Raw genomic sequence first — 284,084 nt, 5'->3', positions numbered from 1 at the left:
GTCGGGCTGTGAGTCCTCCCCTTCTGAGAAAGCAGGCTAAACAGGAGAGAGACACCAAACTCGGGCGTGCAGCGACCAGCTGGGCATCTTTGTGTCCTGTGGCTACTCTTCCAGAAGCAGAGGGAGCCAGAGACAAAGCAACAGGACAAGGAAATCATAGCCCTTTATTTTCCTTCTTTGGGCTTCTTTCTTTCTTGCTAGGTCCCAGGAAACTTCCTTTAAAGGTGGTCACCGAATTTGCCACCCTCTTTCTATGAATGTCTTCTGAAATAGTAATCCCTCCTCCGTCTCCTCCCCCTCCTTTTTTTTTTTTCCCTTCTGTGTTATTCCTTCTCCTCCTTCCCTCCTCCATCCCCACTCCCTACCCCTGCTGCTCTTTGGCTCAGCTTGGTGCCCTTCTCGGGGAAGTGCATTCACGTGTCTTTCACATAAAAAAAGCCATCATCTCAAGCTCCCCGCACCCGTCGCCTCGCACACACAAGCACGCATTCAACATGTACACACACACACGTCTCCCTCTCACACAGGCATGCAGAATTCTTTTTTAGTTCCCCATTCCTCCTCTTCTTTTGAATCAGCAACACTTTTTTTTTTTTTTTTGCAGGGACTCTCAGTAAGGCTCTCAGAGAGAAACTGCGCCAGCTTCTTTTAAGTTGCAAACCTGCTTTCTTAATATATCTTCTCGTGTATGTGCTCCTAGCTCCTGTTTTACTTGAAGTAAAATCCACACTCCATCAGATGGCCGTGAACTGTAGAAATACGGTTCTGGTCCGGCTGCAGCTCCCACTGAAAAGGTGGGGGAGGAGGGGGAAGGGGCAGATGGAGAGGTCTTGCTGAGGCTTGAAGGTGTTTTGAACTTCTTTTTAACCTTTTCCCAATGACATCATGCTCTGTGGGAGTGCATTGCCACCTTCCCCACACGTTTATCTTGCTTTCACTCCTCCGTGCACTTTCTAGTTCTGAGTTGTCAGCTGGGAGGATGAGGTTTACCTCACTCGCATTGCTGTGGGTAAGGGCGGGAGAGGGGGTGTATTACATAATTAATCCTTCCAGCAGGATTAATCTGCAGCTCCATCTCCAGCCCACTGTTCTCACGTTTCTGTTTTGGGTCTTATACAGAGAAAGTGAGAAAATAATGCTGGTGTGGGGGTGTGTGTTGCTCGAAGGATTTCAAGGACCATAACATGATTGCTGCTTTCTGAACAACTTGAAATAATTTCCTTCGGGGCTGCCAATGGAGACCTGAAGAAGAGTTTTGAAAGATGACTTTTGAGGTGTATTTTAAGCACGCAGTCAGCTCAGATCCTGCATCAGTAACAGATTATGATAGATTTGGCAGGTTTAATTTTTGTCCCTTGCAGTCTCTTTCAATGCCTTTAATTAGAGTTTCTTCCCAGGTGACCCCTGGAATACTGACATACAATTAAGTACTGCTGAAACAAGAGGAGGTCCCATGGCACACAGGAGGCCAAAATATTCCTGGGGTTGGGGGAATGAATTTAGGGAACGTGAATTGAAGAGTAGAGAGGAAAATTTTTCTCCTACACAACAGGGATGAGGAGGTGAAAGAGGCGCCAAGAAAATTAAATGAGAAATTTGCTCCCTTTTAGTTGAATGACCCTCACAAATCCCTGTTCAGACACTAATCAGTAGGTCTGCAATAGATTTGTAATACATCACATAGAAGTAAGCAACTCAGGAAGCAGAAGGTGTGTAGTATGCTGAAACGTCAAGTGATGATGAGAGTATGCCATGTAGGGCACAATGGTACTGTATAAAAATACTTGTGAATGTGAGAGTATGTTACAGACACACATGCCATGCAGCTTGATGGCGGACATCTGAGATACTTGCAGAACTACTCAATCATTCAGTTTTTCATGAGCCTCTGATTTCCAGCTACTTTCAGCTCACATTTATTCTAACACCTCAGGTTCTTTCATTAGCTCCACACCACTAATTTTTTTCCTCCTTTGTTGATAAAGTAGAATTTTATTTCATGCCTTCTAGGTATGAGGCTCCAATAATGACAGAAGTGGAGGCAGGTGTGCTTTTCTTTGGCATGTTCTTAGAGTTCTTGAAGGTCTTAAAACTCTTCAAACATGAAAACTGTTGTAGCCACTGCTGGTAGAAGCTATTTTGCAGTATTTCAAAGTGACCTTCACAGTCTTTGGCTGTGGAGCTCTTTAAGTGCTTTGATTTCTAGGTGGAATGATAAGGAAAAAATAAATCTGCAAATAAAAATTTCATGTCTCTGCAATCTTTGTCACAATGTTTTTCTCTGCTGTGTCATGAGTGTCTGGTGGTTAGTGAGTGCATGAAGTTTTAGTCAGCGCGCATTTGGGCTAACCTACACAGTTTTACTGTGTCTTCTCTATTTTCAAGCAATACACATGGCTAAACTTAGCCTAATTAAATCTTTTAAAATAAGCCGGTGTTCTATATAGAGAGAAATAATTATATTTTCCAAAACTACTCCAGGACATATTTTCCACTTTTCTCTGACAGCTGGGTCTGTATTTCTGGTACAGCTCAATCACTCCTTAGTCAGCTAAATGAGGCATCAGATTTTCAAAAGCACTCAGCAACTGGCAAAACTGGCAGGCAGAGATTTAGTATCTCCTTCCTTCTTCTGCTTCAGATGCTGCATGACTTGCCCTGGCACCTATTATTGTCCTCCACCTCTTTGTCAAAACAAATGGTACCTGACTGCTCATCCTTGAACGTGGCGCTAGTGCTTTACAGATACCAGGAAAACCTTCCCGTCTCTTGGTTTCCAGCATAAGGATGAATGTTTTGGTCCTGAACTCCTTTGGAAATCTTCCAGATGGTTGGTGTCCTCACTACTGCTTTCCTGTTCTGTATGTGACTGAGGAAACTGTTTTGAAAACATGCACCATTTGCTCTGCTCTGTTTTATTCCAAAGAGAAAATTTATGGCTTTTACATTGGTCAGGGTAGAAGTTACTCCTTGAAGGAATCAATTAGCAATACCAGTTAAGAAGCTGAAAGCAGTGTGTTTACACATACAGATGTCTGTGTGCACATACAGATACTTGGCTAGTTCCTCAGTTTGAATATAGGCCTCCGTGCAAGTTCCTGTTGATACTGCAATTCACAGGAACACCGAACTTGAGGAATATGAGCTTTCATACATTTAGGTGACAAATTCTGCCCTCAGACATGTGAATACAAATCCTGCTGGCATCTCTGGTTACCTAAGAGTGATAGTTGGCCATTGGAACTGAGATTTCTGATGCCCTGTTTTGTAAGGTCTGAAGAAAAAGAGTACTCTCATGAAGAAAATGTCATGGTAGTGAAAGTGCAGTTGTAACAAAGCCAAGAGATTTGAAAAGTATTGTCTGCATTTAAACGTATGTATAAGTACATGCGAAGGTCACAAAGTATTAGAAATGGAGTGGGGTGGTGCTGAAGAGAAAACGGAAAAGGAAACATTTATTAATTCAGATTTCCAATAATAGCTGCTGTGGTTGATGCTGCTTTGCTATTTGCTGAGTGGCACTAATACTGTGCTAGACCTGAGAAGATTCAGACTTACTGCCAGCTTTGTCATTAGCTTGGATGAAATCCAAATGTCTGCATCTGAGGTGGGATAATCCTGTGCATCAATACAGACTGAGAAATTGCGTAGCAGTCCTGATGGAGAGCATCTGGGGGTTATGGGGTGGGTGTGGAGCTAGGTTGAATATGACTCATCATGCTTTCTCACTGCATAAAAGGCAAACTGTATAATTATCTACATTAAATGGCAAGTGGCCAAAAGTGCTGGCTAGGGAAGTGTGATTCTCTCTCTATTTGGCACTGGTGAGACTGCATCTTTGATTCTGTGTCCAGTGCTGGCTCCCCTGATTCAAGAGGGAGGTAGGTACATTGGAGATAGTTCAGCAAAAGACTACTACTCTTAGGGGTGCTAACGTACAGGGACAGTTGGGCTTGTGGAGTTTAGTGAAAAAGAGATCAAGGGGCATCTAGTAGTGGCTTCTGACTAGCTTTAAGGATTATAACGTAACATTAGTCAAACTCCTCTTGGTTCAGTCAGATGACAAAAGAAAGGGCAACAGCTGCAGGTTGTGGCTTGGGAAGTTCAAGATTCAGTATTCATGAAAGAGCTGCCCCTTCACATAAAAAGGCCTTACCTTTCTTTGCACATCAGTGCCTGAGGATAATATCAGTGAAATACGGGATCTGCTAAAGATAAAACTAAGGACGTACATAAACAGAAGAGCATCTTTTTCCTCCGATAAATACTTTATTATCAACATTATTTTGGGGGAAGAAGATGAAATGAAATTGCTGCTTTGATGACTCCGATTGAAGTAGGCAAAATTGCTTCAAACATTAACAATTTGGCATCATTTCAAGTAGGAGGCAACAGCAGTGTTCCAGTTGAACAACAGACAGGAAATAGAAGGATGAATAAGAAGAATGAAAGAAAATATGAATTAGGAAGGAGGTCAGCTGGAGGACTGGCAGAAGAGGACTGGCAGAGAACAGAGAAGGCAAAAAAATGTGTAGCAAAGTTCTGCATAGAGAAGCACAGGGTAGACATGGTAGGGTAAGAAAAGCCCTGATGAAATGCTGAAGACAGGAAAAGGTAAAATAGAATAGCACTTTGTGTCACAGATAATATACATGTAGCCTGGGTCAAAATTAAACTGTTACTACAGTGGAATGTTCTGTCATATAAAACTGAGTCCTTCCATTAGGTCTCTCAATCCCTCCTGATACTCTCATTTCTATAGTTTGGCTATATCTTTGCCAGTCACTTATTCACAGGTCATAAGGAAGATTACACCAGGAAATGTTACCTTTCTTAATACCCTTCATCTTGATGAAAGGAAGAAGACAGGGCATAATCAGCCCTTTTGTTTGACCTCAGACTTCAGCAGAAATACTGGGTGTCAGGTGCTTTTCTTCCTTGTTTGTTTAAAAACGTGGGGAAGGGCTTTACACAAAGACTGGGAACAATCATTGGGCTATAAATCCACTTCCTATTTGGATGAGAAAATACTGTAGCTAAAGTCTACTCCTTCTCCAAAATCCCCACCAAATTTTGTTACCTGATCAATGGAACACATGGGCAGTATCCTTTTGTAGTATTACTTTGCATTGTTCTTTAAGTCAATAGGACTATATGAATCGGTAACAGCAGTGATTTTTTGCCCCTGAAGCGAAGAAACTGTCTTAACTGATGGGCCAAGGCTATCTAGTTCTCATTTCTTCCTTTTTTTCTTTCTTTTTGCAGTCTTGAGAAGCTTACTTGTTTTGAGCAATGTTAGTTGTTCACCTGAAGGTAAGATCATTGGTCAGAAAGTCACAGTGATTTCCTTTGCCTTAAAACATACATTATGTTTGTCAATGTCTTGGATCTCTTCATCTGTCTTCTATCCCTTTGTGTCTCTCAAAAATGCCAGTAGTTCAAATGTTTCTCTTATTTCCTGCAAGTTGCCCATGTTAATTCTGAAGATTCTGAAGTAAATTCTAATTGACACTGGGAATTTCTATAATTTATGTTGTCCCTTTCTGGTCCTTTAGCTTTCCTCTTTAACAATTATTTTTTTTCCATGTATCATCTTTCTTCATGAACGCATTCCAGGGCATTACTGCAGTTCTCAGTCATCGATGCTGGGTTTGATCTGAGATATTCACTGACACAAGCATAAGAATATATGTCCAGGGCTCAGATAATTCAGTGTTAAATTATAGAAACCACCGCATGAACTGAACCCTTAGTTATGCTTACAGATAATGAAACACCTGAGAACTGTCTTGTCCCCTACAGATTCATCACCAGAATTTTTCTAAGGTTGTAGACTTCATTTTATTTAACAACCGGAACTATTTGCAGTAAAAAACCACAAAAACTTAATCTGAATATGACCAAAACATTCCTTACTTTTTAAATTTTTTTGTTTTCCTCATTGTGAGTGCTAAACTCCTATAAAAGTTGCAACTGGGTCAGCTGGAAGAAAGTCCTGGTGTGACAACTTCCGTAATTCCACCAAACTGGGTCTTCAGTCCTCTATGGATTAGAGGAGCTAAGCAGTCTATTGAGAATTGATATTACACCAATGACAGAGATAAATGGGCGTAATATGATGTTAGATATGGTAACATGATGTTAGATGCTGACCTGCATAAGAGATAATATGATTCCACCTAACTTTCTGAATGATTACAAATCACATGCCCACAGAACAGACAACAAAATACCTCTTAAGTTTGATAGCAAAGTCATCTTCAAATTATGAGGAGCCTAAGAAATATTATGCAATATATTTTCCATAAACAACACGTAGATATACTGGAGTGAGTCCACTGAAGTGCCACAAAAATTATTAAGTAACTGGAGAGCTCTCTCACACGAAAATAGACTGAGAGCTTCTGATGAGGTAGGGGATAAAGGAGATGGAGTCAGACTCTTCTCAGTGGTAGCCTGCAAAAGGACAAGAGGAAATGGACACCACTAGACATAAAGGACAAAAAAACATAAGGAAAAATAATTTTTTACTGTAAGGTTGCCCAAAGATGCTTTGGAGTCTTCTTCCTTAGACATATTCAAAACATGACTATAAATGGCCCCAAAGAAATTGCTCTATTTAACAATCCTTTGAGTGCGTAGACTAAGTGATTTCTAGAGGTCTTTTCCAACCTCAGTGATTCCCATGCAAGTGAGCCAGTGCAAACCTAATGAAGGTTCGCATGGGCCTCAACATGGCCAATTATTACAAGGTCCTGCACCTGGGTCAGGGCAAGCCCAAGCACAAATACAGCCTGGGCAGACAATGGATTGAGAGCAGCCCTGAGGAGAAGGATGTGGGGCTGTTGGTTGATGAGAAGCTCAACACAATCCACCCTTTACTGTAAAGGTGGTGAGGCACTGGAATGGGTTGCCCAGGGAAACTGTGAATGCTCCATCCCTGGCGGTGTTCAAGGCCAGATTGGACAGAGCCTTGGGTGAGATGGTTTAGTGTGAGGTGCCCCTGCCCATGGCAGGGAGATTGGAACTTGATGATCTTAAGGTCCTTTGGAACCCTAACTATTCTATGATTTAATATGTGCTTACAGCCCAGAAAGACAACTGTATGCTGCAGAGGGACTGTTTTTATAAGGGTCTGTAGGGATAGACAGGGAGAATGGCTTTAAACTGAAAGAGGGTAGATGTAGATTTTGTATCAGGAAAGTTTTTTTCACTATGATGGGGGAGCAACTCTGCTTGCCCAGAGAAGTTGTGGTTGCCCCATCCCTGGAAGTCTTCAAGGCCAGTTTGGATAAGGCTTTTAGCAACCTGGTCTAGTGGAAGATGCCCTTTGTGTGGCGGGGGGGGTTGGATGATTGTCTCAGTCCAGGAGGACCTGAGCTGGATAGATTTGTTTTTATACCCAGAGTGAGACTGAGACACAAATGAGGTCAGATGCCACTAATCAAAGAGATTTATTGCTTACTTGCCTAAACAAAGCAGTTATTTACTGTGATAAGAAAATAGCAGTAGGAAAGGGAGAGAAAATAGAAAAGAAGGAAATCTAGCAAGCAATCAGGCTAGAGTTGCAGCCAGGGTCCCAGCAGTGTCTCATTGGTCCATAGTCTCCATGTACTTCAATGATGCAGGTCCCACTCACCATTTGAGCACAGTCTTTTAAAGGGTCTTACTGCATTCCTGTGCATGTTCTCAGTCCCAGCACACTGGTACCGAGGCGTGCATGCAGGGTGCATGCGACCACTGTGTGATCATTTGCCATGGACTGTGACATGCCTCAGCAGGTTGGGGGTTGCCCATATCCAGGCACATCCTCCACAGCAATGTGACTGCCATGACCTTGGTGGAGGCTGGTTTCGGGTTTGGTTGCTTGTTTCTTACCTGTTCACAGCAGCTGACCTTGGCTAAATAGTAAATCTTGCAACGAGCTCACCAGGATTGCAAACAAGCTTTGAGACAGTCAGCTTAAAATGTGGTCTTCCACAATGATCTAGGTGATCTTCAAGTTCCCTTCCAACCCAAACTATTCTGTGTTTCTATGATTCTGTGTGGTTCTAGAAGAGCTATGAAAATCACTTTGATGGCTCTCTCAGGTCTGGCAATTAGCTGTCTTCTTTCTTTCCCGTCTGTATTACTTCTGAAGCCTTGAAAAGAGAAGATAATATATGTATGCTCTTGTACCAAGGGGATTCAATAAGTGCAGCCAATACTTTCACAGAAAATAATATGCTGAGAGAAGTGACTGTTGTTTGCATTCCATTCTTGAATGCTCAGAGGATAGAAAGCACATAATTTTGTTTGAAGAACTATACCTCGTTATAATGCCATTCCCCATGAACTATTGATTGGTCGAGAATATTGCATCTTATCAGAACACAGCTTATCAGAAAGAAAGTGAAGTAATACATAATTATGAACCCATCTTTACTGAAATGAAATGCAAATCACTAGCTTCCACTTGATCTTGTCACTTTCTGCTCGTATGTGATACCTTTTAAGAAACTAATTTCTGAGAAAAACTCTACCTTCTGCCTTATATTGTTTGATGGAATCTAAGATGGAGTTTCTATATTTAAGTAAAAGACCCATTTCTGTTTCATCTGCCCTGCTTTTCTCTCCTGATGGGCTGTACAGCATTCTTACCAAGTCTGAGGTGAAAACAGGGTAAGTAAAAATGTCCCCATTCATTCAAAAAAAGATACATTATTGTTTTGTAAGAATCAAATCTTAATTGTTTTGATTCTTCTTCTTAGGCTACAGTCCGTGTTTAAACTTCTAAGTAGTTGTGTGGTTTAGCCCCAGCAGGTAACTGAGCACCACACAGCTTCTTGCTCACTCCTGCATGGTGGGATAGGGGAGGGAATCAGAAGACAAAGTGAGAAAAGTTGTAAGTTGACATAATGGCAGTTTAATAGGTAAAGGAAAGGCCATGCATGCAAGCAAAGCAAAATGAGAAATCAGTTCACTACTTCCCATCGGCAGGCAGGTGTTCAGCCTCCTGAAAAGCAGTTTCATTATGTGTAACGTCACGTGTAACAGTTACTTGGAAAGACACAATGCCATCACTCTGAACACTGCCCCCCTTACTTCTTCTTCACCCAGCTTTATATACTGAGCATGACATCAGATGGTATGGAATATCCCTTGAATCGGATGGGGTCAGCTATCCCAGCTGTGCCCCCTCCCCAGTTCTTGTGTGCCTCCAGCCTGTGCACTGGTGGGGAGGCGTGAGATGCAGAAAAGCCCGCATCGCTGTGTGGGCACTGCTAAGCAATGACTAAAATATCCCTGAATTATCAACACTGTTTCCAGCACAAATCCAAAACATAGCCCGATACCAGCTACCATGGAAAATTAACTCTACCCCAGCCAGAACCAGCATACAGAGTTAAAGGACTTTAACTAGACCACAGATGAAGTTGCAACAATAGAGATTACTCCTCTCTTTTCTTTCTTTGGCCAACAGCCGGCACTGTGTTGTCTTTTCTGTTTTCTTTTTCTGGCTTTTTTGGGGGGGTTGTTGTTTTTTTTTTTATTTGTTTGTTTGGGGTTTTTTTTCCCTCTCACTTTCATGGAGGGATATACTATTGATTCCTTGCTAGCTTGAAAAATGCTAGAGGTAATTATTTGCCTTCTTCAATGATATGCATAAGGCTTTGGGAGAACTCTTGTAAAGCATTTTAGCTGCAAGGTACATGAAAATCACTTTGATCACTCTGTCAGGTCTGGCAAATAGCCATATGTCTTCTTGCTTTATCTTCTGTAACTGTCTTATACTGTAAGTCAAGCTGCTTTGTGTCTCTCTTTTTCCCGCTGTGAACAATTTTCTTCAAACACATGCACATGTGTTCAGCTATCACCGCTGACAAGCAGCTAACTGTGACAGTGGGTTAGTATTTTTTTTCTTCCCGGTTTGGTATTTTCCTTCCTTTTCCATTAAGGAAAAATGCCAAAATGCTCCAGCCTCCCTCTAAAACATGAAAAATAAAAAAGTCTGATCAGTACTGCGTGTATTTCATGAACTGAGAGCGACATAGCTTATTTTCCAGAACCAGTCCTAGAACTTAGCAAAAGTGAGGTCATACTTCTTTATAATGTTGCCTGATGATGGTCCTCAATAAATTAAATACAATCAGGCTTTGGCCAGGTTATAGAGTACAGTCTATAGAGTCTATTCCGAGGTACTTAAGATGATTATTTTTCTGGCTGCCAACAGAGCTAAGCCTCCTGGGTTATTGATGTGCTTGTGGCCTTAGGAAGGATCTAGAGGTTCTGCTAGTTCATATGTCATCCCTGCCAGAGAGAATATTGACTTACTTATATTAAACTCTGCATAATTCAAGTATAATTGTGTGACCTAGGTGTTAATGGTGCCAGTCTTCTCTCTTTCTTTAAACTAAATAAAACAGAAGACGGTGGAAGCAAAGAGCCCAAATTGAGAAGTGCATGAAATTTATAGATGGTATACTTGTATTTTCTTTCAGAAAAAAAAAAAAAAAAGTATTACGTGAGCAGAGTGTAATGGTTTTGCTTGCAGTATTCAGAAACTGGCTTGATATAATGAAAACCTCTGGAAATACAGTGGTTTTGGTATCATTTGTTGAAGTAAGATGAGTAAAGCAGAATTATGCGTAGTTTGGATCAGACAGTGAAAGCTTGCTTCTGAGATGGGAAAGGGAAAGGGAGCAAGAACATATATAGTACTATCAAAAGCAAGGCAAATTTTCTTACGGAAAGAGCTTCTAATACTAGCTATTTTTTGTTACAGATAAGGCCTAGAGAAGCCATGTCAAGCTCAGAGCCCCATTGTTCTAGGTATTGCCTTTCAAATGCTGCTTTGGTATTTTGCCACTAAGTAGATAAGAGCAAAGCATTTTTTTTTAATATATATATATCTATATTTATAATATTTCTGGTTCTTGCTTTGCAGTTGTGCCACAGAGCTCAAGTGAATTGCGTACAACATACAACAAATTCCAAAAGGAATAGACCAGAACCAGTTTTCAGGTCTATTTCAGTATTTGACAGGATCTTCCCATCCATAAATCCAGGAACTGGCATGCTGGAAAAACTTGAAACAAAATTCAAGCTACTACATCAAAACAGTGCATAATTAAAAATGAAAGATTTGCATAAAAAGTGATGCAGAATTAGAACTCTCCTAGCAACTAAGCTAATTTGAGCAAAACATTCTTTTTCCTTAGGAACACTAGCTACTACAGTGTGGATACAAGAAGAATAGAATGAGTGGGTTTAACAAGAAGGGTAAACCACTGTAAGTCCAAATGAAAATGTTCTTATCTTGATTGAAATCTTGGGACCTGCAAGGACCTCTTAATGATAAAAAAACCCCAACAAGTAAGTAGCATATTCTCTCCTTTGCACGTAGTATGTTCTGGAAATACATAAAAAGGATGTGTAAGTAGTAAATCCATGATGTAACAGCTTCCAAAGAACTTACTAAGGAGGAGAAAGAAAACCTACAACAATCCAAAATGCAGGGGATTTATGTTACAAGTAAACGTAAGGCACATTTTTAAGAATGCAATATGAAAGGACACTTTTATTATGGAATAAGCAAAGGAGGAATTTGGGACGTCCTGGTCTCAAAACTAATACACTGTTCTGTGTCATTTGGTGTCAGAATAAATAAAAAACCCCAAACCGAGTCACCTTAAGCCACAATGAATCCTGTAATGGTTCCTGCAAATTGTGGTGAAACAAGTGTAAACCTTGAACAATTTTCATGGAAAAGCTTATTGAAGCTTATCTAGAACCTATGGGTGAAATACAACACTTGGTTAGAAGCATTAGATTTTCATGTTGATTCTGCCCTAATTTACTAGATGATTTTATCTATCTTCCAGTTTTGTAATCTATAATATTACTATCTAAATATTCTATGATTCTACGTGAGAGGCAGAAAAGTAGCTTTAGGAGTTCTCACTCAAGTGCTGGATAGCTGGAAAAAATCTGTGGTATATTTCTCCAAGCAGTTGGATGACGGCCTGCATGATTGAAAGCTGGTGTTGCAGAAGTAATTTTGGAGGTGCAAGGAAACTGACTCTGGGACAACCTATAACTGTGTTCATACCTGTCTTGTGTTCAGCTGTAACAGTGAATTTTCTCCTTCTTAGTAGCTGCTGCAGTGCTCTGTTTTCAACTTCAGTCTGAGAACAATGCTGATAACACACTGATGTTTTTAGTTGTTGCTATGTAATGCTTACTCCGATCAAGGCCTTTTTAGTCTCATGCTCTGCCAGTGAGGAGGCAAAGACAGAACACCTGACTCAAATTAGCCAAAAGGGTATTCCATACCACAGCATGTCATGCTGGGGGGAGTTACTTGGAAGACCCAGATCGCTGCTCACCTCAGGCTGGGTATTGGTCAGCAGATGGTGAGCAATTATATAGTACATCACTTGTGTTTATTGTTTTTGTTTTGGTTTTTTTCCTTTTTAGTTTTATATTCTCTCCCCTTGTTATTTCCCTTATCATTATTATTACTGGTGATAGTAGTAGTAGTTTTGTATTATACTTAGCTATTGGACTGATCTCTCAGCCTGGGGGTTTACATTCTTTTGATTCTCCCCATCCCACCAGGAACAGAGGGGAAGAAGAGGTGAAGTGAGTAAGTGGCTGCGTAGTTCTGAGTTACCACAATAGCCCTTTTTGGCATCCAACATGGGGCATGAAGGGTTGAGATAACAACAGATCTGACCAGAGTGTGTCTAATCATATTTGTGATAAGCATTCGTTGTTTCAGATTAATGGTCACTTGTCACAGTGCTGATCTGTTGGCTCTCAGAGTTGTTGTGCTTGGTCTCAGAGTTTCATTATGTCACACCTGACTTGCAGCATGTATTTGCTCTTTTAGTGTTTATCAGCTTTGGGGCCTGGGCTAAGGTTTTTATTTAGTTGTACTTTATGATAATGGCTTGTAATACAATAGAACTATTGATCATAAAATTGAAGAGATACGTGTTCTCAGTGTGGCCATCACCTCTTTACTTTGAAAGGCATGTTAATTTTTAACAATTACACCTCTTTTTCCCCCTTGGAGGGCCAACCTAAGGAGGAGATTGAGAGCAGTCCTGAGGAGAAGGACTTCGTGGCGTTGGCTGATGAGAAGATCAGCATGACTCTAATGTGTGCTTTCAGCCCAGATGCCAACTGTGTGCTGAGCTTTATCAAAAAGAGTGTGTCCACCACGTCAAAGGAGGTGATTCTCCCCCTTCATTCCACTCATGAGACCCCACTTGAAGTACTGCATGCAATTCTGGGGACCCTGACGTAAGAAGGACTTGGACCTGCTCGAGCAAGTCCAGAAGAGGGCCACTAAGATGCTCAGAAGTCTGGAGCACCTCTGTTATGGAGACAGGCTGAGAGAGTTGGGCTTGTTCAGCCTGGAGACGAAAGGTGTCCAGGGACACCTCATAGAAGCCTTCTAGTACCAAAACGGGGCCTACGAGAAATCTAAGAGGGACTCTTGACAAGGGCATGTAGCGATAGGACAAGGGGGAATGGCTTTAAGATGAAAGAGGGTAGATTTAAATTGAGTATTAGGAATAAATTCATCACTGTGAGGGTGGTGAGGCCCTGGCACAGGTTGCCCAGAGACATTGTGGATGCCCCATCCCTGGCAGTGTTCAAGGTCGTGTTTGATGGGGCTTTCAGCAGCCTGGTGTAGTGGAGCATGTCCCTGCCCATGGCAGGTGGGTTAAAGCTAGATGATCATTAAGGTCCCTTCCAATACAAACCATTCTATGATTCTACGATTCTATGAGTAGGACAGCATTGGAAGCTGTTACCCAGAGAGGATAGGTAATTTCTTGAATTTTCAAGTTTCAGGTATGCAAAACCAGACAACTGATGCAGTGTTGGCAACAATCCCACTCCAATAATGAAATAGCGGTGGAGACCTCTGCAGTTCATTCCATACATTGCTTCAGTGGTTCTGTAATTCTTGGATCATTAGCTGTTAAATGCTTCTTGATTTCACTGAATCTTCTTTTTATTAAAAAAATAAAATATTCTTAGTAGCTTAGAGCTTAAAATTTTCTTACTTGTCTCATAAATACATGACAGACGAAGAGTAGTCCACTGAGCTTAGTGTGGCATAAATAGTCATATTTAGTAGACAGTAGTATAGACAAATTGTGTTTGTGAAACAGAAATAAACAGAAGAATAAATCAAAACAGTTAATTTTTAAGTGTGTATGTGAATGAATTTCTGAGTACCCTTTAGTATTGGGGATTTCTGGTATTAAAAAAAAAACCCAGTTACATACACACTTCAACATCAGGCATTGGGCCCATTTAATTCATGTGCCTAAACATTCTTCCTGGCCAGGTTCCTCCAAACTGAGGCTTAAAAAAACAGTTTAAGGATACGGGCTTTAGCTTCTCCTAACCTATCAGGATATAAGAGTGATGTGACAGGTTTGTTAGTGAGACACTAGTGAACATCAGATCCACTGACCACAAGGCCAATTAAATGAATCACCTTTCTCTTATTGTCCACATACAGTGAACTGCAGAATGTAGGCAAAGTAACAGTAGGGACAATGGAATGAGAGATATGTTTCAAACAGTTCTGGTCATCTAACAAAATGCTATAGAATACCACAGAAAGTTGAAATTTGGCTAATAAAAAGAAAGACTCCAGTATGACTCTTAAATATATTTTATCTTCTTTGGTTTGTTGACACAAAATATTTAAAATTTGGCTTTTTGTTGTAAAGCTTTCACTTTCAAAGGTTTCCAGGTGAAAAGAGTAATCAGCTTCTATGACAGAATAAAAAACCTGTCAACCTCCCTAATATAGATTTAGGAGTTTTCTTTGCCAGGTTACAGTTGATATTCCATACTGACCTCTTAAAACTCAGGATTTGCATTTTTCAAAACGAGGCATACTCTGTTGACAATGTATGTTAAGTAATGCTACTGTATATTTACCCCAGGGTATAATACCAGACCACTATATCTGAATTCAATCACAGAAGTGATGACAAGTCAGTTTGCACCTTAACAAGAGAACATCACACTCCAAAAAGCAATGAAAAACTAACACTGCTCATCATGCCGCATGCACTGCAAAGTAGATCTGTATCATGCCAAATTGTATTATTCCTGTTAATTGTATTACTATAATGTTTTTCTTGATTAAATCTAAGACAGTAGAATATGGTTTTAATTGCTGAATATTGATGCAACACAATTTTCGCCCCCTTCAGCCCTGCCTCTTTAAGACCTGCTATGTATTTTAATGCTTGGTGTTGGCCTCTGCTCCCTTCCTTTTTCCAAGCTCCCCTTGTTCCTTGTGAAACTTCTATCACCTACTACAGTTTCTGGTCCAAAGGTGGATGACTGTGGGTAGGCTTACCTTAAACAGAAAATAAATTAACTACTTATCAGGGTTTAGACCCAGCCAATAACGCCACACCTTCCAGCCGTTCACTCACCCATCCCCTTCCCCACCTCCAGCTGGGATGGCGAGACGAATCGAAAGAATGTAAACCCCAAGGATTGAGATAACAACAGCTAAATAACTAAAATAAAGTAAAAAATAGTGATAGTAGGAATAATAATAATCATCATCATCATAGGAAACAACAAGAGAAGAAATGACAGCTCAGAAAACACAAGCGATGCACAATACAATTGCTCACCACCTGCCAACTGATACTCGGCCCAACCTGAGCAGCAATCAGCCCTTACCCTCAGTTTTATATACAGGGCATAACACGCTGTGGTATGGAATACCTGTTTAGCTAGTTTGAGTCCATCTCTGCTTCCTCCTAGCTTCTTGTGCCCCTCCTCCCTGGCAGAACATGAGAGACTGAAAAGTCCTTGATCAGAGTAAGAGCTACTTAGCAACAACTAAAACATCAGTGTGTTATCAGCTTCTTCTGAGATTAAAGCTGAAACACAGCACTGCACCAGCTACTAGAAAGAAGAAAAATAACTGTTACAGCTGAAACGAGGACATTACTTCAGTCAAAAATAAATATTGATTTTATAACAGTCAATTGTAAATAAATAAAAAAAGACAAATGCAAGAACAGTAATTAAACACGAAGGGCCTGATTCTCAGCTGTAAATGTACAAAGCACAGGTCAGACAGACTAGTCATATAGACTAGTCCTTGCGAATTGCTGTCGTTGAGGTTAGTAAGAGGTAGGGCTACAGAAGCCTTCCAACAGAGGGTGGTGAGAATGCTTACTCTGTTTCACGATTACACATCTTAATGCAGTCTCTTAGGCTGTGAATATTGGTTACTCCTGCCTCATAGGGCAGATGAGGAACTCTCTAACTTAAAATGATAAATGAATCCTTTTTTCTTGACTTTTTCCTATTTTTTTCTTTTCTTTTTTTTTTATTTTTTACCTATACAATTTAGAAATCCAAGAAACCTCTCTAATCTTTTTATAAAGTGTCAGAGTAAAATCTCTGCTAGAGAATGCAGACTGGCTGATGTTGCCATTAGAGATAGAAGATCTCTGCTGATATGAAAGGGTTTAGTTCTGAATGGAGTTTTTTTTTTTTCCCTAGGGAATTTCAATAGGAATATGTGTTTGAGTGAAAAAACTAATCATAAATTTAAGACTTGTTTACTTTTTGTAAAACTGTAGATATGTCTGTCTCTCTTTCCTTTTATTGGTTCCTTTGTCAAGCAAGGCATATTTATAGCTATTTCAATATATTCTTTCCCTATAAATTAATTCCTCCAAACAGACCTATCAGAATTTTTGATTTGTCTCCCTTTAAGCTCTTCCTTTATGGGATTATCTGTCTTTAAGGACATGTCTAGAACAGCCCACAGGACAATTCTGCCAGCTCCAGGGAGAGAAACTATTGCTGTGTGTTATCAAAGTTCAGTACCACAGGCCTTTCTTTTGCTGGCATATTCCTTTAAAAATTTGTTTGATTTTTAAGTCTTCATTTTAATATTCCTGAATTTAATACTGTTGAACTTCTTTCTGAACTTCTTTCTGATTTGTTAATAACCACATATCTGCCTCTAAAGTTAATGTTTTCTGAAACCTATTCCTTAGCATACTTTTAGCTCCCTTTAATATCTTCTGGTTTCATCAATATTTTGTAACACCTCATAAAAACTTACTTTCGAATTTAATCAAAGCCATTAACCCCTTTTTTGCAAACATGATCAAGGATAATGAAGGACATAACCATGGTAATGAAAACTAAGCAATTCTGAGACTCCTTAGTGATTCTTAATTTTCTCATGTTTCATTTCAGAGCCTCTTACATTTCCTTCCCACACCATTACATTACTTCCTTTCTATATCTCATTCTCCATTTGAACAGAGATTTGCTTCCCAAATAAGAACAGTGCAGAAAAATCTGCCTCAAAAGGAAAATACAGAAAGACAGAGAGGAATTCTAGACTCAAAGGGCTCTGCACTCTACTGCTAATGATAAAATTTTGGCAACTGATTCTAATCCAATGGGCTGGGAAGCTATAAATGAAATTTCTCTCAGTGTCTATGCTTTCATGGGAGTAAGATGGCACATTGACGGTTGCTTTACTCAGCTCTTTGAACCTTAGTGATCTGACATTATGATTTCAACAGAGGAAGTTTAGCCAATACTATCACTATCTGTTAGGTCTTAAGGAGAACTTTTTCTCTCCACAGTTTGAATACCTTTGAGTACAGTTTTTGCAGTTCACTTAGAAGAGCTGTCTCACTTTAAGCACACATGGAATGCTCTAGGTTGGAACAATACCCACTCCCCTCCCTTTTTTCATGGAAAAAAAAACCCCAAAACTTCAATTAGCATAATTATAATTTACAGAGACATTCAATTCCACCTCTCCAGTGGAAATCGAATTGGTTCTGGCCAGTGGTCCAGAGCCTGCTGAATTGCTTGTTTAGCAGCTTCAAACGCTTGCTGCTGCTCATTTCCTCACTCAAATTCATATTTCTTTCACATTACTTTATATAATGGAGCAAGTATTTGCCCCAAATGAGGGATGTCGACAAAAGCCAAACAAACCAATAAATCACTGAGCTTTCACTTTAGGGGGCAACAAAATCTAAATCTTCTTAGCTCTGGACAATATTGCCCGATGACCACGTTGCCACTGAATTCCTAAGAATTTCACAGTCTGTGCAGGTTCTTGAATTTTGTCTGGATTATTTTCCCATCCTTTATTTTTCGTATGCTGCAATACTAATTCTAATTGTTCTTGTACTTGTTGCCCAGTTTCTCCCTGAATCATTATGTCATCAGTATAATATGCCATTTGTATCTATTTTGGCAATGACAACTCATCCAAGTGTTCTGCCACAATTCGATGGCAGAGGGTGGGACTATGGAGCCACCCTTAAGTGGGTAAACATATACTTTCTACCTTGCCACATAAAAGCAAACTGATACCAATTTTCCTCGGCAATGTATTGTAAAGAAAGCATTAGTTATACCAGTCACTGCATACGAAGTTACAGGGTGCCATTGTATTTTTTCAATTAAAGTAACTGTGTCTGGTACCACAGCTGTTAGTTGTGAGGTGTGCTTATTTAGCTCCCTATAGTCCACTATCATTCACCATGTCCCATCACTCTTCTTAACAGGCCATATAGGATGATTAAAGGCAGTATCTGTTGGTGTTGACACTCCCATATCTAATAAATCTTTAATAGTCTGTGAAATTCCTTCATGTCCTCCTGGTATACGATGTTGTTTCATTGCGATTACCTTGGTGGCAGATGGAAACTGTAGCGGAGGCATTTTAACTTTCCCAAGTAAAACTGGCCAAGCTGATATATATGTCCTGATTCCAAATTGATACTTACCATCAGGTAAGCATTAAGTCAATACTTTTAAAATATCAATTCCAATTATATTATATTCAGGGATAGGAACTGAGTAAGATTGTTTTGGCAGAGTGCCGATTTTCATCTCAGTTTTTGTCTATACTACTTCAATTTGTTTGCCACTTAGTCCTTTAATCAAAACCTTTTGGCCTTTATATTTTTTTAGGATTACAAAAAACTAAAGAGGCCTCCACTCCATTACCAATGAGGGCCTCAACATTTGACAAGACCTATTTTTCCAATGAATTTGAAGCTCTATGTGAGGATGATGGTTTGCCCTTTCCTATCCTTGTGCTGGAGCTTGGCCCTCATCTCAGTCCATTTTTAATTCTCTCAATTGTTTTAACATCTGGCCACGGATAAAGATTGGTGTACTGATCCCATCCCTTTTCATTCCCTGGAACTGTAAACTCGCAAATGAGGAGCCCTCTGTTGGCATGTGTACCATCCTGTTGTGTCTCAAAGGGACTGCTTCACCTGTCATGTCATCAGCTTTGTCTGAGCTTGAATTTCACAGATTTATGTAACCCACATTGCTTGTACAATCTGTACATTTCATTGGTGGAAATCCTGTCAATCTTATCTTGGGCCATCCCGTCTTCCAGCAATGCAGCAAACATATCTTTCTGAGAGTCGACTCTCTTTCACCTTGCCCCTCCTGTTACCGCCTCTTGTGCTTTGGATGGGGCCCCATTCCCAAATCTGCTAACTGCTATATTTTTTCTATTATTTGTCCTTAGGGTTTCCTGTTTCATTTATCAATAAAGTCATCATAATACCTTTATATGCATGTGGTGCAGTCCTAATAATCCTACTCCAAATTGAAACCGGTAGTGGAGCCTTCACCATAGCATCTGCACCACCAACAAAACCCGCAGTTTTCATTCCCTCCTCCTTAACACACTGAACACAATCCTGTAAAGTATACCAAGGTCGAGCTGCGCTGGGCCATTTCCCCTCAGTGGGGTATTTTCTGTTAGCCTTCCACTACCACTGCTAATAGATTTGTCTCATCCTTGGTGCCTTGGAAAGCATCCTGAACAAATGAGTCAGAGTTAAACATTATAAATTTCTCAGCATCGTAGATCAAATTTAACTCCCAAAGCCCCTAAATCATGTAACCTGAAGGCCCAAGAAAGCAAAGATTCTCCAGGCCTTTGTTTGAAACTGTCCATAATGTCATTAATTTTGTGCTGAGTGAAATCTTCTACCACAACCTGCCTAGCTGGACTACCTAGAGGGTTGTGTTCCAGTTTTATTTGTAATATTGGCTTTGCTTCAATGAACACATCACCCGCTATCTATTGAACTACTGTCCAAATGGATTGAATACCACACATTTTCATTCCATTTCTCAGGGTCCCAACTCCTTCCTGCCTTCATGATCACTGTGTGCACTTTTTCCTGGTTTATTCAACCTCTTCACTTTTGGTATTGATACTGGGTGAACTGGTTTTTCTGCTACTGTTTGATAAGCGTCCAATTTATCAGTTAGTAATCGATTCTGGCATTATAACATAACTAATTTTCCCTGAAATTCACAAACTTGTTTCTCCAAATCAATCTTCTACTTCTGCCTTTGCTTTCTCTGCTGACACTGCTTTTGATATGCAGCCAGCAGAATCCACCCCCACCTCCCCAGGGCAATTAATTCCTCCCCTTTTTCTACTGAAAGTTTTTGTAAGCATTTAACTACATCAGGAAGTTCTGCTTCATTCAAACAGGAGTCCCAAGTCTCACATAAACCATAACACAAGCGTTCAGCAGCTATGTTATGATAAGGTAATTGTTCCCAGACAGCTCCGCTATCTTAGGTTTAAAAATGCTATTTTGTTTCATGTCCTGCCAACTATGCCAAATTGTTCTGCTAACAGGCAGGGTATGCCACAACATGACCATACACTAGCTGTGTAAAATGCACAGTTTATTAAAGAAGCACACTAAAATGAAGAAGTACACCAAAGCAAACAAGCACACTAACATGAATCAGGTGTATCTCTATATATAGTAAATAAGGATAATAAAGCAAATCAGAGATATAAGTAAAGTACAGAGGAAAATTCGCAATGCATCAAAACATTAATGTACAGAGAGGACAGAGATTAAGAAGAAATACACCACCAAATACCACTGAATCATCATCCAGGTCCACACTTCAAGATGGGAAGCCCCATTGCAGCCAATGCCAGGAGTCTCAGGTAACTGGGAAAATTCCTACACGGTGCATCCACCCACAGATGAGGCTCCAGATCTGGCCACAAGAGGGTCCTGCTTTTACACCTTTAGAAAAACAGCTGGCTTTACACCAGATCTCTAATTGCTTATTTGCGGTGCCGTGTAGTTTCTCATGATCTTACTGTTGTCCACTCTGAGAGCATTGGCCAGGTACCCTGATGCAGCCAAGTGTGCAGGTCATAGAACAGCTGCACACCTACGTTTTCCTGTCTTCTGACAGCCATGATGAACATAAACATATGTACTTCACCGAATACATTGTGACAAAAACATATACTTTGTTACGCCTCTAAGTCATGAGAGGGAATCAGCTCTCTGCTAGGTTCCCATCCATTACACAGCCCATCAAAACTTAAATTAAAGCAAATCTGCTAAAAAATATATGAGCCAAAGCATTTTATATTTTTGTGATGAGGAGCATACTTTTGGAGTCTGTGTGAAGATTGTGAAGTCATCCCATCAATGGGATGACTTCTACACCCCGTGATTGAACACAACCTTGCTTTTGCAGATGCAACTTATAGTGGTCTTTTTAAAGAGTACAAGTTTTCATCAGATTATTCTTTAAGAGAAAGCACATGACCCCAAAGGATCAGCAATTTATTAACAGAGCAAATGAGCTAATGGAATTAGACACACCCTACCTTGTCATACATAAGTGAAACTCAGAAAAATTTCAAAGCATTCTGCTTGTTCCTACTCCAAATTTACAATCATTTGACTTCAAACCCACTGATCACAGCTTTGTTCAAGTTCTATTCAAAGAACAGAAGTGCCATCTACAGTGTTAGTCAGCTGAGGAAAAGGAGAAGTTAAACCATGCCATAGTAGATTACTTTTTCAAGTCACTGCAGATCTCACAATGCAGAGACATCCAGTGACAATTTAGTTAAGAACTCAGGTCTTCATAAGCAAACTCTAGTCTATTCTTTCTAAAATAGTATATAGCATTACCTAGCTGCCTTCTGTCTTTGCTGCTATAAAATTTTCATTCAACCACTGAATAAAAGAAGACAACACATGTCCATTTCTCTCCAGTTCACAGCATAATATTTTAGACCAAACCACTATCCTTGGAAGAGTATGCTAAGCTACAAGATTTTCCACTGAAGTGGTTAATATGAGGGCTCATGATTCCTTTTATCACCCCTACTCCCAGGACAGATGCTAGCATGACAGTGGCCAAGAAGGAGAGTTACAGACAGGAATCTCTTGAACTGACAAAGCAACAGTCAGTAGCTTTGTCTGTCAGAAGCCTCAGACTCCACACAAACTAGTTTCAAGAGTTTTTCATCTCATACAATGACAAGTTCAGTACATCTTAAAAAAACGCATCCTTTACATACGCATGTACTCCTTTGCTTTTAAAAGATTAATCCTAGGATGAACTGTCAGTCATAAATCTAAGTGCTTTGTTACCTGGAGAGCTACTATTTTTAATAACTGTGATTCAAATGTTCAGGCTTTAACTAATAATAATCAGAGAAACATTTTTTCTTTAAGAAGACGAGTTAATCAATTGAAAATACTTTTCAAAAACAAAAATACATTTGGTTGGGCTCTCTTTTTGATAAAAGGAACTTTTGCTATTGACTGTATGTATTTCTGAAAATATAACTCTTTCAGTTGTAAAAACCTAAACCATAAAAGCCGTGAGTTAAATATTAGGATTCTACCAAGAAAAAAAAAAAAAAAGAGAGATTCAGCTTGTGTAATTCAAGTAATGTTTGGCTTTTCAATGCCATTAGAAAACATATTTTCTCTTCATGTGTAACTAGCAAATTGATCATAATTTTTCCAGATTTTCTCTGAGATTTTTTCCCTAAAAATAAACCCTGAAAATACATAATTCTTCATAAGTATCATGTTCTGCTTATCAATGTTTTAAAATGAGATATAGCTTCTTGCAAACTCATAAACATCCATCAAAGCCAGTGATGATCAGATTCTGTGCACCAACTGACAATGCACTGTTCCTTTGTCTCATTGTCATTTTGTTCAGGTTTTTCCTGTTCCCATCAATCCATCAGTTGCCTTTGGCAACTAATTCTATATCCTCTAGATACAGAAAGAACAGTCACTTCATTTGAGTTGGGTCATCTAGGGCCACTTAATGTTTGATTTATTCAAAATGGAAAAATTGTCAGATTTAAAAAAAACCACAAAACCAAAACCCAACCAACCAAAACCAAAACCCAGCAAACCAACAAAAACTAGTTTTTCTTTTCCCTTAGATCACCCATGGTGATCAAAATCAAAGCACATTTACAGAGACAATGCATATTTTTGGCTAGTAAAAGAAAGAACTGTATTATACAGACCTACAAATAAACCAGCCTTATAAAAGAAAGTAGATAAACAGTACAAAAATGAACAATAAGATCATGTGAATCATGGTTTCCTTCATCCAGATATTTTAGACATACTCAAAATGAGTTGTTTCATTTATCTGGTTTTAATTTATTTTACTCTGCAAAACACGATGAAACAATCTTCTTTTAGAGACCTCACTAAAATACTTCAGAAGAGGTTTACATGAGTCTATTTATGCTGATATTGCAATTCTTACATAAAGTAGATTGGACCATTTGTAACTGTGGGTCAGCAGCAATGCTAGACAGAAAAAATATGCTGCAATTGGTTGAACTTGTTTAAAATTAAGAACTTATTTAAGCTTTCTTTAGGAAGCTGGAAAAAGACCGATAAACTTCCATGTGCAGATCCCTGATAAGTCTGTGAGGACACAGATTCCAAGCTGGAATCCAGGGTTTTCACAGGAGCAAAGACCACAGTTAAATATAAGACATGATTCTTACCTATGTAAGAGTAAAAGCAGATACAAATCTATCTGTGTGTTTTCAGAAATTGTATATTGCTTTATACACAAGAAGACTGTTATCTCAGTAGCAAACATAGCACTCCCTACTCCCTACTTATGTGTTTAAATGCAGCATGACTCCATGTGGTGGCATGATTAAACCTTTAGTCATCAGAAAGTCCTTGGATGAAACAGGCTCTGTAAATGGAAGTATCTTGAGAGAGCTCTGACAGAATAGAAACAAGACACTTTTGCAGGAGGGAGGAAAGAAAGTTTGCACGGCTGTTTCTTTCTTTACTTTTTAATGATTTCAGTCTCCAGAGTTGTCGGGCTGGTACATGATAAAAGTCCAAAAATCTACTTAAAACAGCCAGCCGATTCCAATATAAGCATCCTTTTGCTTGACTTGCCAAGAGTTTCTATGGAGTCTCATAATTAAGAGGCATAATTAATTTGATATACAAAGCCTCCAATGCTTTTTTGACACATTTTGTAAAGTGTCTCTCACTAGGGAAAATTCAGCAGAAGCATTTTGTTACTTGTGACTTCCATTTTAACAGTTATTCAGAATTGCCTTTTAATACATGTAGTCTTTAACTCCTCTCCCTTCTTCCCACTAACAACAGATGTGTTGGAGAAATCATTGTCTTTGTATGGCAGTCCTTTTTGTACACTGAGCTACACATATTAGCTTTAGATTTTATCTTAGCATTCAGCATTCCTACATTGTTTGTTAGTTCTTTTTCTTTTGTAATGCATCAAGTGCCAGAGTTCCTTTCATATGCATATTTGATATGAGCAGAAGACAAGAAAAGAAATGAGGCTATGGACCCCATTTTTTCTTTTGATAGTTCCCCCAGTTTTGTTAGGAATTTGAAAATATGATCAAGAAGTGAGCAACTGTTTAACTGAAGAATGCTCTCTCCCTTGAGAAGCCTCTGATGTTATCTTCATTAGTTGAGTTTCTTCCACTGTTTTTTTTTTTTGTTGTTGTTGCTATTGTTTCTTTTTACAGATTCAATTTTGATGTATTTAGGAATTCTGAAGCCGTCATATATTGAAATTTCTTTTCCCGATATACAAAAATTTATTCCCCAAGGGAGGGAGAGTAAATAAATTCTGGTTTTATAAATCCAAATTTATTATTGGGAGATAAATACAATTTTGGATTAGGAGTCAAGAATCTTCTGCTTTAAGGACACTCTTTGAAAACTAGGAACAAGAAGTGCTAGAATCTACTGATATCCAGAAATAAAACCATCTAATAAACCTGCTTTGCCAATGATCCCAATTAGAAAATACACACAATCTAAATCTTTCATTAAGCACTTCTGTTTGGAAATTCTTAGGCACTTAGTCTTATACACTCATTAATTAACACAAACTTATGCAATCATGCATAACTAATCATCATTAAAAGTTGCACAATGACATATCTAACTTACCTTTTGTAATGTACCAAAATGTTCGTTTTTATTTGAAGGGTCAGACAATACCACTGGTTATTTAGGTCTCAGTTCATTTGAATGAAGCTGTTTTGTGAGCTGCCTTGAAAGTTTCTGCAAAGTGTCTGCGCATATGCAATCCTTGCTGAAGTCAATTCATCAAACCCCAAAGTCTTCCAACTTCATGCAATTCCATAAAGCTCTACTAAGTCAGTATTTTTAAAAAAGAACTTCCCCCAAACATACCCTTTTTTTTTTTTTTTTTCCCTTCAGGGATCTCTTCTCTTTTTTTCTTCAAAATTTTACTCAGATATTGAGATGGTTATTCACATTTGACTTGCAATAAATCATGCTTCCAATAAACAAAAAGTAATATCAAACCAAGATAACTTGTATCATTTTATATTACTTACTGGCTTTTGCCTTTTTATTTTTTTCTAACAGGAATCATGATTTATTTATGGAAAATATAAAAGTAAGACTAATTAGAGGAAGTAAGGCTCACAATATTTGTGACACTGGATTCTGCACACCTTGAGCTGAACAGCTGGTTTGAGATCTAAGCCAATGGGAAATGATGAGTGCTCTGTTTCTCCTGAAGTAAAATCACAGGTTTGGCAGTAATTGGTTTCAAGGAAGATGCGATGATCCTCCAAAGGTCTGGAGACAAAAATCTCTAGTTATTGACATAATTTAGACTGGATCAACTTAGTCCAAAGTCAGGCTTCACAAAGAGAGCAGTGCAATGAACTGCAGTGGTTATGTTTTAGACTGACAATATGAGAGAAGTGTGAGAGGCAGAACTTCAAACTCTAGCTCTTGGGAGACAGAACACATAATTTTGTGTAAGATTTCAAATAAATATCATACAAAAGATACATACAATATTTCTATGGTGTATGATTGGCAATTGTATTTAATATATCTTAACCTTTTAGATTCACTCTCTGAAGGTTTTTAGAAAAGCCTAAAATTGGACTGCTGATGTTATTTGATGTGGACCATGGTGGCAGACACTACAGTGAGAAAGTGATCTTACAAAAACAAAGTTAATGAATATTTAGAGGATCCCCAAAATTCTAAGACAATAATTATGTAGGATATTTCTGCAAATCCCCACCCCCCTCAGAACTGATTGAGGGTACTCCCAATCACCCTGTGTATCTCTTAGATTTCTGTTGTGCTTATAAAAATACCTAAAATATGTTAGGCTAAAATAAATGTTGGTCATTACCCTTCTACAGTGACACAAAAGAAGTAACAAAATACAGGTCCAAGAGGAAAAAGATGCCGTAACACTGGGAGATGCTGAAAAAAAGAAAAGCTGTCGGTGCCCTTTGAAAACCTTCAAAGTTCATGATTTTAAGGAGTGTTTTTTGGTTTGTTTTTTTTTTTTTTATAATATACGATTAGCAAGACAGGTGTTCTGCACCTGCGGGGTGGTGAAGTGAGAAAGAGATGGTTCTTTGTGTAGCTCAGTAAGAAAAGCCAAACAGCAAATGGCTTACTAATATGGCTGTTTTCATAAGACAGGATATAAAGAGGAATGTAGATAGCAAATATATCTTGCATACTTTCAGATGCTGGACATTCTGCATTCATACATGCAGCATGAAAATAAACCCTGGATGGATTTCTTTCCCATGGCACACTACTCATACTCCATCCATCAAAAGTGATTGTTCCTTTTGGTCTTTCAAGTTATTACATATTTTCTTATAAGAAAACAACTATATTCCTGAAGGATGCTCACATGAGAACTTCTTGCTGTTATCTGAATGTTAGATTGCTAAATTGTTACTTGTTAATATTTGGTAGCATATTAGCCAGTACCGAGTGGAAGCTGCCTGGAGGCTCCTCCATTACAATGTGCAGTTAGGCTGACTTGCATCCAAGGAATGTGTACAGAACAACACAAGCCTGAAGGCCACATTGTATGTGCAGCACAGCACAAACCTGGATTACTCAGGTAACAATGTGGACCACTAATGCCTCAGTGTGTAGCAGTCAGAATCATTACATCAGGTAAATACATTTTTTCCTGAGATATTAATAAGAGTAGATAATTGAAGATACATTTACCTCAGCTTGTCTGCTACATAAATTTATGTCTCTGCAATTAAAAATATATTTTAGATAGCCAAATGAATGTAATCACATTTTCCTTGTAGTCTTATTACAGCACTTCAATGAATATGTATCCTTTAATTCTTAAAGTTACCTCTGTTCTATTATCTATTTAGCCAGTCAATCACCAGTCATTACACAAGTGGTTATACTTCAAAAAGATAAATTTGTTCTTTCTTCAAAGGCTAAAATTGTATGATCTGGATGTATACTAAGTTCTCTTTACAAGGCTTTGATTGTGAAAGAGTCTTTAAAACTGCAGATATAAGAGACTGTTGGGTTTTTTTAACACTATACAAAAAGCAAAATGCATGAGAATCAGAAGATGGCATTTACTCATCACAGGCCTGATGAGTAAGAAAATATTGAAAAGGAGGAGGAAAAGAGGGGGCTACGTTTTCTTTACATGTAGTTCATATGGTGCTATGCTTCAGATTTGTGACCAAACACAATGTCAATAATATACTACTGTTTTCCCTTATTACTGAACTGTGCTGAAACAGCATGCAGTTCTTTTCTGTTTCTCACACGGCACTGCCAGCAAGTAGGCTGGGGTGTGCCTGAATTTGGGAAAGGACAGAGCCAAGACAGCTGATTCCATCTGACCAAAGGAATGTTACATGCCATAGGATGTCACATTCAGCAACAAAACTGGGAAAGGAGGAAGGGGGGAGGTTCAGAGTTATGCTGTTTGTCTTCCCAAGTAACGGTTATGCATGATGGAGCTCTGCTTTCCTAAAAATGGCAAAACATCTGCCTGTTGATGGGTAGTAATGAATTAATTCCTTATTTTTGCTTTATGTGTGGATACAGCTTTTGCTTTACCCAACTGTCTTTATCTCAACCCGTGAGTTTTCACACTTTCACCCTTCTGATAATCTCCCCTATCCCGCTGCAGGGGAATGAGCGAATCACTGTGTGGAGTTTAGCTGCCTACAAAGGTTAAACTACAACAGTGTATTTTTAGTTATTTCCTCCCCTTCAACACCAGTATTTCTTTCATAACTGTTCCTCATCCTGCATTATGCTTTTGTACCAAATATTCTTAGTATACCGCATATGCTTGGATAAGAAGTATTGCAAATACTAGTTAATTAAATCAATTAGTTGTGATACTGAAATTTTACAATGAAAACAAGAATTCTCCTTCTATGCTTACTGTATAAAACACTGTAGCTTTCAAGACTCATATGACTTCCTTTTCTAAGTCAAATGGGTCTAGCAGGTTAACTGCTTCTTATACAGAAAGATTTAGCCTTTGCTTCTCAACTCCCCAGAATTTTTACTTCATGGCTCTAGAAACGTCCTATATATACTCTTTTGAGTGACCAGAACATTCCTAGAAACGTACACCAGCATACTCAAAGAAAACATACTACTGACTATAATGTGATCTTACAGATGATCTCTGATTTTATGAGAAGTAGAAATGTGACCTGAAACATAGGGTGATTCTACATCTTCTATCCAATCAATCCCAAACACTTTCATCATATATCCTTGCACATCCAAACCAGAAATCCAATCCTATATTTCTGTTGTTGCCACTCATCTCACCTAAAACAGGAATTAACCTTATTCACCTGATATCGCATTGCTCTTTCTTCAGTTCTTTATTCTATGCTTCCTTCCTTCCATGTCTGCACTAGCCATCTCTGATTCAACATCACCATTCTGCCCCCATCTGGATGTTCAGCACCATCTGAGTTCCTGCAAGAAGCTTTAAAGACTCTAGACATACCAACTCACATCAGGAAACATTATCAACAAGCAGAGATACTGTATCTCTAAGCAAGGCAGTTCCTACACTTTAGTAGTTTATGTAAGACAAGACTGTGGGGTGTGTGTGAAAGGGGTGTGGGTTGGTGGCTTTTGTCAGAAAAACTACACTAGAAAAAAACCCCAGAATTTGCTGTACAGTAACCCACTGTGTGTTGATTGCAATATTCTGTTATTTTCCCTTCCTTTCCACTGGCACTGTTGTCCTGCACATGGCAGACTTTGGTTAAAAACAAATTCTCTGTATCTCTTCGAAATATCACACCAAAAACCACACCAAACCCCATGGGAGAATTTTCTGGAAAACAAGCGCTGGGGAAAATTTTAACATTTTTGCTAACTGGGAACCACTGACTAAATTTCTGAGATGTAAAAAATAAAAAAATAAAAAAAAATCCTGATATGATATGTGGTATAAGAAAGATTTGGGCTGTTTATAGTGAAGGTAGGAGGTGTTAAAATTCATTTCTGTGCTAAAACCCACTGACTACAGAACAAAGGATATTTCAATTCCTTATAAAAGTTGCACTTTCAGAAAAATTTAAAGAACATTTGCCCATGTACTGGAAAATTTAGGAGTAAGGAACTAATGAATAAAATTGATCTGGGTCCATGTATGAGCCTGAAAGCAGACTAGGAGTTGCAGACAGGTGTTATGTTGAATTTTGTGAAGGGCAAGCTATAACTCCATTAACAGTTTATGCACATTAGGCCATGTAAAATCTGTTAACACTGCAGTTAATAAAAAACTGGTGAAGTCAACCAAGTGCAGAGAAATGAGTCAGACAAGCAGATCTGGAAGTGGAATATTGTATTCTATTGAAAGCTATATGCTTGAACAAAATAAATGCCCAAAAGTAAACAGTTGCAACCTGTCAAATGTAGTGGGAAAGAAGAAGAATCTACATGAAGGAGTACACTCAGAATTTAACTTTAGATTTAAGGCACATGAAAAGTAGTGAAGGCAAGTGCAAAGAGTACTTTAAGAACGCAGTGCTTTCAGTCTCAATTAGTTTATTCTTCTGCATAGCATGAGTTATGCACTGTTTGAAAGATAACATGCATTTCTAGTGGGCAAACAAAAAACAGACAGCAACCCAAATAAGGTGATGAGCAAAACCAAAAGATAGACGTTTTACATTAGAATCAGGAGTCTTGAGAAATGCTAAGAAGAAATGGCAGTGCTGAAGTAGCGAAACCCTCAAAAGGTGACAATAAAATTTAAACTGCTGCTGTGAGAACAAACAGAGACAGAAAAGATCTAAAATGGACATCTCAGGTACTTAAAATCAGATTGTACTCACTTATTTAACTAAAAACTGGATAACTGCATGGAATATTGGAAATTCTATTCCAAAAGTGATTACATAAAAATTGCGCCTTCCTACTCAACAGATGTGATTGCTGCGTTTATTCAGAGTCAGATCTATTTACCTCAAAGACAAAAATATGCCTTTACAACTTTATATTCTTGCCCTGCCCCTTTGCAGCCAGGGATCTAGATGTGATTCTTGTGCTAAATTACTTTGCAAGTTTCAACCAACTATATTTGTAAGAGCAACCAGAACCCAGATTCAGTGCAAGTATTATGGTTAGTCTGCATTGTTGAGTAGGCCAGAAACCCATTTTACAGGGTTTTACCATAGTGCAGTCAAGTCTAAACATATACAGACATAAATTAGTTCTCAATCTTTCTGCCACTTGGTGGCTTGAATGCAATTGACCTCTAGCAAGCAAAATTCTTTGCTGTTAAAGAGACCTGCAGATTCTTAAACATCCTTTCACTGGTAGTATTAATACAAATGGATATCTCAGATTATATTCTTACATTTTAAGTAAAACCAAGAGAAGATATAAGTTCTCCAACTACATATACAATGTAAAATACAGGGATTCAGGCCTTGCCTCTCTTCATTATTCTCCATTCTTTTAGCTTTTGCAAATGTGAAGTTTTTCATTTCAGTGCGAATGTATTAAATTCTAGAAAAGATGGTTTGGGATTGATTAGCCTCATTAAGATTCTCTATTGTTGCAATCAATGGGAACACAGCTGAGAGTTGATTCCCTCTCATGACTGAAAGGCATAACAAAGCATGCTCTTGTCACAGTGTATTCGGTAGAGTATATATGTTTACGTTCATCCTGACTGTTTGTAGGAAAGAGACAGGAAAACATAGGTGTGCAGCTGTTCTATGACCTTCATACTTGGCCACACTGAGGCATCTGGCCAATGCTCTCAGAGTGGACAACAGTGAGATAATGAGAAACTGCATGGTCCTATGAGTAAGCAATTACAGATCTGGCATAAAGCCAGTTGTTTTGATAAGGGTATAAAAGCAGGATCCTCCTGTGGTCATGAGAGAAGCCTTATAGGTTAATGCACTGTGCAGGAATTTTCCCAATTACCTGAGACACCTGCCTTGGCTGCAGTGGGGCTTCTCAGCTTGAAGTGTGGGCCTGGACAATGATTCAGTGGAATAGGTGATGTATTTATTCTTAATCTCTGTTCATTCTATGCAGTAATGACTTAATGCATTGCTAACCTTCTTCACTACTTTACTTTTATACCTATATCTCTGATTTGCCTTATGGTACTTATTCACTATATATAAGGAGATATTTACCTAATTCACATTAGTGTGCTTGTTTTAGTGTGCTTATTGGCTTTAGTATGCTTGTTTAATAAACTGCATATTATACAGCTACTGTGTGGTCATTCTGTGGTGTACCCTGCCTGTCAGCAGAACAACTGTGATCCCAAACTTCTCCTCTTGATAAAGCACACCAAAAGTCCTACCCCAAATCCCACCAGTGGTTGCAGTCAGGGTATAAACAGCCCCAATGGCTGAGGCCTAGTGTGAGCCAAATAACTGCACATTTGTTTGGGTCCTTCCTGCAGTACTGGCCTCCTGCTTAAAGTCCTGCTCTCTGTACCCAAGAAGATTTTGCAAACTGGCATACTATACACACCTTTCTATTGCAATATAGGTGCAACTCAAGGCAGGGTAGAGGAGGATCTAGGTATGAACACAAGAAGTGAGAACTATGATTTGAAGAAGGAGGAAGTGGGCAGAATGGGAAGGATGGGAGAGATATGATCAAAACAGTTATACTATCTGAAGCCATCATGATAATAAGGGAGAAAATGAACAGCACAAAGAAAAAGGCAAAGGAATTTGGCACATGAAAGAGGAAGTTTTAGGAAATGTATTACTGTGGTGGTGCTATGGAGGGAGATGTGACAGGGAGTGGCTACAACCAGGTGAAAGCAGTGTCTGAAAGGCATACAAGCCTAACTGAAAAGTCAAAGGTGTAGATCACAAGTGGAAGTGGTCCATGGTAGGTAAAATAGCAAGAGAAAAGTATCCAACTTACACAAATTTCTGGTAGCAGGATGCAGGCTAGCATTAAAGGTGAACAAATTTTTGATCTTTCAGACAAAACCACCTGCATAAGAAGTCAGAACTGAGGTCAAATAGAACAAATAAAGAGTATCTGAAAATATTGCTCCTGAAAGCTAACACCAAAATATGCAGATTTTGTGTTCAGAGTGGTGGGTTGGAGGCAAAAAGAGAGCTGGGAATATGAATGCCATTAACATAACAAACTCTGAGTACTTGGCTAAGGGGCAACTGAGACATAAAACTTTAATAAAGGTAGTTTCTTAACTGCTGCTAACGTACAGGATTTGCACCAAACTTCTACTGTTATATACAAAAGGCTAGAGAGAAGCCTCATACACTGGTTTTGCTCAAATAATGCTGGTGGGGAGAGAATTAGAATCATATCATCAACTGGAAAAGACCTTTAAGATCATCAGGTCCAACCTTTATCCCAGGACTGACAATTCTACCCCTAAACCATGTCACTAAGGATCTCATCTAAACATTTTTTTTAACACTTCCCGGGACAGTGATTCCACCACTTCCCTGGGCAACCTATTCCAATACCTGATCACCCTCGCGGTGAAGAAATCTTTCCTAATATCCAATGTAAACCTTCCCTGGCACAGTTTGAGGCCATTACCTCTTGTTCTATCACTGTTACTTGGGAAAACAGACCAGCCACCTCCTCTCTCAATCCTCCTTTCAGGCAGCTGTGGAAAGTGATATTGTCCCCCTCACCCTCCAAGCCTTCTCTTCCTCAGACTAAACAATGCCAGTTCCTTCAGCTGTTCCTCATAAGATGTGTGCTCTAGGTCCTTCACCAGCTTCATTGCCCTTCTCTGGACCTGCTACAGGAGCTTAGTATCTCTCTTTTTGTAAGCAGCCCAGAACTGAACACAGGATTCAAGGGGCAGCCTCATCAGTGCTGAGTACAGGGAGATTATTACTTCCCTGGTCCTGCTGCCCACACTATTTCTGATACAGCTGGCCTTCTTCGTTGCCTGGGCACAAGCTGGCTCATGCTCAGCTGGTCATCAATCAGCACCCCCACGTCCTTTCCCACCAAGCAGCTTCCCAGCCACTCTGCCCCAAGCCTCTGGCATTGCATAGGGTTATTGTGACCAAAGTACAGGACCCAGCACTTTGCTTTGTCAAATTTCGTACCACTGTCTCTAGCCCATCAATCCAGCCTGTTCGGATCCCTCAGCAGAGTCTTCCTATCCTCCAGCAGGTCAACACTCCCACCCAACTTGGTGTTTACAAATTTACTGAGGGTGCATGCAATCCCCTCATCCAGATAATCAATAAATGTATTAAATAGTGACCCTAATACTGAGCTCTGAAGGACACCACCAGTGACAGGTCACCAACTAGATGCAACACCATTTACCACCACTCTTTGGGCTCTGCCATCCAGCCAGATTTTAACTCAGAGAAGAATACACCTATCCAGATCTTGAGCAGCCCATTTCTCCAGGTGAATGCTGTGGGAGACAGTGTCAAATGCTTTACTAAAATCCCAATAGGTTAGCTTAAGGTTAGGCTAAGGGTTTAGGCTAAGGTTTCAGTTTAAAGTTGGGCTTAGGGTTATGGTTAATATAAGGGTTAGGGTTAGGATTAGGTTTTGATTTAGGGGTTAGTGTTAGGGGTAGGGTTGGGGTTAAGGGTTAGGTTAAGGCTAAGGTTAGGGGTTTAGGTTAATGTTAGGGTTAGGGTTTAAGATTAGGGTTATTGTTTGGGGTTATGGTTAGTTGTAGGGTAGGGCTTGTGTTTAGTCTTGAGGTCAGGTTTTAGGTTAAGTTTAGGTTTAGTTTCTTGGTTTAGGTTTAGGGCAGTGGTTAATAATTAGTAATTAACTTATTGATTGTTGAGCTTCTAGCCGACTTTTCCACCATTCCAGTGTCTTTTTTACTTATAGCACTGAATTCCTGTGCTAAAACTTCTGCTAGTTTAGTGCTGGATTGAGCTTCTGGAAGGACAAATGTGTGAGAGTGCAGAAGTCAATAGCAGGAAGCCTGGCATTGAAGCGAAAGGTTTACTGCTATCTCCTGCTGTCTTGTTGCCTGTTTGTTTTCAGACAGGCTGGCAAGTGCCTTGCTCTCTAACTCCTTATAGGAAAATCCCCGCAGCGCCTGAAATCTCAAGAGCAGCTCACACCCTCCTTGTCTGCTGTAATAATTCATCTGCCTTGTCTTTCCTGTCTCTGCTTGCAGATCAGATGATGCTTTGCTGCCTCGGAAAGGGATGCTGCAATTAGTGCTCGATTCTGTTTATCATTGTGCTGTTAATGTCAAGGCTCTCACCTCCTGCTAATCCAGGCTGGGTGTACTGAGTCTCCTGGGGGGATTCAGAAAGGGCAGCAAACCGGGTTATCACGTGCTAAGTATCGACTTGTGAGCTAGAGGGGCCTAAGCAAACTGTCGGAGCATCACTGGTGACTCTGGATACAGAGCATGCGAGATGTGGCACCTGCAGAGCCGGGAGAGGAGAGGATAGCGCTTTGCTCTGGCTCCGCTCCTCGGCCAGCTGCATCTGGCTCTGCAGAGCAGATATGCCAAGTCTAAAGACGGCAGAAGATGCAGGGCACTGGCCCCAGCCTCCCTCTCAAAGGGCTGCTGGCAGGTGGCAGCAGAGCGTTCCTCACATTTTTTCTCTGAGCAACCTATGAGTCTGTGTGGCAAGCGCTAGTGGAATAACTCCTCTAAGTGTTTTTTACTCCTTTTTGGCTGCAGCACTGCTGGGAGGTGGCTCCTCCGCTCCCCTCCCTGCAGAAGCCGGCAGCTCCAATGAGCGGGGTTTTCTGCTGAACAGCAGCGGGTTGCTCGTTCCTGCGAATGAAACGGCCTCGAACGGGTGAGCTGCCTCCCGGCCTGCCTGAGCACCTTTAGTGTGGGGAATGCGGGGCCCCGCTGCTTCTCTCCTTGTGCCGGCAGTAACGGCGCAGGGCAGCCTTGCGGGCCCTGCCGCACACCCCTCCCTGGTGGTCTGCAAACCAAACGCAGCAGGAGCGCTCTGGCACTGGGGAGCTGAGACGGCTCTACTCGAGGCACGGCCCGGGGCTGAGGTGAGGTGGAGGGGAGCTGGGAGGCGGAGAGGTGCAAAGGGCGAAGTGGGCTGCCCCGGGTCCCAGTGAGCCCCCGCCGTGTGCCAGGGTTGGCTGTTGTGCAGAGCCGTTCCGAGCGGGAGCTGCTGGGGGGCGCTTGGGGTTGCCTCGGGCCGTGGCCGGGGGAGAAGGAGGTGGGAGCCCTTCAGCAGCCCGGCCGATGGGCACTGGGGATAGTTATCAACGAGACAAAGTGGGTGGTTGTTGGTTTCCTTGCCGTGCTTGGGGTGACGGCTGGTTCAGGGGGTTGCTGGTGCGAGCTGTCATTAAAAGGCCGTGCTCCTAGTAGGTATTCAGAAGTAGTTTAGAGCACAGTAGTCTCCCGCTTTTCCCTCACCTTTCGCCTTCCTCCCAGCACATCTTGTGAGACAGGACTGGATTAAAGGCTGAGCACGTCTGTGCAAGGGGAAGCCGAATGACATCTGCCGATGGAAAGGCAGCCGTACTGGGGAAATGAGAACTAGAACATGAGGTGTATGTGTAGAACCACCTGCTGCTGCTCCTCCTCAGAGGGCTGGTGGTTATGAGAGGAAGCAGGTCGTGGGGTTGTTGCCTGAGACACCATGTGGATTCAAGGAGAGGAGTGTTCAGGTTAGCCATTCTTTGTCCTGTTTGCTTCCAAAGTTTCTCAACTCTTTCCATTTTAATCCAATGTTTTTTCACACTAACCTGTTTCACAGTGCTTAAGGTCACTGTATTTTGTTTCTGAGGGACGGTTGAAATGATGTGCTGAGGGATTTCCCAGGGCTAGCCTGCACAGAGAGCAGGATGAGTGTGGGTCATTGTATCTTTCTGGGTAGCTTACATCTTTTTCAGTTGTAAATCATGATTTAGAAGTACAGTCAGCTCCATGATGACATGACAGGCGACTCTTGGTCCTTGTGCCCCTGTGCCTGCGGTGACAGGATTCCCCTAGTTCCAGCAGTGTCTGAGCGCTTTATGACTAACTGTATGTACAAGAATACAGTGTCTGGAGAAAAGTTGCTCAGTTATTGTGTGGCTGTCTTCTCCTGAGTTTTTGATCTGTGTTGAGACCATTTGAAACTGCTTGGGAAATCCGTAAGATTCACAGAAAGGAAGGAACTTCAACATAGTGGTTGGACTTGATGATCTTAGTGGTCTTTTCCAACATAAATGATTCCATAATTCCTGTATCTTGTGGTAATTTTGATTAAATTATTTTGCTTAAATGAACATCTTAGTTTTGGCAGATTTCTGGTTGGTGAACCTAACTTACTGCCTTGTGTGCTTTGCACTATGCGTTGGAGCAGATGGCCATAGGCTGGTTCACTTTGTGCTAAGTATGCTCATGTTGGTCTGCCTCTATCCACTCCAAGCGCACCACTTTGCACTACTTCCTTCTTTAATGTCAGACACAAGTTAGCACTGACCATATATGTAGCAAAGCATATTCTTGCTTTGGGTTTATTACTGTTTTTTCAGTAGAGAAAGCTGGGTGTAAGCATTTGCTGTGATCTGAGCACAGAAGAGGGGTTTTGCTTGCAGGCTGGGCTTAAACCTGTCACTAGGATATCCTTAGCCAAGGGGCTGCTTCTGAGGGTGGTGCCTGTGAGGGAGCTCTCCCTGCATCATGCTGGGTTTGGTGGAGGTGGTGTGGGGGTTCACTGTTGGGAAAGAGGAGGAGCAGCTGAGCTCCCTCTCCAAGCTGTATTGGCTTGTGGCTCCCACATATTCCATACTTTGAACTCTCAGGTAACTACTACCATAATCAGGTAAAAAGACTTCTGGGCCACTTGTTTAATTTGTATAGTTTGTGGTGCAGTCTCTTTGGTGACTGAGGTACTTGTACTGACCTGTTTAGACCTATATAGTGAGACAGAGCATTCAGAGGTCAGTGAAGAGCTGAAGCAGCAGCCAACTTTTCTTTACTTTCAGTGTAAAGAGCATGAAGGGTGATTGAAGCTGTGAACTTCCTGATGCTCAAAGAAAGAGCCTTATTCAGGACAGCCCTCATTTATTTTCCTCTTTGGTGCATAGCTCTGCGAAGCATTTCACTCATATTCTGGGATATAGAGGTTAAGCAGGAGAGACTTTTACTTAAAAAATAAAAAACCACACAAAACCCACAAAAAAACCCTTTGCCTATTTACATACATGTGTGATTGGAGTTACATTCTTTCTTCCGGGTAGTAGGAGCTTCCTTCCTTGTGTTGCTGCAGGGATTTCTGATGGGACTAGACTTCCTGGGCTGGACTCACCTCTGTAGTCTATGTAGCCAGGTGGAGACAGGGATGAGCTCAGTGTGGGAAGTCCTACACAGCACCTGCTGGGAAATGATTCCTGAACACTTTGGGACCTCAGCAGTTAAGGAATTGTTCTCCTTGCCCAAGTCAACGCCGTTGCTTTATGAGAGGGCACTCATCTGTGTCACAGCCCTGCAGATTAAGAGGCACAGGCCCGAGGGGGTAATGTTGCATCTCTTGTGACTTTGTCATACCTGTCATCAGCTGCAGGGAGACTAAAATGAAGCAGAGATTGCTGACATCAAAATCTGACCACAAAAACAGTCTGCAAAAGGCTGTTGAACCCTCTGCCCATTGCCAACTACCCTCAGTTCTAAAGCTTTATAAATCCCCTTCTCATGTCCTGAACTCCCAAAGAAGGAACCTTGCTCCTACCTAGCAGCTCCCCCTCCCTCCTACTTGCACTCCTGAACTCCTTGCATCAGCCTTCCCCTGCATTTTGCAGTACCTCTTACCTCCCATCTTGCCTGAGATGCTGGGCTCTACTACAGGACCACAGCGTAAATGACATTGTGAGACTCATAATCTACTACAAGCCTGCAACAAGCTCCACAGGTTTTGAGGACAGCGTGGTATTCTGCAAGTAATTGGGAAAAGCAATAAGCTGTGCCTTGCTGTGAAAGAACTTTGTTCCATAGAACTTGTTCCATAGAACTTTGTTGGCAAACCCTGAAACTCCACATACAAATGCATACGCAACACTCACCTTAATGTCTACTAGATAATGTCTCCTTTGGTCCTGTTAGCAGTATCTCAGCTACTATCCAGAACAAAAATGGTAGAAATCTTCTGCCTTCAGTGAAAAAAAAACAAGAAAACCACACAGCACATGGTACTAAAAAAAAATAGAGCATACCATTAAACCATCATGCCAGACCTAAACACCTCCTACAAATATATTACCCTGAAAAAAAATACATATGAAAATACTTACTAATATTTATACTCATAAACCTTGACATGTCCTGAAGCAGTTCCCTCAGCCAACTCCATTTCAGTAGACATCAAAAGCCAACTGTACAAAAATTCACATAGCTAAAAAGCTAAAATTCACAAAGCTACAAAAGACTGAATGAAGAAGACTAACCCTGGTGAAGCCCAAGAGCTGGATGAGTTTTTGTCCTGGCAGCTTGGGAAGAGTTTTTGGTGGCAGATACAGTGTGACTGTCATGTTGGTGGCACCAATCCAGAACTCAGCATATGTAGGTGATGCCCAGTGCCAGCTTTCTGTCCTGGCACCTTGGGTGTGGGATCAGAGGCTAAACATTGGCACTCTGTTAGCCGTGCTCCAGGACACCCAAGAGCATTCACCAGGGAGGCAGAATGCAGATGAAGACTGTGGTGGCAAAGTGAGGGTGGACTGCTGTGTTGGTGTCACTGTTTGGCAGCTCACCACGTGTAGGTGGTGCACTGGAACCAGTTTTTTTTCCTGGCACCTCACCCATGGGAACTGGGGCTGGACATTTGCACTGTGTGAGCTGTACTCCAGAATACCTGAGTACGCTCACCAGAGAGGCAGTATGCAGGTGGAGGCTTAGTTGGCAAAGCAAGGGCAGACTGCAGTGTTTGAGGCACATTTCCAGAGCTCAGCGTCTGTAGGTGAAGCCTAGCACCAGCTTTATGTCCTGACACCTCAGCTGTAGGAGCAGGAGCTGGATGTTCACACTCTCTGAGCCCTGCTCCAGGATGCTGGAGTCAGTCAGCACAGAGGCAGTACACAGATGAAGTTTTTGGTGTCAAAGTGAGGGCAGCTTACCATGTTGGTGGCACCATTCCAGAGCTAACTGTGTGTAGGTGATGCTCAGCCATGTCAGCAGTGTTGCGTGCCCTGTCTGCCTGTGCACATGTGTGCAGGCATTTGGCTCGGAGTGGCTCTGCCCAGGGTGTGGAGTCAGGGGTAGATGGGATAGCAGTGGGAGTCTATGGCTGCTGTGTTAATATGCCCAGACTGTCAAGACAAGGGTTGTATAGGCCTCTCAGATGGACTGGCTATCGTCAGGCTCTACGGAGAATCATTTCAATGTTCTTCTGTGGACCCAATTGTAGCTGTCCTTGAGGGGGTGTCCAGGGGTAGCGAAGCAGACTAAACATTGATGGTGTTATGGTTTGTGCATGTTGGGCTTCAGTTTGGGTCTGAGTTGTTCTGGGCTTTTTTAGTTAAATGTAGTTAAAAGCGAGGTAAGATGCCTAAATGGAAAGATCTCTGGGGTACATTAAGGTCTTGCTCTTCATTGGGTAGCTTGTTGAATACTGGTTTTGCAGATGTAAAGAGCATGAACCACGTGTTACAGGGCGCAGGGAGAGAGGCATGTTGCACACTGTCATCAGGCGGGTCAGCATGTCACACCAAAGGGAAGCTACACCTTGTTCCTGTATGAGTGGCTCACTGCTCTTGCTTTCTGATTTTATTTTGAAGGTGCCAAGGGAAGAGCCAAGTGGGATATCAGCCTCGATGATGACTTAGGCACTGTGAGTTTTTTTGTTTTCTGGGTTCTGAATGCACATTTCACATGATTTTAATTTGGCCCCTGAGCAGCTACAGCCTTTGAACAAATTAAACAGGAGGTAGTTCATGCTTTTTGGCCAGCCCGGCCAGGCAAGATACGAAAAATGGGCTCTGCACCACAGCTGGGGAAAATGGTCCTACCCCGACTCTCTGGCAGAAAGCACCAGGGGACACTTGAGGTTGCCCCCTTGGCTTTTGCAGTTGTGATACAGAGGATCTAAAGGCCGGCTATACTCCAACTGAAAAAGAGATATTGGCAGCCTGTGAAAGGGTTCAAGCTTCTTTGGAAGTGGTTAGCGCTGATGCACAGCTCCTCCTGGTACCCTGGCTGCCCATGCTGGGCTGGATGTTCAAAGGCAGGGGCTCCTCTACACATCATGCCATTGATGCTGTGTTGGAATAAGTGGGTTGCAGTGATCCCCCAGCAAGCTGAAATAGGAAATCCCAGTCATCCAGGAATCTGCCCTGGCCAGAGGGCAAAGATTTTGGAATGTCACTGAAGGAGGAGGTGATGTGTGCTGAAGAGGCCCCGCCGTACAACAAAATCCCAGACAGTGAGAAGGAATATGCCTTGTTTACTGACGGGTCCTGTCGTGGTGTGGGAAAGCATCACAGATGGAAGGCAGCTGTATGGAGTCCCCAAGGACAAGTTGCAGAAACTGCTGACGGAGAATGTGTGTCGAGTCAGTTTGCCGAGGTGAAAGCCGTCCAGCTGGCCCTAGATATTGCTGAACGAGAGAAGTGGCCAGTACTCACTATCTCGCAACTGACTCGGGGATGTCGGATCTGCTGTAGGAGGGGATATGGGAGGGGGGGTTAACAAAGGGCTGGCGGTGTGGTCTGTGTTGGAGGAGGGTCCATATGATAGGGCGGGGCTAGTGTAGGAGCGTGGGAGCGGTCTCGGCTAGGGGCTGCGGCCAGGGGTGGGCAGAGCGGGGGGGCGGGGCCTGTGCTGTGGGCAGGGTGATGAAGGACAGGGCCGTGGCTCAGGTGTGGGCTGGGGTGGGGCTGGGGTGGAGCCATGTGCTGGGGCTAGGGCTGTGGGCGTGGCTAGTGGGGGTCGGGGTGAGGTCTAGGCTAGAGGGTAGGCTCAGTGTAGGGGTGGGGCGAGGCTAACGGTGGCGGGCTGTGGTATGGGCTGTGGTTAGGGCTGGCGGCGTGGCCAGGGGTGTAGCTGTGGTTAGGGCAGTGTTAATAAATGGGGTGTTCTCATCTAGGGGCGGGCCTAGTGTGGGGCTGGGGGTGGGGTTAATAAAGGAGGGTGGGGTGACGGGGGCGTGGCTTGCGTAGGGGCAGGGTCTGGGCTGTGGGCGGAGTGGGCATAGATCTGTGGCTGGGGTGGAGCCACGGGGGGGCGGGTCCAGGGCAGGGGTTGGCAAAGCCTGGTTGGAGCTGAGGCAGGGGGTGGGGTTACTGAAGGGTAGGGGGCGTGGATTGAGGACATCACCCCCCTTTCCGTGCGTTAGTCTTCCAGGTCCAGTGTTTTTCTGCATTTCCAGCCTTCTCCTGACCTTATTTTTTGGTTTTATGTCCTGCCTCCCTCTTTCTGCTGCCTCTCTCTGCTGCTGCTTTCTCCACCTCTGCCGGGTGCCCTGTCCCCACCTTTCTCTCACCTCCCCTTAATCGGAGCTGGCGACCAACTGCCCGTTCCCTGCCGGAGCGACCAGAGCGGCTTGGCGAACGACTGCTGTCCCAGAAACAGACCCGCACGCTCGGTCGTGCAACTTGTTATATGTCGTGACTAAATAAATACTATTCCTGCTTCTTTTGCATCTACTTCTGTTGCTGCTTTTACCACTGCTTCTGCTTGTTCTTGTAGTTTTAGTGGTTCTTCTGATTCTCCTGTTTCACTTCTGTTTCTACTTCTGATCAGCTCTTATGTCGTCCACTGGTCAGAGCAGGAGGAGACTGTGATCTTGGTGAGGGTGCTTTGAGTGTGGGGCTCTAGTTATCTTTCTCCCACGACTCAAACCTGATGTAGAGGTTGTCCAAGCTCCCCTCCCTTCAATTCCTTGCAGCAGACACTAGAGGTCAGTGCAGACTTGGATATGGACAAGATGTTCCCGGGAAGAACTGGAAGGACAGCAAAGCGCTCGCTGATTCAGTCTGTAGACTTGTAAATCCCTTCCACAAGACTGGAGAGCGCTGCCCAGAGAGCCATTACTCCGATGGAGTTTTAGCTGGGAAAGTAAGGGTGGGTAGCCATGTTGGTGTCAGTGTTCCAGAGGTCACTGTGTGTAGGTGATTCCCTACACCACAACCAGCTTTCTTCTGGGCATCTTTAGGCTTAGGAGGAGGGGCTAGACTTTGCATTTTGGTAGCTGGCTTCCTGAACACTGCAGAACGTAGCCTAGTAGATGCAGTACACATATGGATTTTTAGGTTGCAAAACAAGGATGGATTGCCACATAAGAGGCAGTATTCCAGAGATTACCATGGGTAGGTGTTGCCCAGCACCAGCTTTCTTTCCAGTCACCTTAAGTAGGACCTGAGTGTTTGTAATTTGTAGACAGAAATCTGGTGCTGGGCATCACATATGCATGGTGGGCTCCAGCACAATGCTACCAACATGGCTATCCACCCTTGCTTCGGAGCTGAAAACACCATCAGTGTACAGCATCTCTGGGCAGCGCTCTCAGGTGCACCAGAAACCAGCCCCCAAAGTGCAAACATCCGGCCACTACCCTAACTCAAACCCTGCTTTGCCTCCAGCACCTCTACAGGCACAGGTGACCTCCAAGCACATGAAGAAGCTCAATACCTCACTCACTCCTAGCCCTAATCTTAATCCTAACCACTAACCGTAAACACTGAGCTTGTCTGGTTTCATCAAAGTTTATTTCTGCTAAATGTGTGTCCCAATTCTTGAAAGTTCCCCCACTGATTGCTCTCAGTGTAGTTTTTAACAGCCCACTGTACCATTCGATTTTCCCAGAGGCTGGTGCATGGTAGGGGATGTGATATACCCACTCAATGCCATGCTCTTTGGCTCATATGTCTATGGGGTTATTCCGGAAACAAGTCCCACTGTCTGACTCAGCTCTCTCTGGGGTGCCATGTCACCACAACATTTGTTTCTCAAGGCCCAGCACAGTGTTCTGGGCAGTGGCGTGGGGCAGTGTATGTTTCCAGCCATCTGGTGGTTCCTTCCAACATCATAAGCACCAGGACCCTTGCTGTGGAGGGTTTGTGGGAGTGTGGTAGAGTCAGTCTGCCAGGCTTCCTCATATTCATATTTCAGCAATTGTCTGATGTTCCTCAGTGACTCGACTCTTGGGGATATGAGCATCTACATGGCATAACTTCACGACCGAGTTCTGCACCTGGCCAGTGATGTCTTGCCACAATGAAGCAGCCCAGATCAGTTTACCTCTGTATTACCAGTTACTCTGCTTCCATTGCTGCAAGCACCACCACAGCATCTGCCACCATCCCCGAGTCAGTAGCAAGAAAACAAGTACTGGCCATTTCTGTCATTCAGCAATGTCAGCTGAATAGCTTTTACCTCTGCAAACTGACTCGGCTCACATTCTCTTTCAGCAGTTTCTGCAATGTGTTGTAGGAGACTCCATACGGCCACCCTGGGAAATGAGCCACAGGAGAAAATGTAACTGGAACACCTCTCTTCTGCAGGCTGAGTTCAAGAAGGGAACTCTCCTCCTTAGTCCAGCTTCTTGGGGTGTAACCCTGAAAAATCACTCAGGTTGGGTAAAAACTGCTTGAGGTTTGGGATAGAAAACCTTTCTCCCACCACAAACCCTCCAGCCAGGAGATGCTCTGGTCTGTGCTTGCAAGAAGTGGTCACCCAAGCCGGGGTGTAAAGGGGAGGGGAGATGCACAAATAGCTCCAGGGACATGCTGGATCTGACCCAAGGCTGCGCCCTGTGACGAGGTGTGACTTTCTAAGCCTTACTTGTGTTTCATAAGTGTTTCATAAGTGACAACCAAGATAAAAGCTGAGGAAAGATTAAAGCAGTTTTCATGGGGTTTATGGGTTTATGCTTCTTGGTTTCACTTCCCAGCATATCCCAAAGCCTTTCTTCTCCCTCTGTTTACTGCCCTTTCATCTGCTTCTCTGTTTCCACCTGGCAGGTGAGAGTTTGCTGATCTTCCAGCCTCGAGCATGACTTGTGAGCTCAACCAGCTTCTCTTTCATACCCAAAAAGCCCTGTTGCATTATTTCAGCTGCGAGACAACTCCTTTCAGCATAAATTCTCCTCGCTGGTGAGATTTAGATCCTTTGCAGAAGCTGGGCTTGAGTTTCTCCTCTGTTTGAAACATCTCTGAGTAGCTGTGTTGGCTCAGCAAGGCTGTGGTGTCCAAAGTGCTGATTCAGGGGTGCTGGGACCAAGAGAAACAGTTGAGAAGGGGCTTTCCTTGAGGTGGGAGGGCTCCTCTCCTCAAAAACATTTGTACTGCAGAGATGTGGTTCCTTCTTGGTGGAGACCTGGATTTTCCCTCCTGACCATGTGCACTTGTACTCACTGCTAGAGAACACTTACTCTTGCCTAGCTTTTTTTTTAAGATGTAACTATTCCTACAGTGTTTTGTGAATGAAATAGGGAGCATTTTCCTTCAGCAGCCATGGATAGATGTGACCAAGATGTCTGGGTTGGTGGGATGACCCCACTAACCATGCATAATCCCAACCCTGCAACCATTTCCCACGTATTTCATCCTTCCCTGCCTCTCACCCTTGCAGACCCTAGAGACCCTCAACAGCAGCCTCTCAGCAGTGTTTAACACTGGCAGGGTGGCAAGTATTCATCTCTGCCTGTCTGTGACTGGGACTGTCACTCCTTCTCCTGCCCCAACCCACGGCTCTTCCAAAAGTAGCATATTTTGGTGCTCCTGACTGCACTCACGTATATTGCCTTGCTGCCAGCGGGCCTGGGACTTGGTGTGGCATTGGTAGATTTGGCAGGCAAAAATGCTGGCCACACATGGCTAGCTAGGTTCTCAAACATCCTTCCCCTTTGACCATGTCACCTAAATAGAATCAGCTCTTTAGAGCAGATGTTGGTGCAGGCAGCTGTGCATCACAAGGACTGCTGCTCTGGTGGCTTCTCTGCATCTCTTCAGAGTGGGACTCTGGCTCATCTTGTGGTCCATCTGGCTGGGCATTCTGCCTTGCTGGCTTCCGGTCCTACAGATGGAATAGCTCATGCCAGACTGTGAAGGCATCAGGCTGTGGCCTCTGTGCAATTCCCACTTGGAGAAGAGGGTCCTGTGGGCAATGGGGATTTGCAAACCCTTCATCTGGTGTGTATCACCTTCAGGTTACTTAATCAGACTGGACCTCATCAGGGGGACACCCTGCTTTGAATTGGGGAGCTGGAGGGCATATGTGTTTGGTGAACTTTGCAAGCAGCGTGGATAAACTTAATGTTACTCAGTCAGATGGGAAATGTCAAGCTGTTGCAAGCACAGATCTGTTAATACCAACCACTTTGAAGAGGTGGAAGACAGTGGAAACAAATGTCATATATGCTGTGGCAGTCAAACCCAGATAGCCTGGAAAGAGATGACATTTGTTAGGAAATGAGTCACTAAGATACATGGAAGATACATAAGCAGAGAAGTGACCTGAGACATGGGGGAGTTTGATTGTTGTGGTTGAGGAAGCTTGTGTCAAGCTAGAAATCAAGAGGTATTTCTTTTCTAAAGATGAGCTAGTGTCTTTTGACTTACTCAGCACACAATGGGTCAAGACCATGTTTAGTTCTACCAGAAGCAATAGTTGTGGTTTATTCTGCAAGGCAAATAATGTGGAGACAGCTCAGTTACTGACTCAACTAAAATGTAAAATCAAGAAATAAAAAATAGCAATTCAACCAAGCCTTCCAGCTTCTAGCTGCGTATATCGAAATGCCAAACTCTGAAAAGAAGGGGAGAAGACCATGCAGTAATACTTCTTGGGAGATTGGTGGTAGGACTCTTGCTAAACATTTGCTGAAATAAGTTACCCAAATAGAGTGTAATTCAGCTCAAGACATTAAAGATGTGCCTTCAGGAGGCTGCTCCCTCAGGTATGGAGGGGAAATGTGCTTGCATACCAGTATCTTTGTTGTATTTCTGGCCTTTGTGGCATTTCTGGTACCTCTTTCCCCCTTGTTGTGTACAGAAAGGTCCAACTGTGAAAGCCTGTGTGACTCCTTCCATCTCTTTGCCATCCCCTGGGTCTAATTCTGTTTTCCATTCTCCAGCAAGTGGTGCAATTGCTGACACAGGTGTAGTGACAGCTACACCCTTGAGCTTGATTCCCAGCCTCCCCCTGGCACCATGGGCTCAGCTGGATCATCAGTGCTCTGGGACAAGTAGGCAATGTAATCCTGCCACTCTGGTTTAGCTTCTTCTCTTTAGCATCCATTGTGTAGGTCTCCTGAAGTGCTGGAGCATCCTCTTTCTATTCCAGAAAAACATGCTGGCAGTTGGTAGAAGCTTCCCATCTTCTAAAGTGCAGGCTAGCTGAAGCTGGGGGAGTTTCCATGGGCATGTTTTGGTCTAGTCATCGTAATTAAGACCTGGATGACTTCTTCACTAGCCTGAGAACGAAGTGCTAAAAGGAAGAGTTCTTCCTCCAAGCCAGCAGCAACCTGGCCATTGGATTGAGATTGCAACAACTGCACAGCTAGAGCAGCAAGTCCATGTCAGCCGGTGCTTCTTGCTTATAATGAGCCAGATTGTGATTTACTGGCTCCCTCCCTGTTGCAGCCTGACTTTATTTTAATTCATCACTGACTTGGTCCCATGCTGGGTTGGGTTGAGCCATCGCATGAAGCCCCTATGCAAATCACTAACAGTGCTCATTTGATGGCACCTGTAGCGTCTAGACTGGTTCCTGCAAGTGTGTGGAGAGGGAGCTGGGGCCCATGGCCAGGTCACTGACGCTGATGTCACTCTCTGGTGGAGCGCTAGAGTTTCATTCCTGCTTCACATCTTCCGTGCAGGGTGGGGTGACTCTTTCTGCTTTTCCAGCTGCCTTTCAGGAATAACACTGTTTCTCTACTTCATGTTAGGTCCATTTCTTGCAGTGCCTAAGCGGCCAACAAGAAATCTGGACAGGGACTTTTTACAGGGACATGTAGTAACAGGACAAGGGGGAATGGCTTTAAACTCACAGAGGAAAGATTATTATACAAGGAAGAAGTTCTTGTGAGGATGGTTTGGCACTGGCACAGGTTGCCTGGAGAAGCTATGGCTACCCCATCCTTGGCAGTGTTCAAGGCCAGGTTGGATGGGGGTTGGAGCAACCTGTTCCAGTGGAAGGAGCCCCTGCCTGTGGCAGGGGATTGGAAGTGGATGAGCTTTAAGGTCCCTTCCAACCCAAACCAAGCTGTGATTCTGTGATTTCAGGTTAACTTGTATTCAAAACAAATCAAGAGCTTTAGGAGAAGTGTGAGGGTGCTGGGTGTTCCTCCAGTGTGGTTTTTTAGCAGCAAGTGCAAATGAGCTCAGCAGGCTGGGGATTTTCTCCTGCACTTGCTTGGTGCCATTTGCATCCCTGGGGTGGACGGGATGTCCCAGATACCGTCCCTGTTCTGGGGCTGAGTGGCATGTTCTGACATGCCACTGAACACACAGTATTGCTTTCCCTTCAGCAGAAAGCACCCGCTTGCTGCTCCGTAGAGGTCCTGTGGCTCAGCATTGACCAGGGAGTCAGGAGCATTGAATTCACATTTCTGGAGTTTCCCTTAATTTCTCTCACCCTGATTGATCTTTTCTTCATGATTTGGCCTTTTCTCCTTCTTCTTTATCCATTCTCTTTCAGAGCTCCCTCTTACTGTATTACCTTTCTCTAGCTGTCAAGCAAACCAGATATTTGAGCCTTGCTTTTAAGGATGCCCGTAGTAGGTTTTTCACCTACTTGCAGGTAGAGCAGAAGTGTCATCACAGTACTCTGGTGTCTCCAAAAATGAGCCAAAATTAGATTGTGTCCCTGTGCCATGTCACCATCGAGCCTGTGCCTTCATTCAGAGACAGTGAGCTCCACACCTTCACTCAACAAGTGACAGGAAGCTCAATAGGTGATTTGAAAAACCTAATTTTGGACTGATTTTGCTAGGCTTTAGCTAATTCTGGTTCTCTCATGTTGAAATTTCACTTCTATACCTGGTATATACTGCAGTAAGCACAGTCGGTTCTGCATCTGAGTACAAATAAAACTCCATCAAGCTCCATCAGCACAGAGCCTTGGACACCCACATATCCTGGTCAGTTCTTCCCTCCCACTGGACTGTACCCATGAGTTGGTGTTACTTTGGCAGGTTTGGGCTAGTAATTTTTTGGGGAGAAAGCAAGGCCAGTTGTATAAAGGGAATGATTCTTCTTAAAATGCAACCAGGAGAAGGGACATCAGGGGAAAAATGGCTAAAGAAGCTCTTTTCATGTGTGAGTAAACAAACACAGGCTGTTTGGGAATGTGTTTTCGAGGCGTAGGAGGCACAAGGGCATGGAGAGCATCCTAATAGGACTGGAAGGAGCCCTGGGCTGGAAACTGGGCACTACATCAAGCATCTGAGACACACTTTTGTATGATAAGACAGAAACGAATGCTGTGCCTGGGTGCTGGGTGCCTCTGCCTGGGTTGTTGCATGCTGCTGGAATAGGTGTGGGTTTCGGCAGGAGTCATCTTTATCTTTGAAGCAGACGATGGACCACAAACCACAGCAGTGTCAAATTCACTGGAGCCGGGGCTTTTTTGGGGGTGATTTAGAAACAAACCAAACCCCAGTTTTCGTATCACTTGCCAGGAGCATTTTGTGAGCTGTGGAACAGGAGGGGTGTGCTGAAAGTTCGCTTCCTTTCTGAACAAACGCAGTGGTTTCAGCATGGCTGAGGGGTTTGTCCATCCTGCTCAAACATGAAAGAAGTTCTTTGATATTTGTTTTGCTTCTCCTCCACTCAGCTCAGGTCATTTCCTACTCACCTCTCAACATGGTCTGTAACTGCCTCGCTCTTGCAGACCAAGTTCTCCCTCATCCTTGGCTCATACATTTGGGGATGCTGTGACAGGTTTTCCTGTCATCTTTCAGGAGGGACTCAGGTGTGTAAAACCTCTGGTTTCCCTCTGCCAAAATACAGGAGCTCTTCTCCTTTTTCCACTCATGGCTCATCTACGTTCCCTCTCATTTACGATCACTTATTTTTCAGTGTCTTGAAGGAAGTCTTTGACCTCTCTGAACTAGCCTGAGGCTCTCTATGGCTTGATGCCACTAAATTACATGGTTGTAAGTGGTTTAATGGCTGCAGAAGCACAGCAAAGCCATACAGTGGAGCACTTCTTCCCTGCCACAGTCCTAGAATCACAGAGTCACAGATTGGTTTGTATGGGAAGGGACCTTAAAGCTCATCCAGTTCCAGTCCCCTGCCACAGGCAGGGACATCTCACACTAGACCAGCTTGGTCCAAGCCCTGGCCAGCCTGGCCTTGAACACTACTAGGGATGGGGCAGCCACAGCTTCTCTGGGCAACCTGTGCCAGCTCCTCACCACCCTCACAGTAAAGAACTTCCTAATATCTAATCTAAATCTCCCCTCTGTCAGCTTGAAGCCAATGGCTTTAAAGTCATGGCCTTCGGGAGGTATTTGCACCACATTTATGTAGGCCTCTGATTTAGGTACCTTGGTACCTACATGTCTGAAGGCTCTAGTGAGTGTAAAAAAACCCAAAGAAACCAGGAAAAATCTAATAAAAATCACAGAATTAAAAAAGGACTCAAATCAGACTCTTGCCTGCAAAGGTATTTCCTGGTGCAGGAAATACAGAAGCTGTTAGGATAGTTCCAACATGTTTCGGTTGGCCTGGATAATTCCACAGATGAATATGTGAAGTCTGAATTACTGGCATCTGGGAAGTGGTTAGTTTAAATAGTCACAGGCTAGATCCTTCTCCCTTCTCAGAATGACCGCTCAGCATGCACAAGTATTAGCTACCCACAAGAGCTGCAAGCCTTTCCTTCCTGGTAAGACACCGCAATGTCCATCAATGTACTCAGTAGCCATACATTGAAACCACTGTGACTACTACCAAGATGATTCAGAAACCCTGGGATTACAGTATCTCTGACAGGTTCTCCTTTCTCTCTGCATTTATTTCACCATTCCTACCCGAAGCAGAAACTCATAGCAGCTTGAAGACTAGCTAATGTATGTCTTTTGAGGCAATGTTTTGGGGATTCACCAAGCTACCCAGGTGATGGGGGAAACCCAAGTGCATCACTTCAGAGATGGAGCCAGGGCTGGGCTTCACGATGAAAATCTGCTTCTAGGTATGAATCAAGGGGGTACATCTGAAAGAGCACCAGTGGTTATGCTTGGTTCATCTTCACAGCCATGTAGGCAATGACTTCATGCCACCCCACAACCTGAAATTGCAGAGCTGAGCCTGTGCTTTGGGTTGTCTTTCCAGAAGCACCCATGGGCCAGGCCAGGGACACTGTTGCAGCATGGCTTTTGCTTCCCTGCAACCCCAGGGTTGACTTCTCCCACTTGGAGGGGAGCTTCTGCCAAGGCCACCTGTGCAGAGGGGACAACTTCCTTGGTGCTCAAGAGGAAGAGAAGGCACTCCTGCCCTCCCACCCACTGGACGTGTGGGTTTCATCCTGGCTGCAAAGTGAGTTGATGAGCACCCTGATGGGGCTTGGAACAACCTGGTCTAGTGGAAGGTGTCCCTGCCCATGTCAGGGGATTGGAACTGATGAGCTTTAAGGTCCCTTCCAACGCAAACCATTCTATGATTCCATGACTCTCATGGAAGAAGCACTGCAGGGTTGAGCATAAAGCAACAAGCACAGAGCAGCACATCCCTAAAGGAGGCATTTGGGTCTTGTATTGGTCTGGCTGCCAACACACGCCTCAGGTTGAAACTGATGTCACTGTGCCTGAACTGATTGCCCAGGACCCCTCTAAAGCCACCTATCTAAATCCATCCAGCCTGAACATGGCTCTGTAGCTCCCACTTCTCTCATGGGTAGCCAGGAGGTGGACACCTGCCCTGTAGCCACAAATCTGGGTGTCATCTTGCACGTAAGTTATCTTGGCCTGTCCATTGCATGTCTCCCAGGGGTAGATTCTTCCTTTACTGGTTTCCTTAAGCACTGCCAGCAGTGGTATTGGTTTCCCCTGGCCATGGAAGAGCCACTCTTGGAGCGTGCCCCAGCTCTGTCCTCTCCACTGTGCATCTCTGGGGAAAGTTGCTTTCACTTCTCTCGGTTTTCCCCAGCTGTAAAAGGAGGAGTGTTTTGAAGTCATGAACTTCAGAAAGATGTTGAAACTAGTGCCTCTATAACGCTGTATATGACCTGTTATCTCTCCTGGTAAATCCCTGCCTTCCCCACCATTGTGCAGACTTTCCTTTGAAGAGATTTCTGCCACATCCCAGCAAAACCATTTAAACCAGTCCTGGGTTGGGCTCCCTCTAACAGCTCTCTGCAGGGAAATTGAAAACTCTGTCAGTATTGAACAAAATACAGTTTTAAAGCCACCTCCTTTTCCACTGCCATAGCAGCCAGGCTCTCATTCCCTCCATAGGATTTGGCAGTAGCTCATTCAAATTGTCCCTGGCCTCTCTGCAACCCCAATGTACAGGGAATTAAACTCTTCCCTCATCCATTTTTGATCATTCTCTCTTGAACAAGCTCTTGACAAGAATTTTGGACCTATCTCAGAGGGAAAACAAGTTTCAAAGGGGGAGCAGAGAGCTTATGGTTTGAATGGAAGGCGCTTTTTTGGACATTTACCATTTTGCTACTCTATAAAATGCTGATGTGATTTGAAAACTCCAAATTACAATGTAATCACACAATCACATCATTTTTCTTCTGCCCTCTTCCTTCCTCCTCACCTTGCTATTGTGGCCATGTGTCCCCACTTCCCCTTTTGCTTCCCAGCTGGTGACTTTGCTTTATTCAGGGCAGCCCACATCCCACTAAACCCCATGTGAGACCCAAAGGTGTCTCACAGTACTAAACCCCTGTGTGCCAATATGCTTTGCTTCAGTCCTTCAATGGCTCATTTTGAGAGAAACCCAAAAGATGCTATGAAATGTGTGGAGGAGCAAGGGCCAGACCATGGTGCCCCAGAATGGACAGGTTTATTCCCTTGTGTGTAAAGCTTGGAGCACATTGCCAGAATAAAGCCTTAAAGCCTTGTGGACATGTGGTTCTGCAGCACTATAAGGATGTGCGCAGTCTGACCTCTGCCTTTCCACATGCTCCTACAGCTTCTCACTGCCACATACATGTCTGCTTTAGTGTAATCAGTTTTCCCACTACCGTCTGATTATCCCTGCTGTGAATGGTAGAATCCCAGACTGGTTTGGGTTGGAAGAGACCTTAAAGCTCATCCAGTTCCAACCCCCTGCCACAGGCAGGGACACCTTCCACTGGACCAGGTTGCTCCACGCTCCGTCCAACCTGACCTTGAACACTGCCAGGGATGGGGCAGCCACAGCTTCTCTGGGCACCCTGTGCCAGTGCCGAACCACTATCACAGAGAAGAATATAATTCCTTTTATCCAATCTAAATCTGTCCTGTTTAAGCTTGAACCTGTTCCCTGTTGTCCTTTCACTACAGTCCCTAATGAAGAGTCCCTTCCCAGCATCCCTATAGGCACCCTTCAGATACTGGAAGGCTGCTATGAGGTCTCCACGCAGCCTTCTCTTCTCCAGGCTGAACAGCCCCAACTTTCTCAGCCTGTCTTCATACAGGAGGTGCTCCAGTCCCCTGATCATCCTCATGTCCCTCCTCTGGACTTGCTCCAACAATTCCATGACCTTCTTATGTCGGGGACACCAGAATGATGTTGAACTGGCTCACTGGCTGCATAGCACACTGTGTCCCATAGCTCATAGCATCATAAAAAGCTGATCTTTCTTGAAAGAGTGGGCAGTCAGGACACTTCTAACTAAGCCCCAACTATTTCAGGTCCCAAGTGCTGTAATGGGATGCTAAATAGAGCAAAATAAGATCTCCCTCTGGTTCCAGTACTGCTCAGGTCTTGCTCTCATTAGTTCCTGAGTCCATCCCAGCCCTGTTGCTTTTCCTGCTGCTATTCTCTGGCACCGATCCATGCTTCACTCCCAGGCTGCTGGTACCAAGAAATCTGTTGCTGACTGACATGTACATCAGCACTCAGCCACAGATGTGCAGAGACATAAGAATAACTTGCTTTTTCCTGGTGCTACTATACCAGTCATTTCTTGACTTTCCTGGTGTTTAGTATGTCACTGTGCAAGCAAGATTTGAAGGGTCAGAGTGGAAACATGTAGCAGAGATCTTTATTTTTCCATGGTTCACTGCTAGGCAATTTTGCTGATGTAAGAGGTAGCAAAAATAGCGTGGGGGAATTATAGCCCTAAGAAAGATATATGTAAATATCTGAGTGCAGTGAAAAAACCCTGCTTGCCCTGGGTTTATGCTTTCCTTTTATTCTGGGGTCTTTGTGTGGTTGAGGGGTGAATGCTAACGGGAAAGAAGGGTGATGCTTGGACAGACCCAGCGGATCAGAAACAGGGTGCAGGGAAGGTGATGTGGGTACTCCAAACAGGCACTTTGTCCCAATGGCTGGTTTTCATCGGCAATGGTGTAAACTCGGTTTCCGACCTGGCTGTGGGAGGCATCTGAGAAATTACATCACCTCTCTTCATGGTCCACTGGTCAGATGTGACTGATGAAGTCTGAATCTTGTTGCTTGTGTCAGAGCGCAACCCTCCTGAATAAATAGGGGGGTTTTTCACCCAGTTCCTCAGACCTCCTCCAGGGCTGAGCCTGCCACGAGGATGCGAACACCAGCTGGGATGGGGATGGGAGCCCCAGTGCTCCCATGGCTGCTGATGCTGCTGATGATGTCCCACTTAGCCCATGCAGGTGAGCATCTGGTGTCTTTACAGATACCCATGGTGGTCAACTCCCAGGCTGCCATGGTCCTCAGGATGGATGGGCTCATCTGCATCCTGCGCCTAAAGGGACCCGGGGAAACAGAGACATCCTGTTTAACCCAGGGTTTTTCTCATACCTGAAGAAAGAGTGTGACCATCCTGCTTGGCTAGGTTCAGCTTTCAGGAGCTGTGTGAGAGTGGAGTGCTGAGGTAGAGTCACAGATAACAGTTTCCTACCATGGTCCCTAAAGCATTGTCAGGGAAAGCACGGGGAGTGATAATTTCTTTGTCTCTAATTGATTTGGAGTTGTGGCACCTCTAAATAACTCTGTCTCTGTAAACTGCTACCTTCTCTCTTTCCCAGCCATCCTGGAGGTGAATGGAAACCTGAACTGTAGATGCATAAAGACAACCTCAGACTACATTAGTCCAAAGAGATATGAAAGCATTGAGATAAGACCCGTGGGGAGCACCTGCAGGCGTACAGAGATCATGTAAGTGCCAGTGGTGGCTCATGGGATGAAAAGCTGTCTCCTCTGGCTCCTATGGAGCATCAAGGCCAGCACTGCACCTTTTCTGCTGCAACCACCCTGCTCCTCCAATCCCTTTCTGCTAAACCAAGGCTTTTCAAGCTCACTCATGCTTCGGGGCTGAGAAACATCAGGTCATTTCTGGTGGAGGAAATGCACTGGACTGACATGCCAGAGGTCCTCAGGACCTGAATGGAGCTTTCCAGCAAGGTAGAATGTGATTTCCTCATGCTGGTGGGGGCTGTTTGCAGTTTGGAGGAAGTGCATCCTCAGACACTAAGGCAGGATGAGCCATAACCAATGTTTTCACTACCAGTATGAGAGCAGAGAGTAAACTGCATCTTGGGTCAAGCCCTTGTGTCTTTACTCCTATCCAGACTGAAGTGGTGTCTTAAGCAGATGCATCAGGTTGTTTTAACTGCTCAGCACCGGTACATTTATGAACCTACAGAGAAAATAGTCTTTGAACAGGCACCTTAGGGCTTGAAGCACATGTTTCACATGAGAACGTGTTGCATCTTGCTTTTTCTTGATCATCCTGTGGCTTCCTGCAACCTGCTGGTGCTGTAAATGAAAGCTGAGCATTGCAGATCAACCCTGGCTGCTCGGATCCTTGCCTTTGGAGGGAAGGATAACACTCATAAACACTCCTTGTGTTTCAGAATTAAGCTGAAAACCTCAGGAAAGGTGTGTGTGGATCCTGATGCCCCTTGGGTAAAGAAGCTGCTGAAGCGTATTGCTACCACGTAAGTTGCATTGATGAAAACTCTTTTGGCTCAGGTGGCTCTGGACAGCATCCCATCCTATCCTTGGTCCTGGAGAGCACTCACAGGGCACAAAAAGAAAAAAATACCGGGGAGGGAATGACAGGATTGGGATTTGCTTATTGCAAGTGCAACAGTGTGTAGCTACTTGGCTGGGAAAGCCACAGTCCTCTGTCATGCCTGTGTTTTTGGCACAGTCGGGGCAGCTGAGAGGAGACATCCCCATGAGTGATTACAGAATCCTACAATGGTTTCTACTGGAAAGGGCCTTAAAGCTCATCAGTTCCAACCCCCTCCCATGGGCAGGGACACCTTCCCCTAGACCAGGTTGCTCCAAGCCCTGTTTCACCTGGGCTTGAACACTGCCAGGGATGGGCCAGCCACAGCTTCTCTGGGCACCCTGTGCCAGCGCCTCAACACCCTCACAGGGAAGAACTTCTGCCTAATGTCTAATCTAAATCCCCCCCTTCGATGATGCCTGCCCTGGGGACATGGTGGTGACTTGTCATAGAATTATTGAATGGTCAGAGTTGGAAGGGTCCTTAGAGATAACTTCCTTCAGCTGGGGCAGGAGCTTCCTCCCCCAGGACCCGATTTCGATTTCTCTGTGTTCACGTGTTTCTCCTCCTTCTGCTTTTCACAGGAAGAAAAAATAAGTTTCCCGTGAAGGAAGCTGACGCTGAGAGCCCTGAGATGCGCTGGCAGATGATGCACAGGAACCTGGTTGCTCCCCACTTCGCCCTTCCTTCCCTCCCTTGTCCCGAAAGTCCCGTGTCCAGCCCCAGCAGCAGCCGCTGCAGGGAGGGCAGTTCGCTGATGACCCAGCCCCATGGCAGGTTCTGGAGGTGTTTCCCCTCTGCATTCAGTCCCTGGATGAACGTGAATGTGAACCCTGCATTTCTTTACTCTACCATACACTGCGAAGGGGCCGCTCCTGCCTCTGTAGGAACAACTTTGTGACTCTTTCCATGCAGAGCGCTCATTGGCACGGTGTGTCTGTGGTCTTTGTTACACAGCATGGCATGTCCTGGCGTGAGAGCTCAAGTCAAATAAAATTCAGGGTGTTTTCCATTTGTTGTAATCTCCCAGCTTTGATAAACCCCACTGCCGTAGCCTTCCTGGAGCTCATCTTTTGCATCTGGCACTCGTGTTGATGCTCTTTCATAGATATACCATAGGCATTAAAAAGTGCATTTGAATATGTATCAGGTGAGGTATCTGTCCTATAGGTAGAGGAGTGAGGGCAGCACCCAGGTGCATTGCAGGCACAATGACAGCCCTTTTACGCTGAGGAATGAGACAGGAGCAGGGAAAGGTTTGCTCAAGGCATCAAAGGGAGGTGAGAGGGGTGTTCCAGCCCTGAACCACCAGCAAGCACCAGCGTTGGCGATGGGGTTGGGGTCTGCAAGCAGTTGAAAGCCACCTGAAAGCAGTAAAGGCCAATAAGAATTATAGAATCAAACTGGTGATTCTGAATCACAGCTTCTCTGGGCAACCTGTGCCAGTGCCTCACCACCCTCACACGGAACAATTGTTTCCTAGTGTCTAATCTCCATCTCCCCTCTGTCAGTTTAAAGCAATTCCCCATTGTCCTGTCCCTACATGTCCTTGTAAAAAGTCCCTCTCAAATTTTCTTGTCAGCCCCTTTAGGTATTGGAAGGCTGTTGTAAGGAAATAGAGGTGGTGCGCGTGGGGTCACTTGGCAGAGTTTTGGGATGGGAAAGAGCAAAAGCAGATGCCACAAAAGCCCAGGCTGGGGGAAAATCTGTTTGTAGAAGAAATGAGTAATATCAGATCATGCAGAACATAAAAGCACCCTAAAAAACCTTTGGGGCTTGTGCAGCTGCATGGGCTTAGGGACAAGCACTGGGACAAAGGCCCAGTATCTTTACGAGATCCAGCTTTATAGAAAGGGGAAAATGGAACCAGTTTCAGGAAGCCTGGGCCCCCGATGGGCAAAACCCCCAAACCCCCCCGACCCTGGGGCCTCCCGCCGGCACCGCCTCACTTCTCCTATTTCCCAGCTCAAATAAGGGGATGCTGGTGGTGCTGGGGATGGGTCCAGCATGGCTGTGCAGGCTGCCCTGCTGTTGGGGGTGCTGCTGCTGACCCACCACCCTGGGGATGCAGGTGAGGCTCCCAGTGCATGGGGCTGGAGGATGCTGGGGAGGGTGGAGACATTCTCAGAGGCAACATCCCCCTATCCCGACATCCGGATGTGCCTCCGGGGCTCTCATGCAAGGGGATGTGGTGATTGTGGTGGGACATAGGGGCAGATGCGTTGCCCAAGAAAGAGTGCTGGGGGTGGTGGTGGGTTTCAGGTGATGTGCAAGCCGTGTGCCCATCCAGCCCTCTTAGAAGCCAATGGCAACCTGAGCTGCCGCTGTGCCAAGACCACCAGGGCCTTCATCCCACCATGGAAATACAGCAGCATCGAGGTCCGGCCAGTGGGGAGCAGCTGCCGGCGCCTCGAGGTGGTGTAAGTGCTTCTTGCAGGGGGGGTGGTGGTGGTGGTACAAGCCCTCTGCTCCCCCATCCTCCCTGAATTATTTCAGTTCCACCCTTGATGAGAAGCACAGGGGGCTTGGCTGCTCCAGCTCCTCTCTGTTCTCTAGGATTAAGCTAAAAAGCCTGGAGAGGGTCTGTGTAAATCCTGACACCCCTTGGGTGAAGAAGCTCCTGCAGGACCTCCCTAACCTGTAAGCCCTCCTCAGCCACAAGGGTTTCCAGGCAGGACCAGTGGCATCCCGTCTTCACTTGTTTCTCCCTGCTTCTGCTTTTGGCAGGAGGAAGAAAGAGGCTCTCCACTGAGGAAGCTGCCGCTGGTGGGACAGACAGATGTGCTGGGCCTGAAACTGGTCCTCATCTCCCACACTGCTGTCTCCTTGTGCAGAGGCGATGATGCTGCTGAGTGATGCCTTGAGCCCCCTTTTCCTTGGCAGTTTATGCATTTAAGCCCTTGAAAATGCCAGTACCCCCTTCCCCACCCTTCCCCAATGTGCTGGGTGTCACCTTCAGGCACAACCAAACAGGTCCAATAAAGGCAGCAGCTCTTGGTCACTCTCACTTGCATTCCTTCTTGTGGCATTCCAGAGGCTTGAGGGTGCTCAGGGGGACAGAGAGGGGCTCACTGCTGTTTCTCCACCAAGAAACATGGGGCAAGGACATGTTAGGAGGTGGCCACACTGTTTTTTGCCTTTTTTGATGGGGAGCTGGTGTGGGCCACCACGTGCAATGGGGAAGCAGTGGCAGGGAAGTCGAAGCGTGGGGCAGCTCCTTCCTCCCCACCCCCCCGGCGTTTCCCAGGCTCCGAAATCCCCGCCTGGCTGGCTATAAAGCAGCCCCAGGGCAGCTCAGGGCAGGGGGTGAGGATGCGGCTGCTGCCGGCAGCACTGGCCATGGCCCTGCTCATGGGCAACTTGGTGCCGGGTGGTGGTGAGTGACCTTAGCGTGTCCCTCTGTCCCCCTCCAAACCCCTCGCTGGGGCACTGAATGGGGCTGAGAGTGGACTTCTCTCAGCTTTCGGATTTGTTTCTTGCCTACCTTTGAGCTTCAGTTTAGCAGTTAAATTTGGTGGTTAAACTAGAGGGGGATGCTGGGGACTGGGCGGGATTTGCCTGATGGGTTTAAGCTGCTTCTCCTCAAGACCCCTGTGAAATCTGAGTGTGCAGTGGGTGGGCAATGGGTTTAGTTTGGAAAGTACTGGTTAAGTTTCAAACCTTGGAGCTACGCCCTTTCTGTGAGCTTGACAAGAAAGCTTTGAGCCTGTGCTGGGAGGGACTAGCTTTGCGTCGCCTTTGCTGCTGCAAACTCCGTTAACACAAACCCACGTCCCCGTGGGCACCAGTGATGGGATGAGATCATGACATGAGGGTGGTGATGGGCTGAGGCCTGGGGGTGTGTGGGCTGCTCTTGGGCACAGGTCTGTCGCTGGAGAGCCTCCTGACCAACATGAGGTGCAAGTGCATCAAATGGACCGCCCAGGTCATCAACCTGGGGCTGATCCTCGCCATTGATGTCACGCCACCGGGTATTCACTGCAGGAGGAAGGAGATCATGTAAGTGGAAAGCTTTGCAAAGCAATCCCTGCTCATTGCAACCTGCCAGGTTGGACAGGGTTTGGAGCAAACTGCTCTAGTGGAAGATGTCCCTACCTATGGCAGGGGGTTGGAACTGGATGAGCTTTAAGGTCCCTTCCAACCAAACCAGTCTGATTCTATTCTATGATTCTGTGACCCAAGGTCAAGGCCTAAGCCACCTCATCCATCTCCCAGCAAGGGTCACAGGCTGTGCTCATAATCCCATAGGGAGTGAGAGGGGCTTTCTCTGCAGACAGCAGCATGGTGAGGAACACTTTGGGGCAGAGGCATGTGTGGGGCTGAGTGGGTCTCATCACCTTGCAGTCTTACCCTGAAGAAAAACAAGAAGGTCTGTGTGGCCCCCGAGGCACCCTGGATCCAGCTGCTCATCTTCAAGCTGACACAGGGGTACGTGACGCCCAGTGACTGGACAACAAGGATCAAGGCAGGATGCTCCCATTCCTCCTGATGGCTTTGGTTTCATTCCTTTCCTCCCCCAAAACCTGCAGGAACGTCACCAAGAAGGCAGCAGCGGTGCGGCAGCGGCGGGAAGCGGAGCGGTGGCGCAGGCTCCCTCTCTCTGAATTCAGTGACCAGTAACCAGCTGGGTTCTGTGGCACAGCTCCAGCACCTGCTCTGCTCCCGGGGTTTTGGTGAGGGGCAGGAGCCTTCCCCTGCTCCCTCCTCCAAAAGAAAGGCTTTCCCCTTGGGTGCCCACTGTCACCCTCCGTTTTGGGTGCTTGCACTTTTCCTGTGCGCGATGGCATGCCATCAATAAATGGATGAATGTGCTTCCCCTGTGGCTGCGGCAGCTTTTTCTGTGTGGATCTGTGTAAAAATCGGGCTCTTTGGGGTGAAGGAGTTAGACTGGACCGTGGCACCATGAAGCCCTCGGCTGCTTTGCCTCAGGGCTCTTCCTAATGCGTTGTCTTTCCTCTGCCCCAAGTTCTTCTGCCTTTTCCCGATACCTCCTTGCAGGAGCTGGCTGTGCTATGGGATGCTGGAGTTGGATGGGGTCTGACCTCTGCAGTTTTGCAAGCACAGGAGAAATACTAGATTTCCCAGTGACCAGCTGATGGATGCAGGCATCCTGCAGGGACCCCAGGATGTCCTTTGGCCACATGGACCAAGGCGATGAGGGTCTGAAGGGCAACCCAGTGCAAAATCTACTTAATCATCTCAAAATGAGCCTTGGCCATGCTGGTGGTGGGTGTCTGAGGCCTGGGGACCTATTCAGAAGGGTGGCATTCCAATTTGTGCCACCTCCCTACCACCAAGGATGCCAGAAGTGCATCCCAGAAGCTTGAAGCACCCATTTGATCACCACGTTCCCCTCCCTCCCGTTCTCAGGAGCCACAGCAGTGGACAAGAGTGGTTGCGAAAGGGCTGTTTATTGCCAACAGAAGGAAATGTAAGTACACAGGTGAGAAGAAACAAGCAGAGATTTAGCCCTCTCCATCACGTGTGGGCAGTACCCTGGCTCCACAGCGCGGGTGTTTGTGTTTAAAGTAAAACAAAAAGGAATTCTTTCCAAAAAGGAAGGAAAACCGAACAGTTCCGGGTTTTGAGGAGCTCCCTTTGCCGAGCTGACCGAAGGTCAAGGAAAAGCAGGGCTGCTTTCCTCAGTTGTCGTCATTGCTTGGTCCAGGCTGGGTCTGTGCAGGGCAGCAGGTCCTCCCCCTGCCATCCCCACTCAATGGGAATTGGCTTTCTCAGCCAGTATTTCATTGCAAAGTTTGATTATGGGGGAATTGCATCGTGGCGTGGCACCTTCTCCAAAAGGGATTTTCAGAGGGAGAGAAAAACAGATTCTTCTGTAAAAGCAGATCCTTTCCATTTATTCCTGTGGGAAACAAGCAAGTTACTCAGGTTTTGTCGCTCAGGGCTCAGTGGAAGGCTGCTCTTGCAGGCAGGCTGCTTGGGGCAACTGTCAGGCTTCACAGAGCTTTTTGCCTGGGAGACCTACCCCATCCCCATGCCAGGGCTGGTGGGGAAGGCCCAGAGCAGGACAGGCAAAAACCCAGCCACCACAAGCAAGTTTCCTCATTTGAGCACCCAACGGGCTCCCAGTTTTAAGCTGTTTCCATAAACCAAGATGTAACCCCCTAAAATGTTATCAGCTTCCTCCCTTCTCCAAGTGCATTTCCATCTCTTGAGGGGCCAGACCTTGCGGCTGCAAAGGCAGCACATAAGCAAGAAATCCGATTAACAATCACCCTGATCTCCCCAAATAGCCGCTGTGGAATGGGGTGGGAAGGGGAGCCTGGCTTCCCATCACAACTGTGCTGGTCCGGCCTGTGAGTTTGTGAGCTAAGGGCACATTTAGCTACCATGATGCACACAAGCACTTTAACTGCTTGGAAAGCGAACTCATAATGCAGTAAGTTAAAATGGAAAACAAAGCCATGTAATGTGTCACCTGGAAAGAGGTGAGGGTTGTGGGGTCTTGTTGGGTTGGTTTTTTGCTCCGGAACAAAGATCAATACGGACAAATGCAAACTCAGTAGATGCCAAGGCTGTTTAACAATGAGGACAAGACCAACTACCAGGATCACTCTAACCTTCACCACTTAAAGGGTGAGGGATTGTGAAAGCTAAACACAGGGAGGGAGGGGGAAAAGGAAAAGTCCTATCACTTGGTGTGCTTTGCCATCAGTGCTGTCTCAAACACATACCTAAGGTATCAAAGCACCTGAGTGTTTCTCTATCTTCATGCTGATTTTCAGCTGTACTCCAAGAAACTGCACTCCTGAAGTCCACCGTCCTCCATCGCAGCCAAACCAGCAAACTTCATTGTCTCTTAAAATCTTTAATACAGTCCTTTTTCTCAGGATGAAGGAGCTCTTCAAAGTTGTTAATTTTGTCCCTTTTGTCATTGTGCAATGCCTGTACCTGCATTATCCGCTCCGATTTTTGGTTTTTGCTTAAAAAGCAAACCTGCAGTCAGTGTCAGTGCAAAAAGTGGTCAAGAAGATACCCTGCCACATAGAGCTGTGACTGGATCTAAAGCCTCATGATCTCCTTCTAAAATTGTTTCTAAGTGAGTTCGTGGCTGATGCTTGGTTTGTGTCACCTTTGAACAGTGAAGGGTGAGAAATGGAGGGTACGTGATTATACTACTGTAATCCTACAAAAAGCTGGTGAGTTGTGTATCATAAGGTGCTTTTTTCTCAGTGGGAGATGGAGAGGCTCAGCCAGTAGTAGTGCCTACCAGAAAACCCCAAACCTCTCTGTGCTTAGGGCTCATTTATTTGCAGTCTCTAACAAAACAGGCCCCCTGCCCCTGGTAAGGCCTTCATCTCCTTTTGGAATGTGCAAAATCAGGTAGGTGAGGCTTTCCAATGCACGTGTTTGGTGCTGAAACCATACTCCTTCTGAGGCCAAGGTGAACTTGAGTGAATCTTGTGCGCGACTTCACTTCCTACCGGGCAGTTTTGGTTGTGAAGACCACCCAGAACATCCGAGCTCTGTGGTGACCAAGCAGGGTGACAAACCACTGCTCTTCTATGTTGGCGGCCTGGTTTTAGCTGAACCACCTGCTGCTGCTGCTTGGTGTATTAGGTAAGGGTGTGCTAAGGTCAGCTACCTCCCCATACAACAGGGAGAGGGTCCTTCTTAAGGTTTAAATCAGGCCTTAGATCTTCATTAACACTGCAAGGAAAGTATGTGTGCAGAAGTCAGGAACAGAGGTTCTGAATTATAACTAAGTACAAAGCTGAGGTTGCTGGGGAAAGGACAACTGCTACTTGCCATAAAACTTCATTTTAAACCAGTATGGGAGCATGGATCACTTTTGTGTGGTATTTCTAATGCAGACGATTAGTTTGGATAGGACTAAAAGACCTTTCAGTCCACCCCGCTATGCCCAAGTTCGTGCCCAAGGACAGTTTAGATGCTAAAAGCTAAAACCATTGTGGAAATGAAGTAATGGCTGGTTCCTGCTCCCTACCAAGAAGGAATGAATACTGCAGTCCTGCGTGAGGAATCCCTGAAGTGTTTCTGTCTCCAGCTCATCTTCTAAATCAACAGAGAGACTCTCAATTTTAACAAGCCTTTTTGGCTTCCCCCTCACCTGACCAAGACCACAGGAAGAAGCGACATAAACCTTTGAGGTCTCAAACTCCCACTTGCCATTTGGACCCAACAGACAAGCTGGGTGTGGAAAGCTGGTCTCCGAAAGCCCAATATTTGGGATTAAGTGGGAGCTGCAGATGCTCAGCACCTATGGAAAGTGGGCCTCAAGAACGTGACTGTGGGTTTAGGACACTCCATCACAAAGCTAGCAGAGTTGGAGCACATTGTCCATCCACAGTATCACCCAAATGCTGATGGTGTGGTTTTGAAAGCTGCGTTAGGCCAGCGGTAAGTAATTCTGAAAAGGTGAAGAGTCAAAGATTTTGGCTTTCTAGTCCATAAAACAGAACAGTGAGGATTTGTGATTAACAGACCTTTTCTGAAGGTTTCTGCAACCTAAACAGGAGTGGCTTCCAACAGAGAAAGCTCACCCGTAAAACAAAACATTATGCTAGAATGAGTGCTAGAAAGGGATGACAAATGCCTTTGACGAGGCAAATGGGAAGGAAAGCTGGTCTCAGACCCCATTGTGCTATCCCTGACTTCAGTGTATAGTACACAAATGTTCACACTTCTTACAGAGAAATAAGGAAACAGAAATATTCAGCTACATTGTACAAAATTCTCTTTTTTATATATATATGTATATATGTACACACACAAAACCCCATATTGAACAGATTGACCATACTGAGTTTTAAAAAGTTGCTTGTAGAAGGGTGTTGGATTTTTTTTTCTCTGCTTGCTTTAGGCAGTGCTGTTGCTTAGAAGTTGACACCAGGCACCATATTTCTGAAAGCAAACCAAGACAGCCAGGAGCAGTAAAGGGCTTAGAGCTTTCTTACCCAGGCACTGACTGTGATGTGCTGTGAACTGAGGGTCAGTGATGGAGAGAGCTGATGTTTTCCCATCCATCTCTGCTTCGGGATATTTGACTTTGTATTGCTTTCTCTCCCCTAGGAAACACCCTACAATCAGCTTCCATCTGGGTCAGAAGAGAATTAGCCTTTATTGAAAGGGATTTCACTCCATGCATGAGGCTGGCAGCTGCCTACTCTTTTCCTAGAGCAGAGCATCACTATGGCTGGGAAAGAAAGCACAATCCCCTTACTGCTCCTGCTGGGAAGGGAAAATACAGACAGAAAACAAGGTGGGAGCCAGACACATGAAAGGCAGGTAAACGTGTCTCTAGTTAGGTGCATCGGCTGAAATACACACAAGACTCATTTTGTTTTAAATCCAGAAGTTTTGTGCAATGTCTGTAACAGTAACTCTTATTTTTTGAAGAACTCACACAGCATAACAGATGGTTGGAAGTGCATTTTGCAGCAGAGAAAATCCAATTAAACACCTTCCTGCAACAGAACACTTCAATCGGTGAGAAACCAAAGGGAAGTCAAACTTAAGCAGTTTACAACGTTTGCCAGGATTTGGGTTGGTTTTTGGTTTTCATCCCCATCCTCTCCCACCCTGGTATTACAAAACATTGCTGTTGGTTTTAGTTTTATTAATAAACGGGCTCCTCTGCAGTTCATATACAATCATAGGTGGATTTTAAATTCCATTTTATACAAACATCTCAAAAAATACTGGGAGTGAAGTATGGTAGGAAATACTGCTCATGTTGCTACTTAACACGCGGGTGGGAAGAGGAGAAGGGTTGGTTAGTGCACACCTCCACAGCAGGGTACCCCCACCTCCAAAAATGATACAGCAGCTGATTACAGAAAGGTAATGTCCACAAAGTTTAAGTTTTTCATGCTATTCTACTTTCCAGTACTATACTCTCCAATCACTTCCACAATTTAATGGCTGGGCGGTGGCTGCTGAGGTATATTACAAACAAGATACCTGCACCTAGAGGAAAATCCATCTTTAGGAAGGGCTTTTTTTTTCCTGTGTGTGGTGCTGCACGAAGCAATTGCCATGCAGGAATTTCACCCAGCTGCCAATTTGGAATAGACAATAGGTGACGCCTCCGTTTTTTTCAGGCACTTACTCTTTTACAAGGGAGTTGTTTGGTTGCACCAATTTGTTTATGTTCTGTCCCGCACCACCCCTTCCCCAGCCCCCAGCAACAGTCAGGGAATAGTTTCTACTCTAAGTCCAATTGATGTTTATTTCCCCCCTATGGATAATTCCCTATGTATAAAACGACAACGGAAATAATGAAAGGGTAGAGGAAGAGCCTGACTCTGTAGTTTTGCCAGACTGAAGATGGCTCCTTAGTATTTAAAATTAATTTCACAATTTAAATTTGACTTTTTCTTTTTCCCAGTATACGAATGAGACATAAACATAGGCTCTCAATCTGCTTAAAAATTTCATTCACGTAATGGAAAATTTTTTTTCATTTATTAAAAATATCACATTTTGAGACTAGAAACAGTAAAATGCATGAAAAGTTTAAAATAGAAATTCAAGAAAATCTTATAGCAGCAAAAAAGCAGAATAAAGAAAAACTTAAAAACACAGACACAACCTTCTCCCATCACTGTGCCATTGGTTGTTGGGTTTTTTTAAACATCAAGCAGCCAAAGAATTTCATTTTTCAGAAAATTGCATTATGTTTAACGCCTCTTGAGGCACAAGGGTTTGAACTGGCCACCTAGAGCAGAAAAGGGAGAAAAAAAAGAGATTTCCAACACACCCAAAGAGCATCAACATTTGGGAATGAACCAGCAGCTTTTTAATTCAACCCTGACTGACAACAAAAGAGAAAGGTTATTTAAAAAAGTGGGATGGATATTTGGCAACTAGGGTCAGGAAAAACAATCCAAGGAATGACTATGGCTCCCACTCGCTCCCCCAAGAAAAAAACCATGCCAATGGCTACTCCATGTGCCCTTTGGAGACAGAAGGAAGATTGTTTCCAGCAGTTTTTTCCTGTACCCTATGCTTAACCACTTAATCCCAAGTTTCCTTTCTGGGAAAAGGGAACTCGGGATAAATTTGCAACTTCTTTATTCACCCAGCACCCCAACGGCTGGCTTCAAGTGCAATTTCTCAACCTAAGTCCTACTCCCAAACTGCGCTGCTGAAGAGTGTGTCTCCCCGGCTTGCCAAAGCAGAGATCCAGTTTTCCTCTGGATCCTTGCATATCCACCCCAGGAAGGACCCAGTTCTGCAGAGCTCTGGAAAAGACTCCCCATAGGATCTGCCCAGTGTTCAATGCTCACCTACGAGACGTAGGTTTGCTGGGAATTTTGTTGCAAATGAAATGACATCAGGAGAATTTAGACCTCAAATTTTATCATAGATATTAAGATATCTTTGGTTTTCTAATATTAGTTAGATGAGGAGCAGTGCCACACTGCTCATCATTTATAGTCAGGTCATTAAGTGCTTTGCTAATGTGCAAAATTTGTTTTGGATGCAGAGTTCAGTCCTCATTTTGGGTTCAAACAAACAGCATTTCTAATATTTTTCCTACAAAACAAGCATTTCTATTTTATTCTTTCTTTCTCCTAAAAGGTTGGCTCATTTTGCCACGTTCTGGAAAAAAAGCACTATCCTGAAATACGTTAATATGCAAGGTTTTAATCTCATTTGTCCATTTCTAAGTGCAGCTTCCTACTGAAAAGGAAAAGCTTGCCAGTTTAAAAAAAAAAAAAGAAAAATTAAGTTAAGAATTTGGAAAGGGAATAATACTTTGGTTCCAGCCCTAGTGCCAAATGATACCAATATGCACCAAAATGTGCAAAATCTCATATCAAACACATAAGGAAAGGAGCTTGAAGAAGCAGCTTAAGGTTGGCCATACTTTACTCCTATATACTTTGATTTACAACTGTACAGGTCCATAACAACAGGTCCTTGCCCTCAAAGGGGCAGGGCTCCACTACCTCCTGTTAGGCAAGTGCACACCGTTGACAAGAGGCAGGAGCGGAGGATGGAGTTCGAGTTGTGTTAACAGTGAGAAGTGGTCTGAAGGGATGTGAGGGTGTGGACACCCAGTGATGTTGTTGTCAACCAGCCACTGAGGGTCCAAAGGCCCCAGGACACCAAGCACGTTCATGTGAGTGTTGGAATAGAAAATGTAGTCAATCACACCCTAGGGAGAAAGAGAAACATGACAGTGAGAACAGACCTTGCTTCTGGCAACCTGAACTCGACTGGCTTCTGGCTGCTATCCTTGGGAAGAGGCACAACACTGCAATTAAGGTAAGAAACGCACGCAGCATTTCCCATTCCAAGCGCTGCATCCATTCTCATTAAGTCACTGGCCAGAGCCAGGTCAGAAGCTTAAAAATGCCAGCAAATCAAGGATTTGTGCGTGGTAGGAAAAGTGTCCAGCAAGTGGAGGAACCAAGTGATGAAGCACTTACAGGAACAGAGGGAAAGACAGCCAATGGCCAGAAATTTAAGACAGCATCCTGGAGAGACCAGGTCAATGTCTGCCATTTCAGAAAAATCGCTGCTTACTTTGAAATCAAAAGTGTAATTGGTGTAAGGCATCAGGTTGTTTTCATAGGCGCTCTTGAGCTGGAAGCCATGCGTGATTCTTCCTTCAGAAGCCCCGTTTTTTCCATTGCCACTGAAGTTCATGAGACACTCATTGTAACGCAACTCCTTGAAGTCCTTGTGGTTGTCAGCTACTATGCCATTGCTTAAGTATTCCACTACACCTGTTTGCAAAGGAAAGGATTCAGGGAGTTCCTTTAAAATATGACAGTCAGGGAATGCTGGCCTCGCAGTTAAACCCAAGACACCAGTAAGACACACCATGAGATCAGAGAAGAGCATTCATCTAAAGCAAAACCTACACAGCAGCTGTGTCGTCCATACCCAACTTTCTGACATACAGACAGGGAACTGAGGCTCTCCAGTGGCTTTGACACTGTTTTTTGCAGATTACAATAGACCCTTAGTACATGTATTGTAGTGTGCATGTGGCAGGGTGCTAAAGAGACAGATTTTCTACTTATACAAGCCACTAAGTATTGCATGTTGTAATTATGAAAGCAAACCTATCTCCTTAGAAAATGTTCATCTTCCATCAGGAACTCCCAACTTTCCTACTTATTTCTGCTGCTCAAGGCATGGGTACTTATTTAATGATATAATTAGGATCTATCTGTGCTTTTCTACCTCCTTATAGGCACAGCCAATTTTTCTAGAATGTACAGCTGATTGTGACAAGCAGCCTGCGCAATCGTAAGACTAGAATTCCCTTCAGCCAGCTTTCAAAAGACAGCTGCTGCTACTAAAGCTTTCATCCAGGGAAGTGCAAACCACACTACTGCCCTCAGAGGAAAAGAGGATTCAACCGTTCTAAGAGGGTAAGTTAAAAATTAAGCCAAAACCAGTCTTACCTGAATCAGGTAATGAGTTGAGATCTGCACAGAGCACCAGAGGGATAGAGTTAGGATCTGCTGTTGGACTACTGGGCCTGCTTGAGGCTTTCTCGAGGATATTTTTAAGTTCTGAGACAAACATCATTGTCTGAATGAGTTTCACATCTGAGTATTCAGGGTCCCAGTGCATGTGGGCATTGGCCACAATAAGCAGCTGTTTGTCCACATGAAGTGATTTCATACCTGAATAAACAAAGACGTTTCTATCAGTGAAAGGCTGACTGTGGGAATCTAGCAGATTCCTTCCTGTTAACATTCAGGATCTAGCTACAAAGGACTCCAAGTCAGACACACCAACAATGGATGTATTTTTATTGCTGGAAAAAGAGGCAATACCTGAACCACTACTCCTTTCTAAATCAGTATGTGACTAAGTCTGTCCAATATAGGAAAGAAACAGCCAGCATAATCTGAAACTCTTACAGTTGCATTACTTATCTACTCCTCAAGTGGCTATCACTTGACCTTGCACAACTATTCAATATTAAAGGCAATAGGGAGTTTCCTAACTCTTAGCTTCCACAGTACAGCAAATTGTTCCCTTGGAAAAAACCTCAAACCTGCTTATTAAATGTTAATGCTTAAATACAGTGCAGACCTGGCTGCTGCTTAACACTGTAGCTGCTTTTACTATTTATCCGAGAAACAGTACTCTGAAAGATGGGGCATAAAGCCACAGGCAGTTCCTTCCATTCCTGCAATTCAGACATTCTGCTCCTTTGAAGGCTATGCTGGCAACAAGCCATCAAAAAAACACCCAGACACGCAGACAGAGCAGGGTGGCAATTATAAGCACGTTGAAATTGTCTACTGCATCTGATCAAACTTAAATGAAAATGTGACAGCCAGTCAATCAAGTGGCATGAAAAGATATCTGATAATCTCATTCTTCTGCGCCAGTACATTAGCACTGTCTTACAGTCACTGGGGGGGGGGATTCAACCAAGGGAAAAAAAAAAGAGTTGAAAACAGAAGTTGAACATTATTGATAATGACTGGTAAGAGCCCATGCATACAAACACATTCAACTTGGAAAAGCTTAATTCTTCAAGTAGAAATTAACAGAGGAAGAAAGCAGGGACAAAAGCTTGAAAGGAGAAAGCTAAATGCTGGGTATCTGGCTGTGGACTAGAAAATCATGTTGTGTGTGTCCTGTCTTACCCACTGATGGGCTATCATACAGTAAACAGCATTTGCTCATCCATAAGTATTTGGTTACCATCAGCAATGGCAATAATATTCTTGAGAGCTCTATTATTTAGGAATAACTCATGCCTTTATGTGGTTTGAGTTATCAATGAGAGAACCATGGTCATACTCACTTGCTCCAAATAGTTCTTTGTGCACCTCTAACACCACGGCAACTCCGATGTTGTCCTTTGTCATCACTCTGTTTAACATAGCTTCTGAACCTTCAGAGTTAGCCATTGCCACTTGGTTGAACTCCACTGTATGCTTCTGCACTAGTGTAAACCTGATTAAACAAAGAGAATCACATGTGAACACGTCTGATGTACAGCTACATGAAAAGATGTGGTTCCTCTCTGCACTCCAGTATACCATGTCTAAGGAGAGAGCCTAGAGGCACGAGGTGAGGCACATTTCTTTTGTCTGCTCATTTTATAAAAGTGAAAACAGTTCTAAGAAATATTCCCCCAGTCAGGATAGAGCTCTTCATCTGGCAAGCAAGATACTCTCACAGGAGATGAGATACCTGGGGTTTAGGAACTGTTTACTTGTTTCAGCATAGCACTCCAAGAGGACTGTTCAGAGCAATGTCAGAGGTTATTGCACCTCTTCTGGAGTGTTCTAGGCAAAAAAATTAAGAAGAGATGGTAATTAAAGGCTTGCCTTTTACTACGGGCAAATGCATTGTGGAAAAACAGCTTCTTTGAAACCACCAGCTATCAGCATTAGTTTTGTGAACTTGGTTTTTCATTCCCTTCCAGCCTTAGGATGCCCCAAAGTGCCTTGTTTTAGGACAAACTGAAGGCTACCTATTGAAAGTTGGGGTCTTTTTCTGTTTGTGCTCTGAGAAAATGAGTGTTATGTCTTCTGTTCTCACATGTAAGAGCCAAAGCATAATAATCAGTTCTCTATATACCCTTGTTAGTTTCAAGGTTTGAAAAACATCAGCTGTTTGTTTTCACAGACTTCCCAGTCAAACCCAGTCAAATTGGTTTTATACATGATCTGAAAAGTTTATTTTTGTTTCTGGAAGAAGTGAAAACTCTGAAAGCCTTTGCAAAACTTCCATTCTAATTACTGAAACTGTTTTGAGGTAGTATTCAGAGGGATACTCAGTGTGGTACAACCTGTGAGCAGTTTACACAGACGAGAAGTGTGAATGCCACCACTTTTCCTCCCTTCCCAATAGTTTGATGCTTTTAGTGTAGCAGAACTTTTTGGATCAGGTATTCAACAACATCTTGATTCATACAGCAGAGAATATTCTGTGATCCTTTTGCAGTAACACATCTTTTAATACCTGATGATCAAGAAAGCACAGCTTCTAGATCTTTACTCTTAGAGGGATGAAACTGCTGTCAAGCAAGGCAGAAGTTTGTACGGAAGGTATTTATTAGATCTGTCAAAAAATGTGTACATAAACATGCAAGTTTTCACTTGTACCAGCTCTCCTGCAACTTCCCTGGTTTCTGAAGAAGTATTTTTGTTCATCTCTGAAAAGAATGGAAGGGCTGTGTTGCAAACAAAGCAGCAGAAAAGAAGGGAGGCTCATTCTTTGTCATGAACTTTCTATTTTGGTTTACAGTCCTTCAGCTACCACGTGCCCTGGGGAAAACATTCAGACCTAAATCAAGCTGGTTTTAATGTATTTTTTAAAAGCTGTTTCTGCCCCTTACTTTTCAGTTTTGAAGAATATTGCACAGCCGTCCACATGCTTTTTCTCCTGCTCAGACATGATTTTGGCACGTGACTTTGGAGAAAAAAATCCATCATATCCTCGTTCTTTCAAGGCTGGCAGAAAAAGGGTGAAGTATTGCTCTGTTTCCACTTCCTGGAATTAAACACAAATACCTTAGGCTAACACAGTCAAACAAACCATTCCTATTTCTGTACGGCAACTTGTGCCTGCCTTGGCTTGCAGTCAGCAGCTCTCATCAAAGCAAAAAGGTTCTGTTTGCACAAATCATGTCACTTCCTAGATTAATGGCCTACCAGAAACACATTTACATTCCTGCATATCCTCGAATTCCCCCAGAAGGGAAAGTGGCAGGTTTATTTTGAATAACAATAGATTACACCTGGTATTTTTGACATCTGAACACGGGTACCATCCTAGGTCAAAACTTCTGAGAGGTTGACAAGTATCCAGCAGCAATTAATATGTAATTTATTTCACACAAGGGTCTCTTGCTGCTCTGTAACAATACATTTTCTCTGTAGCAAAATTTGATCTCCAAGAGGATTTTAGAGGTTAATCTCTTGAGGTTTTCAGACAAAGGTAACTACTCTCTTCTTGAGCAAGATTTTTGCCTATCAGAACTTGCTTAAAAAATGAAAGAACAGTTTAAAGGCAGAAGCATTCAACTGTTCTAAACACTGGCAATATATTTCTAATGACACAGCAGGATACATGTGCCAATAACACTTGATATTTAACTGTGACCATAAGAGTCCCTTTGTTTACCAGTGAGAGTATTCTTGAGATTTTAACTTCTATGTCAAGCAGGAATGGACCAGGATTTGGGAATATATCATTTTCATTCTCCCCTTCTGCAGTAAACCCTATATACCCAGAGGGAGAATATTTAGGATGCTTATCTGAGCAGGAAAAGACCCAGATCTTCCAATACAGATTACCTACTAATTTAGCTAATTTTATCTCACTTGCTTTGTCTCATTTCATAAAACACAAGCCAATGCACAAACAAGGATCTCTGCACACAGCTTGTATGGGTAAGCCCCCAAATTTGTTAGCAAGCAGACGAGCATGATGTTCTCAAGAAAGCATTTCATTCTAAGAGCGGACGTTAATGTTTTCTGTTTCTGATGAAAAATAAAGTTATTTTCCAATTACCTGAAGACTAATAATATCTGCATCACAATTGACGATTTCTTCCATGATTCCCTTTTTTCTATACTCCCAGTTGAGTGCCCAAGATGGGCAGTAGCCATAGAGCTGCCGGGTGGCATATTTATCACACAGCACATTGTAACACATAACTGTGAATGAAGCTGGAAGGAAAGAAGAAAAGGGAAAGGTTATCAGCCTCTAAAGATTACAAATGCTGAACTTATTCAAGCCAAAATATTGGATCTTACATGGTCTATTCTGGAGCGCCTGCTGAACACAAGTCAGTGGGCTTATTCTACTGAGCATTTTATGAGCCAGCATTTACCAAACAAGGCTAAACTCTCCCTGAAAAAAAAAATCAGCATTACTTCCAAAAGGAGAAGGTGTTGTGGGCATTACAAAGTAATGCAATCCTATTTTGCTGTCGATTCTTGGTTACCTGTGGGGATGGGGGAGATCTAGATATAGGCAACAATTAGGAACAGCCTCTCACTTCGGTAAGAAATCAGACAGAAATGCTGCTTTAGAATGCTTCAGTTTTAGGCAGTTTGATTTCAAAACATTTGTACTACATCCTTAGCACCTGTAAAACATTTCTAAGTTGTATCTATCAAGCCTAAGAGGGAGAGAAATGTCTGGGTGAAGGCAGGGAAGAGAAAAAATGAATTCATCCATCAGCAAGCACCTAATAAATTATTTGGTTGCATTTGAAAAAAGAAAAGTCAGCATGCAGCTCATCAGATCATTCAGCTTCAAACACACTTCTTTCACACACAAGCTTCTGAACTCCCTTAGGTTTTACACCAAGATTAAAAAAGATGGGTAAATGCAACATCGTAACACCATGCCACTGGAAAAGACTGTTCAAATCTGCACAGAAAGAAGTGAGGTTTTACTATGAGGCTATCCCACAGAGGTACTTTTTCATACTCATAGTCACAGAAGATTTCTGCTGTCAGGTTTAATTTTATAACAACAAGCAATGTTATTGGTACAATTTTTACTATTAAATATTCCACAGCTCAATTGCCTAATGCTGTGTTTCCTAATGACCTCTGAATTCTACTTGTGCTCACAAAGTTTGATTATAAAAATAAAAAGAAAATTATAAAACTCCTCTGAGACATTGACTTAGGGAGGAATCTGAACAGAAATACCGAACTTAATCTGGTGGTGGTTTACAGGACTTCTGGCATTTTCCATTTCTTCCTGTTTTTTTTCTGGTTGGTTATATTCAGGACGAGCAGGGGAGGGAAAGCCGCTGGACTTGGGACAGCCTGAAGAAATGCTGCCTCTTGCACTTTACCAAAAGCAACAATAGAGGGCACTACACTGACTTCAGCCCCAGGCACTCCGCGTGTTTACTTGCAGATAGGCATTTCCCAAAGTCTCACTTCGGTTAGCCTGAGCGTGGACACAGCATTTGTACACCGTTATTTTACAGTTATCACTTCTGAGAAATGAATTTCTTTTAAAAAAAGCTCTTTTGCTTGGGCATCAGTGGCTGGAACAAGTGTGAAAAAAAGCCTAAAATTGAAAAGAAATGACCGGCATCCCATTCAAATTACAAAACTGGTATGTACAGCATAGCCATATGTTAATCATTTTAGTACCAATCAACACAAATTGCTATTTTCAACCTGCTCCGTGTAAGGCAGAAGACTTCTCTGAAAATAAATCCAAATAAAAGTTTCGCAGTGCATCACTGTGTGAACATAGGGAAAAGAACCGCAGATTTACCTGAGGGCAGAATTTGGTCTCGCTCTTTTAAAGTAATCCATGGCCTTGGAGGCAGCTGCTCAGGATGAACTATAAAAAAAAAATAGAAACCAGTGATTAACTCAGGGTTTATATTTGTAAGTTACAATTTATAAGTCAAAATGACAAGTGAACAATAATGTTCCATACTGTGCTTCGCAACCCCAACTCCCTGAATCTTTTTATACTCCAGGGCAGGCAACAATAATGTAAAGGGCAAATAACTACCTATAGTAAAGGCAAATTTGTCAGTTTTAAGGTTCATCACTGTTTTTGTCACTTGCTTTCTAATCTAGAAGCACCACCAATGTACTCCTCCATCTTGAATATATTGCTGAAGAAGGAGGGGTAAATCCTGTAGTGATTCAGACACACTTCTCCAAGAACCTCACCCTATATCCATCATTCCTGCAGTGTTTTAACCTATTAGACATCAAGAGGCAAACCAGAAAACTCAGTTACAGAACCACAACACAGGATTCAAGTCAGATACTGGATATTCTTAATCACTTTGGTATTTTGATATTTAAATTGCATATTCTGCTTGCATTTGGATTATAATTTCTAGTGGAAAGTATCAAAATGGCTTCAGCCAGAAAGATCTTGCAGTTTTGTTGGTAACTGAAGGGTTTCAAATAGAACAGTGGGAACAACTGGATGTAATACGGTAACATGAGAAAAGTCTGGACAATATAATTCGACCTCCTCTACAGTGTGTGTTTGTGTGTACAACTACAACCACTCGACAAATGCAAAAGCAGTTAGAAAACACTCTGCCTTCAGTGGTTCAGATTCTTGTTTTAGCAGGAAATGCTGTCAGAAATGCATGCTTTTAAACCACTTATGTCAATCAGAGCTCTAAGGCTGTCACCTGCTAGATTGTCAAGCATGTAGTTCAGTAGCTTCCGAGTTCCGTCTGGGTCCTGGTAGAGGCTGAGAATATCTTGTGATAAAGGATTGCCTGCCAACAGCATAAAACAACAACTGGGTGATTAGCTGCTTGACTTTCTCAAGGCTTTCCAACCAAAGAAAATCTCCATAATGAGAAGAGACAAACTGACTCAGAAGATATTCAGGTTGCTTAACTTGTAACTGTAGAGTACCACAGTAACAGATGCTACAGAAATAGCTGGCACAGACTTTTTTCTTTTGACTCACGTAATAATACAGTAGGTTAAAGGGTTTATTTACCTATCTACAGATATGAAATAGCCTCATAAGGAAGTTTGACAGCATTAAAAAAGCATCCTTTTCCAAACTGGCTTTTGCTACAAGCTTAGTATCTCAAATAAACTCTAACAAAATGCTGGGGTAATACACAAAGATTTTGAGTGCAGCCCCCTCAGTTATTCAAGAGAACTCCTAGGAATATTTAATTGCAAAGAACACACTCACCTTTCAAACCTAGGGTTTGTAGCTGGAAGAGCCGTCCAAGTTCATAAGGCAAAACCCGTAACAGATTGTTATTTAAAAACAATTCCCTGCAGCAAATGCAAAAAAAACAAAACTTTTGGTGAGTTTCACTTCATAAGTACGTCTTCAAAGATGACACTTTGCACCCTGATTTTTTTTGTGTGTTATGGAAAAATATGCCAATCTTCCCATTTCAAAGCATGACCAAAAAAACCCATAAAAACCACAAAAACCCCAAAATTGAATCAGGAAGAATTTAAACAGCAAGCAAGTATCAAGTCTCAATGAATGTTTCAGAGAAGAAACCACATAGCTTACAGACATGCACCTGTAGAGACCAGTAAAGAAGGGTAATGAACCCTACAGTAATTATTAGAACTGAAGCTTTGCACCCATCCTGAATTATTTGAAGAATGAAAAGGAAGATAAAATTCTTGGTCCCAATCCCAGAATATAGATTTTTGAAAAGTTAACCAGAATAATTTCTCTCACCTGAGAGATACCATGTTTCCTAGTTCTGCTGGTAAACTTCTGAGTTTGTTGGATGACAGATTCAGGTAAACCAGATTGTGAAGCTTGGCAATATCAGGTGGAATGCGAGTAAGATTGTTGTCATTGAGATGCAGAGCAGTCAAGTGTGTCAGCGACCAAAGTGATGTACTTAAACTCCGCACTCTACCTAAAAAAGAAAAGTAAAGAATCGCCTCTTCAGTCAGGTTTGTGCTCTTAAACCATCAGATATTCTATCACTTTGCTGGATCACTGAGTGACGCTTGCAGGAGATACCTTTGTGTATCTTCTCTCCAAGCAGACTTTAAATAATTATCTAACCCTCCTAGTTAAAAGGACAGAGGTACAGTTCTAGGGAAGCAGATGCGCTACCCAAAAACTCATGTCCAATCTGAGCTGCTGTTTTAAATGAACTGGGCTGAATATAAGCCAGCCAAGCTCAGACCCAACTGTTTAGTGAGCTACTACTCCTCCTCCCCCAGCTCAGTAAAACTCTTTTCCCAATAGGATCCCCTACCTGAAAGTGCCCGGTACGATTCTGGGGCACCAACAACCCCACTGAACCAAAATTCAAAACCAACTCAACTCACCCGAGATCTCTAACTCAGCCCAGTGTGACTTCTTCCCATTGGCTACCTCTTCTGCTGACATGATGGTGTAAATTCTGCGAGGATCTGGAGGATCATATTTTTCCTTTGGCATCCCTGTTAGTCTGAAAGACCATCAAAAACATTACTGTCTGCCATTCCACAACATTCCTTCATTTCTAGCCCCCCAGGAGCTTACCTTCACCAGTAATTGGAGAATAACCTGGAAATTGTCCCTGGACATGCCCTGGAGTTTCTGTACAATAAGTATTACGCTAACACCAGCCCAACTGCTCCTACCTCATGGAGTTAAGCAGGTCCTCAGACCTTTGCACAATACGGGCTCATAATGGAAAAGGGCATTTATTTCTGCAAAGTTTGGGTTTCTACAGTCATGTACAGCGTTATCTTGTACTGCCCCAGTGCAGACTTTCTGGATTTCCCAGTTTCTCTCCCAGACTGAAGCATAACCTACATCATTGCTGAGTTATTTGCTGCATGCAGAACCTGCAGACAAGATGACAGCATTTCATTGCTCCTGGCAAAAGCAGATGGGTTACTCCCTCCTGGAGTTTTCACAGGGAACCAGCGATTGAAGAGAAGGCTCTTCCCTTTGCTTTTACAGTAATTATTTTCAACATACAAAGTCCTATTTATACAAGACTCGAAACTGCAGTCTGGAGGGGAATTACCTCAATTTTTCCATTAACTGGCTATCTTCTCTGCTTTGTGCTTTTTCATGCTCAGTATCAGTCAAGACCTTTTTACTCCTAATGACCTAGGAGACCTAAAACGACTTCAGGTAAAACTCTCATTAGCTGTTATTGTACAGGGCTTCAGCCCAGACACAAACTGTAGTATCAGATGCATGGATATATTTTAATATCAGATGCATGCATTCTGGTCAGAAGAGAGCTTTGTTGTCCCACTCAAAAAACATACACCTTCCAGATGGCATGGGGAGAAGTTTCCTTCCATACCTCCCTCAGAGAAAGGCTTAGGAAGAGGGGCTGTTTGGTTTAAAAACATAAGGTTAGCTGAACTTGATGTTCACAGGTTTTTTCCTCCCCAGGCACATGAAATACCTGCCCTCAATTTGATACAAATCCAAAGCAGCTGGCTTACAGGATGGGTTTTTTTCTCCTCATACATACATCTGTACTACAACTGGCTGCAATAGCTGTGAATAGTGAAATAGCTGTGAATAATGAGTGAAAACTCATTCGGTTTGCTGAATTGACAAGACAGAAAATTATGAAGAATTTGGGGAACCAGTTCAGGGGATTTATTATTTTTTTTCGTCTTGTCCTGAACAAAGATCACAAGTCCCCTTTATGAGATTCAAGTACTGAGTTTCTTCCAACTGATACAGATCACCAAAACAGGGTTTGGGCATTGCAGAGGAGCAGGAATTGTCAGGGCTGTCCCCTGAGAAGGGTCTCAGTTACAGGTCTGGTGCTTCCCTCCCTGACAAACACGCAAGGAAATTCCATTCACACAGAATTAAGGCTCCCTGATGCAAGCACAGGGCAGATACGAGTCCCACATCTAATTATAGACAACTTCTATTTACAGGTGAAGTCATAAGGCGAGGAAAGCCACAGGGTAAGAGGATTCTGCCCTCACGCTGCTCAACTGCAGCAATTCAGTTCAGGGTGCTGAATGAAAAGATCATTTAAGGATACAGGATTATACCTGAGATCCTTTGATCCATGTTTCAGAACTCCAAAATCAGAAGTGGTACTTCCCAACACAGTTACATGCTTTGGGAACACTAAATCTCCAATGCTTGGGGTTTGCTGGATTTATCTTCCCTGTTAAATATGTGCAGAAGTAAGAGCAGCCCTGGACCCATGAAATGATTCCTCTCAGCCCCTGCTGAGAGCCACCAAAGCCCTATTTCAGCTTTTCTCCTGGGCATCCTTGCTCTTAGGCACATATGAAACTAATCCACATTCCACATGTCTCCACACAGCCCTTCCTGGGTTTTGCTAGACCCCTGGCACTGACCAGAGCCATCCAGCAGAGCCATGAATCGCTGCAAAGAACATGGTCCCAGGTCCAACGCCTGCGAGGAAACACATTGCAACACTATCACACTTTGTAGAAAAGTAATTTCCTCGAGGAGCATCAAGTGTGCTACCTAAGGTACTACTTGATACAAATTTCATGTGATAAGAGACCAGAATCAAAAAACCCACAGTCCCAGCGTTTCAGACCCAGCTTAAACAGAGTGAGCCTGTCCATGTCAAAAAGTAGCAAGCTAGTTTTGCAGCAAGCCACGCTGTAACATCACTGTCACAGGGCCACCTGCAATGATCCTTTAACAGAAAATGAGATTTTGTTACATGGCAATATTTATTTCATCTTTAAGGCATACTGCAGATTACAAGGGGAAACCTAAAAGCTCAGTGAAAATCAAGCAGAATACCAACAAAGGATTAAGGGTTTATGGCAGAAGGGAGGTTTTTTGATCTTTAAGACTTCGAACTGACCTAGGATGGGTCTCCACTTTGCTTTTTAATCTGTCACATCTTAGAACAATCCGTACTTCTACCACATCTGGACTTAGAACATCGCAAACTTTGCTGTCCAATACCCAGCAGCAGCATTTGGGTGAGCGCTTTGTGAAACTTGCTGTGCTTACCAAGTCCTTTGCATTCTTGTTTTCCACAGCGTGATACCATGTTAGTATCAGACACAGGGAGCTTTAAATTTCAGTTTCTGCACACTGAAGCTCCTGCTTGCCCCGCATACTGTTGACAAAAAGCTTTGGCTGTGGTTGTTTCCTATGGGCTTCTCAAGGTGCATTTCTAGCTCAAAAAGCAAGCGGGAGATTGTTAGTGCTTCTGCTCGCTGTTTCATCGCAAGCCAGGCTCAGATGACTAACAGCTCAGGAAGGTTCAGTCCAGCCAGGGGTCCTTGCTGTCACACACACATCAATTCAAAGCCTTGAAGCAGCTGCGGTCTCCTCCAGCTGCCAAGCAGCCTCGCTGGAAACCAGAGCAGGGCTTGGCATTCTCATTGCCAGATCCTTCACTGCTCACACTGGGGCAGAAGCTGGACAAACATCCCAGGGCCTGGTGAGGAAGTATTTAAAAAACTGTGGTGGTTGGACCATCTGAGTCACCCCACACTCAGCCATACCTGCCCACAGGCCAAGAGATGACCACCAACCAGGTGACGCCATCAAAAAGCTTCAGGATTACAATTTCCTCCTTGGCAGGGAACCCAATTGAATTATGCTGAAATATTGCTTGTTATAAGAAGTGCTCTGCCAATTGAAAGCAATTTGTGGCAGTCAAAGGCCTTCCAATGAAACAAGCCCTGAACTGCGAGTCAAACGGCATGCAGATTTTTCAGGTATTAGTCACTTTGTAATTATTTTGAAATCGTATTGACTCAAACGAGCATCAGTGTCATTTCCACAGTTACAGAAAACTGAAAACAAAACAAATATACTTTATTTCTTTTTCTTTTTTTTTTTTTTTTAACTGCATAACATCGAGCAAGACTTAAAAGACACCACATTTTTGGTTTTTTTTTTGTGAAGCAAAAATGAATTCTGCCTGGGTTCCCAACTCCAATCGTTCCCATCGCCCCCTCTGCTTGTCCTGGAACTAAACCAGTATCCAAAAATCCCAACCTATTTTTGCTCAGTCTTCAGGGACCTACACTGAGTTCTCTGAATCAGTTAACCCCTGCTAAAACTTGCTCTCCACTACAGACCTAACCATGTAAACTTAAATAGTATGACCCTGATATTGTGGAAATTAAAGACAACCTCAGAATGAGAACATCAGTGCATTAGTAAGAAAGCAAGTTCTGCACAAACTTGGAGATCTCAGGGTTCCTAACAATGTCATGCTTATGCCCCAACTCTCTGGCTCCAAGTCCATCCTGACAGCACAGGGTTATTCAGCTGAAACCCTAAGTATGACCCCAGGTGAACTTAAGCAGCTCTAGTTCAGCTGTATATAAAAAGGGTTAGGGAGAGAGTATTTGGTTTGGAAGAGTTGCAAGGAAGAGGTTTATGGCTTATTTTTTTACAAGCTTGTTTTTATATGCTGCTGTATTTGCTGTCTTTTGTGTATAGGGTGCACTGGTAATTAAAGACACCCACCCCCCCCCCCAGAAAAAAAAAGGAACAATGTAGCTACTGAAGGGGTAAAAAGTGTTAAAGAAGAACGTTTTGAGGTATCAGACCATACTACAGGCTTTTACTCTGAAGACTCATATTTTTGGGGCAACAAACAACAGAAGCTTCTGCATACTTGGGAGTTTCAGACAACCAGGTAAAAACAGAAAAGAGTCTTTTGTGCTTATCTATCTAAGAAGGTCTCAAGTTATACATGTATGGAGAATGTGAGATAGGGAGAACGCAGTTAGCAATATGAAATATAAACTGTGACTTTTCTTAGGGAGAAGCTGAAAGCAGCCTTACAAATAGCACCCACACGACAAGAGAAGAAGGGATACCATACTAAGGATTAGGAAATGTCTTAACTCATAGTATAATTTTTCTTGTATGGGTGGGGGAAATCAACAGCAGCTGCGAACATAAAAAATCTCTTCCATTACGCAGCACACACAAACACACCAAAGTAACTATCTCAGGGTTGTTGTGAGAGATTAAATGCACCACTATCATTTTTAATAAAGTCAGATCTCTTCTTCCAAAGACAAGTACCCCCATCAAGCAGAAGGATTAACATATATTCAACGGGAAGAGAAAGACTGCTCAGAGCTGCCCAGATTATCTGGCATCTGTGTTGCAGGAGGGCTTCAAAGCTGCATAGGTCAAAGCTGCTGCAAAATAATGACCAGTCCCTTCCCTAGGGAGGTACGAGACACATTTCTTAAATTATAGTCACTATAACGTGTTGTTCCACTTAAGTTCTTCCATACCTCAATGCATAAATGAATTGTCTGTTTCTAACAAGGAAGCAAATAGAAAAGAGCTGCAACTTCATCCTGCTCCAGTTCATGGATGTGTTGGCACAACTCAAAATCCTCGCCTCCAGCAGAGTGACATTCTTTGTGTTGTTTTTTCCTCCCAGCCTCTGTATATAGATGAGTCAAACTGCCAAAGCATTTTGAAAACCATCCAGCAGACTGCCCTGAATCATCCCTCCTTCCCCTGTGCAGTAACAGCTTACTGTCCATCCTCTTCCATATGGTGATCCCTCCCAGGAATTAAAAATCCTGCTGCCTGACGAAGCCAGAGCATATGCGTGCCCATGTATATACACAGGCACATGTTACTTATGTTGGAAAGCTGGAACACAAGCTGGAAAAGAGCCTTTTTTCTCTATGCGTTTTGTAAACAGGCCTAAATGGTTGCAAAGGGAGGAGAGGAAGGTTGCTCCTCTGTAATAAGCGTGCTCTGTTTTTATGAGTGCATGACAAAAGTCTCTCTATTTTGGCTCCCAAAAGGAGAAGGGAAAGTACAGCCAATACCCACAAATACAAAAACTGACTTAGAGTATTTCGGGGCGATGAAGTTCAAGAAAATAAAGTTGATTGTTAAAGGGATTTAAAACTAGCATTAGGATGTGTATATATGTGTTAGCATAAGGCACGCTAGTATATCATAGAGTATTTAGTGTATGTATACAAGAAAGAAAATATGCATGGGGAATTCTGACAGTCTTTTGCTTGGATTTGAGTTTTCTTCGTTGTGCTTTCCTGCGGGAACATGTTCAACCACCTCTGCATATGTTGTCTCTACCAAGAGTTTAATGCACACTGTGAGTTTGCCAACAAAGGTACTGTCTCCTTTCAATTTCTTATTCCAAGTAACCTGACTGGGAATAGAGATTATCAGTGAAACAAAAATGCCTCATCATGTTTTTTTCTTTTATTAAGAAGAGAAAATAAGTGGTTTCATACTGTCAATTCCCAATACTGAGATTACAAACAATCTTTGAGGAAAGTATAATCAAACTGGGTAAATAGCGACTACTTGGATACAAGCATCCTATCAAGAGAGAATACTTAAACAGCAAGTGGAAATAAATCGCAAGGCAAAGGATAAAATTTGAAGTGAGTATTAACTCTAAGGAGTAACAACTAAAATTTCAAGGTTGGCACCAGGGAGCTAGCAACAAATAAAGCCCACAAGTACAACTTACTCCTGTAATGCTGTTAGAAAAATACTTTGGCTTGCACTCTTCTCATCTGCTAATGCATTACAAAATACAGCAAGGTAATAAGGGGCTTTTCTTGAACCACATCAGTCATACATCTAAAACCAAACCTGCTTTAGTAAGGCATCTTTGTTGCTCTTAGGTTCAGTACTGAAATTCCTCAACTTGAAACTTTCAGTGAATCTTCATGCATATTGCAAGCTTAATGTTTTAATAAAACTGCCATCTTCTCCATGATCAAGACAAATACTAGATGTGGAAGATATTTCAACAAAGTAAGCTTCAGAAGTAATTTTCACAGTCTCTCCTTGTACCTATCACAAGGCACTTCTCCTTCAAGGACTACAGCTTTGTATTGCAACTCATGTAAGTAAAATGAGCAGAAGTGAGAAGACCTAAGTAGTGGGATCTCTATACTGATGGTCAGAAGATGAAATGCTGTTCCTCAAAGCTGTAAGTGGTCAGGAAGCATGCTTGTGCTGAAAAGCAGAAGGGACAGACTCTTATTATGGTGCTGCCCCTGCCTGGCAAAATTTTCTTTGCCATAGTCAAGGGAAAGCCATCCATCAGGTTATGAACAAGGTTGCACAGGCAGGAGGCATCTTCACAGAGTAACTTCAGGGTTGGGAAAAAGCATTACTGCTTGATCAGCTTGGTTGACAATTTGGGAAGTGTTGCAGTCTTTAACAAAGTGGCGGCAACCCTGTGTGAAACTGCATGCAGAATTTCACTCATGCAATCCAGCTAGTGAACAGAGAAGTGTGGTGAAAAGGACATGTCAACAGCAAGCACGGCAACAATATGATGGCATTTGTCCAAGCTTTGCTCTAGTTTTTATTCCATGTGGTACTTAGGTTAGGCTCAGCAAGAGGAGGCTATTTAAACTTTGCATGTTCAGTTTCACAGAAAATCCTCTCTTTGCTCACTAGCAAGTTCTTCATTGAGAGGTGCAGCAGTTCAGAAGGTTCCACTGGACGCTCTTGTACAAAGGGAGTCCCTGCACCTTAACTAAGTCCAGGAAGGAACTGCCTATGCCTGGCACACCAATGCTGCTCATGTGCTGTAAAGTCCCTGTAAGGCAAGCAAAACAAGATGTACGACCAGCTGCAGTGATGCTCACCCACCACATCCCGCCCCCTCTGCCTGTCCTGACTTCCGGCACAAGCTCAAGCATGGTGAAATACAAGTTGGAGTGGGAATAGTGAAATGCAAGAGGTAACCAAGAACCTACAGCTGGTTGTGAATTCAGTGGCAGTGGGATCGCAGGGGGCTTCATGACATCACTTCAGCAAAGACTGTGGAAGCTCAGAAAAGTATAGGAAAGTCACAGAAGCAAACCCTGGAGAAACAGAGCAAAAGCCAAGGGGGAGGAGTGGGAAGGGAGGAACAAGCTGTATTCGGTTAATTGTAGAGCCAACTGGCACTAGCTTGATGGAAATGCTAATTGTCCTACTGACATACACCCACTAGTTATTTCCCCCTGTTCCCTCATCTCCTCTAAACGAAGTAGAGTCTTTTCCTAAATCACAGGTGACACAAGAATATCCAGGTTTCCACCCTTCCTTTTCCTCCATGTCACACCCCCACTTACAAGAACAGCTGAACTATTTACTGCATGAAAATACTATGTAGCAGTAGTTATTTTTAATTTCTGTACTTAGTTAACATTATAGTCCTTGCTCCAAAAGAACTAGAAGAGTGTTTGAAAGCCTATTACTCCTAGTTGCATATGTGACAACTCCTGAATATCTCCATCAAGTCAGACAGTAATAACCTGCTTTTGTCTGCAGATGCCTTTTATAACGCCTGCTTTCAAAGGACCTCTTAAGGGCTAGCTTACATGCAAACACAGGCAGGTAGCTCCTCAAGAACAAAGCTCTGCTTAACAGAAACGCATACAAGGTGTCTATTATAGGGCAAGAAGAGTTTGAACAGGCAACCTGTAAATAAATCTAATCAGAAGCCCCTAAAGGGATCATATAAAGAGTAGATTTATTTACACAAGTATTGCCCCCTAGTTCAAAGAACTGACCCATTTCAAATGCTGTCCCATCCCCTGGAGAGCACTGGTCTTTTAATAAGATACAGGACAGAGGGGCTTAAAGGATTAAGAACTGCAGTCACTGGGAGTCTGGGGAAGGTAGCAGCTGGTGCTGGATCAGTAGGAAATACCGAGACAAAACGCTCTCCTGGGCTGCAGGCACAGAAGAAAAGCATCCGAGTGCAGCTGCAACTTAAAACAGGAGGTTTTCCTAATACCAGTTTGACACCAATAGGACCTGGGAGATGGAAAACTCTCAACACTAAGAACTGAGTGAGCATGAAGTGGTGTAGTGTGCAAGCATCCCTCTGAGCCTCAAGAGAAAGAGCTGTTTTATTGACGCGCCTAATCCAACACCTTGGCTCATTCAGTCTCTTGTTTAGAAATGATAAAGACCCTGTTCAGGTTGCCTCAAGCCAACACCTTGTCTCATTCAACTCCTCAGGATCAATAATTGGAGAGAAGTCAGCTATTGACCTGTTTCCTAAGCAAAGTTACACCAAAATTATTAATCCACACACACCACTGCAACAACTTGGAAGCTGTCTTCTCAAGGAACACTTCTTTCTTTCCTTACGATACAGTTCGAATCATCAATAACCTTTCATCCTTCAAAGTCTGTGCTAGGAGGAAAGAACAAATGAGATTATTTCCAAAGCTACAGCGCTATCTCACTCTTTCAGCAGTAGGCTGCCAGCACTTGAACAAAATAAGCAAAGCCTAGCAGCACTTCAGCTGCTCTCCCTATGTGATAGACAGATAATGGCCAGCTTATTGCCCACAATCTGGAGGTTTTTTGCGGCAATAATTAATAACAGGAAAATCTGCCACCACAAACCTTACTTCAGATAGCTTTAAATGTACAAGACCTGCCCTGTTCAACTACAGGTAGGTTTGGATGTGCCAAAACTCAAGATTACAAAAGGAGGAGTTAAAAAATACAGGCCAGAGGAAAAAGTACACACCAATAGTGGAAACTGTTTTGCAATTGCTGGCACAATAAATTAGCATTTTCATATTACAGCTCAGTTTCAACAAGCCACAAGATGCTGCATTAGTGCTCAAAGTAGCTGGGCTTGTATGCTCAGAAGAGGAGAAAGAAAAGGGATCTTTTTAAATAAAGCAGTTTATAGGCATAAACCCTTTTCTCATCAGGGTATATTTAAATGTACTTCACTTCTTTAATCAAAGAAGTAAAAAATCATGCCTGACAGCCTGAAAAAAAAAGCATATTATTTGGATACTGAAATGCAGTTAGTTCAGCTACTTCTGTACCTGACTGTCTGAATCTCTCCTATGTGCAATTATTTGGATACTTCAACTTCCTAAATTCTAGTTTTAAAATCCGTGCTGATGAGTAGCAAAGACTCTTCTAGCTACATTCCAGCAAAGTGAAAAATGAGAAACTACAACAACAGCCCAAGACAATCTCTGTGGGGACCAGGAAATTTACCACCAGCAGAAAAGCAAGATGTGGATATCTGGAAGCTAAACTATGGGCATCTGTGAAAGATGCCCACAACAAGCTGCCATTTCCAGAGGGTCAAGCGGCTACCTACTGCAGCAACGCTTTCAATCAACATTAGCAGCATGTTAATTCTGTCACCCAGAAGGACTGATGTAATATTTAGTTTCTTAGAGGGAAGCAAGCCATACAAGAACAAACCATGAGGTGTATATTAGCCGTCAGGGGGCATGGCCGAGAGCTGGTATGAATTGCGCTTGTTCCTGTGCCAGAAGGTAGGTTGAACTTGGGTGGATTCCTCTGTTCAGCCACTTCAAGGGATTTCACCTAAAGCATGTGTATCACCTAAGTAGGGAATACCTTTGACAATTTTTCCTGAAGTTCTTTAAACAGGTCAGTTTTCTGTTATTTCTAAAGTATCTAGCAGGTGAGAAGTTAATTCAGGAGTACCCTAATGTTGGTATTTGCAAAGGCTTCCTTGTGGTCCTCCCTTCCTTCATGCCATGCTGAGTTTTGATCTCAGTCCTTCACTGTTGATAGAGAGTTATGCAAACCACAGGGCAACACTGGAAAAGCTGCAGACCTGACACTTGCTTTCAAGGCACTGAGGGTCCAAGTACTCTCGACACTAAGTACTGTATAAACCTGCAAAATAGATAATGTGCTCTAAAAGTAAGCCAAATAAGAGAACTATGGCACAAAGCCCTGGTCCTGGCAAGCATCACTCACCACTGGGTAGCATGCACACTGTTGCTTTACAGAAACAGTGTCTAAAGTAAGAGCACAGACACAGTGGCTATGTGGAAGAGGAAGGTATGGATTCAGGAATGCTGCAGCACTGTTGACAGCTTGAGGTTTTGAAACACATAATTTTCCAAATAGAAAATTCTTCTGAGTTATACTCATCTCCCTTCATACACATCCAGGGTTGTTTTGTCCATAGTTGCAGCTGCCATGAAATAAGTGGCCATCTCTTTAAAATGGAATGGTTCCAGCTTTACGTGCACAGGATCTTGCAGTTCATCACAGGACTAGTCACTGTGCAGTCCTGAAGTCAAACCATACACCAAAAAACACATCAAAGGAAGAAATAGGCATACTAAATTCATAGTCTCACTGAAGATTTTGCTAAGTAAGTCTTCAAAAAGGCTATATAACCTTGTTATCTGAGACATTTCAAAGAGATCTTAGTACTGTGAAAAAACCCCCAAACCTCCTATCCACAGGTCTCAGATACTTAATACATCTGCTCCTCTCATCCACTTAGAATATTTGTAATTTATCCACTCCTTTGCAATCTTTTGCTCCAGACTGAGAAGGAGAAGCAAAAGGATCATTGCCCAGGTAGAATACAAGGTAAAGGCAAAAATACAAGCTAAGAGCCATCTGACAAGCTGAACCTGACTCTTCCTGGCACTTGTTGACTGTATTCTGGTATGTGAGAAGTTGTCTGGCCCCGTTTTCCTTTTGCTTTCTTAACTTTCCAAAACAAAAAGGGATTAGAGGAAAGGCGTTCACAAGTGGAAATTTCTGCTGGGTGGATAATTCATCCTGTGCTAGCTCTCTCCCACTTCCAGGGCCAGTTTTAAATTCATGTAACAGAATAAATATAAATTGACTTGTAAGGGTTAGAGGAAGCAGTAACCAGTTTTCTGGAACTATTGCTCCATTTGGCCTTTTCCTGCCTGGAGCTGCAAGTTCCATGACTGTGAGAAAATGCAAAGAAGAGTGTTTTCTTTTACCTGGAGAGCACAGTTTCTGACAACTGTTCTGCTTTTAAATCCCTTGCAGATCAGTTTGAAGTCTCCTATCTGTATCAGCAGGAAGTTCTGTTTTGCAGCAGACATTGTCATATGTGCATACCAATACATGCTCTGACAAGAAGCAAGTGAACCAACCCTTTCCAAAAGGCTGGGAAACACTGGCAGTGTCCCAGTGCTGGTACTGGTTCCTATCCATGTTTCTCCCCATGGATAACTGGGTGACAACTCTCATGCTTTCCTTTGAAGCAACAAGAAAAATGAGGGATATTCTCCACATGTTAAGGCTGACTCAAGATAAAAAGACATTTATTTGAGGGATATATATCACGTTTGTGCCATTTGGAAGCTTACTGACCTCACACAAGTATGTATGGCAAGCAAGTCTGGGGTGTGTGTTCACCTCCACCCCCAAGAGAAACTCCCTAGCTTCCATGGAAGAGACAAATTTATCTTGAGTGCTTGAAGAGCACCTTTCATTTGAAGCTTCCAAATAACTTTTTAGGCCATGAAATCTTAGTATTAAGCACCAGGAGCAAGAAGGGCTGCAGGCCATATAGCTGAAAACATAAAAACCTGCAGGACCTCTCCACTCTGCTGTTCACAAAACATGGGATGATAATATCCAGCAAAGCACACAAAGTATGTCTTCTGCTTCCTTGTTTTCTAAGTTTTCCTCTAGTACATGGAAAAGTTAACACCTAAAAACATGCAGAAAGAAATCCTCAACGTGCTTCTCTCTCCACATACTTAAAGCCAAGCCAGAGCCTTCTGAGAGAATTTCCAGATTGATTTCTTAGGAAGAAAAAAAAAAAGCAAAACTTATTTGTGATTAGAAGGTACAAAGATGTTCAGATGGAAGCATTCCTTAAAAGCAAGGGGGAAACTACCCAATCAATTCATTCAGCTGCCCTAAAGGATAAAGAGCACACTTAAGCACCATGTACAAATCCTGACTGTTATTAACAGCTTGATCAAAAGCAGTTGTTTTATGTAGTTATCTTTGTACTTGTGAAATCTGATAAACTAAAAAAAAAAAAGAAGTTCAATGAACTCTGACACCAAAGCAAAAAGGGGAAAAAGGAAGAGGAGGTCACTTCACACTACTGCTCCCTATGTGAGGTTCAGGTCCCTCACTTGGAGAAAAAAATCGCTGGAGAGGTTGTTTCAGCTGGTGTCAGAGTGGGCACTCCTGGAAATAAAGAAGTTTTCTGGGTCTCAAATGCACCTAAAAGGCAGACAGCTCACATTTACAAAACTTTGTTTAGCAGCCCCCCCAAAAAACCCACCTTTTCAAAGCTATCTGTCAGTAAGGCAGGTTTCTGGAGTTGTCAAAATGTCTCAAGAATAAAAGCAAAGCCATTTCTTAAGTAGGGAAACCTCCCTTTTCAATACCAGGACCCCATAAGGTGAAGGCTACATATCCCTTCTCTCTGTAGCTATGAGCTGTGGCATGTGTATTGCTAAAGCAGAAGGTAACCACTTTTCCTCCTTGCTTCTCCTGAGGAGACCTTCTCCTCCCTGCCTGCAGACAACAAAACCTCTCTCCATAGCCATGCAAGGCTAAACATTCCTCTCTCTTCTGCAACTTGCAGAGCTGCTTCAGCCCACAAATATTTTTTGCCTTTAAAAATATTTAAGATAGTTTGTGTTTTTTTGTTTCACATGTTGTAAATAGGAGACTGGGGAGCTGCTGACTTGCAGTAGCAGTCATAGAAGGATTTGTGGCCAGGACAAAGCACCCTTAGGCAGGAGATCTGGTTTACAATCCCCTTTCTAGTGCAGGCCTCTGGAGACCACAGGTAGGTGCATAACTTGGGAGGGGCAAAGCCACACGGGCTCTTCAAGGAGAGGTGCCTCCAGCAGTTTCCCAGCCATAAAAATTCCTGCTGCTCCTAGCTGAGGGCACAATAGGTTTTCTTTAGGGTAAGGAATAATCCTGATTCACAACAGCAGGGATGATGGCAGGGTGCTGTGAAGGATTTAGTCCGTTGGTGTCTGTAAACAAAGATTTACTAGTCCTCAAGCTGCAAATGGGGCAGGGAAACCCAAAATGAAAACCCTTATGAAGATCTATCATCGGGCTGTCAAATATATTCCTAGACTCTTCCCCCAAGTGACCTGCCAGAATTGGAGCCAGGTGACCCTGCTGCTGTTCTGAGCCTGAGACCACTACTTTTGACACTGCCATTTTTAACCACCACTGTCACATGCAAGCCTGAATTTGCTTTGGGCAGCGAGGTGAAGAGGGAAAACCCTTCCTCTTCCTCTTTCCTCAGGCCCTACTCTCACTGTTGTGCTCCAAGTGGAAGTTTCACTTTCCCCAACGTTTTTACTTTTGACAAAGAGGGGAAAAGTATTTATTTTCTCTGCTGATGGCACAATCTGAACACCTTTGTTAATAGGACTGTGTTGTAAATCTGCCTGCAGGCAATGTCCACGTGGTGTTAACTTCATTTAAAATACGCACCTATACCAGACTTTATACCCAATGAAATCTGCAGTCCCTTTTCGTCTCGTTTTATATACCTTTCTCAGAGAAAACATAAAGCTCCCTTACAGGCAAACAGAATGTGAAAGACAATAATAAACCATTTAGCTAAATGCCAAGCAGAAATAGCTACAATCCCGTGCAAGCATAAAGCACCATTAATCATTTACATCAGGAAATACCAAAGTGAGGGTGAACACACACAACCTTATCTGTGCCTTGTGTACACATGGAGGTTACAAGCATTAGTTACTTGTGTGCATGACACACGATGGCTAAATGGGATTCTGCTCCTTAGCCACAGGCACTGACTTCCTACAGCTTCCAAAATCTCTGTGTTCACTCACTACAAGTGAGTTGTAGCTAAAAATGTTGAGAGCTGCTGCTGCTTCATCTTGGAGCATTTTTACCAGCACTGGTTTAATATCTTCCATTGAAAGGGGTGAAATTTGTTTCTTGTAGAACATCATGCAATGCACTTCTGCCTCAAATTATGCATTTCTGCCTACCTTGAATGATATATTCAATGACCACCTCTCAAACCCCGGAGGGAAAGCTTTCTGGTAGTGTCTAAACACTGTCAAGTTACTTGATCCTCTGTAGGGATATGTACAAGCAACTGTACACATTGTTTTTCTAAACAGGATTCCAGAGTAACTTTTTTGGAGAGATTTCCTTCCAGTGTTCTCTTGTATTCAGAGTACTATCAGTTTGGGTTGTGGCTTTGGGGGGAGTTGCAGGGGTTGTTTGTTTGGGGCTTTTGTGGATTTTTTTCTTGTTTTCAACTCTAAGAGAGAAGTTTTTCCCCAGATAACAGAAACCAACTCCCATCCAGTACCTTGCCATTACAGGTAGGTATCACAAAGCCCTGTTATGAATTTACCAAGCTTCAAACAAAGCCAGTCAGTGTGTTCAGCTAAAGACCTTTCATGGAGTCTCTCTACAACTTTCTCTGAGATTTATTCCAAAGCACTCCTGAAAGAGCCACAAATGGATCCAGTAAATCTTGTGCACAGAAAGTCTCTTGGCCATCTCCTGTGGGGTATACTTCAGGGTTTACTTTGACCTCTATGAACTGATCTTTATTTGGGTGGTCTTGAGGTGGGAGGTACATGTGTGAATCTGATTACATGGAACTGAGATGCACAAGCCTTTTAAGGTGGGGAAGGGGAGCAAGAGAATTTCAGGAACATTGCCACTGAGTAAAGATAAAGAAACACCCTGAGACAGTCTCTTTTTTTTTTTTTTTTTTATCATTACAGGTGAGATGGAGAAGCTGCACAGGCATACCACTGAAACCCAAAGAACTAATCAAAAGGTGAAGTTACACGGCTGATCTAAGAACCAACACTTTTAAAACACGTGGACACCCTGCAGCCTCCACTTCCTGCTCTGTTTATTTATTTGCGGTCAGGTTAGTGAGCAAAAGTGGTTCAGCACAGGGTCCGACGTGTGGCAGGGCTGGGAGCAAAGCAGCAGTTCCCCTTCCGGCACTAGCAAAGTTCAGTTGGCTCCGCTGGGATAGATGCACCATTGAGACAGTGTGCTGTATGTTGACACACACGTTAGCTGATAACCTGATAAAAGGGGGAAAAAGCACAGCTCATGGATTTAGTCAGGGTTTTTAACACAGCTTTCCACAGCAACGGAAGACCTGACAGCTGTCCTGAACAAGCTAAGTACAGCATCGAAGTCACCTCGCTCCCCCAGCCTGAGCCACCCCAGGGGCACAGACAAATGTCCTCTACAGAGCTATCTGTATCTTTCTGGTGAGAGTAAATCTGTCTGAGACAGGATAAATGCCCTGATAAACTGCAGAAAGCAAGCAACAAGCACCCAAGTCTTGATTATAGCCTGTCATCAAGAAAAGCACCGAATTTTGGGGGGGGGGGGGGAATATTATGAGAGGCTTAGTATTTAATGCTCTAAAGTTGTAAATCCACAGCAAATCCTCCTGGGTTTAAATATGCCTAAGACATATTTTAACTTATTTTTGCCCAAATGCCATCTTCTGCTCCCAAACAAATAAGCTGCACTGTTACTTTTGCTTTCTCAGGGTTCTGCAAATGAGGTTGCATCCAGCACCTCGAGTGCCCTTCTGGCATCACAAAAGCTCTTTCCAATACATAGTAAGCAAACCATTTATTTGTATTCATCTCCCCTTTTAAACTCAAATAACGCAAAAGAGTCCAGCAGATTAAAGCAGATATAAGCAGTATCTTTTTAATGGGTGGTGAAAAAAAAGTTTGCCCTAAAATTATTCATGCTACTGAGGCATAATTTTACCACTTAAAAACAGAATGGCCCAGCAAAGGTTTCAAAAACAAGAAAAAAGAAATACACCTCCCCAGTTGTGCACACTGTCTCTGAACAAAAAAAGACAGTGGCTACTGTGATCTACCTTAGTTTTTCTTCTTGGTGTTATAGATTTAAATTAAGTAAAGACTTATCCAGTGTGGAAACAAATTTTTTCTCCAGTGGTGCCTTTTTTATTTTACTGCCAGAGTCTGCATACACCTTGGGATCATTTTCTTGCTTGTCTCTTATAAAACTGGTGTGAAGACTAAATATTACTGCACTTGGAAAACTTGGTCAAAAGCCTGCCTCCGTTTTTGCAAAACCAAGATTGCTAATGAAAAACCACTGCAGTCCCGATGGGAAAAAAAAATAAATAAAATCCCAGCTTATCACATGAAATGGAAGTTTTATAAACACCTTTTGAGGGAAAGAAAACAAGTAGCAGCCGTAATATCACTTACTTCCAGGAGAGAGTTCTCACTGCAAATGTGAACTCCTACAGACTGTGGATGGGAAGAGGAGAGCCATGCACAGAAACTAAACTTGACCAGTCGTCCCTTCCAAGCCAGGCAAATGAATGTCTGACTACACTACATTCCCAGAGCATGGTGCTTTACTGGCAGCAGCGCTGCCACCATGATATGGAAAAACAGCCTTTAGAAACGAAAACAAGCTGTATCAGTAAAAGTGCACTTTTGCAGATAACTGCTTCTACAGCTAGGACTTCTGCTGGCACAGCTATGTCAGTCACGGGTCACACTTCGTCACAGAGCTTGCAGACAGAGCTGTGCCAGCAGAAGTTTGCCATACAGACATGGTGAGAAACTCAATGGTGACTAAAATGAATGTGCAACGTTCTGTGGTTTCCATACTGCTGCCAAACTCTGTTTTTCTAACTGTCTGGTGATGGGTTGTCTTACTTCAATGCTGGTGGCACATTAGGACCTCAGCTTTCCAATGACAGAAGAAACCTAAAGTTAGTTCAGGAATGTGGCAATACCTATCAGCCGTTTACACTGCACTTTATCCTTCAATTAAATATACAAACTGAACTGGAAAGAGTGCCTGTAGGAAGAAAAGATGAAATGGAATAAATTAAATTCTGCTGTGCTTCAGCACTCAGACAGCCCTTGCTTTTAGTGCTAAGAGAACAAAACTGAAAGTGTTTAACGGGATTTGTTTAGCAGACAGCAGAGCACTGCAAAATTGCCAGTGTTCAGTTAAACTGAACAATCAATCTGTAACAGGGCTTTTGTCATCTTCAATCACCTTTGAAGACAGGGAGCAAGGAGATTTAACGCTGGAGTTGATGCTCTGACATAAGCTCCGTTTTGGATGAACTGGGCTGTGTTTCAGAAAAGCAATGTTTGGCAGTACAAATTTCACTGTCGCTTCTTATTTTGATAGGGAAATAAAATCACTGGCAGTGCTGTATTTTTAAATGCCATGCTCAACCCTCATCAGAGGTTTTTGGCCCTCCAAACTGGGATACAGCTTCTAGGAATTCCTTGGGTTGTGTCACAAGGAAGATTTTGGTGTTACAAGTAATGTATTTTTTAGGGAGGGAAACACCTCAAAGGAATGTCACGGGCTAAAATTAAACACATTATCATCACTTTCATTATCAACCACGTCTACACGCACAGGAAGTATAACCATGAGCGACTTTGGGATGAGGTGTTTTCCCCTCCAGGTTAGTTTTTGGATGCACGACAGCGCGTTTGTGCTCGGTGTCACAGGGAGGGGATGGCACAGGTATGAAATGAATTGTAGCAAACCCTCCTGCTTGGACAAGGCCATCTAAACTTCCTATCAGCAGGCTGGCTCAGGACAAGCTGTAACTCCACAGAGCAAACGCTTAGCAAGCCTATTCAAAGTTTCAAAAACAGCCTGATAAAACCCTACTTGCCGAAAGATTTCAGAAGGTCAGATAAAACTTGGAGTGGCCATGAAAGGCAGGAAGCAACCAAGCCCTCCGCCATGTTTACCGAAAGTACTTAAGTTTAAAACGCAAGCCCCAAACTGTTACAAAAACTCAGTGTTTAGGTGCACTGTTTTATCTGCGAGCACCACTGCCGGAGCTGGAAGCCCAGCTTTTATTGCAGGTGACATTCCTGCCTGTCTTCCTCATATGGGACCTGCTGTGGAGTACCAGGCAAAAGCGTCCAGACCTCTGCCTTCCCGAAAAAACATCCCCCAAGCCCCTCTGTGGGGTCATCATGTGAATGTCCCACCATAGGATGCTGGCCAACGCAGAAGGGACTGGGGCCAAGTGCTTGTGCCATGGCCCGGGGTCACCCCACTGCGCCCAGCCTGGGCTATGGGGTGACCTGGCATCCCAAAAGCAACTCGGGGGAGGGCTGCCAGTGCCGCCGCGGCCCAGCCTCCAGGGACCCCCGCTTCCTCCTCACGGGGAGGACCCTCCGGGTCGCCCCTCGCCGGGAATAAACCCGCAGCCCCCCCCCCCGCACCGGTACACACGGATCCGTGTCCCTGAGGGCTCAGAGCGGCGGGTCCGAGGCGGCCCAGGCCGCGGCAGCAACCACGGGTGCTGGCCCCGGTGCTGGCGGGGCCCGACATGGCGGCGAGGGCCCGCTCCCCGCCTCCCCCGCGCCCCGCCAGGCCCCGTCGGGCCGCGGCACTCACCTGCATCCGGCGCGGCGGGGCGGCGGGGCCGGCGGCGGCGGCAGGGCGGCGGCAGGGCGGCGGCGGCGGGCAGCAACGACATGCAGGCGGCGGCCCGCCGGGAAGCGGGACCGGGCCGAGGACGGAGCCGCGGGGCCGGAGCTCGGGCGGCGCGGAGGGCGGAGGAGACGGAGGAGGGGGCGGGCACGGGGAGGCGGGAGGCGGGCGGCGGGGCTGTGGCGGGGCCGGCGGGTGGGCGGAGGACCTCGGGTACACGGTGGGTCCTGTCAGCGCTCACAGCCGGTGTCGATACCTGCCCGCGGCGGGGGACGCAGCACCATCGGCCCGGAGGACACCGGCATTTCGTCGGAGAGGCCTAGGTTGGGACGACACCTCGGTTTTACCTCATGATTTTGGTAGCGGCAGCCAGGAGCCCTCTCCGGAGTGGGTGCTGAGGAGGTGGTGGTCCGCAGGTGGGAGCCCCTTTCCTGGGAAATGCCTTTCAGTGCCCAGATTTCAGTTGTACAGAGCCCTGTGAGACAAGGGATGCTCTTCTAGGCAGCTGAAGCAAGGAAGCACAGGTAAATATCAGAAACCTATCTTCCCCCAGACACACCAAAATCCCTGTGGTGGCTGTTTCCATGTTCAATGAGGAGAAATGTGGGCCTACTGAGAGGGAGAAGTGGATTGAAGGCTAAAATAAAAGCATCAGTGAGGGGTGGAGAGAGCATGTAGATCTTTGCCTGTTGGCCTGTGGGGCAGCCCAGTGCTGGGGATATGAATAAAGCACCAGTAAAGTGGAGGGAGGCAGCTGGGTGATCAGCTCCAAGAGCCTTTTTATTCAAACTTGCTTTCTGCTGCAGCTGCCTGGAGTCGTGCTGGCCTGAAGGAGGTCGTTTATGCTGAGAGAGCAGGAAGTGCAGAAGGAGTGAGGGGGTTTGATAGGAAATGGGCTGCAGAGTGAGTGAGTAATCAGGAATGGGAGCCCGTATTTCCCTCCCAGGTCCAAAATCCATGACCCACATCAGGACTTTGTGTCTAACAAGTCGGAGGCTCACAACGGGATTGAGGAGTTGTGGAGGAAGGCTATGGAGGGTGCAGGTTGCTACCTGACCACGGGTGCATATTAAGCAGTCACGCAGCGAGTCTTGCATTACATGTGCCATCACTACAGGAAACACATCCCTAACACCCAGCAGAAAAGAACCCCTTCCCCCAAACCTGTTCTGCCTCTGTGCTTTAACACTTCTTCACTCCTCAGTGAGACTTTCTAACAGAGGAGTTGGGTTCTTTTTGCTCCTGTCACCCTCACACCTTTCCGTTTCGATCCGTTCCCAAGAAATTGAGTGTATAGTTACATTGGATGAACATACCAGTTTCATTACAACTTGTTTTACGTATGCTCATACATCTGACTGACATTTAACTGTTCTAGTTCAAGAGGCTCCCTGCGGTATCAAGGAATGAGGCATAAACAGCTGACAGCTACTGGCTCTTTGCAGCGCATGAGGTCCTTACAGAGGCAATGTGAATCATCCCTCACCACAAGGAAACACCTAGCATCATTGACAGTCAGGTTTCTTAAAAATATTTCCAAACAAACCAATGGATAAGGCAAGCCTGAGCTCAGAGATTGGATCAGGAAAGATCTGATTGAATTTAGAGGATATTCTTGGACACACGTTTATCAGGTAGGGCAATGAAACTGCTGGAGGTGGGATGTGTCTAGTCCAAGGCATGCCAGTGTGGCATAGAAAGATCTCCTTTAGTGAGTGTGCATGTAGCAAGAGGCGGGATTATAGTTTACAGCACCTATCTGAACATTTCAGGACCCAGTTAAACCAAGTCCTTCACGCACAGGTGTGTGGATCAGGCAGGTCTTTTCCCATTTGCAAGTGAACAAGAGTGACGTCAGGCAGAAAACCTCTTTCTTGAGTTTCATGGGACTCACAGCAAAAAAAACGTTTAGGGGGAAGCAGCCAAGATGAACCCACACGGATGTTTATTTCGGATAGAAATATGCCAGTTTCCTGGGGAAGTGTCTCTGTCTCTCCCTCAGGAGAGGCCCCCCTGTTGGGTGTCTCTGAGGCAGGCCCTGCCCAGTGAACACCGTCTGAGCACAAACGTCTGCTGTATTCAGCCCCAATTTGTACTGAGGCGGCCTTTGAGGCCGGTTAAGAACCGTGCTGGAGACTTTCAATCAGGCTCCCCACACCTGTCATAGGGCACAAGCCAGAAAGGGGGATCCGCGGAACGGTGGGTCCCGGTTGTGGCGGACGGGGGGCGTCCTGTAGGTGACGCCGAAGGGACTTCCGGTTACCGCTGGAAGCACTCGATCTCGGCTCCGGGGGACGCTTTCCGCGTTGCACCGCGGTGGCTGTGCAAGATGGCGGCGCACGCTGGCCGCTGCCTGTGTAGAGGTGAAGGGGCCTCGCGGTTTCTCTCCGCCGGGAAGGCGTGTCGGCTAGTGGCTCTTTTCTTGCTTTAGCCGGCGGGTTGCCCCTTGCCCGTGGTGTAGGGCGGCTCTGAGGGATGGTGGGGTGCCAGAGCGGGCACTGTGAGGCGAGGGAGCCCTGTCTGAGGTGATGTTTGCTTTTCCTTCACAGTACTGGCGCCTCATCGCGGGTGGATCATTTCTGGGCTTGACCGGCGCCTTGCTGCCGCCTCTGCCATGGTGACCACCGCGCCGCCTGTCCGGCTCTACGCTGCTGCCGCGAAGTGAGTGTGTCTCCTTCTGTCCGAAGTGGCTGTTGTAGCTCTCGGGGGTCTTTTAAGTGGTGGCTGAGGAACGTGTGTGGTTTCGGTGCCTGCAGCGTTGCTGTCACAGCCGAGCTGGCCTTGGTGGCATCCTGCAAGCTGCCAGCTCTTGAAGAGAGAGCCTGGAGAGAGGCGTTCTGAGCTAGACAGTTTTACTTGATATTTTTGTTGTGTGCTTTTGGAGGGTACAGTTGGATTACAGCTCAAGGAGTACTGCCAGTATGAAAGCTGGTGAGTTTATGGAGCTGGCTTCAAACAGTTCCTCTTCTTGCTTTAAGTTGCCTTTTATTGTTTAATTTCTTGTCGCTTTAACATTACAATATAAGTGGGAAAAATAAAAATTATCCCTGTGTACTGGAGAGTTAAGTGTGTTTGTATCCCAAGTGTTCTGAAGTGTTGGGAGACTTGTTCACCATAGTTAACTAGAGGAATGGAGTACCTGACTATTACTTTGGGTTGTTTTTTTTTTTTTTTTAACTTGATTTGGGAGCCCTTGAAAATAGGAGGATAAGGGTTTGGGCTGTTGTTTGTTAACTCCATGCTAAACGATACAGGAAAAAGAGGAAAAACCTTTTTAGGAAAGTAGGGCTGCTGTAATCTACTGTAATAATATGGAAAGCCCTTCAGATGTGGCTTCTTATTATCAAGAAGGTGGTTGGGAGTTCAGTTCAGAAGCAGCTTGGGCACAGTGCCTGCTACCAACTCATGTGAAAGCAAGACCTGTGAAAGCTGGTGTGTTAATCTTAACTGGTTTTGCTCTCATACAGCAAGAGGTCCTAATTTGGTTTGGTGCTGCACAAGTGTGGCTGTGTTGTTTGAGAAGCTTAATTGCTTTCAGACCTTTTGGTTTCTGAGGGTTTGATTTCTGTCTTGACATCTGAGACAAGTAATTGGGATGAATTTAGGGATCCTGTTCATCTTTGCGTGGGACCTCATTAACTAATTGTTACTTAAGAAGTAACATACAGCAATATATACTTTTTTGTTCAGGAATATGTGCCAAACCCATCAGTTGATGATCTAACAATATTTTTTTGTCTCAGACCTGCAAACACAAGTTCACAAAAGACCAAGCAGGAAGAGACAAAAAAGAAACAAGTACGCAGGAGGCGGCCACTGATGACTAAGCCTGTGGATGATGTCTACTTGACGTGGCATTATGAGCGCCCATCCTATGAAGTGGAAAAGGCTGTGGGGATGCTAAAGAAATTTCAGGAACTGGACTTCACTTACCCCAAACAGTTTGTCTATATTAACGTGTTCCTAGATATGGCACTACAGAAGAAGGTACGTTGGAAGTGTTAACAAATGTTGATTCTTGTATTTTATAAACGTGGGAAGTGTGCATAAGTCCATAAGTGCAGAGCAGATGCTGCAGTTCTTCTTGGCTGCCTCTTGCAGTTTCTCTGATTGTCAGAATGGTGGTGGCTTTTACAGCTGGCTTTGTGTCTTTATACATGTATAATTGTCTAACATTCCTCGCACTTCTGAGGTGAAGATAGCACCACTGGGGGTTTTGAAAACAGGCTGTTATGTGACTAAAATCCATTTACGGACAGAACTGATCAAACTGAGATTTATATCTCCTCAGGCTTTCTGCTTAAAGATGTGTTCCCAAAATCATATATGTGTTTTGTTCTGGGATGGTTGTTCCTGATTGTCCTTACAATAGTAAGGACAAGCAGGAAGAAGCTTGTCCTTATGACAATAGTAAGGACAAGCTGCTTCCTGCTTCTGTCCTTCACCTTGTTTTGATTTCTTTTTAAATAATATTCCTTGAAAATACGCAATCACTTGTTTGCCTATGACCTGTCTGACTTGTCAAGCACTCTTCAGTCTTTCCCTAAATCCTCTGCTTTCCTCATAAGTAGAAAATGGGCCACTTGAGAGTTGGTTTCTTCATGTGTAATTAAACATCCATTTGACATACCAGGTGTCCCTTTGAGCTAGAAAATAAGTTCATGCTTAACAAAATGCAGAGCTCTTGCTCCTGCTTTCAGGGGTCGTGTGGTGTTCTTAAGGCTCGGTGACAGACACATGAGGTTTGTGTTGTCTGTTGCATGAGAATCAGCATTTAATAAGTTGCAACTGCAGCACCTCGATGTTTGTTATTCACTACACCAAAGCCTGGTAGCAATCCTGCCCTGGAGTCACTGACCCCACCAAGCTCCAGCATAATTAATTAATGTCACTTATGTTTAGTCTTGAGTATATACTGGACATAAAAAAGCAGTCAAATCTTGCACCTTGTCCTTGTTTGATATGACCTCTGTGCAAGGAGGTTGTGGGTAAGTTTGCTGTTTAGGGGACCAACTCCATGCAGCTGTGTGACTTGCCCTTAAGTCATGATTATTTCATTTAATTTGTTTTAATATTTTTCTTTCTTATTAGAAAAAAGTGGAACCATTTACAAGCACTGTTCTTCTTCCATATCGCTTTTCAGATCAAACAAATAAGGTCTTGGTTTTCACAGAGGTGGGTAAGGCTGAATTACTTGCTTTATATTCTTTCTGTATCTAGCACGCTTTTTCAACACAAGTACTATGCCTTTTGTCAAGAAGACTCTGTGGATGTTTTACACAATTCTTAAGTCTGTCTAGGATTCTTCTTCAGTAGCATCTTAATGTATTAATAAACACCTTAAAGGATTTACTTAATCTTTATAGGTTTAAGTATACATAGATGACTGTAGCAGTGCACTTTGGAAGTAAACATCTGCATAGATGTGACTAAGAAAGAGATGATTAAAGATAATTTATGGAGTAGAACCTTTGTGACCTTTTTATAATATAGGCAAATGGTTTAGCGTAGCAGCTATGTCCAACCATCCTGTTTTAAGCCTTCGTAGGCAGTGCGGATTAGAAGTAGGTGTTATTCAGGCACATACACTTAACAGGATACGTCTGGGGGAGAAGGGGAAAGTAACTCCTCCTCAAAAACCCTGAACAGTTTAACATCCCTTTGCCCCGAACCCTTTCTCTGCTCTCCTAGGAGTTCACTAATGTGAAATGTTGTGGAGAGCAGCTGCAGCATCTGCATGAGACTAGATTCAGCCTCTGCTGCTGTCATTTGCCAATTAATAATTCTAACAGAATAGTCCTACACACATCTGTATAAAATTTTGCTAGAGAACTGGCACAGATTTAGCTGACTACCCTTTAGGCTTCAGTTTTGTAAAACTGTGTAACTGAGCTACAAGTGGAGAATCCTCCTACAAGCAGAGAAGACCCAAGCATGCCAGGTTCTTTGGTGCTGTGTCACAACCTTTGCTCTTCACTCAAAATTCATATGGGGTAAGAGATCCCATGCCTTGTGAAGGTGTATATGTGGAAAAAGGTTGAGCAACTGAAACACCCTGCTTTGGGATGGAAGTATGGAGCTTTTCAGTTTATTCATGTAAGGAAAACTTGATTCTGGCTTTGAATCACGTAAATCTGCTTGTATCAAAAGCTTGAGCCAAAGTTTTTACAAAACTGCTGCCTTTTCCCACATTTCAGACTATTAAAAGCAAAACCTTGTAGAGGACAGAGTAGGTTAACTTCTAAGTGCTCTTTGAAGCCTAAGTGTAATGGCGCCTTTAGGAGCTGGATAGCATTACTTTACAGTGGGTTTTAGTAGTATGTTTTGAGCTTTTCTTTAAGCTTAGAATAAGATGTTGGGTCCATCTGGTCGATGGTTCATTGTCATTTCCAAGGGATGGAGGTGGGAGAGAAAGGGCTTTTGGTAGAGCACTTCAGGAAATGGAATGGGCTTTCCTTCTTCTCTACTACAAGCTGAATAAAGACTTGTCTTCTGTTCTTACTGGGATGTGGAGTAGAGGTGTTTTGCTGTTATATTAAATCAATAGCATTAGATATTTTTGGTCCCTGATTGCGTCAAATCATCCTTCTTAGGCTGTAAATAGCTGGTTTTATACCGAGTTCAAGATAAATCACCTATCCAGTGCTGTTGATATGGACTAGTTGGTGGTACAGATGTTATTGATTTATTTATATTTTTTTTTTCCTCTCAACAGAATGAGCAAGAAGCTGAAATAGCTCGAGAGAATGGAGCTGCTGTTGTGGGAGGAGTTGAATTAATAAAATGGGTATTTTTTTTTTACTTTTTTGTTTGTTTGTTTTATGATTTATATAAATATGCTAACTTAAACAGTGGTGAGCAGGGGAGGGAATAAGAAACCTCATGTCCAATGAACTCTGGCTTGAAGTTAGCAGCCAGTAAGAAAAGTGAGAGATGGGTTTCTATGCTTGGGTATGCTTGTAGGTCAGCTTGTGTACTGAGGTAATTTATTGTGTTCCTAAATGTATTTAGTTGTTTTTATTGTAGATTCTGGAAGATGAAATTCAAGTGGACTCTTACATAGCTGTTCCTGAAATAATGCCTAAGCTAATACCATTAAGGAGCAAACTCAGACGGAAATACCCAAATACAAAAAAAAGTAAGAAGTAGTTTGTTCTTGTAAATCTCAAATACTGAACAAAATACCACCTAGAGGTGACCCCAAAACTTTTTTGATGTGTATGTGTAATTAACACTGAGTGTTAGACTGTATGTGACTGAAATACTTGTTTTAGGTGAGAGCAGTTTTAGGAATTTAGAACTGTGTTTTTCTCCCACAGCAGGCAAATGTGGGTTTAGAGTCAAGGTAAGTTTGCCTACTAATTGCCTCTATACTTCTTAATCCTGGGGAACCCTAATAGTATTATAAAAATACACAGGAAGGCAGAAACAGTTTGCAAAACAGTACTCGCTGACGTAGTTGTGTTGTTGAACTGTTGCGCAATTGTTTGGATCCCATTTTCACGACTGCTATTGCTCCTTCTGTCCTTTGCTACTCAACAACGGAGTTACTTAAGCTTTACTATTTTCAAATATGGAGAAAATTAAAAATGTGCCTTCATCAAACATAGAGCTATGTGAAGCACTGAGTCTTTAACCCTGCCCCATCTGTCTTCATGTTTTCAAACTGCAGGCAGCTTTTTTAGGCTCCTAAACATTTGAGACAAGCCTATTAACCTGTCTGAAACATTGCAACAGAGAATGCTCCAGCTATTTCTTGGAACAAATGCAAGTTACATTATGCCGTTATTGTGCAATTTGCATGGATTGTAGCTTATCCAAGGCCAGTTTGACTTGGAGCCATCAAAAGATACGTGGGAGAGGTAATGCTGGTATTGGAAGCAATGGAGTGGTGGTGTAAATCTGTCACATGAGCCCTTGCAGCTGTGATGAGCAACAGCTCTCTTGACTTGTGGGAATAGCTGGATTGGGCCAGTGTGTTCCATGTTGTGTTTAACCTTGCTGTTACGTAGTTGTAGACTTTGTTTTCAAGGAAGACTTGAAGTTTATTCTAATCCTAACTCTAGGTTTTGGTCTTTCAAGCTGATTGAATAGCGTTAGGTAAAAAAGCTTTGTTTTATATATACACAAACAGATTCTGTATTTTAAGTGAAACCTTTGTTATGTTTCCTACTGTATTAGCTCTTCATATCTGCTGATGAATGAGGAAGGAGGGAAGATAGAAATGATTTAGGTAGTGGGTGTGAGGGCACTGTTGTTCATAAAACTACGTTTTTAGTAGGTTTAACTGCGTTAATGGAAAGATTTCTCTTTTGACCAATATCAGACTAGCCAAAATGCTAATTTTGGCTAATGCTAATATGCATTTCTGAGAAATGCTAGTAAGCATTTCTCAGACAACTGTTTTGCCTTTTTTTTTTTAATTAGATTCCCTGGGCCGTGATATTCCCAAAATGCTGCAACTCTACAGAGATGGTCTTGAGTACACGGTACAAGATGAGTGTGTAATCAAGACAAGAATAGCAAGAGTAAGTTGTTTATAGTGTGCTTAAGTTTATTCTGCTGAGCAGAGCTGAAGTTAGCTTTAAAAGAGGAGAAAAAAAATGTTTTTAATCTTTGTGTTCTTAAGATTTTTAAGTATGTTCTGACCTCTGAAGTAAATGGAACTTGTAGGCTTCGTGTCATGGCTTCAGCTGATGGCAGCCCTCTCTGTTGTTGATGTGAGGTCACAGAAGGTGGCTAAGCTAAAACTGAGAGCAAAGCATACCTGATACTAAGAAGTTAAGGAGGCCAAGAATGGGATCTGTATTTGCCACTATATTGTGCCAAGGAGTTGTAACAATGAATGAAATAGAATTAAAAAGGTACTTTTCCTAGTAATCTTGTGAGTGGACATCTTAACGCAGGCTTCCTTTCCTCTTTCCCTCCTCAGCACCCTTCTGTGAGTAAAATGAAGCTTATTCAATATTCTTTTAAGTAAATAAACTATGGGTTGTAAGTACATGGTCAATATGTACAGGTGGATCAAAAAGTGCTTGCTTTAACTTAATTAAAGACTCATTTATTTTTGATAACTTTAGCTCTGGACTGGAGCAAAAACCAAGAACTGTTTGCTTTACACCTGGAATATAAAACTAATTTGTACTCTGCTGTCATGGAAGAAATTGAGTTATATAAGAACATATTTTCTGGTGGTTTTTTTTTATTTTATTTTTATTTTTTTTATTTCTTTTCCCTGATCCAAACTGTGTCTTGTCTTCATTCTGTTTTGTCTGTAATCCTGCCTAACTAAATTTTAGTTTTCCTTTAACTGATAACTGGTATTGAAAGAAAGTGTACAAGATAAGTAACCAGTGAAGCTTTATCTGGCGGAGTTAGAGATAAGAAAGTTTGTTAATTCTTGGTAGCTGCTCCAAGTTGTGTATGTGAATTTCAAGGGCTTTCTTGTCTATATGATAGTAAGAACTGAGGGCTATGAGACTATTCTGCTTCAGTGTGTTACATATTTCACTTTGATACAGGTAGGGGTATCCTTGACTATTCAGTAAGTTAGTTTAACGCCTTGAATCCATAGGTCAGTTGTGGTTTGTAGTGTTGTGACTGTATTCTCCAGGTTTTCCTTTGGACTGCTTAAACTTTGGTCACTTTATACTGCAAGTCAACCTAAAAATACCCCTGCCAATTAAACTGACTGTGAAGTTTATTATTGTATAGTAAAGAATAAAAACCAGGTTTCAGATAAAGGTGAATGAAAAGTGCTGATGTATTGACAGTGTTCAGTGCAGTTGCAGTTGGTTCTGCTTTGTGTGGTATTCTGCAACTGTGGCTTGAGTTTCTGAAGTTCAGACCATGTCATGTTAGCAATGTAAGATCTTGGTGTTACATATTACCTTAGGTTCTGTGTCTGGGCAGCGCAGTTTCTGTGGCACTCGAGAAGGTTTGGTGCAGCCAGAGATGTCACTGTGCAAGTAAACAAGAGGACCTCATGAATGAACTCTTCATTTTGGATCAGAATTAGTGTGGTGAGAGTTTACTTACAGAGTTCTTATGTGCTACTTTCAAATCACCTGTGTGACAGAGGTGGCTCCACCACTGCACACACAGTGTGACTTGCTGTGTCACACTTTCATGTGTTGTGTGCAGGGGCATTACGTGGTGGTTATGGCTTGTGTAAGAAGTCTCCACACTCTCTAGCTACTACCCTTAACTGACCTAGTTTCCTTACGGTTTGCACAGCAGCACTGGAAGGAAATGGAGTGCAGGCAAGGCTCTGGGAGGCTGAGAGAGCCTTGAGTGTTATGCATATCAGCTCACCACTAAATCAAGAGCCTTTAAAATTTAAATTTCATCGGTGAGGAAAATAATAATTTGTGAATTACACAGAACTGTGAAGATCTATTGCTGTATTCCAAACAGTAGTGTAGATGTTTCTGGGAGTCTGCCAAGCTGGCGTTACTCGAAGAGATGGTTTCCCTGTAGTGCTGCTGTCTTATGTTGCCTGTTAGTTCAGTTTTGGCCAGTGGCTTGATGTAATGCTGCATTCCCACAGAAGTCAGCAGCCTCAGTGGTGTTGTCTTAGTTGTATTTGCGATGTCTTTGAAAAGCTCAGTTAAATTTAATTAGTAGATCTGAAGTTGAGAAGCTGAGAATGTAAAAATCTTACTCTAAAATGTGGGGCTTAATGCAGAAGGGAGACAAATGAGAACACTTGGGATATCTCCTTCAGATTGAAGCTATCTGCAGAGGGCATTTTTTTTAGGGTTTTGACATAAGCCTTGAGTCTAGACAGGGTGCTGTTGTTCATTAAAAAATTTTGTTTGGAAATTTGGAGTTGTCTTGAGAAAAATTGGAGTCCAAATGTGACATCAGGAAGGAATTCCAGCATGTCTTCCTATCTGCAGAGAGTTGCCTATGAAGTGGTTTTCTTATGGAACAGAGTAAGACAGTTTCAGGAGGTGAAACCTTAAGGTTTGTTCTTAAAGATGCCCTTTCTGGAAAGGGACATGTATATAGGAGCACAGTTTTTATTCACGGGGTTAGAAGTAGGAAGGGATGCCTACTGAACCAGAGAGATCTCAAACTTGGTGCACAGAATGTGCAGCTGGATGGAAGTAAGAGGTAAGGCAGGAAACAGAAGGGTCAGTTTGCACTGGAAGTAGCATCTACCTCTTGGCTGTGGGATTGAAGGCCCCAAGTGCTAGTGTCTCTTCAAAGAGAAAAGACAGATGGATTCTTAGCTTTGAACTCCTTAAAGGTACAGGGAAAAGCAGTCCCACAGTTGAAGAAGAGCTGTTAAGTCTTGCCATTTCAGATGCTCAAGAACTGAAATATACGTTGGGGGATGAAGGGAATAATGCAAAAAGTACAGTTGTCTTTTGGTACATATTTGAGCTGTTCTTTATTTGAAACACCACATGGAAAAGCTTGCCTGTCAGCAGTGCTATTTCCAACAGTTGACAAGTCCAGGATGAAAGAGAGATTCAGTCATAAATTATGCACATTGGAGTTGAAGGTGTTTGTTGTGATGTAGATGAGTTAGCCTCATCCTTTATAGCCTTCGCATCTGCAGGACTCGCTGTTTTTGGAGGGAGGTTGGTTGAGCTCTTGAACTGGGTTCCTTTCTCTGTTCTGTGTGATGTGTGTGCTCATGCTGCTTCTGCCATATAGAACAGCTCTGCTTTGTCTGCCTGTGGGTGTTCTTACTGGCTAATTTCTGGCTTTATTTTCCTGCCCTCCGATTCTTGAAGCATGGAGTTAGAGCTGACAGTAATCTTGTTTGGCAGAGCATTAATCAGTTTGTGTTAATAATTTCTCATATTTTATCAAGTGTTTCTGCCTTGCCATGACTGCCATTCCCTATGTGTGTGTTATACACGAACTGCCTGATGGTTAAGTCTGCAGTACTGATTCAGTGCTCTGAATGATCTTTCAATGCAGGTCCCTAAATACAGTTCAGAAAAGCATTTCTCTATGGTTAAAGCTAATGTTTTAATAGCAGGACTTTTTTTGTGTGTGTATTTAGCCAGCAAATAGCTGAGTGGATCTTCTGTGTATTCACTTGCAGTCTTCTGAAGATCCCCTAGAAATTTAGAAGTGTTGAGACTTGATGAATCGAGTTTTAAAAGTGATCTGTTCTGGGGAAACTTGTGCAGTGCTCAGTATTAAGAGGCAATTTCCTTCTAGGCAGCAGAGTTAGCGGGACACCCCTCTCAAGACAAATATTTTATGTTCCTTTTTTTAAAACAAAAAGGAACAAATAGCTTTGCACCTTTTTACAGCACCTTATGCTGCTCTAGGGGCAAGTGTTCTAGACTTGAAACAGTAAGATGGGTAACAATTTCTGTGTTCTGATGATAGTATATGCTGTCATTTTCTAAGGCACTTTGTGATTAGGTTGCATTTATACAAAGTGGACTAGAAATTAAGTGATAGTTGCTCTCTCTGCAGGCATGGTTATTCTTCAGGGAAGCTCAGGGCTCAAAAGTTCTTATTTATATATTTTAGATATTGACTTGTATTGGTTGCTGCAGTGGATCTGAACAGAGTAGCTTTCAGAGCCCTGAAGATCTGGTCCGGAGCAGTTGGTGTCAGGTTGCCAAAGGCTTGAATTCAACTAAATATCTAAGTGCTGATACACAGTGACTGTGTATACACAAGGATTTACTGTGGAATACTTATTTGGAAGCTGAAATATTTACTTGGATGTGGAAGCTATTCTGAAATGCTGGGAAACCTCTGAGCATTACCTGCTTTCATTATGGAGCTGTTGGCATCTCAAGTAAATGGTGGTTTGTGTTCTCTTGAGATGTGCCATGTTTTCTGACTGAATGCAAGTCACTTTGTCCTATTTTCCTGTCTTAACAAATACAGAATATAAATGAATGTCTTAACATTTTGAAATGGGTTGGTCTTGTCTCATAATATATGGTATTTCTAAATCTTTATGAGGAGTTGTAATTTCAGAGCAACTTGCAAATTCTATCTCTTCTGAATGCTTCTAGACTTGGTTATGGATGAGGAATGTCAACTAGCCACTGAAATTGTATAATTGAAGCATTAGATTGGAAGAAAACGTTATTCAAAGCTTAATTTGAAGTAAAGTTTCTAATTAGTTATTGCCAGTTACTTGTTTTGTTTAAATGTCTTCTTTAATTCAGTACAGCATGGTGAGTGTGTCACACAGTGAAATGCTCAGCATTAACATGTCTGCTTAATTTATGGGTGATTAAGCACTTTGCAATCAGTGTAACAATGATAAAGACAAATGTCTTCTGGCATGTGTAGCAGAGGAACTGCATTTGGGTTGTAAGTCAGCTGGCAGAGCATAAAGAGATATTAATGGACCAGATCTGTAGGAGAGTAGTCGAATATGACAGCATTTCTATTGCAATGTATTATGCACATTTACAGATGAGATACTAATAAAATCTGCTTATGTTACATGGGGAGGTGGCAGAGAGGAAAAGACAGCACCAATGATACTATATGATACCCTGAAATAGAGTTAATTCTGTGAGAAAAGTGCTATTTTTAATTCCATAGCTGGAACTTGTAGAAAAAGAACTCTATTTTTCATCCAGGTAAAGATAGGTGGATAATATGGGTGAGACCAGACAGCAAATTAAATCAAGCATAGCAGGGCATTATGGCAGCAGAACATTAAGTCTGAGAAATGCATGTTAAGCTGTCCAGGACCTGAGAGACAGGTGAGCCCTGGCTTTGATTCAGGTTGGCATCTGTCTTGATCATGAGTTGTATGTTCTTGAGGAGAGTCCAGATGAGATGAACAGCAGTCACGGTTTAAGGGGATTGGTATTTGAGGGAAGGTGAAGTTATTAAGATTTTGGCAACTGTGTTGGTTCACTTTATAAGTTTTAAATGATTCGTCTGGTTTTCTTTTTAATGCCTTCAATTTTAGGTGCCTTTTTTTTTTTTTTGTTTAGTTGATGTGTTCTGTGGTCTTTGACAGCTCCTTCTTGAAGCTTCTGTCCTCAAATTCTTTAGTAAGATTTTTGCAAAAACACTGGTATACATACTTTTTTTTTTTTTGAGACTTTTCACCTCTTTAAGGCTACCTGTTGTTAAGAGAGCTGTGGGGATTTAATGTCATAAGTAGAAATATGGGAAGTTATGATAAGCCTATAACCATGTACAGAATACTTTTTTCTGTGAGTCATTTGGATAAGGCTGTTAATGGGATTTCTAACTCCTTAATGGCACACTTTCAACAAAGGTTGAATAAATATATACCCAGTGTTTTCAGATTTATTAATCTAGGGTATAAGTATCATCATGGCTAACTTTGCATTACCCTTTTTCAGCTGGATATGCCCACTGAGCAGATAATTGCTAATCTAAAAACAGTTATCGATGATATCTGCACATTCAAGCCATTGACTTACGGTAAGTAGCTGTTCTTCTAATGACATAGTTGGAAGTTAGAGCAAATAAAACGAAGAAGTTACTGTTCTTTACTGGGTTGTCATTAAATGACCTTGCTGCTTTGTCTGCCTTGGGATAGGAAGAACTGAATTGTGAACTGTAATCACACCGCAGCATTACGTAAGTGTCTTTGTAAGGCAAGCAGTGCGATCATGTAATAAACTAAGTTTGCAGGCTTGATGCTTAAGTAGATGAAAACCACACAAGGAAATCCTTACGAGACATGGAGGTATTCAGCATCTGTTGTGCATTGGTTGACCCCACTGATGTGACCCTGTTGTGGCTCAACACAAAGAATCCGAACTCAAAATCCACCTGCAAATGCCATAGTTAAAACTTGTGCATCAGTTAATATCTATCTGCCTTGCTTGAAGTTGTATCACAGTTTATATTTTTTTATTTATTACAAAGATATTTTTAAGTTTCTATTGGGAAAGCTGTTTATTTTTTTTTTTTAGTTCTTTAGCAAAAGGAGGAGTTTACAAAGGAATGGAAGGTGTGAATTCTGTGTGTCGTTCTTTGGGCTGTGCTCAATATTCTGAGTAAAAAATGTGAACAATTAATACACTGTCTGCTCTTTGTCATAATGAAGTAAACTGAAATGTCATCTGCTTAGCTGGAGTGGAAATGGTGATTTGCGACCACAATTTTGTGTGGTGCTGTTAATAGTAACTACTGCAGAGAGACTGCAAAAGCCAAGTACATGTGCCTTCAGAAGTGTTTCAGCCCAAATACAAAACATAAGGGGTTGGTTGACATGAAATACAAGAAAACAGGAGCAGAAAGTGGTGTTATTTCTGTCCTTATGGAGTTTATTTGTGAACTACACCACCCTAGTTAAGTAAGGATAAGATCTTCCGGTTTTAGTAGCATTTCTACTGATTTTGCAGTATGAAGCTTTATTCTTGTGGCAGGGCTCTTACGGGCTTGATTAAAAATAGTTGCTGTTTATAGGAAGCAGACATGGTAATTAACACATCTTTGCAGCAATGGAGTCTAGATGTGCTTGCTAACTATCAATTGCTTAGACCAGCTAGTTTTAGATATCTGTTCTTCAGTTTCTTTCAGGCTTTCTGTATGTGGTATGTAGTTATCACTAATATGGCATTCCCCTGCGAGTCACTTGATCTAATGGAAGACTGAAAATACCACCAGGCAAATGTTCTCAGAATATAATGTAGATCTATTTAATCCCCCATCAGGAAACCTGACTAATTTCGTAGTTTTTCTTGTCAGGAGGTTTCTCTCAGCATCTCATGGAAAGATCCTGAATTAGGAATGGTTTCTTTTGTGCTCTTAGTCATGGAGGAATATTTGAGTGATCAACAAACTTCCCCCCATATCTTGTCAATCAGTACCAATCGTCAAAGTTGAGTTTGTAAGCTGAAATTTTAAACTAACAAGTGTGTGTCCCTTTAACATAGTAGAATAGACCAAACTGTTCTAACTTACTAATATGTAGAGAGAAAGGAATGTTCGCCTCACAGGGGAAGGAACATCATGGGAATGATAACAACTAAGGAAACAGTAAGTCTAAGGATGCTGGCCTTCAAGATAGCAGTGGCACCCAGCATGGAGTGAGACTAGCACAGAACAGAAGCAAGGACATCCAAATGCTAACTCAGCACTAGGACCTTGCAAGCATGTGCAAGCACGGAGGTCATTCAGTAAACACAGTGAGGAAGACTATCTGTGACCACCAGAGACCCCCACTCAGCAAGAAAGCGCATGTGTAATTAGGATGCAAATATTATAATTAGTTCCTGGAATGGCTGTAAATATGTATGAGTATGCTAAATATACAGCTGCTTTGGCAAAGTAATGGGCCTGCTCACCTTTGCAAAACAATTTGCATGTGTGCCCAGCACTGCAATGAAGAATGCTGCTTCCTAAAACTCCAAATTGAGTCTTAGTTTCTTTAAACTTCTTTTACCATAACAAGTTCACTTGTATTTCATGTGTTGGAAGAGCGTGTGTGTGAAGCTTTAATTGTATTTTTCTATGGAGGAGTGTGTGTGTGAAGCTTTAATTGTATTTTTCTAAGGCTTGGGAGCACTTAGGTCAGTTGCTGATGAGGTACTGAAGGAATCATCAAATTACACCTTTTAAAGCACCAGAGTATAGATTGCATTGTGATCCCAGTTTGCTGGGGATGGATGTTAAACTTGGAGCTGAATGGATGTGTGTACTTCTATAGTTCTGATTCTGCTCATGTGCTTGAGACAGTGTGGGTTCTAAGATAAATCAGCCTGGAGACATGTAAAGTGGTGTGTAAAACATGACCAAGTTGGTGATTTGTTTTCTAGGTCCTTTTGTGCAGAGGTTGGTGATTCGATCTTCCACCAGCGAAGGTTTGCTATTGTACCTTGATGGACTTCTACCTCAGGTGGAGAAAGTAGAAGAAAAAATAGAAGAAAAAGTAGAAGAAAAAGAAGAAGAAGAAGATGCAGAAGATGATGAAGAAAAACATGTCCCGGAATCTGCTAGTACCTGATGTCTTTACTTGTAGATTTGATGGTCAAGCTTGGAAAGCAAAGGTTGTGACTGAAATCATACTTTATGAAAAGAAAAAAATAAATCTAACTTGTGAATTCCACTTGTAAATTCTGTGTAACAAGAAACATTGTCACACACAGGAGTCTGTTGTCAAGACTGAAGACATTTAAATTCTTTTTGTTGGTAGCTGAAAGCTGCCAAGTTTGTGTATTGTGGTTTTGTTTCTTTTTCTTTGCAGGTAACAGTTTTTAGTTTAATAAAAGTATTTCTGTAACTTCTGAAGTATTGCTGTTGATTTCCACACTTGCAGCCAAAATGTACCGTGCTTGTGTCTTGACTGGGTCCCCCACAGAGCAACTGGTGCAGTTGTGGTAAGCTGCTGTCTAACTTGCCGGTGAAGGAAACTAGGTTTTATTTGCCATTCCAGTTTTCTGCCAAGTCAAACATGGTGTTTCTTTGGTGGGAGGAAAGTTGGCGTGATGTTTGTGATGTCTCATTTTGTTTTCTTTTGATCTGCATATGTAGATACTGGAAGGGTATACAGAGGATTACTGCTCTGCTGCTTTGAGCCACTGAGTGCAGGTTAGTCTTTGTGACAGCTTGTAATAGGTAAGGTTTTTCTAAGGAAAAATTAAATGTGTTCTATGGGAGGAGTGATCATGCACCTGGTCTGTGTTACGTTAGTCATCTCTGAGGTGCACTAGGTTCTTGGTCACCTTTGGTTAGCAACTTGCTTAAATATGTTCCTTTAACTCATAGTAGCTATGCCTAGCACTATGATACGGCAGAAAATCTTGAAAATTAAGACTCTTGGTTGAAATGGAGGTCTCGGCAATAGCACAGTTTGATGTAAATAGAAGATTCCCAATAAATGAGTTTAATACTTGCTGGGGTTTGACCTTTTAAACACATCAGAAATATCAACTTGGTTCCATTTTTGCCCAGTTTGCTTTTTGTTCCTTTGGGCTGGTTGCTTTGGCACAAACAGATGAAAACCAAACCACCAACCCTCTTTTGCAACAACCAGTCTTGAGTGTGCTTGAAATGTAATCTTACTGTTCTATGGCCGTTGCTGTGCCTTATTTTGCTTACCTTGGTTTTCTCCAGCGTAGTTCTTAAATAGAAACTGGAGAGCAGCATAAATAACCATGATTCTTTCAACTGGTTGTTTAAAAATACGCGACTTAACGCTTTGCTGAATTTCTTTCCCTGTTTTTTCCAATTGTTTCCAGCAGGTGGCATTCGTGTTCCCTTCTGGAGAGGCATTAGGAAAAGTGTCTCAATTGGGTTGTTGTTTGGGGGGACTTTGTTGCTAAACATGCTAGTAAAGCTGCGCCCTAAAATGTAAGATGCTTCCAGAAGGATTGGCTGTTTCCAAAAGGGCTGAGCTTACCTAGCTTTGAAAGGGTTGCTTGTGCTTGCAGATTTTTATCATGCCTATTATTGGAGGGGAGGCTCATTTTTCAAAGAGGCTGCTCATAGTTGCATAAAAATTCTTGTATCTATCATCTGAAGCACGTGGCAGCTGTTAGGGTGCTTGGCAGGTTGCTGTTAGGCCACACTGCTGTGTTTTTTTATTGTGGGGCTTCTTTGCTCAGAGTTTAATCAGAAAACTCTTAGTGGTAAAGGAAGGCTTCACACTGACCTCGGTTGACTTACTAGGTAGTATGTGGGAAAAGTAATGCCAGAACACTTCAATAGCCATCCAAACCTTATTTTTTTACTATGGGCTGTACTCATGTGCGCAGTGGAAAGAAAACTAAATCTGTTGCTTTACAAAGTGAAGAATTGATGTGACTAGAAAAAGAACAGTGTCAGATGTGTTCAGTGCTGTTAGCTGTGCTCAACATCCCACTTGGTCCGAAGCCTCTCATATCAGGAATTGGTGATGAGGAGGCTGGTAAGGGTACTCATCTGTATGGATAATGTCTCTTTTCCCCTTCCTCCTTCCTCTGTTCTGCAGGAGTTAATGTTGTAGAACAAAGCTTTTTTAGCTTCCTAATACTGATGTTTATTGATTTCTGGTCTGGAGCACCAGGCAAGTTTCAAGAAGGTCAGGGCAGGTAATCAAGAGGCAACAGTTTTGTTGTGGGATTTTTTCATTTCCACCCTGTGCCTTAAATAATTGATTGTACTGATTACAGCTGGTTGTGTACAGGCAAGTGTAGCCTGTGCCAACAGTGAATGGGGTAGCGCCTTCATCACTCCACAGCAAAAAGCTTGATTACTTCTGACAAGTTTTACCTAGATTTTTTTTTTCCTAATGAAAAAAAATAATCATGCTGCATAAGCTTCTCATCTGCACTGTGTCTAGCTTCATTAGCTCAAGTGCAGCATCCTCTGCAAGTATATCACATGTGCTGTAACCCTCTTCTACTTGGAGTTTGTGCTGGGGATCAATGCTTGCATGAAGGGAAAAGATTGAGCTGTGGAGGTATGCTTTGTTTTGAGGACTTGGCTATTAGGTGCATATCAGGTGGATCATGAGTGGTCAATTAAGGCTGAGTGTTAGATAAAGGTAGGATGTTGTTTTACAGGAATGTTGTTTCACCCTGCATATCATGATTTATGGCTGTGTGCAAGCAAAGAGTGTTTTTACTACTAATGAATTGCATATACAAGAAATATTATGAGATATTATATTAGTTACGTGCTGTTTGTGACCTGAAAGGAATTATGTTATGGTAAGTTACCTGCTGGTGGAGAAAAGCAAGGCCTGCAATACCATTTGCATACATTTCTAGGTCTCTTCACTATATTTTTATGGCTTACTTCAAAGACTTTACTATCTATTACGGAAGAAAGTAGAGCTGCCCTTTTGAGATGGGTGACTTTTCAGAAGTGACACTGATGATAATAATGCCCCATGTCTGTGTAATCCTGAAATAGCATTATAGAAGCTGTTGAGTATACTATGATTTTTATCCTGAAATGCTTGATTAACACACAGGAGAGATGAAAACCATGAGATTGTTCCCATTTAAGCTTAGTCCCAAAACATGCAGAGTGGGAATTGCTGTACATGTGGCTCTTTTGCCAGTATGCCTTAGAAAATAGTTGAATTGTTAACAGTAATGGCATTAAAACTTAAATGGCATTGCTAGCCTCTAGAAACTAATAGTAGTGTACTCACGGCAAGGCATGGGTTTGTAATGCTTCGGTGACTTCTGATTAGTTAGAGCAGGATATAAATAGGTTGTTTGTCCTGAATGTTAAGTTCTTCTAAGTCCTGTATAATAAGAGGCACCCTTTCTAGCACAGTTTCTATTAATGAGTGCTTAATACTCCTTTGGTATGTAAATATAGCAGAGATCTTCTGTCAAAGCAAAAGGGCAGTAACTCAGGAACTAGCAACCCAAGTATGGGGTGAAGTGAGAAATGATGTGTTACAAGGCATGAACCAGGCTGTGCTAGATGCTTTTCTGTGGTGTTACCTGCAGTAAGTAGAAACTTATTTCAAGTAGGTTACTCCACCACGAAAGGTACTCTAGACAAACTCTGCACATACTCAGGCACGAGAGCACATACTCCTGGTTCCTGCAGAGGAGCTGACAAGTTAGTAAATGTTACCTCCTGTTAACAAACCATGGTATGGTTGCCCCTTGCAGGAGGGGGGGAGGGGGGGTGTCTGGGTGGGTGGCTGGAAGGACAAGACCATCTTCCCATGTAGCTCTCAAGTGAAGGTGGCCAATCAGTGTGCCCTGCTCCTCCCACTGATTTTCAGTGCATTTACTCCTCATTCTCTCCAAGCTATGTTGAATTTGGTTGATAGTTCATTTCAGCCAAAAATACTTCTCAGGAATTACTGGTTTACAGCATTTGAGGTCTCAGCCTCTTTGCCTCTAAAAGCATGATGGTAAGAAAGCAGGAGTTGATGTATGGGGCTTGGAATCCACATTGTTATGAGTATTGGAAGATTTCCCTGATGTTCCTATGGAAAAGAGAGAGTGCTGCGAAACATTTAGTAACATAGATGATGTATGGTTGCCTTTAAAATTGTCTTGTATGAAACTGCTGTTAGTTTAACTAAGGAGAAGCAGGCAATGAACTGGAATTCCCAGTTAATGCATACAGAAACATTTGCCCAAACAAGAAAGAAATTGCCATGGAGGTATTCATGCAGTTGTGCAGAGTGAAGGATTTAGGCTGACACTCAGCCTAAACCTGGACTTGTACGGGAATTAGTTGCAGTCCAAAAATCTTTGTCTAGGTCAAACTCAGTTCGTGGGGCTTTTGCTGTAGATTATGGTGTAGAGGTAACATTAGAAGAGCAGGACAGGGGTGTTACTAACACTCTGCTCAAATCTGATGCAAGAAAGTCCTTTCCATACCCACTGGGGGTTACTCAGGGTGCCAGCAGCTAGAATTAACATTGCACAGTTGGTGTTCTGTACTGTAGCTGAGCATAGTCTTGGAAATGTCAAGCAAAATCAGCCTGTACATAAAATGGTAAAATCACAGACTGGGTTGGGATGGAAGGGACCTTAAGATCATCCAGTTCCAACCTCCTTTGCCATGTGCTGGGACACCTACCACTAGACAGGTTGCTCAAACCCCATCCAGCCTGGCCTTGAACATTGCCAGGGATGGGGCAACCACAGTTTCTCTGGGCAACTTGTGCCAGGGCCTCAGCACCCTGACAGGGAAGAACTTCTTCCTTGTATGTACCCTAAATCTCCCCTGTTTAAGCTTGAACCCATTATCCCTTGTCCTATCACTATAGTCCCTAATGAAGAGTCCCTCCCCAGCATCCCTATAGGCCCCCTTCAGATACTGGAAGGCTGCTATGAGGTCTCCACACAGCCTTCTCTTCTCCAGGCTGAACAGCCCCAACTTTCTCAGTCTGTCTTCATATGGGAGGTGCTCCAGTCCCCTGATCATTCTCGTGGCCCTCCTCTGGACTTGTACCAACAGTTTCATGTCCTTTTTATGCTGAGGACACCAGAACTGCACACAATACTCCAAGTGAGGTCCCACGAGAGCAGAGTAGAGGGGCAGGATCACCTCCTTCGACCTGCTGGTCATGCTCCTTTTGATGCAGCCCAGGATACGGTTGGCTTTCTGGGCTGCAAGCACACACTGAAGCCGGCTCATGTTCATTTTCTCATCGACCAGCACCCCCAAGTCCTTCTCCGCAGGGCTGCTCTGAATCTCTTCTCTGCCCAACCTGTAGCTGTGCCTGGGATTGCTCCGACCCAGGTGTAGGACCTTGCACTTGGCATGGTTAAACTTCATGAGGCTGGCATCAGCCCACCTCACAAGCATGTCAAGGTCCCTCTGGATGGCATTCCTTCCCTCCAGCGTATCAACTGAACCACACAGCTTGGTATCATGGGCAAACTTGCTGAGGGCGCACTCAATCCCACTGTCCATGTCAGTGACAAAGATGTTAAACAAGACCGGTCCCAACACCAATCCCTGAGGAACACCATTAGTTACTGGTCTCCAGCCGGACATTGAGCCATTGACCACAACTCTCTGCATGCAACCATCCAGCCAATTCTTCATCCAGCAGGTAGTCCATCCTTCAAATTGACGTCTCTCCAATTACAGACAAGGATGTCATGCAGGAAAATGTTCTGGATTTAACTTGTTAGGTATAAATGCTCTCCTGTTAATTTTCCCAGGCTTTGCTGTGCACCTGCCTGTGCTCGTAAGTTAGGCTAGTCAAAGATGTTGGGCTGAGTGCTTCTTTTGAAGCACATAAAACTGCTGGGAAAGATCTGGGCGAAGCACAAAGCCTGTCCAGACAACATCATTTAACGAAGTTTGTTTAAAAACCCAATTGTGCCTACAAGGGGGAAGATGTTTCTAAATGCTGAGGCAGGCATTGGGAATGGTTATGTTCATATTCTGCAGTACCATTGGTAGTGTCAGCTTCCAAACTTTGGGTGAAGTAATACCATGACCTAAATTCTGTCCGTATAATAAAATTTACATTGACTTAAATAGGACAGAGAGGGAAATAAAAATCACCTGTGTGGTGTTCTAATGGGCATCTTAGTATTACAAACCTGTGCCGATGGTGTTTTTTTGCAGCTGGAGTTGTAAAGGTCGTTAAAATGGAGAAATGCTGGGGGAGGTGTTCTCTCAGACTCAAGGAGGCTTAAAGAAACCCCACCAAAACCCTAAAATGTAAATGTTTTCAGTAAAAAGGGTATTGATTAAAAATACTTTGTTGTTTCCAGAAAGCTTCATCTTGCCAGCAGGAGGAGGCCTGAGATTGCATTGCTGGTAGCATGGGCTCCGAGTCAATAGGAGCAAAATCAGCTGGTACAGAAATAACACAGAAGTAAAGCCAAACTTTTTTTCGTCAAGATGCCCCTTATATGAGGTCAGGTAAGTTTAATCTCCCACTATTAGAAAAATTGGTTAGGAGATGGCAAATTTGGAAGTGACAGGTACACAGGCTAACTGCTACTCAAAACTTTGAGAAAAGATGATGTGCTAACAAGGCAGACAGGGACCTCATGTTAGAGGTGCCCTGTGAATAAAGCTTAATTTCAGGGACTTTGAACCATTGCAAGGGTAGTTCTTGTGACAGAGCTTTCCCAAGCACACCTTTTATCTCCCAAGGTTTCTTGGAGATGGGGGGTGGATTCTGGGGACCAGGAGAGCAAGATGTAAGAACATCATCATGATTCTGCTTCTCAAGGGCTTTCCAGCAGGTCTGTGAGCAGTTGGGATGACAGTGAAAGCTGAAGTTCATATTTGAAGAAAGCTAGTTTTAAGTTTGATTTGGTTTTTTGTTTGTTGGTTGGGGTTTTTTTTCCAAATCCTTATAAACATCTGTTATCAGTGGATTATGGCTTGAAGGAAATACATATTTTTCAATGGTCTAATCTCACTGTGTGTTAAAAATGCTTACTAACAAAATCTGTAGTACGTACATGTAGTACATACATGTGTAGTACATACAGGTGGTGTCTTACTCCTTACCAGTGTGAAGAGACATTGAGAAAAGATTTAATTTTCTTTTATTTCAGTAGTGATTTGGAATCTTGGATGTTATGTGGTGGGATGAAGTGTCTACTAGATGTAGATCTTCCAGACCTTGGAATACAGAGACTCTTCTTAAAGTGTGTCAGAGTGGCCTTCAGCTTGTCATTTCCTTTCCAAAGCCTTTGTAAAAAAAACGTGTTGTAAAGGCTACCTAGCAAGCTGGAGAGCTTGACCCAAAAATCAAGGGCAGGCATTATATCCTAGTGTGTGTCTGTAGTGAGCTGCAGACACTTTGGTATTTTAAAAGCCTATTATAATATTTTTGAGAGAGATTGACCAAATGGGGAGAAGGTCAAATTAGTAACCTTGGAAAAGCAAGTTAAAGGCATCACGTTAAAAACACATCTGTCCTTTCCACATACATGTATTGGTAAATAAAGCAGTTGAGCCTACCTGTGACAAAAGACTGAGATATACTGTAGTCATCTTGGACTATGTATTGTATCAGGCTTTGTGCAGCATGAGAGAGAATTTAATCTCATCGGCTTATCACAGCATCAGGTTATAACAGAAGGAAGTTGTTTTCTCTTTGGCCAGATAAAACCCATTCAGTGCTTGATCTCACACTTAGATTAGGAAAAGTCCTTTTTTTCTTTTTTTTTTTTTTTTAATTAAAGAAATAAATCCTTCATCCTTCCGGGTAATACAATATACCCTCTGCAACCAGCCATGAAGACAGTCAAGTTAAGCCAAGCTTCTAGTCAATGGCAGTGTCTTGACACATTAGGTAATGAGTGTTAAGTCCTCTCCCAGAAAGTTTGTACTGCTTTACATGGCATTTAATTACTTTTCATATGAGAACTGTGAATTACTTAAGGCACAGTTGCAGCCTCCAGCATGTTATTGTTCTGTGCCAAACAAAACATCCACCGGTAGAGATTTTCATCCAACTTTGACAGGGTTTGCTGCCTGAAATTCAGAGGAGCAGTGTTATCAGAGATGGATTGGTTTTGCTGTTTGTATTGGTTAGGAGACTTGCATCTGGTGTGCACTTTTGAACTCCAGGCAAGAAAAGAGGGTGCAATACAACTTTGTCGTTTGTGGATTGTTTGTACTTGTAGCTGTTACTTCCTTTACCCTTACTTTTCTTTACAGAGTTTTCTTTACATCTACCAGAAGTTAGAAGTTTGAAGTATGGACCACATGGGCTAAATTCCAAGAAATTCAAAACCTTTCTGAGACCTCAGCCAGCAGAGTTGAAATGAGATAAATCTTTTTCATGTTTCCTGGGCTATTCTGTATAAGTCTGCACCAGCACATGCTTGGCCTTGAATGAATATAAATTATGTCTGAGTGGGGTCACTCAGACCAGTGATTTTCATGCCAACAGAGAAGCAGATCCTTAAAGTGAATGTGCCAAAACCTGACCTCTGCCTAGAGATTTGATGAAAGAATAGCTAAAAATGGTTTATTCCTACAACCTTGCTGTCTTTTTGTGCCACTAGTTCCAAGATATATGGCTGCAGTTAACAGCTGGGTCATTGCTTTGCAAGATGCACCATTCAGGTTTTCAGTCTTAGAATAATCTTGTATTTCTCTGACCAGTCTGAAGCTTATTTTGTTATTTTGTTTGATAACTTGTAAATGGACTCAAAACAAATGCTCTTATTGTATTGAATTGGGAATTTAAAAAAGAAAAAGTATGTGAGGGACAAGAGTTTACAGAACTTTGAATTTCTGAAACGGTGTGGGAGACCTTGGTGCTAAACTTGAGAATTATCTTCTTTTAAATGCGCATTTTGTTTTCCAGAGGGAAAAGATCTTCACTGATATAATGGAATGGGTAACTTTCCAAAATTATGTAGATCGTAGATTTTGAGTTGTTCTGATTTCAACAGGTTCTTTGGAGCAGTGTTAATGTAAGGTACACTTAGGGTCATCTCAAATGATTTTAAACCTGTAATACCGTCTGCCTTAACAGATAGTGGCAAAATACCTGTTCTGTCCATGTGGTGGAAAATCGTTTTCTTTCAGGTCTGGTGAGATTATAATGGTGTGAATTCTCACAAAGTGCTTTGTTTCTCTGTGTGGGTGCATTAGTGAGAGAGAAAGGAATTAACTTCAACCTTTGCTGTCCTGTGTTGCTCCAGGACTTTTGTTTTTGTCTCAAGTATCTTTGTGTAGGAATGGATTCCCTCAGGGATCACACATCTCCTGTTGCTCAGCTTGGATCTTCATTTTTTTTGCCTGCAGGCTATTAATGCATGCTTTATGGAGCTGCCTTGGTTGACTTTGAGGTCTCCTGAACTTCCATCTTCAATCCCTTGGCTTCTTAAAGACTTCTAGGCCTATTAGGGTGTGCAACTTCTGGGCCTATAGGCAAGTGTGCAGCTGAACACATCAGTGACACATGTAAAAGGAGAAAACCAAGGAAATTCACCTCCCAGGTACAGTTGCTGTTCTTTAATAGTAGTTTATTTCTGTCTCTTTCTATCTTGTTTCTGCTAATCCACTGGTAAGAATCACAATCTCACCCAGAGCATAAGGAGGTGATAAATTTTCATTTCAGCTGGTATGTGGAACGGTGTCATTCAGAAATACCTTATCTCAGTAGATGATGCTGTCTCTTGGGGCTGTTCTCCTGCAGTGCCATAATCACGCAGATGTGAGAGAGCTGAGTTTCTGCGGGGATTCAGAAGATACAAAGCCAAGAGCCAGGTGGCTCTGGGGTGGTCATTTCAAAGAAGCAGTGCATTTTGGAGAGATTGTTCTATGGAGGAAGCAACCAGAAATGTTCTGCTGAGTTGCTGTTTTGTTGTTGAACATACACTTGGTATAAGAGTACCTCTACACTGCAGGCATCTCTTGGACTTCCCATATCTATTGATTTAATGAACCCTGTTTATGCCTGGCTGCTTCTCCTATTTCCACCTCTTTTGCCTTGCTAGTTTTTTGAGTTTGGTTGTGTTGTTCTGAATTTCACTTGAGTAATTGGAAGGGCAACTAGAGCCTGTGTATTTATTCTTTTAATCATTTCTACTAAATTTAAAATTGGCATGAAATATTTGTTTGGTTAGTGTTTGTATGTGCAGTGGTAGTTATTATGTCTCTCTGCTCCTATTTGTCATAAGAAGTACCCCCTGCTAATAGCTAATGAGTATTAACTTGGTAAAAGCAGTGAGCAACTCATCATGCAAATTGCTGTTTGAATCTTGGGTCAGTGCCACACTGCACACTCCACTTCTGACATTTGTTGCTGAATTAGGCTACAGTAATTAATGGCATACAATCCTGAAAAAATTTGACCTCCAACTTGGAGTTTGAGGTGGTAGTGTTCATTAGAAAGGGAATCAAAAGTGAACAGATTGAATTACCATGAGGAATTACTGTTAAATTTAGCTGGCATAGTTGCATTTAATCAGTCAGACTGAGACACTAAGCGGCTGCAGCGGTCCAGCCTTGTACAACTGACTGCTACATGATAATCAGGACACTGCTATGAAGCAGCAGTGTTGGAATTAGTCGGAGAAAAAAGATTTATTTCATAGACCGGTAAAACTAGGATCACTTTTCTAGTTAATCTTGGTTTTGGGCCTTTGCATGTAGCAATTGAAGGGCTGTGACTTCAACAATCATGGCTGCTTTTTAACTCTGTGGCTTTAAGGAACCCATTATTGCAGAAGTACTTGGAAAAGTTGGCTCCAGCATCTTATGTTGAGTGCATACAGTGCTGGAGGTGAAAAATGGTAAGTTTTCAGTGACTGGCCTGGAGCTGGGAAGTGCCATAGGAACTGCATCTATGTGAGGAAGTGCCTGAAAAGGAGAACATATTATAATGGGAAGAGTAGAACTTGGTCTCTGTGGAGTGTTTTGGTAAGTTTTTCTTAGCTTGAGTGCTTGATTTACAATTGCTAATGTTTGAGTCTTCCTTTGTAGAGGAAATCTATATAATGGGCGAAGACTGAAGGAACTGAAACTGAAGGAAGAAACTGAAAGATTCTTTCAATATGGATCTGCATGACAAGAAAACAGCCCTTTCAGTACACAGACCATGCCCCTTTTGCGCTGATTTTATAATCCTGCAAATAGAAGTGAGACCCAAATACAGTGAAAAGCTTCAAGCCTCTAGAGCTCATGGAATGGTTTAGATTGGAAGGGACCTTAAAGCTCATCCAGTTCCAAGTCGCTGCCATGGGCAGGGACACCTTCCACTAGACCAGGTTGCTCCAAGCCCTGTCCAGCCTGGGCTTGAACACTGCCAGGGATGGGGCAGCCACAGCTTCTCTGGGCAACCTGTGCCAGCGCCTCAGCACCCTCACAGGGAAGAACTTCTGCCTAATGTCTAATCTAACTCTCGTGTCAGTTTAAAGCCATTTCCCCTTGTCTTACCCCTCTAAGACGATGTCTTCTCCACTGCAGCCCGTGGTGTGTGACCAGAACAGCCCCAACCGCTCCTCGTGCAGTGAAACCCTGTTACTCTCTATCCTGCACTGCTTTCCCACGCAAACACCTCTGCTTTGCCTAGCCGCAGGACACACGATCACTGCCGCAGCCAGGACAGGTTGCAGTTTCACAGTGGGCTGCTCGGTCCCCAGGAGCCGGAGAGAAGCTCAGCTCCCTCTTCCCACCTAAGGGTTACGGCCGTGGCTGGGCACGGCCAACACCGACTGCTCCCCCCTGCCAAAGGTGCCGGGGAGGCGGGGTACGGCGCTGCCCGAGGCGGGGCCGGGCGGGGCGGAGGGCGGGCGGGCTCGGGCAGCATTTCTTGCGGGGTCGCTGCCGCTTTGTCTGCGGGGAAAGTTTGGCGGCGGGTCGGGGGCAGAGGTGCTGCCCCGGCACCTGCCGACGGGTCGGCTGGATCGCCAGCCTTCCCCTTCCAGCCCGCCATGGGCACCCCGGCCGCCGCCTGGGCGACGCTGTGCCTCCTCAGCGCGGCGCTGGCCGCCGCTTCCTCCCTCTCCTCAGGTGAGTCGTCGCGCCGGGCCCGGTCCCCGTCCCGCGGGTGCTCTGAGGAGAAGCGGAGCTCCCCCGCTGAGGATAAGTCCCACGCTCCCGGGGCATCTGGGGCACCTTTCTCACCCTTTCCGTCTCTCCGGTCCGGGCGGGGGTCCGCTTCCCGCCCCCCGCCATTTTGGCGGCCTCGCCACAGGCGGGGCGAGGGGGTCGGGGTGAAGCCGTGCCCGGTCCCGGCAGCTCCTGCCTCTGTCCCCCTGTTCTTCCCTCTCCGCGGTGCTGCTTGTGGTTGGGGTGCCCTCAAGAGGCAGAGGGCTGGCGGGCGTGAAGTGCCTGGGATGGAGGAGCGTGTCCCCTTGAAGCGGGAGGGTAGCCCCGGGATGCAGCCGGGCGGGCGGGGGCTGCGGGGCTTCCCCTCATGCTCGGCACCGTTTCACTCAGAGGGAGAGGCAGCCCAGGACAGCGGTAACCCCCCTGCCAAGCTGAACGTGGGGTTACCCGAAAAGGCTGATGCGGGTTTTAGTTGTCCAAACCCACAGAAACGAGCAAGAGAGGTGATGTGGGCTGATGGATGAAACCGTCCACTCTCCTTGATTTAGAGGGCTTGGTGTATGTGGATGTTGCGCTGAGTGCTCCAAGAGTGCCTTAGTAGGCATCAACCATTGGTTTCCTCTGTCATTTAAAAAGTGCTCTGGACAGACTTGTAAAAAGCACAAGGTTATGCCCTTAGGATGCTGTCAGGCAGTGACATTAACGATGTTTTAAGTTTGGGAGTGCAGGGTGACCACATTTGTGCTCTTAGGTTGTTTTCCAGCATTCCCTTTGACAGTGTGACTGTAGGGTTGTTGGTTTGCAAAGTGGCAGATTCCCAAATGCTGCTGCCACTGTAACACTGTGATTCCTGTTTGATGTAGTTGGCTTGGTGAATAGCAGCAGTTAAAAATAGCTCTGTGTGTGTGAGATGAGAAGCTGTTAGATATGAATTTGAGATGTTAACTTGTTGGGCAATACTCAGACCTAATTTTTACCCCATGAAAACCCCAAACCTGAACACTGCCCTACCAGCTACCTGCATCCACAATGCCTGGTACACAAGTACCATGAGTAAAAGTCTGAGGATTTCATCCAAGCTTCTTCAGTACATGAAAGGCAATTTGCTCATTTGAGGAACCATTTCAGGTGAGCTCTGCAAACAGTCGATGGCCACACTGTTGACTTGGAGCTGCAAACAAGGTCAGGGCACCGTAACAAAGAATGATGTTGCTTAACATGTATGTGATGTCTTGGGCTCGCTCACAGTTGGGAGTAAAACAGTAGCTAGAAGGTATTTGTAAGTAAGGGTTTTCAAAGTCCTGTAAAGATGGCTTGTATGCTAGTTATCCCCTTTGGTAACTTGTGAGGGAGCGAAATATGGCTTTTCTTAAATGGAGAGGAAGAATCAGACTTCCCATGTTTGTTTTCTAGTCCCACATGAGCTGTGCTGAGCCTGCCTACCGAGTGCAGGGAGGGAGCACAGAAGGCTGAGAGAGAGTTATTTTGAAGGTCTGTCTCATTCCTGCTGCCTGCCTGGGCTGTTTGAGGCAGCTGCTCTTGCCCTGCTGCCTTGGTCCTTACTCTGTGCTCTGGCCCTGCTAGTGATGAGCTTTTTGGCACAGGACAGCTCTTTCATGCTGTGTTTGTACTGCCTGGCTCAGAAGGCCCAAGATGTAATTACAGCCTCTTGAAGCAAAAGTAGGAAGTGCTGGTTTTTTGTTTCTTCTTTTTTTTTTTTTTTTTTCCTGGTATTGATAGTTTTCCTTTGTCCCTTTAAGGTTTTTAGATCCTCAGTGGGGGCTCTGATATTTCACGCTTTAGGGTGTCAAACCATCGTTACTTTATTCCATAGGTACCTTTAAGGAACTGTCACTGTTGGTGGGCAAAAAAGGAAAGGGCAGCCAGTCTGTTTTTTTAGGATTAAATGAATCAAGTTGTGCTGGTCTTAATTAACTAGTATTAAGTAGGACTTTTATTTAGTTATTACTCCCTCTCCACCCTGCCTTGCCCCCCCCCCCCCAGAATCCCAGACTTTTTTGGGTTGGAAGGGAACTTAAAGCTCATCCAGTTCCAACCCCCTGTCATAGGCAGGGACACCTTCCACTAGACTAGGTTGCTTCAAGCCCCGTCCAACTTGGCCTTGAATTCTGCCAGGGATGGGGCAGCCACAGTTTCTCTGGGCAACCTGTGCCAAGTAAATAAATAAACAGGTAATTGCTGAAGTGGTTAACTGTATGGTTTATGGGGTGGTGTGTGGGGGGCTACATGGATGTAAGAGTGAAACCCAGTGTTTCAGTATGATGGTCCTCTTGGTGCTCAGTCTGTGCTCCATTTGTTTGCTGTCAACATGAGAAAAAAAGTGGCTGCTGAATTTGAGAACAACATGATTGGGCTCTAGTGGCTCATCTTCACGGCAAGAGAAGGTAATTCCCAATGGTGCCTCTGCAGCCTCTTGCAGCTGAGCTGAAGACCAGCTTGAAGGAGGAGCTTTTGATTCATAACTGTAGCTCCAAGGTTTTCTGTACAAATTTGTCTAATCTGCATTATATGGGAAACACCACTGTTGGATGAGGAAATTCTTAGTTCTCTGGGTGGTCCCTTGAGGCAGCTTTTCCTGCGTTCTCGTTTTCTTTTCATCTTTGAGTTTCTTGGTTTGCTTTTGATTTCACATGCTTGTCACGTTTTCAGTAGACAGATATGTGTAGCTGTTTGAGGAGGGCTGTTTCCCAGAAAATTGATGAAAGAAGTGTCATTCAGCTTATTCATGGTTTTATTTTCTAACCTCTTATTTGATTTATTAAGTAGAATATATAAAGCATGCTTGAATGAGTGTATGTCTCTATCACTCACTTGGAGACCCATTTTCTGGACTGGCAGTGTCTATGGTGAGAACTAGGACGACTGAAGCAGGAGGAGCCCCATGAGTCTGTCATTACATCAGATGTGACCTGTGACCCATGGAGGAGTGATTTAGGGATGGGAATCTATGCTGACTTTTCTTACCTTCAGAAGAGTCTTGTTTTTATACATAGAACAAGATTGTACACAAAAAAGAACGGTTTTATGTGTGTAATCATGTGCTTATTTGTTTCTCCTGTAAATGTAAAAGGATTTTTATAGGAGCACATAGAAGAGGCTGTGATTCAAAGGCCCTGTAACCTTGCATTTTTAAGGGCTACATTTTACCTTTGGATAGCCATGGCTTCCTGTTATTTTAGTGAGAGCTCAGGCAGTTATTCAGTGCTACAGTTCTGAGCTTCATCTTACGTGTATGTTGTGAGAATTCCCATCTTATCAGGGACAGCCTTTGTGGCGGGGGGGGAGAGAGCATGTGCCCCTTGCACAAGTGGCACCGAATGTCTGAATTTGTCCTAAAGAGAGTGTGAGGTGATTGTGGGAAGGGGTTTTGATACAAGCCCTGTTCAAAAGTGGGTGATTATTGGTGATGGTGCCATGCTTTTTTGTGAGGTTTAGTGTCTGCCCCTGCTTCCCTTCATTCTTCTGCTTTAATTGTTTTCTGTGTCCTTGCCTTCTGTCTGAGAAAGATTGGTCAACTTCTTGCAGTTAGGATGCTCTAAAGCTTTGCCAGTAGTTCTGTGACGTGCTGCGGAGTCATCTGTTAATCCCTTCTTGAAGACTAGCTGCATTACTTTGACTCCCCTTTTATCTCTGCTTGCTTTGTGCTGCTCTCCAACTCTTGAGTCCACCTTGGCCAGAGTCCCTGACGCTGCAGTCTGAAGCTTACCCAGAAGTTGGATTGCTGCACCAAAACCCCGTTTGTTTGGTTGCTGGCAAGCACATGGCAGGTTTACTGGGGAGTGTGCTGATGTCTAATCTCTTTATGTTTTTAATTTTGTCCTGCAGGTACCTGTGTCTACCAAGGCTCATTGTTTGAGGTAGGTAAACTTGAATATGTTATGCTGGGAAAGTGTTTGAGAAGCTGCTGTTGAACTTGAGTCTAGTTCCTAATTTGTTTTGTCACCTTTGCAATGGGGATGGCTTGTCTTGCAGCAGGTCACAGAGCTGTGAGCCTTCAGCCTGCTACAAAACAGCAGCAAAATAAATATTGCCCTTCCTGAGCCTTTGAACCCAACCACTCCCCTCCTCAGCACAGCTCTACCTGCTTCTAACTGGGGCTCCTTGTCCACTGCATGAAAAATTCAAGGTTCTTGGAAGCCATATGAACCACAAATGTACAGTCCTAGATGGATAGAGGTGATGCCTTCTAAAATGTCACTGTAATGCCAGTGTGTTTTTTTTTTTCTCCTGAATTAATAAGGTGTTAATAACAACAGTTTAACACCTTTTCTTCTCAGCTTGTTATGTCGAGTACTGTGTGCCCTGACTCTCCTTCATAAACCCAAAGTATTTTCTTTCTTTATAGCCCGCCTCTTTGCCTATACATAATCCATGAATAACTTTGTACAAGAATCACAGTTACTAACAATTTATAAACAGTGTTTTGCTCTGTAACACTTACCTGCCTCGCTTCAGTACGCTGGATGACAAAGAAATGGCTGAGCAGATGTTTGTGGAGTGCTTCTGTATCTCCCTCTGATCCCACAGCAGACCTGCGCAGGGATTTGTTAGGCTGGGTGGCAGTATGCAGCAACTGTCTGGGGAAGCCTGGGATTTTATTTCCCTTTGAGCTCTCCAGCAAAGTTGGATGTGTGCTGTGCATGTGGGACACACGACCTCTGGGTATCTTGGAAATAACTGGTGGCAGGTAGTTCCTTTGGTCTTCCAACATGGACTGAGGGGCTCGGAAGTTTTCCTGCTCCAAGAAGGGAATGTCAGGGGAATTGTTGGACACAAATGTTTTTGGTGGGTAGGTTGGGACAAAGCTGAAGCAAGGTAAATGTATTTGTTCCTCTTAATAGTGCACTGTGGAGGATCTGTGTCTTGACAGCACTTGGAAAGCTTGTCTAGTCCAACTGTATGGCAGGTGCTGAGTACTGCAGCTCAGTAAGGGCAGTATCAGAGCTGAAGGGTTAGCAAAGGCAGGGGATTTGCGTCACTGCTGCGTGTGTGTTTAAAATACTAGTGCGGGTCTCGATAATATCTTGCCATAGCGTTTGTACATAAAGACTATGGGATATTTTAGGTTAGATGCTTCCTATTTAAAGAACTTGCTCCCGGTATCCTTGATTTTTGTCTTTGTCTCCATATTTAGTAAGATTGTTGTGGGTTTACAACTAAACAACTTCAGTAATTGTAGTAGCCTTCGTTTAGCTGTACGAGAGGACTGCTCTGCAGTACAACTTGGAGCAGACACTAAACTGATGCAGGTGTACAGCTGGCATTGAACAACTAAGCTTGTCATTCTTTGTACAAGGACCTGTCCTGCTTCTTGTTCATTGTCATGTCCGAAGATGTGCCTGCTACCCTGTCTGAGTGAGGTTTGTGGTGGAAACAGACCTTTGCTTGCTTTTCCATGACTATTTTGGTATTCCTTCTGTTTTGTATGCCCTAACATAGCTTAAGTTTACTCTTTGAAATTGAGTATGGATCAAAGGACAGGCTTTGTGCTTCTCCTAGCAATCTCGATCAGGTCCAAATGCACATAATATCTGACTCATGGGGGCAAAATATCCCAAGCAGTGCACCAAACCCATGGGCTAGGTGCATCTTCCTCTGTAATGCTGTTTTGCAGGTTTCTTTGAGTGACTGTTTTCCCTGAGAAAGCGGAAACTGACCAGGAAACCATGGAAATTACAGATGAAAAAGTTTCATTCTCTGTTTTGCACTACTCCTGACAAGAGTATTGGATTTGGCTTGGTTCAGCATGGTAGAAGTCAAACCACTAGAGATAGTGAGTGTATGAGTGATTCCACGGCAGTTACTACTTGTGGGTTGGTGACTGCAATATAGCTGCAGAGCTCGTGTTACCTGTGCAGAAGGCTGCTGTTTCAGGTCAGTTTTCAGTGTGAAAGATGACAAGAGCAGCACTACTGCTGCTGTTTCTTTGGTTCCTGCAGTCTCCCTGGTTTCAGGATGAACACTATATTCAAACCCCATGAAATCTGACGACCTGAATGTGAGACACTTGCTCTGTTTGTTAAACTTAGTGCTTGTAAAGCCTTGATGCAGCTATCTGACAAGTGAAGATTGGGAGCTATTGCCTTGTGGCTTTGCTGGTACAATTGTATTCATTGGAGCTGGGGAGAAGGTTCTTTCTCAGTCACTGGCTTGGGATTCTGGAGGTGCAGGTTGAAATGTCGTATCTGTTACACTTAATGATCACATTTTCTTTTCTACTTTATCCTGGATTACAAGAAAAGTAAAATCCTATTCTGCCTGTAACCCGTGTCTCTGTGGTGCTGTTTAATCTCTCTGGTCAGTCTGGTGGGAGCTGTGTTTGCTGGCCTTTTTGTCAGGGCTGGTGAGTACTGCATGGTGTACTCAGGGTGGGGGTACCAGGCAATTCTGCCAGCACTTAGAGGTGGTCTTTCAGGGAGCTCCGTGTGGGTCCTTGAATGGAAGCATCTTACAGGTAAGTGTTGAGCTGGTAGGTGTGTAATCTGCTGCCTGTATCTTTCACTATTTGCCCTTCTTGTGCTAACAGACAGAATAATCTATAGAATGATTCAAGAACTGCACTCCTGCTGGTTCAGTCTGTTCCTGTTGGGTTTGGGTACCTGTTCTGTAGCATGAGTCTTTACTAGTTCTTTACTAGAGCCAAGAACAGCTTTGGTCTGTTTGTTTCCTAAACCATTACACAGCCTCCAAATGTAGCTGCTCTTGGCCCTGAGCTTTCCACATTGCTGTTATTTCATTGAGTTTTTCCTTTTGAGTCTGTAGACCAGCAGAGAGGCAAGAAGCTGGGCAGGGGAAACAGAGAGGAACAGCTGCAAAAGGAGCCTTAATCCTTGATTATAGTACCAAGAGGAGGAAGCTGGTGGTAACATGGAACAGCCTAGGTTTTACCAGTGAGTGTGAGGAGTGGCAGTGTTATTAGCTAAGTGAAAACAGGACCTCAGCTCTGACATAAGAAAGCAAGGATGAATGTGACGGCAAAATTTGGCTGAAGGGTTGGTGCTGTGCCCAAAGGGGAGAAGCAAACTGGCAGGTGATAATTTTGTGGGTTTAGCATTTGTATATGACTTTGGAAAGTTGCAAGTGTTCAGTGAAGAAATCCAAGCCACAGGACAACCCTGCAAGCTAAGGATGTCACTCTGTAGAATCTTGTTTTGGGGGAGGATTGTGCCTTCTGGGTGTGTTTGCTTACAAACCATTTATTCACTGAAAAGCGTTTCTGAATGACAAGAAGGCATCAGGCCAAGCACTGCATCTTCACTTGATGGCTCTCTTCTGGGGCAGCAGCATCACTCTATGCCTCTGGTACTAATAGAGCTGTTGACAACCTCCAGGAGAAATCCCTTGGAACTTTTTTGTCTTTTAAACTATGGTTAGAAACACATTTCCTTTTAGTATCTCCTGTTATTCAGGGTTTTTCTCCATGTTTTGTGTGCAGGTGGTTGTAGGTGAGCTGTTACTGAGTTAATATAAGAATCTTACTTGCTGCACAAGTGTCTGAAGTCACTTGAAAAATCCTTGGTGCATAAATCAAGCATTTAAGTGTAGTGAATGCAAACACTGCAGAGTTGCTTGAATTGTTAATGCTGCAAAAGTTCTGCATCTTGTCTCACTTGGCTGCTTGTGTATCAAGGGTCAGCTTGTGTTCATGTGTTCCCTCTGAGGAAAACCCACATTTTTCTAGCTTCTGTGCTGCAGGTTTGTGTTCTCCCTCTGTCTTCACCTTGGAGGGAGTTTTCAGATCCACACAACCAGAGCAGCTGCTTTTTTACTTAGCAAAGAAGAGAATGCACATTACTGCTTTTTTTTTTTTTGCTTTTTTTTTTTGTAGCTGGAGGGTAGTGTAGGTGCGGATGAGGAGACATTCCCACCACTAAGTGTGTGTGGGAGGTATTGATCAAGTCCATGCCTGCATCTTCCTGCCAGCTGGCTTGTGCCAAGAAGAATTTTCAGCCCTGGGAGAAGGAGAGAGGAAGCACTGGGCTGTGGATTAAGGTGGGAGCTGGTTTGAATGGAAAGTGTGACTTGATAAATGACACTTGGTGTCTGGTAGACACTGCAATAAGGAAGGACAAGTCCAGCTGGGCAATCTCCAGTAAATCCTTATTTTGTCTCTGTTAAAACAGGCACCTTGTCTGTTGCAACAGCTGCTCTTAATGCATGTGAGGATGAATTTCTGGACTGGCAAATTCCTTTGGTTGTTTCATGAGACGTATAAGGGGCTTTTTTTTAACCCTATAAAGCACCAAACAAGCCAGGCAGCTTTTCTTGGAAGGAAATGTTCTTAATCATGAAGTTTGAATGCAAATTATTAATAGAATAAAAAGTCCATAGTAAATAGTGCTATACTCATGCTTCTACCAAAAACTTTGCTTCCTTTCCTTTTAAAACTGCCTGGAAAAGGACTCAGGTTAATTGAAATGCTTTGTTGAGTTTCTTGAAAAGAGAGACTTTGGGTTTTAGCCATCAGTCAAAAAAAAAACCCAATATGGATTTTCTATATTAAAAAAAAAAAAAGAAAGAATAGTTGTAGCTGTTCAGATAATTCAGCTTTTCATCTTTTTAATTCTGCTTTGCTATCAGTCATTGTAGAGGTCACAAAATAATAACTCACATGCTGACAGATAGCTATTGTATAAATACAACTTCCATCAGCTCTATTATAAATCAGACCATCAGCTTAATGTATGAAGTGTAATTTTCACATAAACTCTTGCAAGAACTGATGGGGAGAACAGCAAAAGATAGAGGAAATGGTGGAGGCACAAGGCTGTGTTGTGCTGGAGGTAGCTGCTTTCCCAGCTCCAGAGATGGTTTTTACATAATTACATTTGGTTTATTTAGTTCATTTCAGTGGCAAGTGTAATCAGAGTAGAAAAGCAAAGTGCTACTTTCAAGTTCTGTGTCTGACAAAAGAAGTGCATGAAAATGTTGATGCTAAAAGTGTAAAAGTTTGTGCTAATAAAACAATTTGAAGAGCATATAACATTTTCTCATTCAATAAAAAGCATCCCTTTAAATGTTCTGATAGACTTGCTACCATCTTGCAGCTACATGTGCCCATTTTGTTGTCAGAAGTTTAAAGAAAGCCTGATTTTAATGCTTTTTAAATCAGACTTCTGTCTTCATCTGTAGTTTGTGCTGAGTCAGAAATGAAAGGGGGAATAAATAGAAAATGCTCCCTTCCCCCTCCCCCCCCAAAAAAAAAAGTTAAATCTCCCGCTCTAGGTAGCTTCTATTCTGATTAAATGTAGTGACTAATTAACATAAATATTAGGTGCAAAGCACTTGTGGTTAGGGAATGTTTCAAATTAACAGTGGGGAATGAGCCTCACTTTAATTTCTTTAGCAGGATAAGTTACTACTGAAAAATGAGATCAGAACTGAAGAACTCAGTTGGAGGTTTTGCTTGCTAACTCTTACAATGGTCAAAATGGTTTTGGTTTTATTTTTTAAATAAGGTGATTTAAATGCCACTGCTTAGCCCATAGTACATCCTTAGCTCCACCAGGGAACAAAGCTATAAATTTCTGTTTATAACATGCATATAACACTTGGTAGCTATAAACAAGTTTACAGCAGCATGAATCTCCCTTCTGGGAACTGTTCAAGTGAAAGTTTTACAGAACAGTCTGACATTATCCACTTTGCCCGCGGGGTTCCTCTTCAAGCAGCCTGCACTCTGAATTTGCTCCTGGGCTGTCTCCCACATAGACATGAATTAGTAGGGAGGTAGCAGGTTATTTGTGTTGGAGCTTGCTGAATTATTGTTCTGTGTGACGTGTAGGGCTCAATATCTAAAGTTAGTGGCTATGAATGGAAGCACAAGGCAATGGAGAATAGACCTTTCAATTATATGAATGGTAAGAAGTGAGAGTTTCTTAATATAATAATGAGATGCTTCTCATTCCCTTCTTGTGTTTGTGGATTTTGGAAAGCTGAGATCAACTGCAGATCAAAAATAAAGACAAAAGTGCTTCTTTGTTTTTTCATAAAGCATGTGCTGCATGTGTGTTCCTTTGTGTTCCTTGAAAATAGCAGTATGTTATAGAGGAGTGGGGGTAGGCTCTTTATTTCATGGTAGCAGGTAAGAGAAGCTTAGCTGTAAGATGAAGATTATTCTCCTGAGGATGTAGTGAACTCTTTTCTCTTAATTAGTTTGTGGACCGAGGCACATATTTTAATATGTAATAATTATTCTATTATATGAGAGTGATTCTCATGCAGAAGATTTCTAAATGTCATTTTTGGGGCTGAGAAAATGAACTCTTCTAAGGAAACACAACTGTGAGCATAGGTGTTAGCTTGTATGTTTTAGAATTACCACATCTATTTCGTTTTGTAGCCACCTGAAACTTGCTCTGAATACCAAATAACACATAAACGTGAGTTTTTATTCATGTTAGTTTTATATCTCCATATAAGGGGTGTGATATAATACATACAATCAGCACAGTTTGCATATGGGTAAGTTTTTGTAGTTCCTTTTTAGCTTTTACCCCTGAAAATAAGTGCTCTGGAGCTCTAACATCTTTACACATCATTTGGCTCTGTTAAAAACTTCTGTAATGAGGAAGTGCTGAGGTGGGTGCTAAAGTCTCTTAAAATCCCAGGAGGTTCTACGCAACTACTGCTCTGCTGTCAGCTGTAGTTGGTAAACTATGGCTCTGTGACAACTCCATAAGCTGTTGCTTTATGGGGTTTCCCATTTCAGGAGGGTGTTTGCACATCAGAACTGAATTGTGGCTTTGCCTGGCGAAGGGTAAACCCTGCTCTCCCTTCCTTCCTACATCTGTGTTTCAGTGAAGAAAGCAGCAATGTTCAACTGGGGGGCTGTTCATAATAGGAAACACAAATCCACACAACACTAAGTTTGTTGAACAGCTGCCTGTACATTGCTCTGCAGTGGATTTGGAAAGAGAGAAACATAGGGGTGAGGGGAAGGTGGCAGGGCCCTGTCTTGGGGGCCAGGCACCTTTCTCCTGCACCTTGGACTGGTGGCTGGTCTTGCAGAAGAAGCATCTTTCACTTCTCCCATGCTTGGAGCTGGGCTGGAGTTCAGGTCCTCACAGCCCCTGTGTCTGAGAGCAGCAACCTGCATCTGCAGGGCACCCCCTTGGTTTCTCCAGACACTGCTCTCAGTGTGGTCATGTTCTTTTCATGGGATACCAAAGCAGGGGTGAGGCAGTCGTTTCTGCATTAAGCACTGGGTCATAGCATTTACCCTGATGCAACTGAGGCATGAAGCCAGTATCTTTACTTACCCTGAGATGGGTATTTCAAAGCTCTTTCACAGCAGGCTGCAAATACACTAAAGTTACCATCCAGTTCCCTCCTCTTCAACTCTTCTGTGCGCATTTACATGTCTTGTCTTTTTTCATGGTACACCTGCTGGTCAGAAATTGTTCCTTTTCCCTCTATGTAAATGGGATCTCACATTCTAGCAGTCCTGGCCCAGTGGTGAGCCTGTGCTGCTCCTCTGTTGTATGCGTGTGTTTAAGGACAGCCTTTCGCTCCAGATCTGAACCTGAGGGGTGCTCTTTCTAAGCATTCAGGCACATATGGTGGGGCAAAAATAGATTTTGAATCACCTCATCTTTACTTTAGATAGCACAAAACATGGACAAATTAATAAACTGAAAGAAATGATTCTATGGGTTATAGGGCTCTTGAGCTTTAATCACTGCCTCTGGGCTGTCCACAGTGACTTTCTGCATCCTGTGGGGTTTTTCCATGGTGTGTCTGCCGGCTATAGTGTTCTGCATCAGGGTCTTTCCTCTCTGTCCTCCATCCTTGCTGGTGAAAGGCTCATGGTCCCATCTTCACTGTGTTGTGGGAGGTGATCTGGTGTCAGCCTTATTTGGAGATCAGGGTCTTTACAAGAGCTGCCCTGTTTCTCGTTTTCCGTTTCAGTGATCTTCCTGGATGGTAGCCATTCATCCATGAACACTGACTGAAGTAGATGATTAACATTTAATAACACAGCTATAGGAGCTATATGCCAGAGCCTTGGCAGGAGGTCTGCGCTTTCTCATGGATTACTTCACTAGGACAACAAATTAACAGTTGCCCAGCATTTTTAAATTTCACAAGTCATTGTGCCTTCTGTCTTTCTGGATTGCATTTGAAGAGCCTTGCTTAGGAAACGACATCTTGTAATTTGTCATTTACTTTTCCTTTTTAAATTCCCAGGGTGAAAAACTCCTTTTTCTTTTGTGAGGTCACTTCCTTATTCCTTCCCTCTCCTCATCCCTATAAAAAACTTGGTCAGGTTTCCCATTTGCATTTTCTCTTTAGAGAAGGGGTTGAGATGTCTAGTTAATTGGTAAGAGAAATGATAGAAATCATGTTTGCTCAGTGAAAAAAGCCCATCATGCATTAAAAGTTGAGACCTGTGGACAGTGCAAAGTAATATAGCAATAGAAAGGTGACAGCTCACATCGCCTGCCTCATATGTAGTTTCTTACTGGGCTAAAACTGGCAACAAGCCATTGTCATACTGCTCTGTGTGTGCCTGACCTGGATCTTGCACTGAAAACCTTCTTTTTGAGGTTTGAGAGGGCAAACCCCAAAGGTATGGAGTTGGAAGCAGTGTCCTGCAGCTGGTGAAAATGTTGGGAGAAAATATAATAGCTGCCTCTGTAGTGGGTTATGTGATAAAAGCAGGGATGGAAAATGGTGCTCATCAAATCTGTAGATTTGTTATGTTCTGCAGGTGCTTATGAAAACATAAGCCAGTGCCATTCTTTGTGGAGCAGTGAAGTATATCTTCATACTTGAGGAGCAGTTTTATTCAGTGAGGTTAGTAAGGGTAGGTTTATGTGCACATACATGAGATTTGACCCCTTGATGAGAGGCTTTCAGTTGTGCCAGACAACAGCACATCTGCAGGCCACAAGCAGAAGAGGCAAGAGGGTGTTTGTGTTGGAAGTCAGAGCCTGCTTTTCCAGAAGAGATTTCACTGGATCTGTCTGTGTCAAATGTGACTTCAGTTCGGAATAATTGGCCCTTGCTTTGCTTTTCCTCTTTCTTGTACAACTTGTAAATGACAGCTCACTGGAAAACTGATTTTCTCTCTCTTCAGAGCTGCAGAAATAACTCAGTGGGGCACAATTCTGGAGACTTGTGGTCACCTTGCAGCTTTTATGGGCTACTCAAAAATCTGTAATCACATTCCAGGAACATAACATTAATGTTCATCAGATGACTTTGAACTGATCAAGAAAGTCAATATCATTTTAGTTATCCCCAGACAACATTTTACAGAAGTGGTGTTTACAGTCTGGATATATGTGTACATCAGTAGCTTCAGGAGAGGGAAAATGAAGACAAAAGGCTGAAGCAAAAAAGTAACTTGAGATGTTTGCTTGCTTTATTTGCTGTGGCTCACTGGAGCAAGCAATTGCCCTAAAGTGCGTGTCTGAGATGTTCTTTCAACTTCCTGAATGCACACAGATTCTCTCAGTGTATCACTCCATACAGGTGTGGGCAAGTTGCTTGCTGCAAGGCACCTTAGAAGATAATGGGATTTTGTTGCATCATAAAAATGCATCTATTTACAGCAGCTCAATGCCTTTCATTTTTATTGAAGTACTAGTTATCAGAGTTTTATATCAAAGCCCTGAAAGTTTTCTTTGGGATGATGCTGGGCAACTTACTGGGGAATTTTGTGCTAGGAGAAGAATTAGTTTGAAAAATAATTGGCCCTGGATATCAATGCCAAGGACTAATAGAACTTTGCTGTACTTTATGACCATCAGAGAACTTTAGGATTCAATTTCTAAGGTAACTGAGGAAAGTGGAGCCCCAAATCCTGTTGGCGTTGACTGGGAATTGGGCACTTCCCTTTAGTGAAGGTATAGGAAAATTCTAGTCTTAATTGTGAGGTAGAAACATTGAAGATACTATTATATATCAGCAAGAAACTTTCTATATAGAGAAAATGCTAAACCTAGCTGGCTTTGTTTAGAAATCGTGAAGAAACTGTTGGTACAGCTTGAATTTCTTCCGTCCTTCCCATATAAACAGCTTTCTGTGGAATGGCAGCAGTTGATAGGAAAATGAGTTGGGACAAATGAAGCAGCCTGGTTTAGATGGTTCTGTGTAAGACAAAATGACACCAAATACATTAAAGATAGTTTGGATGTGATCTGTTCAACTGATTCTATAAGTACCAGACAAGTCTATTAGGGTTGAGCTTTGCATCTGAGTGGCTGAATAGTCATGTAGGCAACAAGAAAGGGCCTATAGGATTGAAAAGCAGGACCTGACGCTCTCTGGTTCAGGGGCCAAGGCAGAACTACCGTGACTGGCAATGTTTGTCCTGTGTCTTGTTTCTTTAGGTGTGCTTTCATGGATACAGCTGGGAGAAATAGCAAAAGCTATGGAGAAAGGCTGCTGATAAGGGAATTTGTGCCCGCTCCTATATGCCAGACAGACCTTATTTTCTGTCCTCAGACATCTTGGGCGAACAAATTACGAGAAACTGGTGAATCCTCAATCACTTGAAATTGATTACCAGTGTTCTAATCCATTGTAAACTTCAGGCAAAATTGGAGTACTGTGCCTTCACAGCAGTCCCATGTGGAATTCTTCACCTTCCAGTTGTTTTTTTTTTTCCATGAATAACATGACCCTGTCAGAAATGCCAGTATAGCCCTCCCTCACTGTTATAGCTGTTGCACAGCCTTGTTAAATTGATTCAAAGGTGTCCAGGATAAATCATTCTCTGAGTCTTTTCAGTAAGCATCAACTCTCCAGTTGTTGCTCTTGTAACCGCTGAATTTCACAAGGAGCCTAAGATATTCCTTGGTGTTTTCAGGAAGACATATAATAGCTGGAAAAAAAGTCCAAAATAGGTAGCTCTTCCAGATGGGTGCATTGATTTTATATCACTGCTCAGCTCTGTCAGCCTTGAAAGCGGCTGTAAAGAGAGCCACATGATGCTGTGATGCTGTGAAGTTTATGTTGCTAAGATGTCTGTGTTTCTGACATGCATATTAAATACCTTCCAGTGGGAATACATACAACTCACTTCCATTGGAAGACCACTGATAATCCTCCTGGTGCTGTGATTTATCGTGGAGCTGTAGCTTAAGGAGACCCGTTAGGATAAAATACTCAGTGCTTACTCTGTTTTCTAATCATTATAGCTACTTCAGAATCACTCAGTAATGAATTCTCTAACTAACCCCATGAGCTTAGCATCAGAAGTATATTTATATTACCAGCTGGAATACTATGGCTGAAGGAGAGTCCGAGGCATTTTCAGACACCCTTAACTGTGTTTCTGAGGATCAGTGCGGAGGAAGAAGCTCTCCCTCCTCATGAAAATGACAAATCCTGAACACGAGTTCTTCCTGTATTAATCTGAAGCATTTTGAGCCAGATGTTTCATTACTCAAAAAAATTAAGAAGTTTCATGAACTGCTTTCTGTGTGTTTTTTGGAGATCAAAATTAAACTTTTTGTAGGCTCAAAAATTGGACTTTTTAATTTAAGTTGGATAATGAGCATAAATTTTCAGTGACATCAATGGGAGCTGAAAGCAAAAGTCCTGCAGCGAGATGACAAAGGTGGGAAATTTTAGAGCTTGCAGATATGTACATACCCTTTATCTCAGTTATCAAACTAGAAATCCTGTTTCTGATAGGGATGTAGTCTCCCTGAAAATGTCAACCTTTTTATTTCCTGGGAATTCATTCATTGTCCTGCATTAATAGATTTGGTCATAGTCATGTGGGAATAATTACAAGACCAATACACTGTAAGTATTCTTTTGTGATTCCTGTATATTCATATTTTCAGATTAAATATGAGGTTGGTTGTTTAGTTATGAACTTAAAGCCTGTGCTGATTGAGGCAGAGTTGTCATTACTGACACACAAAGAACCTGTTCTCAGTGGATGCAGTAAATCCTTTTCTGCATTGAGTCTGGTGGAGTGGTTTCAAGTAAAAACATGAGCAAACTTATCAATTTCTTTCTCACTTTTTTTGCAGTTTTATTGATTCTTCTCTATCTGTAAAATGTCGGGTTTTCTTGAGTACTTAAGGAGTAAATTTGCAGTTAATTTCACAATATTACAAAGTAACTTGCTACGTTTTGATTCTAGTGGATTTTTTGGTGTTGTTTTAAGATAGAATTTTGGAAGTGTTCCATTTTGAAAACTTAGGTTTGATTTTACATTGGAAGCACTAAAAAATTGCATCTACTTCTTTCTATCTCAGTTTCTCAGTCCAACTGCAGGATTGTTGCTGTTGATTGTTGCTGCCCAACTCTTGTGATTGTTCTAGAATCCTGAAGGGGATTATAAAAGTGCCCCAATCTGCTGTGGCAGGGAAACCTTCCTGAACGTAAGTGGATTATGTACTTCCTAAGGAGTAATTCTGAAGTCTCTCTTCCATGTTTTATTTAAAACAAAGATTCCCAGAATGAAACAATAAGCTTAATGAAAATTTGTTTAAAATTTAATGGCAAAGTCTAATGTGCTACTTTCAAAGACATCTGTAGTTACATAAATTGAGCAGAATTTGTCCCAGAATTTAATGTTGCGTTACCTTGGCAAATAAAGTGAAATCTCTTTGTGTGCTTATTACAGACAAAGCTTGGTGACAAACCAGAGGACTGTTACGGGGCAGGAGAGACTTAAATAATCCATAACGTGCTCCCTCTGCCCATGAGCACTTTCTATGACTTGTCTGTCATCACAAACAGACTATGTTTGCATTAGGAAACTCAGTGCTGTCAAATTGGTGGAGTTAGGAATCTCAGGTTACAGTCTTCCCTTTGAGAGGGTAAACATTGGCAGGAGCGGCTTGGCTGTCTTTTCTATAGAAATTACAGGCAAAGCACTGAAAGGCATAGTAAAGCATGGTGCTGGGAACATGGTTAAATTGTGCTGCAGCACAAGGAGCTGTGTTTTGCCTCGACAGGTTTTTAAATGGGAAGGCAAATCCCAGTCCTTATAAAAGGGAAAATCCAAGTGCAGTATATTGGAGCACTGCAGACCTTTGCCTCTGTTGTTTCTGTGCTTCAGTGCCATGTCTTGGGACAGGTCTGTCCCTTTTCTGGTTTAGGACGCTATCATTGTAGTCCTGTTAATATTGGGCTGAGACACATTGGCATGATAAAAAGTAGAACTGAGTTTAAAATAATTTACATCTGTAATGTATTTTTCATTTTGTTTATTAAGACTTTGATTCTTCTGAGCAGACTTAATTAAGACAACACTGATCCTACTGTTTCTTTTGGAGGATGATACAGCTCAATGACTGTGTGTCTGTCCTCCTTTGGTATTGTGCAGTATAGAGTTTCTCATAGTCATTTTAGCAAACAGCCTGGCCCCATAACGTCATGGGATCCTTTTGGTGAATCAGGAGGATTTGCTGGCTGTAGAAGAGTGGTGAGACCTCTGGATCTCCTCACGCTTTAGAGAGGAGTGTGCAGGAGTTACCCTGACATGCCCTTACTGCAATGCATAAATACCATTTTGTGGGAGAAGATCTAAGCTCACAAGATGTAAGAGTGTCAGTTCTCTTTGCTTCAGGCAAAGAAATGTCCATGAGATCAGAGGCAAGCCTCTTGAAACCCCTAGGAAAAGACATGATCCAGAGTATTTTGTATTTTAGGAGTGGGCTGTGCAGTTAAGCTGCTTTTCCTGCCATGATTAGCACCTCAGTGTTGGCCTGTTACTCACTCAGCATGGCATTTCTGTCTAGTGATAGATTTGGGTATCTGGTGCGTCATCCTGTACCTACCTGTCCAGGCTGTCAGAATCTGTTTTATCAACATTTTTAAATTATTATTGTGACGTTAATTTCTGTAATAAAAACAGGAATAGTATCCAAAACAAATTTGGAACAATGCTTTCTAAGCAGAATATTTTTGCTGGGCTTGGGCTGCTTATCAGCAGGGTATCAGCAAGCAGTGCTTGGTGCTTTTGAGCACATGGCTTTGATAAGAATATGCAAGATGCAGGCAGCTCTAATTTAGAAAGTGCACTCAGCCTCTCTGTTGTTAGGCTTGTTTCAATTTAGCAGCTTGATTCTTTGATAGGTGAAGTGTGTTTTATCAGACTGTTCTGTATTATTAAAAGTCAAGCACAGCAGACTGCAGCAGTTGATACATTATCATTTCTCTCCTTTTAGTCTTGCATGTGAATATGTATTTTGTTTTGCAGGTACCATGTTTAATGTCATATCTTTTTCTCAGCACCCTGTGAACAGATGCCTTCTTTAGCCTCTACAAATAGCTGATAAATTCACATGTTCAGACTGAGGAGATACTAATTCTCCTATAGCAGCTTCGATAAGTGACCTCCTTGTAAAAATCAGTAGTGCTGTCTGTGTAAGAGCTGCAGTGAGGTCTCTATACTTAATATTTTTAGTGTGCTCTGAATGATGCCAGCATGTTTTTAACCTTATTGAAGTCATTTCATGCTTCTGTAATTCATTGGCTTTTTAGTGTATTTATAGAAGCTATTTTTTCCAGCACTGCAGTAGAAATGATGAGAGCATCTGGTTAAATCCATCACATCTTGTAGAACAACCTCTTAACGGTTATTCTAAGATAGATGAAATAGGAAGAAATAGCCTTGGTAATTGAGCCTTTCCCACTTTAGATGTTTACACCAATATTTTAAGGGCTTTAGATATTTAATATAATTAGAGTGCCATAAGTGTCACCACTGTGCTTTTCTACGATGCAGACTGCCTAAGTTAACTATGAGAGCCGTAAAACCAGAGACACATTTCAGCTTACACTTAGTTCCAGGGAGCTCTGCTTCTAACCCCTTGCTTTACTGTAACATCATAAAGAATGCATGTGAGAGCTTTTATTTCTCTAAAGGAAATGGTCTTTCTGTTCTGGAGTTGTCTAGTTTCTGTGGCATTCCAGACCAGTCTGCACAAGCAAATCCACAAGTGGACTGAATTAAGTGCATCAGTCCAGGTGTGTGACAGAATACCAGGTTTGAATATGAAGACAGTGACTTCCCTGGGTTTAGGTTAAAGCTGCATAAGGGCCCTGTACTGAGCTGAGAGTAGGGTAAGGGTTTTGCATTGGGAGTGACCAATGCTGGGACTGTGTCATGGACCAGGGAGAGGAGGACATCTGGGGGAGAGCAACCTCTCCTCATGTTGCTGTATCTGCAGCGGGAAGGAAGCCTGTATTGGGTAGTCCTATGCTTTAAGGGTGTAATTTGTAAGGATCTAATCTGTGTAATCCTTGTAAGGATATAACTCATCTAGTACAGATTTGAGTGCCAGACAACTGTGTATTTATGTGTGCAGGGGATGTTTTCTGGTACTCACCTTCCCATCAGTGTGGAGGTGGACTCTTTTTGTTACAGGCTTACCCTGAGCCTTGACTGCAAGGTGTTGTGGAAGCAAGAAAGCTATGATTTGTTGACATTGGTATTTGGAAACCTCCCTGAGGTGCTATTGACAGCGGCACCTGTCTGGAGTGACAGTGCAGAGTTGTGTGAGGGTTGTTGGCAGGTCAGAAAACTGAGAAATACCCACCCTGTGCTGGCATGGACATGTGAGCTCTTCCTTAATCTTTCAGTCTCTGGAAAGCGATGCCAGAGCAATTTAGATGGTGATTGCAGACTTGCCAGTTTGCAGCACTGTGGAGAAACTGGAGGCAAGGCCAGAGTCACTTACAGAAATGTGATCAGCATTTGGGGAGCCCACATTCCTGCACTCTTTAGCTTCAGAGGGCTGTGTCCTCAGCTACTGTAAATGGCTTTAGCTGCTTTGATGTTAGTGGAGCTGGGCATGTTACCAGCTGAGCATTTGACCCTAATGCTGGCAGGCAGCCTTCAGGCCACTGAGTTTATTTAATACATGAAAAGGCTGCAAAATAGCAACTGTTTTACCTGTTGGTATTTTCCACAGAGAAAAAAAATGGGTTTACCTTTTACCTTTGCTTGCAAGAGATTTGCAGTAAGCCCAACCACTACTCAGTGTCTTGTTCCTACCTCTCTTGGCCCCTACACGTGACATTTTGGCTCCTGTTTGAGTCAAACTCGTGCTTATAAAGAAACGATTTAGCATTGGATATGAATAATGGAGGAAGCAGGCTTTGGGGAATGTGTTAAAGCATGTATTCTGATGATGGAATTGGGATTCCCTTCACTCAGGCATCTTCAGATACACTGACCTATCCCTGTTGGAATGGCAGTTCCCTGTGTTTCTCTTGAGCTTATTAACCATTTTTCTGGGATGGTTTGGGCTGAGGGGTGACGATAACTGTTTGGGATACATGGAGTTTTTTGTGTTGATAGTAATTAATTTGTCCCTTCCCTCTCCATGCTATTTGCTGTCCCCATACATATGAAGTATCAGTTTTAAAGCTTGACTGGTAGGTTTGGACCAACTGGTTATTTTCTTAAACTAGTCAGTGCTCTGGTAGTTCTGTGCATTGTGAGGAAATCCCTCTTCTGGGGTAATGCTTCGTTGTGCCAGCTGCCAAATACAACAGTGATTGTTATATGGATTTTAATAGTCTAAAGAGCAAAGCTTAAATCTCACATCCTCTGGGCTTTTCACAGAATCGTAGAATCTCAGAATGGTTTGGGTTGGAAAGTATGTTAAAGATCATCTAGTTCCACCCCCCTGACATGGCCAGGGACGCCTTCCAATGGACCAGGTTGTAGGCATCATGCATTATTCAGTGTCTGAAAGCTTGAGGTTAAGCCAGATGCAGCAACATCAACCCTTGTGTTAGATTAGGGTTGCTGGGGATTGTTTGTAAATTGACAATTGTGGGCTCGACTGCCTCGAGAGATGCTTTTGGTGCTACCCCTCTGTCTTTCTTACTATCATCTGTGAGCTGCCAGTGCACATTATAGTATGAGTTACTTCATGCTCTGCATTAACACTGAAGCTGATGATGTGTGCTGGGCAGCATGTTCCAGCGTCCAGAGGCTGGAGTCCAGGCTGGAATAAGGGAGCCCTTGAAGCAAAGGTGTTGAGGGGGTTGATAGGTCTTCCTTTCACTCACTCCAGTGTCCTCAGCATGAGTACAGTCTGTGTCCAGCAGGGATTATTGTGACTGTCCGAATTTGGCAGAAAGGGCTCTATTTTGTGCAGTAGTTTTAGTGGGGTTCCTCTTACTCTAATCAAGCATGATTACCCTTGCCTTCCCAGGCATTTTGAGCACTGGAAACCCACCTGTGCTTTGTGTCTGGCTTCCCTGGAACAGCTCCTGGCTCTGCTTTTGTGTTCCTGTCTCTGTTTCCTGGCAAGGCAAGTCAGTTGCTGTGACTGCTGAGAGGTCAAATGAGGTCTGCTGTTGTGGTTTTTCTTGGCACAGTCAGCTGGGAAGGTGGTGATCCCCGTGTGTCTGAAGTAATTGGAAGATGGCGTTTTAGGAATCCGAAGAACACTGCATTTCTTTCTCCCCTCCCCTTCATTTCCCCTTTCTTTTAATCATCATTTTATATAGACTTCCAGAGGATTTTCAGATGAGCTTTTGGCTTCCTTGTGTTCCAATTGCTAGTTTATTGACAATGTTGTCCATATGGTGACCTTGAAATGAAAGCAGTGCAGCATAACTGGGGTGCTGGAACCTTTTGCTATCCTTAACACAGAAGAGAAAGTAAAAATATATCAGTGATAAGCATTTTATTTTTTTCTTACAGGGAGGTTCCTGGGATCTTTCCTATCTCCCACTCTCTTTTAGTGTTTTTCCTGACATTTTAATATGAGCATGTATAGGAATAAATAAAAGTTAATGCAGGCATTGTACTTTTTTGCACAGTGCTTTTAGAGAGCTACTTTTCTAGGAGCCTGTTTGCAATTTTGTCGGATTTTGTTAGAGACTTAGGGAAGGAAAAAGCTTCTCCACTGTTACTTGACTTTACGCACTCAGTGGATGCTAGAGTTCAAGTCCTGTAGGAGAAGAGAGATCAACAAAAGGGCATTGCAGTAGTACTTGTTCTCAGTTCCTCTAAGAAAGGTACATGTGTCCAGCCTTTATTTGATGGTTCTGGGAGTATTTTGTGTGTATAAAGCTGCTCTGCAGCACCTCAGTGATGGAATTGCCCTCTGCAAAGATGGTGAACCAGAGGCCTGGGTGTCACTTAGCTCCTGAATCACATTCTGCATATGTGAAGAGGACTGAAAGGTTTATGGTCCTCTGGGCTCCTGGTGTGGCTCCCAACGAGGTGGGTCTGCTGTGAACAAAAGCTGGAACTTAGGGATGCCCACAACATCTGACTTTTGTAGGGGTAAGCACATACCCTGAAACTTTAAAGTCTTAAAAGCAGGTGTGTGCATCATGTGCCAGGTTTTTGAGGAAGGTGTGTGTACTCTTAAAAAAAAAACCCAAAACAACTTGGAAGCTGATAAAAAAGGTGGTTGGTTATTTTTTTCATGCCCTTAGGTTTACTGGAGATTTGTTTTCTGCCAGATGTTTTGCTGAGCACAAAATAATTTGTGCATGTGAAATCTGAAATGTGACTCTAAATGCAGGATTTTGCATAGTTCCTTGGAATAACATTATAAAAAACCCTAAAAACAAACCCTACAAAATTTACCTCCCAGGAGCTGAGCAAAGTCCCTGCTTCTCTCCCTGCTGAACTGGCCTCTTTCTCTCAGCCGAAGGTTATCTGTGCAGCGATCATGTGAACTGGCAGTTGATGTTTGTGCAGATCACTTAGGCTGAGGGGACCGTGAGCCCTTTTGTGTCTTCCAAACAATGTAACACACATAAGAATTATTGTTAAAAGTTGTTGAGGGTGTTGTTCTGAGCAGAGATGCTTCATTTTGGTATTCTCGTTTTGAAAGTTTTATCAGGTTGGAGGTCTTCTTGCACATTTCTTTTCACCTGTTAGTTTCTTCAGACCAGGGATCGTGGTTTGCTTGTTGGTTTTTTTTTTTTTTTTCCCCGTTGGAATCTTTTTCTTGCTTCTCTCCTTCTTTGACAGGGAAAGAGCAAGGTACTGATCTGACAAAGCCCCTTACTCAGATGTTTTCAGTGTTCCAGCATGTTGCAGTGGCTTCAGAGGGACAGTAACTGTCCCTTTTAAATGGGCGTAGAGGGAGCCCTGCTCTTCTGTTTAGAAATGACTGTATAAATGAAAGCAGCTTGACCCTTCACGTGTCATTCGCATTGAGCATTTGATCCAGCATGGGATTATTTACCAGCCTCAAGGAAAGGAAATCTAATTTGTTCAAGCGCACAAACTGTGGAGAGGTTCAAAAGCTTACGGGCTGCTCCCCATTGTTTGTCTCAACCAAATTTGTGAACTAGAAATGCAAGGCTGGGTTTGCTTTGGGAAGCAGTGATTTATTGTGTGGAGTCAATAAACATGTTTGCACAGGACTCCTTTGGGCATGCATAGTAGTTTATCTTTGGAACCTACCACAAAAGCATTCATTTCTCCTTATCTCTCAGCAGGGGCCAGGGCCAGTTGCACGTTTTTGTTTCTGTTGCCAAAGAGCTGGCTGCAGGCAGAGATGAATTAATGGAGAAATGTTCAGGGTCTTCAGGCATTCAGTGTTTGACCTGTTTCTTACCTGGTCATGCTTCTCTTTTCTCAAAGAACAAAACTCCTCTGGCTTTTTTCCTTTGTTAGTTCCCCACTGAAACAGTGAAAGAACAGACTTCAGAGACACTTCCCTTTTCATTTGTTTTGTCTTTTAAGGAGTTGCAATTGTGCTGCTGAAGAAAACTGTGTACGAATATGGCCTTGATAAATTTGGCTGTAAGACACAGGAACAGGCAAATTTGAGAAATCCAAGCTTTGTGTGTTTTCTTGTTTAAGGTGTCTTTAGATGACCTGCTTAAGAAACTAGGCTGACATAAAATTAGCATGTTTTCTGATGGACAGACTAAAGCCTGGTGTGGGATGGTCTAAAAGCACTGTTCCTTTGCCTGTTCTGTTCAGCTGCCTGGTGAGCCCCACAAGATGTTTAACTTGCGAACTTTACATTTTTTTGTGGGTGACTTGAAAGAGATCTTCCTGATAGGGATTTCAGAAGGCATGGCAGGAAGGTGTGCCTTGGCATGGAATTCAGGTCTGATATTCACTGTTCAGTGACACCAGTTTGGGTGCAGGAAAGATGTGGAGGTATGTCTGAGGATGGAGGTGGTTCCCTCTCCATGGGAGGGAGGTTGGAACTATATGATCTTAAGGTTCTTTCTAACCCTAAGCACTGTATGAGAAGAGGCATTATTCCTCATAATGAAAGATTTGAGCTCAGTCTAAGTAGTTTCTCAAAGGGAAGGTTAAGGGATAATTTGTAGAAGGCTACAGAGAAGTTCTTCTAAATAAAGCTGTTCTGTCTGTAAGAAAATGGAGTAGCCAGAAAATTAAAGCTAGATAAATTCAGGTTAGGCATTAGGTACACTTTTATTGTGATGATAGAAAACCACTGGAACAGTTTCCCAAGGTGTGCTATGAATTATTTGGTATTACTAGAAGTCTTTAAATCATGGTTGACTTTTTCCCCTTTAAGTTATGCTATACTTAAGTTACAGCTTTTGGACCAGAACAAGCATTTCATAACTTCAGCAAAATCAACTAGCAGAGGTCTCTTTGCATTAAAAAATAGGCAAGCTCCATTTCAGTATGACATCTATGAAAGTACAGTAGCACACAGGCAGTTCCATGACAAAGGTGCAGCATTCATCTCACCTACTTTTTAATGTCATGCTGAAGGAGTGGCTTAAGTGGCATAATTTTGTCTCTTCACTTCACTGATACTCCATGAGTTAGTAGAAGGTTAAAACCACACCTGTTACAGCATTATCATGGAATCATAAAACAGTTTGAGTTGGAAGGGATCTTAAAGCTCATCCAGTTCCAACCTACTGCTGCAGGCAGGGACACCTTCCACTAGACCAGGTTATTCCAGGCCCTGTCCAACCTGGCCTTGAACACTGCCAGGGATGAGGTAGCCACAGCTTCTCTGGGCAACCTGTGCCAGAGCCTCACCACCCTTGCAGGGAGGAACTTCTTCCTGATACCTAATAATCATTAAAAGCTATGTCTTGATTGCATGTAACTCTCGCTGAAGAAACCACGTGAAAAATACACGCAAATGGGCTCCAAGCATGGATTGTCAAATCATTTATGCTTATCTTGGTTTCTTGCTCTGGAACAGGGAAGGAAAGAGAAAGAAAAGGAGGAAAAGAAGGAAAGGACTTCTTCCCACCCACTGTTACTGGTAACATCCAGCTGGATTGGAGCCTTTTCCTGTGGGCCATGTTCTCCACTGGTTGGTGTGACTGGCCAAGTGGATGGAGAGAAGTTATGATAGCATAAACCTGATGCAAGCTCAGAATTACGGAGGTTATAAGCTTGTAGCGCATTAAAAACACAGCTTGCAATAACAAACTGTGCAGCATTCTAGCTCCTGGGAGGATTAATTACAGATGGTAGTTGTGACAGCTAAATCGAGTACCTCTAATGTTGTGTAAACTTCATTAAACAAACTCAGTAGCAGGGCTGTAATCTGTGAGAAATGGGAGAGGATGATGAGGGCAGAAAAGGAAAATACTCTGTAGGAAGTTTAAAAAAAATCTTTAGTGTTTAAATCCTCTGAAGCAATTTCTTCTACCTCTTATACTTAAATGGTAGAATTTTAAACCATAAGCTTTTAAACTTCTTACCTGGTAAAGCCTTAAAAGCTTGGTAGCCTGAATTAATAACAACTTTCTCCTAATACCTGCTAAGTTCCTTCCAGTCCAGGAGTCCTTTTTTATCTGATATGCTGTGTCCTTCCTGATATTATACAACCACATGGATTTGATCATGGAAATCTGAGAGGAAAAAGCACTAGTCTCCTTCCTTGTTGCTGCTATGGTTAATGTGGTACAGGGTTTATAGGAAGGAGGCTTTTATTCTAACTTTGGCTGCAAATTTTAATCTAAAAGCATTTCTGTGCTGGTATCATGATTTGTATTTTCTAGTTTAAAGGAAAGTCCAACACATGCAAGATACCATGTGCCAGCTCTCACCAGTAATGCGAGGGTGTCATTTAATACTGCACTGAATTGCAGGTAACAGTGTACTGCTGCAGAAAAGGCTGGTCACGTTTTCCCAGCTTCCTTTAGGGGCAGAAGCCTGAACCATGAAACGGTGAGTACTTCTCTGCTGATGTAGCAAGTTGAGTCTGCATAGCAGAGGGGCCCATGCATGGCAGCACTGATGCTGGGAAACACGAAGGAGGACAGGTCAGGGAACAGAGTTAACGATTAGTTCATCTAGGTTGTAATGTCCCCCTTTGCAACTCAGTTATTGCAGCAGGGAGGACTCCAGAGACATTTAAATGAGCTTTTGCCTTCCAGATAGGGGAGAATTAACCAAGGAGGAAAAGCTAAGCTTCTGCTTTGAAGCACTTTTGCTTTCAGTATGGCATGTCTTGATGGCCAGTACAAGAAGTCTGTGTGCTTGGTTGGAATCAAAAAGTCAACGTTGTATTAGAGATTTCTGGCTATGTATACTCACAGCTCTGTCCCTTTGCCTGGTTGAAGAATAAAATGGGTAGTAAGTTGTCCTTGAAGAAACTATGGTATATCTAATATCCAAGGGAGTATTTTTGTTTCTTTTCCATCAAAATAACCCTATCTCTCCATCCTCTCCCACATCCTTGTCTATGGACAGTTGCTTTAATGGTGACTTGTGTAGCATTTTGATATATAAATTCAGGTGGGGGAGCTTGACTTTACTCACCCATTTTGAAAAATTCTTTTGAAAATATAATCTTTCTCTAGTAATTTGGGAGGGTTTAAATGAGAAACCAGTCTTGCCTAGTGTCTCTTTTTGATGTAGGAAGCAGTTGCACCATCTAAATAAAGGTAAATTTGGGGCAACAAAATTATTTCAGCTTTCATACTGGCAGTAAGTCAGTTGGGCTTTCTTTAAATGCATTTTTGTTTTGAAAGTCTTCTTTAAGGAACCGAGGAGTAGAAGGCTGACCCTGCTCTAGCCTGAAGGTAAGTGCTAAGAGGAATTGTTTCTGGTTCCCCACAGTTTAGATGCAGCTGAAGAGATATTTTTGTCTTTGGGCCTCATCAGATAACATGATAGAGTCTCTGGTATCTCAAACACATGTTTTCAGGGGAGATCTTTTAATTTTTATAATTTATGCTGCAAAAATCCTCTTTCTTTCCACCTCAATGCTATTTTACTAAAGGGAATCCTCAGTCCTGCTCTGGAAATGCTGTGTAGCTGGTTATGCATCCTTCTGTCAGTAGAAGACAACACAAAATCCAAGACTGCCTTGTCTTGCCCTCCCTTGCTCTCTTCTCTTCAGGGATGGCTCAGGAAGTTCACTTGTGTTTTGTGCTCTGTGGATGATTAAGTTTGAATAGTTTTACAGAGCTGATGAGAGGGGTGTCAGTGGGATCTCTGTTGGCTCATTTTCCAGCAGGAATGGCTCATGGCTTTCCTAAGGCCATGAATCAGGCAAGCGGCATCAACTTGAGCACCAAAAGCAATAGAATCATAGAATAGTTAGGGTTGGAAAGGACCTTAAGATCATTAAGTTCCAACCCCCCTGCCATGGGCAGGGACACCTTGCTCTAAACCGTATCACCCAAGGCTTCGTCCAACCTGGCCTTGAGCACTGCCAGGGATGGAGCATTCACAACCTCCCTGGGCAACCTATTCCAGTGCCTCACCACCCTAACAGGAAAGAATTTCCTCCTTATATCCAATCTAAACTTCCCCTGTTTAAGTTTTAACCCATTACCCCTTGTTCTATCACTACAGTCCCTAATGAAGAGTCCCTCCCCAGCATCCCTATAGTCCCCCTTCAGATATTGGAAGGCTGTTATGAGGTCTCCACGCAGCCTTCTCTTCTCCAGGCTGAACAGCCCCAACTTTCTCAGTCTGTCTTCATATGGGAGGTGCTCCAGTCCCCTGATCATTGTCGTGGCCCTCTTCTGGACTTGTACCAACAGTTTCATGTCCTTTTTATGCTGAGGACACCAGAACTACACACAATACTCCAAGTGAGGTCCCATGAGAGCAGAGTAGAGGGGCAGGATCACCTCCTTCGACCTGCTGGTCACGCTTCTTTTGATGCAGCCCAGGATACGGTTGGCTTTCTGGGCTGTGAGTGCACACTGAAGCCGGCTCATGTTCATTTTCTCATCGACCAGCAACCCCAGGTCCTTCTCTGCCCAACCTGTAGCTGTGCCTGGGATTGCTCCAACCCAGGTGTAGGACCTTGCACTTGGCATGGTTGAACTTCATGAGGTTGGCATCTGCCCACGTCACAAGCATGTCAAGGTCCCTCTGGATGGCATTCCTTCCCTCCAGCGTATCAACCGAACCACACAGCTTGGTGTCATCGGCAAACTTGCTGAGGGCGCACTCAATCCCACTGTCCCATGTCAGCGACGAAGATGTTAAACAAGACTGGTCCCAACACTGGTCCCTGAGGGACACCACTCGTTACTGGTCTCCAGCTGGACATTGAGCCATTGACCACAACTCTTTGTGTGCGGCTATCCAGCCAGTTCTTTATCCACCGAGTGGTCCATTCATCAAATTGATGTCTCTCCAATTTAGAGACAAGGATGTCGTGTGGGACAGTGTTGAATGCTTTACACAAGTCCAGGTAGATGACATCAACTGCTCTACCCCATCCATCAGTTCTGTAGCCCCATCATAGAAGGCCACCAAATTGGTCAGGCAGGATTTCCCCTTAGTGAAGCCACGCTGGCTGTCACCAAGCACCTTGTTGATTTTCATGTGCCTTAGCATGCCTTCCAGGAGAATCTGCTCCAAGATTTTGCCAGGCACAGAGGTGAGACTGACTGGTCTGTAATTCCCCGGGTCATCCATTTTCCCCTTCTTGAAAATGGGGGTTATATTTCCCTTTTTCCAGTTGTCGGGAACTTCACCTGACTGCCATGATTTTTCAAATATGATGGCCAGTGGCTTAGGAACTTCATTTGCCAGCTCCTTCAGGACCCACGGATGGATTTCATCAGGACCCATGGACTTGTGCACGTTCGGATTTTTAAGATGGTCTCGAACCAGTTCCTCTCCTACAGTGGGCCCAAGGTCTTCATTCTCACAGTCCCTGCCCCTGCCTTCCAAGACTTGGGTGGTGCGGTCAGAGCCTTTGCCAGTGAAGACCGAGGTAAAGAAGTCATTCAGAACCTCTGCCTTCTCCAAATCCTGTGTAGCTAGTTCTCCCGAGAGCTTCCTGAGGGGGCCTACATTCTCCCTAATCTGTTTTTTATTTGCTATGTACCTGTAGAATCCCTTCCTGTTATCCTTAATGTCCCTAGCCAAGTTTAATTCTAACTGGGCCTTAGCTTTCCTAACCTGGTCCCTAGCTTCCCGGACAACATCCCTGTACTCTTCCCAGGCCGCCTGTCCTTGCTTCCACTTTCTGTAAGACTTTTTTCATTTGAATTTTCCTCAGCAGCTCCTTATCCATTCAAAGAGGTCTCCTGGCCCTCCTGCTGCACTTCCTTCTAGTTGGGATGCAACATTCCTGAGCTTGTAGCAGGTGATCCTTGAAAACCAACCAAGAGTCTTGGGCCCCCCTGCCCTCTAGGGCTATATCCCATGGAACCTTACTAAGCAGGCTCCTGAAGAGGCCAGAGTCTGCTCTCTTGAAGTCCAGGGCAGTGAGCTTGCTGCACGCTCTTCTCATTGTCCTGAGGATCTCAAATTTGACCATCTCATGATCACTGCATCCAAGGCTGCCCTGCTGTGCCACATTTCCAGCGAGCCCATCCCTGTCGGTGAGCACAAGGTCAAGCATGGCACCTCTCCTTGTCGGTTCCTCTATTACTTGCAGAAGGAAGTTGTCTTCCACACAGTCAAGGAACCTCCTGGATTGCTTGTGCCGGGCCGCACCCTCATTCCAACAGATGTCAGGGTGGTTGAAGTCACCCATGAGAACGAGGGCCTGTGAGCGTGAGGCTTTTCCTATCTGCCTGTAGAGTGCTTCATCCACAGATTCCTCTTGATCAGGAATGATCAAGAGTAATGAAATCTTAATAATGAAGTCATGCAAGTCCAACCCAGACCGTTTTGTGGCTCTTCTTCCAAAGGGATGGGGGATTTTACCTTTCTCCTGTCTCTCTTGCAGTCTGATAGGTTTGCAAAGCTTTCTATTTGTTTTTATAGCTCATGGCACAGTGGTGTCCTGCAGTTATTAGTGTGTGGTTCCTAGGCACAACCGTAGGAGAGATTGCTCTTAAACAAAGCTCTTGCCTGGCGGAAGTTGTCCCTTTATAATCATTACTTCTCCTAAAGCTGACATAAAATTATATGTTTTGAGGTTAACAGACAATAAAGTCCTTGTTTGCAAGTGGAGGGCATAGTAATGGTTTGAACTGTTGTCTCTTCCCTGTAACCACTACCTAGTGCTTGACTTCAGTAAGCAACAAGGGCAGAGGCTGTTTTATGTGGGAAAAATTATTTTAAGTGGTCCTAAAAACGCAAATTAAAGGAGATGGAAAGTTTTCAGAGGAAGAATTCTGCTGCAGTAAATACTTCTTAAAGCATGGGTGTCATTACTACATGGTCTGAGTGTTGAGTGGTTTAACTAACAGCATTGCTTTCAAATTCTAAGCTGGTTCTACAGAGGCTGTAACGATGGAAAGGTCTTTATTCCATTTTTTTTTAAGGAAACAGAGTTTTCATTTCACTACAGGATGGAATGGTGTTTGAATATATATCTCTGTGATGAAGTTTTCAGCAAAAGAAATCATCCTTTGTGTTGGAGTAGCATGAAAAATGATTGCCCAAGAAGGATGGGTCCCCAGGCAGGACTCTGATGGTAAGAGGGATGTTAAACTTGGCTTTGCTAATTCTTCTCTGTTACAGTGTGGTTGCATATTCTTGCTGCTGCCTTCTGCTCTGGGTCCAGTGCCTAGATGAACTGTTGGAGTGAGGCCCGTGTTGACCTGGGGTGGGCAGGGGGATGAACAAGTGCTGACTAGGTGCTCTCCATAGGTATGTAAAACTCAGAATATTTCTTGAACAGGGAGAGATTCTTCTACAAACTATGGACAAAAAAAGATGAGAAATCTGACTTTCCACATGTTATTTATAAATTTGGGGGTTATAAATTTTGCCTGTTCTCCGCTGCTCTTTCCTTGAGCATACTGGCAGATTCCAGAGATGTAGTTGCAAAGCTTAAGTCAATTAAAACATATTTCAGGCCACTGTGATGCAAAAGCATAGCATTTATGTGCATGCGGGCAACTAAATTGCTCTCCAGACGATCAAGTTATGTGTAGTTTCAAGTTTTGCCTTACGAGTTTTAGGAAAAGCTTTTTAGTAAAAAACTGAGCGGATGAAATGTGGAGTGATAAAGCAACAGGGAGGAAGGATCCAATTCTGAGAGTTCAGAAGTCCACAAGCACAGAGAGGCAAGACTGACAGGTAAGGAAGAAGTTCATCCTTGTGCGGGTGCTGAGGCCCTGGCACAGGTTGCCCACAGAAGCTGTGGCTGCCCCATCCCTGACAGTGTTCAAGGCCAGGCTGGACGGGGTTTGAAGCAACCTGGTCTAGTGGAAGGTGCCCCTGCCTGTGGCAGGGGGTTGCAACTGGATGAGCTTTAAGGTCCCTCCCAACCCAGACCGGTCTGTGTTTCTATGCTTAGTATGTACAAACATTTAGTCTCCTGCATTTCTTTTTTGGATGCTTTATACATAAAATGAAAGACTGTAAGGATTAAAGGGAAATTTGAATTAAAACCTGATTTGCACCCTGGTAGGACTCTGTGAAATTTCTCTCTGTATCTGTGGCTGCTGGAGGAAAAGGCATCTTGAGCTCTTTGGTGGCTCACAACATTTGAGCGTTTTGTAGCTGCAACAGTTGGTTAAAAAAGTACAGTGTTTCACATCTGTCAAACTGAAATCAAAAGACATGACCTGTAGCAGTCTTATTTGGTATTCAGCACTTCATAGCATGCTGTGTCCTACCTAGCTGTGCATTTGGCCTTTTTTTGTATTTTTTAAACCTCCTGTTAGGAATTGTGAACATAGGACAAGAGAAATCTTTATATTAACTACACATGCATAAACAGGCACAATGCAGACTTTTTAACAATATGCAAAGGAATAATTGTACCTGCAGTGTTATTGTGTGTAATTGCATTTAACTTGTGCTGAATGCTGCCAAGATCCAACTTGAGTCATTATTCCTGTTCCATCTTTTGATATCTAATTCATTAGGGTATGGAATGTGTAAGTCTGCAGGATCAAGGACTTGCTCTGCCCAGAGCTGATCTTGCGTAGGCCTGCCCATCTCAGAATAAGGGCATCGTGTTGTAATGCTGCTGAACACTTATTTTGTGTGTGTGGTATGTGTCAAGCCCAGAAAATACTTATCTGTAGATGCCATGAAAAAGAAGATTCCTGGATAAATCTTAGGTTTGTGATCATCTATTTAACATCTTCCTATTACTTGGAGTTACCTGTGTTGTTTTGAATTGTGCTTGCTCAGACGAGATGCTTTCTAAAGAGCATCTTCTTGTACTGAAGGTCATTATTCACAAGAATTGCAGAGCTTATTCCTTTTGTTCTCGTATCAATTGCCTTATCTTAGTGGTATTCATGGTAACAGAAAGATTTGACTTAGACCTCAGCTTCGTTTTTTGCTAAATATGGTCTTTTTCCTCAAAGTGGGAAATGGCTGTGTCTTGTGAAATACAAGCGGATCATTCGAACTAATTCTGTGATAAGGAAACGGGAAAGCCCTAAGTGACTTTTGGAGACTCCTCTTCGTGCAGAGCCATGACATGTAATATATTCTGCTTGTTGCTTACACTGTGTGGAGAGACTTTGTGTGTGAAATGTCTAGCGCAATGAACAGATGACAGAATAGAATCAAGGGTGCAGGGTTACAAAATATCAGCTTACAAATATTGCCATCTCTTCAGTGGAAAGTTGAGATGTAAATCACCATCTAGGTCAGGCTGCAGCCTGCTCTTATAAAGAGCTGTGGATGGGATCACAGGTACAAACGTACCAAAAAGGGCAGACTGCCACACGTAGCTGATTGCATGGAGGCATCTATGGAGAGGTTGCCTTATCTTCTTCAATCATGGCTTACTGCATTTCCCTGTGAAAGATAACACTGGCAGCATTAAAAGAAAATGTAGCTAAATGCGTGCATTTTCCTGATTGTGAAGTGCAAAATCTAGTGTTCTTTTTATCGCCAGGGAAACACGTATTTTAGGTGACTGAAGACTGGGTCAGACATATTGCGATCAGGTTAATCCCTTTGTATTGAATGAAGTTGTGCTGTCTTGTGCTTTGAGACTACTCCAGGATATGGGCAAGATTCAGAAAATTCCTTTGTAGCTATTTCTGGGCATCAAGCAAGAAATCGTCTAAGAGAGCTTCTGTGTTTTCTTGACCATCATCCCTAGGGATACGCTGCATAAACTCTAGGAAACTTGGATTCATTCTGCCCATTGGACATCCTTTTCGTTTATTTGGGTTCTGCTGTAGACCTTTATCTTTGGCAAAGCTTGCACAGAAACATAATCTAGGCATTAGCAGCTGATAATAATAAACTCTACCTTTGTTCCTCAGCTTCTTGCTTTATTAGCAGACCCTACACGTGCTTCTTCTGAGGTACCTTTTACATGGGAATTTAAAAAATCTATTTTTAATTGATATCTTCTTGAAGTGTCTGTTAAATGTTTGTTGGGTTTTTTTCCCCTTAATTTTTGAGTCTTTTTATTGTGGTTCACTGCTGGGAACTGTGCTTCTCCCTGGAGTTACTCTGGATTCTCAGAGGAGAAGTGAAACCCCAAACCCAAATACCCAATTCAGCTTTCATTTTAGAAACCATGCTGCTGAAATGGCAGCAGAAGATGAAAATAGGCTGTTGTGAGTGAGATAGGAGCTGATGCAGGCTGGAATGCACCGGGTTAGATTTCAGTGGGAGAAGAGTTTCCCCCCTGTTACTTATTTTGGCTCCTCTTTGTCTGGAAAATGAGTTTGTGTGAGAGGAGAAGGTTCTCTAGCAGGAGCTAGGTGTTAGCAGAGGTTATGCTTGACAACCAGCTGCAACTTGGATGCATCTGCATCTATATCTGGTGTTTCCACTTCATATTTTCCTGCAGATATCTGGGCCAGTTTCTTCCTCAGAATAGCTGTTGGTACCAAGCACAGCCAGGTACTGCATAGCAGTGAAATCTCTTAGATGTAAGAGTGTCATATTGCATGGTGCTTTTCAAATGGATGAGTGCCAAAGAGCCTTCAAATCTATAATCCTACCAGAAACAGGTCTGAAAAGACCATTCCTTTGACTTCAGCAATGTTCAGTGGTTCTGTCTGTTCAAAGCATCCTGTGAGTCCTTGCCCGAGGCAAGCCTGCTGTCTGACTTAAGGTCTTGCCTTGCATTTTGATTACAGAGAACACAGAGAGAATGCAGCGTGGTGTTGCGTGTGATCTTTGTGAGCACCAATCTTTGTTTCCCTATCTGTCTGGAAAGTCCTGCTGCAGTTTGAGATGTGAGAGGACAGCAGTAAATGTCGATCATCAAAATTGAGTTCCCAGCTAAGGCACAATACTCCCCACCTCAACACCCCCAGAAAACTGTAAAACATGGATTCTTTGGGTTTCCGAAAACCGTTTTGTCAGGATAGTTTGGTACTTGGGAGTCAGCTCTTTTTTTTTTTTTTTCTTTTTTTTTTTTCCTTGCTCCAAGAAGACTAAACTAGGTAAACTAGGTTTTGGGTAAACGTTATCTTAATTCACATTTCTCTTACCTGCCTTTGACTGTGAGAAGCTTCAAAATGTCTCTAATTACGGGAAACCTTTATATGAAAAGCAATTAAAAGAGGGTTGTTTGTGATGAGGTTTTGACACTAGCACTCGTGCTAGGAGTGCAGACTTGCAGGAGGAGAGTACTGTGTGTGCTGTGTGGGACTGAATAACTGGAATGGTTTGATGGATCAGGTTAGCCACTGGAATATGTTTTGCTGCTTTGGGCAACACTGCAGTGGGAGGTAGCACACAGGAATGTCAAGGAAAGGAGCCTCAGATTCCTGGTTATTGCTGCTTAGATTCAAATAAAGCACTGACTGCAGAGCAAGCCACTTTACAGTCTTGCTTTAGATAACTCCTCACCCATAGCCATGGCATTTGTGAGGAAAGGGGGAGCCAGGTGGGTTTGGAGACTTTGCAGGCAGCATAGAAAGCTGGTCTGGGGAGAGGTTGGGTGTTAAGTGTTCGGTCTTCAGGCAGTAAGATACAGTGTTGCAAAGAGTCTTACTAATCCCAGCTGCACTGTTTGACCGGCCTCAAATCAAATTGACCTGTGCCTTTCTTTAGAAAAATATTGTTGAGCACTTACTCAGATGAAATTATGGGTGCCTGTTTCAGAACAGACAAGTGTGAAAACAAGTGTTACAACTCGTACAGCTGTGGTTGGTGTGATGCATTTAATTGCAAGTTCCTGCAAGTAAGTGACTTTTTAGATATCTCATTAAAGAATTAAATCCTAATGGCCTGACCATATGAATCAAAGCCCTGTGACAGTTGAGTGGATGGTAGTGGTTCCCTCAGTTGCTGGAGATGTAAACACACTTCAAATGCCATTTTCCCTTCAACTGTGCTTTAACTCTGCTTGTAATTGAAGGATTAGTTGTCCTGAATTTAACCAGATATGAGGAGGGAATGAGAGAGGAAGCCTGTACTTGCTCATATGTCTGTAAAATGCTGAACACACAAAGATCAAGTAATTGAGACAAGCCAAATATTTACACAGGGGCATTTCTAGTGCCCCCATCCTTTGCAGGGCTGAAGTTCAGTTTGCCCGGAGGATAGAATGAAATGAGGTGATGTGGAAAATAAAACAGGGACTTGTTTTATTTTGTTTATCTGGGGGAGAATCAAAGAAGGGCAAGGTGCAGCTTTGATGCAGGGTCAAACGTGGGGTTTAAGTGCAGCTTTGGGTTTTGATTCATTAGCTGGAAGTAGAGGGAGGAGAGCTTGCCCTGATAAACAGCAGGAGTAATTGGTTTGCTTGGAGAGGAAGAAAATCTAGCAGTGGAGTAAAGAGTGTATTTCTGCTGACTTTGTTGGACTCCAGTATTCAAGAAGTGAGGACTGATGCCTTTATTTCTGGATTGCTCATTGACAGATGCTAAAATGGCCTTCAGAGGGGCAGCTGTCTGCCATTACCCAGTCCCTTTTAAAGAATTTATTGTGGAGCACCTTCTCTTGTTCCTCTTTACAGCTTTGCTCAAAGGGTTTTTTTCTGAGCTGGCATGTCGGTGATCCCCTTAGGAGGGAGGTGGTTTTGCTCACTATTAAAAATTACCTCCTATCTATTAGGAACTTTGATGCCTGCTTAGGTGTGCAGAGCAGCTGGTGTTCTCCTAGAATTGCCAGCAAATATACTTGGCCTCTACAGAAAAAGTTTGGAGGTTTTGGAGATCACACAAACTGTCTTAACAGTACACTAGTTAATCATAGACGTCTAATACTTTTGTTTAAACAAATGTCAACAAGGGGCATATTGCAGCCAGACATTCCATAGACAGCTTAGTTTTTGCTGCTCCTGTCTGTTCTGATGGAAGTGCTTTGTGGGGATCACAGATCACTTCATCCTCTTAAGATTTCACTTGGTTTTGTCTATGCTGCTGAAATTGTTATTTAAGAGTGCACTTATTTCCAGAAGTGATTTAGACCTGTGTGGAGTAAAGCTGATACTACCAGCGCATTTTATGAAGGCCACCAGACAGGAATGACCGTTATTCATTACCAGCTTGCTGAAACAAAAGTGGAAAGCTCTATTTTCCTGCCACTTTTCCTAAGAGGTATGGTTCCCCGCTGCCTCTTTCCTTTGAATTTGTGAAATTTGCCGTTACAATGAAGCAATGGACGAAGTACGAGTATTGTGTGTGACAGGCTGCTCCTCTTAGGACCTCCATCTTGCATAAATCACTTTCCTTATGCCTCTCTATAAAATTTAAATGACATCTGGAAGGAAGGGACTTGCCAGACCCGTGCCTCTGAAATATTAAAGTTGTTTTACATTACATTGGCATTGCTTTAATCAAAAATCTCAGCTCTTGGGATGGAATGTGTGACCAGCTAAAATTTAGGGCACAGCATCCACGGAGGCATTTTGGAGAGAAAAGGTAATAATATTTTCTACCATAAGCATGTTTTGAGATTTGGGTTTCCTTCTAGGGTGGACAAGATGGTTCACTGGATTTCTTCAGTATGTTTTTTCTCAGAGGAATTTCAAGTCAGCGCTAAAATTTCATCTCCTTTCGGACTGTTTTTACATTCTGGGAAAGTTTTAAATTTTTGAAGATTCAGAGACTTTGTAATGTGAAAATACTGAAGACATTTGAATAGTGAGATGGCACCAAGGTGGCCAATTTTGGATTTTCCTTTTGTCACACTGTGACTTTCCACAGCTGGTAAAGTTTTGAAAAGTTACAGGAAGTAGCAGAGCTGACCAACAAAACAAGTGCAGGAGCAAGTGGGAAAGGGTCCATGAAGTAAAATGGCCTGAATATTGAGAATGTGATGAGTGGTGGCAACAAGAAATGCTAAAAATGGCAAGGAGAAAAAGAGAAGTGAGAGGAAGGAAGGCCTTCACAGGAAGATGGGGAAAATCTAAAGCATTTGAAATGCCTTCTGACATTATTGGTTTTTCCCGAAGGTACTTTGCCTTCTTCCAAACCAGCACCTTGCCAGGCATCTGAATTTCAGGTCAGCAACTTCAGTGCACATAGCGGGGCTTGTTGGGGTCACAGTGTAAGGCTGGATTAACATTCCTAACAGGCTCTCATTTGTGGATAGTCTGTGTGATCTTTCCTTATCCCTGACCATGTGGTAGGAAATACATGCTGATGATTCCTAGCAGGTGATGCAGCTGGAGGAGATGATTGGAAGTGCCAGTCCCTTTTCTTTACCCTGGCCGTGGCTTGGAGAGCCAGCAAGGAGCTTGGGGGTCTGTCTGCTGTCCTTCTGCCCCAGGTTTTCTTTCTCCTTGCTCATGAAGCCAGGTGTGTTCACTTTAGCATGGCAACATGAGTGAAACCCCATCCTTTCTTAGCATCATGGATAACATGTTTTCATTATGTTTGCAGACCCAATGTGTAAATGCAGCTGTAATAATGTATGGGTGACTCTGCTACAGAAGTTATGCTGGGGTAGCTAATCTTCATAGAGACTCTTTTATTCTATAAAAATCTATTTTCACAGCGCAAATTGTGGGGTGGGGAGGGGTGGGGTGGACGTGATATGACTTGTGCATGGAGCTCATGGGCACTTTACTTTAATCTTGGTATACTGTGTCTGCAGACATGGGAGTGGTACCCAGGATAATCATACAGGTAAGAGTAGTAAAAAACTGTGTGTTGGCTTGCTTTCAAGCCAAGTGTGCTCTGAGCTAGGCTCCAGAATTCTGTATCTCTCTGTTCTTCAGGGAATGGAAAAGCTGCAGATTAATAATGGGATAAGAAGCAGTTTTTATCCCTTAATAGATCCCTGTTTCCAAGCACCATGCGTCTTGCATGTCTTAATGTCTCAGCCCAGCTGGGATTGGTATGAGATAGGGAATTTAGGATCTCCCTTGAGCAATCTGCTCTTGCAGGTAGAGAGCCCTACCTTCCTCGAGGCTTTCATCAAGCATCTTTTATTGGCTGAAAGCGGTGGTGTTGTGTGCAGGCATCCTTCCTCAGCACCACGCCACTCTTTGTAGGCTTCAAAAACATTTGGCACCGCTTTGAAGGTGGGGAGAAGCTGAGGAATTTTTAGTCTGCTGCATTGAGAAGTTTGTTAGGTTTTGCTTTCAGTAACCTCCAATGGTTTAGGACTTCGTTCTGTCAATCTGATGCTGCCCGGTGCATGTTTTCAAGAGGAGGATGCTATATGGCTGCTTTCAGGACTCACAGATGCATTTCCCACTTGGTCTAGCTGCTGTTTCAGTATGTCTGTTACTGCAGTACCTCTGTTGAATCTTTCAGTGCTTGCGCAAGGATGCTCGCGTGTTCCTACAGACAATCATAAAAAGAGGCAACACTGCTGGATGTGCATGTTACAGCCTTTTTACCACCAATGCCAAACCATGCTGGGTCATCATGCCTGAATCTAAACCTGTATTGAGGCACAGAAACAATGTCAATCCAACTCTGGGGTATTACATGGTGATCTTTATGGGTTACTGGCTAGACAGAGAAGATTGCTTTAACCCTTTGACAAAGGAATGATGGCAGGGACGCTGCCCTCCGCAGAAATGTTCTTGCTTATGCTCTTGGATGGTAATTAGGGTTACGTTTACAATAGCTTCTTTCAGGCTTTCTCAGCTTGCAAAATAAAGCCATAAACCCGTACTTCAGTCCCAGAACGTGAAAGCAAGATTAATAGCAAGGCTTAAACACTTGTCGGGTGGATTTAAAGTGCAATATTTACTATAGTGTAGAAGAGAGCACTGAAATACTTCATGTTCCCAAACCACTGAAAAAAAGGCTGCTCACCATGGCTGTACATTATGATGGTTTCTTTCAGAGGCTTAAACTACATTTCTCATGGTGCTGAGTAGGAAGCATTAGGCACAAGTTCAAGGGTGTGACTGGGGATGTGCTTCCCATTGTTTCTTCATTTACTCTGGGCATCTCACGAGAAGAAAAGTTTCTTGGGCTCTGATGAAAAATGGCCATCTGGAGAACATGACTTAGAGATGGGAACACCCCATGGTTTAGGAGGACAGCTGGTAACACCAGAGCTCTCTCTAACTGTGGGGTGGCTCTGCAGCTGAGGTAAGATGGGAACCATCCGACTTGTGTTGTTGCAGTCCAAGAGCTGTGCAGGATCTGGGCGCTAAGGAACCAAGGATTCATGGCTGTTTCCCTGCAGGTGGGAAAGGAGTGAGCCTGGCTGTGAGCTTCACTCCAGTAACCCACATTACTTTCCTTTTTTCTTTTTAAGATAAAACTATCTAAAGTTTCAGGGAAGAGGCCAAGGCCGCATGGGGCTTTGAACAACCTGGTCTAGTGGGAGGTATTACTGCCTGTGTCAGGGGTTGGAAGTGGATGAGCTTTAAGGTCCCTTCCAACCAAAACCAGATTTTAAGAACGTGGCCTATGGATGTCTATTCAAATGATGAATGCAGATGTTTGGAAAAATCCATCATGCTGTTGTGCATAGACCTTGTGAAAGTGGCAAGGCAGAGGAGTGAAAGAACAGTGCTGGAGAGGATATTTTGCCTTCTTGCTTGTCTCTGGTATTGGCAGTAAAACAGAGTTACTTCTCTTGAGCTAATCCTGACATTACTAATAAAGTGAGGATTCCTCCCTGGAGTTGTATCCTCTATTCCTTTCACAGTGCTGCATTTAGGCATGTCCTGCACCGTCTCTGCAATGTGTCACCTATCTTAATTACGGTCCATGGCAGATGCTTCCAGGTATCTTATGATAGTAGAGATGGTTGATTACAAGTTTCTTTACACCTCAAATTCCTTGCATTCTCAACTGTAATTTGTTACACTGTCTTTACAGGGCACCCCAGTGAAACTTGGAGTATGTTTTATGTTAACATCCTTCAGTCTAACAGGCGTGTGGATCTGCAGTATTCAAATTAACATTTATTTGTGTGTTAAGGTTTTATTTCACCCCTTCCAGACTATCAGGTGGTGACAGGTAAATATCCTACAGAAAAGAAAATGAATTCAGTAGTCTTCCATCTCCCAGTTCAGTTTTAGTTTTTTGCTGGGGATAAAAAGGGGGAAGAAGAATAATAAAAAATGTAATAAAATATTTGTCTGAATCCCTTACCCTTTTTTATTGTAAGGTTGTGCTTTATGTACATGCTGCTGATTTGAAAAGTGTGGGAAGTCACATGTAGACAGACATGTGAAAATCTTAGAAGCATCAAGATGGAAATGCCCATCACTGAGGTCTTTGAGAAAGATGGTTGCACTTTAAAAAGGCTGAAAGTACTTGTCAGGTGTTTTACTTCTGGGAATTCTTCTTTGTGCTTCACAGCAGTGTTCTGCGGTACAGGTCTTGTGCAGTCAAGGATTAACCTACTTTTCCTTTGGAGGTCTTCTTCCTTATAACTGAGTTCATCCATGTAGGTCACATTCATACATTTCATGGGTTTCCTATAGCTCTAGGAAGTCTTCAGGCTGCTGATCACATTTATGGCACAGTGCGAATTGGGCAGTATGGAGGTGGGGAATCTCTTAACACTTAGAGCTGTATGACTGGTGAACCTCTCCTGCCTTCCATTGTAGCTCAGACTGGCCAGGACAAGAAGTAAACCCAGAGTGTTTTTCAAGGTAAGCTTTCTTCAGAGACTGCTTAAGAACCTTCAGAAAACAATGTGTGCTTAGATTACAGAGCAACAGTGCTGCATTCACCCCACAGGTATCACCACTGGATGGAAGTTGTTCTGTAGGTAGTCTTTGATGCTGACCATGTGCTGGGATTCCAGAAAGGGATCAGATATTTTTCGTGGCTCATGAGCTGGTGCTGATCAAACTGTTTAAGGGCAATGAAATGTCATACCTGTGGGTCTAATGCTATCTTGGGCTAGTAGGCACCCAGGTGGGCCTTTGTGGTAGACAGGTGTCTTCTTGCTGCAGGGTTGCTTGTACTTAGCTTTGGACCATCAGATGCTCTCCACTGTCTCGGAGATGACCTCTTCACTGTCTAGGCTTACCTCCAGTTTGGTTCTGTACTCTGAATTTTGTTTGCAGCTGGTGACATTACATGACTAGGCCTTCTTAAGAGCTCCCTGTTTGCTAGACCACATTGCACCCATCACTCCACTAAGCCATTTGGTGTGTTTGGAGAGGACAATAGTTTTTGCCTCTTGACAGTTGCTTGGACAGTGTGCTTAGGCATAGATGATGTTGAAGTGTTACTGCTTGTCAGCTCTGCACTAACTGGAGTTAGCAGAAACATGGGTCGGGAAGAAACTGGCCTAAGCTTGAAAGACAGAGACAAAAAAATGCAAATACTTGTTTTTCATGTGAACTGGGGGGATACTTCTGATTTTTTTACTCTGAGTACCTGAGTAATGGCAAGGTGAACAAAATGCTGGGGCAGTCATCCATGCAGCAAGCAGTTAGATCCAGTTTTGTCATGACTCTTCAAATGATGTTATCCATCCATGTACTTGGAAAGGATGGCCATGAAGTATCCCCAGAGGAGGCTGCTTGTGTCACTTCTCCTAAATATCTTTGTTCTTCAGGGAAGTTGTGAATCATTCAGGGTATAGGCAGCTTGTCAAGCATGGGACTCTTCCCAGACTTTCTCAAAGTAAATGCAGATGAAGGAAAAGTGAAAACCTTGTCAGGTATCTGCAGGAACCTGCAGTTAAAAGCATTGTGGAGGTGTTTCTTAAACTGCGTCAAAACTACCTCAGCAAAATCTGGAAAAAAAGGGGGGAAAAACCAAATCTACCTGGGCTTTGTAAAAGTTAATCTGTTTCATACCTTCCTTAAGAAGGGAAAAAAAAAAAAAGAAGAAAATTGCAAAGAAGAGTTACAGCATATCACAGTGTCATTATTAAATTTGTAATGAGGCAGCAATTATTTCTAGCCAAGCGTGAAGTAGCACGACAAGAATGAGCTCACATCATGTCAGTGAGCAATCTTCAGACTGGCAAATATCCGTGGCAGCACTGAGAGTGATGTGATGAAAGCTCTCTGTTATTCTCTTGTCTCTGAATGCGTGTGGACATTTATGCCTGAGGCTGGTATGTCCCCAAGAGCTGTACGTTGAAAAACACATTAGCAGGCCTTCATTTAAGCTTATTAAGGAAGCAGAAATAAAATGGTTAACAAAAGCTAATTCTTAGGTGTTATTTTCAATAATATTCAGCCCATTCTTGCCTGCCTGAGGATGGAGTAAAGATACTTTTTCTTCTTAAACCTGAATTTAAGGGATGCATATGTTTTGCCTCTGCTAAATATTTCCATGAAGCAGCTTCTGTAGATTCAGACAGCACTACACTGAAGGAATAAAGTGTTTTGATATAAAACTGTCCCTTTTTTAAACGATGAGCATCAGAGAGATTTAAGGACCACCTGGTCTGTTTTCAGGAGTCTAAATAAGTGCTTGTGCACATGCTCTTACAGCTCCAGTTACCATTAGAGGCTTGCCATATAAATTGTTCCCAAGCTTTTACGACAGATTTATTCTGAGCAAGATGTTAAGTATGGAGGAGAGGGTGAGAGAGAAAAATTCATGTGCATGAGCTATCGTGGTTATGGTAATCTTTGTCCCTTAGCTTGCATCTATTATGGACAGTCAAAGTTTGTAAAACTGTGGTTTGTTGTTTTTTTTTGTCATAAAGGGAGCAAAGTGGAGAGATGTGCACAGTATGGATTATATTTATTTTCAGAGCAACTCCTGACATCTCCCTGGCATTATATTGGAAGAGTAGCTCATGGCATTACATGAGCCAGCTTGTGCCCAGGCAGCCAAGGTCAGTGGAATCTTGGCCTGTATCAGCAATAGTGTGGCAGTGGGGCCAGGGCAGTGATCATCTGCCTGTACTGGGCACTGGTGAGACTGCACCTTGAATTCTCTGTTCAGTTCTGGGCCCCTCATTACAAGAGGGACATTGAGGTGCTGAAGCGTGTCTAGAGAAGAGCAACAGAGCTGATGAAGGGCCTGGAGCACAAGTGTGATAAGGAATGGCTGAGGAACTGGGGGTGTTTAGTCTGGAGAAGAGAAGGCTCGAGGGGACCTTATCATTCTACACCTACCTAAAAGGAGGTTGTAGTGAGGTGGGGGTCAGTCTCATCTCCCCAGTAACAAGTGACAGGACAAGAGGAAATGGCCTCAGGCTGCACCAGGGGAGGTGCAGTAGCCTGCTGGAGCAGAGTACAGTGGTGCTGATTGCCCACCTGAGGTATGAAAAGGTGGTTCTTGTCCTCTTGAGAAGTCATCATTTCAAGGTGAAACTGCATCATAGTGGACACATCACAGCAAAGTTTGTTGCATGTTTCTTTCTAAGAATCCCCATCATTATTGGTGACTGGTTGCTCCCAGGACCAATTGCTCACAGAGGAAGGCAGTTGGTAGCATTAATCCATGGGTTTGAGTAGAGCCTTTGGCCACCTTTTACAACTCAGACACCATAAGGAGAATTAGGCCTGATCTTGTCCTCTCAATAGACATAAAGCCAAGTCCAAATTACCAGTAACATTAGTTCTATTTCTTGGTTCTTCAAGGGTGTATGTATCACTCATCCTTCCTTGTCTTTGCCATTTCCCGTATTCAGCTCTATTGTTGACTTCCAAGCCTGTCATGGTGTTATAGTGATGCTGTTGTAGTGATTGTTGTGGCGATGCTGTTGTGTGCTCTCCTGCTGAATATGCCCTCCAACAAAACAAGGTATTTTGCTTTTGGTTAGTACTAGCTTAAAAAAGATTTTTGAATAAAAGGCTTTAAGATGAAAGAGGATCTAGATGAGATCTTTGGAAGAAATTCTTCCTTATGAGGGTGTTGAGATGCTGGCACAGGTTGCCCAGAGAAGCTGTGGCTGCCCCATCCCTGGCAGTGTTCAAGGCGAGGTTGAACGGGGTTTGGAGAAACCTGCTGTAGTGGAAGGTGTCCCTGCCCATGGCAGCGGGTTGGAACTGGATGACTTTTAAGGCCCATTCCAACCCAAACCATTATAGAATTGCCTTGTGGATGCTTAGCAGTGTTTTTTCTCAGGGCAAGCGGCATCTTGCTCATTACTTGGGATGTCACAAAGGAAGACACTGTACCAGGCGGTGTTTATCCTTTTCTTCAGCTCCAGCTAGTTGTGTGTGCAAGGCTGTGCCCTTGTTATTTAATAGTGCAATAAAGAAAGAAAAGATCGTAAAAACTGAATAACTAATGAAGAGGAGGGAAAGAATCTGAAAAGAATAAGACAGTGCATTAAACATTTCCCTGAGCAGGGAAATGAGTCTCAGTTCAGTAGCAAAAACTTCTGTTAATAGAGATGTGTGTGGAGGCAAGGAAGACCACAAAGCAAACAGGGTAACCTCATACCAGGGCATTCCTTTTTTTGTAGAGTGAGAGATAATTTTGCTGTATTCCTGCTCAGCGTGTTTGGTGCGGGCTACGCTTTGTAGTCACTGTAAAAAAATGGTCATTTTTAGAGCACTTGTGACCTGGTGAACGTAATAAGGACCGGTTTGCTTAATGTGCCACACAGCTTCTCCTTCCTCCCATGCTGTCACTCTTGATCTGTCCTGATAATCACCATCCCAGTGTGTGTCTTGGAAACAGTCTGAACTACAGCTACGTTATCATGTTAAGTTTTTATTTAGGTAATAAATGTACTAGGGGAGATTATTGTATTCAGTGTGGCGTACACAGATGGAGGCATGAGGGACACAGAGGTCTTTATTCATGTTTTCCCTTCTTGTCCAGCAGTCATCTTGATGGGAATTACAATCTGGAATTACAGTGGGAGGCTTTATGTTTTGAAAATACTTGTCACCTACTCAGGCTGTTGTTGGTTTTAAGTCAGACAGGAAGGAAAGTCAGTGCTGGCATATTTCAAGGTGAAATGGTTGAATGTGAAGTTATTTTGCACACTGTTCAGATAGGCAAGTGTGCTGATAATGCAGATAATAACTGGACAGATGTAATCCCTAAATCAAACAGTAATAAGCAAAAATGTACTGCTGATGGAGCTGCTATTTTAAAGGAGTGATAGCAGCCAGTCACAAGGGAATACCCCCATCCACCTCAGTATTTCCTTCTAGCACCTCTTCCTTTTTCCTTCTAATTACTTATGAAAGGAACTATTTAATAGATTGATGTCTGTGTTCTTTATGCCTGTTATCTGTTGCTACTGTGAAACTAGTTACTGTGTTTTAGTTCAACAAAGGTTCCTCAAGGATAATTCCTTCCTCTGTGGGGCAGACAGGAAGAAAAGCCTCCTGGTATTACCTGATTAACGCATGGGAGGAGAAATGCAGAAATTTTGTTATAAAATAGAGAGGGAATAAGGCAGGAGATGGATGGTACAAAACATTTTAAAAACAGCGTCTATTATTACATTTCATCTATCAAAAAAGATCACAGAGACCTCTTTCCTTCAAAGAAGCACACAAATACATATATCATCTTTGCCCTTTTCAGGATATTTTAAGCCTAATGTTGTTTTTGAGACTGTAGTTTCTGTGTGCCAAAGTCAATTAATTTAATCATTTGTAACAGAAGGCAGCACAGAACCTGTATATTAACGTGAAATACTAAGCTGTTACATACCATTTTCTGCCATTAATTTCAATTTGCGTGGTCATAAAATCACCACTTTGTTCAATCTTGATAGCTACCAGTGAACCAGAGGCTCTTGGAACAATACCAGAGGACACAAACACAGCCTGCAAAATCCCTTTTTTCTACAGACCTCTCCCAATCATTTTTGTTCAGTAATGAAGTCTTTGTTCACAAAGATTAATGACTTTGCAGGGGTCCCCTTCCATCTTTGAAGGAAAGAGAGAACCAGTTTATTAAGCTGCTGCATAGGGAGTTGAGATTGAAGATAAGGATGTAAAGGGTTGTATTTCCTGGGAGCTGTATGAGAGATTACTCTGCTTGGATCCACAGTAACAATAGTAGGATTCGAGGTGCATAATTCTTTGCTTTACACTTTGAAAGGATGCCTCCTAAATATCCAGCTTGGAATTGGAGATACCTATGTATTTGCTAAAGGGGCTTGAAGTATTGCTCTGGAGCATATTGTTTCCTTCAAGGAGCAGAAATAATGTTTCACCTGATACACTACTTCCAGGGCCTACTGCAAATGACTTTGACTGAAGGATATTTTCTTCCTCTGCTGAATCAGCTGCCTGAGCTGCAGTGATTTTCATGGCCTGATGATTTTTTGTTAGAAATAGGATAAAAGGCTTAGCCTGTCTTGTTCATTCTGCCCTGACTACATATAGTTAACATTGAAGCATTTGGCCTAACATAGCCAGCATTTCAGCAGCACAACAGGATGAATTTAAAATCACGCATGGTGATATTACTTCATTACTGCTGGTGATATTACTTCATCATTTGACATATCTATGTTGGGACAACAGAGGATATTCCCTTTTCCTTTACAAAACATAAAAATAACAAGCTCAAAAGGCCAGCAGTGTTTCCTAGAGGGGATAGCCAGGCTATGCTCTGCAAGGAATCCCTTCTAATATACGCACCCAATTAAGTCAGTTTAACGGCCAATTTCAAGTCTGATTTTATTGTTTCTCAGGCTGTGGTTCTGTGCACACCAACTGACAGCAGCTGCCTGCATTTCTGCAGCCTTCACTGGTTGATATTGACTGCTGAAGCCCTGGCAGCTTCCACAGGTTCAATTCTCAAACAAGCAACAGCATTTTCAGGAGGTGGAACAGAACCTCCCTGGTGCTCTTGGACAGGTAGAGCTGTGCTTTGCCTCAGCTATACCTGTGTGTTTTGCACGTGCACCAAAACATTGCACCGTGGAGACTGTGTCTCCTGCTGCTCCAGAGACAGCCATTATATTGTAACAAATGTGATAATTAAAGCTGTGATCAAGCTTAGGTTAAATGAATCCCTTACCTCCCTTCTTTTCAACAGCTGTTCAGTCAGACAGTCTGGGTTTGATATCCATTCAGAAATCATTTGGGGGGAGGATGTTTGAAATTTGCTACTTGGTAGGTTAGGAGCTATTTGAGTAAAGGAGAAAACACCCAGCAGGAGGACCCCGAATGTTTTTCCTGGATGCTAAGGAGAGTTGCTTGTGTGTGCAGTTTTAAAGCACTGTTCTAATTCCTCCACCTTGTTTGCTCTGCATATTTGATTCATTTGAGCCTATTCCCAGTGACTGTTTTTGTGTCTGTATGAAAGGTAGGATAAAGTTTACAACAGCACCTGAGTCATTTATGAATATCTTAGAATATCATAGTCTTCCCATCCCTAAAATAGCTAAGGGCTAGTGGGAAGTTTTATTTGTAGGCTCTAGTTTTTTACAAGGCTGGTACAACTGGTGAAAGACTGAACAGTTAGAAAATGTAGAAAAGCATCAGAGTAATGAACTGTGAAAACAGTACCTTGGTTTAGTTTGTCTAACTTTTTAATTCCATAGCTGGGAGAAGGGGAAGAATAGTTCTCAATTCCTGAAACAGTGTGTTTGTGTTATGTGCTGTTCATCAAGCTGTATACGCTGCCTTAACTGCACCACTAACTCCTAGGAGTGCAGGGCTAGAAGTGTTTCCACTGAGATGAGCTGAATTTCCATTTGGTTTCAGAGACAGAGCTGTTCTGCTGTTCTGCTTGTGGGCATGCTGGAGTAAGGCCATTAAAAGACCATTTTCAAGGGGATTTTTATTGTATGTGAGCACATATCAGATTTGAAAACATACTCAGCAGCAGCAACAGCTCCCTACTGCAAAAGATAAAACATAAAATCTAAACCCAAATGGACACTCGGAATTCTTTATGTGTCTGAATGACTCTCATCCCTTCATCGCTTCATTAATGGATATCCCCATGGACCACAGCTCTCTCTTAGCTTCCCTTACATTGGGTTTATTCTGGCAATTGCCTGGTATTGTCAACTAATTGGAGTGGAAATGATAAATGTTGTTACTGAGCTGCCAAGTCTCCTCACTTGGCCACTGGTGGGTGATGCTGGTGATTGTTACCCAAAGTGTAATTGCTCAGGCCTCTGCCTACAGTCTCAACAAAGCAGACTGGTATTCCTCCTCTGAGACATCCAGTACCTGCCTCTGGTCGAGGATGACTTTGGAAGCGAACCCAGCCCAGCGCATATCAGGGAGTGCTCGGGCTGGGCGCTACTGGTTTCTTATAAAAGCAGGAAAAGTTAATTAGTAAGGTACATGCTAAGCAATAACAACCACCTTGGTTTTAGCACGATGGTAAAAATACCAAGCTTGATTCCTGGCTAACATTCAGGCTTTGGCTGTAGGCTGCTCTTTTCACCCTCCTTAGTAATTGCAGCAATACCACCAGGCAGATGACTGGCTTTACACGTCTGGTGTGCTGCAGGGGACGATCCAGCATCCAGTGACACTTTATGGATTGACCGAATGTTTTCGCGAGGCTATAAGAAATGGAAAAGGGGCTGGAGGAAAGACGCAAGCCAGCTGTTGTGTACTGCCTGTTTCTGCAGTCATTGTGCCAGAATAGAGTGTGAATTGTTACCTAGTGCAATGATACCCCAAGTTAAATAGCATTGGATTGAATTACAGAGGCTTTTTATGTATTAATAGCAGACTGATTATTTTTTGTTTGTTGGGTGGGGTATTTTGCTGAGGTAGAGGAGGAGCAGGTGCAGCCATATCAAGTTATGATAACCAGTCGAAAAAGTCATGGTCAAAGAGATTAAGGTCTTCCATGTCCTATTTTATGTGACAGTGTGGCAACAGCAATCCATGAGTGCTCACAGCTGCTCTTTAGTTTACTCTGCTTCAGTCCTCATTTGCTTTTACTGCTGGTTGCTTTCTTGTCTCTATCTCTTCTTACCCTTTCCTTAACATGCAGTTCTGCTCTGTCGCCTGCCTTTTCCTAAGTCCTCATCAGTATTCTCCAAGCTCTTGCACTGTGCTCCTGTGTCTTGGGTTTTATTTTATTTCACCTTGTGTCTGGGTGCCTGCAAGCTCTAAAGGTTTGTGAGCTTATCTTGCTTTGTTGGCTCCTGTACTGCAAACCAACCAAGTACTGCAGATATCTCTCCTTGCAGCATGGTGTTTTAAAATGCAGTTGAATTAGGAATCGTTTCTTCTTTTGATATGGGGAAATCCAAAGAATTAATAAATCATAAGGGCACTACTTGGTGCCTAAGGACTGCTTTCCATCTTCCAAGTGCTCTGTGCACAGCATTTCATTATTTATACTGTTAATTATATTAGTACTTGTAAGGAAAAAGCTTCTTAAATTTTCATTGATAAAAGTACACCCTTAACAGGATAGGAATTCAGTGCTTAAATTGTAGCAGATAATTTGTCCACTGAGATACAGTGCCTTGGGGAAGATGTTACAGCAGTTCTTTAAGTGTATACCAAGAAGTCTTGTATGTTTCAAACATTAACATCTGGGAGCTTTAAAGTGTCTTTGTAAGTGTTTGGTTGCCTTAGTTATAGTCACATTTGAAATGGAAAAAACCCAAAAGAATAATTAAAATACCAATAGTCTGTGTTCTCCAGGTCACAAGAGCTCTAAATACGTACCAGTAAATCTTTCTATGCTTTCCTGTATTAGCAGCTGTCAGCTATGCACTTCCATGTAAACAGGGGACGTGTTAAAATAGGTTTGAGATGTGATAGTAATGGCATCAGTGTCCAGGGATACTACCACTAGTAATTATTGCAATAAATTCCACTTTCTTTCATGGATTTCCATCATGTGTATGAAGTACAGGGGCTGCTTTTCCCTCCCATTTCAAAGGTGTTAAATAGCCTTGCACTTTCTGTGGCTCATAGCCAGAGTGTTGCATTTTGCTCAATTTGGTAGCATTACAGAGAATAAACCCTTCACTTTTCTGTAGAGAAATCAGTAAACTTAATTATTTAGCAGATTTTTCCAGTCTGAGTTTAGGTCTGTTGCTCCATAGTCAGGAATGTTAACCTTAATGTTGAACTGTCAAAAGAGCTGAGCACCAAGACCTGTGAGCTGCGTGAAAGACTCTCATACCCAAAAAATCAGGTAGCAGTTTTCTGGCTATTAACTGGATTATGAATTCTTAAAACCTCTGTGGAGATGTGTCAGTTTTGATCTGATACCTGGCAAATGGAAATCACTGATGCATGCAGATGTTCCAAGTAGATTATTATCACGTGGATTTAGAAAAAGCTGGTTTGAGCTTAAGCTGTAATAGAAAATAAGGGAGGGAGAAGAGCAAAGAGAAGGTTTTCTTATCAGAAACTTGAGCATTTTAAGTCTCAAAATGTGAGTAAGGGTGGCTTTGTGCTGACCTCTTGTCATGTGAGTCGTTTGGCCGTTATTCCACCATGGAAATAGTTTTTATTTTAATGAAGAAGAGAGGCCATAAGTGAAGGTTTAGGAGAGCCAAGTGATGAGGCACTCCATCTGCTCTATGTACTCAGGCTTACCCAATGGCTGTCTTCTGAGCCAGCAGCCTCATCCTGCAGCGAGCTGCCAGTTTTAAAATCCAGGCTGCTTTTTACCACTGACATGGTTCTCGCACTGATTCTCTCCTTTGCCACCCCCTGCTTTGAGGTTTTCTTCCAACTAGGAACAAGCAAGCAAAGGATGTATCAAATAGATATATCAAATATATCAATAGATACCTAAAATGGTTCCATCAAGCAGATTAAACATAATTCTTTATAGTGGAAAGATGTTTGGAGGTCTGGGTATTACCATGATTTTAGGAGTCTTTTGGGTGAGTCTGACTATAATAAAGCTCTGTTAAAGAGGGCAGAATGCGTTAAATCATTAGCTAAACATGTAACTTAACCTAAATTTATTCTGTAACTGTACTGTAAATCAGTCTGTAAATCATACTGTAAGTCAGATGAAGTCAGGATCTCCTTTCTAGAGCTGCAGCCAGAGGAGAACCAGCTGTATTACCAGAGCAGAAATTACCATCTCTCTTGGTCTTGATATCTTACCTGTACACTTAATGCCATCTCATACTGTTACTGGGGTTAGTGTTGCCATCATCATTATACTAACAGAGAATCTCCCTGAATTTCTGGTGTTGCCAGACTGTTTGTTCCTTTTGTGTGAACTCTGCCACAAGAGAAGAGCACAGTTTGATTAAGAATGAAATGCTTCTCTAAAGCAGCTAAGAGGCACAAGGAATTGTCAGCAGCGTTTTTGGTTATCCCATTCCTTGCAGGTTTGCACTCTTGATCTATCATTGTAGGGTAAGCTGTTTGGTTTTGACAAAGAGCCCTCTTTCCCAGGGGAGGCAACCAGCCCTTTTTCCTCTACAGTCAGCCCTGCATGCAGGATGGGTGGATGAAGAGAGAGCCCCTACCTGTGCCCTCTTTCAGTTACGCAGGTGAAGTGAAGCCTTGTAAGACCATCACTCTCCACATGTTGCACATGCTGGTTTGTAGAACTTCTTGGCTGGCTTGCAGGTCACATGAACTCACAAGGCCGCAGCACCCAATAGCAGCTTCTGCATAAGTTCCTGAGCAAATGGCCAGATTTTTCAAGATATTTTTGCTCTCATTAAGCAATCTAATGGGCTTTTAAGGCACATTTCAGTGCTTTATCATTATGCTTAACAGTTTTAGTAGTTAGCCCTTAATATGTTCCTGGTAGTCAACTGTGAATCATCTTCTCATATCTTAATTTGCCTAAGTCATACTTTACACTCTGAGTAAATTGACTTAACAGAGTAAATCACTGCATCATGTAAATGAGTAGCAAAGTCTGGTCTCTGTTCAAATCCATTAAAAATGAGGCTTAATGGCTTGGATAGCAGCTGTCTGTACTGCACAGGAAAATCTACTGTGTAGCATAAATTTAGCTTGCTGTACGCACAGGGGTTGTCTAATGGGAAGGAGTTTTTCAGACAAGAAACTGATCTTCCTTGTCCCATTTTCTTTTCGTGGATTTAACTGGAGGCTTTTAAAAACAGCTAATTAAACATGAACGTGGCAATTGAATCATTCAGAATACCTCAGTACATAGTTACTGGTTGCTTTTTTAAACTGCCGGAGAAAGGATGCTTGGCATGGGTGAAGTGACACTATGGAAGAACTCAGTGCAGGCAAGACAGGCAGACTTGGCTGCTTCTGTGGGATGCTACTGATGCTGTTTTAGTATCAGGATGACTGGAAGTCAGTGTTCAGGAGTAAAGAGAAAGAAGTCTTTGTTTTCCAAGCATCCTACCAAAAGTGATGAGTCCGAGGTGGCTGTTCAACCCTTGGAGAAACTGGTGGGAAAGAAGGAGAAGTCTGGCAAGTGTCAGGGTCTGAGCTGCCTTATGAGTGCAGGGTGGTTGCGTGGGATCATGACCTCAGCATGGAAGGAATGGAAGAGGGTCAAGCTGGGGTGGTGAAAACTCTTTAGCCAATTAGCTGTGGGTGTTCAAGCTGGGTACACTGATGAAGTGGTGGTGACAGCTATTCCCAAATCTGTTGAACTGTCTGCTTGATCAGAGTTCTCTTCATGATGTGTTGGAATTAATGTCACCAGGTAGAGCCTGTTTATACCTGGCCATGCGCTCAGCATTTTTTACTAAATCTAATTGCAGTCTAAGGCTCTTTAGACCTGTGCTTCCATCTTATAGCCTTAATGTAATAAGCACAGTTTGTATTATGTTTTTGACACTAGGACTTTGTCTTCCTCAAGTTTCAGTGTTACATTCAACAGCTCATTTGGGTTCAATCATGTCAAGATCTACCTGCGTTCTCTATCAGCTCATGGGGTGCTGAGTGGTACCACAGCTACCCAGGAGCAGGTTAGCCTCAAAGCTACCTCAGCTGCCTCCACACAAGCTGTGCTCATAGGCATAGCTGAAGTTTGGACAGTCCAAACTGGATTATAAAGTTTCCCAGAGATGCTCTGAACACCTAAAGTTGTTGGAGGTTATGTCCTAATGCTTGTCTTGTCTTTGGAGTGCCCCATCCCTGGAAGTGTTCACAGCCAGGCTGGATGGGGCTTGGAGCAACCTGGTCTAGTGGAAGGTGTCCCTGCCCATGGCAGGGGGTTGGAACTAGATGAGCTTTAAGGTCTCTTCCAACCATATCAGTCTAGGATTCTAGAATTTGCCATGCATCATGGCCTTGTATTTCAACTACGTGTTTGAACTCACTGAACGAAAGGCTCCAAGTTGTGCCTGCGGAGCATGTGGGAGGAGGGAAAGGTGGCCTGGTGTAGACTTTCCTCTTCCAGTTTGTCTATATTGAGCTATTTGCTCTTGTGTAAAATAGCACTTGCCTTGTGCTGTATGGGTCTCCTTTAAAACTTCTGTTTATTTGCAGAATAACACCATTTGGAAGCCAGATTCCTGCCAGGAGTGCCGTTGCCACAGCAATATTGTCACCTGTGAATCCACCCTTTGCAAACATCCCCAGTGTGACTTTCAGAAGGTAAGCAGCTGCAACTGTTCAAATGCCAGCTGACCCAATGTCCTGGTGGTGGGAGAAATGTCAGGTCACTCTGGAGTTCCAGGCCTTCCCCTGCTTGAAACCCCTGGAATAGTTGTATGTCAAAATGTGTTTGGGTCTGCCACACTGTGATACCTGTAAAGGTGTGGTGGGAACAGTTTGGGTAGTTGGACAGCCCCTGTGTAAGCAAAGCTCCTCTTGTATTAAGAGGGACACAAAAAAAGGATTCAGTGTGAGGTATTTTCCTGGAGAAGGGGCAAGAGATGAGCTGCCATGTCAACCTTCTGGGCTCAACTGCCTCCCTACAGCTCCCTTTGAATTCACAGCCAGATTTGGGGGAGGAGCAAGAGGAAACAGTGAAATCCTATTCGTCTTCTTAGGGTGTGTGTGACTGCCCAGGGTCAGGCACAGTTCCTGTAAGCTTTCACATCTCACCGATGCAAGCTTGTATGCAAGAAACACATGAGCAAAACCCAGTGTGTGAACCTTTGTCCCCTTCATCATGCTACAGACGGAAGCTTGCTGTTGGAACAGCTTGCAGGCTGCCTGTGCTTCAAGGGCTGTCTGGTCCCCAAAGGAAGCCCCTGAATGGGCTTGGACCTCTCAGCATGACCCCAGCTTCCAGTCACCCTACATTGGAAGACAGATCTAGGTCTTCCTCAAACATGCAGGTGGACGCTTTCCACCCTGATGAACAATGACAGAGCTGAGCTTGTTTGTCTTTCAGTTTCTTCTGTCTTGTGATGGCCCTTGAGCTTTTGTTGTCTCCTGTTTTATCTTTCTCTGTCTGAGCCTTCATTAATGGCTACAGCTAATTGGCCATGGAATTGGTCTTGCGTTAGCATCTGGATTAATGGGGTAACATGCATGGGTGGCAATGAAAATTAGTGTTTTAAAGAGGCATTGCTGATATAATTATATGGCTTTATGAAGCAGGTTAAAATGTTTTCCAATATGACAGCATTAACGAGGAAATAATTTTGGTTCTTACTGTTTCTCCTCCATTATTATCACTGTGTATTGATTAAAGCCAGACTGAAATATTAGGAAGTTCTGTGCTAAGGAAGAGAGAAATAAAAATGTGCTGGCACGGCACAACAGTAATGAGTGATGTTGTTAATCTTAAAAAAATTGAATAAATGAAAAGGTGTCAACTTTAAAGCTTATAAAAGGAAATAGATTTATAGTGTGAAATGAATCTGTGTGACTCCTTGACATGGGGGCCTGAACCCAGGAAGTAATCTTCAAGACAAAAGAGTTTAAGTGTTCTGTAAAGGTCTGGCCATTTAAATGTTCAAAAGGATCATTAAGGAACGCAGAAAAAAAAATCCAGTCATTGTTAAGGCACAAAGCAACCCCTGATGAACAAGGGCAGAAATCACAGTCCCTCTCCATGGTTTATTTCTTGTTTGCTTATTATGAGAGTTATGCTAATATTGCTGATCTTGTTTACAGCAAGAAAGCACAAACAAAACCAGGCAGGCTCTTCAAAAGGCATCCCCATTGGCATCCTAAACATTTGTATATAGACCCTACCGCTGTGCATGCCGAATGAGTTGAGTGGGTGGAAAATCTGCAACATTATTTCTGTTGTGTGAACCAAAACAAGCCAACAACCAAGAGCAGCTTCTTCCCAGCAGGATCACAGTTGAATAGGGTTTAATGGTTTAAGTTAAATGAAATGTTGCATTTTGTTTCCCACCTCTTAAAAAACACAGTATTGAAGAAAACCTTTTTTTTTTTTTTATTTGAAAAATCAAATTATTTCTTTTTGACAACAGAGAAAGAAAACTTGTGACATTTCACAGAAACTTACAGGGTGGTTTGGGTTGGAAGGAACAGCTGAAGATTTCCTAGTTGTACTGTTAGGGGTACAAATTATCTTTTTTGATGGTAAAATATCAAATAAAGGAAACTGGCATGACACACCTCAACAAAGGGATCTTGTGTAGCAATATTATATATTTCACTTCAGACTTTTACTGTCTAAACAGAACACCAGGTCCAGTAAGGCCCCATGTCTTTACCTTCATGTTGAAGTCTCTGTTCCATGTGTGCTTATTGGATTCTTGTCTCTTCTTAGGGAGAAGTGCTCCAAATAGCCTCCAAAAAGTGCTGCCCCGAGTGTGCCTCCAGAGCTGAAGGCTTTTGCCAGCATGAAGGACAGATCCACAGTGTGAGTGCTTGGTTATGTTCCTTGGCAGGGGCAATCCTCCCCAGTTTTTAGCTCTCTGTTTGGTTCATGTTGGTGAAGGATACTTAGGTGATGTGCTTATATTCTATCACAATCAAATCATGTAATATAGTAACAGTTTGGTCATCAGGCTTTGCAGAAAGGGCATGTGTTGCTGAGCAATCTGTCCTCTTGTCTTAAGGGGAGAAAGTTTCCCACTCATTCATGCACTTTGCTGTTTCTGTGAATCGTTGAGATAACATAGTAATGTTAGTAGGGGAGCAAAGCACAGTGAACTTGACATATTAGCTATCCACAAAGAAGGCTTTTCTCTCATCAGCCATCTATGCTGGGAGAGATTGATTGCTGTTGTGTGACCTGGGTTCTGTATTTTGTAATCCTGAATTATTCAAGAAGCAGGTTGCAGGTTGTGGTTTCACCCAGTGGTTCTGAAAGGCCAAAACAGTAAGTGTCTACAGATGAGAAAAAAATAAAGATTCATGGGTAGTAGTTAATGAATCACAGCAAACAATAGGTAAATGTTGAAAAATGTCTTAACAATGAACCCAAGTTCTGTGCCTGGTCTCTTACAGACTTTTCTGTTTGACAAGAGGCAAGTCAAGTGCAAATCTGAAGAAATATGCTAAAATGCCCAGATACGTTTGAATATCTGGACCTGCTGCTCTACACCTGAGATGGATGTTGTCACCCTCTGTTTCAGCATGAGGAATGACCAGTATGAATCTGTTAGGAGCTAGACAAAGACTGGAATAGTAGGGGTAGCACGTAGAATCATAGAATGGTCAGGGTTAGAAAGGACAGTAAGCTCATCCAGTTCCAACCCCCTTCCATGGGCCTTGGACACCTTCCACTGCAGCAGGTTGCTCCAAGCCCTGTCCAGCCTGATGTGTAACACTGCCAGGGGTGGGACAGCCACAGCTTCTCTGGGCAACCTGTGCCAGGCCTCACCTCCCTCACAGGGAAGAATTTCTTCCTTATATCTAATCTAAATCTCCCATTTTAAGTTTGAACCCATTGCCCCTTGTCCTGTCACTACTGTCCCTACATTCATCCTCTTCTCATATTTCTATATATAATATATATTCTGATATTTCTTCATATTATATAAATATAATAATATTTAGGTAGTATATTACATTATATTTCTTGTTGCTGCTGTTGCTGCATTTTGCTGTGTTGTACTCCTGCTGCAGTTTTTGTCTTTCATCTGGCTGTAAGCCTGGTCTTAGGGCACAAGTCAGGTGAATAAGTATGTATCACCACGGGGATTAGAGACATGTTTGTACCTGTGCTTATCTGTAACACACCAATTCCACTCTGAGGTGGTCATTAAACAGGTCTTTTCTGTTAGTGCAAAGTCTTGTATTGATGGTTGGCACAATTTCTTCAAGGAAAGGTTTGTTTTGTCAGTAAGCCACTGTAATGCCTTATGACTTGACCATCATTCTGTAAGTATCTGGCTAGCAACACTGGCCCCAAGCAGTAGCTCCATAGAAGAAAATCTATATTCTCTATCTGGCAAGAGCTTTTTACTCCCTGCCTAATTCAGTATTGCGTGTTTTCTGAAAATTAGCATCCTCTATTTGTTGGGGAGTGTTGCAATGCTCTGACATGTTTCTTGTTGAGGCCAGTTTTTCCTCATTCGGCCTCAGGGTAGAGATACTTGTTTCTGCATTAATGAGTAAGCAAATCTAATGAGGTTTTACTCATAGTGAAGTGTGCTAAGTATGTGGGGTGGGCATTGTGGTGAGATGTGTATTATGGCCCACGTCGACTATTTCTCTAAAGAAAACATGTCTATAAATGTAGAGTTTGCCCTGCAGAAGCTGTAATGAAAAGGGGATGTATCCATTAGCCTGGATGTTTTGCATCCTTGATGTTGCTGGATGACACTTTGCAACAGGAAGGAAAATAAGGCTGATCTTCAGGTTTACTACTTTGCCAGTCTTAACTTACTTTTAGTCCCAGTGTTGCAGCCAGGAGTAAGGGCTACAATGTGCCAAGATTGGCAGGGCCTGCAAAAGAGTAAAGGTAGTACTAATGTAGGGCTTGAAGGGGAGCAGATCTGTTTACAGGTCTCATCGGCAGCTGGATTCAAGCGGTGTTTTCTGTGCTTTTGGTTATGTTGTGCACTGCAGCATGGCACGGAGTGGGCCAGCTCTGGATGTGTCCGGTGCTCCTGTGCACATGGGAAGGTGAACTGCACTCCCCCACCCTGCCAAACCCTCACGTGTGGACAAGGGGAGCTGCAATACACTCCTCAGGGATCCTGCTGTCCTAGATGTGTTGGACGTGGAGGTGAGTATTGTCTGGCTTCATTGATCCAAGTAGACCACTGGAAATCTCTTTTTAGTCCCAAATCTGGAAAGCTTTTCTTGTCTTGTTCAGTTCTGTGGGGAGGACGCTGGTGTCAAGTGTGTCCCTTAATTCTCTTTCTGTCCGGCTAACATGTTTGCATTTTTAACAGCTTCATCCATAGGCCAAAGGAAGGGGTAAACTTTAAGTAGTGAGCAGATGTGTCTAATAAATCCTTATTTTGGAGATTAAAATCTGGAAAAAAAGATGCGGATATTTCATGTGTACTGAGGGACTTGGACTGCAAGTTTCAAAAATGCCTGAGCTGTTGGATATCTTTTCTTATAGAAGCCCAGTGGGAGAAGTTCATCCAGAGCTCTTAGCTCCCACAGCTACAGCCCTTGCAAACTGGTGGAACTGTTACTGTCATTACCTGCTTTGATAAACTGGAGTTTTGAATTCTGAGATGCACAAAATAAGTGTCTTGGTTATGGATGACAAAAAGGGGTTAAAGGGCATTGGAAAAGAAAATTACATTTTGTTTTCCTGTCTCATAGAGCCTTGCTCCTTTGATGGACACTTGTTCCAGGACGGGGAGGACTGGCACCTGGGTCGGTGCTCCAAATGTGTCTGCAGGGACGGCGTGACTCGGTGCTTTACAGCTTCCTGCCAGGCTCTACTGTGCAGTAAGGTCAGGACCCATCAGCCTGCTGGGGACCTTAAACATTACTGTGCTCTTTCTCTTGGCCAGGGCCATTTCTCATGCAGATGTACAAATTAGCAGGCAAATCTTCTGTGTGACGAGCAGGTGATTGGGAAAAGGGAGCTTTGATGTGTGGAAATGATGTGGAGTGACAGTTAAGCCTATCAATATACTTAGCATTTGATAGGTGGACCCCTCAGTGAATAAAGAACTGGCTGGATGGCCACACACAGAGTTGTGGTCAATGGCTCATTGTCCAGCTGGAGACCAGTAACGAGTGGTGTCCCTCAGGGACCAGTGTTGGGACCGAGCTTGTTCAACATCTTTGTCGCTGACATGGACAGTGGGATTGAGTGCACCCTCAGCAGGTTTGCTGATGACACACCAAGCTGTGTGGTTCAGTTGATACGCTGGAGGGAAGGAATGCAATCCAGAGGGACCTTGACACGCTTGTGAGGTGGGCTGATGCCAACCTCATGGAGTTTAACCATGCCAAGTGCAAGGTCCTACACCTGGGTCAGAACAATCCCAGGCACAGCTACAGGGCAGAGAAGAGATTCAGAGCAGCCCTGTGGAAAAGGACTTGGGGGTGTTGGTCGATGAGAAAATGAACATGAGCTGGCTGCAGTGTGTGCTTGCAGTCCAGAAAGCCAACAGTATCCTGGGCTGCATCAAAAGGAGCATGACCAGCAGGTCGAAGGAGGTGATCCTGCCCCTCTACTCTGCTCTCGTGGGACCTCACTTGGAGTATTGTGTGCAGTTCTGGTGTCCCCAGCATAAAAAGGACATGGAACTGTTGGAACAAGTCCAGAGGAGGGCCACGAGAATGATCGGGGATAGAGCACCTCCCATATGAAGATAGGCTGAGAGAGTTGAGGCTGTTCAGCCTGGAGAAGTCTGTGTGGAGACCTCATAGCAGCCTTCCAGTATCTGAAGGGGACCTATAGGGATGCTGAGGATGGGCTCTTCATTAGGGACTGTAGTGATAGGACAAGGGGTAATGGGTTAAAACTTAAACAGGGGAAGTTTAGATTGGATATAAGGAAGAAGTTCTTTGCTATTAGGGTGGTGAGGCACTGGAATGGGTTGCCCAAGGGAGCTGTGAATGCTCCATCCATGGCTGTATTCAAGGCCAGGTTGTATAGAGCCTTGGGTGAGATGGTTTAGTGTGAGGTGTCTCTGCCCATGGCAGGGGGGTTGGAACTAGATGATCTTAAGGTCCTTTCCAACCCTAACAATTCTATGATTCTATGCTGACTGTCTCTTCTCTACTATCTTCTTTATTCACCATTTTACTCTCATTGTTTACTCTCATCATTGCTGGCTAATTAAACACAATACTGTCTAAAGAAACTGCTTTTATGTTTTATACTAAAAAAAAAAAAAGTAGGGTTGATCAGAATTTTTTTTTATTTCTAAGAGGGAAGTAATGAAAACAAGGTTTTTGGTGGGGTTTTATCTTCACAAATTTCAGTGTTTGGTTTGCAGCCGAAAATTTGGTTTGTTTGTGTGTTTTGGTTTTTTTTAACTAGGAACTCTAGAAATACAGTTGAAAGCAATCAAATGCAGATGAAATTCCTCTTTTGACTTCACAAGTTCAGAAATACAAAACGACTTCAGCTGAAATAGCACTATTCCTTATGTGTGCTTATGTTTAGAAATAGACCAAACCAGCCAGATAAGTCAGGCAAGCTCAAGCAGTGATTCACGGTTTTAGTCCAGGTGAGAGAATTGGGACATTTCTGTCTCCAGTGTTTTTGCTGTGGCCATATGATGAGTTCTTGGCACTTATGCAATGATCAGCCCAAACAAAATACCACAAGATTATACACAGTACTTCACACTCTATACAAGTGACTCATTTTTTTATTTCTTGTTATTATATTGCAAATGCTTAAGGGCATGACTCTGCTTTTTTGGATTTCTTTTCATTGGGCCCATTGTACCAGTTGTCTTGGGCACCTTGGTGTAATCTTTTACAACCGCATGCTGTGCCAAGGAAATGCAGGAACTGGCTCTCTGGAAATCCTTCTTTCTGACCTTGACTTGATGTTTTAGGGGGTGCCGTTTTCCAGCTGTTTTTTAATCTACTACCACGCTCCATTGATGATTGCAGAAGCTCCCTTGAAATGCATGCACACTTCCCTGTAGCACTGAGAAAGCCAAAAGCAGTACTCATAAACTTTTTTTTCCCTATTGATGCTTATGCAGCTTTCTACTACTGGCACAGATGTTTGTGCCATTAACACACCTGTTTCTGTGCATGCTAATTGTGTTTTGCTTTGTCCTGAGATATTCAATTAGATTTACTAAGTACTGTGCATTAAAACAAATTTATGCTTGCATTAGATTTCCCTCTTTCCCACTCCAAATGGACTGCTATTACCTGCTGACTGATTGCACTAATGTTTAATCAGCTAATCATTAGGATTTAATTTGTGGAAACAGAAACAACTGTGTTGGTGCTGTGATGTATCTGAGAATAACCTGCTGAGAGCATCCAAGTTCATGCAGAAGAAAGCCGATTTTGATGGTGTTCAAGGTATTGCCTACTCAGGTGCCCTGTGGAAGGGACATTAGCAGGATGTGTTCTCAATCATACCTAACATTTTCTTTCTTGTACTTATATCTCTGTTGCTTTTTTTGTTCTTCACTCTCTGTCAAAAGCCAATACATAAATTATCGCAGTATTAAACTCATCTTCCATCTTTCAGGTAACTGTGCCCTTCCTGGGTGCTGAGGGAGAGGAACTTCAAAAATGCTTGTTGCATGCAGGAGTGCACCTAAATGTCGCACCGTATATTCCACCAAAATCTATGAAAGAGTTCTTTTAGGTCTGCTTAAAAGTTATCTTTGGTAACTTTTATATAAAGTCTTCCATTCTTTCTTTGAAAGCAAATAATAGTGCTTGGCATTTCTACACTACCAGCCCACAAGCAAGTCTTCTGATGTGGTCATCCTGATGTGTTTGCACACAGGTGCTGGTGAACAGAAGTATTCCAAGTCATTGGATGTACATTGAATTGTAGCAGGGGAATTGCAGACACCTTTTGGATGAGTAGAGTTGAGGCGTGCAGGAGCTGTTATATTGATATGAAGTGCCATCTTATTCCAGTGTGATTTAAACCAGTTATGGAAAAGTTTAGATTAGGATAATGCAGTTTTAAACATAATTTGTCACCTGTACAGACAGTTGTGCTGTATGTATTTAACTAAAACAGTGTAAAAGCCTGAGTGTAAATCACACATTCAAAGCCTCAAAATGGGGCAGTACCAGGAAAATAAATCTCTTCCCTCTCATGCTTTAGTATGCTTCTCTACATAGCCTTATATAGACTTTTTCCCCCTCTGTATATCTGCATACCTGAATATAAGTACTTTATCTTGTGTGTGCGTCTTTATCTGCATCTGTATACCTATCTGTGTATTTGGACCTCAGTTGCCATCCAAAGAGGCCCAGAAAATGAGATGAAGGAAATGTCTTTAGTTTTCTACACTGATCTCATGCTCTGAAGACTGCCCCAGATACTGGAGCAAAAATGAAACCTTGAGTGACTGTGGATTATCACAGACAGACCACACGCCTGAAATTCCAGGCAGTGATGCCGAGCCCCGTGTTAACTGTTCATGCTCTTACTTTACTTATCTCTCCTTCTTTCTGTTTAGGATGAAGTTATGGTTACACCTCATGGAAAATGCTGCCCGGAATGTCTTCCAAAGCCCTGCTTGGTGTCAGGAAAAGTGTACCAGGTAACCTTTGACAAACCACAGCAAAAGGCAGCTGTTGACAAGTTCTGGCACATCTCTCTTCCCCTTCTCCCCAGCGTCTGACTTTCTGCCAGCACTGATAGCTTAGTACAACCGTTGCTTTTTTATTTCCTGGGAAGCCAGAAGAGTTGAAAGAAATTAGGACTAGATAAAAATTTGCTGGCAAGCAGAAAGGAAGTTTGCAAGGTGAAGCAGATTAGGCACTTTCTTTTCACACTTTTTTGAAGGAGGAAAGCAGAAAGCACTGGTGAAGATCAAAGTGTTTATAGCTTTCAATGTATCATCTGGAATTAATTTAATGCATTATTTAATGATTATGTTTATGGGATACTCTGTTAGTAATTATCTTTTGCTAATAATAGTAATTATTAGGATTTAATAGGCCTCACCAATGTCAGTAGCTTGAAGTGGATGAGAAATACACACCACAGTGACATCTACCTCTTCCTATTTGCTGATCATGTAGAGATAAGCATTTAAGAAGAGTTTATTATCTGATACAGACATGCAGAAGGAGCCATCATATTCCACAAGTAGCATGGATTTTGGAAAGAATTTGGGTATGAATCTATGATTTAAAAAGAGTGTTTAACACTCTTATATGTGTTCTTTTTGAACAGCATGGTGAACAGTGGAAAAAAAATGCCTGCACTGCATGTGCTTGTCACAGGGGGGAAGTGAGATGTCTGAGCAAGACCTGTGACTCTGTTACCTGTGAGAAGGTAGTTAAAAATCATTCACATCTGATACCCTGCTGGCACATATCACTGTGCCTGTGCCAACACGTTCAGGCAGTCCTGCTCAATGCTTGCTGTGATGTTTTGTAGGGGGAAGACAAGGTGCAGCATCCTGGGAAGTGCTGTGAGGAGTGTGTGCCTTCCAGGGGAAACTGCTTGTATGAGGACACTCCCAGGTACCATGGTGAGATGTGGAATAGTACTCACTGCGACTTCTGCGTGTGTGATGAAGGGCAAGTCACTTGCCAGGTATCTGAGTGCGCCAAAGTGGAGTGTGCCAAGGTAAGAAAGGCTTTCTAGTTTCAAGATGGATCTCTCAAGTCTTGTGATTATTGTCCTCTTTTCTTTTTTCTCAAGTGACATTTTGGGGCTTGTTTAGTGCAATTTACCTTGAAAATGGTTATTAGGAAAGGAGAGGAGACTTTGTGTTTTCTCTGCAAGTCTGACTTCATAGCGGGCTTGTGTTGTGAAGCAAGCCAGTGTAAATCAGTGACTAATTTAACTTGGATTCCTTCCTCCACTGTTGCCTGCCTGCTGTAATGGAGGGTCAGACACCCAGAAGTTTCAGTGACCACTGGCTTTACCAGGAGCTGAACATGGGGAGAAACAGCGGTCAGAGATAGTTAAAAGCTCAAGAAATGTTCCTTTTTATTCCGTTCTGTATGCTGCAGTGGGCTTCAGTAAGGTGTCTTGGTATGGAAGTCAGTGTTCCACTTTCCTCCATTTTTTCCATACCATTCTTGGCATGGAAGCAAAGCTATTCTATTCCCAGTGCTGTTTAGTCCAAAACTAACCACCCACAGCCTCCCTCAGGTTAGGTTATATTTGCTCTAAAGTGGATGTGCAAAATGCATTAGATAGGGTTGAATGCTTCGCACAGACACATAAATATGTTGTGAATTGCCTTTTAGCAGTGGAATAAGAATTGTGTTGTTTGTCACTGCATCTGTTTTAATTGGTAGGCTAATACCTGCTTTACACCTATTACTCCACAGTGTCAGTGAAGAGAAGGGAAGGAATTGTAGCCTCCTGAGTTTTCCCTCTCGGTGTCTAATGCTTTGCTGGTGACCCTGCCTGTATGTTAAATCTTGAGTAGCAACACCCTTGTGTTGTGTCTGAAGTCCAGCCAAAATCTGGACATAGTGGATTCACTGGACTAGATTGTATTAATGAGCATTCAGAAAAGTGAGAGTCCACACATTGGGGTCATCCAGATGATGATCACACAGAGAAAATGTATCTAGGAATAAAAGTGTGTCCTTCTACATCTGAGAATGTGCCTTTAAATAGCAAAAACGCACCGAGTGTGGGACCCAAACTCTTGCCACTGGTGTAGTACTGCTGACAATCATCTGACCTTAAACTGCTTGGGGAGATTTTGCTGGGTGGAAAGCTGTTACTGTCATAAAATCTTGCGCACTTGCATCTGTTTCACTCAGCTTCCTGCATGCTTATGGCTGTAAATTGGATCATTTACACTAATGATGATGGCATGCTGTCATGGCTCAGTAGGGAGAATTACTTAATATTCATGCTTATATCTTAGGTATGGACAAAGAATCCATTATTCAGGAAAGTCAGGGATATTTTACGGAAGAATAGCTGGATATGTTAACATGTAGGGTTCAAAATTGGGGGGGGAGGTGGGGTTGAGAGGTGTGCAGCAATTTTTCAAACTAGATTCTCAAAGGAAACCACCCATTTAAAGCCTGAACATCTAAAAAGATGATATTATTTGTCAGAGAATGAACTGCTGCAATTTTGAATTGAATGAAACAGAGGAAGAAGGAGGAAGACAGTGTCCTTTGTTGTAGACAAGAGTTACGGTCCCACCGGAGAGATATTTTCCCAAAGATTTATTATTCTGCATGGTTTCTCTTGCTTCTTCAAGTCATCACCAATCATAGTTCACCTCAGTAATGCAAGGGGCACATTAATTAATTAATTACAAGAAAATATTTACTCAAAAAGCAAATTAAATATTTCCTTTTTCCTTCGCTTTTTCCTTTTTGAGTTGTAGGTCTGAGTTTTACCCTCATAAATAAATCAGAGCTGATGTGAAGCTAGGAGCATTTGGATTCATCCCTTCATTAAGGCACTCTTAATTTTCTGGTCACATCATCCTATTTAAAGTGTAATGAGGCCACAAATATGAACTGCAAATCCTAGACAGCTTGACATAGTAGAGCAGCATTACTTGAGTGTAGAGGTTTAGCTTCTAAACCCTTTCAAACAAACCTGTGCAGCAGCTGCCAAATGAAAGTGTCTGTGGTGATTCTGACTAATCTTCAAAAAGCCATTTTCAGCAGGTTACTGATGAGCTGGGAGTACGAGTAATGTGTCAGGCTGGGTTAGCCCTGGATCTTGAAGTGGATGCGCTCAACCAAATCCACTCAAACTGTCAGAGCATCAAAGAATCCTGCTGGAGCACTTGCCAGCACCCCAGCTGAGTAAGCACACCCTTGAGGATGTTCAGAGAAAGATGGGTTATGGGTGCTAGCAGGCGATGCTGCAGCCTACCTGAGTAGGCTGGTGATGAAATACTTCTGCTGCCAGCCTGCCAGCTCTGGGAGGGTGCTGTGTGACTACCAGACAGCCAACGAGCTGCAAATGTGTTTCTGGTATTTGAAAGAAATGGAGCTAGTTGAGAGTTATGGGTAATGCTTATAGATGTGTTTGAGGTGTGTATGTGTTTGAAGGAGGTTGCACAGAACATCTTCTTTCCTCTCTTCTGTCTACCAGCCCATCAGTGCCTTTCGATGTTCTCAGCCTGGAATATAATGAACAATCCTGGTTCTCAGGTTTTCTGTAGTGTGTTTATGTATGCGGGTGGGAAAGTGGGCAGGGTTGGGGATGGCAGAGTTAACAGTACATAGTAGTAACACAAGATCCAACCACTGCCAATAGTATTTTGAAGTAATGATTGAAGAGCTAAATGCATCCAACCAGCAGAGATATAGGCTGTGTGTGGTCCTCAGTGACTAAGAACCGCATGGTTTCTCCTCTCTTAACCATGCTCAGAAATGTAGGAGGGTTGCCAGAGTGTGGCCTGGCTTAGTTGTTCTACCTTGATAAAACTAATGGTGGATGGTGCTGTTATTGCCTTACCTATGCCTAAAGTAATTCACAGACAAAAACTGGTGAGTGTGCCACCAACATCTGTGCAGTTTCTGTTGAGTATGTATTATCTTGCCTGTGTTAACAGTGTTTGAGAATCTGGTCTAGAAGAGCTCCTGAGGAAACTGAAGCTTTTTCTTTCAAGCTGTGTCCTTGTTCTCTAGGACATTGTCCCTCTTTTCTAAATACTCAGCTTACACTTGGACACAAAAAGTCGTGATGAATTAGGGCACTTCATTCCCTCCTCCTGCTGCTAAATTCTTATCTTCCAAGTGAAGTTAGCTAAGTGGTTTCTGTGGAGCTGTACAGTTATAACCAAGAACAGCCTTATTCCATCTGGGATAAATAGAGCATGTGCTTAATAATTCTCTTGGGGACAAAAAGTAGACCATTCGAAACAGAGGTAAGCTTCTGTGCGTTGAAATCTTGACAGCGGTCCAGTGAAATCCTAGTGATCCACAGGAAAAGGGTGATCTTCTCTGTAGAATTTAGGGATGAAGTAATGGCCTTATCACTGAATTCTCTGGCTTTTCCTGAGGTTTGTTGAGCAAGTATTCACCAGGCCCATTTTTCAAACTGTACCTGCAGAGATGAAGTAGGATGGAGAGAAGATAAGGCAAAATTAGATATTGAAGATTGCATTCCAGAGCAAGAGCTGCTCTGCCTCTGCATTCCACAGTGTTTTTGGCAATGTGGATTCCATTTGAATTGCTGTAACCTTTCTCTTTACAGGGTGAAGAATTAATTCACTTAGATGGGAAGTGCTGTCCTGAATGTATTTCAAATAATAGTTACTGTGTTTACAAAGAACATACCAAAGCTGTGAGTATCCTGGTACTTTAGAGCATGTAGTAGTGAGTTTTGCTCTCCCTTTTCAGTTCTGAGAAGGGTAGTATTTGCAAGTATAGCAGAAAAACAATTCATTAGTACTGTCTGCAGACTACTTTTACAATTTACAGAAAATGCTTGTTTACAATGTGTGTGTCTGCTGCAGAGTTTAAATTTACCTTGATTTCCTTTGTGCAGTATAATCAATCATTTCCCTTTAATATTTAATATATGTACTCACAGGTTTCTTGCACATCTCGTGGAGTTAAAGACACCTGACTTTAATCCTATAAAGTAGAGGCTACAGAGCTGGGGCAATGCATAGCTTTCTGCTGTGTATCCCAGTGATTGTAATTTTTACTGCAAGTGAAGTCCAGTACTTTATTAATACTGTCAAAGAACTTTCATTTTATAGTTAAACACAAAGGAAACATTAATTATCTTGGTTTAAATGTACTAGGAATGGTCTTTTCATTGCTTGGACAGGTGAAGGCTGGAGCTCATAGCTGCTGTTTGCCAACACATGTGAGATAATGGGAAGTTTAATACTTGCTTTTTAAAGCTAATACTTCCCTTTCCTCAGATATCTTTCTCTGACCCAAGTGAGGTAAAACATATTAAGGTGTTTATTCCAGTTCGTGCTTTATCCCTTTCAAGAGAGGAACTGGCACAAAAGCCTCATGGACATTTAAAAACGTTTGCTGTTCCTTTTCTGCCTTTTGACTTCTTCATGTGGTGCCAGCAGAGCCTCAGCCACTGAACTTTGTTGGCCTCTGAGCAAACCCGGGGATGCACATCACAGGAGAGAACAGGGCGTGGAAGGCCTCTTCTCTCCAACAAATAGTAAAAGTAGACACGTTAAGTGCAATGAGTAGTTTTGAAGCAAGCTGGTGATACCTCTTCATCTCTGTGATATGTGAGCAAGTCCTCAGTGGTAGAAAACAGGGCAACAGAAGGGAGGAGGAGAGAAAATAAAATGCTTTAAGGGTTAGAAAGGGTGAGTCCAGAGGAGGCCATGAAGATACTCCAAGGGCTGGAGCACCTCTGATACAGAGACATTAGAAAGGGTAATGGCTTTAAACTGACTCAGGGGAGATTTATATTAGGCATTACGAAGAAGTTCTTTGCTGTGAGGGTCCTGAGGCCCTGGAACAGGTTGCCCAGAGAAGCTGTGGCTGCTCCATCCCTGGCAGGGTTCAAGGCCAGGCTGGACGGGGCTTGGAGCAACCTGGTCTAGTGGAAGGTGTCTCTGCCCATGGCAGGGGATTGGAAGTGGATGAGCTTTAAGGTCCCTTCCAATCCAAACCAGTCTGTGATCCTGTGACAAGGGAGGTGAAGAAGAAGAAAGGACATAGTGCTAGCTGAAAAACACCATGCTTTAGGCGGGGTGCTGAGATTGAATGTGTTCATGTTTTCACAGGCCAGGGACTCCTCAGCAGGCACTTTGTGGCCTGCCTTACTCTGGAAAGGCAAAGAGGTCAGGAGAGTTAACAGCACAGAAGCACAGTCCTATGTTGGCAGGCCTCAGTGCTGAAACAGCCCCAGAAAAGTTTAATTTACTACTGGTAGCCTAGCAGTTCACCCAGGGAGTTCCATACATATACAAACACTTTGTGCAAAGGCTTTTCTTCCCTGTTGATGCTGACTGTTGTGCGTTTCTTATGCAGAATGGAGAGAAATGGGCAGAAGGTCCGTGCAGAGAATGTGAATGTCGGAATGCAGAGGTGACCTGCTTCCAGCATTCCTGCCCACCCTGCCCCCCTGGCAGCCTAGCTGTTGAGGTGAAGGATGACTGCTGCCTGCACTGCAAGCCAGGTACAAACCCAGGGTCAGCCATTCCTCACTGTCACTCATGTTAGTGTGTGTTACATACACCTCTGGCATGGGGATTGTTCTGGCATCCCTGTGGTCTTCACTTCCCCAGGACCTGCGTTGAATTGTAACTTGTCTTCAGTTTTCACTTGCTAATTAACTGGTTTCCATATCTAGGGTTCATATCATTAAAGTTCATAGGTCCGTATCATTAGGGTTCTTAGCAAGGTTCAGGCTCCATCCAAAAGCTCCCACTGATTTCCCCTGGTATAGGTGACGGCTTTCTTTTGACAAAGGAGTTTCTCCTTGTGTGTTTAGTCTTTTTCTTTTGTCTTCACCATGAGTTTTACAAAGCAGGGAACTGCTCCTTTCTGAATCATAACATGGGTTTTAGAGTTTATGGGCTCCTGATTCTTGGGAGTGGAAGTAACAAGCCCACTTCCATATTTATGCCACAAATTGAATAGCTGCCAAATCTGAATATACCAATACCGAATCTGAATAGCTGCCAATTAAAAATTGTTTGGAAAGATTAGGATAGCCTTATGTTAATTTTGCATGTAAATTAATTTTTCTCAAGGATTTTGTCATTCTCCTTGACTTATATTTCATAGTTGGTAGGCTTTAGGTATGATTTGCTACCGTAACACGTTGAGGACTCTTCTTGTTGCATTTATGTAACTTTGGTTTTATCAGAGTGCTCTGGTTAATGTTTTATCTTGGTAAAAAGAAAATAGCTTCACAGTTTAATTATGCTTTCATTGGCAGGAGTGCCTTAGCACATCTGCCATATTAAGGCTTTAAAGCTTGTTATTTACTGCATGCTAATACAAATGCAAAGCACTACAAATTGAAAAGTGAGGAAAATGGAGTTTGGCTGGTTCAGATAAAATTGTCGTGGATTTACGAAAGGGAACAGCATCTGCACAGGCTCCTAAGGAGGGGACAGATTATAAAGTGCTCTCAGCACCCCTCTGTTCTTCTTATCAAGAAGTGCCACTGCATACTGATTACCTTTGAAAACCTGGCCTCTTAGTTTAGCTTCCATAATGGTCGCATTTTGGAAAATACGGTCTTTGAAATCGTGGTGTTGGACAGACAGAGCCAAACTTGCACTTTTGTGTCCTAAAAGGTAAATGGAAATTTCATTTACTGAAGCCTGCTGTTTTCTGCTCTTTTTCTGGTTTGCATCACAGGGGATAAGAAACAAATGCAAAATCCAGCCTGCAGCAGTTCAGTCTTTGAGCCCAGAGCATCAGTCCCTAATGCATCTGCTTCATTAAAGCCACTAAAAATTTATTGCTGCTTCTCACAGATGTGCTGGGGGAAGCAGACAGAGAGAACCCATTCATTCTCAGGCAGTGTAAAGCATATAGCCCTGAGCACAGTTGTATTTATGTTAAAACCAGCAAATATGCCCTCTCACTGAGAACATTTGGGTTGAAGCAGAGGGATTTTTTTCTTGTATCTAGAGAAAAATTGCCCATTCTGTACCTTTCCAAGTAGTCAGTTCATTGTCAGACTGGAAGGATGGGGCTGTACATACATTTGGAAAGTCATTGGGAAGAAATTAATAGAGACAGAGTCTCCTATAGTCCTCCTGTTTACCACTGTGGATTCATTGTTATCTTCAACTGTATGTCTTCTGCAGCTTTCGATTCCAAATTCTTCCCTTAGGTACCTCCCTGAAAACATACAAGTTATTTAGTGTAATTGAAGGAGTTCTCAGCATTGTGATCTTTTTTTGCTGACTTGCTGGAAAGGAACAGACAGCTTTTCTTCCAGGAAGCTGAAGTAGCTCAGTAGTAAAGCAAAGGAAGTCCTTCCTTGGCCTCTGCAAACAGCAGCTGTGTCATTTGAGAAGGTGGTGCCTGCGGCCATGAAATGTTTGCTATGGTGCTGTGACACAAAGCCTCTTTTTGGAGGGGGAGTGGTCTGTCACCTGTACTCTGACCTGGCATGGACATAGTCTTGACTTATTGCAGGGTTTGACTGAAGGAAACTCTAACTCAGGTTGTTTCAGACCATTAATTCCTGATGACTTATGATTTTTACTGCTGAGAAACCATGTGGACAATGAATATCCTGTTTATCAATAGCCAAGAAAATTTGAGCTGTGTGTAACTTCTCCCATGCTGGAATACAGCGATATAACAGCCCACTTTATGCAGTCATGGTTAAAAAAACCTACTCAAAAGCTAACACAACTTGAATTGCTAATAAAAATAAGTAATGAATTTCAGTTTGATTTTGGATTATGTATTGTTTTGTGCCTTCCTGACTGAAAACATTGCTGGTGGTTTTTATCATTGTATCTTTCCTTTGTGCCAGTTGAGTGCCACCCAGACTGCTTGACCTGCTCTCAGTCCTTTGATCACTGTAATGCCTGTCGTGACCCAAGGAAGAAGCTGCAGAATGGGCGCTGTGTGGAGATTTGTGAATTGGGCTTCTACCAGGATGGGGATGCTTGCTTAGGTAATTTCTGCAAGGGCTTATATCCTGTCAGATGACTCTCTTCTCTGTTGCGTGCTGTGCTTTTGTTTGTAGAATCCCACAGGCTTTTTATAAAAAGAATGCCAGGCTTTGTTTGGAAAAGCATTCAGGCACATACTGAATAGTAACTGTGGCCTTGAGGTTTCAGGTGGGAGCCCCAGAAAAGGGCAAATTCTCAAACTTGTTTGCCAAAATGGGGCAAAATTGTTTCCTTTTATTAGAGCAGGGGAGTCTTGTTGCATCAAGATGTTTGGGCTGTGTTCAAGGCCAGGCTGCTTCGATGGGGCTTTGAGCAACCTGGTCCAGTGTATCCCTGTCTGTAGCAGTGTGGTTGGAAGTAGATGAGCTTTAGTGTCCCTTCCCACCCAAACCATTATATGATTTATGATTCTATGATCTTTCTTCTTTCTCTTGGAAGCCTGCAATGAAACATGCTCAGCCTGTACCAATGCATTTGAGTGCTCCTCGTGCCAGGCACCCCTGCTCATGAAGAACAGGCAGTGTGTGACCTCATGTGGAAAGGGATACTTTCAGGATCAGCTCCTCTGCACAGGTAACTCCAAGCAAAAAAGACTGCAATGCTTTCTGATAGCAAAATAGCAGACAAAAGCTATACCCAGGCTTTTAGATATACTTTCTGCTCAGGGATCTGCTGTTGACATAGGTGTTAATGTTCACCCTAGAGTAAAGGAAGGAGTGAACAGAGGAGCTACATCATGCTGTTTAAAATTGATTACTGGTTGGGAAAATACTCATTGAAATTCCTCAGTGGATCAGTGCTGTTGGTCTAAAACTCTCTGCTTTTGAACAATGCCAGTTTTTACCACTGTCATCTTTCAATTCAGAATTCTCTTTTGGAAATGTGACTGTGGATTTTGGTGGTGTTAAAGGTACAGAGCAAGCTGCATGCACTAATTTTACTAAGGAAATAACCCTCTGAGCCATGCCAGGCAATCTCATCCGTGGGGGTTTTCTTTTGAGTTTGGAGTAAGTGCAGCAGCTAATGCCAGTCTTTTCAGGAGATGGTACTTCGAGTGGCGTAGAAAATGTCCTGGAGGGACTGGGGCTTGGTAAGACTCAGAAAAGCTTACAGAAAATACTTTTTTAGGAGGTTGCAGCTGTAATTCAGCAAAGGGGTGGCGCAGATGCTTTTAACTTCTTGAGCCAATGCTTTAATTTCTTTGGAACTAGCCCTCCTGCTTAAAATTAAATACAGGCTGAGGGCTTTTGGCTGACTTCAGGGGAAAGCACTTTGGAAAGTCTAGCTTCCTTTTCTGAAGTGCTTTTCTTTGAAGAGCTGACCATTTCTTTCAGGTTTTGGAAGTCTGAAAAACCTCTGTCCCCCAGCAGTGACTATAGACTGGGGCCCCATTGTGCATGTATAAATGGAAAAGAGACCCAGTCAAAAGAATTTATAGACTTAAATATCAAATAATCTTCTACTTAATTTGGTTTTATTTTACCGTTTCCTTTCCACCTGCTCCTAGTGTTTTAATTGGCAGTGCCCGTGTACTGCTGAAGCGGTAGGGAAAGGCTTATGTTTTGTTTTATTACTGGTGTGTAGATTACTGATCGTGCATTCCATCCAAATTTGCAGTCACGCATGCTTGTAGCTGAAAGTTGCTGGGAAAATTTGCTCCTCTTTCCTCAAGGGAATTAAACCAATTTGCTTTAGTTCTGCCTGGCTGCATTTTCTGCATAAAGTCAGACCAGTGGAGAAAGTCTTAAATTTCAGATATGGTCTATAATTCATTGCCATTCACTCTTTCTTTGTATCCTCTTTATTTTGACTAATCTCTAATCTGATGGCCCAAATGGCAATTGGACTGCTCAGAAATATTTTTCTCATAATGGTTTTAACACCTGCAATAAACATGTTCCAAAAGCATAAAAAGAATGAACTAGACTGTGTTCATTGCTACAGCTCCAGTAAATTCCCTCTTGAGGAATTTGCTTTGGAGATGAAAAAGGCTTGTAAGACCAGGCTTTTTACTCCCTCCTATTGTTGAAACACAGTTGGCTGCATTGTAATAAAGTACAATGAATTGGTCTTTCTTTTTGCCCATGTTTCATAACATCTGGTCTAATTAAGTCTGTTTTGAATTTCAGAATACAGTTGTTTGATCTCTGCGCCAGGGTTGTTTCCTGCTCTCATCCCTTTACCTGCTTCTGTAAAGTATTAAAACCATTAAGAGAAAATAAAGTTGAGGATAAAAGGCCATAGGTTCAGTTATGTAGCAGTGTATTTGACAATCATGGATCGGTGTGTATCGGGCTTTGAACAGAGTGGTGTCAGAAATAAACTGTGGGTTAAGAAATCCCCCACGAAAGGCAAAGCAAAGGGATGCAAAACCAAAAGATGCCTGCCTGGTACAACAGAGGTTCTTGAAGGACTTGCAGTGTTCAGTGCTCCCACTCATTTTTCTAATTTAATTATTTATGTTTTAAAGATTATTCAAAAGCCTAGGTAAAACTCAAGTGTTTCTGCTTTGATCTCCCAAATGTGAATGTTGAAATGTGTAACTTGACACTAACAGACCCGGCTCACTCTGCAGCAAAGCACTTGGATTTTTATTCACAACCTGGTCTTCTCTGATGTATCTGGCTGCTGGGGCTCACCTCAAGGATCATCCAGTTCCAACCCCCCTGCCATGGGCAGGGACACCTTGGACTAAACCATATCACCCAAGGCTCTGTCTCACCTGGCCCTGAACACGTCCAGGGATGGAGCATTCACAACTTCCTTGGGCAGCCCATTCCAGTGCCTCACCACCCTTACAGTAAAGAACCTCTTCCTTATATCTAAACTAAACTTCCCCTGTTTAGCATGACTGAGCTGAGCCTGCACAGCTTATGGTGGGGAGGGCAGGTTAGACGTGTTCAATGGTACCATGTTGCACAGTGCGATTAGACCCCGTCTGTGCTTTCCCAAAGCCAAGCATGGACTTCTTCCTCTGTTCTTGCTGGGATGCCAGTTGTGTTAGCCATCCCCTGTCATCAAACCTGGGAATGTTACACCTGCACTGATGCAGATAACACACAAGTTTGGTGAGTGGATCTTTAGTTGATTTTATGTCTTCTGGTCAATCGTGAAAGAACAGAAACATTGCTTTGTAGGACCTCTCACCTTCAAAAGCCTGGTCTTGTGACACTTCTTTATGACTCCTACATTACACCTTAAGTAAGAGAGGAGAGGAAAAGACCCATTGACTCAGGAGCCACTGGAGTGCTCTTGCTTTAACCAAGAAGTGAGACCCTGGAAGTTTCATCTGTTCAGCATTGATTTTCTAGAAAGACATGTCACTGCAGCTTAATGAATACCATCGTGTCAGCAGAGGCAGAATAATTGCAAACCCTGTTGACCTTCCATCCAAGCAGGAGGGTCAGCTATGTTCTCTTGAGCATCTTTCCTTCAGTAGCAATGTCTGGTTAAGCTACAGGGCCTTGCATATAGAAGTCCAATGTCTGCACTGAAGGGAAGAGGCAATGCAGAGTAGCCCCTACAAATCTGGACTGAAACCAGCCAGGAAGGGTGAAGGGAGTTCCCTGGTGTTGCAGTCACGTCTGTTGATTTATTTTCACACAGCTGCTTAGTCGCTGTAGGCAAAGATGTTTTAGCTGACAGTGGCTTATTGAATGCTTCCATTTCTTTGCTTTTTCAGTGGAGTTGGTGACTGTTGGGGCACGGAGCAGCTGTTGAGTCAGGCAGTGATCCAGTGCTAGAAGAGCCAAAGCTTCTGTGGGCAGGGTGTGCGTGAGCGTGCATAAACATAGGGCAGGAATGGGTCAAGGCTGCTCTTCCAGCTGCATGAACCCAGATCCTGGGGACCCATTGCTTACAACTCCAGCTGCAGTTGTACCGTCTGATGGCAGAGTGCAGATATTGGCTGGGATTTAGTAGCTGCTGGACTTTTGACAAAAAAGTCCTCAAGACATCTGAAAATAAATTGCCCAGTACGTGTCGCTGCAAGCAGGAGAAGTGAAGGGTTGTATCTGTAGGAGCATGAATCAGGCTGTACGTGTCTGTCATCTGGAGACTGGCAGTTGATAACTCCTGGAGGCACTTGCCTCCTCGCATATGGAAATGGCTGTGTCGGATGAGGCCAGGGAAGTTCTTCATGGGGAGGGCTTGCAGAGCAGAGCTGGTAACTGGAGCAGTGCATCAGAGCTGAGTCTCTTGCTGCAAGCATTTCTTTTTGTTGCCCTGCCTGCGGAAATTGTTACTGATCCTGCTTCCAAGTGCTAAATGTGTCTCTCTTGCTAAAAATCAGGTTGCTTTCTTTCTCCTTTCTCTCCTTACTTCCAAGCTTACTTGGATTTCGTCCATTTCTGTCCCAAAGAAGCCACTTGGGCCTGGCCCCTGTCTAGTAGTTTGAAGTCCAGGGGATCTGTTTCGTATCAGTTTGTCAAATTCACTGCAGCTTCTCAGAAGGTCTGATGACCTCTGATGGGTTGTACTTCATCTCACTGTATCCTTTCCATAGCTGAGATACCACACAAGTCATCCCGTTTAGGAAGACATGCAATTTTAACATGACAGCTGCCTCACTACAAGACTTGAAAGCTGCTGTGATACCCAGAAGCAGATTTGCAGGATCTTTGCCAAGGGCGGGTAAGAGCCAACTGGGAACTGGAGAGAGGAAGTGAAGTAAGATCTTAAATGCCTCCAGCCTGCAGACTGTGCTGGTTTTTGTATCATTACCTGTCTGGAATATGGTTGTTGCAGTATTCTCCACTAGAAGTATGACACTGGGAGTGTGCTTGAGGCAGCTGCTTGAGAGAAAAGATAGAGGTGAGGAAGTGCTCAGGAGTACTTGGTCTAGTGCAGGCAGCAAACGGTGCATGGCAGGAGCTGAAGCACATTTGCCCAACTGACTTGGCTATTATCAAAAGTGTTTTTAATACAGCTGTATGCAAGGCCGACTGTTTAAAAACAGAACCTGGGGGCCAGGCTGCCAGGAGAGAAAAGTGTCTCTGGGAAATGAGCAGCGTCTCCAGAGAGGAGCTGAGAACTTTGCACATAACTGGGTGTGCTGATGTGTCAACATACTGAGGCAGGTTAACAGCAAGGGGGTTGAGCTGTGCAGTAGGAAGTCTATAATTAGAAGATCAGAGTCCTGGTATCCACTCTTTCAAGAAGATGTTGAAAGTTAGAGTGAGCTCAGGGAGGAGCAAAATGCTCACATCTGGAAGGTGAAGTGAGGACATTTCAGTACTTAAGAGTCTGCAGCATGAACTCAGCAGTTAACTTCTGTGTGTAGACCTGCCCTGAGAATCATCAGTCATCTAAGCTGCAATGAGACGCAGCTTTTTTCAAGCAGAAAGTGTGCACAATCTTTATTTTGAGATGGAGTGTTTGGAATTGGAACACTGTGTTTGGAAACAACATTGTATTTTGATTCAGCCACAGTTAGGTGTGTTTGATAGGGGTGATGGCACTTGCTGTGGTATTCAGGGGGAGGATCCTTTTGGGTACAGGATGCCCAGCATCCTTATGAGACACTCCTCACATAGAACTATTCAGGAACTAGGAGAGCCACAGCATTCTGGAGAGATCAGTAATAAGGTGGGGTGGGGAAAAGATTCATCAAGGTGAGAAGGGGGAAAGCAAACAGCTAGTTACAGGGGAGTAGAAGAAGATGAGAAAAGGGAAAATAAAGGAAGGTGAAAGTGTGGAGAAAGATCATCCAGAATATCAAAGGATCATGTGCTGGGCATGATCTCAAATGTCCCTTGTCCTGCCCCCCTGAACACTCCCTGTGCTAACCCCATGCATGTCATGTCCCATCTCTGTATTTCAGTTCCGTATGTAGGTGATGGAGATGATAACACTTTGCTGCCTTGGAGAGCAGTGACACCCACTAAAATGGGGTGTTTATGTTAAGTTGTGCAGTGCAGCTCTCATGTCAGCACAAACATAGGTGCTCCATCTCATGTCATATCCAAGAGTAGCTATGGCCTGAAGCAGACAGAAGCAGCATAGTAATCGTGCAAAACAGGAGTGAAGTGCAGGTAGTGGTGATCACTGGTTTGCTGTAAGCTTACTTATGGCGAGCATTTTCCATTCTTACTGGGGAGAGGATGAATTGTCTCTCACAGGGTTTATTTTGGCAGGAAGGTGTTTGCATAGGTCATTGTTCTATATGTAAATATGCTCTTAGTTATGTGGATGAGATGCTATTTCTCTTCCTTATGCTGAGACTAATCAGATGAGTTTTTCTTTGGTGGCTGCAACTTCTAACGTGTCTGTGGATAGAGGCCAAATGTCATAAAGTTCTGGTTTCTCCCACCTGCCTTGGTCTGAGAGCACAAGCAGATACCTGCCTTATTGAGAAATAATAAAGTAAGAACATCTTTGGAACATATTTGGGTGTAATTGAGAAAAAAATCTAATAGCTACAAGAACTGTAATTTGCAGTTCCTGCAGTCACTGGTGGCACAGGATTTAGTATGAGCCTGCATCATGGATTCCATCAACAGGAGCCACGGTGGGCTGAGTTTCCCTTACAGCTGAACTTGTACAACTTCAAATAAGATAATAAGGTGGTTTGGTTAACAGCTGTTTGGAGAGGCAGAATTGATCTCCATATACTTATTAGCTTAATTGTAAATCAGCCTTCCAGTACCTACAGGGCTGACAAGAAATCTGGAGAGGGGCTTTCTACAAGGGTCTGTAGAGACAGGACAAGGGGATACAGCTTTAAACTGACAGAGGGGAGATTTAGATTAGACGTTAGGAAAAAGTTCTTCCCTGTGAGAGTGCTGAGGCGCTGGCACGGGTTGCCCAGAGAAGATGTGGCTGCCCCATCCCTGGCAGTGTTCAAGGCCAGGCTGGACGGGGCTTGGAGCAACCTGGTCTAGTGGAAGGTGTCCCTGCCCATGGCAGGGGGGGTGGAACTGGATGAGCTTTAAGGTTCCTTCCAACACAACCAGTCTGTGATTCTATGATATGGTCATGCTTGAGGGTCACTCTATTCTGCCTCTCTGTTCCTATACTCAGATACCACAGAGAGGGCATTTATCCTGCCTGCATTGCAGGAATGTGATATACTTCAGGAATACCCAAAATATTACTGCTTCTAGCCATGGCTCACCCAGAGAGAAGAGTAGCTGGTATCTCAACTGAATGAGGGAATACCCCTTCTCTTCTGCTGGCAGTGTCAAGGAAAAGATAGGCAGTGCCTGCTGTACCAGACCTTTCCCCAGTTCCCACCTTTCCCCAGGAATTACTGGGTCTGATCACAAGGATTTCTTCCCTACCTGACCAGACAGAGCAACAGCCAGAAATCAGTTCTTCTGCTACTGTTCAGAGTCCTGAAAGGGCAAGTTGTTTCTGGAAGCAGGCTCTCTTGGATTTAATTTAGCAGGATTTTGATTGCAGCCCTGCAGCCTAATTCTGTGTTTGTGCATGAAGCTGGGGTAATGTCAGTAATCACTGCAAGGATTTGATTGCATTTTTTAAGTAGCATATGATGGGATCTTTTCACTTTGCCCTTTGTGCTTGTACAGCCCTTAGCACCAGGATGAACAACAGGACTTAATAGTGTTACCAGCACTCCTTCTAGTCTGATTACAAGCTACATGCAATCACACTGCATGTCATATCGCACGTACAAAAAGAAGGTGTAAATCATACCCCTGAAATGGCTGGGATAAAAGATACTAATGATGTTTTTTTGTTCTCCTTGAAGCAGGGAATACCTGTGAATTTAAGAGACAAAACTGCACAAAAAAAAAAAAAAAGATTACTGCAAACTCTTAAAGAGATGATTGGAAGGTGATTGTTTGTTAATCCTGCATCTTTCTTCCTTGCAGCTTGTCACGAGTCCTGTTCCTCATGCTGGGGTGCTGCTGAGAACAATTGTTTGGCCTGCAAAGACCCATCGCAAACGCTAAAAGCAGGGCTCTGTGTGGCGAGCTGTGGGCAGGGATTTTATACCAAGGGTGGAATCTGCAGTGGTAAATACCTGTTTTCTTCCTCCAGTTGCAAGAAGTATGAGAAATGCTCTGCAAAAAGGAATCAATATTTCATTTAGCTGTGCAGCAGCTGTGGTTTTGCTCACATCTAAGGCCAATGCACCTTGTGCATAAATGTCGCATAAGGAAAGCTGCTGTTTGTAAGATTATTAATTTGTTTAAGTTAATCAGATGCTGAAAGGTTTAAGGTTTTTTCCCCCTCACTGAACAGCTTGAAAGCCTGACTGAGTTGTTTCTGAGGCTTGACAAATCCATTTGTCTGCATGAAGAAAAATGGCTTTTGCCAGCAGGTTTCTGTAAATTTGATTATAATTCAGCATCACAGTAACTAATACCTGCACAACAGATTGGGCTGGGGAGCTGGGAAGGTTTGCTGAGAAAAGGGGAAGAGATGGCTGGGGGGGAATAAAAGACCTAAGTCAGACAGATCATGAAAGGGGGAGAAAAATCTCAAAGAAATAAATAATGTAAAATCTGCCATGACCATTCAGGTCAAGTCTGGGTTTTGCTGGCAGACACCTCCTGCAGCTGCTTTGAAGGACTGTTCAGTAGAGTCAAGAGAGATGACAAAGGAGTTTTCTGCCTTCATGCAGGTCTGAGCCGCAGCTAGCTGTAGAAGGCTTCAGACCTGGAAGTGTCTTGACAAAGTTATTGCTATTCTGACCGCTTCTGGATTAATTTCACTTCAGGTTCCCCTTCAGTTTGGTTTGATGTCTATACCAGTAAATGTTACTCACCTGTGTTTGGAAGTGTCCAGGCTTGAAATCTTACATCTGTAGCTGAAAATCTTTTAAGCTCAAAAGGAAATTTAATTTAGATGCAGCTTGGCCATAATTTTGATTTGTATTGTCAGAGATTTCCTCAAAACTGCATAGCTGTTCCTCACAGCTTCCAGGATTGAGGCCTTGCATCTGATACCAAACCCATGCATTTTGATACCCAACTGGAGAAGTGTAAGCTGTTTTAAAGGGAGACCGTTTGGTGAAAAGAAACACAAATGGTTTAAGTAAAGTGCTTGGCTGTTCTGAATATACAGCTGTGTGTTACTGACTTAGGGAAGCCAGAGTTTCATAGAGCTCTTAGGCAAGAGGTCTGTTATCTTTGGAACTGCCTGCCTGAGAGAATACAGACTGCAGGAATTGATACGAAAATTTATCATGCTTGCATTTAGATGCATTTTCACACTTAAAACTTTGACTTGAAGAAAGGGGGGGCAATTACTGTTTTTTTAATCCGCTTTTCCTCCACTTTTTACTTCCTGAACAGTCTGATAACTGTTACTTGTTGTACAAAGAGTTATGAGATGGTTTTCATACGTGACATCATTCAGAATGGTGCTGTCTCTTCTCAGACTGTTGTTGGTGAGCAGGAAAAACATGCTGCCTTAGCAGGAGGGGTTGTGTCAGGAGGGTAGGGAGTGCTTGTGTAAACCCATTCCTGGTATTTATACTTACCCATAGTTGTAGATGGGATACAGGTCAGTGGAAACCTATCTGCACTCACACATCTACCTCTGTGAATACCATTACTTATTCCATGGAAGTGTGAAATGTTACTTGTGCTGGAAAGCAGTGTTTAAAGATGTCTTTCTTTAGGACAAGGCATGGTTTGGCTTATTTTATCTACATGTTGGTGGCTCTGTTGCTCTTTACTCCCTGAGTGCATTTCATTAATGAGCTATCCTTTTGGGCAGCTTGTGACCAGTCTTGTGAAACCTGCTACTCAGACCAACCCAGATGTCTGACCTGTGCTTCAGATAAGTTCTTACATGATGGGAAGTGCATTTCAGAGTGCCCAGCTGGGTATTTCCCGAGTAGCAATGGAAGGTGCAGAGGTAAGAGATGTATTTGCATGACTGCTTCTAAGGCTTTCAGCTCCTTGCCTTGTGAAGCATATTAAGACACACTGAGATATATATCCAGAACACTGTGTGAGTTACTAATGTTATTAGTTATTAATACAGGTGTACTTCTGCTCTCTTTAATTTGCATAGCTCATGCCAGCTGGGAATTGTCGTTGTTGGCTGGAGGGGGCTGTAGGCAGCAACACCCAAGGAGAATAGAAAAAAATCATATCACAAGAAAAAACGGGATGTTTCAGTTCTGCGTACTTTGTTTCTTTGTCAGCTTGTCATGATTCATGCTCCACATGTGAGGGACCTCTGGCCACTCAGTGCACCTCCTGTTCCTTTCCTCTGCTGTTGCAGTGGGGTCAGTGCCTGCAAGGCTGTGGAGAAGGTTTTTACCAGGATCATGATGTCTGTAAGGGTAAGCTACATACCTGGAGTAAGTTTTTCAGCTGCTATAAACCAGTGTACCTATATTGACTTTTGTAGGTCTGTGCTAAGAGTACTGTGATGCTGATCCTTTATCCTGTGCTTAACTGGTCACTGACTAATTCCTCATTGTGTTTGCCTGCTGATACTTTTCCGCTTTAAGTAAAGAAAACAACAGATTTTCTCAAATACTTTCTGCATTCACCCCCTCGGGATTTCTTTATCCTGGGGACTTCTTTTTTTTTCCCCTGTTCTGTTGAAATAACCATGCATTTCTTCCAAGTTTTTTTGACATGAGCTAAGAGGTGGACAGAAGTCTACATGGACCTACTAGGTTTACTAAGACCGAGGTCATTTTTGCAGCAGTGGGAAACCTGAAAATTGGGAAGATGAATTTATGCTTCCTGTGAGCCCTTCAGCCTGTCATTTCTTGCTGTCTCTCCTAGTGAGATTGTATTCACCATTGCAGTTCAGAAATTAAAGGAAAGTTGACTGCCTGTGGTACGGGACTGCAGTTTTTTCCCAACATTATTTGTTCATCATCTTTATTCAAGGAAAGAGCTGTTATTTGAGGCTGAGGGGAAAGATATCAAGCAATTTAAAAAAAAACCCCTGTTCTATTATAGAAAATACAACGCCCCATCTCTTTATGGAACAGATTTCTTAGCTGGGGAGTTGCTGCAAAGCTTATGTTCTTTGCTAGCTCTTTGAGTATCAGACTGTCTGCAGCAACACAGAACTGGAAAGAGGAAAGAAAAAGAGGGTCCAAACCAGTGTTTTCTCCTGAGTTGTGCATCTTGTTGCTCTCTTGACCTGTGCACAGGCTGCCACCCATCGTGCCGCACCTGCATTGGTCCAGGGGTCTCTCATTGCCAGCAATGCAGGGCACCAGACGATGTGCTGCAGCCTCACCAGCCTATTGAAGGGGCACTACATGGACTTTGCCTCTCTCACTGCCAAGCCCAGTTCTACATGGATAGCACAGGAGTCTGCAAAGGTAAGCGGAGGCTGTTCCAAGCCACAGGGTTGCACTGGGGTTTGGGTGGTCTGGGTGATTTTGTATGATGTTTGATCCTTATGTGACTTGAGCTATGTTTGCCTTGTGAGAGTCGTAAGTGTTTAAACTCAGTAACTTTCAGACAATGTATATACCCGTACTTTTGAGGGAATATATGCTCTACATATAATTTATGACTAAAGAATATAGGTTTTTTTCTTTGTTTTACATGACTGTTCAAGTCTGCACAGCTCAGCTTAGTTGAGCTTAGCTTTCTTTTCACTGAGATTAAGTATTTGATTTTTACCACTGACATATTTTGAAGCAGGATCAGTCCTTAAATCCTTTTCAGAAAAGGCTGAGCTTTCTTCTTGTTAGTCCTTAGAGCAGGTCAAGATGTTACACAGCAGTCTTTTCTTTTGAAAAAGCTCTTCTGATACATGCCCTGCAGCATATATTCCATCACTGCTCCTGAAATACCAAGTAGGAAGCATTTCCATGAAGGCTGGAGTTTGGAAAAGAGGCAAAAGTGGTGTACACTTGGGACATATATGTGGTTTACCACTGCTCTGAGAGAAAACTGTGGTGGACTTCATGAAAGAACGTTTACTGGGTGTATCAGGAAGCCAGTCTGGCTGTACAGAGCTTGTGGCAGCCAGTGTGAATCTCTACGACATATACACTGCTGAAAACAATGCAGACAGAAGCAGGCTGAGAGGTTAGACTGAACATCTTGTGACAACACAGCCCACCCTAAGTCTAAGGAGATATAATACTTTCAGAACTGGCAGTGATATCCCCCTGCAAATATCAGAGGGTGGAGGTACTCTCTCAGGAATGGAGAGAGTGACTCTACAGTGCTGAAGCCAAGTAATAGTAGTAACAGTAGCAACAATGTTACAGATGGCTGTTTTTTCCTGTTGAAAAACCATTTTGTACAACTGGACATAATTTCAAATCCATTTATTTTTACTTTATCTCTTCATTTCGACTTGGTGGAAAGAGTCTGTACAAGCTCATTTTTTTGACTTAACGGATCTTACGGGAGGAAGAGGTGGCTTTTTGGGGGGGATGGAATGAGTCTGTCTTTAGCAGTGACCTACACAGACCATAGTGCTTTGGATTAGTACCTGAAGGCATTAGTGTAGAGCCTCCAATCCATTCAGTGGCGGTTCCTTGGCATCTAATGGGTTTTCTTGGGTGAGTCCAGGTTACAGAAACAGAGTGGAGAAATCCATATAGCACTGCCTTAGGTGTGTGAGCAGACCTGTACAAACAGGCTTGAGCAGAGTTCAGTGGCAGTGCTGAATTATGTCAGTGAGCAAGAATGCCAGCACAGCCCCATGTGTTATTAGCTCTACCATTATAGTAATGGCGTTACAATAACAGTTTGATTTATTGCAGAGGGGTATGAAGGTTCAAGACTGCAAACTTTGAGCTACCCCTGTAGAATGCTCATGTAAGGTTTGTAGTTGCACCTTTTTGAAAAAGTAAACCCACAACAGATGTATACTATGCCTGCACTACCTGCATTGAACAGGAGCTGAATTTGAATGTTTTACATGTGTGGTTGGGAATTTCTGGCCAAACAACAGAAATAAATGTCTCTATTTCTCTGACTCTTGAAATTTCCCTGATGAAACTGTAAGAAGTTTCTTTCTTACATACAATTCGAGTCACTTGAGCCAAGGAGAGTCCTGGAGATGTTGCGTTTGTGATGAAGATCCCCAGCTTTTCTCCCTGGCTTTCTTGCAGACAGCTAAGTGTATTTGTGTAAATCATTTCATTCCATTTCATTTCTTCTCTCCAGCCTTGTGTCTGTCATGTCTCCCTAGAGGGCAGGAAGTCTCTCTTTGTGTTCATTGAAGACTCACACCAAGAACATGTGCCTCGAGTCACTACTCTAATAAATAAGGCTTTTAACTAATGAGTTTGTTCAGTTAATCAGCTTATTTAGTTTAAGACGGTTTGGATGGGTCAGTACCAGTAAAGGTGAAGTCTAACTTTTTAATTGCACTGTTCATTCTTGCTGAATCATCCTTGTAATGAGTATTCACTTCACTAGGTGTAAAGTGGGCAGCCCACCTCTATGTATATTTGCTTTTACTGCTACAGAATGGCTGATGATAACCGTGCAGTGATGCTGGATAGAAACTCCTTCCCAGAGTAACTCTAGGGTGATAGTGAAAGATGATTTCAGAATCTGGTAAGTTTGCAGACCCCGACAGTTCTTCTAGGGAGAATGGAATTACACAGCATTGTGCATCTCAGCACAGCTTCAGTAATGAATTGTGTGGGTGCAAAGGAAGATTAAATGTGCAGCTTTCTGTGCTTGCTCCTTATCTTGAAGAAGTGTGCTATACAACCTTTGTACTCCTGCCCTTTCACCCTTTCAGAAGCAGAGAATCCTCTAACAGAAATACCTTTACTGGAGAGAAAGCAGTCTAGCCATACTTTAGGACAGTAACAACCAAAATAAGCTGGAAATAATTTGCCTGTCATCTTGTTTTTTTCCCTTCCCTGCAGAATGCCACCCCTCCTGTGCAGCCTGCGTGGGGAACACTTCCCAGGACTGCATAGCTTGTTTGTCTTCCCATGTCCTGCTTGAAGGCAGTTGCGTCTCTGAGTGCCCAGAGGGGCTGTTCATCCACAAAGATCGTTGCTACTGTGAGTGTGTAGTGCAGGCACCTGCAGCTTATACTGCTGGATTTCATTGCATGCACGTTTTGTAGTGCATTTCTCAAAGTAATTAGAGATGCTGTCAGATTTATATGAGGCTATTTAAGTATTTTCAGGGGAGAATAGGAGAGTCCAATTTCAGGAAACGGAATCTCCTCCTAATGGGAGAGAGGTGTACACATTGAATCGTAAATTATAATCAGTTTGTTCCTCTGGACTGTTTCCCTGATGATATTTTGCATTTCACTTCAGTAGGCTCAGATGATGTTCTTAGCCAGTGTGCTGTAGAAAAAAGCCTTTACCAGACAACACTGAAAAATGGTCTGCTTTTATTAGGCTAGATAAGCATATTGTCCATATAAAGTGCCTGTATTTTATGTCCACTCCTGGCTATAGGGCTGGGTTTAGAAGGAAGGAATTCTGCAGATAGAGGAGAAAAGCCATTACATCTATGAATATGCCTGATCCATAGTGAGGACAGTGTTATTTATTCGTGCCTCAGCCTTGCCCACCAGTCAGCAAGTGGCCTTCCTTCAGCTTGTTTAAGCTCATCTACACAGATGAATGTGATTACTGACCTTCTGAGTGACTGCAACGATTAAATCCTGTCTGCCTCTTGAAAAAATGGTGGCTTTTGGGGTATGCTGTTCATTATGAGCTGCTGAGTATGATGGGTGAGGAGAGGCAGGCGTTTGAAATCTGATTAATCCCTTCAAGGTCAACTGAAAGTTGTCTCCTATTTTATAATCAATTCATTGGGTCAGGCATACATATATCTGTTCTGGCAGAGGGAGAAATTTACTGGTTGCTTCCCTGGAAGGCCTCAAATTTAGAGAGAGAAACCTCTTCTAAAGTCCATTACTCAATTTATTTGTCCAAGGAACAACTCTATAAATAAGTTTATTTGGCAAGCCATTGTAAATTCATCAAGTTTGAGGCTGTGCACTGCCACCTTAGAGCTGAGGTAACTGCTGCATGTTGCATTATGTGGTTTCAGGCTTATGTAAATGTCTTAGAAACAAAACGTCAGTGTCAGGAAAAAGGCATCTTCCTGTCTGCTGCCAGCTTAGCTCTCCTGCGTGTTTTGAGCAGCGGTGCTCAGTTAATACAGGTGATTTCTGAGAAGCTGAGAAAAGTGTTGGGACATGACACGTTTGGTCTTAAACAGCCAGCTTCCATGTGGGGAGTGGGCAACTGTATGTAGCCTGGGAGAGTCCTGAGGTGGGAGATTTTTTAAGTTGTGTGCTTTTATTCAAAGCAGAGCTTTAAAAGCAGTTTTAAGGTTTGGTTTTGTTTTTTTTTTTTTTACAGATCATTATCTGTAGTATTTGTGTCTCCCTCAGATCTGCAGCATGGAAATGTGGCATCTGTCTTTAAAGGTGGAGGGATACAAAAGCAGTCTGAGTGAAATATTTTTGAGCAGTCTTAACCACTTTACCTGCAATCCTTTTGTTGATCTTTTAGCAGGCAGGGTAGCTAATGAGCTGGCCTGGCATTCAGGTTTCATAGGCTTTGGTTTGGGAGGACTTCAAGCAAGAAATTGTTCTTGGACTTTCTACTTGTGAATACCAAACTTATGCCACTATAATGTCGATACAATCCCAAGGTATTGATCTCCCATGTGCATCCCCCTCTCTTTCTTATGTGCACAAGCATGTGGTAGAGACAGAAATAAAAGGGCTAATCTCTTTATATTTTGTTTTGTATAGATCTATACCTTGATTAATGCAGAGAACACATCATGTTTTTAAATTGACAACTCATTTCTCATCTTGCTTATTCAAAATGAGGTTGTTAAGAGCCTTCCAAGCCACAACTCTACAGTCACTGATGCTATGAGATCATTTTATGTCTGTGTTTTGTAGATGATTGTTACAGGGATTGGCTTTTTGAGGAGGAAGAGTGTAAGGTTGACTATACCAAGAGCATTAACAACAAGTGTTGATTGTCTTATTCAGCCTGTCATCCATCCTGCAAGACATGCCATGGCCCTTCTGATCTGGCGTGCTTAACCTGCCATCCCCACGCGACTCTAGCCAGTGGAAAGTGCTGGACTAGCTGCAAGGAAGAGCAGTATCTCAACCTGGTGGGATATTGTGTGGGTAAGTAAGAGGAGATGGCATGGGTGTGATGATCTTTCTGAGCCAGTCTGTCATTGTAGAGCCAAACCTGGGGGACCCAGAACCAGGAAAGTTGCTTAGCTCCTGCACAGAACTTCAGTAAAGTGAGTTAAGGAAACATTTATGATTCAGAGAAGTTTTCTTTTAGGGCCTTAAATAAAAAATGGTACAGTTAGCATTGCTGTGTGAATTCTTTGGAGGTAATAGGATTTCTGTATAGGGGTTATACTTTGTGGTGCTCGGTGCCTACATTTAAGCCTGTCATCGAAAACCACTGATTGCATTTGTCTGTCTAAAGAGAAAAATTCCTTTTAATCCATCACGCAGACACATACAAACATATCCTGGGAACTGCTCCAACAATTTCTGAGCCTTATCAAGCCATTTTTTTCTTTATCAAGAAGAGATACGGTTTGTGAGGCTTAATCTAGGCTGAACAGTTCCAAGTGAGATAAGTAATCCTAAGAAAAGGGAAAAATGCATTAGGCATAATAAATACACCCATTGAGAGGCTGTTGTTCTCAATTTAAGGTAGATTATTCCCCTTCTCAGAGACTTCTTTTTGTTTATATGTGTTGGGGTTTCTTTAGGAAACACTTGTTTCTTTGCTCCCTACAGATTGATTTTTGTGAAACATTTCTTCATCTTCCTGTTAAACAACAGTTATTGTTTTGTCTGCAGAGACAAAGCAAGGTAGGAAACGAAGTATATGAGGAGTAAGAAAATGTCCTAAAAGTATTCTACAGCTCTGTGTGTACATGGAAATCAGGTTGAGGAACAAAAATGTTTCATACAGTCGAGTAATTGCAGTATGGAAATAATTCAGCATTTTAGTGTAAAGAGCTGTCTCTGCCCTGTAAAATTTCTGGGGCTACAATGGTATTTGTTAGTGTCCTGTCACATCATAGCTGTATGCACTTTGCTTCTTCCACCTTATTTCCCCATTACTTTGCATTATGCTTCCCATGAAAAAAAGGCCTGTGGAAATGTATCTTCCAGCTGTAAATTTCACTGGAAAAACTTATTGCCATTTATCATAAACCAGGATTATTTGGGGTTTACTCTGAGGGTTTACTCTATTGCTTGCTGCATGCTATGTGCTTTAATTATCCCTTTTAGACTGCTGTTTCCTATAAGCTTGGCAAGGTGTCATGGAGCAATATGCTTGCTCCCCAAGTCCCAGGGGATTAGCTAGATGTCACAGTGCCTGGGAATAATGAGGAGCTGAAACAGCAAATGGGCTTGCTCAGACAATGTGGAGGGCAAGGTTTGACCTGCACATATGTGGCACTGACAGAGATGAATTGTCTGCAAAGAACCTTTCCTGGCTTTCTGAGCTCCAAAGCACTTGCAGGCTGGTGATGCATCCTTTCCTTGCAAACTAACGAGCTTTTTTTTTGGAGCCCCGTAGAGGATGAACACAGTCCACTGTCTGGAGACTTCTCAAAGTAGAAACATATTTTGAAGGCTTGGTTCACAGTGCCTGACATCACTGAGTGTCAATATTGAGTGTTTGGATCTACGTCCCCAAAACAGGAGAGAAGGCTTTCCAGGTGCAACATAGTAAGAACATAAAGAGACACCTTTCATCCTTCCAGCTCTGATCTTAGTTTTACTATGTAACTCACTTGAGCAAGTCCTGCCCTCAGGAGGCTAGTACAGATATTCTTTGTCAGATAGGAACCCTTAATGTTCACGTGGTCTTGCATATAGATGCATTAATGTTTCTTGGTCTAACTGAAGTCATAGAGGAATATAGAATCCTAGAATGCTTTAGGTAGGAAGGGACCATAAAGTTCATCCAGTTCCAACCCCCTGCCATGGGCAGGGAATCCTTCCACTAGACTGGGTTGCTCCAAGCCCCATCTAACCTGGCCTTGAACACTGCCAGGTATCACAGTATCACAGTATGCTAGAGATTGGAAGGGACCTCAGAAGATCATCTAGTCCAATCCCCCTGCCGGAGCAGGAACACCTAGATAAGTTTACACAGGAACGTGTCCAGGCATGTTTTGAATGTCACCAGAGAAGGAGACTCCACAAACCTCCCTGGGCAGCCTGTTCCAGTGTTCCGTCACCCTCACTGAGAAGAAGTTTCTTCTCAAGTTTAAGTGGAACCTCTTGTGTTCCAGTTTGTACCCATTGCCCCTTGTCCTATCATTGTTTGCCACTGGGAAGAGCCTGGCTCCATCCTCATGACACTCCCGCTTTATATATTTATATACACTAATAAGGTCACCCCTCAATCTCCTCTTCTCCAAACTATAGAGACCCATCTCCCTCAGTCTTTCCTCATAAGGGAGATGCTCCACTCCCTTAATCATCTTAGTTGCCCTGCGCTGGACTCTCTCCAGCAGGTCCCTGTCCTTCTTAAACTGAGGGGCCCAGAACTGGACACAATATTCCAGATGCGGTCTCACCAGGGCAGAGTAGAGGGGAAGGACCTCTCTCGACCTACTAACCACCCCCCTTCTAATTCACCCCAGGATGCCATTGGCCTTCTTGGCTGCAGGGGCACAGTGTCAGCTCATGGTCATCCTGTTGTCCACTAGGACCCCCAGGTCCCTCTCCCCTACACTGCTCTCTAACAGGTCGTTCCCCAGCCTATACTGGAACCTGGGGTTGTTCCCGCCCAGATGCAGGACTCTACACTTTCCCTTGTTATATTTCATCAAGTTATTCCCTGCCCAACTCTCCAGCCTGTCCAGGTCTCTCTGGTTGGCAGCCCAGCCTTCTGGCGTGTCAGCCACTCCTCCCAGCTTAGTGTCATCAGCAAACTTGCTGAGGGTACACTCAGTTCCCTCATCTAAATCATTGATGAATATATTAAATAATACTGGTCCCAGTACTGATCCTTGAGGGGTATGGGACAGCCACAGCTTCTCTGGGCAACCAACAAAGCTTCTCTGTGCCAGTGTCTCATCACCCTCACAGGGAAGAATTTTTTCATAGTTATTTGTTGTCTTTAAAAAAAGTTGTGCTTTGGTCTCAGAGCTGCGGTCTGAGTTTTGCTGCTTTTTGTGAGAAATTCACGTCCGATGTTTAAGCGAAGGTTATGTGTTGCCAGTTCTGCTAAAGAGCTCCACATCCAGGTTGTTAAATTTCACTCATTCTTCTCAGTCAGTCCTGATTGAAATGCTAAATTTGCCCTTGCACATTATTAATTACCAGTTAAAGAGCAGCTGTCCTGTAAAAGAGAACATTAAAACCCCTGACACTTGCATAATGTATGATTTGCATCAGAGTCTAACAAAGCTTCTTCCTTTGCTTCCCAAAGCGATGTATTTTTACAATTATCTTCCCATTTATCTGTAATTCCTGACTCCCCAGGCAGAACTGTGTTATGACTTATAGGGACTGCTGTGCATTATAGCCATCTGTCATATTTTATGGACCTTCAGGGGAAAATCTTTCATGCAGGGTGGAGAAAACCAAGTGTCACTTGAAACCATTGCCTGTGAATTAATGCTGTTATTGTACATGTTACCTGAATAAGGATTGGAACATTTGCCTTGTTAATAGAAAAGAAAAAAATTATAAAAAAGTCTTGTTTTCAGCAGTTTATCAAAGAAGCGTTTCAGATGTAAGCAGAAGAAAGACAAAATGGCTTCAAGATTCTAAAGATTAATGAGTTTCTACAGTCTGATTTGGGCACGCTGAATTTGTGCCTGTCTTCTTTGAGAGAAAGCAATTGATTAATTTTATTTCATAGCTGAAGTGTACATGCAGGAGTGTGTGTATGGCTTTAGCTAGCCACCTTTGAGTATTGGGGATTCTGCTTTTTTGTTTGCTCAGTTTGAAAACACTCACTGGCTTCCCTCTCCCGCTTGTCAAAGACAAACTTCAGCTTCAAGAAACTTTGCAGTCACCGGTCAAAAAAAATAGCACCGTCACTAGAACTGTTGCCTTGCTCATAAACTCCCGGCCTTTCTGATTTGAACAAATCATATGCCTGTCTTGAGGCTTTCTCATAGATCTTGAGGCTTCCTTGTTATCTTTTCCTGGATGCAGGGTGCAAAGGACCACCTACCAGAATTAGTAGCATGGGCAGCTGGAGTGAAATGAAACTCGAAACATCCCCAAGGTCCTATCTTAACTTCCAGCTGCATCTTCCTTGAAAGAGAACTCCCAGCCCCCCTGTTCACCTCCTTGGGCCTTTGCTGTCTTAAGCTGTTGTGAAAATGCTCAAAGATTAACCAGAAGAGCTCACTCAGGAGGGTCCCTGTAACAAGCCTTTCTGTCTTGCTTTTAAAATTCCAGAAGGAACAGTCTGACAACAAGAAATACATTCAGCTCCTTGTAAAATTAATGACCTACTGCCATACATTTAAAGAGACACTGATTTCATCACAAAGAGCTGGAGTTTCCCTGAGCAGAGCAAGAGGGAAACTGGGGGCTTGGCTCCACTTAGTCACTGGGTACAACCTCCTACAGAAGTTAACAGCCGAGCTGCAAGAAGAGGAAAATGGAACATCATTCCCCTGCTTTGGTCTAGGCTTATTTGTGCCAGGATTTCCCACCTTAAGCTGCCTAGAGAAACTCCCACCTTTTTCAGAAGACGCAGACAGATATCTGAAAACATGTTTACACTTCCAGAGTTCACTTCCCTTGTCTGTGTGACAAATTCCCTTTTGTGTTTTTTAAAAGAGAGATAAAAAGCTCCTTCCAAACACCAAATCAAACCAAAAATCCTGGTCAGCACAAAATACCCTTTTGAGTCAATCACACTGATTTGAATTTATTGTAAAGTGTTAGGGGATGTTTGCATGCTGACATGCCTGTAACTGCATGGTGTTTTAAGTACTGATTTCAAGTAATGCTCTCTGTTAAACCTCATACCTTAGAATACAATACAAAAAATGCATCAGGATTTTTTTCTTTCTAAAGAGCCCTTAAGAGGGAAAGTGTATTTAAACAACACAACTGCTTGGTTGCTTAGCAAATGGTGGAACTGAGAGATAGAAATGCTTCTGGTTTCCTTTATGAACAATCACAAATACTTCAGAGATGGTTTTTCTCTCCTCAGACAGCCACCTTTGTCTTGACAGGCAAGGGAACAATATATAATAAATACTTTTCATATATTAAGGGCAGTATTTGTTTGCTAAGAGAAAGCTAAAGTGGGTATGGAAGTGAAGTAACTCTGGAAATGGAAATCTGTGTAAGTGATACTTTAGAATGATATTTACTTTATAGGAAGATAAGGGATAGGTAAGGGGGGGGCAGGGAGGGTGTATAGAGGTGAATTGTCAAGATGGAAATTAGACCCAGGTTAAAGGGTAGCAGGATGGTGTAGACAGCGGGATGCAAGTCAGTAGTCTCAAAAAAATGGGAAGGGAGGCTTTGGGACTACAAGCAAGGGAGTGGTGTGCTGCCCTGAAAATCCAGTTGGGACACTGGAAGAAGGCTAAGTTTATTAAATAACTCTGTTGAACTCACCTGCAGCAAAAAATGGGAAGCTGTGGCTGGTCCATCCCTGGCAATATTCAAGGCCAGGTTGGACGGGGCTTGGAGACACCTGCTCTAGTGGAAGGTGTCCCTGTCCATGGCAGGGATTGGAACTGGATGAGCTGTAAAAGGTCCCTTCCAACCCGGACCATTCTATATGATGTGAAACCTCCAAAACCCAAAGCCCACAGGCAGCAACTTGGCTTAGCTGGAGTTGAGGACTAACAGGGAAAAGGCAGAAGCAGGGAACAGATATGGCTGTGCAGTATTATTGAGAAGCATAAGGAAAACACCCCACTTCTGTTAGTCCTTGCTTCAGAGAGAGCCTGCTGTGAGAAATTTAAAGAAACTTTTCTAAAACAAAGCACCTCAGTTCTTCCTTTACTCTGTCACTAGTTCCCCAGTGTCCCTCAGATTCACTGTGAGTATCTGTCCTGGTGTTTTATTTGGTGGTGTGTGCTCTTTGATCTACAGGCTTGGAAAGGAACAAGAGAGTGATGGGACTGAGAAAAAGAACTCTTAACAGAAAGAAAAACTGTACTGCAACAGCACCTAGTTTTGTAGATGCTTAGCTTTTTAAACTTTACTTTGGGAGAATCTAGTAATTTACAGTAGGTACTGGTTATCTGGATACCCTTGAGTTTTCTTTGTATTGTTTCTATGCTCTGTCTGTGGAACCTATTGACCATGCTCAGTGAGTTTAGTTACTTACATCTGTCCAAAGGTCTCTATTAGAGGCCAGGAGCTCTGGCAGGAGATTAAAGTGGAGTATTATCATTTTAACAATCAGGGGGGTCTACATATCACCAGGTAAACATGGAAGCATGAGAAACTAATTGGATTTATGTTAATTTATTGACTACAAGTATATAGAACTCTTCACCCCACCTCCAGCCCTGTGCATACAAATTACATATGGTGCTCAGGTCCTTTTGGGTGAAATCTTGGTTCTTGCTCTCTGCTCTGAGCTGAGTGATCCTTTCCAGCTTCTGTGAGGCCACGGATAGATGGCAGGTCTTTCCACTCTGATGTCAGTACAGGTTTGGGATCTTTGGCTGTAAAGATTGATTGGATGATTCCTTGGGTATTGAGTTCTTCTCCTGTGCAGTCAGAAGCTGCCTTACAGTAACCCCTCTAAGGAGGTTTTGAGCTTTATCACTGAGTTTGGGAGCATGAGCTCATGTGCTGCTTTGCTTTCCTTACCACTGTCCTGACAGTGATGAATTGAGAACCTAGAGGGTCAGTATCTTAAGCAGAATGTTTCTTCTCTCAGACCTTTACCTCTCCTCTGGCTCTTGATTTTCCATCTGCAAGGTTGAAAGTATGGGGCAGAAACTAGAAGAGATTATATACCCTGTAAAGTCAGGAGGTGAAGGAGGCTGCTGTTTTAATGACCTTGAATCCCTGCATGCAGTCTCAATTGCATTTATTTCTGAACTGCATCCATGCTTTTCCAGCGGTGTTTGATAAGAATCATGTATGTGTGATGCACAGAAGTCAGGCTATTATGTTCTTGCAGGTATGGATGTAGAATTCCCCTGGACTCTGATGTGAGCCTGTCTTCAGCTTGTAAAATAAGATTGCCTGACAATCTGTAGTAATGCTGTCACAAGAGACAAAAGGCAGAAAGTTGAACCTTCACTCGAAATCTGACAAGAAGCCGGGTACTCAAATCAAGCCTCATAATTCCATTTCTTTCAAGACAGTAGTCATTTCCTTTATAATTTTCTGAATTACCATAATGAGGATTAATTTGGCTTCCAGGTTGCCTCACATTACACTGTTGTGCATACAAAAGGCTTGTTGTAAAACCTTTTGAAGCACTTAAGTTCAGGCAGAGGTCAGGAGACACAAGCTGGGGAAAAATGAAAAAAGGAAAAGGTTTTGAGGCACTCTCATGAAACTGTAAATGACTCTTTTGCCTTGGCTTGGCTTTGAGGTCTTCACTGGCCTCTTCAGGGTATGGGTGTCTCGTTTGTGTGCGAAAATCTGGACAGGAAGAGCTACAGCCTGTACAGGTTGTGGTCTTTGTTTTCCAGCAGTGGCAGCAGAGGAAGGTGAATGCCTGCAGCTGCCAGCATAGTTTGTCAAAGACAAACCTGTAGGTAGAAGCACCTAAATTCAGCGAAAGGTCTGGGGAAAGTGAAGAGCTTTGAACCAGCTTTGTACAAAGTTCCCCAGGCTCTCTGAGGGATGGGAAAGACGATGCTTGAGTGGGAATGAGAGATGCAGAGAATATGGTTGTTGAGGAAAAGTGGGGATGAGGGCAAGAGGAAAGAAATGTTCCTTGAATGTGGTAATTTATAGTCATCTCTCTTGCATAAGGAAAGCACCTCACTTCTGTTAGTCCTTGCTTCAGAAAGAGCCTGCAGGTATCTGGAAGTGCAGAATTAAGCACCTTATCCCAGCCCTTGTGCACCAGATAGCAGGAAGGAGCTCTGAAAGTTACATCCCTAATGTCTTCCTTGAATTCTCAGCACTGTTTCCCCCTAGCTGTTCTGTTTTGTCCCTCTGTCATGACAGTGTCTGTTATTCCCTGCTTCCTTTAGACTGCCACCCTTTGTGCCGCCAGTGTGTGGCCAACCTGCGAGACACCGGCAGCATCTGTCTGAAGTGCCAGAACGCCCGTCTCTTGCTCCTGGGGGATCACTGCGTTCCTGACTGTCCGATGGGGTACTATGTGGAGAATGGTGCCTGCAAAAGTGAGTAGTCCCTACAGATGCCTCAAGTAACTGCAAGGGACCATCTGGATCCTTGTGAGATGTTCCATTTAATGGTTCCTATTTAGTAAAGAAGCTTTATCCAGCTGGCAGGACACTGGGAGCTAGAAATGTCCTTCCTGGCTATTAACTCTGTCAGCTGGCTGGGAGCACTCTTTCCTTGCTCTCCTCTCTCCGCTTTCAGACTGTGAGGTCTTTGAGGCAGAGGGTACTGTACTGTCTGTACATGCTGCACCTACTGGGACCTAACAGACTCGTACAAGTGTGATAAGTATCAGACAGCAGTATGCTTGAGAGGAGGAGGTGAAGATGAGTTCTTCTCTCTGGTAAATCCCATTTCTCGTATTCTAATTAGCTACCCTGAGGTCACTCCTAGGAAGAGATGGGGTTCTTAAGCACAATAAAGGATAACTTTTCTGGTGCCCATCACCAAGTCTCCAACTTTTGCGGTCCCAGCAGAGATCTGGGATGCTGACACTTGAAAATATTTTCTGGATATGTGCTTTCAAAGGCTATACAACTTCTGCTCACAGGAGGCAGAACTGTTTCTGGGAGCACCTTCTCAGGATGTTCTGCAGCCTGAAATGGAGCATAATCCCAGCTCAGGTCTCTCACTGAGACTTGTCTTGCTATAATAACTGTCCAAAAGGTGATCATTCATAGCAGGCCAATTTCCAGGCCAAAAAGCTGATTTCATCCAGCCTTTTAGGCTTAGCAGCACTCCAGGTGCATGGATGAAGCTGCACTGATAGCACATTTTATTCTCCAGCCTTCTGTGGCTTCACCTATCCAGTGTTTACTGTTAATGTGGTTTCATATTCTGATTATTATCTGAGCCTCTTTATATTTCTGGGACTGACAGAGACATGTTTGAGCCCTATGTGTCTTATGCTGAGCAAAGGGTGTTGCAGTTTATTTTAAGAGAAAGAAGTCAAGACAAGAAATCCTGCACATTAAAATTAAGATGGAGATGCTCCATTTGCAGGAATTCCCTAATCCAGTCGAACAACTGGTAATTAATGTTTCAAAGCTTCTCTCAAGCACTCGGGGAGCTGTGTGTTTATTTAACTGTTTCTGACAAACAAAATCTGTGTGTCATTTAATTGGAAAGACCCCTGAGAGAGATATTTTGTCTTCCTGGAAATTTCAACCTAGGGATGATATTTCTTCCCTTTGGTATAAAGGTTTCATTTCAAAGAAGTTATGCATTATTCAGACTGTGTCAGAGCACCCATTACATTTTGTGCTGGCTTTTAAGATCTCTAGTGCAGCATAAGCAGTTTTCTGATTTCTTTGCCTGCTTCCACTCATGATTTGTTTGGCCTGAGAGGTGTAATGATGGCATCAATTTTTAGGTAAAGTCCTATCAAAAAATACAACAGCCTAATAATTTTGTGAGTCTGTACCCCCACTTTGGAGAAATTAAGAGGATACATTGGCCTGGTCCACTGTGGTATTTTAAATCTTTTCAATCAGACTAAGAGAGAAATGGAGAGAAGGCGCATAGAGATAGACTGTTCCCTGTCAGTGTTGCTTCTTGGAATAGGTAGCAGCTGTGCAGCTCCTGAAGAAGGGATGAATATAAATCTCCAGGGAGGTGTGGAGCTGTCAGAAAAGCACTGGATGGTTCCTAACAGATAAAGCACATTAGGCTGGGGAGGATCTGAAACTAGTTGAGAGAAGGCTTGAGATGCAGGTACTGATATGTGCTTGCCCTTTTTTTACTCTTTCCTGGTAGACGGGTCTTGGGCCAGATCCTATAGGATTGTTCTCAAGGAGAAGGGAAGGTCAAAGAAAAGAGAAATGAGTAAAAATAGAAGGGAAAGGAGGGAAGAGAGCTAGTGTGCATGGCACAGATAAAGCCATTTAATCCTGCTGCCACAAGGTGGGTGGGTTGTGTTTCTGCTTCTGAGTGCTATGCACCAGTAAGAGGAACTTAGTAGGAATTTTTGGTACTCATGCTGAGAGTGGTCTGCAGAAGCTTTTGGAACTTGCTTGAAGATCTACTTTTCCTTGTGCAGAAACACATGTTCTTGCTGTCCTCACAGGGTGTCACCGCTCCTGTAAAACCTGCACCGGTGGGGGTCCATTTGCCTGCTCTTCCTGCAACACCAGCCTGGTTCTCTCCCACACCGGGATGTGTGTACCAGTCTGCTTCCAGGGATACTACAGGGATGCCAAGCAGACCTGCAGACGTGAGTGTCTCTCTCCAACCCATCTCTCCTTTCCGCAGTGTATTCACTGACATGTCTTGTCTTGTTCCTCTGCTTACTGTTCCTCTTGCCAGGAAAAGAAAGATACAAGTCGACAGAGGTGATTAGCTGCCTTAGAAACAGAGCCTACAGCGTGGTTTAAATTTGAACACAGTCACAGTTTTGTTATCAACTTCAAAGACAAGAGGCTTTGGGTCCCATAGGAAAAATCTACAGGAGAGTTTTTGCAGGCTTCCTTGTTGCTTAGGTGATGCATAGAGAAGTGGCCAAAAGTATGGCTGGATTCTGAACCTTGTGAAAACTTGACAATTTTGGATCAGTGTTAATCAGTTCTTACCGATCAAACCGCTTCCCCACTACCTGCCAGTACCTGCCATGGAAGCTGTATTAAGACTGTAGAATTTACACTACATTTTTCCATGTGTGAAACCTCAGTAGAAAGAAGATGCAGGTTGGCAGGCACAACCCCAACTGAGCTGTGATATTTTTACCTCCTAATGATTTGATGTAACTGATCTGGTGCTAAAGTCCAGTAATGTTTTATCCCACTCCTGCTACTCCTTGTGAATCTCTCAGGGCATCTCTTTAGTTCTCTGTGTTCACTCTGGCCCTGACACCAGCTGGGTTATTCCTCACATAATTATTGGGCTTGATATTCTGAAATGATGTGGCCCAGAGTCATAAAAAATAGGAAAACACCCTGCTTGATTTGACCCACTCTAATACATACACCTAAAAATGAAGTTGTGCTTAAGTAGCTGGATTGCTGTGAACCTGAACACTCAGATTTGTTAAGTCCTGCATTACACTGATTAGAATTACCTGGATTTATGATTTAGGGATTTATCTCTTGCGCTGTCCTGAGTGTAGGTGTGTGTGTCATCCTATCTAGACCCAATTTCTTTACTGATGAGGTCCTATAGGAAGAAACTGATATGGTTGTCAGCTTTACGTACCTCTTGTTGAAATATATGGATCTCCTGAAACTATTATTTCCACCTTAGCTGCAGAGCTGGAGATACCTTGCATAACTTCAGGGAAATAGGTGGAAAAGTTTGTACCATACATTCTTTCACTGGCAGAAAAAAAGGCTATTCAATAATAATGAAAAAAGTAAAGTAATAAAAAGAAAAAAAAAAGGAATCATGGGATTTTCACTGTCCTGGTGAGTTTCCTACAAGCTCTACAAGGTGTTTACTGTTCACTCCTGCAGTGTGGATTCTTTTATTGCTACCTGTACCAGCATACCTTTCTTCCTATTAAAATGCCCTTTAGTAATGAACAGTTTCCTATTGTTAGCTCTTCCCTTAGAACCTCATGGTAGAAGTGGAATGTTCCCAAGGACTGTACCCTTCCCAAATTTGGTTCAGTAGCTCAATTACAAATAGACTTTTGCAAGCCAATTCAACTACTCTAATCTCCCTATTGCAAAAGGCTTTTGAACAAGTGTGTGTAATCCCTGTAGCAGGAGGCTCAAGGCAAAGTGTGTTGGTGCCCTGGATTTTTGTCATTCCAAGTATCACTTGTGCCTTTTCAAGTGAAGTACTGCTGATAAGCCAGGCAGATATAAACTGTCCCTATATATATCAACTGCTGGGAAACTACCACTCGGAGGTAATGAAAACTGTTTAAACGGAGGTTGGCTGTTAAGCTGAGAAAATTTGGTCTCTCTTCAAGGTTTATTTTAGTCTCATTGCACTTTTGAGGAACTCTGGTTTGGATGAAGCTTAGGGTGAGGCTGAGTGCACGTATGGACTCTCAAGAGATATTTTTAAACTCGGTGACACCCTGTGTGAGGAACTTAGCAAAGCTTAACAGGTTCTTCATGGGTTTAAAAATGCAGGTATGGAGTCAGGCTGATAAAACAAACAGACAGGATTGCTTTCAAATACACTTTTTGCTTACTGTTCTGGCATGCCTCCATGGATAACCTGATTTCTATAGATGTAGACCTCATATGGAATGTTGTACCATTCTTTTAAAAGTTGGCTTTTCACAGCACTTACAAGTAGTAATTTTTCCATATAGCATTCTTAAGTTAAGTGAAATCAGACCAGCACCAGAGCACCTAAAAAAGAGCTGGTAGATTCTTTAAGTAAATATTTTGTTAGAAATCATTTGCACCTCAATAAAATACAGCCTTCTGTGACATGTTTTAGATGAGCTAAAAAAAGTAACTATTTTGAAGGGCACTGGGTCCTTGCTTCAATGAGACCAGTGTGGGTATTTTCACATTTACTTTGGTATTGTAAGGTTTTGTGGTTACAAAACTCTGTCTTGAATTAAAAGCAAATTGAAGTGGATTTCCACAATTAGCATATCACTAAAATAGTGTTCCATAATTATCGTATCTCTGACATGTTACTGCAAGTAACATGTCAGTATTTAGCAAGAGAACTGTAGTTGAGTGAAATCCTATGAGAGCTTTTAATGGTTTTGTCATTAAAAGTGGCCAGCTATGCTTTATTCTTTAGGTTAAACACTCAGGCCTGCATTTTCAGAGCTTTTCTGATTTATCAAAAGTACAGAATTGAGCTTGGACAAAGAGTCTGACTCCATATGGATTTAGCAACACTCAGACGTAAGTGGCAAGGAATTTAGTAGTCCCTTTTACGTACACCATCATTGTACTTGCAAACAAGGCAGGTAGAGTTGTTTGTATAAAGCAGGCATAACCCCTCTGTCAGTTTGCAGCACATTATTTTTGTAAAGTCTCATCTCACCAGAATCAGAGTGAGCTTTTCAGTTGTCGTGGTTTAACCCCAGCCAGACAGCTTTTCACTCACTCCCCCCCTTCTTGCCCTCCCCCTACTCTCCCGGAGGGACAGAGAGGAGAATCAAAAGAATGCAACTCCCACGGGTTAAGAACAGTTTAGTAACTAAGGTATAACACAAATCACTACTGCTATCACCAATAATAATAATGATAAAGGAAATAACAAGGGAAGAGAATACAACACCCCACCACCAGCTGACCGATAACTCACCCCCCCAGCCCGACCAAGCATTGACTGATGCCTCCTCCAACCCTGCAGTCCACCTAGCCCTTCCGAGTAACCCCCCGTTACATCCTGGGCATGACATGCCATGGTATGGAATACCTCTTTGGTCAGTTTGGGTCAGGTGTTCTGTCTCTGCTTCTTCCTAGCTTCCCTCCTCCCTGGCAGAGCATGAGGCTCACAAAGTCCTTGGCCAAACCAAAACATCGTTGTTATCAGCTCTGTTCCCAGGCCAAAAGTCAAAACACAGCACTGCACCAGCTACCAAGAAGGAGAAAAATGACTGCTACTGCTGAACCCAGGACATCAGTGCATAGGCAAAGGGCAATATTTTTCAGTCTTTCATAGCACATCACTATTAAATCTGCTGTTAATTAGCCAATAGCCCTGACATCAGCATCAAGTGCACTTGGCTGGTAGTAAAGTCTCCCAAGAAGTTTAGACCCTGGACATCAGAGAGGTGAAATATTGTGAACCTCTGGACTTTGATCCTAGATTCAGTAAATCCCTGAATTATTTTTTCTTGGCATCTTCATTTGCTCCAGCCAGGTCCAAAATTTTACACTGTCAGCAAATCAAAATGTGGAAACATCAAGTGAAATTAAACAGGCCATTTGTCCCACCAGGGTTTGCTAACTGGATTGCAGCAGTCTGCTACAGTCTCCAAATCTGTATGTTTATGTATTAAGCCTGGAATCACATGAAACACAGGTTGCTTAAAGAAAATAATTAAAATAGAGACAGGGAAAGCTGTTATTGGAGGATTTGAATTCAAGGTCAGTGTTGAATTCAAGGTTTCTTCTTCCTGGCTCAGGGGAGATCTTGTAACAGTCTTCCAATACCTAAAAGGGCCTAGAAAGCTGGAGAGGGACTTTTTACAAGGGCATGTAGTGACAGGACAAGAGGGAGTAGCTTTAAACTGAAAGAGTATAGATTTAGATTAGATATTAGGAAGAAGTTCTTCCCTGTGAGTGTGCTGAGGCACTGGCACAGGTTGCCCAGAGAAGATGTGGCTGCCCCATCCCTGGCAGTGTTCAAGCCCAGGTCAGATGGGGCTTGGAGCAACATGGTCTAGTGGAAGGTGTTCCTGCCCATGGCAAAGGGTTGGAACTGGATGAGGTCCTTCCCAACCCAAACCATTCTATGATTCTGTGATTTTACCTGACCTGTTCAGAGGAGAGTAAGAAGCAGTGTGAGGAGATGCAAGTCTATTCCAAATAGAAGGAATGAGGCTTTTTACGTTTTGGAGGCTGTGAATAGGAAATCAAAGTCTCCACAGGTGTCTCTCAGAGAGGACAAGAGGAGTGGTGAGGCTACAGGATAATAACATTTTTCATGGTACTGTTGGCTGGTGCATCAGTAATTACAGTTATTTTCTTTGTCTTTGTCTTTCCCCAGCTTGCAACAGCCAGTGCCTGAGCTGTGAATCAGCCACCAGCTGCACATCTTGCAGAGATCCAACCAAGGTCCTGTTGTTTGGAGAATGCCAGTACGAGAGCTGTGCTCAGCAGTATTACCTGGATTTTTCCAGCAAGACTTGCAGAGGTGAAAAATACACTGCTGGTTTAAAGAAAAAGAAAAATAAAAGATACATAAATTACAAGTACCTTGGCTAAGAATCCATGAAATTGCAGCATGATGTGTGCAGGTGGCCTGCTTTAAAAAGTGAGCATGAGGGGTGGAGTTGTTCAGTGACAGGCTTAATTGCAGGGTTTTTACTGTTTTTTCTCTTCTCTGGCAGCCTGCTGTCACATACTTCAGCATTTCAGTGCAACCAGATTATTGCAAATCCGTCTCTTGTAAATGATTTAGTAAGTGAGCCAGCAAACTTTTCAAGGGTCAAATCCAGCAATTCATTTAGTCATGGGTCAGCTGAATAACGAGTGAGCTTACCAGGCTGGCTTTTTCAGAGTGCTTATAGGGCCTTGTGTACTTACCTGCTGCTTTCTGACTTATTAAATACTGCATCACTGGATGTCTGCCGAAACAACAGTTTGGAACTTTTTAAAAGACACATGACTTGAAAGATTTCCAGAACTCTCAAGGAGAGTGTTCCATAATGGAAATAAGTGAGGATAAGGTGCCTTTATTGCAGCTAGCACTGCTAAGACCAGGGTATAATACAGATTACTTGTTGCTCAGTGGTCATTTCTCACTGGCTTTCTCAGTACTGAACCTGATTTAACTGAGTGGCACCTGTCATCTTAACTTCGTGGTTCTTCGGAGAGGTGCAGTGGTCTGGTATTTAGGGTGTTGAAAGAGGCAAGACTGTCGTCCTGGCTCTGGCTTGGACATGCTGCATGAAGTGGAGTAGTTCACCTCACCTCAGTGAGTCCTTCTTTCCTCCCCTTCTGCTCTTGCCCATTTATCTCTCATCAGTCGAGCGAGTGTATCTGTCATTAATTGCTGATACAGACTCTCTTGAGTGCCACCAAGAGCAAGGAATATTGTTGGCAGCCTGAGTAGTCCTGGGGCACATGTACATGGCTGGGACTCTGCTGAACACTGGAGGGGAGATAGTACAAGGGCATGTGAAGGCAAATCTGAATCCCAGCTGGGTCCAGGGTGTTTCTCACCAGTGGACTTTCCAGAGACGTTTGGCCTGTGAGGGGCAACAATTTCATTTTCTTCTGGTTAGAGTCATTTGAAAGCATGAGACTTGATGAAGTGGGGTGGATGGTTGCTAAGGAGCAGCAAACTCAGTGTTGGCAGAAAAGGAGCATTGCTACTTACAGGATAAAGTCAGGCTTTATGGACAACAAAACTGTGCTGGTGTTAGCAGGTCTGGATGCTGAACAAGAGCCAAGCCTGCTCAAATTTGATGTCGTTAGAACATGGTAAGTCAATGAGGGGAATTAAAACCCAACTATATCTTGAGTTGTATTAAGTCACTCAGTACAAATCATGTTTGTTTGTTTGTTTTTTTAACAGTTTTTATTGTGCTCTTTGCTCCTAGGACTTATATTCCCATAGCTGATAGACCCCAAACACTAAGCACTTGTGTAGGGCAAGCACCCCAGAAAGATCTGCCCTGAATTGACTTTTGTTTTCTTTCAGAGTGTGACTGGAGCTGTAACGCCTGTAAAGGTCCCCAGAGGACTGACTGCCTGCAGTGTATGGAGGGGTACGTTCTCCATGAAGGAGCTTGTGTGGAACAGTGTCCGGCAGCTTTCTACAAGGAATCAGAGACATGCCAGAGTGAGTTCTTCTTGAGCATTACTTCTATTTGCTGCTGCCAACATTTTTCCCTGTTTGTCTCTAGTTTGTGCGCATCTGACATTCAGAGGGCACACTCTAACTTCCGACCTCCTCACATACACACAATATTGCTGTAGTTCCTGCAGGGTGTTACAGCATAGCGCAGGAAGCAGCTGGAAGTGGTGTTCAGCTGAACTCTTTTCGTTTGACTTCTAGGGTGTGATCAACACTGCCTCCAGTGTCACCAAGCAGATGAGTGCAGCCTTTGTGAAGCCCCATTCTTCCTCTTGGACACTCACTGTGTTCCCAAATGTGGGAAGCGATATTATCCAGACCCTGCACAGCACAAGTGCACAGGTAAGCACGGTCAGCATGTTGTGGTGGAGAGGGACCAGGCTTGCAGTCTATGTTTTATAAGCTGCTTTTTCTCTGCAAGGCTGAGGTGAAGAGGAAGTGCTTAAGTGCCGTGTTAAACTTGCTGTTAAGGTCATGCAGTCATCTGAGAATTCAATAACAGGCTGTATCTGCATTTAAATGTGCCTAATTCCAGAGGAATGAGGTTCAGTGTAGAAGACTGCTGATGTTTGTATGTGTGCACATACTGTATAAAAAAAGCCCCAGGTATTAGCCCCGTGTTTTTAGTAAGGTTTCAGTTGTATTTCTGGGTTAAAAAGTTGTGAAGGACTGGAGTGTGTATCCAGAGTATTAATAGTGTATTAACAGTTACTTAAAAATACATTTCTTCCATTTGGAAGATCATCTCAGGTTCTCTGTAGTCAGTTGGAAACAGTAGTCTAAATGAGGAAGGAATTTCTTAGCAACTCTTCTCTGTCTTTGCCCCTTCTTTTTGATCGCTTTTGTCAGGTAGGTAAGACACAAATAGCAGTGGTGTTTCTCTTCTGATCCCTGGAGACAGCTCTGCATTCCAGTAGCTATATTGTTTTTGTCAATGTCTCAGTTGCGCTTTCCATCCAATTCAGCTTGTCCTCAGGGATGCTTGGAGTGTGACAGTGACAGCCTGTGCCACCTTTGTGACAGCACCACATTTCTGAAGAATAAGATCTGTGTTTCTGCCTGTGGCCAGGGTTTCTATGGCAATATGTGGACAAGAGAGTGTGAAGAAGGTGAGTATCTCATGATAAAGCAACTGAGCTGGCAGGCTTCCAGCAGATAAGGCCAGAAACAGTGGCCTTTCAGTGGTATTTTTGGAATTCAGTTTTGTGCAGTTCCATGGCGACTGTTGAATGTTGGCAGCCGTTTTCCTCCAACTTTTTTGTTTCATAAGAGGTTGCATGTACATTGTTTCTACCTCATTAGGAAAGAGGCATGTCCTTCCAATCGAGCATCATTCATCATCAACATAAAACAATGAAAAAATACCTTTGAGGGAATCCCTTACTAAATCAACTGTAGTACTTACTTCTCTTTGTTCTAAATGAAGATCTGCTAGTCCGTCTGCAGAGACTAGTGGGGGACTCGAGATGGGAAACGATTTGCTCAAGCCTCTCAAAACCATGGTGGGGATTGGGATGGACTACAATTCCTTGTGAGATTGTGGTTATCAGTAATGGATGGGGCATTATAAAGCAGGCAAGATGCTACTACAGTCCATGGCTGTTATTCATTCAGTAATGCTTTTCCCTTTGTTTTTAGCCAGCAAACATCCCTTGGGCTTCCATGTGAACAGTACCCTCACAGTAGGAATTGGTGGGGTAAAGCCCCTAGACCTGTCCTTGCTGCGTGTGTGTGATGTGGATGGTGACACAGAACAGCTCTTGTTCCATATCAGCAGCAGTCCCTCCAACGGCAGGCTGGTGATCATGATGGGGGGGGCAGCAGTGCAGCTGAGCAAAGGTGACCACTTCAGCTGCAAGGATGTGAAGGAGAAGAGAGTTCACTTTGTGCACAGCAAAGAGAAATCCAGGTGACTCTGTTGAAACTTTTTTCAGAGTTCTTGCCTTAAAAAAATAATTACTTGTCTTAAGAACAGGTATTTCCTTGCTCCTTGGAAACATTCTTACAGTGAAACACACTCCTCACTGCTGTTAAGTACCAATGTACTTATACTGTACCACAGTATAAATGATGGTGCAAAACTTTTCTGCTGTAGATTTTAAACTGATATACTAGTCTGGTTGTTACAATAGTTTCTTGATGCTGTAAGGAAGATGTTCAAATGATGTCACTGCTGTGCTCTGCAGCACAGTCTGCATTCAACTATCACTCCTTTGCCTACAATATGAGATCTGTTAGTGTCCTGTGGTAATTACTGTGATTAGTAGCTGGCATTGCTCACATTGCAGGCATGTTGCAAGGAAGCAGATTTTTTCTGCTGCAAGGCAATAAGCCAGTCATCCTGCCAAATTTCACACTTAATTTACATCACCATAAAGCCTTGGGACTAGACTGATACCAGTGGAATTGTTCTACATTTCTGCCTGTATATATTAGGCTGTTCTTTGATCCACTGTTTTCAGTAAGACTTCCAGGGTGTCTATGCCGAGGGTTGGCTTATGTTCACTAGACTTAAGGCATGTGTTTGTGTAACATGCCTTTGGGTTTTTTTTCTGTCTGGTAGTCACGATGAAATGTCAGGATCTTGTCTTGACAAACATAGCTATTTTATGGTCAAGCTTATTGGGTGACATTATTGAAAAGTGAATAGGAAGCCAGAATGGTGAGAAGTGGGAGCTTCTGTTCCAAAGCCAGATAAGTGACATCTTTTTTAGCAGCAAATAGGTGACATTTAGAATTGATGGTTTATCTTGGAGATGCCATCCTGTGTGGGTAACATTAGTTAAAGGGAAATGAAGGTATATTATTGCATAGCTAAAGGTATTTTGTTACATGTTGTTATTGTTGTGAATCTTCAGAAAAAAAAAAAAACCCAAACTATAAAAACATAACTGAAAAAGGAAAAAAAACTTTAAATGTTCTGTCACTAAGCTAGTAATTTTTACTAAATATAGATTTTTATTGTTATTGAGTCCTGCAAGAGTACTTTGTTAATTCATATTATCCTGTATTTTGGCTTGTTGTTTAGGAAAGGACAGTTTTCCCTGAAAGTCAGTGATCAACAGTTCTTCTCCCATCCTGAGGTGGTCAACATTCAAGCATTTTCAACACAGGTAATGCAACAAAGCTTGGAAGAAAAATCCAGATCTTGTACCATTTGGAGCCCTGCTTTCTTGCAGTGATAACAAAGGAGCTGGGCAGAACCTCAGTTGGAGTTCAGGTCAGGCAAATTAGACTCAAGTTTCACTTAGTTGAGAGGCAGCCAAGAGTCAGGTGAAGAACTGGGCTTGGGGTAAGTGACTCAAGAAGCTGGCCCTTGTCATTTTGCTTGTATAGGGAATTGTAGCTGTGCAATTGTAGAGCAATAATCAGTGAGGGCTAAGGAGTCCCTGCTGTTCAAATTACTCTTTGGATCTGTGGATGGTCTAGTTCAGTCTCTTACTGCAGGGCAATTGAATCGTGATTGATCCCTGTGGCAGGGATGCTTTGACAATCAAGAGCACTTACTTAAATGCTCTCTTCTAGAACAGTTGGGAATTAAATCAGCATGAGCTATTTAAAGTGTGTCTCTTAAACTGCTCATCGCTTCTAGGCAAGTTGATGGTACTGCCAAGTGTTCATGTCCTTCATGTTAATGTCATTTAAAGTCTGTAGCATGATACTGTGGCGGTGCCTTACCTAAGAGATGGTGTACAGGCAGTACATTTGTGACTCCTTCTCTAAGGCTCTCTAAAAGGCAAGGTATGAAGAGATGTGCAAGATACACATTAACGGAGGGGGCACAGAATTGCAGAAAGGAGGAGTAGTTCAAGCCCAGACTAGCTATGTGTGCCAGCTAAGCCTACCATTCCTCTGGGCAGGCTTTGATTCCCACTCAAGCTACAAGACTTGCAAGGGCAGTGAATGTGCTGGAACTTCCTGGCCCACTTTCATGCTTGCTGATGGTCCTGCTGCCAACGGGTTCACTATGGACTCATTGTAATGGGATCCAGGTTTCCAAGGGGGCTTTGCAGTGTGCACTGAGCTTTTCATCATCATTATTATTACTACATTTTGCTTTATTTCGGTATTAAACTGTTCTTAGCTCAGCCCATAGGTTTTACCTTTTTCTAGTTCTCCTCCGCATCCCACTGAAGCAGCTGTGTGGTACTTAGTTGCTGGGTGGGATTAAACCACGACAGATAGCTTTGCTTCAGCTGAAGTTGTTGTGGCTACTTGGCGTATTCTAGCAGCACAAAGAGACTTTAAAGTGTAGATGAGAGTCTGCTACTCTTAAGGCCCATTTACATCCTCAGAGGGGCATTAAGTGACTTGATAAAACTAACTGAAAATCTGGTGATCAGCCTTTTCTCTTTTAGTGCTGACTCCTTCCTGTCTACAAGCCTAACTCAGCAGCTATCCTCACAATGAGTAACTTAAGAAATGCATTTCTTTTAATCATTGCAGCAGTGAATGGGTTTGTGTCTGAAGCTGATGGTGCTGTTCTGTGCTTCATTGCACTTTGTTGCTTTTAATCATTATATTCCATATTAGTCATTCCATAACTTCTGGAAATTGAAAGTGTTCTAGTTTGCCCTTTAGTGTAAGGCAAACTGTGGATATGGATCCTGTTGTGTGTATATTGATTCTTGCTGGTGCTGAAATCTTTACTCAGGCTAATCACTTGTTTACCACAGTGGGACATTCACCTAAGTAAGAGCTCCAGTAACTGCCCCAGAATACATAACTGAGGTTTAATGATAGGAATTTTGCCTGCTGATCCTTAATAACCCTGATAAGTTGTACACAGGTGGGATGGCAGCAGTTAGCTCTCTGGTAAATGTTCCCAGGACTCACCTGCCTCCTGAGGCGCAAGGTATTACTGATGGCAAATGCTGTTTATTGGGATCAATAGAGACTGCAGATTTAAACTTTCTTGACAACAAAGAACTAGAGAACTGATTTAAACCAGCAGAAATGTGGACTCTGGCTGATCTTCGTTCTGAGTTGAATAAGGCTGTGGAGTCTTTGAAAATTAATAAGTAATGATGCTGATGACACCTAGTTTTGCTGTCTTCGAGATGGACTTTATCAGTTGAAGGCAAGCAAAACACATCCTTCAGTGTTAGCTGATTGACTTAGAAGCGTTAATGCAAGCTTCTGCCTCTCAGCTTGATTCACTGCTGTTATCATCCTGTGTAGGTTATTCTCCCTCTCCTGACATTCTTCCTTGCTTCCTTTTTCTCTCTCTCTGCAACTCATTTTATGCAAGATGTGTGGGGTCTTAGTTCCCCATTAGTGCTCTGAAGGATTTCTATGTTACCGAAGCTCTAGGGTATACACAGGAAGAATGTGGTGTGTCTCCATCCCCAACCCACCCTGAAATGATTATTGACAGGCATGAATCTGCAGCATTTGAGGTGCCTGCAATCCAGTTGAGCCTGTGGACATGCGTGTAATGTGTAGACCTCCCAGAATAGTGGGATCCGGGTTTCCATTTGGATTTCCATGGATGGTAGTAAGGCAAAGCTGTGTCGCTTGTCTGTTACCTGTGCAGACAGCAAAGGCAATATAGACTCTAGCTGATAACCAAACTGCTTTCTATATAAATGTCCTTTTGGTTTTTTTTTAATCTTTCCTAACCTTGCTGTGGCATGAGAATCTTTTTTTAGTGTAACTAAATCAGTCTAAATTGATAGATATTCTTAGATCTGCCCACTGTGGGGGGGAAGGTGTGGATAATGATTCTCTGCTGCTTAGAGATAGGAGGTTTTCAGGGATGAAGTGAGCATATTTCCTTAACGCCACATTTTTCATTCCAGACTTTGATTATGATCAGATTTATATGGTTTAGCAAACACCTAAGAGCTGCTTTTGTGTTTCAGGCCCCATATGTGTTCAGGAATGAGGCTCTCCTTGTCCACAGAGGGGAAATTGGAACTGTAACAGAGCAGTTGCTTTCTGTGAGAGACAGCGACAATCCTCAGGATGTTGTGCTGATGGTTCTGGAGCCTCCACGTCACGGGCAGCTGATGACACCTCCTGGGAACTCAGCTTCTGCAGTCCACATGTTCCACCTGGATGACCTTGCCAGTGGACTGCTGAGTTACGCTCATGATGGTTCTGACAGCCGGGATGATGCAGTTATTTTGCAAGTCAGTGATGGGTACCACTTCCAGAACATCCTGTTCCACATTAAGGTTGTTCCCAAGGTATGTGCTGTGACATAGAATCACAGACTGGTCTGGGTTGGAAGGGACCTTAAAGGTCATCCAGTTTTAACCCCTTGCCACAGCCAGGGACACCTTCCACTAGACCAGGTTGCTCCGAGCCCGCTCCAGTCTGGCCTTGAACACTGCCAGGGATGGGGCTGCCATGGCTTCTCTGAGCAACCTGTGCCAGGACCTCACCACCTTCACAGGGAAGAACTTCTTCCTAATAGCTAATCTAAATCTCCCCTTTCTCAGTTTAAAGCCACTCTCCCTTGTCCTGTCCCTACCTGCCCCTGTCTAAAGCTCCTCTCCAGATTTCTTGTCAGCCCCTTTAGGCACTGGAAGCTGCTCTAAGATCTCCCAGGAGCCTTCTCTTCTCCAGGCTGAACAAGCCCAGCTCTCTCAGCCTGTCTTCGAAGAAGTGCAAAGCCTAGCAGTGGCAGGCAAATTAGATATCTGGAGAAGTATCATTATGTCCCTGAGGTGTCACTAATCCTGCATTACTGACAGGCTCTGGTCAGAGGCAGGAGAAAGCAGTGGATTGATTGAGTTTTGGAGGTTACCTGAATTTTTCGTTTGCGACAGGAATGGTTCAGCTCCAGTTTAGCCACTTTGACAACACAAAGTCTATAGTTATTTGATAAAAAAAGATTTTCTGGAGTTGCAGGTGAGTTTTGTACTGGTGAGGGCAATAAATAAGAGAAAAGTGGAGTGGATGGCAAGGAGGGAAGGCTGATGAGATAGGCAAATCTCTCAGCCTGGTGTGTGTGTGATGGGAAACAAAAGGACCGTGCATGAACTCAAACAACTTGACTGTTAAGGTCTATCACTGGTACTTTGGTGGTGGTGGTGTCTTCCAAGGTCAGGAGTTCTGCTGTGCTGAAATCTTTCACTTGTTGCATCTTTGTGCCTGATAACTTCCCTAAGGACAGGGAACAGATATCTAAATTCATAAATTATTCAGGAGTGCTTTAATTTTTATTTCCTGCTTTTATAGAGACTACAGCAGTAAAATTAAAAGCAGTGGTGCTTTTAATGCTTTCCATTTGTTTATTAAACAAACCCCAGCCAAACAAGGTGTGAAAAGCATACATTATGTGTGGTGGAACCTTGACAACAATAACGTTGCTGAAGTACTCATAAGCATTTCAGTTCATTTTAATATTGTAATAAAATAGAAGGAAAAAAGAAAGCTGGAAATTCCCTTACCCTGTAGTTAATGGGAAAGAGTGATGAAAAACAGAGCTGTTGATCCACTGTTTTCAGTGGTTTTGTATGTGTGGATCTGAGAATTACACCATCTTTTGAGTGCTTTCACTCAGTGAAAAGGAATCAGGAGATATTACCCTTTTGTCCCCTTCTCTGCTGTATTAGACGTCTTTCACAGCAACTTGGGCATGAACATTCTATGTAAGATTTACAACCGCTACATGGGTCTGGGTGTTTAGCACAAGGGGGGTCTGATCCCATTTGGACCCTGAGGTTCTCCTGAAGCTGCTCTAGTAATTAATGCTCATTAGAGACACGTCTCGCTCATCAGTCTGGGAATGAAAAAGTGGCTGCTTTCAAGGCTGGTGCTGGCTTACTAGATTCCTGGAATAAGAGCAGCCCTGCCTGTGCTGTCTTCACCCACATCACTCCCTAAGGAGCCTGTATCAGATCAGAAGGACTGTAAAAATGCTTGGACAGGCTCTGTGTTGTTCGTAACACATCTTTTCTGTTTTGCTATTGATTAAGCAGGTTCTTGTAAATGCCAGTGAGGGTGAATTGCTATGTCTGGTTTCTTTTATTAGCTGATTTTGTGCTCCTGTGTCTCTCATTATCTTTCTAAGTCTCTCTGTGCAGCCCTTGGCTACAGAGAAGAATAAAGGTGGTGACAGAGGTGAGAGTGGAGCAGCTTTTAGTATGAGGGTAGAGCTGGCAGATCCCCAGCTCCTGTCTCATCCTAATTACCATCTTTGTGGAATAGCCTTGGGAGCTGGAATGCATGCAGGGTCTGGTTCGAAAAGGTGCCGTTGAGGCACACATGTGCCAAGACACTTGTTTTTTTCCCTTGTTTTACATCCAAGGATGCTCAAGAGCCCAATAGGACCCTGGGTGGAGGTGTGGAAGCTCAGGGTGTGGGTTTTTTTAACCACATTCCTTATCTTGTTGTAATGTGTTGCTGGATGGTTCTATATAGTAAGTCCTGGTGTGAAAGGACCTTTCTAGGATTCCTATTTAATGAGCTCAGGCATTAATCTGTAGGAGCACTGTGGTGAAAGCGTAAAAACATAAAGGACAACAACATTCCAAATATTATGAATTAGAGGGGCTTGCTTCTTCACAACAGTTGTGCCTTGTTTTCTGCAAGGTGCTTTTTGTAGCCCCTTTGGTTCCTAACAGCCTGCTTCTCCCATCCAAACTCTTCGTTTGACCTACTGCAGTCTGAACAACTGGCCTCTATTTTGAGATCTCTTCATAAAGATTTGCACTGTTGTTTGTCTTTGTTGACACTCTTGAACAATTACAGCTTCTGTGAAGTGAATTTGAGAACTGCTGGTACTTCATTTTTTGGCAGAGCACCACCAGTGGTGCTCCAATGGGGAATGAGAAGCCCATGCTCTAGAAAATATTATCAACAGGCCTACATATGGTGAGTCAGAGAAGGTCAGGTGTAACCACATGTGATTTGCTCATTGCTGATGGGATGTGGAAGCCTTTCTTTCCTGAGAGACTAGGAGAATGCAGGGAAGAGACTCAAGACATTTATTTTAGGTCTGTGTTGGACCTCTAGAGAAGATCCAGCTGAGGGAGGTCTCCAGGATTCTTGCAAGGCATTTCAGCACCCATTAACATTGGAGCGCTCTCTGCAGTTCTGGTGTTCCCCAATGTATCAAAGGCACGGAGCTGTTGGAGCAAGTCCAGAGGATACCACAAGGGTGATCAGGGGCTGGGGCAACTCCCATATGAAGACAGGCTGAGAAAATTGGGGCTGTTCAGCCTGGAGGGAAGGCTGGGTGGAGACCTCATAGCAGCCTTCCAGTATCTGAAGGGGACCTATAAGGATAGTGATAGGACAAGGGGCAATGGGTTCAAGCTTAAACAGGGGAGATTTAGGTTGGATATGGCAAAGAAATTCTTTACTGTGAGAGTGCTTTACTCTGTGTTTCTTTAATCAAACCATTCTATGATTCTTTGAACATTCACTTAGAAAATACTTTCTCTTTAAGCAGTGCATTTTGCCTGTCCTTCTTTGGAAGTGTGGCTTGTCTTTATTTTCTCTCCTCGCACAAGAAATCCAAGGACCTTTCTGACCTGCTGAGTTTGTTTCCTGTTCCAGAGTTATGCTCTCTTAGGCCTGAATATGTCACGGTGTGTTCAAATCAATGAGGTCAGAGGGAAGTTGTCAGAAGGAAGTTATGTATACTGGCAGGGTTCCTGTGGCAGCTGGCAGAGGGTCTGGTTTTCTTCTTCACTGTTCTTTATGAAAATAAATTCACCACTGTGCTGGGAAACTTGACCTGACACAGTCTAAGATCATATGAGTGGCATATAGGAATAAACACTGTGCAAAATAGGTGTAATACAAACTAAATGGGTGAAAGGTGCACAACAGATGTCAAAATGGAGATGGGAAATCATCCTTTAATGGGATTCTTGTTCACAAACATCTTTCTAGCCCTCTCTACTGTCTGCTGCAGATTCAGAAGAACATAGTAATAAGGCATTTATCAGTTTTGGAGTGACACATGATTATGTGCAGTAGTAAATGAGGAGGAAGATGATCAGTTCTATGGAGCAGTCAGGATTTTGACTGATTTTGCAGTTCACCACAGCCAGTTTCAAGGTGAATGTGCAGAAATCAAGAAGAGAAGTCACATTTACAGCAATTGGACTTACAAGAAAGAACCAGAGCACAGAAGAGGTCATGGGGATTTTGGTTGCCTGTCCAACACAGCATAAGTTAACAAAGTAATTTACAGCTAAAAAGAGATAATAAAATCCTTGAATGCCAAAGTAGTGTTACTGAAGTACATGAAAATGATAGTGAAGCCATTACTGTATCCAGTCCTCACATCCACATGTTAAGAAGCTTGACTTAATATAATAAATATTTCTTTGGGAAAAAAAAGCCACAGGAGTAATTTGAAGGTTTGAAAACCCATCACGTAGCAAAAGACTTTGGTATATGTTCAGGCAGTCTTCAGTTTCCCAAAAGTGATTTAAGACATGACTTGACCATGGGTGTAAGTCCCACCACGAGAGAAGATACTTGATCTAAAAGTCTTCCTGCAAGTATGTTCTAACTTAGCAAAAAAAGTGATGTGTGTTTGGTGCAGTAGTTAATGAGTGAAATTTGAATTAAGTTCTATTTCCCCCCATCTTGTAGACAAGCATGGGGATGGTCTGGAGCCTGGGTTTGCTCATGGAGAGGTGATAACAGTTGCAGGTATATGTAAAGATAGTGGAGGTGCCATACAGAGACACTTTTGAATGGGTAAGAAGCTGTTGTTCAGTAAGTACCCTTGAAAGGTGTATGTTTTCACAGTTGAAATGGGAAGATGTAAGAGAACATGTGGATGCCATCAAACTAGTGTAGTAGACTGGATAATTTGTTTTCAGATGTTGATAGTAGTGAATTTTTGACTGTGGATAGGTGAAGAATGCACAATTGTTTCTTGGAGCAGACAACCGGGGTTGAATGCATAACAAAATCCAAACTATTCTGCTTGATCCTTTTCACTTGAAAATCTGTTTCCCTGAGTGCAGCATTGTTGACACTCAGTTAAGCCTTTTTTTCTGCTGTCTCCCTAAATGCAGAGTAACAGAAGCCCTCGGCTCGTGACAAATTCCCTGGTGTGGGTTCCCCAGGGAGGCATGCTACAGATCTCCAAGACCATTCTGCATGCTGAGCTGCCCGGTGTCCGTGATTCTGAGATAACCTACACCATCATCAAGGACCAGCCAAGACATGGTAAATACCTCTGGAGTGTTGTGAAAAAGCACCTGTAGGGTGTTGCCTTTCACCCCACATGCCCCAAGATGTCCATCTGCTAAATAAAAATGCAGAGTTCTGGTTACTTCCTGGGAAGGGGGTGTTCTTCACAGGCCCATGCAAATGTGGCTTTTCCATTGTATTTTTCCTACAACAAATAGCATTTGAGGGGCTATTTCCTTGTAATACTATGCTGAGTAAGTGCTGCTAACCTCATCTTTTTCCAGTTCAAATGGGCATGCAGAGGAATGAAGCACTATTGTCCTGCCTAGTCATCTGCAACTGTGCTTCTCTAGTGGTAGTGAAATTCTGGTGGATTTATAGCCTTGTCAGAGCAGAATCTTCCTGCCAAAAGATAATATTCTACAGTGAACATCTGGTTTAAGAGGAGCATAGGGTAACAGCTACCCCTAGAAACTGCTGAGCAAAAGTTTACTGTGGGGAGCTGGAGAGCTTCGTAAATTCCGTGACACTTGATTTAACTTCTGTTAATGAAAGGGGCTATTGACTCAAGCAGAAATTGGTGACATCTACATATAATTCTTGTCTCCAAATTCTTCTGAGAGGCTCTGATCTCATCTGTCAAAGGAAAGGCTTCCACGAGCAGCTCTCTGCGTAGGACTGCAGCTTATCTTCTGCAGAGTATCTTCTGGACCCTAGGCAAGGGAGGAGTGTGGAAGGTATTAGGATTTGTGGCCGAGATACAAACTGAGAGAAAGTGGGTGGAAAAGAGAGATGCCATATGTGTACGGAAGGTTAATATAGACAGAAAAATGTTGTTTTCCTGCTCAGCATCACCATTTTCTTCACTAGAACAGCCACGTATTTTAATAATACATTTTGCACTTCCATGAAATTATACCATTGCTTTTAATTTGCTGAGCTGCATAAAGCTAGAAGATCCCTTTAGCAACCTCAATGCTGGTTTTTTGCCTTTTGCTGTAAGGATAGTCTGGTTTCCGTAACAGCTGCCAGTACTTGATGGAAACATAGACTATATTATTTTTGCAGTTCAGAAGAGAAGTAATTAATTTGTATTTCCCCTCTAGTTTTCTGCAGATGAAGGACTGTCTTCTCATTTTTAATAAGCATTTATATGAAAACAAGAATTTTTCCCTGAGGAGCTTGTCTCCTGCTGCCTACCCGTAACTGAAATCTATAAACCTGTATTTGTATCACCATAATTAGCTCTACTGTAATTAATTGCAATAACACAAATGGGTTTGTAGCTGCAGGTGAGGAATAAGCAGTAAAAATCAATGATCTTCAAAATTTTATCTAAAATGCCATTTCACAGAAAGGGAGGGAAAAAAATAAGACAGAGCAATGTAGAAAATGGTTCCTGAATAAATGAGGGCTTATCTGCCTATCTTGGGATTTGACTAATGGAAAAGATATTCTTGCCTGTAGAAAATACATAATTTGATTTTTAGATGGGAAGGAAAAGCACTTTAGAATTAGCTATTGCATTCCTATATGTGTAGCTGTAGGATGTGTGGACAAAGAAGGCTTCTTGCTCTTTACTTCAAGGCTCTGAAACCAAACAAAAGGGGTATAATTAGGGAAGGAAGATCTCTGTCCAGATCTCCTCTTCCTGATGGGCACAAGTTTCATGTTCATGTGTGTAACCTATGAACAGGTGCTTTTCTACTTAAAAAAAAATAAATGTTTCAAATGAAATGGTAATCATAAACTATATAAGTAAACATTACAGAGTTGTTCCTTCTAATAATGTTAAATATTAATTTATAAGAAGACACATACACCTGCATCTTGCTTTAAAAAGCTATTATGTTCAGATTGTTTCTTCTTATACTTTGGGAGGGATAAACAACTTGCAGTCCCTGACTCCTTTGGGTATGTGATTAACATCTTTTCAAAATCACACAAAAGATTTAAGGTGGTGAGCTCCCATGAGCAAAAGCACAAATTTAGGAATGTAATTAGGGCACCAATAAGGGAATATTAGCATAGAGTTTGATGATAAAATGGAAGTATATTTCAGCTTGCTGAATTATTTTTTTATTGCTCAAACTGTTTGAGGGTGGGTTTGGAAATGAAACGGGAGAGCTTAAGATGAATATTTTGCATAACAGAATGATTAATGCTGTAAGGAGAGTTGAAATGATTTATAATATATGTGGCTTCTAAATGAGTAGCCATGAGAGATATGTTTGAAGACTGGTGGAAAAGAGCAATATACAACTAATAAGTAATTTAAACAGCAGATAAATTTTATATAGTCAAGAATAGTACAGATAGGGGAAAGACGGTATATTTTTTTCCACAGATTGTATGTTAACTCCAGGACAAGTAAATTACATTGTAAAATAGAAAAATACGCCATTTGTTTCAATACTGTAGCTCTTTGTCAGGTTTTAATTTCCTTTATGTGTGTTAGGGAAAATGTTCACATCAGTGAAATTGGTGACCAAATGTTGATACCCTTCTGTTGCTGGGTAGCACGTGGCTTTCTGAGTAATTTTATAAATTGAACATTAGTAGTGACATCAAAATCCAATCCTTGCAGGCATCTGTGAGGAAAGCTGATAATGAGTGGGACATGCCCCATCCTGCTGTGCTGTTCTCTGTCATATCTGCAATGAAGCCACTGATATTTCAGTTCTGCTGAGAATCTAATGCAAAAATAAGCTGGATGCTAGAGATATAAAAGCTACATACTTTTTGGAGTAAGAGCTACAAACCAGGTCCTTTATCTGTTTGAGAGCTCTAAGATTTCTGTTCAGAAAAGTTGGCTGAGTATACTTTTTGGTATAATAAGTCCCCAAAAGAGCTAGCAAAGAGCTGACCTTGAAAAAATTAGCATGCTGTATTCTGATACTGAAGCTGTACCCTTGAGGGGAAGATGGGTAGTCTGCTGCAATGCTATTTAACCTTGTTTGTGCCTCATTCTTGTCAACTCATTAGTTGATGAAGAAGCATGTGTTCCTCCGTGTTTTCTCACAAGTTGTTCATCTTTGCCTTTCCCAGGTGAAGTAGTGCTTCTGGTTCCAATGCCAGCAGATGGCCCAGCAAACTCATGGCAGCTTTTGCCTGATGGAAGAGCAGCCTCCCCTACGACTTCTTTCACCCAGGAGGACATCAACGAAGGCATTGTGTGGTACAGGCACTCTGGATCTGAAATAGAAAGTGACTCCTTTCAATTCCAGGTATTCCTCATCATATTCATGGGGAGAGTCACCAGCAGTTCTGCTGGCGTTTTTATCTGAGATTACTGTCTGCTGTTCCCTGTACATTGTGACCCAAAGCTTTAATAGATACACGCACATGTACACATACATTCACACACAGATAGGTGTATAATATATATTTGTATTCACATACAGACTTCCGTGTGTATGGGTGCATGCTGCTTGCCTGTAGGTGAATATACATGTGCTTATATGTCAGGATGGATGCAGCTCCTCGTTGTATTCATGGGAGTCTCTTACTCATGCACAAGAGAGCTTTTGCTGCATGTGGACCCCCAGGCTTTAATGTGTGGCAGTGAAGCCAGCCAGCTACCCATACTGTTGAGCCATGTGCAAGGGCATTAACCTTCTGGGTGTCAAATCACAGACCATATTGCAAATCTGAAGAAATTTGTCTGTCAGGTAGCATCTAACATATAAGCTGTTAAGTTACTAGCTGGCCTGTTTTTCTATGCCATTCCAACTCAGGGAGGAAAGGGGTTTTGTAAAAAAGAAAGGATGTTGTCCTAGTGCATTCTCGCTTGTCTGAGGAGGAAAGCTCTCTGAGATCAAGAGTCCCCAAAGTTAACAGGCAAGCAGATCTGCACTTACAACTTCCAAAAGATGAAACCATTAGGCTTGTAACATCCCATCAGTATGACAGGATGGCAGCATGTTGGCTGTCCTAGATAATCCTCCAGCTGAGTGCTGGGTCTTCATGAGGAGACCCTTACAGAGGTCCTCTAGTATCCCTGTGATCCAGACATCTGTGAAAGGGCTTCCCTGTGCAACGTGTGTTACTGCATCCCATATCCTGGCTGTTTTGATGCACAGTTTGCAGTTCAGGAGGTTCAACCCCTCGATCTTGCATGGCGAATACATTGCCCTGTCATAAACCTTGTAATATTTACTCCAAGAGCGAAGTGTTCTGAGTGCCTGTTTGTGGATTGTTTTGCAACCCCCAAAACCAACCCTCCTACTTTTTGCAGTCTCTAAACTAATAATTCAATTTTTGCTAGAGTATTTCTTCTCGCAAACAGACAAAAAAGTGCAAATACTCCCCAGCAGATGTAACACAACAATAAATCCCATCTCCCTACATGTTGTAAAATTCCTTAGACAGGTCCTTGATGTTTGCTTGGAAAGTTTAACAGCCTCCCATAATGCTAAGCCTATGTGAACACTTGCACATGGTATTTGTTACATCTGGTTTACAAGTCAGAAGCTATTACTGTAGCACCAGAACAGCAATTAAGGTAATTTCTAAAGTGATTAACATAAGTGATAATGAGGAATTTGTGAGCGTCGATGTTGAACAAGCTAATCTTTAGCTTAATTGCTACATTCCTCCTATAGAGTATGCATTTTGCATGAGCTAAATGTTTGGGTTTACTATCTTGGAGCAGCAGCAATAACTGTATGGAGAGCCCTACTGAGAAAAAAAAGCGGCGATGGCCTTGGTCACATCTGGAGAGGAGAATACATCTGTCCAAGTCTTGAACCATCCGTTGGGGCATCTCAGAAAGTGTTGGCACCTTGTTTTCATCAGTATTTTGGCAGTTACCGTGCAGATGGCATCAACTGAAAACAGGGCCAGAAAATGGCTAAAGTAATTTCGTTCACTTCAGCAGAGCATGCATTTTTATGCGTTTTTAATGCATTTTCTTGAAATAAAGTTTGGGCTAATGTCCATTCTTGCTTACAAAATGCTCTGTTGGTTTGAAGCATGGACTGCCATCCCTACTGAAAGATAAAGCTGTGACCGTGTCCAACAAAGAAAGAGGGTGTAAAGGGTGCTAAACAAAGGGTGCTTGCCTTATCTGAGGATTGCTGTGAACATTTGCAGGCTTATCTCTAGGGGATGGTTTGTAAAATTTCCTTTGGATTTTTGCAAGTTTAATATTATTTGCTTTATATGTCATTACTGCAGGTTTGCCATTTTGATTTAGATTCTGTTGACTTAACCTTGGTGTTTTAGTGGGATATGGAAAATTGCTATGTGTTTCTGAAACACAAGCACAGTTTGTCTAGGAAGATACTGGGATCACAGGGAGTCACTGCCAGAGCAGTGCTTTTTATTGAAAGACCAGTTATTTTCACCTTGTCAGCACAACCAATGGTCATTTTAAGGTGGGAAAAAGGTTTAAAACCCATTATTTTTTTCTGTTCCTGTGATGAAAAATTCCATTAAGGTGTACAGACAGTTGAACTAAAATTCAGTAAAACTATGGCAGTGACTGAGGGAAGCAGGAATGAACAGCAGGTAGGGAACTGACAAACAGATACCTTTCTAAATGTTAATAAAGAAGTCAACCATTTGTAGATTGTGCAAGCTGTAATGATTAGTATTTAAAGGCCTTAATTCCCATTCACTACCATTCATGTATGCTTTGGGTTGGTATCTGATGGAAGGGTGTGTCATTGCCTTTCCAGGTCAGGGGAACAGCAGAGGGAGCGTATGAAACTGGTCTAGAAATGCAGTGGTGTCCTCTGCCAGGTAATCCATTCGTGTAATCTTTTCTTCCCAGGTATCTAGCTCTGCCAGTCCACAGTCCAGCTTGCAAAGCCATGTCTTCAATGTTGCTGTTCTCCCACAGACACCCAGAGCTCCACAGCTTTCCCTTGGCTCCTCTTTGCACATGGCTGTAAGTATGATCCAGCACCACTAGTTGATGGTTTCTGTGTTCCCACTCTTCTTGCAGTACTGCACATTGACCAGAGCCCGCATAAAGCAGTTGCCACTGCGTGTTCATTCTTCTACTTGCTATCATCTGTGCTATTGTGTTTGGTTCAAATATCGAACTAGATCTATGAAACAGGGTATGTGCACCAGATAGGTGGCTGAAGTAGAAACGGAAAAAAAGACAGGTTAGAAGAGTAAAGACAGAGGAGAAAATACCCATGAACAGTTGAAAATCTCAATATTATGAGTGCTGAATGTATAGACTGGAAAGGAGAGGGATGTTAAGGTGTTTAACATATTTTTATGGAATTCTTACCCTTTCCTGAGAAGCATTAGGAATGGCAGGAGTGAAAAACTGGGGGTTAGATAGACTGTAGTGAATAGATCTTGCCAATAATACCACAGTAAACATCAGAACTGTAGACCACCCACATTAGGAGGTTTTCATTCATCATTCTGACATTGGAAACATAGATTATAATGTATATGGAAAACATTCAGACAAGCACTGCATTCATGGAACTGAACCTTTTACTCCATCGTCAGCTCTGGGAGTGACCATTTTGATAAGAGTGGTCTCCTAATGTCATTATTTTCCTGAGTGTGTTGATTGGAAAGATGACCTGGAAGTTTAAAATTGGTTTTGTGAGTTCTCAGGCTTTGGTGCATGCCTTTTCCGTGTCCCCACCACACATGTGGGTGAATTCCAGTGTTCTTCTCTTCTCCTGCTTGTCTGCTGTTTTTTGATTCTGCAGGGAGGGATCCCAAGTGAATGGGCTAGAGGCAAGCTTCAGGGTTCAGCACCCAGGTCACCCATTGGGATGCACAGAGAGCCAGGACCCCAGAGGCAGAGTTTGATTTAGACATCATCCTTGCCTCATAGCTTTGTTGTGTTGAGAAAACAGAGATGAGGACTTACAAGAAACATGTAAAGAGCTGAGGCCAACCCTTCAGGCAGAATCTGCATGCAGGGAGAGGGAGAGCTGGGTCTACGAACTTGAAGACAGCATGCAGTCATCTTTGGTGTTACTCATTCCTGATGATTTATTTAGAGAATGTGAGGTGCCAGCCGTACACTCAGCATTATCAAACAGAAATCCTGTGCCTTTGGGCACTCTCTGACAGACAAAAGCACCCTTGAGAGGCAGTGCAGGAGGGTAGATGTAGCAGACCTCCCAGGGGCAAAGGGTCTCAGGGATGAGCCACGTAAGGAAAGGTGAAGGACTCCTAAGCCAGTACAGCCTGCCAGGCATGGGACCAGGAAAAGGAAGAGGTGGGAGAGGGATTAGTGAAAATTTCATGACACAACAGCCTTGTCAGGGTTTAAAATAGTGGTGACCTTTCCCAGGCAATAATAAAACATGCTCAGGCTGCTACTTGGAGTAATAGCCAGCGATGTATCTTCCTGCTCTCGACTTTCTGTTGTTGTTATTATTGATAAAATTGATGGGAGAGATGTCTGGCTGAGCTGTGCACTGCTGGATTTTATAGCTAATTACACACCACAAAATCCAATAGTGCCATAAAATACGTTTTACTGAGGGGCCCCTTAAAACCTGCAAGTCCTTCCTTTGGGAGAGACAAATAGGCCTTGGAGGCAACTATGAAGCAACCATAACCTTAAATCTTTCCATTATAAAATTGCACTTCCTTTCCTCAGCGTGATTGAGTTCTGTTCATTCATCTTCAAACTCCTTCAAAATTAGGCTGTCTTCTTGGCTGAAGAGGAAGCACAAAATGTTAAATGTTTCCGAGTGAAAACCTGTAACATGTTGCTGAACCTGATCATTTCACATTCCAAAGCAGATGAATTAATTGTCTGTGTTTTCAGTTTAGTTTGTTCTCTCCATGTTTTATTCATGATTATGAAAGGAGCTGGATGCTTTTCTTACCCAGCTGAACTGTTTCAGTGACTTCTCATAGCTGTTAATTCCACAGGAATAAGGTTCATGAGCACATGCAAGTTAACTGCTTTTATGCACTTAAGTCTGTTCATTCAGCACTGTAATTCCTCTAACACACTGCCAGCCTTTAGCTAATGATACGATTGTAATGGAATGATTAGAACATTTTTTAGAGGGATTTAAAACAAAGGGAAAGTTTGATTCCTCTATATTCCAATGGAAATGGCTGAGTTGTTTCCAGGATTTCTTTCAAACACAAATCCAGTCTAACCATATCAGACTACACCAGAAAACTACATAGGCAATTGATTAGATCTTCGTCCAGGGAGGTTTTGATCAAATTAGATTTTTCTGTATCTCTTCTTAGTTGCTGTAGGTCAAAAAAGAAGGGAGACTTGGTTAAGGTTCAGCCCATCCATCCCTTGTCAGTTTTAGGTCTAAGACTTTACATTCAAAGACACTTTTATGTTTATTATATTTAACAACAGCAAAGCAAATCCTATTTCAGTGCATTTTGGGGTGAATTTTCCCATTTCTCTGGCCTTGATGCTCGTGGTTTAATGTATTTATTGAGGTGCTGGAGGACCGTGTGACAGTGATTGAGCCCCATCACCTCTCCTTTGTAGACCCGGAGATTCCCAGTGAGAAAATCCTGTTCAACGTGACTGTCCCTCTCCTTCCTGGCCAAGGCAAGTGTACCTATTGAGAACATGGCAGCTTGATGCTGAATTAATTACTGTGCTCTCTGATGACATCATTTTCCCTTAGAGTGTCATTCTTTGGCTTGTTTAGAAGCTAGCCACACTGCTCAGGCAGTTTTCTTACTGTTGTCTGGAATATATTGAATGTTGTGCCTCCTGGCTTTCTGCTTTCCAGCTCTCTAGTGAGAGGTATTTGAAGGAATGACAAAGCGAGGAATCTCTGTTAATTTCTCATGTTCCAAGAAGTTACAGCCATCTTGCTCATTCAGGAACCACTGAAGATGTAAAAAGAAGCGCCTGGGAAGGGAAAAAGAAGCTGTGGCCTTTGGTATCTTTTTTAAAAATAAAATGAATTCCTGCTGTTAATACTGAGCTCTCTGCCTCTGTAGGTATTGTGGAGCACAGAGACAGGCCTCTCTCCCCGGTCAGGTATTTCACCCAAGCAGATATAAACCATGGCAAGATTGCTTATCGTCCACCAGCTGCAGCTCCTCACTTGAGAGAGATCATTGCGTTCTCCTTTGCGGGTAAGGAACTGGTTGTTCTTTGCAGCGTCTTGCCGGACTGGTAGAGGTAGCTGGACTTCTGGTCTTCCTCCAGTCCTGGAATGACTTAATGGTTATGTCTGTACTCATGAGAGCTTGAATGATAGAAAGGAAGCAGAAATCTGTGGTTTGATAAGCAATGTTTAGTGAATTACAGGGATGTGGCAGCATTCACTGAAGCATTTAGAATTGCTGATGCTGATACTAGGTGCTGTGCTGGGCAAACTGCTGATCTGCTGTGGGATTAGGAACTGTAGCCCTTCCCATGATTGAGATCTTTGATGCGCTGGCAATTTAGTCCTTGAGATTGAGACTAGAATTGATGAGTATAAACTGGCTCAGTCTAACCAGGATATTAGAAGATTTCTATCATCAGAGGAATAACGTCTGGAGCAGGAGGTAGAAGGGCAAAAATAGGACAAACTTCAAGCATCTTTGCACAGGATTGTGCAATGAAGTGACAGTACATGGTAGATGCAGTTCTATGTATCGCCATGCCCTTCACTAATGTCAGGAGGCATTTCATGGTTTTCAGGAGGGGGTAGCATGTTATCTCTCATTACCTGAAGCAAAGGCACTTGCTCCCTCCAAAAGTTGTTCCAGTCCACATCAGTATGTGCTTTCCTGCCTGACCACAGTTACTCTGTGCTGGTGTTTGTCTCCTCAGGTCTCCCAGAGTCAGTGAACTTCCGATTCACAGGTACGTGAACCATTTGCTCTTTCCGGGACAAAGCAGATTTTATCCTTATACTCTTCATGCTGCCTGCTATTCCTTGGCTTTTCTTCTGCTGCAGGCACACCTATGGGTGCTTGATAGGAATTTCTGGAAATGCACATGCCTGGGGAGTATGAGTTCATCTGTGTCCCAGCAGTGTTTTATAGAAGCTAAGCTGCAGCTCAGTAGAGACATCTTTTTCCAGTAGTTGCCTGGAATCTGTCCTAAAAACCTGATTTCTCCCAGTGTGAACAAGAAGATCAGAGTTTTACACTATTTGGGTTTTTTTAATACAGTATTGGAAACATTCCACAATTAAATTACTACTGATACTTTGCTTGCTGTTTAACACATCGTTCCCTTTCCATGTGTTTTCTAGCACGGGTATGCAAAATGTTCTACTGGCAAGGAGAAGTCCATGTTCTGATTTATGAGTGCACCTGATGTGCTCATAAATCAGATATGTGGAAGACAGTATGTACAGACACAGACTTGTAGAAGCTACATTTGTCCTGCCAGGAGTCAAGTTAGGGGCAAAGGTACTCTTGTCAGGCATGAGCTGTGTGTTTATGTTCTTGGACAGAGATGTAGTGAAGGTTGGGAGAGAAGTCAAGATGCGGGGTGGTGGTTTTGTACAGAACGGTGATTTTTCCAGGTGAGCCCCTGAAAACACATTCCTACATTCAGATGTGGGTTTTGTCTGTGTCTAGTGTCTGATGGAGAGCACACAACCCCGGAGATGGTGTTTGTCATTCATTTGCTCTCCATGGAACAGCAGCCTCCAGTGTTCCAGATCACAGCTCCATTCCTGGAGGTCAGCCAGGGGGGCAGAGCCACCATTGGTGAGTAGGGCACAAGGGATGGGGTGCAGAGCTCAGCCTGAGGCAGTGTTTATTGCCAGGAGGCCACATGGATGGAGCAGAGGGGAGTTCTGGTCTCACTCACCTCTGTCTGTTGTAGCTAAGGACATGCTTGTACAGGTGTAGCAGCAACCACTGAGAAAATTGTGCACTTCTGTCTCATAAGCCGAGGGCTTGCATAGCTGTCATTCATGAGCCATGCTAGCAGTAAGTTGCCCAATACATCCTCTGATCTGAGCATCACCAGGGGACTAATTATTTCCATGAAAACAGAAAGGTCTTGGGTTAGAGCAGCTCCAGAATTATTCTGATTTGCACATACTGACTGAATTACAGTTTTTTCATTCCATTCACAAGAGCACATCACAAAACCTAAGGGATATTCCCAGTGTAGTGCCTGAGGATGCTGAAACTGCACTCTCTTCTCCGACACAGGGATACAGCTAGCTGTGAGTGACACGGATACAGCTCCCGAGGGTCTTTTCTTTGAGCTGGTGAAACCTCCCCATCATGGCATTGTGCTAAAGTACAGTGCAGGCATGCAGGAGCACATGGGAGCAGGTGAGTTGAGCAGAAGTCTTTGTCAGCACCAGAGAGGGGTCAGCGTGTGCCTGTCCACATAGCTGTTCTAGTTGACGAGGACAGGACAGATGCTTCTGGCAGATAGGGATGCATTCGTAAGTATGTGAATCCTCTGCCTGTAACCAGCTGCTTATCAAAAGGCTTTTTTGTTTTACATGGTAAGTCATTTATGAAGTAATTAATTGAAGTAACCCAGTGAACATTTCTACTGAAGACCGTGTAAATCTGTTGTCATCCAGCAGTTGAAAGCTCCTGTAGAGTTTTAATGTTCATTTTGGTGGCAGCTATATCCAGTGCGTGATCAGATGAACAAATGTTAGATGTAGGAGAGTAGTGCAAACAGAAGACGTGGAGAGGGAAACCTTATCTAGGTATAACAGGCAAGAGCTTACAAAGCAGCTGGGAATAGAGGAGCTGTGCACTCTCTGGGAATTTTGCAGGGAATCTGTGAAACTCTGATGTTTCCAGCTTTTCGTCTGCCCTGCATGTATATGAGCCCACTAATAAATGCCTTCATAACTCACATCCCTGTAAGGACAGTATTAATTGCCAGTTTAGTACATTATTAAGTCCTTTGCTAAATTGGAGCCCCTAGGTCATTTGAAATGGGTGTTCTGAAGAGAGCCTTTCTGACTTGTGCATTTTTCTTTTGGGAAGGTGATACCTTTACCTATGAGGATGTCACTCGAAATGCTCTGCAGTATGTGCATGATGGTTCATCAGCAACAGAGGACAGCATGGAGATCTCTGTCACGGACGGTGTCACCACAGTGACCACAGTGCTGAGGGTGGAAGTGTCCCTGCTGGATACCAACGGTCCACAGCTGGCTCCAGGCTGTTTGTTGGCAGTCACCGTGGCTAGTAAAAGCTCCGTGACTCTCTCTCGATTGCACCTTGCTTATATTGTAAGCTTTCATCTATTTCTAAACCTAGTGAATGCTGCCAGCCCTTATCCCTTTCTCCCCGCAAGGAGCCTTCATCACACACAACTCTCTGCCATCAGTGTGGATTCTTGGTAGAGAGCTCAAGTTTTGACTGTGTCCTGACTACTGCTGCCAAAAAGGAGATAATAGACTCTTTCATCCAACAGGGTTTTAAGGCTATCTGTGTTTGACTGGAGCAGAGGTGAACTGCCATGCTAAACATGAGAACTGACTTAATCCCAGATTTTTGTATCAGTCAGACTTGCTGATAAAGCTCATGGATTTGCTAAGCGATAATCCCTTGAAAATTTCATCTCCCACATTCCCCTTCTGAAATTGCCTGGTTCTTTTTCTGGATGAATTTGAAGGTGGGAGGTTTCAGCAACCCAAGATGCTGCACTCTTTGGTAGCTTGGAGTTGGTTCTAGGAGTTGTGTGTTATACAGGAGTTAATCTGACTGGTGAAATTCAGCAGAAAGGTGTTTTACTCCTTGCAGATGACTTAGGAGCAAATGCATGAGCAGTGGATTTCAGATATGCAGATACGCTCCCCTTAGGGAGGAGAGATTGCAGTGCAGGCTGGAGAGACCTACAGTAGTGGCTATCAGAGATGATTAGGGAACTGCAGGGGGTAAGGTAGGGTAAGATTAATGTTTTTTTCTAAGGGTTTAGTCCTGTTCTCCTCTTAAGGTGGAGGACTGACAAGGGAGCTGTTCAGGCTTAATCTGAGTAAGAAAACAACTAGGGAAAAGATGTCAGTCCTGACCTATATGCTGAACATATAGATGACTTCTGCTTTTGGGTCTTGCCTTTCAAGCAACCAAGAATATACAGAAGAAAGGTGACATCTGAGTTGGGATATCGTAGAGATGGTTGTGCCTGGTGTAGTTAAGAAGAGTCAAAATCAGCTTTTAGTTCAACATAAATCTGGCTTTTGCAGCATTGCTCCACACTGAGCTTCACTAGAACTAAACTTAGCTCTATGTTTCTGTCTGAGGCAATGGTGAGCAACAGTTACTCCCTGTGCTAGCTATCAGCTAAGATTTGGCTCACTGTATCTGGATAACATTACATAATTGGTCTAGTCCACTAGGTTTGCAAAGTAATTTGAAAACAAAATCATCAGGTTAATGTCTGTGAGATTGTGTTGATGTGCTCCAAAGACAGAAAGAAATGTCTCTGAGCTGAGAGAAAATGAAAATACATTTTGTGGTAGATTCTGAGCATGTCAACCCAGTTGACTTTTCTCACCTATAGAGCTTCATTTAATATTCACCAGCTGTGGGGCTGACCCAGCTAGCTTGATATATTCCCCTATAAAACATTTTATCCCTCTTTCCATTTTTAGTGGTGGGAAACAAAAGTTCATCTTGTCTCGTTTTGATTTGGTTTGTTTCTTTACGTTTAGGACAACAATTCTCCTGACTCAGAGATCAGAATCCAGTTAATATCTCTGCCTGCATATGGCACTCTCTTACGGATGTCAGGCTCTCAGGAGCTTTCCAAGGTTTATAATTTTACCATGGAAGACATCAACAACCATAGGATCAGGTATCAAAGAGCATTTCTTCTTCAAGCCATGTGTTTAAAAGCTTGGTGGACTTTCCATAGGGATTTCTTGACTGTATTATGTTAGTGTATCAAATAACTTTTTTGTTTTTTCTTGGCTCTTGCATCCTATCAGATTGTGAATGAAAGCATTTCCTGCATGCAGAATTAGGTTAGGTGTGCATTCACCTCTAAATGCAGGGATGAGATGTATTTGCCTGACTGTCAGTGAGACTCCCTGACCCACACTGTGCTCTGACTTTCACAGCTACTCCACCACTTTTGAGACCAGCAACCAGCCAGTTACAGACATCTTCCACTTTGTTGTTTTCGATGCTGATAACAACCGGCTTGATAGACAGATGTTCACCATCACGATCACATCTGCCCCGTCAGTGCCATCACTCATTGCTTTTGCTGACCATATCACAGTAAGTGGCTACCCAGGATACTAGAAACAGTGACAAGAATGTCTTAGAATGTGAGGAATCGACCAGAGTACCTGGCCTGAGGGGAAATGACTGAAGAAACATGGTGTTGCCTATCCAATCCTGAATGCAAAGGGCTAACAAATTCCTTGGAGGCCAGAGGAGGCTGACAATATGCTGCATCCTTGAACCTCAGCTGCGTACATCTGTTCTAGTCAGGGGCTGGGCTCTCCCTAGAGTGTCTTGTGGGTATCAGTGCAACAAGTCTGACCTAGCCCTGTTTAATATTTCATCCCTTATTTTACCAGCTTGTGTGTAAAAGATGAGTAGAAGACAAGTCTTGAAAACATCTGGTGCTTTCACTGGTACACAGCATTTCACGCACCTTATCAAAGCCTTTTGAAGTCATCTCCCTCTTTTTCAGCTTTGTGTTCCCCTTCCCTTGCCTTCAAAAGGCTTTCCTCATCAAGAAATGCAGATATCACCTTCCAGGAGGTCAGCATGACTCTGCCAGTTCTCTTCTTGCCCTGATAAAGCACTCAGAGGAGGGCAGGCTGGCTTTGTTCTGAACATCCCACCTCACCTCCAGGTTGGTTTGATGCTTAACAGACCTAGGGGAGAGCAGGACAGGACTTCAGAGACTAGGCAAGGCTGTTCCATAGAGGCAGACTTATTCTGCTCATGGGTTGGTGTGTGTTGTGTGCAGCACAACACAATGTGCTGTGTGGAAGTAGTTTTTATATTATTTTGCCTTCCAGGTGGATGAGGGGGGCAGAGTCCCACTGCTGGCTCATCGACACTTAGCTGCTGATTATGATACTGCTGCCAAGGAAGACCTGAGGGTCAGAGTTATCACTCTGCCTATGTATGGCTACATTGAAAACACTAAGACAGGTAAACTGCTTGGCTGTCTCTTCTTCCTTCTGGCTGACTAAAGGGAACATAGGCATTGCCATGCTGAAGCATGCTGAAGCACGTTTTAGACTGTCTCACTGCAGTTCCTCGTTGCAGAGCTGGTTGTCACCTCACAGCTCATAAGGTCAGCATTACAAGATAAACTGTCCCTGGGCAGCATTTCCTCCTAATTCTCATTTGTTGAAGACTGGTCTGTGCTATGAGACTGGGAAATTAAGAGCCTTTTCAAGGCTCTTTTCAAATGAAAATATATTTGTTTATATATTTAGTTGTCCTTGTTGCACAGAACAAACTTTGCTGAATTCCTCTAAATGTCCAGAAATCTTTAAGGCTGTGAAAGCTGTGGCAGAGCATGGCTGGTAACATTCTTTTATCTCATTGTGTTACCAAGAAAAGGTAGGATTTATACTATGTTATCCAAAGATGTTCATTTAGAAGACTTGTCTGCTTAATCCTGTACCTGGTCCTAACAGGTATGGAATGTATCATTTTACTTAAATCATAACCTGCCCTTGTAAAATATCACTATATGGCCAGCACAGTGGCTTGTTATAACAGTGATTACCTTTCTTCTGGAGAGCAGGGGTTGCTAACCATTAGACATCATCCCTCCTGATAGTGTCCTGTGAATGAACTCCAGTTTGTGCCACTGTGGTTATGGTGAGCCTCTCTCCTTGAACATGCAAAAGCTGGGTGATTTTCTTGGGTATGAGACTTAGTTTTGCAAAGGCGAAGCTCGATGTAGACATTGTGGTGAGGCCAATGGTACATTGCCTGTTGCCTCATCTCTGAAAAAACCTGAGTAATTCAGGGATGTGGGCTAGCTTGTACTATTCATAAAACTTCAGCTTCCCTAATGACTACTCTAATGCAGTAGATGCTTTCTACAAAGGTTACAAGATGTGTGAAAGCCATGTTGTAGGAATGAACATCCTTCTGCACACTTCATAATGTGCCATTCTTCTCCTAATCCTGCTTCATTTAATTTATCAGTGAATTGAACATTCTTTCTCTACTGGTGTTCTGATTTGCAGGTGAGAATTTTGGCCCACAGAGTGAGTCTGCTGTGACTACAGACGCATCCTTTTCCCTTCAAGATGTTCTGGAGAACAGCATTTACTACTTCCAGAGTGTCCATGAAAGCATTGAGCCAACAAGTGATGTTTTCAGCTTTTATGTGAGCGATGGCTTCAGCCAGTCTGAGGTGCAGAGCATGAACATCACAATTCAGGTACACCTTTGCTCTCTGGCTGCCAGAGCTCTCTCCTTTCACATAGACACATGGCTTTTAAACTACATGCTCACTCCTTTGTAGTACATGGCGAGGGGATTAAAAGGAATTTCCATCCTCCTCAGTTTCCTTGTCCTAGTACAGGCACTTAATATGCCTGTGATGAGAGGCAGTAGTTGTGCGTTGCAGCCTCTTCCTCAGGGCTTATTTCTCTGGTGTCTCCTCCCTCTTAGAAGCAGCCATGATGCTGGATAGATTTGGAGAGACTGATGTAGCTCAGTAATGGATATCAGCACCAGTACTGTAGTTTGGGGCTTGCATTTCATTCAGATGGGCAGCAGTCTTTTCCCTTGACTAATTCCCTTTTTTGACTGGGACCCATGCAGAGGCAGAATGATGAACCCCCAAAGATGGTCCTGGAGCCTGTCAGAGTGCACAAGGGCTCAGTTGTGGTGATTACCAACGCCTCCCTTAACCTGCAGGACTTGGATACCCAGAACAGTGAGCTTGTCATCATGGTTAGCAGAAGTCCTGAACATGGTAAGTCCTGACAAGCTGGCAGTGTGCGAGGGAGAACGTCTTTGTGCATCAGTGTTTGTATGTTTGTGTGTGATAGAATCCTAGAATGGTTTGGGTTGGAAGGGACCTTAAAGCTCATAGTTCCAGCCCCCTGATGTGGGCAGGGACACCTTTCACTAGACCAGGTTGGTCCAAGGCCTTCCAACCTGGCCTTGATATGAGAAAGGTGTATTTGTATGAGACTGGTGTATTTGTATAAAGCACATTTAGTCTGTGTTGGGACCAGCAACCACGGAACGATTATGCTTCAGAACAGGCCTATTCTTTGAGACTTGTCCCTCGCTCTTTGTAGAAGACAAAGGGGGACTTCATTTCCCTAGAAAGTTCCCTTTTCTGTTACTCTGTTTCCTTCTGTGGGGTTCAGTTCCAAAGAGGTGGGCAACCAGCATCTACCTGCAGTGACAAAGCAAGGCAGGGTGTCAAGTGAAGGCTGGTGTCATGTTCAACTAGTGAGGGCTGTACCCTTTTTCAGATCTCATTTGTGTAGCCAAATTCTTACAGGTTTTAGCAATAAGCGGGTAACTTCCTTCAGTTTTGCTGGTAAGGCTGTGTCCACCTCTGTACATCCCATTGAGACCTGCCACTGAAAGAGTCCCCAGGAGGCTGTCTACTCCCCATAACCTTTATCCATCTATTGTTTGTCAGGTAACCTTCGCAGGAGGCAGACTGCTGCGGAGCCCCCGGAGCATGGACATGTGCTGTCCATGGGCTCCTCCTTCACCTACCAGGACATTTTGGATGAGCTGATCGTTTATACTCAGAGTGGGGCATCAGCACAAACAGATGAATTTGGCTTCTCCATCACAGATGGTCTCTACACACAGATGGGGAGGCTGGAGTTCTCCATGGAGCTGCCGAAGAAGCAGCCACCCACGTTAGCTGTCAACAGGAACCTGCAGCTCCCAGCTGGTACGGGGAAAGGGAGGAGAATGATGTTGCTTGGTATGGTCCAGTCTAAACCAGTTTATTAGCTAGATTAGCTGAAACTGGTTTTGGACTTTTTTCTGTGGTCCAGGCTCTGCAGCACGCCTCACAGATCAGCACTTGAAAGCAGCAGCTATTTATTTAGATGACACAATGATTAGATTTGTCATGAAGCGGGATCCCAGCATAGGCCATCTGCAGCTGACCAAAACTGATAATCCAGTCCAGATCTCTGTGAAAGGACCTATCAAAAGTTTCACCCAAGCTGACATAAATAAAGGTGAGAGCACTTGGTTTTAGGTAATCAGCAAGTGATATGTGTCTGATTTAGATAGTCCTGCAAGGAGCAGGGTGTTCGACTTGGTGATCCTCATGGGTCCCTTTCAACTTGAGATATTCTGTGATTCTCTGATCTTTATGTGAGGGGGAGGATGACCAGAAGCAGAGATGGGAGGGATAACATACATACTAACATACTGTGCTACTGTGATACTGTGATAACGTGGTTGTGTTAGAGCAGAAACATGTATCATTAAACAAGTGTTAAGAAGTGTCTCTCAGCAGGAAAAAAAAAAGAATAAAAAGCAGAAGCATTGAAACCCAAATCCAGGATCTCTGTCAAGCTCCAAGTCCCTCAGTTTATGGTGCCAGCATAGTTCCAACCTAAGAATTAAATGATGCAGCCTGTAATAAATACCTCTTTTCTCCTGTCCCTCTCTCCAGGGCAAGTGGTGTACAGTCACAAGAAAGGGGATCCTGGTGGAAATTTTGCCTTCACCTTTGATGTAATAGATGCAGACGGCAACAATCTGACAGACCAGGTCTTTTATATTAGTGTATTAGGTAAAGATCATGCTGAAGTCATGTGTTTTTTTTGCTGCAGAGCTCAGGCTTTCAAAGATTCCCATCCCACATGCACTGCAAGTTAAGATGTAATTCTTGAGGTTTTATTTGTTATTAATTCAAGTTTGGGGCATGGGGAGAGTTTTGCAGATGTAAAAATTAGTTCTTTGGCTTCTAACAGGCTCACTGAAAAAGGCAGAAAAATTCCCTTTAATATCTTCATACTGTCTGGACTGTCTTTAATGCATTACAGTGTTACTGTTCTGTTGATTAATGCCAAGGCCCAGAGTACCTGTTTTGGAATTAACCAGTCTGGGAGGTGTTTGTGTGTATGTTGGTTTTGCTTGAGCATTTTGAATTAACACCAAGAAAAAGTCTCCTAACTCAGTTTTGTATTTAACCTTTCAGAGGACAGATTTCCCCCCTCTATCATCGCTAACAAGGGGCTGGTCTTGGATGAGAACTCGGCTAAGATGATCACCACCCTCCAGCTCTCTGCCACTGACCAGGACAGTGAGCCAAGACAGCTCCAGTACAAGCTCACCAAGCAGCCTCAGCTGGGGCACCTGGAGCATGTGGCCTCCCCAGGTTAGGAAGGCAGTATTTTGCTAGCTATGTACTCTGAGCAGCAAAGCACTGGAGTTAGAGTCCTAAAGAGTCACTGAAGGAAAAATGTGCCTAGAGGCAGCAGCACAGAATTTATCTTTCCTGATAGAAATCAAATGGTCATTAGCCCGGAGTTGAAGAGTAGGGTGAGTGGAGGCAAGGCATCCCAATGATCATACGTGAAGGTTTATTCAACCCCTGGGCCAGTTTATGCCCAATACTAACCTTACCTGGGGGATTCCACAGATGAGTTCAGCTTGCTGTGGTGTGGATGTCCTCTTTCAGGACCTGTTGCTGCATCTGCATGACAAGCAAAACTTCAGCCTTTTCTGTGACCAAAGTACAATGCCCAAAAGAATTCATCCCCTATGTCCATGGTAATAGAGCTCATCTTGGAGAACAGACAACTCGCTTTCAGTCCCCTCTTGGCCAGTATGTCCCTTGATCTCCAAACACCAGCCTCTTTTCCCAGCTATGCTTTGGAAAGAGGAAGGGAACTAACCTCTGAGTTAAAAAGGAAACTACACAGTGGTGTGATGGATATGTGGCTAATGAGTTCTGGTAGTTCAGGGAGGGGGGGTTGATCAATCCTGAGAAACTCAGAAAGTAATTACTTACAAATGTGATCTGAATTTTAGAGTTGCCTTCTATGCCCACTGACAGTATGAGTGTCCTACCCCTCTCAGATGAATTAGTATGCATTTCTGTCATAAAATATGCTCTTCTAGTTTAGACTGTAATAATCTATTTCTTTTTAGAATTGGGTTTCTCATTAATGTGAGATTAAAGTAGAAATACCTGCTGTGTATTTTCAAGATGCAGGCAGTCCTTGTACAACTCAGTTTTAGTATGTGGTTTGCCTCATCTTCTCACAGTGTAAGATGTCCTCTGGCAAACATGTTTAAAGGGTAGGAATAATGAATGGAAATTATAATAAGTAATGCCCTGCTGAGAGAAAATTAAAAACTTGCAATATTTTTTGCTAAATTGCCAACTAAACAATGAATCTTGTACTTCAGAGACCTTAAGGAGCTGGAATAAGGATTTTATTCCTACTGTTATTTAAAATGTGATGATTCTGATTTCTGTGCTTTTTCATGTCGGTGATGGACTAAGAAAAATACAGTTACACACTGTGATAGGGTTGTTCTCGTGATTTAAATGACCTAAACCTAAGGAGAGAGTACTGGAGTGTTCAAAAGAGAACACAGACCTTTAAAGCTAATGAGGTCTGAGGAAACCTTGGCTAATCATCCAGTTTTGGCTCATTTATTTATATCAGATCCTGGTGCCTTTTGTAGCATGGCCAGTACTTGTCAGTAGCCATTCAACATCATAAATTAGTGAAAAACTTTTCGTCAGGGTTTTTATTGTTGTTGGTACAGCCTGAATTGGAGCAGAACAACCCAAGACTGAGTGCTTATGGCTAGATACGTCCAGCTCCCTGTATTTCCCCTTGCTTCCCTTTGTATTGCACATTTTCGCCTACTGTTCTTTTTCTAGGGACAAGGATTATTTCCTTCAGCCAGGCAGACTTGGCCTCTCGCAGCATCCGGTATGTCCACACAAGTGACACTGAAAAGCATACAGATGCATTCACGTTTTCTGTGTCTGATGGAACAAATGAGGTAAGTCCTGCGTGTTTCTTCACCTGAATAAGAGCAGGGTAGTGATTCTGTACAATGTGATGGGACTCAGTTTTCCTCTTGCATGCTTGAGAGAGACAGTTACGCATGACAACGGAAATGAAACAAGCCACACATAGGCTTGTCAGTCAGCAACATTGGGTGCTCTTACTTCTCCTGCTATGAGAGATCTCACAGGGAAGGAAGCAAGCCCTGTGAATGTAAGGGACATGTAGCCTCATGAGATTGGTTTACCAAGATTTCAGTGTCTGGTTTTCATCTGCTTACCAGCTGCTCCTGGAGCTCTGCTTTGATCCAGTGCAGTGATTTAGTGGGAGGGAATAGAAGAGGTCATGTTCATGTGATCTGACCTTAGAAGCTCATATTTACTTCCTAAACAAGGCTGGAACAAAGTGACCCAAACTTTGGATGACCATGGTCTCCTTAAAACATTACTGTTTTAATGGAGTTGCACTCTTGGTAGACTGAATTCATCAAGAGAAGCTTTTCCTCCTGTTCCAGGTGAGCCAGACATTTGACATCACCATAAACCCTGTGGATGACTCCTTACCCATAGTGCAAAGCCTTGGGATGACAGTTCAGGAAGGACTGAGAAAAACCATCACAGAGTTTGAGCTTAAAGCAACAGATGCTGACACAGAGGTAAGGCAGGACTCCCCCTTGCCTCCTCCCTCCCCTCTTCTGCTGCCCATCTGGGCTATCAGAAAAATGGGCTTGTGTTCAAAGAGAAAGATTCTAGGGAGTGTCATCTCTCCCTGTGATCATACCCTGTCTGATCGCAACATCAAACAAGCAGGTTGTAGGAGGTCTAGCTTGCATATAAATAGATAAATGAGTGTTTGGTGTTTAAGTAAAGCAAAGCCCTGGCTCAAGACATCTGGGATGTCTCTGGAACACATAAGCAGCAAACCTGCACAGGGGACATTTGGAAGTTGTGATCAGAGCTGATCCTTGCCCTGTTCTGCCTTCTCTGTGAACATTGTGGATTTGAACTGAGCTCATGCTTAGCCTTGACACCGAGTTTATGCCTAACACAGAGGAAAATGACATTTCCTTTTCCTCCTCCTGGATCTGGCCAGAGGCTAAATGGTCTATTGTTGGCTCTACCTCACTGCAGCTCCCTGCAGCAAGAGATCTCCTGGCTGCCTGTTATTGCTGGGAACCAAAGATCCTTCCCCAAAGGTTATCGCTGCTTCCATCCCTGACAGAAGTGACACGGGGCAAGTTGCTTAGAATGGCTGCAGCATGGGGGACTGCTTCTGTGTTCAAGGAGATGTCTCTTGGATGCGTAAGGATATGCGTGTTCTGGCCCTGGGGTCATATCATCAGCTTTGCCACTCTGTCTCCTTGTTGCAGGCTGAGTCAATTACATTCACAGTCGTGCAGTCTCCCCGGCATGGCCTCATCGAACGCACCAGCAATGGGCAGCATTATCACCAAGCCACCACCTTCACGATGGATGACATCTACCAGAATCGCATCAGCTACAGTCATGATGGTAGCAACTCTCTGAAGGATCGCTTCACTTTCACTGTGTCCGATGGGACCAATCCCTTTTTCATTATGGAGGATGGAGGGAGGCAGGTAAGGGGAGGAGAAGGGATGGGAGGAAGACCTTCTATAACTAGTAGAAAGCTACCTCCTCTCAGGGGAGACTTAGCTGCTGTCACTCCACTGAAAACGAGGGCTGAGTATTCTCAATTGTGTGATGCCATTTACTTCTTCCCTGGGGTACCAGCCTTTGTGTGTGCAAACTCACCCCAGGACCTTGATCCCAACAGAGCTAAAAGGAGCAAAGCTGGTAATATGGTGGTTGAGGCTCTGGCTCCCAAAGTAACAGCCATCTCTCTGAACTTTTGTCAGGTTGTGACAGCAGCACCACAGCGGTTCAAAGTGGATGTTCTGTCTGTGGATGATGGGACACCCAGGGTTGTCACCAACCTGGGTTTGCAGTGGCTGGAGTACATGGATGGCAAGGTAACTGCCTGTGTGGGGTCAACTTCAACTGTTTCTTGGGCTGTTTCAGGTGAAGAAGATTCCCAGGAGAACATCCTGATCCTTCAGCATTTTTATTTTTGTGCTAGGTAACATGTGTCCCTCTGTGCCCAGGAAGTGTCTTGGAAAAGTCAGAGGTGTGCAGGGATGCCTGCACTGCAGCTCCATCAGCTAAACCAGGCAGCATGGCTCCAATGGACTAAATTGCTTCTTGGACTATCTCCTTCCCTTTCATCAGCCAGACCATCAAGCCTGGCTCTTCTTGGCTCTTGCACGAGCTGTGCAGTGCAGTACAGGTCCTGCCCACTTTCCTGGGCAGACACATCCATCTCCTCTTGTCCCTTTTCCCCAGGGTATGTTTTCATCTTTGCTGATGGCAGAGAAGTCCTGATTATGTGACACAGCAGCCATGGTAGAGATACATGGCTTTCAAAGAGATACGGTATAGGGATTTCTTGCTGTGACATGCCATTGTTTTGCTGAAGTCCAAACAAAACCCCAGGAAATTCTCCCTTGTGCTTGTTTTTGAGGACCGAGCATTAACTGCAAAGAAATACTTCTGGTTTTCCCAGGAAAAATAGTTGCAAGATGCTGTAGTAAGAAATTGTATTAAGAAATGCCTATCAGCTTGAATTCCTGACTTCAGAAAAAGCACACCTACAGCCTCAGGCAGTTCAGATCTCTCGTTTCTCCTACAGTTAAAGGTGTTTTCTTTATAAAGAGAAAGCAAAATGTGGTGAAACTGAGGCACATCCATGTGAGGTCATTGGAAAGAGGCTCACTAAAGCAGCATGAGTTGTCCTGAGTGAATCCTTCAGCTTGAGGCTGTTTGTAAGTGCTTTTTTGTAAAGCCACACTTCCCCTGAGCATTGGCACAGTTTGTGGAGCAGTGGTTTCCAGGTGAGAGCAAAAGATTTGCCATAGCTTTTAGCCCCAGCTAGATAGGGCTGGGCAGCTGGTTCTGAATTTGCTTTTCTTGGAGCCACAGTGGTTTTTTATTAAACACACCAAATGTGAGGCAGAATTTGAGTCTTTCTTGTGCTGTCAAACACCTCGTGGGGCATCTGTCTGTTCAAGGCTTCTCTGTGCTTTTACATCCCTTAGCTTTTCCCTGTTGAAAGAGGTATGATTGGGCTTTTTGGATGAGCAGTCAGTAAGATTTGCACTGGTGGATCTCCTGAGTTTTACTCTCTTGTTTTGGCTTTAATCCAGGCAACCAATCTAATCACTAAGAAGGAATTACTGACAACAGATCCCGACACAGATGACAAACAGCTGATCTATGAGATAACAGCTGGTCCCAGAAATGGTCATGTGGAGAACAAGCTGAAGCCAGGGACAGCTGTGACCACCTTTACGCAGGGTATGGAGTTGGGCTGTGTATACTTTGCTTTTTTCCTTCAAATGCTTCAATTTGTCAAGATAGCTTGTGACTGGGGGGTGCAGGGAGAAGGTGGTAGGGGGCAAGACAAGGGGCAAATCTCAAAGGTGTGTCAAGAATAGGAATTGAACTTTGCTCTTTGTTCCAGGAATCCTGTCATTTCTTACAGATGCAATCTGTGTCCTGTAGCACCCCCATGTTTCTTACATTTCATCAAAGCTACTTTAAATTTACCTTATTTTTAAGTGTGAGCCATTATGGGTGAAGACTAGGCAAGGGAATGTCTTGTCACAGCTTGTAGGGAGGCTTCTACCACAGGTAGGACTAAGAAAGTTAGAAAAGGTCCTGCAGCATAAAGGACATTTGGAGAACCTGGTCCCCATGGCTGCATGGATGAATGTCTCCATACTGCTCATCTATAAACTGCTGCTGAATTTCTGGGTTGGCTTATTGGATGTCTCCTCCCACAGAGGAGGTGAACCAGGGCCTCATTCGGTACGTGATGCGTGAGGAGAAGATTCAGGAGACCATGGACAGCTTTCAGTTCCTAGTGAAGGACAGCAAACCCAATGTGGTCAGTGGCAACGTTTTCCATGTCCAGTGGTCTCTCCTCAGCTTTACGGACACCAGGTAAATGGTTTGGGGTTTACAGGACTCTTCAGACGGGTGCGACCTGATCTGAAGGGAGGCAGGCTGAGCTCTGTAATATGTGAGCCCCCTTCCAGTATGGAGGTGGGAACTCACGTGTTTTTCACAGTGTGTCAGAGGAGAAGTTCCTGCTGGGTGTTAAACCATAGAGCAGGGTCACTGAATAGCTGCTGTCTGCCCAAGTCCCTCATGATTAGTGCCCCTCAGATTTTTAATGGAGGCAACAGTCAGCCTGAGTCTGTGGTGCAGTATCAACATAAACACACAGGGGTTGCTCCCCAGCCTGTTGTTTTTATCTGCTTGATATTCTGGACTGCATCAAAAGGAGTGTGGCCAGCAGGTCGAGAGAAAGGATTCTCCCCTTCTACTCCACTTCAGTGACAGCCCTCATGCAGTCCTACGTCCAGCTCTGGGGTCTGCAGCATAAGAAGGATGTGAACCTTCTTGAGCAAGTCTAGAGGAGCCATGAAGATGATCAAAGGCTGGAGCAGCTCTGCTCTGGAGACAGGCTGAGAGAACTGGGCTGGTTCACCCTGGAGAGGAGAAGGCTCCAGGGACACCTTAGAGCAGTTCCAGTGCCTAAAGGGGCCAACAAGAAATCTGGAGAGGGGCTTTTGACAAGGGCAAGTAGGGATAGTACAAGGGGGAATGGTTTTAACCTGATAGGGGAGTCCTGTGAGGGTGGTGAGGCCGTGGCACAGGTTGCCCAGAGAAGCTGTGGCTGCTCCATCCCTGGCAGTGTTCAAGACCAGGTTGGACGGGCTTTGGGCAACCTCGTCCATTGGAAGGTGTCACTGCCCATGGCAGGGGTTTGGAACTAGATGAGCTTTAAGGTCCCTTCCGACCAAACCAGTCTGTGATTCAATGGTGTGTTTCCAGCTACAGTGTCAGAGAGAACGCAGGCTCTGTCAGCATCACTGTGAGGCGGGTTGGTAACCTCAACCAGTATGCGATTGTCTTGTGCCGCACGGAGCAGGGAACGGCCACATCCAGCTCCAGTTCACAGCTGGAAGAGCATGACTATGTGGAGTATGCGGGGCAGGTAGGTTGGGGACTCCAGGAAAGGGAAGGTCTGACCATGCATGCCGTTCAGCTTGGATGAAAGAACTGGTAAAAACATAAAGGAGACTGTATTTCCTTTCTAAAATGGGTGGTTTATTTGCTTTCTGAAGAGGTCTTTTTTCTTCAGTTTTTAGGTTGGCATATATGCTTTGCAGGAATGTTCTGACAGGCCACAAATGTTACAGGCTTGCCTAAGTAGGAATGTCATTCCTGATCATACAAAGGGCTATTTATGACTGAGATCAGAAGGGATAGGGGTCTACACACCGGATTTGCTGCTGTCTTTGATCTCCACTAGCTATTTATCCTTGTTTAATGTCAGTGTCTGATGCTGCTGGTGGCTCAGGCAATGGTGAGAGAGGAAGGACAGCAAGTTTCAGACTCCAGTCCAAAGACAACAGGCCACTTGCTGCCTTCCAGGTGCAGTTTGAGGAGCGGGAGGACACCAAGGCCTGCACCATCATCATTAATGATGACAACATCTTTGAGAACATGGAGAGCTTTGCTGTGGAGCTCAGCCTGCCAGCGTATGCTCTGCTGGGGAACATCACCCGGGCCACGGTCACTATCACAGATACAGAAGATGAGCCCACCCTGCAGTTTGACAGGAAAACATACCATGTCAGTGAGACCGATGGGTTTCTCTCTGCTCCTGTGGAAAGGAAAGGTGGGTCAAGCACGTGCAGACAGGCTGTGAAGTATATGTGGCTGCCTAGAGCTTGGACTTCAATTCTGTACTTTATAGGAGCAGTTCAGTGCCTGTCTCCTGCAGTCCCTTCTCACATGACTGGGATTTTACTGCAAAGCTGCTGAAGAGTCTTTGCAGTGTGTACCTTTGCCAGGCTCAGGAAAACAACTGTTTTCTGTTGGCAGGCAAATAACAGTGACCCCACAAACAAGAGGTCTTCCTTGGGGTTTGCTTGTTTATGATTTTGGGTTGATTCTTTGATATTTTGGAAGTACCTTTATGGTCAACTGAAATGACAAGCAATAACAGGGAACAGATTGTTTGGTTTTCTTTCCAAGTTCTGCTGTAAGGTTTACCAATGCAGTTCAAGCTCCTTACTTTTGGATTAATTTCTCCTCCCAGCATGAGCAGGAGAAAACCCTTATATTTATTTACTGCTTCTCTGATTCTTTAATAAGTAAGTGCCACCCCCAGTTCCTGATCATGGTAACCAGAGTGCAGATTTAGAGTATGCCTGGAAGTCAGACCTAAACCAGCTTTTGTGCCGGTTTAGGAGCTGGGATGGTGGTATTCTTAACTCCTCACCCTCTTATCTGAATGCTGCTTTACGTGAATGGTATGTCCACCAAATAGAGTAAAAGTATTTTCATAGAGTTAAGGTTTTTTTTCTGTTGTGTCTTAGGGGATACCAGCAGCACAGTGTCTGCTCTGTGCTACACCGTCCCCAGATCAGCCAAGGGGAGCAGCCTTCATATGCTGGAATCTGGCTCTGACTTCAAGTCCCGAGGGATGGCAGATGACAGCCGCATTGTTTTCGGTCCGGGTGTCACTGTCACGACATGTGACATCACGCTGATTGATGACAGTGAATATGAAGAAGAAGAGGAGTTTGAGATTGTGTTGGCTGAGCCCTCAGATAATGCACGTGTTGGCAGCCGGGCTTCAGCCACTGTCTTCATCAGTGGTCCCAATGATGCCTCCACAGTGTCCCTGGGGAATGCTACTTTCACCGTCAGCGAGGCTGCAGGTGAAGAGTGCTGCTAGACAGCTCCCTGGGTTGCTTACCATCAGAGCATGCTTTTGGGAAGAGTGATAGAAGGAGCAATTTAGGGCACAGCAGCAGAATTGTGAAAGATCTGCTGAAGGTTTCTGCTCTTCCCTCTGCACTTGTGGGGAGGGCTGGGGGTTGTTCTCTGCAATAGCCTGTGCTGGGTGCAGGAGCAGTGGCGAGGGGAGAAGGGCATGCTGAAGGGAAGGGAGTGGGTTTGTGGTATGTGCCTGCTTTCTCATCTTGGTTCTCTCTTGTGTGCAACTGGTGATGCAGGAAACATTGAGATTCCAGTCCTCCGACAGGGACCTGATCTCTCAAACCCTGTCTCAGTGTGGTGTGCCACTCGGGCGTCAGACCCTCCATCTGCCAGCCCAGGAATCGATTATGTCCCCAGCTCCAGGAAAATAGAGTTCAGGCCTGGCGAGACAGAAGAGGTGAGGAGTCAGAGCCACTCCTGATGAGTCTGCTCTGTCTGGTGACACTTCTCTCTTGTTTACGTCACTGCCATTTGCCTGTTTTGAAAATCCTCTCAGGGCCACTTGAGGATTGTTAATGAATCTGCTAGGCTCAGACTCACATCTAATCAGTGCTTCAGACAGAGAAGATACTGTCAGGCCAACTCTCCCAGGATGAAGATGGCTGCCTAATCTCCAAAATGATATGCCAGATTTATCTTGAACATTGTTTCCAGTGATAAATGAATTCAGGAAGGACCTGACATAATAACTTTATATTAGACAGCCAAATGTGAGTGCTGGGAAGGGTGAAAGTTTTGCATCTTTGCTTTCCTTCTAGTTCTGCACTCTGACAATCCTGGACGATGCACAGTACCCCGTGATAGAAGGGCTGGAGACATTCGTGGTTTATCTCAGCTCACCCCATGGAGCTGAGCTGACAAAGCCATTTCAAGCCATCGTGGCCATTAATGACATCTTCCAGGATGGTGAGTTATTCATGTCAGCTCTGTCTAGCCCATCCTAGCCTCTTCCTTCACAATTCCATGCAGCAGGAAGCTAGTCCAGGTTACGTTATTTATAGGCTAGAATAGCCTGTTTTCCTGGGATCCTCTTATTCCATGTGGCTGCTCTGGTTTCTTCCATGCTTCACTGCCCACAGGAGCTTGGAGTCTTCAGAAACGCAGAATGAATTTCCCTGTAGCATTCCCTCACTTTCAGCCTTGTGTTGCCTCCTCTGCTTAGAGCTCAGTCCTTGTTTCATGGTTTCTGTGAGCAAAAGTCCCCCTTGCTATGGGAGAAAGTCTCACTGCTTGTTTAGTTTTTCTTGTATTTCAGTGTCCCTCATGTTTGCCTGCCTAAGGAAAGCACACGCTGTATAATCTAACTTCGTAGCAGTCTGTAATCATTTCTGTCTTTGTATCTTTTGTTGAGGTCTGCCCTGTTGGCTGCAAGATACTTGTTTTGTGTCTGTCCACAAAGAGTAGGATAATGCTTTGAGACAGAGCATCCATTGCAGTACTGAGTTCCAGTATAATCCCTTCCTCACTCTGTGCAGCAGTTCTCCCAGTGTGTATGTGCCTTGATTAGCTCCTGTCTCTCTGTGGAGCTTCAATGCTGCTTGGCTCTTTTTATTACCTCCTGCAGTACCAAGCATGCAGTTCACCAAGGATACATACACAGTGAAGGAGAAGGAGGGTACTCTGCACATCCCCATCTTCCGCACCGGGGACCTGAGCTATGAGTCCTCCGTCAGGTGCTACACCCAGAGCCAGACAGCAGAGGTCATGGAGGACTTTGCAGAGAGGAAAAATGCAGAGGAGTCTCGCATCACTTTCTTGAAAGGGGAGAAGGTGAGTTGAACCTGGCTTACAGGGGGAATGAAGAACCATTGATGGGAGGGGTTCAGATCTCCTCTTAACTCTGCATTGTCAGAGGGAGCTCACAGAGGCTGTCCACACTGGTTTCATAGATGCTTAAAGTCACAAATACGACATAACTCTGAAGATGTTTGTTTCATGATAAAACTGGTTAAAATGTGAAATGCAAATAATCTGTGTCAGTAGGACTCCAGATTGTGTTAGCAGAGAGCTCTCAGTTTGTGGAGGTAGGTGTGGAGGTAGGTGTATTCCATGCTGTGTCTCATCGTGTAACAGTGTGGTTTGTCCACACTGAAGTGGCAACTTCCAGGATTGACAGTACTTGGGTATTAAACCCTAGATAGTTAAGTACAGTGTGGCCTTTAAGTGGCTTCATTGGATTTATGAATATTTGCTGTTTTCTCCTGCTTGCTTGGCTTTAGGTGAAGAACTGCAGTGTTTATATCAGTGATGACTCTGCCTTTGAGCCAGAAGAGCAGTTCCATGTCTACCTTGGTAGCCCACTTGGAAACCATTGGAGTGGAGCTAGGGTTGGGAAGATGGACATGGCAACTGTAACTGTCACCAATGACGAAGATGGTAAGCAAGGATGCTCAGCAAAGATGTAGCTGTTATGTAGGATGCAGTTCCATGGTAGTCAGCACAATCTCAACAGTTTGCAGTTTAGTTTAACACATGTGAATGCCTTCAGTCCCATGGCCACAGCTCTGTGTGCAGGTCACCAACATGGTGGCTTTGTGCACTGGTCTTAAGGGAAGGATAGAATAACTGTGGCTTGAACCCACCGTTTGCCCTGTTTCTTATTCCCATGCATTTTCACAGGCTGTTGCTGTGCTTCCCCTGGGAGATTTTGCCTTCCCTCCACAGTGTCACAGCCTGGAGAGATCTGCTGAGAAGAAGGGGAATGCCAGGTCCCTCTGGTGTGACTGCCAGTGGGGGCTGTAACACCATTGTGTGGCATGGATTTGAGGGTGTGTGGTTCAGTAGGAGGCAGGGGATGGGAGAATCATTTGCCATCTAATAGCTATGTTGGGTTTCACCCACTCCTTGCCCTAATTCACATCCAACCCTTACAGCTGCAGTATTGACCTCTGCTTTAAAGAGCCTGTTGATCTGAAGATAGATTATAGAATCACAGACTGGTTTGGGTTGGAAGGGACATTAAAGCTTATCTGGTTCCACCCCACCTGCCATGGACACCTTCCACTAGACCAGATTGCTCTGAGCTGCATCCAACCTGGCCTTGAACACTGCCAGGGTTGGGGCAGCCACAGCATCTCTGTGCAACCTCTGCCAGTGCCTCACCACCCTCACAGGGGAGAATTTCTTCCCAATGTCTAATCCAAATCTTCCCTCTTTCAGTTGATGTGTAGATAAGAGTCTAAAAGGGGCTGAGCTTAGCTCACTCCAGTTGCTGAATGCCTTTCATCAGGCATACAGTCAGCTGGTATGCAAACCACACAGGACTTTTTCTTCACTGCTGTTTCTGTAGCACCCACCATTGAGTTTGAAGAAGGTTCGTACCAAGTACGGGAGCCGCCTGGCCCGGAGGGTGTTGCTGTTTTAAACATCAAAGTGGTCCGGAGAGGGGATCAAAACAGAACCTCCAAAGTCCGCTGCAGCACCCGCGATGGCTCAGCTCAGGCTGGAGTGGATTACTATCCCAAGAGTCGAATGCTCAAATTCAGCCCAGGTAAAGGGTTCTTGGAGGGAAGATCAGAGGTGGTGGCAATGACCAGTGCCATTTTGTGTCTATCAGAAAGGAGCATTGAAGGGAAACATTCAGGAGATGTGGAAAAAGCCACTTCTTGCATGAGGTTTGCAACACAGCAGAGATCTAACTGCTCCCAGTGAACTGCATTAGCTGTAAGAAGGCATAATATACGCTTAGATTTCGGGGTTTACATTTGATTTGGGGTTTGATCTTAGGCTCATCACAGTCTCTGTGGGAAGAGACACCTATTCAGTGTGTTACAGGTGCAGTGCAAGACTTCCCCTTTCCTTGCATTAGACATGTCCTTTCCTCTCTCCCCTTCTGGGTGCCTGATCATTCTCAGTTCAAACACAGTGGTGTTCTAAACTTCAGGCCTCTCTGCCTGATGAGCAAAGCGCCAAGCAGCCCAAGCCATGAAAAGAAGGAGGGAATGAAAGCTTGTAGGTGATAAGCACTCTATTGAGACTTTCTGCACCCTAGAATTAATGTCACTTGAAAAAATGGGAAAGCCATCCCAAAGCTTGCCTTTTTTTCTCTTGCGTACATTTCATCCTTTTGCAAGGTTCCACTGGATGATAAGGATCTGGAGTTTGGTTTGTTTGGCGTTTTTGTTCCGGGTTTTTTTGTAATATATTTAAAATGTACTACATAGTATGTAGTACATAGACCACCTACTCTGTGGTCTTTTCTAAAGCATGAATCTTCTGGGCTGCAGCCTTACACTCTGCTGTGGCTATAATTTTGTTATGCAAAAATGCTGAACTGTTAAATGACAGATGATCAGAATAGATGAAGAAGCACTAGCATCTGGCTGCTGAGAGTAAAGTGGTCCTCAGAGAATGTAAGGCTTAGCAGAGAATTTTCAGGATCCAGTGCAATAGCTCAGACCATGCTGCTTGACTGAGAAGCCCTCACCAAACAGTTCTGCATACTGATGTGAGATACAGCAGAGATGCTTACAGCAGTGGTGGAAGTGTACTTTGGATCATAGATTTTTACTACAGACAGCTAACGCAAGACAGGCATTATTAATCCTTAGATGGCATCTGCTAGTAAATCTATCACCTCATCAATTGGCTCGGTTGTCATAGCTGGAGTTTTATATATGGAGTAGACTCCTGTGGGAACAGGGCTAAATTATTAGTAGCAATGAGTGGAAATAAAATTTATAATGCATATTTTATCATGAAGTTTCAGTGGTCGTAGCCTAGGCCAGCTGTGCAGCTTTTTTATGAGAACTTCAGAGCAATATCTGATGATGAATGGAATTCCCTCTGCTTCTCCGGCATTTCGTCTCACAGGTGTGAACCACATCATGTTTAAGGTGGAGATCATGTCCAATGAAGACCGGGAGTGGCATGAGTCCTTTTCTCTGGTGCTGGGTCCAGATGATCCAGTGGAAGCTGTTCTTGGAGATACCAGCACTGCAATAGTGACTATTTTGGACCAGGAGGCAGCAGGGAGCCTGATTCTACCAGCACCTCCTGTTGTAAGTTGCCTGTTGCAGTGGGTGTGATTTAGTGCCCTTCGAGTACAGACTGAAAACCCCAGTGGGGTGTCTGAAATGAAATTAAGAGCTGCAATGATGTGGCAGGGTTGGAGTGTGGGAAGGATGCCACTTCTGCCTCTCCCCTCAGCCTCAAGTGAATGCTGCTGTCTTGCATCTGTACAGGTCGTCACCCTGGCTGATTACGACCGGGTGGAAGAAGTGACCAAGGACGGTGCTAAGAAAACCCCTTCTCCAGGCTACCCGCTAATCTGTGTCACTCCTTGTGACCCTCACTTCCCCAAGTATGCCATCATGAGGGAACGCTGCAGTGAGGCTGGGATCAACCAGTCCTCAATACAGTTCAGCTGGGAAGTAGCAGCCCCCACGGATGGGAATGGAGCCAGGTCACCTTTTGAAACCATCACTGACAACACACCATTCACTAGCGTCAACCATAAGGTATGTGGGAGGTACTGACATGGCAAAGCTGCGAGAGCCCATGGCATCTTTTAGCTAGTTTGGTTACACAGTTCAAAATCTAAAATCTCCTTAGACTTGGCATAAGACATCTGCATGCTTCTTTAGGGATTATTTATTTTTATTCTTTAGAGATTATTATTTTTTTTTCTGCTTCAGAAAATTTAGCACTGTTCTTCACTGAGCTTGCTGAAAGAACCACTTCTGTTGACATGGGAGGTGGCTGTGAGCACTTGGACACTTCAGTAAATATCTGGTGGCAGGAGATGGATGGAGCCTGGCACATCTTAACAGCTCAGGCTCCTTCTTCCCCTTCCTTCACTATGTGGGCAGAGTTTGGAATTTGTAAAGCATCCAACATACTCAAGCATCTGCTGCAGCGTAGTAACAAGATGCATGCCCAAGTGGTCAAGTAGACATTGGCATGTATGTGCTCTTGAGTTGGAATGTACCTTGCCTTTGTGCTGCCTCAAATCACCAGGACAGAGTGATTTTGCTACACAATTGGTTATTGCAATACTGGTGTCCTTGACCCACAGGCATATTTCTCCCTTCTTGTTCCCTGCAGGTGCTGGACAGCATTTACTTCAGCCGCCGATTCCATGTGCGCTGTGTGGCCAAGGCTGTGGACAAGGCTGGCCATGTGGGGACCCCCCTGAGAAGCAGTGTGGTGACCATAGGCACAGACAGTGCCATTTGTCACACTCCTGTGGTTGCAGGGACAGCTCGTGGCTTCCAGGCACAGTCATTCATTGCCACGCTGAAGTACTTGGACGTCAAGCACAAGGAGCATCCAAATAGGTATGAGCCTGGGGAAGGGGAGAGCTTGGGTCAAGAGGAGGACGTGTGTCTGAAACCACATCTCTCTATGCAGTGTGCCCACTTGAACAGCTCAGGTGCTCAGGGTAGTGCTCCTGCTTTCTTCCTCAAACCCTACTCTGCTGAGAGAGTGCCCTTCAGGAATTTGGAGTTGGTGGGACAACTTAAGGAGCAGATGTATATAGTTGGGGAAATCTAGCTGAAGCTAAATATCAGGCTACTGCTATCAGGCTCACCCTGTCTGTGCTGTTCTGCTGCTTTTTTCAGCTGTCTCATCCACTATTTGTTCCAGAATCCACATCTCGGTGCAGATCCCCCATCAGGATGGCATGCTGCCCCTCATCTCCACTCTGCCACTCCACAATCTGCATTTCCTTCTCTCCGAGTCTATCTACAGGCACCAGCATGTCTGCTCAAATCTGGTCACCGTCAGAGACCTCAGAGGCATCTCAGGTAGTCCTTAAAGCTAGCCTTTGCTTTCTGAAGTTGGTAGTTACAAAGAAACCAGTAAAGAAATGTAGATACGGTTTTGTCTTCCCCTGGGCTCTCTTGACATAAGTAATCTTCCTGAACTAACAGCAGGGAACAGAGTTGCCCCACTGAAAATGAGATATGATGTCTGGAATGTTTAAAAGATAATGTGGTTAAGCTGCACTGGCTTTAGGTTCACACTGTGCTGGTGATTTTCTGCTTTTCAAAACCATCTTGTGATATCTATGCACTTGGAGAGATCCACAAGAAGTAGATCACTGTGTATGTGTCACTGAGGTCTCCACAGGGCAATAAGAAACAGCAACATCAAATTCACTCCTGAAGTAAATGACAGAAATGAAGAAAAAAAAGGCAGTTAGTGTCTCTGACACTCAGGGCAATGTGGTCCATGGTGGGCAGGGGGTTGTTGTCCTTCATTCTTACCAGTTCATACTCAGTTGAATTGTGTTCTGCATTTCTTAAGGTTTAACTTCAGCCTTTAATTAATAGGTTCTTAAGTTCACGTTTTAGGATTCTTGTCCCATTCCTATAACGTTTTCTCCTGTGAAGACCTGTGTATATTTAGTCCGACCTCTAGGATTGTGAAGAAAGACAAGCCCGTTAAATCCCTAATACAATAAAAGTCAGTGATGTGATTTGAGAATGAAAATGGGCCTCAGCCTCTTTGAAGTCTGAAGTGATCAGTGTCCCAATGTCTGTTAATCCCAGAGGCAGGGTTTCTGGATGAAGTGACCTATGACAGCATTGTTCTTGGGCCTGGCTATGACCGCCCTTACCAGTTTGACCCCACGGTGAGAGAGTCAAAGACCATCCAGCTCTATAAGCACCTCAATCTCAAGAGCTGCATCTGGACTTTTGATGCTTATTACGACATGACTGAATTAATTGACGTCTGTGGAGGCTCTGTCACTGCTGACTTCCAGGTAAGATGCCCTATCCAAACTCTTCCACATAATCCACATCCTGCTCGATTTTTAGGCAAAGCGCCATTTAGTGTTCTTGTGTATTTGCTGCTCTGTAGAACTAGAGCATGGCTTTTTCCCCCTTTTCTCTAGAAAAGAATGGTGCTTTGTGAAATGCACTTAAAGTCATTTACTTTTGTTGGGGTAACGTATGTTCTATTCCTTTAATCTTCAGAGCACCAGTAAAATATGTTTTTTTCAGTAGAAGGATGTACGATGTACTGGAAATACAAAACATTCTCAGCTGTGCTCTACTCTGTTACAATTTGGGCTATATTCTTAGCCAAAAGATCAAAGAAACAGAGCAGAGGCACATCAGTTCATACTCTGCAGTGGGGCAAAGTCATGGGAATTTTAAAGTAATTTCTTAATTAACTGGCTGGTGTATGAAAAGCCTAAAATGTTCCTCTATAAAACAGTGGCTTTCGCTACTAGAAGTATCTCACTGCCCTCTCATGGATGGATTATACATGTACATCCCACTCTACTGAATCTTCAGTTCTTGTATTAAATTCCCAGTCAGAATGTTAGGGCCAGCAGCATCTCTTCTAACTCCTGGTGGTCTGGAGTACTTTGTTAACTCTCCTTTTATGCCTCCAATGATTTGCACAAATCCAAAGAAACTATTTGACCTGAACAGCTGCAGAATTTAGTACGTGGAGACTGGCACTAACCCATCTGGAAGTCTCTCTGAGCAATCTCAGGGGCTTGCAGAATACGGCTGTGTGCCCTGCAGATAATAAATGGTGTATACATACAGCTGTAGAGCTCTGGTATTTCAGATACTCACAGGGCTAGTCTTGAGCAAGAAGAATTGCATATTTTTAATTCACAGAATTGGAAACCAGGGACATTTTGAGATGAGGCTGTGACCACAGCTCTTTTTATATACCACCACACCAGTGTGCTTTATCAGTTGCCCTTATTTAAAATGCAAGTTTGTCTAAAATACGTACATGTAAAGGTAAAGAAAGGTCAGTCATCTCTGACTTACTTTTAGGAGTTCTGTAGCATGTGAGGTACACTCTGTGCTTGCATACTTTTCCCTGAAGTTCATTATTATTTTTCAAATGGCAGCCCAGCAATAACTTTTGGCCAGATCTGATAATTGATTGCTAGTAATGCTCAATCTTCATGGAGCAATGACATTATATTGCTTTAGAAATATTTCATCCCCACATTATCCTCCCTGTGTTGAGGCCATCCATGGTCCAGAACTATTAGAGTCGTTCTATTGCAGACACTCTGGCTTTTTTCCCCCATTTGCAGCATAGAATGTGAATGCAGTGGGTACTGTCTGGGTCAATGTTTCTTCTGTGAAAGGTACATAACCACCCTTTTTGTGGTTTTATTGACAGGTACGAGACTCTGCTCAGTCGTTCTTAACAGTCCATGTCCCACTCTATGTATCCTATATTTATGTGACAGCGCCAAGAGGTTGGGCTTCTCTCGAGCATCACACAGAGATGGAGTTCTCCTTTTTCTACGATACTGTTCTTTGGAGGACAGGTATGTCCACAATGTGTGAAGGGGTACAGGAGAATTGGTTTGTTCTTGAGCTGGTTTTTTTGCCCCCTTTTTCTTAGTTTCTGTACTGCCACCACGGTCCTGAGCATAGGTAGCACTTGCTGAAGTAGAGTGAAAAGTGCTGCAAGAGAAGAGTTCTCTCTTCATCCAAGCCTCCACAGCCAGGCAGAGGTTGCTCCCTGTGAGATACTTGGAGTGATTCTTATGTGGGAGCTGAAGTCATATTCGTCAACCTTGTAGTTCTCACAGATGGACTTCTCCCATAGTATCCCCTTGTTTGTTAAATCAGCAGTATCCCCAGCAGCGAGCCCTCATTCCAGTCCTCTTCTGGTGGTTACATCCATTCATGGTTTATCCTGTGCCTGTGAGTCTTCTACTTTCAAGATTGTTAATCTTTCCCACAATATTTGGAGCCTGTGTGTGCTGTGAACCTGTGCCTTCAGCCTTGAGCAGTATTGTGACAGTGGATTGGATTATATTCTGCCAGCAGTGTCACTTCAGTATTTAGAGGAGGCACTTGCAGAGTTCAGTTCATGGAGGGCTACCTGGGAGTTGAGGCCAGGAGAACCCAGGAGTTGAGACCAAGAGTACCCAGAAACAGTTATCTATAACTTAGTATGTACAATAAGTTACATTCACAAGCTAATCATGATGGGGAACTCAGTATACTTACTTCCTTCATGCTTGAGTGAGGCTGGAGGATGATCTAATTGAAACCATACCTTTTGGAGCGCTCTCAAATGCTTCTGGAGTTAGGTGGGGCTGACAGAACCCACCTGAGGACTGACTGTGCTGTGTGGTCTCCCTGGTGACTTTGTTCTTGCTGCACCATGCAGGCATTCAGACAGACAGCGTTCTCTCAGCCCGGTTGCAGATAATCAGGATCTACATCCGGGAGGATGGCCGGCTGGTTATCGAGTTCAAAACACAGGCCAAGTTCAGAGGTGAGAGTATTAGTCCTGATAGAGGAAGAAATCACCATACAAATACAGATCTGTTCTGAAAACAGGTTGTAAAACCAGTCCCTCTTCCCACGAGTTCCTCCCTGTGCCAGGGTGTGCCGCGAGGGCTCTCCCCATATTCTGCCTTATCTGTCACCACCATATCCTCACCCCAGGGCTCTTTGTCATGGAGCACCACAGCCTGCCAGATGTCAAATCTTCCTTAATGACTCCAGACCACCTGGGAGGGATCGAGTTTGACCTGCAGCTGCTGTGGAGTGCTCAGACTTTCGACTCTCCCTACCAGCTCTGGAGAGCAACCAGCTCTTATAACAGGTGAGAGTTGTGGGTTCCATGCACCACATGGTTCCAAGCACCACCTTGCAGCTTCCCACAGAACAGTGTTCTTAAGCAGTCAACATGCATGCAGTTAACAGCAGCAGTGGAGCAGCTTCAAACAGGCCAGAATAAGCAATCCCTGTTGTGTGGTCAGGAGACAGCCTCACTCAAGAGCTGAGCTCCAGCATGCAGGGTGCTGCTGTCTGGGCTGGAAATGCTCTTCTGCTCATTTTAGAAGGAAAACTCAGTTAAATCTCCGTGCAAATCCATTCTTCTAGCCCACCTGGCCTTGAACACTGCCAGGTGTGGGACAGCCATGGCTTCTCTGAGCAACCTGTGCCATGAGGTCTCACCACCCTCACAGCGAAGAACTTCTTCCTAATGTCTAATCTAAACCCTTGCTCTTGTCGGTTTAAAGCCATTCCCCCTTGTCCTGTCACTACCTGCCTTTGTCAAAAGCTCCTCTCCAGTCTGTGACTATTTATTTTTACAGCCTGTGCTCCTTGCACAGGGCATCAAAGTAAACACCACAGGTCAGATTTGTCCTCCTGCAACTGCTGGAGTAGATTAACATTCTGGGGTGAGGGAGAAGTCCTGCTATGAACTTTGTCATGCCTGCTTATGCTTGTTAGAAAAAGATGGATGTTGGGCAAACACATCAGCTGGGTGAACAGTCTGGAATACAATTTGGTGACCACAATATCTCCTGTCTGTTCCCAGGAAGGACTACTCTGGAGAGTACACAATCTTCTTAATCCCCTGCACTGTGCAGCCCACGCAGCCATGGATAGAGCCTGGAGACAAGCCCCTGCCCTGTACAGCTCACGCTCCTGAGCGGTAAGGAGTACCCACCATCACCCACTGGGACAGTTTCAGCCCATTGGGGTTGTTTGGGTCATCACAGCAGGTGTGTGGCACCCTGCAACAGCAGCAGGAAGGGAACAGGGGAGGGGTGGAAGCTCCGCTTTGGCTCAGGAGTCCCCCTGCAACTGAGACCATCACTCAAGGCAATGAAAGATTGCACTATCACAGAGGTTTTCAGCCTCCAAACCTATGTAGCCTTTGGTTGCCCTCACAAAGAAAGCAAATCCAGACGTGCTGGGAGAAGGCTTCAGCTGGCCATGCAGAGCACCATTGCTGCTGCTGTTACCACCCTTGTACAGCTGCTAGACTACACATAGTAAAGCAGGAGAGAAGAAAGGAAGCTGACTGTAGGTCACCAGCATGACCTTCAGATGTATTTATACTAAACCTCTCTTTTTTCTCTTCCTGTCTCAATTTTAGATTTTTGATCCCAATTGCCTTTCAGCAGACAAACCGCCCAGTCCCCGTTGTCTACTCCCTGAACACAGAATTCCAACTTTATAATAATGAGAAGGTGTTTCTGATGGACCCCACCAAATTTGAAATGTCTCTGGCAGAAATGGATTACAAAGGAGCTTTTTCAAAAGGTAAGATTTGTTATCTCTTTCCTGTTCTGCTTGTATTTGATGATAGTATCATGAGATGATTTGGGTTGGAAGGAACCTTAAAGCTCATCCAGTTCCAACCCCCCTGCCACAGGCAGGGACACCTTCCACTAGAGCAGGTTGCTCCAAGCCCCATACAGCCCAGCCTTGAATACTGCCAGGGATGGGGCAGCCACAGCCTCTCTGGGGCAACCTGTTTCAGTGTCTCACCACCCTCACAGGGAAGAACTTCTTCCTAATGTCTAATCTGAGTCTGCCCTGTTAGTTTAAAACCATTCCCCCCTTGTCCTGTCACTACGTGCCCTTGTAAAATGTTTCTGATTTCAAAATTTCTGTTCCTTTGAAGAGAGATTTGGCTTTACCTCCTTTGCAGCAACAAATGGTATTTTGAGCATGTTACAGCCCTGTAGTGGCATGACACATGCGCTGTGGTGTGGTGTTTTGCCGTCTGTGTACCTCAGTCTAAACCCTTCAAAACCCAGAGCCATCTGTCTTCTGGTGCAGTTGGCTCTAACAGTGGTTCTCCTGTTGAGTCAGAGAATTCAACCTGACCTTGTCTTCTCCCAACCTCCTCAGGGCAAATCCTGTATGGCCGCGTGCTCTGGCATCCTGAGCAAAACCTGAATGCCGCTTACAAACTGCAGTTGGAAAAGGTCTACCTGTGTACTGGCAAGGATGGCTATGTGCCTTTCTTCGACCCAACGGGCACTGTCTACAACGAGGGGCCCCAGTATGGCTGTATTCAACCCAACAAGCACCTCAAACACCGATTTCTCCTCTTGGTAAGTTTCTTCATGCTTTGGTGAGCATTGTGTGTGATGTGTCTGGTCTCCGAGCTTCTCACTGCCCTAATGGAGCTAGGGACTAAATTTCCTTCCTACTTATGTGGAGGACAAATGTCCTGTCCTTCTCTGTTTATAATGTGGCTTGGAATTGGCAGACTGGCAGCATATAAACGGATATTTATTTACCAATTACACAGGAATTGCATAAATCTATGATTAGCTTCCCAGGTGCATTCATCTCTCACTACGTGCTCCGTAATTAACATTTGCCAACGTACTCACTGGACAAGGGTGATGTCAATGGTGTGAGTGAGCTTGGCATGCATACATGAGCAGGCTGCTCAAACTCTTCTCTCCATCTCCAGCTCTACAAACTTAGGCTTTGACATGGATCAGTGGTAAAACAGTAGGAAGCCTCTACAAATTGTTAAGTATTTTCTGCACATTAAGTATGCCTTTACAGAAATGTGTGTGCCTGTGTGTAGGTTTGGAGACTGGGCACTTGGAACTGATTCCTACAGCACTACACAGGTGTTATTCAGTGCTAGTGGCCTCCCTTGCATAAGAAAGACAACAGTGTTCTCTTCCTGATGCCTCTCTTAATTTCAGGACCGAAATCAACCAGAAGTGACAGACAAGTATTTTCATGATGTGCCTTTTGATGCCCACTTTGTTTCGGAACTGTCTGAGTTTCACTCAATAAGTAGCATGCCTGGAGTTGATGGATTTACTCTCAAGGTGGATGCTCTGTACAAGGTATGTACCAAATGATAGCAGCCGCCCAAAACTAACTTTTCCCAGATACTTTGTGAGTTGTAGTCCCTGGTATCTGGGCCTGAGTTACCAGTTTGTAACTCGGTGACCTGTTTGCTGAAGGGCCTTCTTGGAATTGCTAGGATTGGACTAGAAATTAACAGTAGGGCAGTGAAGATGCAAATTCCAGCACTGAAAATTGAGATAAGGAATTTATTGTGATGATTTTTTTTTTTCCAAAGCACTCAGGAAAGAAGCTTTTAAAAAAGATATTAATCATAGAATCATAGAATAGTTTGGGTTGGAAAGGACCTTAAGATCATCTTGTTCCAACCCCCTGCCATGGGCAGGGACGCCTTCCACTAGACCAGGTTGCTTAAGGTCCCATCCAACCTGGCCTTGAACACTGCCAGGCATGGTGTTTGTGAATTATTGCCATTGTCAGAGACAAGACTACCACCTCACTCGGTGATAAACATTATGGCAGGCGCTCAGAAAACCATGCTGAGCTGTCACGGAACAGGATGCAAGATGCAGCCAGCTGTGCCTTTACTTAAAATCACCTGATCCAAAAGCTATAAAGTGCCATGTGTGCATATGTCTTCTCTTTCTTCAAGGTGGAAGCTGGACACCAGTGGTACCTTCAGGTCATCTACGTGATTGGCCCGGAGAGCATGGCGGGGCCTCGTGTCCAGCGCTCCCTCGCTCACCACTGGAGACCACGAGGCCGCAGGGACCTGGTTGGTGCTGATGGGAGGCCAACATTGGACGACTCCTTGATCTACGACAATGAAGGAGACCAGATCAAGAACGGCACCAACATGAAGTCACTGATTTTGGAGAGGGAGGAAGCTGCCATTGCAGCCTCCTTCTCCCAAACAGGCGCTTCCCTGGGGAGCGCATTTGCCGCTGTTGCCCTGTTGCTGCTGCTTCTGCTGGCTGGGCTTTGCATTCTCACTGGGAAACGGCGGAAGCTACGGCAGAAGCGGGAAGCAGCCCCAAAGGAGCATCCACTGAACACCAAGGTGGAGCTGCCCCGGGGAGCAGAGAGGTCAGCGGACAGCCGGTACTGCACCGTGCGGAATGTTAATGTGTGGAGGGAGAGCGGCAGGAAGGTGAAGCAGGTGAACTTGGAAGTCAAAGTCCACAGCAATTTGCATGACGGAACAGAGGTTTAGTGGAGCACATGCTTTGGTTTGGTGAAGGCCTTTTATAAATATTAAAAAAACCTCACAAAAATAATCCAAAAAGGAAAAACTAAGAGAAGTTCTGATGGGTTTGTGTACTCCGGTGAGGAGGAGGAGGAGCAGCTTTGGCTCATCTCTGCTCCGCCCCCCCTCCCCCCTGCCCCTATCACCGGGACTAAAGGCTGTACGTGGACCTGATGCGGAGGGTGACCAAGATGCCACTTCCCTGCGCTTCCCCCATTTCAGCTCCCTGTTCCCGGTGGGCAGGCAGCAGGTGCTTGCGCCTTGGGGATGTAGTGCCACCCCTCAGCCATCGGGTGGCGCTGCGCTCAGCAGTGGCGCTCCGCGTCCGCCAGAGGGCGCCAGGCAGGGGGTCATCATTAAGTCATCACCTAAAGTGACGTCATACCTTAATGTCGTATGAAAGGTAAATAACGCTATTTACAGGAATCGACTAAGGAGTTAAATGCTCAAAGCCCCTCTAGCCACAGAGCGGACAGAAGAACTCAAAGGCAGGGGAAGAAGCCTGCCCCGAGATCACATGTAACTCCCACACCTTGAACTCTAAAATCAATATTTGGTGCTGGAATTAAACTGGGAATGTTTATCTGA

The 284,084-nt window shown here is 43.3% G+C and overlaps 6 protein-coding genes across 8 annotated transcripts; 5 read left to right on the top strand and 1 right to left on the bottom strand.

Moving 5' to 3' along the window:
• The first annotated feature begins 54,234 nt into the window (after positions 1-54,234).
• On the top strand, positions 54,235-56,748 carry LOC133216106 (alveolar macrophage chemotactic factor-like). Its single transcript, XM_061360548.1, has 4 exons — positions 54,235-54,370; positions 54,746-54,875; positions 55,574-55,657; positions 56,319-56,748. The coding sequence occupies exons 1-4, from the start codon at positions 54,283-54,285 to the stop codon at positions 56,329-56,331; spliced, it is 315 nt and encodes a 104-aa protein (XP_061216532.1). The 5' UTR covers positions 54,235-54,282; the 3' UTR covers positions 56,332-56,748.
• A 120-nt stretch (positions 56,749-56,868) lies between these two features.
• Positions 56,869-58,731, top strand: LOC133216112 (alveolar macrophage chemotactic factor-like). The gene is made up of 4 exons (XM_061360557.1): positions 56,869-57,805; positions 58,025-58,154; positions 58,291-58,374; positions 58,462-58,731. The coding sequence occupies exons 1-4, from the start codon at positions 57,742-57,744 to the stop codon at positions 58,484-58,486; spliced, it is 303 nt and encodes a 100-aa protein (XP_061216541.1). The 5' UTR covers positions 56,869-57,741; the 3' UTR covers positions 58,487-58,731.
• Positions 58,732-58,981: 250 nt separating this feature from the next.
• Positions 58,982-60,552, top strand: LOC133216309 (C-X-C motif chemokine 2-like). Its single transcript, XM_061360913.1, has 4 exons — positions 58,982-59,110; positions 59,598-59,733; positions 60,079-60,162; positions 60,264-60,552. Exons 1-4 carry the CDS (start codon positions 59,047-59,049, stop codon positions 60,352-60,354), a joined length of 375 nt encoding a protein of 124 aa, XP_061216897.1. The 5' UTR covers positions 58,982-59,046; the 3' UTR covers positions 60,355-60,552.
• Positions 60,553-64,436: 3,884 nt separating this feature from the next.
• On the bottom strand, positions 64,437-96,469 carry CNOT6L (CCR4-NOT transcription complex subunit 6 like). 2 transcript variants are annotated; one of them, XM_061360533.1, is made up of 12 exons: positions 96,343-96,469; positions 77,496-77,617; positions 76,888-77,074; positions 76,378-76,463; positions 75,854-75,943; positions 74,965-75,033; positions 73,228-73,385; positions 72,050-72,204; positions 70,508-70,659; positions 69,144-69,368; positions 68,254-68,456; positions 64,437-67,882 (listed from the first exon to the last, which is right to left on the bottom strand). In XM_061360533.1, exons 2-12 carry the CDS (start codon positions 77,605-77,607, stop codon positions 67,670-67,672), a joined length of 1,650 nt encoding a protein of 549 aa, XP_061216517.1. In that variant the 5' UTR covers positions 77,608-77,617; positions 96,343-96,469; the 3' UTR covers positions 64,437-67,669. The 2 variants fall into 2 exon arrangements, with proteins under 2 accessions (XP_061216517.1, XP_061216511.1); XM_061360527.1 differs by lacking the exon at positions 96,343-96,469 and adding an exon at positions 94,158-95,347.
• A 145-nt stretch (positions 96,470-96,614) lies between these two features.
• On the top strand, positions 96,615-113,598 carry MRPL1 (mitochondrial ribosomal protein L1). 2 transcript variants are annotated; one of them, XM_061360514.1, is made up of 10 exons: positions 96,615-96,902; positions 97,185-97,285; positions 98,928-99,039; positions 100,122-100,365; positions 101,470-101,553; positions 103,094-103,165; positions 103,405-103,516; positions 104,806-104,906; positions 110,700-110,781; positions 113,127-113,598. In XM_061360514.1, the coding sequence occupies exons 2-10, from the start codon at positions 97,270-97,272 to the stop codon at positions 113,312-113,314; spliced, it is 1,011 nt and encodes a 336-aa protein (XP_061216498.1). In that variant the 5' UTR covers positions 96,615-96,902; positions 97,185-97,269; the 3' UTR covers positions 113,315-113,598. The 2 variants fall into 2 exon arrangements, with proteins under 2 accessions (XP_061216498.1, XP_061216488.1); XM_061360504.1 differs by lacking the exons at positions 96,615-96,902; positions 97,185-97,285 and adding an exon at positions 98,627-98,741.
• Positions 113,599-125,549: 11,951 nt separating this feature from the next.
• FRAS1 (Fraser extracellular matrix complex subunit 1) lies at positions 125,550-283,609 on the top strand. The gene is made up of 73 exons (XM_061356486.1): positions 125,550-125,676; positions 129,109-129,140; positions 179,154-179,261; positions 181,363-181,455; positions 183,612-183,771; positions 184,326-184,459; positions 188,138-188,221; positions 188,860-188,961; positions 189,067-189,258; positions 192,826-192,915; positions 194,589-194,736; positions 197,065-197,208; positions 197,645-197,779; positions 205,042-205,185; positions 206,897-207,037; positions 207,330-207,470; positions 208,302-208,475; positions 211,002-211,142; positions 213,113-213,256; positions 221,272-221,424; positions 223,491-223,637; positions 228,053-228,199; positions 229,712-229,852; positions 230,069-230,209; positions 230,833-230,976; positions 231,506-231,776; positions 232,896-232,980; positions 235,732-236,058; positions 240,862-241,015; positions 244,028-244,206; positions 246,756-246,872; positions 249,389-249,503; positions 249,905-250,042; positions 250,728-250,760; positions 251,486-251,617; positions 252,071-252,196; positions 252,875-253,122; positions 254,548-254,690; positions 254,956-255,118; positions 255,874-256,009; positions 257,065-257,261; positions 257,648-257,801; positions 258,486-258,749; positions 258,856-259,044; positions 259,488-259,607; positions 260,016-260,195; positions 261,717-261,841; positions 262,361-262,501; positions 263,216-263,443; positions 263,723-263,836; positions 265,067-265,217; positions 265,706-265,865; positions 266,763-266,925; positions 267,366-267,612; positions 268,316-268,660; positions 268,958-269,118; positions 269,480-269,627; positions 270,286-270,491; positions 270,941-271,097; positions 272,011-272,211; positions 273,534-273,721; positions 273,905-274,180; positions 274,767-274,999; positions 275,310-275,470; positions 276,218-276,432; positions 277,830-277,980; positions 278,835-278,942; positions 279,116-279,275; positions 279,999-280,115; positions 280,563-280,729; positions 281,324-281,529; positions 282,142-282,288; positions 282,903-283,609. Exons 1-73 carry the CDS (start codon positions 125,550-125,552, stop codon positions 283,461-283,463), a joined length of 12,015 nt encoding a protein of 4,004 aa, XP_061212470.1. The 3' UTR covers positions 283,464-283,609.
• The last annotated feature ends 475 nt before the right edge of the window (positions 283,610-284,084 follow it).

Source organism: Neopsephotus bourkii, unplaced genomic scaffold, assembly GCF_033783945.1.
Source record: "Neopsephotus bourkii isolate Nb327-2 ecotype Australia unplaced genomic scaffold, CSIRO-AGI_Nbou_v1 NB_107, whole genome shotgun sequence".
Classification (NCBI taxonomy): domain Eukaryota; kingdom Metazoa; phylum Chordata; class Aves; order Psittaciformes; family Psittacidae; genus Neopsephotus; species Neopsephotus bourkii.
This window is presented reverse-complemented; position numbering and strand designations above follow the sequence as displayed.

Excerpts from the sequence above, each read along its gene's own strand:
- LOC133216106 (XM_061360548.1), top strand. The coding sequence starts at position 54,283 with ATGCGAACACCAGCTGGGATGGGGATGGGAGCCCCAGTGCTCCCATGG. Across the intron at positions 54,371-54,745 it reads GTCCCACTTAGCCCATGCAG|CCATCCTGGAGGTGAATGGA; the intron begins GTGAGCATCTGG and ends TCTCTTTCCCAG. Across the intron at positions 54,876-55,573 it reads TGCAGGCGTACAGAGATCAT|AATTAAGCTGAAAACCTCAG; the intron begins GTAAGTGCCAGT and ends CTTGTGTTTCAG.
- LOC133216112 (XM_061360557.1), top strand. The coding sequence starts at position 57,742 with ATGGCTGTGCAGGCTGCCCTGCTGTTGGGGGTGCTGCTGCTGACCCAC. Across the intron at positions 58,155-58,290 it reads TGCCGGCGCCTCGAGGTGGT|GATTAAGCTAAAAAGCCTGG; the intron begins GTAAGTGCTTCT and ends TCTGTTCTCTAG. Across the intron at positions 58,375-58,461 it reads CTGCAGGACCTCCCTAACCT|GAGGAAGAAAGAGGCTCTCC; the intron begins GTAAGCCCTCCT and ends TGCTTTTGGCAG.
- LOC133216309 (XM_061360913.1), top strand. The coding sequence starts at position 59,047 with ATGCGGCTGCTGCCGGCAGCACTGGCCATGGCCCTGCTCATGGGCAAC. Across the intron at positions 59,111-59,597 it reads CAACTTGGTGCCGGGTGGTG|GTCTGTCGCTGGAGAGCCTC; the intron begins GTGAGTGACCTT and ends TCTTGGGCACAG. Across the intron at positions 60,163-60,263 it reads ATCTTCAAGCTGACACAGGG|GAACGTCACCAAGAAGGCAG; the intron begins GTACGTGACGCC and ends CAAAACCTGCAG.
- CNOT6L (XM_061360533.1), bottom strand. The coding sequence starts at position 77,607 with ATGCCAAAGGAAAAATATGATCCTCCAGATCCTCGCAGAATTTACACC. Across the intron at positions 76,464-76,887 it reads GGAAACATGGTATCTCTCAG|GGAATTGTTTTTAAATAACA; the intron begins GTGAGAGAAATT and ends CATTTGCTGCAG. Across the intron at positions 75,944-76,377 it reads ACAAACCCTAGGTTTGAAAG|GCAATCCTTTATCACAAGAT; the intron begins GTGAGTGTGTTC and ends TGCTGTTGGCAG.
- MRPL1 (XM_061360504.1), top strand. The coding sequence starts at position 98,708 with ATGGCGGCGCACGCTGGCCGCTGCCTGTGTAGAG. Across the intron at positions 100,366-101,469 it reads ATATGGCACTACAGAAGAAG|AAAAAAGTGGAACCATTTAC; the intron begins GTACGTTGGAAG and ends CTTTCTTATTAG. Across the intron at positions 103,166-103,404 it reads GAGTTGAATTAATAAAATGG|ATTCTGGAAGATGAAATTCA; the intron begins GTATTTTTTTTT and ends TTTTTATTGTAG.
- FRAS1 (XM_061356486.1), top strand. The coding sequence starts at position 125,550 with ATGGAGGAGCGTGTCCCCTTGAAGCGGGAGGGTAGCCCCGGGATGCAG. Across the intron at positions 246,873-249,388 it reads GCTCCTCTTTGCACATGGCT|GTGCTGGAGGACCGTGTGAC; the intron begins GTAAGTATGATC and ends GTATTTATTGAG. Across the intron at positions 256,010-257,064 it reads CATTGAAAACACTAAGACAG|GTGAGAATTTTGGCCCACAG; the intron begins GTAAACTGCTTG and ends TCTGATTTGCAG.